The following is a 241,812-nucleotide window of genomic DNA, read 5'->3' as shown; positions in this document are numbered from 1 at the left end:
GTTACTAGGAAACTTTAAAGAACGCTAGAAATCGTGCACATATATTACAAATATAGACATACAACTAAGCGAAGTCAACAGAAGACATGCAGACCCAGGCTTCTTTGATCTAATTATTCTTTGAAAGTTCCAAATTACCGATATGCAAGTAATCATTCCTCAAACTTGATATTGGTGAAATTCTCTTTTACTGTGTTTGAGCTCTTCAGTTTTTCCTTCCTAAGGGTTACTCCTTCCCTTTGTTGAGTCCTATTGCCCCTGCTCCTCGCCAACAACCACCAAGACTACACCTCTTTCTCGTCCACTTTTTCTAGGCAGCATCTGTAAGGGCAAAGTGGATTGCAAATGCCATAGAAACAGCCCTATTACGAGGTTTTAATTGAAAAAAAAAATCAAGCATTTAAAAACTTTCTTGTAAAGGAATTGTTTCTGGGTCGTCAAATTTTGTGTTTTCTTACTATTTGGAATGTTGCTCATTCCTTCACTTTCCCTTGTAGACTTGGCCTTGAATGGGGCTCAGATTTCTGAGTCAACGCTCACAAGGGCCCTTTCCACTGCCCAATCCCAGGGCCATTCCCCACAAAATAGAATCCGCATTGCTGAGATGGCTGTGCTTTGGGGGGGCGGCATCTCCGCACCTCACTCTCCTCTGTGGATCTTTGGCAACTGGGAATTGTTCACGGTTGTTTCTAACTTAGGGGGGTGAGCAGGGGGGCAAGGGAGAGGTGACAGATATGGATGGGCATGGGAGTATGTCAGTTTGCAAAAACAAACCCCACGGCTTCCTGCACCTCCCTGAGTTGGCCTCTGTTTCTTAAGCCTTCTTTTCCTTCCTTCTTGGGTACCCAGATCCCTGACTGCTTTGCTCTGGAAACTTTGAGAAAATTTATTTAGTACCTGCTCCCCCTACCCTGTTCCCCAATTGGCTCTGGACATTTCTGACCAAAAGGCAATTGCTAAGATTCCATTTCAGGAGGAAGCACACTTATCACCCAGCCCTCCCCACGTGGGGGGTAGGAAGACTGGCGGCAAGGTTATTCGTTATTTCCTTCTCAACAATATCCCGATTTTTCTCTCCCATCCCTCCCCCAGAGCTCCACATATTGAAACATTTTGCTGCTTAATAAGAGCAGCCAAGAGAGCGATGAGGTGAAAGGCCAGCCTGGGACCCTGACTGCGGCTGCCTGGGCTGGGCGCAGAGGGCCAGGCTGCCCCTGCCCTGCACATTCCTGACCATTGCTTAGGAAAACAAGACGGGGCCTGGGGAGTGGAGGGGGTCTGAAGGAGGAGAGCCACTGCCCCCAGATTTTTGTTTTTGGGAGTCTTGGGGAGATCATCTTCCCTCCCAAAGGAATAAGCATACTATTCCAAACAACTGCAAATAAAACAGTAGATGCTCCCATATCAGATAATGCATCCTACCCTGATGTCATGCATTTTAAAGATAAGAGTCTCTTTAGGAAAGCTGGAGATTTTAAAATGAAGGTTTTGGCTATATTAGAGAAATTTGAGAACTAAACAAGTTGTTGAATAGCTCCCCATCTTCAGTTTCCCCCTTCCCCTCCCTCCTTCCTTCCCTCCCTCCCTTCTTTCCTTCTTTCCTTCCTTCCTTCCTTCCTTCCTTTTCTTGAGAGAGATTTCTAAGGGATCACTTGGGGACATCCCTCTAGATTTTAAGCTCTTCCTTCTTTACGTTTTCACAGTTGTTATTACATCCTTATTTGTAGATGTATGTTTAATGTTTGTCTCCCTTTAATACCTTGTAAGCTCCCTGAAAGCAGAAGTTGAGCTTGTGTTGTTCACAGCAAGACACCCAATGTCCACACTGATATCCTTAGGCAGAGAAGTGGAACAACTATTAAGCTACCTCAATTCTGTCTAACCAATAACTCATGAGAGAAATATAAAACAAACAACAAAACCATCACATTGTTATTAAAAAAAAAATTGACAGGAAAGTTTTACCTGAGTGATACTATTTCACTTTCTGCTTTGCAGGGAGGGTTACATAAAATCCGTGCTCATGTGTCTGCTTCATTTGTGCATAAATGTTTTAACCAGAGGGATCATGCCCCTTCCAAGCACCCTGGGACCCTGGGGGATGGTCACAGATGGTAGATCTAGTGTTCTAGGCTCAGTGAGAAACTCATGTGTGTGTGTGCATGTGTATGTCCTATTTCCTATTCTTTCTGTATTTCAGGAGCCAGAATGGTTACTCATTCCAAGGGTTAGGTGAATGATCAAAATCTTGGTGATCTTAGGAAAACAGATGACCTGAGATTAAACTGAGGAATAATCTGAAGTCCCTTTCAAATAGGGTTTAGGACATGGATATACACCTGGAAGCCTGCTGCGTGTGTGTATGTGGCAGGGGTGGTGGTGATGGGAAAGGTTATGACATGCCCACTGGAAAAGTGAGCCCTAGCCACCCAGTCCAGGGTCAGGGGTAGGGTGAGAGTAGGAGCCATACTATCTTGTTTTCTAGGAAGATATGGCCAACTCCCTTTGTCACCTGGAGCCTTCAATTCACCAGAAGAAAACTGCTGAAATTGGAAGCAGGACCAACAGAAAGGTGGCTGGGGGCAGGGAGGACTCATTAAAGCCAGCTTATCCCTCCAAAGGGAGAATGGGGTGGGGAGGGAGTTCTTGCTCTGCCATTATGCTCCCTTGCCAGCCTGTACCAAGCTGCTTCCCTGGGCCATAGATTTGCAGGGCAGAACCTAGGGAGCAAGCAACTCTGGTGTGGAGGCTACAGCAGCAAGAGGTTGGAATCCAAGAAGGGCTCTGTAGTAGGAGAGCAGGGGAAGGTATCTGGGCAGTGCCCCTCTGGATCATCCATGTGCTCCATCATTCTGAGCAAGACAATTAGGACTCAGCTTCCTTATTTGGCAAATGAGAGGGCTACATTGTATCATCATGAGATACTTTCTAATTTGAACATGCTAAAGACATGAACAAAAGGCAATTTAATATTCTAGGAGTAGTAACTTTGCATTTGGGTTCCAGTCTCAGTTCTGTTCCTGATGACTGGCGCTGTGGGCTGAATTGTATCCTCTCCAAATTCACAAGTTGAAGCCCTAACCTCTAATACTTTAGAATGTGATGGTGATGGGAGATAGGGCCTTAAAAGGGGTGAACAAGAGAAAATGAGATCATAGGGTGGGCCCTTATTCAATATGACTGGTGTCCTTGTAAGACGAAGAGATTAAGTCACAGACATGTGCAATTACAGAGGAAAGCCTATGTGAGCACGCAGTGCAAAGGCAGCCGCCTACTAGCCAAGAAAAGAGACCTCAGAAGAAACCAACTTGCTGATAACTTGATCATGAACTTCCAGCCTCCAGAACTGTGAGGAAATAAATTTCTGATGCTCTAGTCACCAAGTCTGTGGTATTTTGTGTGGCAATTCTAGTAAATCAATACAACTGAGGGATAATATTTTGCCATGATTTGGTTTCTCCAAGTAAGTAAAAGGGAATAAACAATGTTGACTCGCTGGGCATGGTGGCTCACGCCTGTAATCCCAGCACTTTGGGAGGCCAAGGAGGGTGGATTATGAGGTTGAGAGTTCGAGACCAGCCTGGCCAACATGGTGAACCCCGTCTCTACTAAAAATACAAAAATAAGCTGGGCATGGTGGCAGGTGCCTGTAATTCCAGCTACTTGGGAGGCTGAGGCAGGAGAATCACTTGAACCAGGAGGCAAATGTTGCAGTGAGCCAAGATTGCACCACTGCACTCCAGCCTGGGTGACAGAGCAAGACTCCATCTCAAAACAAAAAAACAACAAAAAAAAATGTTGACTCATTTTACTCAACTCTTCTAGAACCTATTCTGATGATCGATATCTAAGATGAACTCACAATGTGTTTTGTTTTGCTTTGCTGTGTGTGGCTTTGTGTACAAAGCAAAGCAGTGCTCCCATCTTTGTGATTCTTTCCACTCCACATAAAGTCCAACGCCACTCTGAGTTTTAGCCTGCTTTGTGGATTTTCTATTCTTTTTGCTTTTAATGATGGTGAAGGAAGAAAGCCACTTCCTGTGCTTCGAACAAGCAATTTCAGATTTTAAAGGGTAGCCAACAGGGAGTCACCTCCTTATCTCTCATTATCTGCATCCTCTCAGAGCCCTTGACAAGCTGCCAACCTAGACTGAGCTCCCGGGCATTTCAGGGAGAGAAAAGGGGTGGGAAATCTAGTGAGCAAGATAAGTCCAGGAAATAGAGGCAGTGACTAGTGCAAGGACCATGGAAAGAATGATCAGACAGGGGTCTCTGGATTCCAGGATGTGTGTGACCTTTGATTCCCATCATATGTACACACTCTCTCTCTCTCTCTCTCTCTCTCATACATATCCCAGGTGTAGAAGAAAATCCTTGGATGGGTAGCAGGGGGGACAAAAGAAGGGCTGCTGGGGCAAAGGATCTGCCACTCACACCAACATACCAGAAAGGGTCCCCCCCAAGCTAACAGATTTACCCTCCTCCCATTCATAAATCAAGCAAATGTAATGTGTGCTAGGATTGAGGATGCAGAAGTGAGGTTACTGGAGAAAAAATAAGACAATGCATTTGGCAAAGAGGAGCTCCAAGACCAAAGCTTTTATGTACTGTATATTCATCCCTCCAACTCCATTAGCAAATTTTTCTTCTCAAGTTCATTTCTTCATAAATGTCAATTAATTTATTGTATTTTATTACATAATCTCTGAGGCCTATTCTAGCTTAAATTTACATAATTCTAAGGAGCATATTATTAGTTTCATCTATGATTATTTTTTCAGGTTATTGGGAGACATTCTCCACTGCTGCTCCTGTTTAAAAACTATGAAATTAATCCTTTGCAACAATTTCGGTATGATTCTAGAGAGTGCAATGCTTTTTCTGATTGAATGGAGTCATTCATTCATTCATTCATTCATTCATGTGTTTTGGGGAAAGCAAAGTGAAAAGGACCTGAGAATTATCACCTTCCTATTGCTGAGAAGGCAAAGGTTTGCAAAGACTGTTATCTTTGCTTTATCAATCTGGCCTTAGTCAATCCTGAAAAGGAGGAAAGAGAACAGAATTAAAAGGAAGCATAAAGTTTGAGACCTCTTGTAGAGAATATACGACATTACAGTTTGATGGGAAATGAATCAGCAACTTTAAAGAATCTAAAACATAATTGCATAAGTGGGACAACTGGTCCATCCATTGAGGGTTTGAGGTAGAAAATGATTGTGTTAGTTAAAAAAAAAACCCAAATCCTTTGGGACACCATTGAGAAGAATGCCACAGAAATACAAAACATACTGTAGCCACTGAGGTTAATGAGGGAACAGTGTTGCCCAGAGCATAGATGTCATTATTTTTGTCCTTTTCCTTTCTTTCGGACCTTAATTTTAAAAAGAGAGAAAGAGAGCAAGAGAAAGAAAGAAGGAAAGAAAGGAAAGAAAGAAAGGAAAGAAAGAAAGAAAGAAAGAAAGAGAAAGAAAGAAAACTTGCTAGAAGTCAAGCTGTGCCAATGCCAATTACATTTGACATAAAGGTTTTGGGTCCCTTCCTTCCTTCTTTCCTTCCTTCCTCCCTCCATATCTCTCTTTTTCTTTCTTTCTCTTTCTTTCCTTCCTTCCTTCCTTCCTTCTTTCTTTCTTTCTCTTTCTCTCTTTCTTTCTTTCTTTCTTTCTTTCTTTCTTTCTTTCTTTCTTTCATTCTTTCCTCTTTGTCTCTTTTTTTTTTTTTTTGAGAAGGAGTTTCACTCTTGTTGCCCAGGCTGGAGTGCAGTGGCATGATCTCAGCTCACCACAACCTCTGCCTCCCAGGTTCAAGCTATTCTGCCTCAGCTTCCCAAGTAGCTGGGATTACAGGCATGCACCACCATGCCTGGCTAATTTTGTATTTTTTAAGGTAGAAATGGGATGTCTTCATGTTGATCAGGCTGGTCATGAATTCCCAACCTCAGGGGATCTGCCTGCCTCAGCCTCCCAAAGTTCTGGGATTTCAGGCATGAGCCACCGAGCCCAGCCAGTTTTGGGTATATTTCTTAATGGGGCTGGTAGGCGCATCGGGTGAAGTGTGAGGAGATAGTTGAATGAGAAGGTACACATGATATTCCTAATGTTAGTGCCTAAGGACGGTCTTTGGAGAACTAAGTTGTGTTTGGCCAATTGCTTCTAACTTCAAGAAAGAAAAGATGCTACATAAATACTTGTGTGATTAAATCCTGGTTTGATGTTTTGTGACGATGATAATGATAATTATTGTTAGACAGGACAGTGGGGTCCGAGAGAGAGCATGGCCACTCAGTATTACAATGCATTTCACAGCTGAACACAAAACAATGTGGCCCACTAAACACAATAAACACTGGGGGTTCACAGCCTTGAGAGTGCCTCTGAGGGAACCTGGCTTCCCTAGATAAGAGATCAAACGTAAAGGGCGTGTTTTTATTTTCTTAGTGTGTTTTAAAATCAGATTTTGTGAACTATAAAGTTTCTCCCAGATTTTTGGTGAAGGAAAAGACGGACATAGATATTTGTCCAAATCCTATTTTCTCTTTTTAAAAGATTAGACACACAGTGAGCTGAGTATTTGACTTCGAAATTTTCATTGCTTCAAAGTGATTGGTAATGTGGAGTTAGAAAGAGTAGGAAAAATTGTATTTCCCTGTCTATACAGCCCAATGCTGCTTCTTTGGGTGATAATTTTCAGGGGTTCTATTTTACAGAAATTGACTAGAAGAGGAGGGGTAGAGTGAAGCGCACCTTGAAGAAATAATGTTCTCCTTCACCAACCCATGCCACTCTCCCTTCCCAAGCTCTGATCAGAGAGTGAGCTGGCCTGGGTAGCTCCCAGAGCATGCTCAGTTATAAACTGAGCTAGTTCAATATGTCCTTTATCATCTCAGCTTGCCACTTTGCCTGGCTGTCTTGTTATTTTGAGGTCCCTATCCTTTTCACTCTACTAAATGTTTTAACATTTAAATGTTATCAGCAGTAATACATCAGAGCTGGCTGGGTGTGGTGGCTCACGCCTGTAATCCCAGCACTTTGAGAGGCTGAGGGGTGGGGATGGAGCATGGGAGGTCAAGAGTTCCAGACCAGCCTGGCCAACATGGTGAAATCCCATCTCTACTAAAAATACAAAAATTAGCCGGGCGTGGTGTCCGGTGCCTGTAGTCTCAGCTACTCAGGAGGGTGAGGCAGGAGAATCGCTTGAACCTGGGAGGTGGAGGTTGCAGTGAGCTGAGGTCACGCCACTGCACTCCAGGCTATGCAATAAGAGTGAAACTCCATCTCAAAATAATAAATAATAAATAAATTAACAAACATCAGAGCCAGGAAGGAGTGTTCCTACTGAAAATTTCACAGGTCAACAGAGGCAAGAGTCAAGTGGGTGCATGACTTCAGCTATTAGCTTAGGGAACAAGACACCCCAATCTGTTTCACATTCCCAGCTCCAGGTGAGCCCAATGTGCAATCAAGGTGAAAAGTGAAGTTCTCTTAATTTGCTAAAGAAAGAATAGCACTCAGGGTGAGAAGCCAGCAAGTTGTTTCGAATGGTTTTCTCCTGATGACTGGCATGTTTCAGTTGCACAGCCCTTTCCACTTGGAACCAAACCGAATTTTGGCCTGCATCCCTACAAGAGAAACTGGCCATGACTGTGGGGCCCAGAACCCCATGAGATGATAAGCACTTGCAACCTTGAGCACTTATCTTCTCCTGTATCTGGCTTTCTTGCACTTATAAAGTAAATCGGGAAATCTCACCGCAACAGGCTTTCCTGTGAGGAGGCTGGCATTTCCTGTCTGCCCCAGTGGGGACAGGAATGAAGGGAACACACTGCTGGTGTTTAGGCCCTCTCATTTCAGCTCCCTTGCAAGTGCTGGGTAGGACGGTGGTACCCACCAAGATCAACAATGGTGTGAGGCACAGCTAAGGAGCGGGTTATTTTCCAGGCACGTTTTTTATATGGCATTCTAACATGTAAAATAACCATCCCACAGTTATTTGTTTGAATAGATACACAGATGCATATATAGAGATTTACCATACGTGTGTTCCATGGTACGCAGCTGACATTAATGATGCAACTGATATCAAGTACAATAATTGGTTATATTACAATTAATTTATATATTTTTGCATTTGGAAAACAGTTATATAAATTCCATGATTCAGCATTTTAAAAACTTTATAAATAAAAAATGCTATTGTATTTTTTTATGATATCTCTCACATTTATCTTTAGAGTAAATTTTATTTAAGTTTTAGTACATGTGCTATTGAAAAGCCACCCATGGAAATAAAAGAGCTCATATTTTATTTTTGTCAAAGAAAGATATGAGTGGTTATAGAAAATCTGATCTTGTTCTGCTATTACAACATTTATTAATTTATTTATTATTTTACTTTAAGTTCTGGGATACATGTGCAGAACATGAAGATTTGTTACATAGGTATCCATGTGCCATGGTGGTTTGCTGCACCTATCAACTCGTCATCTAGGTTTACAACATTTATATAATATATTTTATGGAGCACTTAGAGGCACATGTAACTAGACAGGATCTGAGAGAAACCTGTGCTCAGTTTCCAGATGAAGAAACAGAATCCCAAACAGAAAGTACTTCTTTTTCCATGGCACAACTTAAATACATTGTTTCCTTAAGGAAGATCATTAATGTTATCACCATCTTTAACTTGGTGAAAACTGAGCCTCATGTGAAAAAGCTGAGTCCCAGCAACATTAAGTAATTGCTCATACCTTGCAGGGAGAGCCACAGGGCTGGGCTAGAGCTCACCTGAATTAACTTCTAATCTCATGTTTCCTGGTTGAGTTTCTATCAACATATCCTATGAAATAGATTCATTTTCCATTCACTGTAGGTGGTAGTGAGGGTTGTTCACTAATAATGCCAATTCACTGATTTCCATGACTGTCTTTCTTCTTTCCATGTTTAAAAGATCCAGTTTTGCCTTTTATTTCCTTCCTTTCTTCTCAGGAGGAAGAGTTGAAAAGATGGGTCAGATAGTTCAGGCATACCCTTCACCCAGCTTCCCCTAATGTTACAATATTTTATAACCATGGTACCATGATCAAAATTTAGTATTGGTACAAATGCATTTAACTAAAGAGTACTCAGATTTCACTGGTTTTTCTACATTGGTTTTCATTCTGGTCCAAGATCCAATTCCTGCATTTAATTGTCAGGTTTCCTTAGTCTCCTCGGTCTATGACGGTTCCTCAGTCATTCCTTCTCTTTAAAGACATTGACATTTTTGAAGAGCATTGGCCAGATAATACCTCATAGGGTATTTGGGTTTGTTTGGTGTTTTCTCATGATTAAAATTATATATTTTGGAGAAGAACAGCACAGAGGTGATGTACAACACATCATGCTAGGGGGTATGTATTAGTCCATTTTCATGCTTCTGATAAAGACATACCCAAGACTTGGTAATTTATTAAAAAAGAAAAAGAGGTTTAATGGCCTCACAGTTCCACATAGCTGGGGAGGCCTCACAATCATGGTGGAAGGTGAAAGACGAGAGAACTTGTGCAAGAAAACCCCCTTTTATAAATACTCATTCACTATCATGAGAACAGCACAGGAAAGACCTGACCTCATGATTCAGTTACCTCCCAACAGCTCTCTTCCATGACACATGTGAACTGTGGCAGCTAGAATTCAAGATGAGATTTGGGTGGGGACACAGCCAAACCGTATCAGGATTCATGGCACTGATCTTAGTATTGATGATGTTAATCTTGATCACTTTGTCCAACTGCTGCTGTTCAGGGGCCACTGTAAAGTTGCTATTTTTTTCCCCTTTTTGATTAACAAGAATTTGGGGGAGATATTTTGCAATTAACAGGTATTTTGAGGGGAGATACTTGGAAGCTATATAAATATCCTGTTTCTTCTTGCTCTTTTGCTAATTGGTTTTAACATTCATGGGTGGATTTTACCTTGAGCAATAATTACTGCGGTGGTCTAAGGGTGCTTGCATTCATTCCTTTTACATTCAGTAATGGAATTCCTTTTTAGGGAAGAGTTGTTCCTTCTCCTTTATTTGTTTATTTATTTAATAATCTATTATCATCAGTATGGACTCATGGGTATTTATTTTATTCTCTGGATTGTAATCCAGTCTTCTCATACTTTATTTTGTTGCTTATATGTTCTGTCTTTGCTCTTCAAGAGCTCTTTCAGGTTGATTTCTGCTTCCTTTTGATGCGTCCTCCCTTTTCCAATTTTTTTCCTGTAGCACTTCCTTACTTTCTGGCACCTTAAGATGCTCCAGGATCCTCTTGTACTTTCCCTGCCCCAACCCTGGAATGAATTGCTTTTCCAAGAATCTCTGGTTTCTTGGTTTCTTTCATGGGAGAATAGTACTTAGGAACCAAGATTTGGGAGTTAGGTGTACTTATTACTGCTTGGTGCCACTGCTTCAAAGCTCCCTCAGCAGATGCACAAGGAAATACATGTGTGTATACTAACCTAAATATATACATGGATTTTTCTGTATCTTTCTGTTTGTTTGTGTCTTGGTTGGCTATGATTGCCATAACAAAATGCCACAGATTGGGCAGCTTAAACAAGAGAAATTTATTTCTCACAGTTTTGGAGTTCAGATGTCTGAGATCAAGGCATTGACTGATTTGGTTTCTCTTCAAGCCTTCTCCTTGGCCTTCAAATGGCTGCCTTCCCCTTGTGTTCTCACTTGGCCTTTTTTCTGTGCACCTACATTTTTGGTTTCTTCCTCTCCTTATAAGGACACAAGTCACATTGGATTAAGGTCCACCCTAAAGATCTCATTCAACCTTAGTTAATTCCTTAATGACCGAAATCCAAATACAGTCACACTGGATATTGGGCCTTCAACCTACAAATTTTTGAAGGACACAATTGAGTACATACCAATTTGTATATATATTTTTAAAAAATGGATTAATGCTGACACTTTCAATGCCAACTCAACAACACAGGATTCATTCTAAAGTTTCCTCTTTGCTTATTTGTAATCTATTTCTCCAATAGTGAGAAATCTGGCACTTATTATCAACAATGTATTTACTTATTCATTCAACCATTTCATAACTGTAGCTTCCAAATTGCTAATTCATATTCTTGGGAGAAATAAATTCATGCAAAATTTGTGCATAGTTCTTTTTGTTTTCAGCCTTACAACATCTGATCAAAACACCTATTTTCCAAAGTGATTTAGGTCATCTCTTTTCTTTATCAACCCTTCAAGGTGTTTGCTATCTATAAAAACAGCTAGAATTTGTTGTCATAGTCTTTATTTCGTCTTGTATTCTCCTGAAATTGAGGTTGATTTTTAACATTTACATGTCATGAAATTTGCTTTTTGTGGTGTGCAGTTCTGCAGGTTTTGAATAATGTGTAGCTGTCTTGTACAACAGCTCCATTATTTCCCAGATTCTTTTGTGCTGCCTCTTTCTCCACCCGCAATCTCTGGTAACCATTGTTTTGTTTTCCATCCTATAGTTTTGCCCGTTTCATAAAGTCATGTAAATGGAATCATACAACAAGTAGCCTTTGACATCTGGTTTCTTTCACTTAGCAAAATGCATTTACAATTCATTAATGTTGCGTGAATGAATAACTCGTTCCTTTGCAATGCCGAGTAGTATTCCACTGCAAAGATGTATTACATTTTGTTTATCCAAATTTTGTTTGTCCAATTTCTCACCAAATTGGTGAACATGAACAAAGGTACAAATATTTGTATATAGGTTTTTGATAATATGTAAGTGTTGAATTTATTTGGGTAAATACCTAGGAGTAGGATTTTTGAGTTTTATGGCAAGTGAAGTTTAACTCTACAAAAAGTTGCCACACTGTTTTCTGAAGTGGCTGTACTGTTTGGCATTCCCACCTGCAGATTTCAGAGTTGCTCTTACTCTTAATAATTACCAAACCTTGGTGTTAATTAGCATTTCCTTAAATGACTAAGGATGCTGAACATCTTTTAATAGGTATACTTGTCATTCATGTATCTTCTCTTGTTCAGATCTTCTGTCCAGTATTTTATTTTTCACATTGTTGAGTTTTGAGGGTTCTATAAAAATATATGCTCTGAAAACAAATCCTTTATCAGATTTATGTTTGCTAATATTTTCCTCATTTGTGGCTTTTTAAATTTTCTTAATGTCTTTCTGGGAACAAAAGTTTCAAATTTTGATAAAGTACCATTTATATTTCTTTATTTTATGAATCTTGCTTTTGCTGTTATATCTAAAAATGCTTTGCCATACTCAGTCATGCAGATATTCTCTTATGCTTTCTTCTAGAAGTTTGATAGTTTTATTTGTTTTTTTTTTCTAAGAGACAGGGTTTCACTCTGCTGCCCAGAGTGGTCTTAAACTCCTGGGCTCAAGCAATTCTCCTGCCTCAATGTTGGCATTACAGGTGTGAGCCACTATACCCAGCCTAGTTTTAAGTTCTATATTTAATCCTATGATCTGTTTTAAATTAGATTTTGTATAAGGTGTGAGGCATTAGATTTTGTATAAGGTGTGAGGCATATATATATATATATCTATATATGCATATAGTGGTGTATTAGTTAATTCATTAGCTTATTTTGCATACAGACATCTAAGTGTTCTAGTATGATTTGTTAAAAAGACTATTTTTTCCATTGACCGGCATTTGTACTTTGTCAAAAATCAGTTGACCACATTTGTGTGGGTCCACTTATAGATCGTCTACTCCATTCCATTGATCTATATACTTATCCTTTTGCAAAAAGCAACACAGCGCATGATTATGGTAACTTCTTCGTATGCCTCAAAGTCATAGTGCGAATGAATAGAGTGAGTTCTCTGGCTTTGTTCTTTTGCAAAGTTGTTTTAGCTATTCTAGTACTTTTGCCTTTCTATATAAATTTTAGAATTGCATTGTCAATATCTCAAAAAACTTGCTGAGCCTGTGATTAGGATTGTATTGAATTTGTAGATAAAACTGAGAAAAATAAACACCTTAGTAGCATTTAAAAACATGAGCATTTGAGTGCAACTTTTAAGGAAGTTATATGTACAACATTGCTATTTATTAATGCATCATATAATGATACTTTGCTCAAATTTGTCACAAATGACTAAGATGAGCTACAAATATTAATATTTAAGGTAACATAAATTTTTCAGTATTGAGGTACAAAGTAACATAAATTTCCTCTGGATTATTAAGAAATTAAGGGTACAATGTCTCCAAAGTGAGATGTGAACAATCATGTAATGCTGTACATACAGAGACTTATTTGTGCCCATATTTCGATTATATTTGCAATTAAAATGTTACTATTTATTTTTTCTCACTAGAAAACTCCTTGAAAAAGAAAGATCTACAGAAAGTTGAACATATGTTAAGGACTCAAAAACTTGATTGACTAACAGTGTTGTCAAGAGTTATTGAGTAATTACCATTGAACTAACATTACTGTTTTGTGAGGCAATATGGTATATTGGTGAAGATTCTAGCTTTGGGCTAAACAGACCTAGGCTTGTGTAAGGGTTCCACTTCATATGAGCTCCATGACCCTGGACAGTTACTTAACATTTGCAAGCTGTATTTTTCTCACCATTGAAGTAAGAATAGGTAATAGCAACCATCTTGAAGGTTTCTAATAAAGGTTAAATTATGTTATATATTAAAGCACTTAGCACAGTATCTGGAACTTAATTCTGAATTAATATTAGCTCTACTAATAAATATTTTTATCTTAAATATTCTCTTTCAATTGTTAAAATATGATAATACCAAATTCCACAGCTTTTAGTAGCTGTAGCTGCCCAAGTCTACTTATTCTGAAAAACAGTAACATTACCAGAAAAACATCTAATAAGAAAATTGCTAAACTATTTGCATTGAAATCAGTCTCCATGTAGGGAAGTATTCATAAATTACCATTTATCAGAAAAACAGAAAGTGTAAGTGATTGATTGCTGACTCACTTTTAAACCAAACTAGGCTACATGATAACCCCATAGTATTCTTGAACTATTTATTAATGCAAAAAAGCTTTCAGCTTACAGGCATGCATGTGCACACACATTGTGGTATGTTGAGAAGTGAATTGTGTTTGGCCTTAGAAATTAGTCCATTTTATAAACAATCCTGTTTAGCTACTTTAAAAAGTCTTTCACTCACTCCTTACTCCTGTATTAGTAATTAGGAAAAGTTGCCTCTCTTGAGCCCCCAGTCTTGACCATGTAGGCATTAGTATTAGTGTCATCTGTACAGCGTCCATACACATGTATTATTTGATCAAAGGCAGCACTAGCCACAGAAAAGAACTCTTGAATATTAGGTGCTGGCAAAAGGCATCTCTGTCACTGGGTTTATAGGACTCTGTCCTTCTACTTTCAGATTTGTCATGTGTCACAGTTGGTGAAAACTGAAGACAAAAGTGAAGCAATGTGTCTTCTGAGTTTTTCATGTGGTCAGGAGAAAGGCTGGGACCACATGACCTGACTCTCAGGCCAGAATTTTGTGCACGACTTGATCCTATGGAGTCAGTTCTGTAGGAAGCTCAGGATGGCTTCTGGAAAGTGTCTAAGCAGCACCAGCTAGTGGGGATCCAGACACAGCTCAAAGGAGTTCAGGAAAGAAAACAGGCCATCTGAGCCCTAGAGGATCTGTTCAGATGCAAACCTGACCAGGGGCTTTGGGACCTGGAAAAGCTCGAGGCACACTGCGTTCTCCATGGTGGGTAAGTTTGAGTCTCTCTTCTTGGATTCCATTTCCGGCCTCTAACTGCCACAGCTTGATTGTTGGGACTTAGCCACCCATGACCGTTGGGGGAAATAGAGGGAAGATTGAGCTGCTCACTCATCTCCTCTCCTGGCCCAAGGGGCGGGGCTGGAGACAAGTGAGCCCCACCAGAGCCCGTCAATCACAGTCACCCTCTGTCTCAAAGCCATTATGCTGGAATCCAGGGACAGAGTTTCTGAGAACCTTGCAGGAGGACTCTTTCTGCACTTAATTTCTTTTTTCTTTGAGCATAGAGATTAGGAACTCGGGCTGTGATGAGAAAGACATAAGAAATGCACAATAAAGGGATGACAATGATGGTTGACTTCTAGGAAGAGAGCCAATGAGTGAATACTGAGAGATGAAATTGGTTATGATGATAAAGACTTTGCCCTAAGAGGTGTGGTTATCAGGAAGTTGTTGCGTCTAGATATTCACTCTGCTTTTCAATAACTGAGAGCTTATGTACATCATTCTCCCCCATCTGGGCCTCTGTTTTCCTAGTCTTTTTTATGTCTAAATTTTTTTGTAGTGAATGATTCTTGCTATGTTGCCCAGGCTGGTCTCGAACTCTTGGGCTCAAGCAGTCCTCCCACCTCAGCCTCTCGAATTACTGGGATTACAGGCATGGGCCACCACACTAGGTCCTAAGTGTTTTAAATGGGGATCTGATGCACTGCTGAAAACGAGGTGAGACAGCTAAGGGCAGTAAAGATCTTAAAAAGCACATCCCAGCTCCATGTGCAGAGGACATTTTTAAATTTAAAAAATTCACTGATGGCTAAAAATATCCTGTTGACACAGTCCTGTCTGCACTCTCTGATTTTTCATTTTACGTGCAAAAATTTATGCTTTTCCATTTTCGTTGGCTGAGGTTCTGTTATTTGAAGGTAAGGTGTGGGAAGTCCTTCAGAGGTTCAATGGGAGTCAGGGAATCGGATATAGTTTTTCTATCTGGAAGCAACTTTCATGGAGATTAAAAAAAATGTTTAGGCTCTACTTGCTACTGTAACCTCTAGTCTTCTGCCAAATGGCAACACAACAAAGACAGCCTCCTTTTCAAGTTTCTGGTTAATAAAACAACACAACTCAAGACAAATAAACAGAAACAGAAGGCTGGAGTGCGCATGAACAGTGAGCACATGTGTGGACTGAGGAGGAACCTCTGCTAGAACTGTCCAACAACGTCTCCTGTTGGCCAGCCTACCTAAGGCCTCTCACTAGGTGAAGACCCCAGACCCGGCACAGGTCCTCACATGCACGAAACAGTGGGCCTGGGGAAAATCTCACAAACAAGCGGCCTCTTCTTATTGTTTGGGTTTTTTTTTTTTTTTTTGCCCCATTTCCAGCTTTGGAATTTGCTCATGGAGACTTGAGTCAGTGCCCGAGTTTCTAGGGGCTGTGGCTACAGACATGCTGGTTGAACTGTTCTGCACTCAGTGATGGAGAGAGTGGGTATGTCTGAGGGGGTAGTGGCAGTGAGTCATCTGGGAGAGTCTGGGCAGAACTTCATGGAGTTGACCCATTTGAACTACATGGTCAGCTTCTCAGGCTTCTGTTCCTTCCTCTTGGTGATAAACTTTCTCAGCACTCACCTACCCAGGGTGATGAGAACCTGGGGTCTTGTGCTGGAATGCAGGGAGGGTAGATGGAGCCCAGAAGCTGTGTGCACGCAGGACTGCAGTCCTGGTGTCCTTCGGGGACCTGGAAGGTTCACATGGCTCCTGCAGCTGTCCCCTCCTACCTTTTGGTGTGAGGTCTGGGCAGGCAGTTGAGTGTACTCAGGAAATAGTGTAGTAGCAAAATCCCACTCACTCATCCCATGCCTTTCCCTCCTTCTCTTTTGTTCTTTGACCTATAAGGATGTTATTTCCCCTCTGGATGCCACTGGATTTCCCCTCTCCACCTTCTGCAAGAACATGCAGAGAAGTGACTTTCAGGACAGGATTGAACCCAGGAAGAAAGCATTTTCTTGAAGTCATTTTTCCTAAGCATGTAAGGAAAGCTTTTCTCAGCTCGTTATCTCTGTTCTCAGGGGATGCCTTCAGGCCATTACAAGGTAGTATCTGTGGATGAGCTGCTGCTAAACCTTGGAAACAAAAAGTAAATCTAACACTTAAAGAACTGCTAAAGATTTATGATGTTTCAGAGAAGAAACTGTTCATAAAAAGCTGATGAGCCAAGTTCCCTGCAATGTGTTGAATAACCAAGGGTGTAGAGCTGCTTTTTGTTACTTGGAGCAAATTAAATGACAGGAAAGACCGTGAAGCAGTTGGTGGGATGGCCAAGACTTTGGAATTCATCTACAAGGAATATTCATCTTTCTGAGGATTTTGTGCATTCAGCTTCTCTTCATTCAGACCTGTGACTTCTGTTTTTTGTCTAGTTCTCCAGGATCTCTTCTGGGGTATATGATTCCCTCAATTCTCTCAGACCTCCTCTACCCTCAAATATCACTTCCTTATTGAGGGCTTTATCAGACTCATCTCAAACTCCTGTTTTTGGATGATTGCCCCAAAGAATGTAGAAGCTAGACAATGTCCCTGATAAGAAGCCATTTAGTTTTGAACACCATAACGTGTTTGAAGGCCTACCTGGCTTCTAGTCCCTCTTCTTCTCTTCCTGAGGGAACCATGCCATGTTGCATACCTTTTCCCAACACTGCCTGAGTATCTCAGGCAGGGAGGAGCCATCCTTAGCTCAAGCATGGGCTAAGGTTTGGCTATGTAAACTAGAGCACGTTTGTCCTTGAAAACATTTGGTTCAGGAGTGGTCATGTGCCCTCATTCTATTTGAGGTAAAGATTGCAGAAGGTTCTGCAAACATTCTCTCTTGCTTTTAAGAGGAGCCATATGTAGCCATTTGCTCCCTCTCTGCCTCAGTTTCTGCCTGTGGCTACCTTATGACCATGGGGGAAGCTACTCTGAGAACAAAGCCAATGCCCAGAGGAAGGCAGATGGAGAGAATCTCAGCAAAATGTAGGGAGAATCCTGATTTCATGGACTTAGAATCTGCCCAGTCTCTGGATGCTCAGTTATATGAGCAAACAGAACTTTGTTTAAGCCGTCTGAGTAAGCTGGAATCATCCTGACTGATTTAAGGGTGTAGACTCAGCATGGTGTAAAGTGACCTAGTGAAAGAGAACTCCAGTAGGAATCTGAGGACCTAGCCTAGAGTTCTAGGTACTGTGTCTGCAGCAAGTCTGGTTCACCTTTGGCAGTTGATTCCTCAGTTAAAGGGGTGTATTGACCACTGTGTTATGTCACAAGGCTGGGTGAAGATGTTATATGTCAAAGCTTCAAAACATGTTGTGCAAAATATTATAATTGCCATCACATGTAGCTTCAATCCATGAATCCATCAGACTGAAAATAGCAATAGTGGCTAACTTTATTGAGGGGTTATGATGTGTTGGGCTCTGAGCTAAGTGCCTGAATGACTTAGCTCACTTCATCTGCACTGCAATCCTATAAAGTAGGTTATTATGTCTCCATTTTGCAGATAAATAAAAAGCATTAGAAAAATTAATAAACTTTTTCAGTGTAATACAGCTGGTAGGTGGTAGAACTTACTAATAAATATTTGACAATGATGATATTAGGTTTGTGCAAAAGTAATTGAGAATTTTTCATTAAAAGTCAAGTAATGGCAGAAACTGCAATTACGTTTGCACCAAACTGATACTTGCCTAAGTATATGATCAAGAAATTGTCAATTCCACAGAAATCGCCCCCAGTCTCTAATTCTGTATTAGACTTTCTCCCAGTTTTAGGTTTGTACTACTCATTTCTTCATTACCTAGTTTCCTCTTACGGCTCCTTAACACCTTAAACTAGTACAAACTTCCCCTTTACAATTAACTACTGTATTTATTACCATACTAGGAAAAGAAATACCTTATGCTGATGTTGGTTTACACCATATCTCTAAACATTTGTGTGTGTGTGTGTGTTACAGCATTAATGAAAGTAGTGAGTGTTTCAGATATTTTGAAACTGTTAAGCCAGAGGTACTTACTGAGATAGTGTCTGAAACAGTGTCTTGCTGGTCAGCTGCAAGGAATCTAATATCTTTCCCTGGGGTACTGAATGTAGGTACAGATTCAGTGTAATATGGGAAGGTCTCCCAACTGTCCAGATAATTATTTCCAACTGGGATAGTGCACCCCTCCATGTTTTGATGGTCACAACTAGGGGGTGGTGGCATGCTGTTGGTATCCAGTGGGTGAAGACCAGGGATGCTGCTAAGCATCCTCCAATGCACAAGACAAAAATTACCCAGCCCCAAGTATCAATAGTGCTGAGGTTGACAAACCCTGGTCTAAATACAGCCAAGGACCAGCGCTGGGCTTTTCTTTCTATGTCATCTCTGCTTGGTTAAGAGTAAGGCAACCCATCCTGATCTATGGGTCAGATGCACGTTCTGGGACATTCACGAGTTGGTGTCCATGCTGGGGCTCAGCAAAGCCTTGAAGCCCAGCAAGGCATGCTTCTATTGCAGGAGACACAGGCCTCTTGCAGGAAGCTGTTGACAGAAGGCTCTTACCTGACAGAGCTGAGGTCAGCTGGTACGCATTTCTTGAATTGAATGGCATAGTCTTCTGCATTCTGTTTCTACCAAGGTCCCTCGTGCAGTGGCTGCTGATGGGACTTGACTGTCTGTACGAGGGCTCCTCCCTCTCTTCCCATCCCCAAGGTTTAATTCTATTGTGTTGGCCACTGACACATTCCAGGGTCCTGGCATTATCACCTTTGTTCCTCTAACCAACCCAGATTACCATCATCACATCTCTTTAGGATGGGAATAGGATCACTTTCCTGTCTTCTGATTCCCTCTCCCCCTGTGTTCTGGCACACGTTTTATGCCATTGTGCACTTTGGACCTTTCCTTTTGATTCCTAGATGCTTTTATGAGAACTTTAAAAAGAATGGAATATTAAAATATATTTTCTGTTATCCTCTTTGTTATAGAAATCAAAATTCTCCTTATGGCCATGTGGATGCCTCTGAATGTTGAGGAAAGAATCATGGCATAAAGCAAAGAAAGAAAAAAGAAAAAAGATGGATATGTCAAGATCTTATTTCACGACATCAGAGATTTCATAAGTTTACTTCCCCCATATACTTTGGAGTTAGAAAGGAGGTAGTGGTGGTAGAGGATAGTTTTATGGGTTTAGCCAGATGTTAGGGACATCTGGTAACTAGATGTTTGTTTTTTAACCATGTCTGACTGTTGTGCTGATAAGATGGGAACTGGGAGTTGAAAAGTGGCTGCTCTGGCCACTGTAAGAGACAGCATTGCTTCTGAGAATAAGGATTAGGAGTAGGAGTAAGGAGAGGTGGTTTTGCCCAGCAGAAGGCACTGTTTTCTTTCTGTGCCTCCATTTCTTTATTTGAAGATGAGACTCCACCTATTCCTGATATAATAATCAACCATTTGACTGTAAGTTATAAAGTGCTTATTAGATGACAGGCACCACACTAGGCTCTGGGCACATGTTTCCTTATTTATGTTCAGCCATCGTGTGCAAGAATCTGTGATGCTCCAAAGAGATATCCCCTAACTCTTCTAAAATGAATATCATTATTATTATTATCACTGTGGATGTCATGCTTTAGACTTAAATATTCTGTTCTCATATTCAGGAGTTTTACTGCTACCAATCCCAGGACTATATCTTTTTTGTTTGCATGTCTTCTGCATGGTATTGATCAGTTGTCTTAAGTCATCCATATCCATTAGTCCAATTTTCTCAGAGAAGTTGCTGGGCTAATGGTATTACTTGTGACTGTGAAAAACTTGGTTAGATCTTCTGGAGAAAATAGCTCTTGAACTTGAGTCTTTGTTTCATTAGATGCAGCTGGATGAAATAGAGGGTTGCATTTGGTACTGAAAATTCATACTTCAGAAAATAAAATGCTGCTGTGAGAAGATACTGCAGGTGTGGATTTGAAAGCTGATGGAAGAAGATTGTGAACAGAATTCTACCTCTGTGCCAACACTGTGACCAGGGCCCATTTATTGTGAACAGGTTCCTGGTATGTTTGCCTGTTCTCCCAATGAATCACAGGTGGCCCGAATGGAGTTCCATAGAGGTCAGTGGCAGTCAGGAGAAGGCTCTGAAGTAAATAGGAAAGAACCAAAGATGGAAGACATATGTTGTGGGGGGAAAAAGGACTGAGAGTCTTTCAAAGAAAAGAATGGTAGGTAAACAAGAGTGGAAGGAAAAAGTAATCAAAGTTTCAGAAGATGGGGCAAGATCTTGACTTGGGAGCCAGAGACTAGCAGCCTAGGGAGGGTCTAGAAGAATGTGAGAGCCGCAGATCCAGAATAAAACCTATCAGTCGTTCAGAGTGTGCTGGCCTTCCCCATTCCCTCCCCCATTTCAACTGCAGTGGAGCAGCCCTGGAATCATCGAGTGCAGAATCCGATATGGCCAGTGGTCAGGGCTGGGGACTTGGCCCCACGGACGAGCAAGCCTGCGTCCTGGACGGCTGTCCTGTCTTATCTGCCCCAAGAGAATCCGACCTGTTATGTGAACACGAGAGACTTATCACAGCTTAGAGGATTTACAGGGGATTTGATTGCTGCTTTGGAGTGGGCAGACTCACTGTGCTCAGATGGGCCCCAGCAGATTGTGGCATCTTGTTTTCTTAAACTAGGGGAGGGATTTGATTAGTTAGGAGGGCCCTCAGTTTCAGAGAGTGAGGAGAGGTAGAGAATATGTGTGTGTGTGTGTGTGTGTGTGTGTGTGTGTGGTGGGGGTGGGGGGGAGTCGGGGGCAGAAAGTGGTGCACAGGAATAAGACACAAAGTGGATGAAAGAATTTATTTTGGAAATTTCTCTGCACAATAACATATGCACACCTTCTTGGCTTATAGGAAAGAAAGCTGGTCTTTTTATTTTTATTTTTTTAAACTTCTAACATAGGTAGTTTTGAGTAAGCTTATAAAACAACTCTGAAAACTAAAGAGACCCCTACCAATTTACATCTTACTTCTCCTGTGTTTCAGTGGCCCTTGTGTTCAGTGTTGAGCAACCAGAAATGTCAAGAATTGGCTGTAAACCAGGACTCATCCCCTTTTGCCACATTCTATGAGGTAAAGCTTTTTTTAAAATGTGGGAATCTCAAAAACAAAAATAATATGTTGTGAATGGATCCTTACAATAAACAAAGAAAACAGAATGATTACCTTAGGATATCAACTTTCACATATAGTTTAAATATTACTACCACTTGAGATCAACCGAATACTTTTAGCTCTATAAAGTTTCCATTATTTCATTTAGCCAGAGAAATCTGCCAGCTAATATTTTATTAAGTCTGAAAATACTTTAACCAGCCCTTTCTATATCTATCAAGTTCAAAGAGATGATATAGTTCATGTATTAAGACTCCATAAAGTTTAGTCCTAAAAATGTGGATTATATTTCCAATACTTATTAAACATTTTTGTCTATTGGCTGATTTATTTTAGGCCCATGGGCATATGTTTTCATTGCATGGTGGGCTTAATTCATATGCTCCTTCTAGATGGTTCTAGCATCTTTCTGTTTATGAAGATCACTTAAGATGAAAGGCATTAAAATAAAGTTGATTTTAGGTATCTAGCCATGTGTTTAATACAGCCCTTCTTTATAATAATTTCTGGTCCTGGGCATCAAAGAAAAAAAAAATGAAAAGTCGGCACTGTTCTCTTAAAAATACGTCAAGGCCCCCAACTCTTTAACAACACAGGAAATGTCAAATATTATATGGATATAAATAACTCAGTAAAACAGGGTTACAAGAACATCTGGCTTTGCACAGTTCCACGCACTCGGCTGGCGCAAAGATATTTCAGTAATACTATCCAGTCGTCGGGTTGTGTGAGACTGTGGGGCACAGAAGGGAATTTGAGTGTCGAGTGAAAAATGTGCTTGTAAAAAGGTCTGGGTTGTTATCTGTCTAATCCGTCCTAATCTGTTCAGTCATTTGCTCTGGGGGCTCTTAAGAGAGGAATACTGACCCCCTCTGGAAACCAGTCTCTTAGACAGATACCCCTTGGGGCTCCAGGGTTAGGAAGGGAGGGCAGAAGGTTAACGACCCTCCCCTTAAGAAGCAAGCTGCCCCAATGATAACTGGAGAGATCATTTTTAAAAGGGACATCTCAATTTTTAGGAGGACTTGCAGCTTTATTTCAGGTCTCACACTATGGAGGCAATCTGAAGGGAACATAGTGACACCCATCTTTGCTCTCGTCCGTTTTGTCTCTTGCCTGATCAGTTCCATTTCTTGATTCCCTTTCTCTCTTTCCTGCCTCACATTCTTCACTGTAGGCTTTCCTTCTATTTTTAAGATCTGACTTCCTTGGGCTCTGGGCAAGCCACCATTTGTGGAAGGCAGTTTGTGCAGTTTAGACTATTTGGTGTTCATCTCACTGATGCTGGCATCAGCTGACCCGTTTCCTCAGGTGAAGCTGTGTGACTGGCTTTGCGCGTATCATCGGGGAGAAGTCGTTCCGCCGCTCTGTGGTGGGCACGCCGGCCTACCTGGCGCCCGAGGTGCTGTTCAACCAGGGCTACAACCGCTTGCTGGACATGTGGTCGGTGGGCGTGATCATGTACGTCAGCCTCAGCGGCACGTTCCCTTTCAACCAGGATGAGGACATCAATGACCAGATCCAGAATGCTGCCTTCATGTACCCGGCCACCCCCTGGAGCCACATCTCAGCTGGAGCCATCGACCTCATCAACAACCTGCTGCAGGTGAAGATGCGCAAACGCTACAGTGTGGACAAATCTCTCAGCCATCCCTGGTTACAGGAGTACCAGACATGGCTGGACCTCCGAGAACTGGAGGGGAAGATGGGCGAGCGATACATCACGCACGAGAGTGACGACGCACGCTGGGAGCAGTTTGTGGCAGAGCATCATCCGGGCCACCCACGGACAGGGATTTCGCTGGGGCCCATCCACCACAGGACCACGACATGCAGAGGCTGACAGAGCGCATCAGCGTCCTCTGAGGCCCTGTGCCCTCCACAGCAGCTCTTCAGAGGATCCCAGCAATGAACTGTTTTAGGGAAAGTGGCTTCCTGCCCAAACTGGATGGGACACGTGGGGTGGGAGGAGGGAGCTATTTCTAAGGCCCCTCCCTGTCTCCCCAGCAATTAAAATGGACTCATCTCTGGCCCCATGGCCTTGGTCTCCAGAGGAAAAAATAATAATAATAATACCCAAGCCCTCCAGCAAGGATTCAGGTTGGTGCTGACTGCCCGGGAGGGACGCCCGCCTCCCCGCTGCGAGAACTCCAAAGAGGAGACGAGGGAATCGTGGAGGGAGGGAGGGAGAAGGGAGCCGCTGACCCCCTGCACCCCTGCCTCTGCCTCCAGAGTGCCCCTCCGGCCCCGCCGTGAGGCTGTTCTTGTCGCTCCTGGTCCTGGTGGTGGTTCTGTTGATGATCTTGGAAGGCCCAGGCCCAGGCCCAGCCCAGGGGGCCCCGGAGGCTGTGGACCCCTCCAGCGGCTTGGATAAGCTGAAGGAGTTTGGAAATACCCCGGAGGACAAGGTTCGGGAATTCTTCAACCGAGTCAAAGAGAGTGACATTCCTGCCAAGACTCGGAACTGGTTTTCAGAGACACTGCAGGAAGTGAAGGAGAAATTCAGGATTGAATCCCGAGCACCTGAAGGGTGATACCCCAGGAGGGGGCTCTGAAATTTCCCACACCCAGTGCCTGTGCTGAGGACCCCCTCCATGTGGCTCCAGGTGCCACCAATAAAAATCCTATAGAAAAAAAAAAAGCTTAAAAAAGAAAACAAAACTCCAAAACAAATACACACACACACACACAAACCCACACACAAGGCCTTTAAGGTTTATAGTTTTCCCCTAAGTCTATATTACCATGTTCATCATTAAAAAGAATAAAAGGCAACATCATCCATGTCAAAAGAAGACAAAGCAAAATGTAAGTGATAGGTGTATCTTAGATCCTTAAACGACTCTCACTTATTTATTCTGCAAATATTGAGTAACCACTATGTACCAAGCACTGTGGTAGGTAAAAACTCAAGGCTCCTCCTTGCCTTTAAGGAACTCAGTCTAGTGAAGGAGGCAGCACATGGAAATAAAGTTACCATATGAAACAATGCAATACAGTGCAATGCAATGCAATGTTTCTAAAACAAAGTGAACCTGAAAGAAAGTAAATACCGGGTAAAAATAATTTGCTTAAATATCTCTTACCATCTATTGGAATATCTAGTTACACATGCTTCTTCCTCTCCCTTCAGCAGTCTTTCTGGAAGTCATTTGATTTTTAGTTAAAACCAAGTCTAGCGGGAGAAACACAGTTTAGTAGCTGAATGGCCATCCTCCTCAGTACTAGAGCAGGAAGTGGAGGTGAAGCTGGTTTATTTCTGAAGCAGCTGGGAAAAACTGCATTGAGTTGAAAGAAATCCTCTGATTTGGAGTGTGATTCATAGGTATGCAAGATAATCTGGTTTTTGCAGGGGTTCTTGGGAACCCCAAGTACTACCCTTAACACGTATCGTTTTGTGATTTTTTTGTCTCAAATTACCTAATTTTATTCATCAACTAACTGGTTAATTCAAGGACTATGTATCTAAAGAGCTCCTTCTAGGTGTCAAGGTCTGTGATAGATGACAGTCCTTGCTTTCAAGGAGCTCAGTCAGGTGGGGAAAGTCATGTAAACAATTAAAACACAGTGTGACAAGCGTTAGGGATCTTTGCTTGAGATCAGAGGACGATAAAGAAAGCTCTGAACAGGATGCTAAACCCCGGGAGGTGGGTGGATTGGAAGTCATCTGATGAATCAGAGTCATCCTCACACTGAATACTTAAAAGATAAATGGCACATTTCATCCAGAATCATCCTGATTGGCTACATACCTTGTATACATCATTCAGATTATTTCCCAATTCCCTCTCACTGTGCGCTCTGTAAACTTGACTTAAAAGGCATTGCCATTCGTCAGCCTGAACTGAGGACTCTGCCAGAGCCTGTGATTAGCTCCCCAGAACCTTGTGAGGGTTCATCAGGTTGATACGTTGGTGGGATCCCAGCCCCCACAGGTCCAGCCCATCTCCAGACAAACACCCTGTCGAGCATCACCTGCCAGTCTGCTCTTCTACTGCTTTCTCACACTCTTGCCATTCTTTTCCTATTCTATTCCAGGGATTGGACAGAACAAACTGCCTCCAGACAGCGTTGAGATTGTGACACAGCCCAGTACACTCCAGGAAATTCAAACTGACAGAAACTCCTGCCTTCTGCTATTGCAAAAGTGGCTTGGTGTAGCAAGATGCCAGCTCAGGACTGTGGGCTGCCACTAAAGGTTCCTGATCCTCTCTGCAGAGATGGGAGTGCCTGGGGGTGGAGTGGTGGGGGTGCTGAACGCTTTGGCAGGGTTGAGGTAAACACTCAGGTTGAGGCATTTTTCATCTGTTTAACCAGATCTCTTTATATTGTCAAACAAAACTGGGGCTCACAAGAAACAGCTATGCTATTCTTGTTGAGAGCTGGGACAAGAGATGAGAATTTATTTTCTCTGTGGAGGTAAATTTCCTCAAGGCTGGGATGCCAGGCAATTTTCACTGAAACAGAAGGGGTGGGGGCAGGGAGGTAAGCCCTTGGAAACTTTGAAGAAAAGTCTAATGGTACTTCCTATAACCCCACCTTGCCTGAGATGGGGAAAAAAGAGGGCTTTGGTAGTAATGTCCCCACATACTGTGCAGAAAACTCCCTTCTGTAGGCCACCTATTGAACTTTATCCCTAACCCTGTACTCCCAAGCCGTGTCAGTCTCTCCTTCTGCTGACTCAGAAAACGTGACTCTATGTTGTTGTCATTGTTGTTGTGTAGTTCTCTTAACTTCTCTAGGCTGAGTTGAATTTAACATCAGTTGCTTAGTCTTGATGACACTTAAAGGTTAGGTAAATTTTCATGCCACCCAGCCACTAGTTAGAATTCTGTGGGAATATTTGAGATCCACGTGAAAATCCTTGTGCATAGTTTTATAAAGAGGTCTTACTGAAATAGAATACCTGCATTTTAAAAAATCCAAAGCAAATGTCTTGTCAGTGAACCCATTTGTAAACCACTGGTTTCCCTCATGATCCCATTTCACATTTGTAAAGTGCATTTCCCATCCATAGCTGTTTTTGTTTTAAATCATAAAACTCTATAGTATAGCTATGATTTTTTGCAAACTTATTGTCTCACTTGTTTGCATTTTAAGCCTTCTCTACTCCCTGCAAGCCTCTCACATCCCTACTTCACCTCCTGCCCAAGGGACGACCTTGTGACCTACACTGAAAACTAGAAGCCCTCAGGGGGCAACTTCTTTGCCTTCCTGCCACCAAATCTGCAAATTCGTATCAGCCTCCATATTACCCTGCTCCTTTCCTATGACAATGGAGAAAGGTCTCTTGGGTCACCATTTTACAGAGTAGGAAACATGCAGAATGATAAAGAATTGTCCATCATCTTGTATCCAGTCAAAGTCAGTGGCAGATGACTTTGAACTCAGGCCTCCCAATGGTCCCAACACTGTTCTCACTGCATCATGGTGCCTTTTAATTTTTAAAATTAGGTAAGCAGTATTTTACTTCAAAATGTTTGCAGTGGACATGTCTGTCAGGCTTCCACACCCTCTGCAGCTATTTGCAAAAGCCCTCGATCTCTGCTTGGTGACACATGTGGCTCTGGGGAGGCCGACTGTACCCTCAGCTCCAGCTGCAGATAAATCACCTAGCAGCATCCCCCAGCCACAGTGATTGGTTCAGAAGTGGGCCCATGTCCTAAGCTGCTCCAATCAGAGTGGACATAGATGGCTTCTCTCCTTCTGTATGTTATGAGGATGGGAAGCCCGGAACCACTGCAGCTATTTTACTAGTATGAGGAAAGTCACCCTGGGGATAAAACTAATCACAGAAATGGACTGAAAACAAGAGATTTGAAGGAAATTAAAGATTGAATCATAACCCAACCTTCTCGGTTACGTTAGTCATACATTCCTGTTATTTAACTCATTTTGAATTCGGTTTTCTGTAACCTGTAACAGAAAACACAATGGACAGATATAACTTTTTTCTGATTAAAAGATTAATTTTTTTATACATGACATAGACGATTCTGAAAAATAAAAAGAAGAAATGAAAATCATCTATAATTCTACTACCCAGAATAACTGCTAACATTTTAGAGGTTCCTTTCCATTTTTTCTTGGGGAAGAGGTAGAAATTAAGATTTGTTTGTATAGTGTTTTTGTTTTTGTTTTTTTGCTATTATATTACATGAAAATTTACATGTCCTTATGTGATCACTGAATATGACAACATGTTTAAACCATTTATACTTGTATTCAAAATAAGTATGGTTGAATTTAACATTCCTTAGTTTTACGTTTTGTGTATTTCTTTGTAATTTCTTACAATTTCATTTTTAAAATGACTTGTGTTATGTAAAACAATTTTTAGATTTAGTTTGTTAAAAGAAAAACTTCAGACACATTAAATTTAAGGGAGTTTCCTTAAGCAATGAACAATTCGTGAATCAGGCAGCTCCCAGAATCCTAACAGATTCAAACAGACTACATATAGAGCAGCCACGTGGTGGAAGATTTATAGACAAAAAAAAAAACAAAAAAAAAGGGAAATGACATACAGAAATCGGAAGTGGGGTACAGAACAGCTGGATTGGTTACAGCTTGTCCTTGGCCTTATTTGAACACTGAGCAGTGTATGGTTCAAGTAAGGCTGCTGGGATTGGCCAAGACTCAGCTATTGTTACAGGCACATACTCCTAAGTTAGGTTTGCAATCTTGTCTACCTATTAAATTAAGTTGCAGTTCATCCACAAGGACTCAAATATAGAAGTGCAGAATCCTTCTCAGGCTACATTTAATTTGCTTTAACAAGTTTTCCTTAAACATTTACTGAGCACTTGTTCCTTGAAAGGCTCTGGGAACAATGAGTTCCTGCCCTTGTGGGACATTTCAGATGTTTAGTCAGAAACACACAAAGATAAGTGTATTACTATAAATATGGTGCTTTTTTTTTTTTAAGCCAAATGACATGTGTATGAGGTTAGTGGGTATAGCCACACATTTAGAGTGGTGGGTAGACAGGAGGGTGGGCTGTGAAGTCAGGGAAGGGTTCCATGCAGAAATGATGCCTGAGTAGATTAGGCAAAAATGGAAAGAAGTTAGTTGGAGTGAGGGAGGGCATGTAGGGTAGGGGAGACCCTTTTCTGCAGAGGGAGAAGAATGGCCAAAGGCCACATCAGGAGGCAGCTCGGCACATCTGAGGACCTGCAAGGTCACTGTTGGAATGCATAGTGAGGGGAGATGGTGGGGTGTGATTGGAGAGGAGGCAGAACTAGACCACAGAAGCCCTCAGGAGCCAGGCTAAGGACTTCATACTTTCTCTTGAGAAAACTGGGATGGCATCAGAGAGTTTTAAGCTAGAGGAAGCAGATAGCATTGACCTGTGACTCTCAACACCTGCCTGAGGCAAAGATGGGCTGGAGGCTAGAGAGATTGCAGCAGTGTGGCTTGGGATTGGTGGCAGTGCATCGAGGTGCAGGAGTGCTTGAAAAGGAGATGCTGAGGAGGGTCTGTGCGTAGGACTTAGTGATGGATTGGATTTGGTGCATGAAAATGAGGGAGAGCTCGAAGAGATGGCTGGATGGGCAGTGGTGTATTGAGGGAGAGGATCATGAGTGCAGAGAGATGCAGGAGAGCCTGAGGTGACAGGGGACGTCATGTGCTTGTGGGATGTGTGGCCTGGAGCTTGCAGGACATTTGTTGGCTAGAGAAACACACTTGGAAATAATCAGAGCCGAGATGGAAATTGCGGTCATGGCTTGCAGGAGATTGTCCTTCACGAAGGAGGTTAAGAGTGAGATTCCCACTCACAAGAGGGTCTGCAACTCAGCTTTCAGGAGCAACAACTTGTGGATATGGAGAGTGACCCTCCTAAGGACACTGAGAAATAAGAGAAAAAGCTGAACGTGCAGCCACAGCATCCAAAGGAAGAGAGTGCCTCAGGAAAAGAAGGGTCATAACACACACCTACAGCCACTGAGAGCTTAGCTCAGTTGAGGACAGGGAAATTCTGTTAGAGTTGCTGGCGCCTGGGCCTTCAGTTTAGCAAGAACTATTTCAGAGATGTAATGGGGCAGAAACCTTGTTGTTGTGGTTTGAGGACAGTTTAGGAGAAAAGGGAATGAAGACAGATTTTATGAAAATCTTCTAGGAATTTTGCTGAGAAAGGGAGTACATAATTAGGGCTAATTGTAGTTCTCAACTTTGTACAATAATATTACTTGAGGTGCTTTGAAAAAAACCCATTGCTGAGGCCTCTCTCCAGACCAATGAAATCAGAATCCATGGGAGTCAGACCCAAGCACTGAGATAATTTAGAAAGCTCTCAGGTGATTCTGACATGCAACCAAGACTGGCAATCACCAGGTTAGCAGGAGATGTGGGGCTGAAGATATACACAAACGGCTGGACGTGGTGGCTCACGTCTGTAATCCCAGCACTTTGGAAGGCCAAGGCAAGTGGATCCTTTGAGGTCAGGAGTTCGAGACAAGCCTGGCCAACATGGTGAAACTCTGTCACTACTAAAAATACAACAACAACAATGACAAAAATTAGCTGGGCATTAGTGGTGCTGGCCTGTAATCTCAGCTACTTGGGAGGCTGAGACAGAATTGCTTGAACCTGGGAGGCAGAAGTTGTTGTGAGTCGAGATTGTGCCACTGCACTCTAGTTTGGGAAACAGAGTGAGACCCTCTCTCAAAAAAAGAAAAAAAAAAAAAAGAAAATATACACAAAAGGATTATAGAGATTTGAACATGCTTAATTGTTGACAAGAGAAATCTAGATGTGATAGTTGATTTTTTAAAAAAAATTTTAATCTACATTTATTTAATTATCCAAAGTGAAGAAAGTTGCTTTTTAAAGCGTTTCTAACAGAAGATGATACATTTACACCATTTTTACTTTGCCATACACCCTCTTCCTTTTCCTTAGTTTTTAATCTAGATAATGGTTGCAATATATTCATTTTTTACACTCTGTATTTACTCTTTTTTTTTAAGCCAAACTGTATCCAGTTTTATTAAAGATACTTTCCATAAACAATCATGGTATTTCAGGCAGGACATGGGCACACAATCGTTAACAGTATACAACAACTTTCAAACTCCCTTCTTTGATGGACTACCAAAAATCAGAAAGCCACTATAAAACCCAACGCAATCTTCATCTGATGCTCTGAACAGGGAAAGTTTAGAGTGAGGGTTGACATTTCACATTTAGCATGTTGTTTAACAACTTTTCATGAGCCGACCCTGATTTCAGGAAGTGAGATGAAAATGGCAGAATTTATCTGAAGATCCACAATCTAGAAATGGAATCACTGCTCTATTGACAGGTGCCATGTCAGTGGCATCACTGGCAAGTCCAGATTGCCTGACACACTGGTAACCAATGACTGGGGGTCATGTCCCAACACATGTTTGGGCTTAAAGGAGTTAAGTCTATGCTGAAAGATGGAAAGGGAGAAGACGACATAAAAAAGAATTTGTTTTTCCATACCACAAAGCTTTTGTGTGCCAAGGTGGCCATGTGTGTCAAAGTCAGGGAATCCCTCCTCCTGGGAGCTAAGAGGAAGCCTCTCAAAACTAGAAGGAAAAGGTATTTCCCCACGCAGCTTTGGAGACATTCTGTTACTGACATATGCCCCTTCCCCCAAAACAACAATGAAGTGTTCTGTGTGCTAACAACACAGCTTAAAAAAAAAAAGTAAAACAAAATTCTGCATTTTTATAAAACTTGATAAAAATTAGTATTTCAAACTGTACAGTCACCAGAAGTACACAGTTATCAAAAATGCACACACTTCCCTTGGCAGCTCCAGCACCTTCGGCTTTCTGTGCCTGGTCTGTTTTGGCATCTCCATTTTCTGCAGGGTTATTCCCCTCCTTGCCAGCATCAGCTTTTCCCTTTTCCCCTTTGGGTACCTTCTCTCCCTCCTTTGCAGGGGCCTTTTTAGGCTTGGGCTCTGGCTTTGGAGGAGCAGGTTTAGCAGAACCTCGCGGATCTTCTCTGTGGTTCGTCCTTCACCTTGGCTTTATCTCCTTTAGCGTCCCCTTCAGCCTTTCTCTTGGGCATGGTGGTGGCGACAGCGGCGGGACGTAGGCTCTGGGCGCGGGATGCAGCGGCGCGAGGGCTTTGGTCGGTTCAGGGGTCGTTCTCATCTCTCCTTCTTCTCACTGCTCCCTGTATTTACTCTTTTAAAATCACTTCTGACATTTGCACTTAATTATGTAACCATGGTTTAAAACAATTACTTAGGTTTAACTTTGCCTGGAATTTGTTTAAATGCTGCCTGCCAGTATGATGACACCTTGACACTTTCATATCTGGGTTCTGAAATTCCTCACTCATTTTCTGTGTTTGCCAAAGGGGTACATAGTATTCTATTCTGAGTTCTTGCATGGTTGAGAATGTTTTCTTACTGTCTTCACAAGTGGAAGACAACATCAGTGAGCATAGTGTTTTCATCTTATTTTCTGTTGCGCTATAAGCAAGATGGTTTTCCTACCTGCATAGTTGTAAGGAATTTTTCCTGTTATCCACATGTTTACAATAGAGTTCCGGAATGTGGCTACTGGTCGCTGCTTTTGCCTGGGATATGGTGCTCACTTTTGGTCTCAACAGCATAGCTTCCTCCTCAAAAGCGTGCTCTTCAGCTATGACTGCAGTCGCTGCGCTGGTTTCCATCGCTTTGGTTTATTTCTCTGGACACCATTGTGCTCACACTAGACCTGCATTCTTTGTCTTCTGTGTCTAGCATCTTTCCTCTGTTTTCGTTCTGGCCCTTTCCTTTGCATTCTAGAAAAGCTTTTCAAGTCTATTTTCCAATTGCTGATTGTTTTTTCTGCCATTTCAATTCTACTTTTTCGTTCCAACATCTTCTGCTATTATATTTTTTATTTGCTTGTAATCTTCCATTATCTTGCTCATATCTTTTCATCTTTTCTCTTTCTTTCTATGTTTCTCTGTGTCGTTTTTTTCTACCTCATATTCTGTTTTCTGCTCAGGTGTCCTATTACTACTTCAAAGAGGCCATATCTTCTGACATTCTATTAAAATTACTTCTTTAGAGGTCTGATATTTCCCAGAGACTTTAAGATGATGTGCCCTTTCCTTTTCCCTTTCTTTCTTTTTTTCTGAATTGCATTTTTCACCATAAGACTCATTGCTAACCAAACAAAATGGTTGCTAATATACACAGTGTGTGGATTCCTGTGTGTCCTCTGGGTCCTGGAGCTACGTTGAATCCCCTTTCTATGTCAACAGGCACATGTCAGGCACACTCAGGGCTGAGCTAACTTCCCAGCATCTGGCAGCGCTTCCTCCAGCTTGGTCTCCCGACATGACAGGGCATTTTCATGCTTAAGTCTGATACCTACACCTCCTGGGAGGCAATGCACTACCTCTGCCGGCTTTATTCCTGACTCTTCAGGCTCTTGTTAGTTGTGGAAGCAAGTCCTGATGAAGGTATGAAGGAGGGCTAGGGCACAGGCACCCTCTGGATGGAAGTGCCTGCAATGCAGAGGGAGAGCGGACTGGCTCCCACCACCGGTGCTGACCTCACTCCCCAAGGCAGAGTAGAATGGGAAGGTGACCAGCTGATTTGCTTCGTCCCGCACACCCTTGGCTGCTTTTGTCAGGCAGGATCCATCCGACTCATCTTTGTGGGAAGTCTTCTCAGATTCTGTCAATATGCTTAATTTTGGGTGTTGAGAATTTTTGTCTTTTTCTGTCTTAAGAAGAATGTCAATGGAAGGGAGGCAGAGTCTTAAATGGAGGGCTTAAATAGAGGCCAGGTGCAATTTCTTGCCTTTATCTTAAGGTTTGAGTGGTGATACCAGAGAAATAAATCTTAATCAATTAAGATGAAAGCATAAAGCTTTTAGCAAAGACAAGGAAATGGCAAGCGTCAACCTTACGACCGGCAGCAGGTGGTTTGTGGGTGTGTAACCCTCCATGTGGAATGAGCGTTTTCTTTTTTTCTGCAGTCAGAATTATTCTTATATTCCAGACCCCCTCCACCTCTGGCTGCATAGATTTCTCCTTCCTTTGGAGATTCTGGGATTTCCTACATTTCCTAAAAACTGTTCCATATTTTCTATTAATAGCAGGGTGTTTAAAATGTGCTTAAAAATTAGTGCTGCAGAGTCTATGGGATATTGTGTCATAATAAGAAATATAGCCTGTAATCCCAGCACTTGGGGAGGCCGAAGCAGGAGGATTCCTTAAGGCCAGGAGGTTTGAGACCAGCCTAGGCAAAAATGAAATGATAACTAATAATGATATTAAAAACGATAATAATTATATATATACACACATATATACAGGTATATACACACACATATATATATACGCACGCGCACGTGCACACACACACACACACATATATATATTTGAGCTTTTTCCCTAGTTCCTGGCACAGAACTCCTAAAACTCTTGGAATCTCCTGAGTGGCGGGTGTGAGCAGAGCCTCTTTTCTTATTTATAATAAAGCTTTCTCAGCTGTATCAGATTTTACGCTAAAGCGGTAACTCTTGGAGGGTGGGAGCTGGTTCTCAGAGGAACCAACCATGTGATTAGAGGGTTAAAACTTTCATACCCATCCTCTGACATCTAGGGAAGGAAGAAAGGCTGGAGATTGAGTTCAATCACCAATGTCCAATGATTTAATCAATCGTGCCTAGGTAATGAAGCCTGTGCAAACCCACTGAACACGAGGGTTTGGAGAGTTTCCATGTCGGTGAACAAGAATACATCCATGTTCCAGGAGAGTGGTGCACCTTAACTCCACAAAGAGAGAAGCTCCTGTGCTCAGTACTCTTTGTGGCCTCACTCTATGTATCTCTTCATCTGGTTATTATTCATTTGTATCCTTTATAATCTCCTTTGTAATAAATTGATAATAATAGGTAATAATAAATTTCACTGAGTTCTTCAAGTCATTCTAGCACATTATTGAATTCAAGGAGAGGCTGTTGGAAAGCCCTGATTTATAGCTAGTCTGTCAGAAGTGCAGGAGGCCTGGACCTGTGATTGGCATCTAAAGCAGGGGCAGTCTTGTAGAACTGAGTCTGTAACTTATGGGATCTAACATTAACTCCAGGTAGATAGCGTGAAAATGAAATTGAATTGTAGGAAAGCTAGTGGGTATTTGGAGAATTGGGAAATAATTTTTGGTGGAACAGACCCACACATTTGGTGTCAAAAGTATTGTGAGTATAGAAAAACATTATTTTGCTTTTAGTCTGATTGTGTGGGAAAAAGAGTGTGCTGGCAGACTGTGACCCTGTAACATATGGTGTCGATACGGTTTGGCCGTGTCCCCACCCAAAATATCATCTTGAATTATAATCCCCATAATCCCCACGTGTCAGGGAGTGACCAGGTGGAGGTAATTGAATCATAGGGGCAGTTTCCTCCATGCTGTTCTCATGAGAGTGAGTGAGTTCTCACGAGATCCAATGCTTTTATAAGCGTTTGGTAGTTCCTCCTGTGTCCATTCTCCTTCCTGCAGGGTGAAGAAGGTGCCTTGCTTCCCCTTCACCTTCCACCATGATTGTAAGTTTCCTGAGGCCTCCCCAGCCATGCTGAACTGTGAGTCAATTAAACCTCTTTCTTTTTTAAGTTACCCAGTCTTGGGCAGTTCTTTAGAGCAGTGTGAGACGAGATTAATACAGGTGTAAACCAGACATTGCATAGACTTAGCTGGCCCTGTGAGATAAATACCCATGGGTTGATAGAAGAAAAGTGTTTGGAGGACTTGCTAGAGTATTAATCAACATTGCATAGTACATTTGGAAGTGAGGTTATTCCATTTTTTAGTAATAGCCAAGATTTATTGAGCATGGAAATAGATACTTGAGGTACATCAGTGAATATGACACTTTACCTGCCCTTGAGCAACTGATGGTTCATCAGTGGAGACAGATAAGTAACCAGAATATTACATGTGCTCAGTAGACCTGAAACTGGAGTATGTCCATGGTACTATGAAAGAGTGAAGGAGGGGGACTGATACGGCTTGGATGTGTCCCTACCCAATCTCATCTTGAATTGTAGCTCCCATAATTTCCTCACATTGTGGGAGGAACCCAGTGGGAGATAACTGAATCATGGGGCAGTTTCCCTCATACTGTTCTGGTGGCAGTGAAAAAATCTCATGAGATCTGATGATTTTATCAGGGGAAGCCCCTTCCATCTGGCTCTCATTCTCTTCTCTTATCTGCCACCATGTGAGGATTGCCTTTCACCTTCTCCTATGATTGTGAGGCCTCTCCAGCCACATGGAACTGTGAGCCCATTAAACCTCTTTCTATTGTAAATTGCCCAGTCTCAGGTATGTCTGTATCAGCAGCATGAAATGAACACATACAGGGACAATGAAACCAATTGCAGTAGATTGAGGGAGACTTCCTAAAGGATCTGAAGCATGTGCTCTAGAAACAAAAGAAACCACAAAAGGAAGTCGGCATTTTTTTAAAAAAAAAACCTCTAGTATAGAAGGATATATTCCTCAACTGAAAAAAAAATCTAAGTCTACAGAATCAGAGGGCACGAAGATCCAGTCAAGTTCAATTTTCCAGTCAAGTTCAAAAAAGTATTCATGGTGAGTGGTCGATAGCACAGATTCTGAAGACAAACCATTTGGACTTGAAGCCTCCAATACTTCACTACTTATGAGCTGTTTGAACTTGGGCCATGCACTTAATCTCTGAGCCTAGTTTCCTCTTCTGTCAATGGAAGTAATAACAGTATTTATCTCATAATGTTTTCTTGTATAGATAAAATGAATTAATGCATGAAAACTGTTTAGTTTCCAGCATATAATAAATATTGGATGTTGGTAGGCACATTCTTATAAAATTACCAAGTTTCAAAATTAGTAGAAAAAATCTTTAAATTTTCTAGACAGAAAGAACAAATTATAGATAAATAAGCAATCAGACTGGCATCTGACCTCTTGTCTGCAACAGGGAAAATTATGAAATGGTCAAATAATGTAACAACCAATGAATCTAAACTAAAATCTAATGGATTAATGGTAGGCTGTCTGGAAATTCATTGCAGGTGCTAGATAACAACCCTTAAAATAAAGGTATAGACCATATAGGCTGTAAGGGAGATTCTAATACTCTTCCAGAATTAAACAATCACAATAAAATGAGCTGAGGGAGTGGAAAAAAGAACAATTTTGTAAAGACTACTTTTTGGGTAAAGAGGAGTGGGAAGAAGCAATGTTTTAAATATCTCTTCGTATTAGAATAGAGAGAGATGTGGGGGAAAAAATCTCTTGGAGGGAAAATAGTTGGCATTTTGTTTTCAAGCAATAGTAGAGAATTACATGCCAGATTAAGGGCACTTGAAGGAAAATGGTAACCCTCAAGGGAGAAGAAATTCTGGGAGAACTCTAACAAGGAGAGAAAATTCAATGAACAGTCACTTAATCAAATAAGAAAAAACAGGGACAAAGGAAAAAGAAGAAAGAAGCAAAGTAAAATTGATAGCAAACATAAACTGGAGCAGCCATATGGTATGGTGATTAATAGCCCTAGTGGACTTGAGACTTGACAGTTCATTCACATAAAGTACTTAGAACATGGCGGCATTAGATGAGTGAGCCTTCTCCTCTCCCTCCTCCTCCTTCTCTCCCTCCTCTTCTTCCTTCTCATTCTTTATTACAGTACATGTGGATGAACTGAACTCTGTTATTAAAAACAGATATCATGCCAGAATTTAAGGAACATAAGTAAGTTATATCCTGTCCCTTAGAAAAATACCTAAAGTGAAAATGATTAGATTAAAATGAAGAAATGAACAAGCATTACACCTGCTAAATGCTAACAAAAAGAAAGAAGAAGGGGTAAAATTAATCTTATAAAAGTTTACATTTAAAGAAACTAAAAAAAAAAAAAGGAAAGCCTAGTTATAAAAAGCTGAAAAAGTATAATTTATGAAGATATATAAGGTATGAATGAGTTTACATCAAACCATATATAAAAAGTAATAAAAACAAAAAACTTGATAAAAATAAAATTACAGGAGAAAACTACAATGCATGTTTCTTAGAACTTGTAATATCATGTAGACAAAAATAAGTAAGGTTATTGGCCAATTGAATTATATAATCAATAAATACAATTTAATTAAATATACACATATGCATATATTACATGTATATATGCATATGCACAGATATATATGAGATTCAATTATGTGTACATATTTTCATATTTCAGTTTAAAAATACATACTTTTTCATGTGTTCAAGGAACATTTACAAAAATATATCACGTACTTGAAAACCTTAACAAACTAAAAAGATAATTTGTTTGAAAGATTCCATCCAGATCATAATCTATCATAATTAAAAACAAATAATAAAATATATACAGAAAACTTCCCTCCTGGGAAATTAATTCTCTGAGATTACCCCTTAATTAAAAGAGAAAATCAAAAGTAAGGTTGCAAGCCCTCTGGAAAGAAAAGAAAAGACACATATTTCCACCCCCACACCTATGTGCTTGGGCTAGTATGACTAGTGCTAGGCAGGTCCAGGGAAGCCATTCTCTGCCCAAGTCCACCCGCCATATAAGCATGGGGGTGCATCTGCTGCCAGCACTGGGGAGGGCCAGGCAGGTGTGCATGGGGGAAGTAGTAACCTTAGGTACAAACTTTGCAGGTTTCAAGTCCTTTGTCTCAGATGGCATGAATACAAGGGAGACTTGCCTGAAGAAGTATAAATCCATTTGCTTGCATGTCTTGGTGTTTTGAGGTGTGGTTTTGGAGGAACTCACACATTTTCACAGTGTTTGCAATAGTTGCGCATGGTGCCTGAGGAACATTTTGCAATATTGAACAATTCATATTACACTTGCATTTGTGCACATGGAGGCCTAGACAACATGAGTCAAGTGTGATAATTATTCTTTACACTTGCAGTTAAAAAGACATTAAATGCAAGAATTCCAAATGGTTTCCTTTTTATAAAATTATTTAACATAAATTTTCAAAAATTATATTAAAATGTCAACTTTTATTAATATAATCAGTTTTTATTTAAAATTTGATATTTATTATCTATAATTTGTACTTGGCCTTTTAATTTTAATTCATTAAAGAATTTTCAAAGAGAAAAACTTTTGAAAACAAATGAACAATAATTTTAATTTTCCCCCTCCTCATATTCACTTCAGGTTTTTGATAACGTATATTAAAAATGTTTACACTTTGAGTGCAATTACATTTTACCTTTAAGTTAGTACTTTTGGTAGAACATAAATTATGTGAAAATCCTGATTATAACAATAAAATTAATGATTTGGCCAAAATGTGAGTGTGAGAAATAAAGGTTTTGGAATAAATATATTACAATTTATTATTTATATTTATCTTTATTTTATTCTCACTCAAACATTGTTGGTTCATTAGAGAGCAATCAAGCCTTCAAGATAAATTATATCCTATTAGTCTTTGATATTTTGCTCATTTTTAACACTATTAAACATGTTTTATAAGATATTGTCATTGCAAAAGCTTATTTATCCAGGAGGACAGAACATATTTATGTACCAGTGTGCTAGCTTGATTTAAACTTCTAAATACTTGGACGTATGCTGTGCTGGCCTCCACTTGGACTCTGGAGCTGGATGCTGCAAATGTGAAGGACGGGTCTGTCACTGAGAGCTGAGCTATCACAGTGCTATCTGTGTAGTGTCTGAGGGAGCCTGTCTCAGGGCCATTTTACAGACTGAAAATCTATTAGGAATTTCCATATTGGATTTTTTTTTTGTTTTGTTTTGTTTTGTTTTGAGACGGAGTTTCGCTCTTGATACCCAGGCTGGAGTGCAATGGCGCGATCTCGGCTCACCGCAATCTCCGCCTCCTGGGTTCAGGCAATTCTCCTGCCTCAGCCTCCTAAGTAGCTGGGATTACAGGCACGCGCCACCGTGCCCAGCTAATTTTTTGTATTAGTAGAGACGGGGTTTCACCATGTTGACCAGGATGGTCTCGATCTCTTGACCTCGTGATCCACCCGCCCCGGCCTCCCAAAGTGTGGATGTTTATAATATACGCCTGCATTCCTGAAGTGGTAGAAACATTTTGTTCTGTAACATGGGGATTATATTTGTACTATTCTTTTTTCAGGTATGATGATAAGGAAGATTTCAGCACAATGTTAGAAAGAGAAGAAATTTTTAAATAGTGGGAAAATTTTGAATGAATGGGGGTGGGGGTCTCTGTAGCACTTAAAATCCACAGAGGCTTTTTTGCTAGTGCATTGCAAGCCACGCTCTTTTCATTATTCATGGAGATTGGTAGAGTATAACTTGGACTTTGAGTAACCCTGACCCAGGTTAATACAAGATGTCCCTGGACATTTTTTTATTTTTTTTTGAGATGGAGTCTCACTCTGTTGCCCAGGCTGAAGTGCAGTGGCATGATCTTGGCTCACTGCAACCTCTGCCTCCCAGGTTCAAGCGATTCTCATGCCTCAGCCTCCTGAATAGCTGGAACTACAGGTGCGTGCCATCACGCCGGCTAATTTTTTGTATTTTTAGTAAAGACAGGGTTTCACCATGTTAGCCAGGATGGTCTCGATCTCCTGACCTTGTGATCCACCCACCCTGGCCTCCCAAAGTGCTGGGATTACAGGCGTCAGCTGGACATTTTTAAAAGGAGTCATGGCTTGCTTAGTCTTCTCTGTCTCCAGATCTGGAATAGCTGGAGTAATTGTTAATTGAAAGTTCCTCAAAGTTTAAGAGAGAGAATGTTGTGTAGTGACTGAGAACAGGGGCTCTACAGCCAGACTGTTTGGTTCCAGAGCCTGTGTGTGCCACTTTCCTGGGTGTTCTCGGGCAAGACCTCCATTTCTTTGTGTCTGAGTTCTCTTATCTGTAAAATGCTAGTATAGACCTCAGAGGGTCAATGTGAAGATTAAATGAGTTTAAAAATGTGCAGATTAGCACCTGACACACAGCAGGCACTATATATGCATTTACTCTGTTTATTTAGTAGGGCCAATATTTGATTCAACAAATATTAATTGGATGGGATGTTTGCCTTATGTCTGGTTGATAAAAGGCAAGAGAATGTCTATCTTGCGTCATGCATTGTACTTAGCTACGGATATCAAAGTAAAGAGGACCTAGTCCCTGCTCTACCTGGGTATGTAGAGCATGGGATTTCAGACAAGTGACCAGGTGATTACTTATTTTGTAAGGTAATCCTGCGAGCTGTGGGAGCAGATAGGAGGGCTCCCTACCTTAGGCTTGGGTAGTCAGAGATTATTTCTTAGCAGAGTGGAGTGAAAACTGTGATAGAGACTCTATGCTTATAAAGGGAAGTGAGGAGTTGAGATTTATTCAGGTTATAATGACATTAAGTATTGTCTACCTGAAATGTTAGGTATTTAAAGAAATAGCAATGGTGGGGGAGGGGAGCTTATTCATCTAGACAGTTGTCTCGGTGTCCCTCCTTGTGGCAGCAGGAGCAACCACAGCCTCCAGCGTGCCCATTCGTGTTAGTCCGCCATGCTCCATGTTCTGAGAATCCTTTAGCGTTCCTTTTGCCTTAGCTCATGCCCAACCAAGAACCATCTCTGGGCTTACAGAGTGTTAATTTATCTTCTGAAACATGTCTTTCTTTTTGGAGACTTCCTTGCAAGTTTCCTGTTTCCATCAGCACCAACAGATCCTGTAAAGACTTTGGGCTCAAGGATTAAGCATGTACAAGAGAGGAGTCAAATGGCACTGAACGCTCCCAAAGGATTTCTTTTTCCCCGCTTTCTTTTCTTGCTTCCTTCCTTCTTTTTCCTTATCTCTCTGCTCCATTCTCCACTTGCCCCAAATCCTCAGACTTCCTCTGTAGATTCCAAATAAAGATTTCAGAGACTTTAAGGGCCTCTATTAGGCAGGGACGCTCATGGGTCTACTTTAGCTTTGGATAAAGCAGTTATTTGATGTGATTATACAAACAGTATAAAATCCATGGGTAATTAAAAAGCTCCAGAATCTCCCTTTCGCCTTGCAAAATACATCCCCTGACAGAGAAATCCACATCTGATAACTCTCACTCATTAGGGTTAAGGCAATAAAAACTTTGCTGAAATTTCAAATGTTGAATGAGAGGGGATAAGTAATAGTCATCAGTACTACAGTGTGAATTAGCTTCTCTGCCATCCCCTTCACACCCTCTCCCTTCAGGGGTCATAAAGGCATGAGATACATGTAATTTTTATAGGAGCTAAGGAATTTGAAGAAAAGAGGAATATTATCTGAGGGATAGAGGCTGATGAAATACTGACAGTGGATGGTTTCTTTTGATGTGAGCTTTGAGCATCTGGAAATGGAACAAAAAATATCAGCAAAGAGGTGATGGGTACAGTAAGATGACCTTTATAATCTTAGATAAAGAAAGTTGTGCACGAGACCTCCAGTTCTCCCCTTCCCTCCCCCTCCCCTCCCCTCCTTCCCTCTCTCTAACCGTTCATCTATTCATTTAACAAGAAGGAGTGCGAGTGCCTATCACAGCCAAGCAATGTTATTTCTACATTCTGAGCATTCACAGATGAACCTGTATGAATCTTGCGCAGGAGGAGCTCAATGCAGTGGAAAGAACTGAGCAAACAAAGAATCACAGTGTACAGTAAAAAGTGTTATGAGGGTTGGAGACACATCAAACCCTTCATGGTGGCATTTTCACAGGACATTTGAACAGGAGTTTGAAGGGTAAATCAAGATTTTTCAAGTGAATGTGATGGGATAGGGATTCCAGCCAAAGCTGTATAGTCCAGGAGGGGAAAGTGGCTCACCTGTGTGTGGTAGAGAAATGGCATAAGGCCTCTGTGTATGGTGCTTAGGGGTCCAGCCACTGCCCTAGGGTGGGGAGCCACTGAAGGGGATAAAGCAGAAAGCCCAGGATAAGACTCAGAAAACATGTCCATTGTGTGGAAATCAGATCAAGAGTACTCATAGTTTTCTTATAAATTTATGTCATAGAATTGAAGGATGAAGAAATGAAAAGGAGGATGTGAAAGCCAAGAGTACTAAGGAGGTAAGCAAGTCCTAAGGGAGTTCTGGACTTCCGTTTAAGCTCGGCATTTTGAGAGAATGGGAAGCTTGTTGAGAACCCCGTCATTCCAGACTGTGGCTATGTCAACACAGAGATCAAACAAAGTGAAAATATGACAAATAGGCGACACATATTCAGCATAGTCATTAAAACCAAAATCCAGTAATTCAGGTTTTATTTCCTTGGTTTTTCCTGCTTGGCTTTTGACATTGATTAAATTAAGTTTGACCTGCTGAAGCCTCCCTTCTGCGTGGACTGCCTGGACCCATCTTTGCCATTTTGGGATTCATTCTTTTTAAGAGAGCGGGAAGAAAGAAGGCTTACAGAATCTCCCTGGCCAGTGGTCAGTGCTAGGGGCCATGAAGGGGACATGGGAGGGGGTGCAGGGACTAATCTGTGTCTCTTTTTATCACTTCCTTTTAAAAACCCATAGACTTCTTATAAGAGAACCCCAGCTGGCCTTTCATGAGCCCATATGAAGCATGTGGAAAATATCCCACATGTGCCATTTTCCTGAGTTAGCAAGCTGGCCTGACTTCTCTTGGGTCCTCCAGAGCAGCCCTGGCGAGGATGGAGGGAATGGAAAAATCATCCAGAGAGAAGCGGTGGGGGAAGCAAATGGAATTCTGGTCAGTGGCTCCTGTTGCTTTTGGCACCTGGAGAGTGAGATTCCCTGGCTGCCTGCGGCCTCTCAGACAGGCAGGAAGGCGGAGGGATGGGACATTCGATGGCCCTCTCAGCTTCTTAGTCCCTGCGAAGCTTTGTTATTTATTTACTTTTACATTTCAGTGGCTTCTAATTTATGGAAACAGGTGGGGAGAGAGGGAAAGCAAGGCGCAGGAGCTTAGATGTGGCCTAAAGGAGCCTAAAGGACTATGAGAATGATACCCTTTCTCCTGTGGTTGAGTGGTGGAGGGACTGAACGTTGCAGTCAGAGTGCCTGGCCACTGGGCGGTGACTCTTGGTGTGGTGGGAGGCGAGCAGTCAGTTTTCTGTAGTTTAGGCCTATAGAGGAAGGCCAGTAGGCTGCTCCAGGGACAATTTGCTAAACAGAAAATCCAGAAATGATGGACCCAAGATGTATTAAGATGTTTGGCACATGGTAGGCAGTCAATAAGTGCTTGAGTTTGGTGCTAGAGTAAATGCTAAAGTCCAAGCTGATTCAGGCTCTCACAGTGCGGATCATTTGTGGACAGTGAAAATTGGACAGGAGCGTACGGATTCTGAACTCGGCTCCTGGCATACGCAGAATGTGCTTGTATGATGCTCATTCTATTTATTGTTTTAAAATTTGTACAATTGTCTTTTTTTTCAACTTTTATTTATAGATTCAGGGGGTACATATGCAGGTTTGTTGCCTGGGTATGTTGTGTGATGCTGAGGTCAGAGTAAAAATGATTCTGTCATCCAGGTAGTGAGCATAGTACCAAACAGTGAGTTTTTCAACCCTTTACCTCTCCTTCCCTCCCTTCTCTAGTAGCCCCAGTGTCTACTGTTGCCATCTTTATGACCATAAGTACCTGATACTTACCTCCCACTTATAAGTGAGAACATGTGGTGTTTGATTTTCTGGTCCTGTGATCATTTGGTTAGGATAATGGCCTTCAGTTGCACCCCCATTGCTACAAAGGACATGATTTTATTCTTTCTCATGGCTATGTAGTATTCCATGGTGTATATGTACCACCTTTTCTTTATCTGGTCTACTGTTGATGGGCACCTAGGTTGATTCCATGACTTTGCTATTGTGAATAGTGCTGTGATGAACATATGAGTGCATGTGTCTTTCTCGTAGATTGATTTATTTTCTTTTGGGTATATACCCAATGATGGGATTGTTGGGTCAAATGGTGGTTCTGTTTTAAGTTCTTTGAGGAATCTCAAACTGCTTTCCAAAGTGACTGAAGTAACTTACTTTCCCACCAGCAATGTGTGAGTGTTCCCTTTTCTCCACAGCCCCACCAACATCTGCTGCTTTTTGACTTTTTAATAGTCATTATGACTGGTATGAGATGGTATCTCATCATAGTTTTGATTTGCATTTCTCTGATGATTAGTGATTATGAGTATTTTTTCATATGTTTGTTGACTACTTGCATATCTTCTTTTGAGAAGTGTCTGTCATGTCTTTTGCCCATTTTTAGTGTTTTTTTTTGGTATTTGTTTGTTTAATTGTTAAAAAGTTCCTTATAGGTTCTGAATATTAGACCTTTGTTGGAGGCATACTTTGCAAGTATTTTATTTTCTCCTCCTCTATAGGTTGTCTGTTTACTCTGTTGATAGTTTCTTTTGTTGTGCAGAAACTCTTTAGTTTATTTAGGTATCACTTGTCAATTTTTGTTTTTGTAGCAATTGCTTTTGAGGACAGTCATAAATTATTTCCTAAGGCCCATGTCTAGAATGGTGTTTCCTAGGTTTTCTTCTAGGATTCTTATAGTTTGATACCTTACATTTAAATCCTTTATCTATCTTGAGTTAATTTTGGTATAAGGTGAAAGGTAGGGGTACAGTTTCATTCCTCTGCATGTGACTAGCCAGGTATCCTGGCACCATTTATTGAATTGGGCATCCTTTCCCCATTGCTTATTTTTGTCAACTTTGTCCAAGATTAGATGGTTGTAGGTGTGTGGTTTTATTTCTAGGTTCTTTACTCAGTTCCATTGGTCTATGTGTCTATGTTTGTAGCAGTACCATGCTGCTTTGGTTGCTGTAGCCTTATAATATAGTTTAAAGTTGGGTAATATGATGCCTCCAACTTTGTTCTTTTTGCTTAGGATTGCTTTGGCCACTCAGGTTCCTTTTTGTGCCTAAGTGAATTAGACTAGTTCTTTCCAATACTGTAAAGAATGGCATTGGTAGTGGGCAGAATGGTGATATTTGTGATATTGATTCTTCCAATCAATGAGCATAGAATATTTTTCCATTTGTTTGTGTTATCTATGATTTCTTTTAGCAGTGTTTTGTAGTTCTCCTTGTAGAGCTCTTTTACCTCCTTGGTTAGATATAACCTTAGGTATTTTTTTGTGGCTATTGTAAATGAGGTTGTATTCTTGATTTGGTTCCTAGATTGGATGTTTTTGGTGTATAGAAATGCTAATAATTTTTATACATTGACTTTGTATCCTGAAAATTTGCTGAAGCCATTTATGAGCTCTAGGACCCTTTAAGTGGAGTCTTTAGGGTTTTAAAGGTATAGAATCAGATTGTTCATGAAAAGAGATAGTTTGACTTCTTCTTTTCCTATGTGGATGCCTTTTATTTCTTTCTCTTTTCTGATTGCTCTGGCTAGCACTTTCAGTACTTCTTTGAATAGGAGTGGTGAGAGTGGGCATCCTTGTCTTATTCCAGTTCTCAAGGGGAATGCTTCCAGCTTCTACCCATTCAGTATAATGTTGTCTATGGGTTTGCCATAGATAGCTCTTATTATTTTGAGGTATGTTCCTTCAGTGCCTAATATCTTGAGGGTTTTTTTTTTTATCATGAAGAGCTGTTTAATTTTTTTGAAAGCTTTTTCTATGTCTATTGAGATGAACATATGTTTTTTGTTTTTAATTCTATTTATGTGGTGAATCAAATTTATTGATTTGCATATGTTGAACCAACCTTGCATCTGAGAATGAAGCCTACTTGGTAATGGTAAATTAACTTTTTGATGTGTGTTGAATTTGGCTTTCCAATATTTTGTTGAGGATTTTTGCCTGTATGGTTGTGAGGGATATTGGCCTGTAGCTTTCACGTTCTGTCTTTGCCAGGTTTTGGTATCAGGGGGTTGCAAGCTTTGTATAGTGAGTTAGAAATGAGCTCCTCTTTCTTGATTTTTTTGAAATAGTTTCAGTAGAATTGATAACAGCTCTTCTTAGTATGTCTGCTAGAATCTGACTGTGAATCCTTCTGGCCTGGGGCACTTTTTTTAGTTAGTAAGTTTCTAAAATTATTGATTTAATTTTGAAACTCAGTATTAGTCTATTCAGTGTTTTCATTTCTTCCTGATTCAACCAAGGGAGATTGTGTGCTTCCAGAAATGTATTAATTTCCTATAGATTTTCTAGTTTGTGTGCATAGAGGCATTCATAATGCTTGAGGATCTTTTTGTATGTCTGTGGGATTGGTTGTAAGGCCAACTTTGTCATATCTGATTGTGCTTATTTGGATATTCTCTCTCTTTTTCTTTATTATTCTAGCTATCATTCTAGTGATCTTGTTTATCCTTTCAAAAAAACAGCTTTCGATTTTGTTGATTCTTTGTATGGATTTTTGGGTCTCAATTTCATTCATTTCCACCCTGATTTATTAATTTTCTTCTCTTTTGCTAGCTTTGAGATTAGTCTGTCTTGTTCTTCTAGTTCCTGTAGCTATTATGCTAGATCGTTAATTTGAGAGCTTTCTGACTTTTTGAAGTAGGCGTTTAGCACTATAAACTTTCCTCTTAACACTATTTTTGCTGCATCTCAGAGATTTTGATATATTGTGTCTCTGTTTTCATTTATTTCAAAGATTTTTTTCATTTCTGCCTTTGATTTCAGTTTACCCAAAAGCCATTCAGGCACAATTTGTTTAATTTCCATGTAATTATATGGTTTTGAGAGCTCTTTTTTGGGTATTGATTTCTATTTTCATTCCACTGTGGTCTGAGAGCATGGTTGGTATTACCTCAGTTTTTAAAAAAAATTTATTGCTCTTCATGGCCAAGGATGTGGTCCATCTTGGAGTATCTTCCATGTGCAGATCAGAAGAATGTATATTCTGTGGTTGATAGATGGAGTATTCTGTAGATATCTATTATGTACAATTGGTCAAGTGTTGAGTTTAAGTCCAGAATTTCTTTGTGAGTTTTCTGCCTCAATGATCTGTCTAATGCTGTCAGTAGGGGTGCTGCAGTCCCCACCATTATTGCATTGCTAAGTCTGTTTGTAGGTATAGAAGTATTTGTTTTATTGACTCGAGGTGCCAATGTTGGGTGTATATATACTTGGAATAGTTAAGTCTTCTTGTTGAATTTTATTTGCCTTAACAATGGTGACTTCTGCTTTTTTTGTTCATTTGCATAGTAGATCTTTCTCCAATCCTTTACTCTGTGCCTATGGTTGTCATTATGTGTGAGACTGGTCCCTAGAAGACATCTGTGCCTTTTAGGTGGAGAGTTTAGACCATTTACATTCATGGTTAATATAGATAAGTGAAGTTTTGATTCTATATAAAGTTTTTAGCTGTTTGCTTTGTAATTTCTATTGTGTTTTGCTTTATAGGGTCTGCAGGCTATGTACTTAATTGTGTTTTGTGGTAGCAGATATCATTCTTTTGTTTCTGTGTTTAGAACTCCCTTAAGGATCTCTTGTAATGCTGATCTAGTGGTATCAAATTCTCTCAACATTTGGTGGCCAGGAAAATATTTTATTTCTCCTTTAGTTATGAAGCATAGTTTGGTGGGATATGAATTCTTTTTTTTTTTAATTGCATTTTAGGTTTGGGGGTACATGTGAAGAACATGCAAGATTGCTGCATAGGTGCATATGTGGCAGTGTGATTTGCTGCCTTCCTCCCCTTCACCTATATCTGGCATTTCTCCCCATGCTATCTCTCCCCAACTCCCCACCCCCTGCTGTCCCTCCCCTATTTCCCCCCAACAGACCCCAGTGTGTAGTGCTCCCCTCCCTGTGTCTATGTGTTCTCATTGTTCAACACCCGCCTATGAGCGAGAACATGTGGTGTTTGATTTTGTGTTCTTGTGTCAGTTTGCTGAGAATGATGGTTTCCAGGTTCATCCATGTCCCTACAAAGGATGCAAACTCATAGTTTTTGATGGCTGCATAATATTCCATGGTGTATATGTGCCACATTTTCCCTGTCCAGTCTATCATCGATGGGCATTTGGGTTGGTTCCAGGTCTTTGCTATTGTAAACTGTGCTGCAATGAACATTCGTGTGCATGTGTCCTTATAGTAGAATGATTTATAATCCTTTGGATATATACCCAGTAATGGGATTGCTGGGTCAAATGGAATTTCTATTTCTAGGTCCTTGAGGAATCGCCATACTGTCTTCCACAATGGTTGAACTAATTTACACTCCCACCAACAGTGTAAAAGTGTTCCTGTTTCTCCACATCCTCTCCAGCATCTGTTGTCTCCAGATTTTTTAATGATCGCCATTCTAACTGGTGTAAGATGGTATCCCAATGTAGTTTTGATTTGCATTTCTCTAATGACCAGTGATGATGAGCATTTTTTCATATGTTTGTTGGTCTTGTGTATGTCTTCTTTTGTAAAGCATCTGTTCATATCCTTCGCCCACTTTTGAATGGGCTTGTTTGTATTTTTCTTGTAAACCTATTTTAGTTCTTTGTAAATTCTGGATATCAGCCCTTTGTCAGACGGGTAAGCTGCAAAAATTTTTTCCCATTCTGTTGGTTGCCGATTCACTCTAGTGACTGTTTCTTTTGCCGTGCAGAAGCTGTGGGGTTTGATTAGGTCCCATTTGTCTATTTTGACTTTTGTTGCCAATGCTTTAGGTGTTTTGGTCATGAAGTCCTTGCCTACACCTATGTCCTGAATGGTTTTGCCTAGATTTTCTTCTAGGGCTTTTGTGGTGTTCTTAGTTGGAATTTCTTTTCTTTAGGAATGCTGAAAATTGGCCCTCAGTCTCTCTTGGTTTGTAAAATTTCTGCCGAGAAGTCCACTGTTAGCCTGGTAGGGTTCTCTTTGTACATGATCTGCTCTTTTTCTCTACTGTCTTTAGGAATTTTTCTTTAGCATTGATCTTGGACAGTCTTGTGACCGTTCTTGGTGATGTTCTGTCCTATATGCCTTGGTGATGTTTATTTTGTATAGTATCTTGCAGGTACCTAGAGTTCTTGTATTTAGATGTCTACCTCTTTAGCATTTAAAAATTTTCTAAAAAATTTTCCCTCAAATCTGTTTTTCAGGTTGTTTGCTTTTTCTCCTTCTCTCTCGGAAATGCCACTAATTTATATATTTGGTCACTTTACATAATCCCATACTTCTCAAAGACTTTACTCATCTTTTAAGAAATATTGTTTCTTTATTTTTGTCAGATTCACTTAGTTCAAAAGACCAGTCTTCACGCTCTGAAATTCTTCTGCTTGGTCCAGTCTATTGATAAAGCTTTCAGTTGTATTTTGAAATTCTTCAAGTGAGTTTTTTTTTAAGTTTAGAAGCACTGATTGATTTCTTTTTAAGATTTTATCTCTTCCTTCATTTCCGGGATTGCTTTAGAATTTTCTTTGTGTTGATTTGCAACCTTGCCTTGGATCTCAATGAGCTTCCTGCAATCTATGCTTTGAATTCTTTATCTGGTATTTCTTTTCCATTTTGGTTAGGGACCACTGCTGCAGAGGTAGTGTAATCCTTTGGTGTGGTCACTACATTCAGATTTTTCATGGTGACAGAATTCCTGCACTGGTTTCATCTCATTTAGAGATGCTGGCACTTCTAGTTTTTGTAATTATGTTCATGCAGGGAGGGTTTTTCTTTTTCTTTCTCTCCCTATGCTGTTAAAATTTTTCTTCTTTTTTTTTTCTTTCCCTTTCTCTTTCCCCCCTATTCCTAGGAGGTGTGACTGTAGAGAATTCTGGGTAGGGTCTTTTGGCTTTGCTTCTATAGTTGTATGAACTTCTTTCAGCAGGTTTTATATTAGACTGTGCAGTTCATCCTGCAAGCCTATAGATGGCATTTATAGGTACAAGCTATCTGCGAGCCATGTGGTTGGGTATATACTTGATCCTTGTTTACTGGCAAAAGCTCTCTGTTGCCTCAGGCAATGGGCTGATTTGTGGAATGCCCAGTGGTCTGAGCTCCCTGATCAGCCTTGAAGGGGCAGGAGCCACAAAGTACAGGGCTGGACCAGGCAGGTCCTCCTGCAGTTCCCTAATGGAAGGCATAAGCACCAATGCCAAGGGAGAATACAGTGGGTGGCCATGATGCACCCAGAGGTGCATCTAGGCATGGAGTTGAAAAACCTACCTGGTTCCAAGTTCTCTGCATGCAGATGGGGGTGTGTGGCAGCCTAAGCTCCTAAGCCAGGGAGAGTGAGAGCTCCAGATGCTTGGAGATCTGCCTGGGCATGAAACAAAGAGGGCCTTCTTGCACCAGGATCTCTGCACAGGAAGGATGGAACTGGTTAGGCTGCTGATCCAGGTGAGCAATGCTCCAAATGACTGAAACTGCCTGGGCCTAGAGCAAAGAGAGAGCACCCCTGAAACAAGATCTCTGAACAGGAGGGTGGGGCAACTCAGGCTGCTGGACCAAGCAATCAAGTGCTCTGAATACCTGGAGATTTTCCTGGGCATGCAGCAGAGAGGGTCCCCTTGTACCTAGACCTCTGCACAGGAAGGGTAGGGCAGCTCAGACTGCTCAACCAGGTGAGAAAATGCTCTGAATGCCCGCAGGTCTGCCTGGGCATGAAGCAGAGAGAGTCTTGCTGTACCACAATCTATAGTAAGGGTGGGGTGACTTAGACTGCTGAATCATGTGAGCAGATACTCTGAATATCTAGTTATCTGCCTGGGCAGGAAGCAGAGAGCCCCACTGCACCAAGATCTTGTGTCTAGGAATGATGGGTAGCTCAGGCTGCTGAACCAAGAGGATGAGTGCTCCTAATGAGATCTGCCTTGGCATGAAGTAGAAAGGGCCTCACTGTGCTACCATCTCAGGAGAGCAGGGTAGGGGACCTAGTAATGGCACACATAGATCAGTTTCAGGTCTCCAACCTGGTGGTGACTGCAAATCTCACCACCTAGGAGAAACTGCAGCTGTGGCTCTCCTCCACCCAGGCTTGCAATGAGGGAGAGTACAATTTCAGCACCTACTGCTGAGGTGCCTTACACAGTTCTGGCTGTGGAGGCTCCTATCCTGCTCCAAAGCAGATGCTCCAATTTCTGGCCTGAGACTTCAATGCCTGCACAGCCAGACTGGTGTGTTGCCAAGGAATGGCTGACTTAGTATGCATCCAGATTAAAAATGGTGTCCTGCTCTTAGTCCCAGATCTAAGAAAATGTCTACAGCTTTTCTTGGTGTCTTTACCTCACTGAACCTCCAAGATTCTCCCCAAGTTAGTTCCAGGGCTTGGGAAAAGCGAAGTGCAATCCCTTGGCCTGGGTTGCTTGGATCCCCAGGGGAAAGATGAGCCACAGACAAAGGCTCTCTGCCTCTCTCACATATGGGGCTTCACTCACTTTTATCAGCCGGATGCCATCACGGGGGCTGTTTGCTGTCATTCTCCTCTTAGAGCTGGGGTGTCCATCCATGATTCTGGTAGATTCTCATTTTCCTTTTTGAATGGAAGCTCAAAGAATTAATCTTTGTGTTCTATTTTGCTATTTCCAAGTGGCTGAGGCATGCTAAAAGCTTCTAATCTGCCATCTTGGATAAAAACAAACAAACCAGCAGGGTGAAGTGGCTCATGCCTGTAATCCCAGCACTTTGGGATGCCAAGGCAGGTGGATCACAGGTCAGGAGTTCAAGACAAGTCTGGGCAATATGTGAAACCCCATCTCTACTAAATATACAAAAATTAGCTGGGTGTGGTGGTGGTTGCCTGTAATCCCAGCTACTTGGGAGGCTGAGGCAAGAGCATCACTTGAACCTGGGAGGCGGAGGGTGCTGTGAGCTGAGATGGTGCCATTGCACTCCAGCCTGGGTGACAGAGTGAGACTCCATCTCAAAAACAAAACAAAACAAAACAAAAAAAACAACCAGTTGTCTTTTATGCCTGTTACTAAAATACTATCAGCATTAGCCTGTGAGTTTTAAGACTGGGGGCATGTTTGTTTTATTATCTATGCAGTAAGGATCCCTGACACACCCAGCATAGTCATTTTTCAGGGCAGCAGGTAATGTGACCTGACCTTGCACAGCACTGAGAGTGAGTTTCCCCTGTACTTTATACCCTCAGCACCTAACTTGCTGAGCTCCAGCCCTAGCCCCTCACCAATGCTCACAACAGGGAGACGGAGCATCTGGAACAGACTCCAGCAGACAGAGGATGTGGAGAAGGTGGGGAATCACAAGGGCAGCCACAGCAGCCCTTTTGTTTCCTAAAGACCAGTCCAAATTCTGTCTTAAATCCTAGCTCAGGTTGGGCACCAAAATACCTTGTACCAAAACAAAGGTCAGGCATTTGCAGTTGACTATATTCAGCCATATTGCTTATGCTACCAACACTTGGTGACTCCACACAGGGCATTCCTCCCCACCCATTCCAATTTCCTTTTCTCTCTTGTCCTGTTAACCTCTTGCTTCTCCCTGTTTCACCTGTGGCTCTACTTCCTCTTATTTCTCCTCCCCAACTCTTGCCATTGCAGTTTTAGGAATCTACAGTCAAGATTTTCATCATCCTCTACCATTACAAAGACCACCTGTGATGGTGTATGTTAGCTTGATCAGGCTGTAACTCTAGTCTAGATATCGCTGTGAAGGAACTTGTTAAATGTGATTTACATTTAAATCAGTGGACTTTGAGTAAAGTAGATGATCCTCCATGATGTGTTTTTTTGGTGGGTTGGGGGCTTGTGAAACTAGCAGAAGGCCTGGCCTCAAGAAAAAAGACGGCAGTCCCCACAGTAAGAGGAAATTCTGTCTCCAAACTGCCTTCAGACTCAAACTGCAACAACTTTGAGTCTCTCTTAGGTCTCTAGCCTGCAGGTCAGCCCCCACGATCACAGGAGCCAATTTCTTAAAATTAATCTCCCTCTGTGATATAGTTTGGCTGTGTCCTCATCCAAATCTCATCTTGAATTATAGTTCCCATAATCCCCACGTGTCATGGGAGGGACAAGGTGGAGACAACTGAATCATGGGGGCAGGTTTTTCCCGGGCTGTTCTTGTGATGGTGAGTAAGTCTCATGAGATCTGATGTTTTATAAAAGGCAGTTTTCCTGCACACGCTCTCTTGCCCGCCGCCATGTAAGATGTGCCTTTGCTCCTCCTTTGCCTTCCACCATAATTGTGAGGCCTCCCCAGCCATGTGGAACTGTGAGTCCATTAACCTCTTTTTCTTTATAAATTACTCAGTCTCAGGTCTGTCTTTATTAGTAGCATGAGAATAAACTAATACACACACATACACACACTCTCTGTCTCTCTCTCTCTCTTTAATCCTATTGGTTCTGTTTCTCTGGAGAGCCCTGTGTAATATACCACTCTCTCCACTCAAATGCTTTAATGAAAATGCACTTTCTTGCTTGAGGCTACTCATTTTCTGATCTGCCAGCACTGGACCTGAAGTGGAATATTTTCTCAGTACCCAGCACTCCCTCCAGATGTTCTACTTTTTTTTTTTTTTTTAATAAAAGTTCATCTTCCTTATGGCTCATACTCCCCAATGAACTACTGCTGTTTCTTCTGCCAAATTTCAGGTTGTGTTTTCTCATGAGTTGAGAGTTTGGACCTGTCTTAAAATCTTCTCTACCTTAACTCCTGCTTTAGATCTCAGCACGTGGCCTGTCCTACCAGCCTGTCTTCTCAGTCTTGACTTCCTGATCCAATGCCCTGCATCTTCTCTCCTCTCCTTTCCAGCCCCAGAGGCCTGACCTGGATCTTGGTATCACTGCTTCCCATAGTAAAGTTGATGTTCAAGTCTTAGACTGGTCTCTTGCGCTTTTATTTTTCTTATGAGCAAGACTGGTCTTTGATCTGACAGACACCTCTGACCCCTTGGTCTTCCTGCTTCCTTCTTGTCTCCCCCATGCCTGTGCCCTATGGGGATCATCTGGGCCACACTTCCGTCAACATTATCCTTGGCCCTCTTGGGTCATGACCATTCTTCACTAGATTTTATGGATTATAAGGGTACAGTCTGTACTGCTTTTGTTCTTCCTGTATATTCAGAGTAGTGCATTGCAAAAGCAATAATTATTTGTCAAATGAATAAATTTCATACACATCCAGTGAACTCCCAAGACTGGCTCAGTGCCACAAGTCGTTGCTTTTGATCTTACACCTTGAGAAGCAGAATAGGGATAAAACAAATCACAAAACCATGCTGACTTAAAAAAAAAAAAACTATGATTTTTTAAAACTACAACTAAAATTTGTGGTCTTTTAACTTAGCTAGAATTCAGAACTTCTCATCAACTCCTTCACTTGCTCTAGGTCAGCTTTTTCTTTCATAACCTTTACTACGTAGTTCACAGCTGTACCAGTTCACTGCAACTTGCTTTTACTATTTCAGCTCCTGTCCTAACAGCTTTTTAAATTCCCATTTCAGAAAAAAAAAAAAAAAATGAGACTACCAGGAATTGTCTTTTCCGTGTGTTTCCTTGGCTACTGACATGCTTCTTTACACTGTTCCACACCTATACTGGCCTCTTAACTCCTAATAAGCGGCTACTTCACCTGTTCTCAGCCTAGCAAGAACCTTTGAGGCTAGACCCCTTCAGGACAGCAGGGAGCCCCATTTTCTGCTCCTTCCCAGAAAGAGAGCTGTCACTGGGCAGCGAGGATTATGACCAAGCCAGGAGTGGGGACCCCAGGGAGGTGGCCTGTGACCCAACTTGGAGCCCCTACATGGTACCAGGAGCTTTTGAGGCCATCCACTTTCCTCCACTGAGCTTGTGGGAGAATGCAGGGTGCTCGCAGGGTGCTCACAGGCTGACGTCAGTGATGTTCCAAGCTTCAGGTTATCCCCTGGGCTCTGGAGGCAGAGGTTTCCAGGACAATGGTGCTGCTTTCTGGACAAGCAGAGCAACCTTCCATTTGTTTCTTTTTGCCAAATAGACTTTCACTCTTCTCCCATGGACCCAGGCTTCTCAGAGTACAAGAGGCAAGGCCCAGAGCCCAGGGCAGCCCCCAGGGGTCCTTGCCAGGCCAGAGACTTGCCAGAGCCCGCTGTGGCCAGGCCCCGATTGAGCTGGGACTTGGCCTTCTGATTCCATTGGGTCTCATAGGGACCATTGCTTCTGTGGATATTTAAAAATTGCAGAAATGTTAAAGGTCAGGCCTGGGACCTTTTTGAGTTCTTTAGCGGTCCAGCTGTCACCTCTTCCATCACAAAGGTCACTCATTGTGGCTGGGCTGATGTGATATACCTACCTTAAAAAACTTATGTGCCATGAAGGAGAATTTAGTAATGCCTTTTTTCCTAACCTCCTTGTTTTCTTCTATCTCCTCCTCCCTTGTTTTGTTATAAACCACCTCAGAGTTGGATTCTAGTCTCCCCAGAAGTCCTGAGTGGTAGAGGCTTTTCTTTGTTGTGATTACAGACTCTCAGTTAGAAGTTAATAGAGGCCTCCAGAGCCAGTCCCTTTGGTCACAAAGTCATCATCTTTTCCTCAGGAAAGAGGTGATAAATGACACTCAAACAGAAAACTAGCTCTGCGGGAGGCCCCGGCCCTGTGACTCTTCCTGTGTCATCCCAACCTCAGGCCAGGTGTGCACATCCTGCAGGAGCTCCAGTCACCCTTGTGAGTGGTCCTCATTCTCTGAAAACCAAAGAGCCTGAGCATGACTGATAGGACAAGCTGCAAACCCACCAGAGGGCTCACAGGCTCCCCACTTCCCACCTCATGCCTCTCCTGGCCCCTGGGAGTCCCTACCCCAGGCCTCTGTGCTCTGCATTCTCTTGTTTGCCTACCTGCTCTGTGGGAGATGGTCCCCTCACTGTTTCAGAGCAGCTCATCCCCTCTGGGAGGGTCCAGGGTGTGACCCTTTGCTCCCCATAATAGGCACGTGATCTCAGCGCTGTCCTGCAGCCAGCCCTGGGTGACCCATGGAAAAGGGGCAGCACCTGCTCATCCGTGTGCCCAGCAGCTCCCAGCACAGTGTCTGACACCAGATGGAAACCTGAGAAGAGCTTGCTGAATAATGCAGGGGCCCTAGGCGAGCATATGAAGGTCTGAGCGGTGCCCAGACTTGTCAGAGACTAGAGGGGGCTGCCCAGGCCCAGGGTGGGTTTGGGTGTCTGCCTCTTTCCCGGCATCTTTTGGGAGATGCAGCTGTTGGCTGCATTGCACCACCAGCATTTGGGCAGAAGGGGTCTCTGTAGGTGCAGAACACAAGTTCTCAAGGCCGCTACAGTTGAAGGAAGCTGCTTCTTAGTTAAGTAGAGTCAGACTTCTTGAAAACCCAGCTCATGCTCGTTAACTGCTATCCTGGGAGGCACTGAGCACCTCTAGTTTCTCGAAAGCAATGCTCCCTCCATTTGGCCTCCTGCTGGAAGATATGTTTCAGGGTCCCTCTCCACATAGAAGACAGTTCTTGCCTCTCTCCTTGCATCCCAAAACTCACCTGTCCTTTTCTTTAAAGTATTGCATGCAAAGGAGTTTCTTCCTTGTAACAGATGTAACTGAGAAGTGCTTCCTGAATTAACTTTTTCTCCTATTGTTACAGGTTAATGTCAACAATCAGAATACTAAGAATTTACAGTAAGAGTTAATTGAGTATTTTTGGATTCATACATAATTTTTAAGTGATATGCCAACAGTCCAAATACTATGCACTGGTTTTTCTTGCCCATTAATTTGATGCTTCCTTTTCATATAATTTTCCCCCATAATGAGATATCACCTTACACTGGTGAGGATGGCTGTTATCAAAAGAACGAAAGATAGAAAGTGTTGGTGAGTATGTGGGGAAATTCCAACTCTGGCGAGGATGGTGGGAATGTAAAATGGTACAGCCGCTATGGAAAACAGCTCTATGAAAAATAGAGCTACCATAAGATCCAGCCATTCCACTTGTAGGTATTCATCCAAAAGAATTGAATCAGGGTCTTGAAGAAGTATTAGCACGCTCATGTTCATTGTGGCACCATCAATATGAGCTAAGATGTGGAAACAACCTAAATGTTCATCATCGGGTGAATGAATAAAGAAAATGTGGTGGCACAGACAGTGGAATATTACTCCATTCCTTAAAAAAAAAAAAAAAGAGGATGCAGGGACAGAGAGCAGGAGCTCAGTCGACCGTCGCTATGGAATGTCACTAGAATCAACCCCATCTGTCACCTCTGCTGCGCACCAGCTCCAGCCCTGCTCATCGCGCCTGTCTCACTGCAACATCCTCCTGGCTCTCCCGGCTCCCATCTCGCCGCTGATAACTGATCTCCACCTGGTGACCAGACACGTCGAATGATGGCGTGCTAGTGTTTCTTACAGTACCCCACACACCGGGGGAGAGGATGCCGAACAGAACACTTCCCACACCAACCTTAAATCCCATAAACTTTGAGACAAGTTGAACCCAAAGTCCTTGAGAAGACCAGTGAAGCCAGAACTTTGTTGATCACTGGTGCAGACACTGGCAGGTGGGCCACGGGGACAGCTCACTACACTCCAAAGCCCCACACGGGAGATCCTCTAGAAAAGCCATGAGCAACTACAAATATCGTCTTTGACAGCCCCACCAACCTGCGGACACGCCCCACACACCCCTCTGATAGCCACTAGCTGGTCAGTTCACCCAAAAGATGTCAAAACAATACTCGCTATTACCAGACCATCACTACAAAAGAAAAAAAAAGAAAGAAAGAAAGAAAGAAAAACACGAAATGGTGCCATCTGTGACAACCTGGATGAACCTGAGGGACAGTATATGAAGGGAAATACAAGCATCAACTGATGTTCCTACGTGCAGTAAGCATCCTCTTAGCCATCTCTTCTTACTGATTCGCTGCCTCTTGGTTGCTTTTATTAACGTGGTCAACCAAGAATGGGAATAATTATGGCTACTATTTATTGGGCATTTATTCTGTGCCAGTCCAGGGTTATGTGGTTGAGATTTCTCTTCCTAGTTTTCATGGTGACTCTACCTGGTGAGTATGGGCAGCAGTGAACCATGTGGTGGTGAGTCCAGGTTCTGAACCACACCACGTGGGTTCAGCCCTGTTTTTTTCAGTTAGCAGCTGTGAAGGTTTCTGACTCACTCCAGTCCCTAGTTTTCTTATTTGTACAAAGTGGGTACATATAGCACACAAACCAGAAGGGTTTAGTGAGGACTAAATGGGCTAACACGTGCTAAACACTTAGGAAAAAGCCTGCCACATTAAAAAAAATTACTTTGTATTCTACATTACACAGAAAGGGAAAGTGAGTTAGAGAGAGTGAGTAACTTGTCTGTGCTGGAATTCAATCCAAGGCCCTTGACCTGTTTTATGCCAAATCTCTTCTCAACTCTGTGGGCACATGCAGAAATAGCTTGTTGGTGTCAGAACTGGGTTTTCAATGCCGCTATTGGGTTTTGCTACACGCTGACCCTGGTACTGGTTTTGCTTGTAGCAAAACCCAGTAGCTGCATTCAAAATCCTGTTCTGACGCTAGCAAGCTTTTTCTGCATGTGTCCACATAGTTGTCTTGGCTGGTCGGATAGGGAGGGCTGGAGGTTCCTCATTTTATCTTCTCTTGCTGTACCTCTCTATGTTGGCCTTCAGGGGGCGCCATTGAGCTGTATTCACTAGGTTCCAGGACCAAGGACCTCAGTACAATTTGAAATTACACATGATGAAAAGAAAAACTCGAAGGTCGAAATCCAAACTGCTACGACTTTTGTCCTTAGGAGAAAACAGTTCCTAAAAAACAAAATTCCTCCCCTGCAAGAATAAGAGGACTTTTCAGAAGTCAAGTTTATTGCAATGAGTGGTTATGTTTTCTGTGCTCAACATACCTGTACTGAAAACAAACAAACAAACAAACAAACAAACAAACAAAAAAACTATAAAGTTACCTTAAAACAGAACAAAACAAAAAAGCAACAAAGACATTGAAACACAAAAACTCTAAATACAGGAGATAATTGTCAGAACCTGCAGCCTTGTCAGGGAAGGTGTTCTAAAGCCTGTCTCTTCACCGACAGAATAAAACAAATGTTTAACTCTGGTTATTGCTAGCAAGAATCTGACACGTCAGAGAGCACGGAAGCCCTGGAAAATAGTTGCGATCAATTTTCCTTTGCTGATTTGCCAAACCCTGAGGTTCCAGATGGGGTGGCTTCCCTGGAAGCATTCAACAGGAAAACCCACCTGTCTCCACGGCCAGCCTGAGCCCATCTGCGGCCTTGCCACACCTACCATCTAACTTCTGGCCAAACCCCAATGCCAGCCTGTGCAGCCAGCCTCCCTGTGGAAGCAGGGTGGGCTGAAACTGCCAGTTCTCTTAGAGACTTGTCAAAACCCGGTGATGACCCTTCTGTCGATAAATGGTGTACGGTATGATCATTCTTTGTCTCTCTCTTTCCTCTCAGGCATACACTAAGTGTTGGAGAGAGCTATCCTGCTCAAAAGAGGGTGCTCCCCATTCTGGCACATCTGGAAATCATCTGGAAAATGTCTTCTGACCATCTCTGAGTGAATAAGACTTCAAGTGCATCAGCCCATTTCAGCTCCCACAACTTTCTCTTATGATCATCCCTGTTTCACAGCATAGGGAGGGGTAAGGTGACTTCAATGTCACCCAGCTCCTGGAGTCACTATGTTGAGGTTCTGGCTCTTTTAAGTCCAGGGGTCTATAAATGACCAGATCTTCAGCTTTTACTGAGCAAAACCCAGGGCTGAAGATGACATTCACTCAGCTTCATCCTTCATTGGCTGTCTCTTCACACCTTTGTAGGGCTTCCTAAGGCTGTGCTGATAAGAGACTCTCGTCTGTTCCCCTCCAATCCCCCTCTTTGGCAAAATGATTAGGGTCTATCTGACGGAATGTGAGGTACACTCAGAAGGCTGCTCTAATCTCCCATAGGGTCCCCCATTTTGGTCTTAGCCTTCCTGGTTTCATGCTCACCACTCACCTCCTGCAGCCCTGGCCGGAATCCTTCCATTCTGTAGAATGCAAACACCTTCAGGAGGGGATGGCTACTTCCATCCCTGAAGTCTTAATGGGATCTGGTTTAGAACTCTTTTCTTTGCAGGAAAAAAATAGGAGTAGGAAGCAAAAGGAGAAGGGTCAGGATTCACCAAGGGGAAGGGACAGGGTGCTGCCTTTCCATGTGGCTGAAGGCCGATCTTGGTTCTGGGCACACCCTCAATGACATGAAGTGTGTTTAAATGCAGGGTGTCCTGATGTGGGATGCAAAACAACACCCAACCCCTCTGCCTGCCTACCCTCACAAGCCGAATATTAATTCTATGCCCCACAAACACTTTGATGGCATCAATGCGGTCTAACAGTACATTCTGTTTTCTGCCATGCAGTGTGGGTGATCACTCAGCGTTCTTCGGTAGTGATGAAAGAATCAGACTCCACTGCAGAAAACACCGCATTCTATTCTCAGAAGGTCAGTCATGAGAAATGGAGCTTTCTTTAAACAGGGCTTAGAAAAAAACAAAAAAACTGAACTTTTTAGCTTGTTGATGAGAAAGCCCTCCATCTGCTTTTTTTAAAAAAATTAAACAGAGATATAGTTAATAGTTTACAGATTTCAGCTGAGGTTTTTCCTTTTTGGTTTGTTTATGAAATGTTTTTGCTTCTCAGTTTTAAGAAGAAATTTCACACCTCCCTCTGAATTTCTCATGACTTTGACTGCTGAGCTAAACTTGACATTCATGTACCTCGGGCTGTGCTGATAAGGGAATCTTTGCTCTGTTCCCCTCAAACACAAATGTGTCTCAAATGTGCAGACAGTTCAGGATCTCTACAAAAATAATCGTCAAGACCTACACTTTGGCAAATCTTCAAGCCCTGCACACCTTTGCCACGCCATCAGTGACCCTCATTCAGAGTGTACACTTCTTGGAAGGCCACCAGGGTGTGATCGTGTGGGAGACATCTGAACAGTGTCCAGGGTCACTGGTCAGCCCCAAACACACACAACCTGCCCAGAGGAGCCTGGTGCATTTCTTCCCCAGGCAGCAGCTGGATTCTAACTTACTGCAAACAGGTGACATTCAGTGACTTGGTGCACAGACGGGGCATGGCAATGTCAGGCAGCACTCTGTCCTCATTACTGGCCCTCTCGCTTCCCTCAGCGTTGCAGTCAGGGTGGTCCTGATAAGAACTCTGTGGGCAGCCAAGTTCAGCTCCTGAGCGCCTTCAGGGTAGATGTGGAAGGAGCTAGATGAGGAAGGAGGAGAGCAGGTTCTGAAAGGGCATGGCAGCCTCGCTGTCATTCTTTCTCTCTCCTCTGCTATTCCTCCCTGCTGTCCTTACATGAATGGTTTTCCTGGGTTTATCGTCTTCCCCCATCGGTGATAAAAACCTCCCCCACCCCTCACAACACCTCCAATGACGATGAAGGCAGGCTGGCATGCTCCTTCTGGCGATCATTCATTGCAGGACACCGGCATAGACTGTCACCCAAGTAGCAAGAAGAGAGGGGTTTCTTTTGATTTCTGGGGCGAGCCTGGCACTGATGTGGCCAGCTTTCATGACTCAGCCAGGCTCAGGCTCCCCGGTGTCCCAGGGCATGAGGGTTTTTGCAGCTGTGAGTAGGTCCACTCAGAGTGTCCCCAGCAGCTCCAGGTCAGGGTGGGTGGTGGGGCAGAGGGAGGGGGCAGGGTCTGGCAAGCCCCCGTTTCTTCTGTTGCATCTGCTGGATTCAAGCCTTGGCAACCAAGTCCGCCCGCTTAACAACAACTCATGGCATCTAATTGCTCTTTCCTTTTCATTTTATTTAGTAATTGGGTTCAGCCCAGGAAACTCTGGCTTCCAGTCCTTGAGCGTTTTGACTCAGGGACCGTAAACTGTCTGATTTCTTGGACAAGCACAATCTTGAGGAACTTTTCTCCTTACACAATGGCCAGGCTCTGTGAATGTCATGGCTCCCCATTCAGGCCTTGGTAGACTTTTTCCCCCTTCCTACAGACATCAAACTGCTTAAAATAAATATTCCCTTTGGTTTTTGGGGCTCCTTCTTTTGGATTCCTCCCTTTTATCTTGGATTGGAGGGCAGCTGGAAGGCAGAGATAGGTTTCGTGGTGACTCCCACACAGAAGCAGAGAATTGCCTAGGCCAGGGAACCCAGCCTAGGATTTAGATTTTACTGATTCTGGGGTTCACCTTTGACGCTGAAGATTTCACTTTCTTTGCCATATGGCGCCGTCTATCCATGTGTGATTTTCCTATGTGGAGTGGCCGCTGATCATCTCCCTGCTCCAACTTCCCCTCCTCTGTGTCCCCCACCCGGCCACCATAGTTCTTTCTGAAGCAAATCTGGTCATGTCTCCCTATTCCTGCTGCTGGCAACCTCTGAGGCCTCGGAGATAAAAGTCCCATTACTCAGTCAGGCAAACTGAGCCCTTCCTGGTATGGCCCCTCCTACCTTTTTAGTGTCTTTTCCCACACTTCTCTGGGGAGGCCCCTGCTGCAGCCCTCCTCCTAACACGGGGTGTTACCTTAGCATGTGCAAGTCCTTCTGCCTCTCATTTTTCTTCCTTCCTTGTCAGAGTCTAACTCATCCATAAAGATCCATTTCAGATGGTACTGTGTGAGACCTTCCTATACAGACAGCGTCCCTCCGTCCTTCCTCTCTGCCTCTTAGGTATGTATTACAGCAATCACTGCATCATATGGTGGTCAGCAACTTTCCAGCCATCCAGATAGCAGCTACCTTGCTGTTACAGTTACTATTTTGGTGCAAATAGACTAATTACCTTAATTCTTCTTTTTCATCTCCTTTTTTGTCCTCCCTTTTCTCATCCTTTTTTGGTGGCTAATAATATTATTTTTGCAAGCTTTGCTGAATCTGGTATGGTGCCTGGCATTCTAGAAAAAAAAAAAGCAGACCAGTTTTGCACGCTAACATTTGCCCTTTCAAATATCTGCAATGCCTAGATGCAGACCAGGCATTTTGTGCTTGCTGCTATCTCATTTAAATATCACACACACCCTGTGAGCTAGGTGTTTTGTTTTTCTCATTTTCACGGGAGAAAGACCAAGGCTTAGTGAATTCAAATAAATTTTTCAAGGTTAGCAGTGGCATAATTTAGACTCAGGTGTCTCTGATCTCAAATCCTGGGCTTGGTTGGACTGCCACACAGAACTGCATGGGGACTCTGTGTGTGGGAGCCAGGCCTGGAGGACTGTGCCCCAGCTGCGTACTGTGAGGGTTGACCTTTCTGTGCCTTCACGCTCTGTTTGTGGGATGGAAATGGAAACATTAACTCATAGTCCTCGGGAAGGTCTCTAAGTACCTGCATCTGCAGTTGTTAGGCATTGCAAAAAAGTAAGATAATTGGGTCTTCCACCCTTCTCCACTCTTATTCCTTATCCCACCATCAAATTTATTTGTGCTTTCCTAGTCAGAGAAATTCATCCCTGGAGAAACTCAGCTGCAGTTAGATTGATTGCCAGGTAAAAACTAAGGGTTTTGTATCTTTAAACTGGGGGCAAGAGTGAGTGAGTCTGGTAGACTCAGGCATGGGAATCTCAGAAACCATGTGGAGACCAGGTCACACTGAGCATAGAGTGGGGAAAGCCTGTAAACAGAGCATCCGAGGCAAAGGGAAGTTGGTGGGGGAGGAGCGTGACTGCAAGGCAGCATTCTCTGGGCTACAGCAAGCAAAGGTCCAGACGCAGGGGCGTTGAATGAGCACCCTGAGTGTCGGGATCCTGATGACAGGAGCATTCTCTGTAACACAGCGTCACCTGGTGTGGGGCCTCCTGCCCTCTGGGGTCCTGTCCTTTACTCCTTTCTTTTCATCCAGAGGTGGAATCCACTGGAATTGGTCTGTCAGTGCATGTTTATTAAAGCACCTACTGGGTACCGGACACGGAGAAGATACAGAATTGTAAGACTCTGATGGTGGGCCTTATTCATAAGAAACTTGGCTGGAAAAACGAAGATAATAGCTTCCTACACTGACTCACTCTTTTAGCCACTATTTATTGGACACTTATTGTGCTTCGGGGATAAATGGAGGAAGACCAGGGAACAAACAACGCACCAGGGGTGTGGTAGTTGTCGCTATTCAGAAACAGAACACCTGCGGGAAAAAGGGTGAGTGGGGGAGGGGATTTCTGAGCCGTTTGATGTGGAGTGGTTGCTAAGCCGGGGCACCCCTGATGCAAAGCCAGACCCACGCTCACACCTTTATTGCTGCCCATGATGGTGGCGACCTCGCTCTCATTATTGAAACAGGACACGTGGTCTAATGGCTGGGTTTTATTGACGGAGGCATTTGAAACTCAGCCTTACCTAGAAAATTTGGTGTGGTTTGTTGCCCTACTGAGCTGACAGTGCACCTTAGTCTCATGGTCCCTTCAATGAGCTGCCCTACTCTGCAAGTTCCCTTCCGGTGATTAAATGGGGGAATGAGAGCAAGAAAGCCAGCTCCCGGCGGTAGCAGCTAGTATGTCTTTCTGATTCTCAGTCACCTTCTCTCAGCACTGTTTTTTTTGGTTTCCTGCTGAAAAAAAAGGCAACTGAAGCCAGTCACCCTGCAAGTTCACCAATGCCTGCTACCTCCCTCTCGGGCCCAGGAGCCCCGTGTCTGCATTGGCATCCCCCCCTTCTCCGCTCTCCTGCTCTCCTAAGCAGGCAGCCCGCCTGGTTGTGAAATTTCTTGTTTGGGGAGTAATCCTATCTCGCCCTATCTGCCCCAGTTATGCTGAAGTCAAGTGAGGACTGTTTTGTCAAAGGCAACTGGTACCCAGAACCCATCTCTGAGCTGCTACCCACCTCTTCTCTTCAAAAACAGGAAGTCACCTCAGGCCAGACTAAATCAACCCCAATATCCTGGGGTTTGGATTTTGTTAGCGCTCAGAAGACTGGTTTAAAACTTGGCAAGCTAGATCGCTGGATGGCCTGGCCATTGTCTTATTGTGTTCTCCCAAGCTTCTCGATTTCTCCTTCGCCCTGATCTTTACTCTTTGGTTCAGAGTCAGCCTTCTTGGGTGAGACCTTCAGGAAAGATCAATGGTAGGTTTGGAGCCCCTTCCGGGGATTTGAAATGTCCATCCTACAAGTAGACAGTTGACTTTGGGGGTCGGAATAAAGGATAAAGCTCCAGATTCTGGAATCCTTTTTCAAAAAATCTCATTTGGTTTTTATGTTAGTTTTATGTTAGCTGACACTACTGCCTCAGAACCAAAGTGATACATTTATTTATTGTAATTATTAATTATTACATAATGTAGAACAGTCTGGTTTTATTGCTTTCAAGCGATGAAGAGCCTTTTCTTTGCTCCTCCCCAACCCTTTCTTTTCTTTTCCTTTCTTAGGACATACATTAAATTGTGAATCAGATGTTAAGCAACGTGGAGTTGGAAGGAAAATTGATGACTTCATAATATTTTTACAACTTTACAATGAATATAAATCTGAGTTTGCTGCATATACCAGGGTCAAGCAAGGTTGGAAAGCAAAGGCAAACTCAGGCTTATGAACCCTCCCACTACACACAGAGATGCCGGGGAACGGGGGAGAAATTCTTAAATGCAGAAGACCAGCTCAACACATGTGGGCATTTTAGGGTTAACACTGCAAGTAATAGGCTGTGGAATGCAGGAATGTGGGATGTAAGTTTTGACACAGGTCTCAGCACACCTGGGGCAATGATGGCCACAAACATGGGACAAGAGAGCAGCTCAAGTCAACGGTGGGCATGGCACCGTCCGAACTCTCAGGAGTCAAGTGCCAGGGGCAGGGTGGCGTTCACCCATCACCTTCCTAAATTCTGCAATTCTAAAGACAATTCAAGGAAGCAAACAATATCTTTGTTTCTAGAAAAGATTTCAGGGTTCTAGGGGACAGGGTTTATAGGATATGAACATTGATTCCAATACAAAAACAAGCAAAAAAAAAAAAAAAAGTAATAACAACCTCCTAACCTAAGCAGCAGCAAAACTGTAAGGAGCTTTTGGAACAAAGGGCTGTGCCCTCAGCCTCAAACTACACACTCAGGCCTCAAAGTGACCACTCTGATTGCAGAGGCATCACCTTTCCACTACAAAGTGATACATTAATGTACTTCATCATCAAGAGGGAAAATACCAGTTTTGATTTTTAGGATGCATGCTTTTAGCTTTATCTGAAGCTGCTATTGTAATTCTGGGATAGATCAAGACACAGACACGAGGACTCCGGTGGCTGGTGATCAGGGTCACCCGAACGGAATGTGTCCAGGGAGTCGCCTCTATGGCATCGCTGACTGTGTTCATGTCCACACAAGGACAGTCTTTGCAAGACCTGGGCTGGACCTGCGCTCGCCCAAGGGTCAAGCGATGCTGCCCAGCACAGATGTCTGACACCTGGAGCTCTTTCCCTCCTTGTGTGGTGTGTAGGTCACATTGTCTCCCGCTTCCTCTCTTCTCCTAATCGTCTCCATTCTGATCTCTCTCCTTCTTCTAATTCTGAATTCCTTCCTATGGAAATAAGAGACCTTTAGGGCTCATAGACTTAGTGAATGGTGAATAAATGTGTTCCCTTACTCCATCATTGATGAGCTATCCCTACCACCCTGCCCTGCCATGTGATTGTCAGCTGCTGAAGAATGTTAAAACCTAGAAAGGAATCCAATGGTGAAATCAGTTCCTGGGGAGGGGAAGGTGGAGTTTAAGCTAAGAACCAATGAATGCAAAGCAGGAGTGGTGTGGGAGGGACTTGTGCTAGGTGACCTCGGAGTCTGGCCACCTAGGAGTCCATGCTTCTCCCTCCTCAGCTTCCTCTTGGAAGTGCCTTGGGGATCTAACTTCCCGCTCCAAGCTCTTTGCTGCCCCTCTGTCTGCCCAAAGAACATCCCTGGAACTCCCAGCGTGTGGCTTCTTGGAAATACACGTGTGGCATTTCCTCAAGGCAAGAACTCTAAATTTCCCCAGGCTCTGACACATTTCAGGGCCAGAAGGAGAGATGATGGGTTGGGTCCTGGAACTCCCTCTGCGATAGAAGTTAAGAAAGTTTACAGCTTTGTCTTGGGACATTTGCTGAAGTCATGTTTCAAGAGGCAAATCACATCTGCTGCGGCATGAACCGACCACCAGGCAGTGAGATGCATAGGTTCTCAGGCTCTGAGACCCTATGGGAAATTGCCTATAGGGCCCCACGGCCTGGGAAACTGGCCTAGAGGTTTTATGGAGTGACTAATATCCTACAGGGAACAGTCAGGTCCCAGGACTTGCATCAAGGTCAGCAGAATGGCCCCTCTCTAAGCAACACCCCTGGGATTATTCATGTCCATCTGGAAGAAACTAGTCTCTGAGTTTGATTCAGGACTTCTTTTTCTTTCCCACCTCTCAGCCTGTAATTTACACATCATTTTATATTTTCTGTTGGGAAATCACAAAGCATCGAAAAGGCAAGCACTGATTCTCAAGTTGCAGCCAAAGGTAAATGTGTGGGGCCAGGGGAGGTGGAAGGGCATTGCTATTGGGAAAAGGAAGGGGGGAGGGAAGATAGAGAGAGAGGGAGAAAAACATGGAAGAAAGGGTCAGGAAGCTGGATCTTTTTGGTTTGACACTGTAATGTTGTAATTGATAATCCTGTCATATTTGACACTAGATGACAAAATTCAATTGAATTTATTTTTAAAAATTTGGATGATAGAATTGGGTGAAATCTTGCCACAGACACAAAACTTTTCCTCTCCATTTGGGAGCATTGGTAGGCGGAGGTGTTTTGTGTCTAGATAGCCAGGCTTAGCCAAACGTGGGCTCCTGCTTGGTTACTGTGGTCCCTAGCGTGAAGGATCTCCAAATCCCTTATCACTCTGAGCTCCCCAAACACTGAATTTTACACTACCAGCCGGAGTCCCTGGCAAGTGGATAATTGTCTAAGACTTGGTTGTTCTTTCTTCTGCAATGAGGGCAGGTAACAGTTGGGGCTAGAAGAGGCTCAGGGAGAGAGAGAGGTAGACTGGATATTCCTGGGATTTGATGACACCAAAATGATTTTAAATCTGGATTTCTTGGCCATAGGGCTCTATTAACAATTTGAGATCCAGTTTCTTTCTGTGAAAAATGGCAGTGTTTCTGAGCATCTGGTATGTTGCATTGCATGTGGTCATTGTTCAATAAATGCAGCCATTATTATGATTTACTAGGATCAGCTTCTTTTACTCAGGTGAAACTAGAACTCAAGCTGGATCCTTGCAGAGAGGAGGGATTTGGAGAAAACAACCTGAGTGGGATTAAGTGATTTGTTTAAGGTGACAAGCCTAGAACACAAGTCTCTGGCCCCCAATACAGGACTCTTTAGAAACAATTTCACCTTGCTCATTCTCTGAAAGGGCTTTCTCTCTGTTTTCAATCACAGGAACACCAGAGGCTCTCGCACGATCCCTTTTTCCTGAAACTGACTCTGCTGAGGATGTGATGTGGATTCGGGTGAGTTTAGCTCAAGTTGCTTCCCCAGAACAGCTGGCTTCTCTGACTGAAGCCCCCTGGGTTGGAGCAGCTGCGGGCTGAGCTGGAGGTGGAGGGGAAGAAGGAAAAACATCCATCCAGAAGAGGAACTGTCAGATAAAGCTCTCTCCCCTGCAGGCCTGGCGAGAGGTTGATAAGCCATCTTCAGAGATGTGCAGGGAGTGTTTGCCCCTGCTTCCGTGCAAAACCATGACTCAGGAATATTGTTCACATCCTCAGGATGGCACAGGGGCTAAAAATAAATCACGAAATGCCACCCAAAAAGACCTGATGAGGGGGCAATGGCATTGGGAAGCTTCAGAGTCTAAAGCAAGGAACCCAGACGGAGGGGTGCCTGTGCAGTTGAGGGAAGGAAAAGAGGAAGAAGGAAAGAAGACAAGGAGGCTGTGTGCTGGACCAGAGGCACACGGAAAGGGAGGGAGAGGTGGAGTCAGACCGAGCCTGGCACAGGAGAAGCAGTGCAGGAAGGCCTGTCCTGAGCAGGAGATGGTCTGCGGCACCGTGAAGCTGGCATTTGAAACGACAAAACAGGCTGAGTGCTTACTGGGAGCATCCCCGCCTCTGAGCACTGCCCTGCCTCTGTCTTCTGGGTGATGCCATAAATGTCTTTAGTTATCAGCTTCACACTGGTGACACCAAATCTTCATCTCTGACCCTGATCTTGGCCCCAGGGTTGGACTGCGATCTTCAGCTGCTCTAACAGGGACTTTCCAGCCTTGTTCTGGGAAGTGCTCGAGATCTGAGGGTGAGGGTTGGGGGCTGAGGGCTAGGGCTCATAGTGCCTTTACTTTCAAGCCAGTGTGTCTCCCTTTCATTTATTTTGTGTATTGGATTCCTCAAATGTGACCCCTTCCCCATCTCTTATCCTGGCCTCTCGTAGCCCTGCTGGCCCTTCTGCACTGTGACTGCCCATGCCTTCACCCAGTCACTCAGACCCAGGAGCCAGCTTTCTACTGACACCCCCAGCCCGTGCTGCTGCTCAGAAATGCTTGGACTTGGTGCTTTCTGTCCTGCTCGTGGTGCAGCCCGCAGTCCCATCCTGCCCAGCCTAGGCTGCTGTAGCTGCTGCCTTGCCTCCCTCTCCTTCTTCCCTTCCGGGCTGTGCACCACTATCGGACTAAGCTCTCCCCTGCCTACACTGTTTTGCTGGTCACCTTTCAAAATCCTCCAGTGCCCCTCTTTGGCCTCTCATGGATGTCCCCTGATCAGAACTCCAAGGCCCTCCTTGCCTGGTGCTCTGCAGGTCCGACCCATGCCCCTCATCCCCCTGACCAGCTGCCCCCGACAGTCTGGATGCAGCATCCCTCAGGCTTGCTCTTCTTGCCCCACCCAGGAATGCCCCCGCCATTTACTCATCCTTTGCTTTCTTTCAGCTCCAGCCTTCTCTACCTCCTTCTCCAAGACTCCCCTGCTTATTTGAGCTCGTTCTTTTTCATGAACACTTGCCATCTTTGCAGTCTGGTATGGAGAGCTGAAATTGGCTGTATGCAGCCTAACTCAATGGCGAGTGCAGAGCCCGGACTGCTCTCTGCGTCCCCTGATGCTACAAATGCTGCTCCCAGCCCCTAGCTGCGCCCTCCGGCTCTGGTTCTGTGGTACTCACCTTCCCTCACTCCCCACCTTTCTTAAGGCGCAGTGGGCCTCCACCGCCAGACTCATTTTGTTCCTGAGTCACCGCACGTCTTAGGTGGTTTCATATCCACAGGCCTCTATTTTGCGTGTATGCAGGCCTATTCCTTTGGGTCACTCTCAGCTTCCAGGGCAGTCTTTGCGTCCCCAGCCTTTCTGTTTTCTCGTTGTCACTGGAGCTGCCTAGGCCCATTCCGATCTTTACACGTCAGCCATAACAGCCTCTTTGTGTTTGAGGCAGGCCAGGCTTCCTCCAACCAGGGCGACCCACCAGGCTCATGCCATCCCTCTCCACTATCTTTGGCCTCCTCCTCCTCCCTCCTCCGCCTCCACCTGGAAGTCACTTCCTAGCAGATGCTTTCTCCGACCTCCTGGCTGGAGTCAGGTGCCCTGTTCTGTGCTCCGAGCCACCTGTGCTTTGCTGCCACAGCACTTACCACAGCCGCAATCCCGCATCTACCTGCAGGGCATGTGCACCACTGGGACAGGGACCCAGGGGTCTAAGTTGCTCTCTGCCCTGATCCTAGCACTGAGTACTACCTGGTATGGCCCAGGGCAGAATATAAATATAAATTTGTTGAAAAAATACAGTAGGAGTGCCTTGGATTTGGGAGTTCAGGCCAGTTGGTACTGGACCCAGGGATCCTGCCTTTCAGACACACCACTGGTGTCTTGACATCACTTTCCACTACTGCCTTTTTCCTTCGTGTTGAGCCAAGGGCCACCTTGGAAAAGACATTCCTGTCCCACTACATTCTCTCCCGTTCCCTTCAATAACAAGGCAGTCTCTGGCTGAAATTCTCTATTCCTGCAATATTCATAGAGCCCCTTCTCTACCTCCTACCTCCCACCCCTCTTCCCACCTCCCCCAGCCCTGGTACAGATTGGAGGTGGCAGACAAACACAAAGACCACGCCTTTGCCAACCCTGCACTTCTCATCTCTAAGACAGATCTGGAGACAGAGCTGGAAAGCAGGAGAGAAGAGAGGCAGCCTCCCACACAACACTGAGCCTGGCGGGGAATAGTGTTGGGACCCCAAGAGAGACCTGCAGAGGATCAGTCACATGGGTGAAACAGTCCCTGCATTCATTTGTCCATCCACCCCATAGGTGACTCCTGAGTGCCGACTTGGGGCGTGAGATAAACCTTCTTTCTCATGGAGCTCATGGGCTAGTGGGGGACTCAGACACTACAGAGCTTCATAAACCACAGCTTGCAAAGAGATCATGCGGCTCTGAAAGGGGCAGCTCGGGTCCCAGGAGGTGGAGGGCAGGAATCAGGTGGGTTACAGGTGTGTCTCCTGCCCACCTCCATCCTGCCCACTGTTCTATCTTTGGTGACTTTTCTCTTTTACTCATCTCAGAGCCTCTCATGTATTTGTGTCCCCATCTTCTGCTTTCCACGCTCTCCCCCAACTGCTCATTGTCTATTCTAACCTTAGAGGCCTAGAGCCTTCCTTTTCTTTCATGCTTGGTTTTTCCCAGTGGAGGCCCTGGAGTCCCAGCTTCTGGCTCACCCTTCCTGCCCTAATCACCAGACCTTACAGACTTGGAGGACTGGAAGAAACCTTCAAATTAAATGTGCCTGGTCTCCTGGCCTTCTAGACCCATCCCCTTCTTCCCTAACTCTCTCCCTCATTCACCATCACTCCATTCTTTCCTCTCCTCTGCCTTTCTTCACCTCCTGGTGCTGCTATCCCATCTGCCGGGCAGGATGACGAGTGTTCTCAAGGTAGGAAGGACAGCCCCTCTCCTGGGCAGCTCCTCCTCCCAGGTACGTGGAAAGACCTGCTTCAGTCATTGCCTTTCTGATATGGGGCAAGTTGACTAGTTATAGTTCTGTGGCAGTCTCTTCATCCTTCCCTGCTTTTGTCCTGTGTGTCTTTGTTCTGTCAAACTCACAGGAGAAGGAAGTAGGCAATTCTCTATTTTTCTGGAAAAGGAGAATGCAGGGAAGTGGGACCCAGAGATGTTTGGGCTGCGCTTTTTGATACGTGGTCTGTGGCTTTGTTAGATCTCCCTCCCTTTATTTCTTGATGCAAAATGTTTTAGGAGGAGGAAAATTGCTTAATGTTTGAGTATTCTCTCTCTCCAAAGATATCCAGGAAGCTGGTCTCAGTGGCGGGCGGCGTTCGCAAGCGCAGGGACGCCACGGCTGGAGCTGGATGTGAAGGCAGTGTGGCTGTGTACTAGCTGTGCAGCCTTGGGAAAGGTACTTCATTCTTCTGAGCCTCATTTTCTTATTTGTCTGTTCTGATTGCCTTTCAGTGACACAATAGAGATTATTTCTCAGCTTGCTCCTCCGTGAGGATGAACTACTGAAGTATCTAAAGTACCTGGCACAGGGTCCTGCACATACACCTCATGTAAATGATCAAGCACATACTAAGCAGCTCATGTTCAATTCTGCGAACTGTCCTGGCCCCGGGCCATGTGTTCAGAGTATGGAGAAGAGGTAGCCAGCGGGCCCCTCCCCTGGTCAGGGAGCCTCAGTCTGTGCCAGAGAGCAGAAGGGCCAGCAGCCAGGCCTCTGTCCCCAAGAACTGGGGTGCACATGAAAGCGTGTCATAGCTCAGGAACTAGGCCCGCTGCGCCGGGCATCTGGATGCTCTTAGATCTCTGTCTGGATTCCTTCTGCCTGTCTTGTGGAATCACTTATCAGCAGCAGGCAGACCAGGCCTTAGGCTTTCCTCTCCGTGGCCCAGCCCTGGGCCTTCCTATCCATAAACACTGGTGTAGGGGATGGGGAAGTTGCTCCTGCACCTGTGGATGAGGCTTCCCTGTGTGCTCCTCAGCCCCCTACGGCAGCCGCTGCTGTCTCTGTGCAAAAGCAGGGTCGCCTACCTGTGCCCAGCTGCCCTCAGCAACCTGCATCTTCAGATGAGAGATGTGTATGAATCGGAAGGGAATTTCAAAATTATTCGGAAAGCGTGACTGTTGAGGGCTGTCATTTGTGTCTACTCCCTGGACCACTTTTCCCCCAAAATACTCCCGTTATCACCCTCTTCCCTCCAGGGCTGATGCCGCTGTCTGTGGTTAGACCCATCCTGATATCCCTTTGCCCTTGTGAATCCAAGGGTGGAGGCGGGTTGGTGTTGGAAACAGTGCTCCGGCCTTTGCTGTTCTGTTCCAATCAGCAATTCTAGGCAGGAATTTCGGGGGTGCAGGGAGGGAATTACCCCCGAACAGGAAACTTCTGGAGGTGGAGGATTTTGGGGAGCCCTCGGATCCGTCGGAAATGAGCATGTTGAGGCTTGGTCCTCGTCTTGTTTTGTCATTCTTGGGGGCAGATGACGCCATCGGTCTCTCTCTTGCTGTGCTTCCTCAGTGGGCCTCTGGGCTACTGCTCGCCCTGGCTCTCCCTCCTGCTTCTCTGATCCCTACTCAGCCACTTCTGCTGGTTCCTGGTCTTCTCCTCAACCTCTTAACTTTGGAATGTGCTTGGCTGTCTGTCATTTATTCTCTTCTCCTCTAGGCTGCTGGCTTCAGAAGGCATCCATGTGCCAGTAACTCCAGCCCTGACTCCCTCTGATTCCACACACAGGGAGCTCACAAGAAAGTCGTCTCAGAATTCACACGGCCACAGCGAAACACCTGGTCTCCACAGCGGCTCATCACAGTCCTCTCCTGCTCTGTGATTTCCTTCCCAGCCTCCCAGTTTCTGAGGCCGACGCCCCTGCAGTGGTGCTCCACGACTCTCTATTTCTCACAACTCACATTCGTCAATGAAGCCCTTTGGCTCTGCTTACCCACTCTCTGGGGCAGCCAGTGGCTTCTGGCTCCTCGTTGCCTCCCTGGGAGTTCTGCAGTGGGTCCGTCGCCCTTCTCAATACCTTCTTCACACCATTCCTGCTTTCCTATCAGCTGCTCGTCCACCAAGAATCTAGAGAAGACAGATCATGATTCTCTTCTCTCCCTGTCTTCAAATCTTTTCTCAAATGCCACCTCTTCAATATGTGACCAACGGGTCAGTGCCTGCCCTGACCACCCTGTGAAGCCGCAGCATGCTCTCCCGCCCATCCCGTCTGCTCAACTCTACGACCCTCCTTAACTCCCACTGCAGTTTCTTATGCTCTGGGTTCATTGTCTGTCTTCCCTCACCAGGTTACAGGCTCTACTTTGAGTCTCAAGAGCCTGGTGACACATGGCAGGTGCTCTGGAATGGACACAGCATTGCCTCTTTTGACAGCTGTTCTCTTTGTCACCTTCGAGTTGTGATCTGAATGGCCCTTCCTCAAGGACAGTCCTGGGCAGAGCTGGGCCCCCCTGCCACCCTACTGCTCTGACCCAGCACCATCCTTCCGATGTCGTGGTCGCCACTTGTGAATGCACATTTGCCTCATGCTCACGTGTTTCTCGTCTGTCTCCCTAAGCCAGCCGCAGTGTTTCCTTCATTCTCTAAGGTCTTCCTAGTGCTTGGCATAGACCTGCAGGGAATAAGTGCAAATTAAGTAAATATTTGTTGACTAACTGGGAGAAGCACTTTGTATATAGTATCATATTTGATGCTCACAGCCATCCTGTAAAATGAGTATTATTAAGATATCTATTTGTTTCTATTTTGTTGAAACAATCTGAGGCTCAGAGAAGCTGAGCAATTTGCCCATAGACACAAAGCTAGGTGGAGGAGCCAGCCTGGAGGCTGGGGCTGTCTGCTGGGGGTGCGAGTGAGGAGGCACGGGTGTGTGCGCACACATGAGGCTCTGTGCTTTTGCTCCAGCGTTGCGCTGTGCAGGAGGCTGCCTCCCCTCTAAGGTGAGCTGCCTGTGGCCGCCTGCTCTCCTTATCTCTGCATTTAAGCCCAATCAGAAGCCTGCTCTGGAGTGCCTGATGCCCATTACTGTGAGGGCCCAGACTGCCTGTTGCCCTCTCGGCCCTACAAGCTCCATTGTTTCCAAGAGAATGAGGACCCTAAAGCCTTGCTCCTTTCAGAATTTGAATATTGCACCACACCCACAGCCACCTGAGGCCCCTCTGAATGCAGGATCCATCCCTATCCAGAACTCACAGCTGCCTTGGTCTCAGTTGGGCACACAAGCCCACCAGGGGCACAGCTGAGACGGCCCAACCGTCCTCCCTTTCCTTCCCACCCACAGCAGGTGTCTTGGTCACATCTGCCTCCCACAAGGAATGGACTGGTCTTTTCTACAGGAAGGGAAGGGTGAGACGGAAGCAAAAAGAGAGTTCCCTAAAAGCAGTTAGGAAGGGCCCAGGGGGCTGCACTCCCAGGCCAACTGCAAAGTGCCCTGAACCTGCTGAGGAAGGACAGGTGAAGATGAATGCCACACTCAGAGCCCGCCGCCAGACGCAGCTGTGCCTGCTGTTCCAGCCGCCTAGCCCACAGCACAGCAAGAGCAGCAGCAGGCCCTTGCCAGGGAGGCTTGGCCTGCTTCCTGGGGTCCAGGGACCACTCTGCATGTGCCTTGTGCAGCCACCGCTATGCTTGCTGGAGCACAGCAGCACACAGGTTGGGCAGAAGGACTGGCTGCAACCGAAGCCTGGGACCAGAAGCTGGGAAAACCCAGAATCATACCCATCTTTGTTGTTATGGCATCAACTAATATAATATTTGAAAACTGGGAGCTGATCTTTTGTCTCCCTGGATAGGCAGGATGAGAAGCAAATGGCAAAGTGAATGAATTCATTTTAAAAACGATCATCTACGAAGCTTTTCCCCCAGGTACAATACTGGATACAACCATTTTGGCCTACCTGATGTCCTGTTCCTTTTCTTTTCCTGGCCGGGCCTTTGCTTTACTAGTAGCTGACATGCTCTGCTCATCAGAGGCACTGTGCAGGTCCAAGCTCTGGTCTGGGGGTCTGTGGATGGCTGCCGGGAAAGAGTGAGGGGTAGGTTTTGAATGGGTTGGGAACTCAGGAGCTGTGAGCACAGCCCAAGCTATTCATTGCTGCAAAAAACACACACAAGACACACAGACACACGCACACACACACATGCACACACACACATACACACACACAAAGTTTATTTGCAACAGGCAATCCCTAAAGCAGCCCATTCAATGCTATTCTATCAAATAAGTATAGATCTATAAATAGACCTCACATTTTGCTTCAAAAAGTGGCAAGTGTGCAGAAATAATTTCACAGACAAGCTAAAATGTTGGCAGGCTTTGCATCCTTTGCTCAGATGTTGCATGCATCTCCTAGATGATGCCTTTTTGAGCAAATTTGCACCATGTCTTCTGGTAGCAGTAGCATTTAGTGAAGGTTTTTTTTCACTGTATTAGGATATTTTCCTTTATCTTAACTGTTTTTTGGCTTCACTGTTTTGGGTAAAATATTAATCTTTTTTTTTTAAGATTAAACTCTTCTCGGAGTGCTACTAATACAAACTGGCATGTGATAGAGAAAGGGAGGAAGAAGGGCAGGGAGAGAGGGAGGGAGGGATGAAAGGAAAAGACAGAAGGAGAGGAGGCAGGAAAGAAAAAGAGAAAATGAGTCAGCGTCTCTCCCGTCATGACCATTACCCGGCTGTGTCCAGGGAAAATCCACAATGACAAGGACATGTTCACTCCCACTCCTCATTTCACTCTGGCAATTACAGACCTGGTATCTGCCTAACTGTATCCACGGATTACAGGGACCATCCACCATTGTTTTATGAGTCTATCACAAATTATGACAATCGTGGAATATGGAAACCAGTTTCTACCAAAGCCTGTGAGGACGTTTCTATGCAAATTGGGAGAGAGTGCACAGAAGCCTGCAGAGCTGACCTGGGAGAAGGGCCACAGCACGTGGCGTCCAGCCCTCTCCTAGCCTTGCACTATTAGCTGCTCTCATCCCCATCTGCTCACACCTTGCTTACAGGTGGGTCTATCTCCGTTCTGAGCCAGCTCTGACAATGGCATTGAATGTGTGGTGACTTTGTCCCAGTCACCCATTTTAAGACAGTATGAAGTCTTGGGGCCCAAAGCATGTGCCTTATGAGACATATAGACATGCACCACAGATACACTCCCTGTGCTCTGGAATCTCAGAGTCACGTGTCCCCTCACCTGTTGTGCTGGCCTTTTATTCCTTGGCATCAAGAGGTTACCTTGATGTTTTTGGCCTAATCCTCAAGTTCACTGCACTGACTGAAGTCTTATCACAGAGAAACCAGGCATTCTAAAGCCTCTTTTTTCCAGGGGGCTGGATCCAGTTTCATGTGTCCTCAGCCTCTAACTGGGTCTTGTACACACGGACAGAGGTCTCAGCTCCAGCGCTGCCATCAACTTGTGTTCCCCTCAGCCGACCTCCAGCACTGAGCTGCTCTTAGTGCCTGACTGCCCTGGCCCTGGGCAGTTCCCCTGTCTTCACCGTACCAAGCCCTGGCTTCCTCCTCCTCCTGCCATCCACAAGGCCTGGCAGTTTTTGCACCGATGCCTACAACTCAGACAGGGTCAGAGAGATAAGATGTCTTGTCAAAGACGCTTAGCTAGTTGGAAGCACAGTCTGGACAGAACCTACTAGATTTTTCGACCTTGGATCTGTGAGTTTTCCCCTGGACTAGCACAGGGGTGCCGCAAATTCCCATGTTCTGTGCCACCTGAGCAAATAGGAGGAGCCCAGCAACCAGCACAGACATGACACGGAACAGGCGCAAGCACACTGCCAGTCCACTCCCACGCTCAGTCCACACGTGTGGCCGCCCCCTGCCAACCCAGGATGAGATTTTTAGCGGTCTCTGCTCTCTGTCAGCCCTGAGCTGCACAAACCACATGGCCCCACCACTGCAGGTGGTAATTTGCATGGGGGAGCGTAGCCTCTCCCAAGAGGCTAGGCCTATCTAAGTTTCTCTTCTGTACTTGGGAGATGCGCAGCCTCTTTAAACAGAGAGAAAAACAAGACACTAGTAGCTCTGTACTTGGACCCCAGCCTTTAGGTGTTTCAAAGCCTCACATGGCTATTTCTGGCCCCATTGTCGTCTGGGTCTGGGAGGAAGGCCTGATGGCGATTCTGTGCTTTAAAGGCAGAAACAGAACATTGTTTTTGCCAGCTTTGATTTAATGGCCAAAAACAGTTATAGGAAACTGTTCAGCAGATGTTTTATGAAACTCAGAAAAGATTTGGTCTTTTAGAAGGGCTATTTTTAGACAAACGCTTCCTACCATTGGGGGGGTTGGTGCTCACAAAAGGGACAGAAAATGGGAGAGAGACTTGGAGGGAGCTTTGAAGATTTTGATGATCACATTTCATTTTTCCTTCCATTTTCATCATGATTAAACATGATGGAAATCTTTGGAGGATCAGATAGTTACAGAGGTGGTTCTGGGAGGAAGGGTTGATTTTAGAGTTCCCTTTTTAAAATGAGAGTTTCCTGGGTGCCAGGAGAATCTATATTTTTTCATCATTTTCTACCTTCTGATGGTCCAGCAACAAAGAAATGCTGTTTTTTCTTACTCCACGTTTTTGCCTCTTTTTGCTTGAGTTAACTTTTTTCCTCTCAGCTCATCCCTGCCTTCTTTTTGTTCTTTTCTTTCTTTCTCTTTCTTTTTCTTTCTTTCTTTCTCTCTCTTTCTTTCTCTCTCTCTTCTTCTTCTTCTTTTTTTTTTTTTGAGACAGAGCCTTGCTCTGTCGCCCAGGCTAGAGTCCAGTGGTGCAATCTCCGCTCACTGCAACCTCTGCCTCCCAGGTTCAAGTAGTTCTCCTGCCTCAGCCTCCCGAGTAGCTGGGATCACAGAAGCGCGCCACCATGCTGGGCTAATTTTTGTAATTATATTAGAGACGGGGTTTCACCACCTTGGGCAGGCTGGTCTCAAACTCCTGATCTCATCCATTCGTCTGCCTCAGCCTCCCAAAGTTCTGGGATTACAGGCGTGAGCCACTGTGCCCATCCTGCCTTCTTTTCCCTCTGCCTCTTCTACCTATGATACTCTAAGCCATCATTTTAAACTCAGGGCAGGCATTTCCTTGCTCAGGACACCCTTCCTGAGCTCTCCAGGGTGCACCGTGCTCCCCTTCCTCATCTGCTGGGCGTGCTTTAAACACCGCAGCCACTCTCCCGCTTTACCATCTATTTCTGTCAGCCTCCTTCCTGAGGCTGTAAGCTCCACGAGATTGCAGACTGTGTCTGAATTCTCTTTCCGCTCTCATCACTTAGTGCTACTGAATACAATAGTTGGCTCAGAATACATGTTTATTGAGTGAATGAATGGATGGAAGAATGAATGGAGTGAGCAAGTTAGGGAGTTTTACCCAGTTGAAAAAATTTCTCTTAATCTACAAGAGCAGAAATTAATTCTTGTCTCTACTGTCCAAATCAAATCCAAATCCGTTAACTACTATAATATAATAAAATAATTACTCTACTGTGGGGTGGTTATTGCTATTTCCAGGAAACTAAGGCTTTGGAACAATTAGATAAGAACTGGCATATGCAAGCATTCAGATTTGGATATGTGTCTTTTATTTCCAAGTCTCTTGTTTTCTCCACTGAACTGGAGGGAATAATTTTCTCTAGAGCTGAACTTTAAGAAAGCATGGGGTGCCTGGGTGCAGGAAAAATCTCCTGGTAAGGGAGAGGGCACAGAAAAGGGAGATGGGGGGCCTCAAGGCACACATTTTTCCTTAACTGCTATTTCTGGGGCCACATCCAGCTGGAACAAAAGGACGTTGAGGCTGTCCCAGGTGGAGACAATAGACGACTTCCACCTTCTCGCTGCTTGTCCTGAGCCCTCTGGCCCATGCTTCAAAGTCAGCTGGGCAGAGTAAAGGCCGATCACTTCTAACTCTCTGGAAAGTGCTGGAAATTAGCTTATACAGAACAAGACTCTCATGTTATTTGATGTCTCCTCCATCAGGGTCTCCTTGGTTTCTCCAGCCTTTGCTGAATACTTTCCAGAGAGTACTTTTAAGTGGCTGAAGGTTAGGTAAGCTCTGATATCTGGAAAAAGGATCATCATCGCCTGCGTGGGGCTCCAAGGGCCACATCACTATGCTCTGGGCAAAAGTTTGAGAGTTTCCTGGAAGCCGAACCCAGGCAGAACCCTCTCTTAAGTTCCACAGCCCTTCAGCAAATGTTTCCACATCCTTTGCTTTCTTAAGCGGTCATTTTTTGAACACTTTCTATGTTGTCACTACTGTGCTAAGTGCACTGGAAAATGATCTCACTTCTCTTTATTTGTTTTAAAAGCACATAATATAAAAATACCTCCTTATTATTAAGGAAAATTACTTTCCTATGTCATCAATGGCCCTAAGAACGGAACTCAATTCTTACCCTTGTTTGACAGATGATGAAACTGAATTGGTTAGAAAGGTTCAGCAACTTGCTCAAAGTCACTCAGTAGGTGAGGAATTCAAGGTCAGGTTTGCCTGATACCGAGGCCAAGCTCCTAAAGGCATCACCATCTATCACCATTTCCTAGTGGTTTTTGACTGCAATACCTGGGAAGCTCTGTCTTGGTGCAACTTTTCCTTGACAATCTTTACACACTCTTTCAGATAACCTCTCACCTTAACTCTTCCCCAAATTGTCTACCGTTTTCCAGGAGTACTTATTGCCTTGCCCCTTCTGACTACAAAAGTCTTTTTTTTTTTTTTTTTTTTTTTTTTGAGACGGAGTTTCGCTCTTGTTACCCAGGCTGGAGTGCAATGGCGCGATCTCAGCTCACTGCAACCTCCGCCTCCTGGGTTCAGGCAATTCTCCTGCCTCAGCCTCCCGAGTAGCTGGGATTACAGGCACGCACCACCATGCCCAGCTAATTTTTTGTATTTTTAGTAGAGACGGGGTTTCACCATCTTGACCAGGATGGTCTCGATCTGTTGACCTCGTGATCCACCCGCCTCGGCCTCCCAAAGTGCTGGGATTACAGGCGTGAGCCACCGCGCCCAGCACTACAAAAGTCTTTAGGCAAAGACATTCCCTGCTACGGTTCACAGCAAACATAAATCTGAGTTTGAGCAGCCTCAAAGCAGCCTCAAGGTGGAAGAAATGCTGACAGAGATGAAATGTCAATGGCCTTTGAGTGGTGCTTGGCTGGAAATATGAACAACAGCATATTAGAAAGAGCTGGGAAGGTATTTTTCCAGCGGAGGTAGCCTTTTCCTAGGGCTGCTGCCAACTTGCTTATTTCCTTACCTATCTGCTGTGATTGAGGCATCAGTACAGAGATCAGCAAATATTTATGGAACACTTCTGTACCAGGCACACTGGACTAGGTAACACTGTGGTAACAAGAGCCAAACCTCAGTGGCTTGAAGCAGCACATCTTACTCATGCTGCACGAACACTGTGGGCTGACAGAGGGTTTTGTTCCGTGGTATCAGAGTCATTCTGGGCCCTGAGCTGATAAGCAGCTGTCACCTGACACGTGCCAGAGAGACAAACAGAAAGGCTGAAACTCTTCAGGGGTCCTCTGATTTTCTGCCAAGTGACCCTGCTCGAATGTCATCAGGGAAAGCACATCCTAGGACCACTCCCAATTTCAGCAGGACAGGGAGTAGGATTCTACCACATGTCCAGATTGGGGAGAAATTTGTCCAGATTAGTGAACAAGTTTCGATGTGCTTAATTGGGTGAGGCATCGTTGAACAAATAAACATGAGTCTTGATCCTGTCCTCAAGGAGCTCTTTATGTTGTTGGGGAACTAGGATTTACCATGCATCAAATGGGTAAAGAACATCATGAGTTGGTGTAAAATAATGTACTTGCCAATCCGTATAGAACACACATAGCATGTTTTTCTCGTCTGATGTTTTACAAGCTTCTGCTAAATATTCACATCATTTCTTGTTACTTGTTCCTCTGATAAGCTCTTTAAGAACAGAATCTTACTTTACCTTTTATTTTCAGTTCTTATCAAATTTCTGAAACACATAAGGGCTTATTACATGTTGTTTGGATGGATTAAGCTTGCTAAGCTATTTGGAGACAGGTTTTGTGGGAAAGAAAAAGCATGCCCAGAATTTGGAGATTACCCATGGAAAGGCACGATCTCCACTGAGTGCTCAGGACTTGAGGTGATCAGTATTTCTGCTCCTTCCCAGCAGACGAACTTGCTCCCACTCAGCCCCATGGCTTGCCTTCTCTTCTCGGAAATCTTTTTACTTGCATCTTGTTGCCTGGCCATCCCAGGAAGGAAGCACCCAGGTCTGCTACAGTCACAATTGCTTAAAACAAATATGCTTCCCCTGCTCAGATAAAGGTCGGCAGGGCTAAGGATCCTAAAAACCATGGGTTTTTAATACTGGAAAAGTGCTACTCTGCAGGGGTCCTCTAGCCCACCATTGATTCCTCCGTGGAAACTGAGGGTTGGAGAATGTAAGTGGCCCTCTCAAAGCTTCATAGAATTCGCTGCAGGAGGAGATCTGGGCTGGAGTCCAGGTGTTTTGACTCACTTACCATGGCTCCTTCTAGTCTGGATTTATAGATGCATATTTCTGTGTAGACTTGTTGATAAACTTTACATTGACACCTAAGACCTTATATTTCCCTTTATATCAAGACAATGTTTAAAGCAAGACAAACAACTAAAGCAAACTAAAATAATGTGGTTTACATGCTAAGAGAACAGACATATAGCCAACATGAATGAGTTCTCATGGAAACCTCTGGCTGCCAAAAACACTTAACCTCCACGAATGACATCTGTGTCACGGGGTAGAGCTTGAAGTCCCAGGTAAAGCAGACCATCTCTTTAGTGTGGCTTGAATGGGGCGGCCTCTGATTCTCAGTAGAGGCTGCCATTATTTTGTAGAAAATAGATGGGATTTGAAACCAGATCTGGCTCAACTCTCAACTGTACCTGCTTTCTGAGCTTCAGTTGTATTATCTGTAAAGTAAGTTAATGACCCTGACTGGCCTAATTCGTGTGGTTGTCCCACATATCAACTATGATGAGAGTGAAGATGCTGGATGAATCATATCCAAATATTAGTTGGTGCTAGACCCTGATTCATGGAAGGTAGCATCCCAGAGATGATTTTCTTCCCTAATTCCTGCTCGAGGCAGGGGTTGAAAGAAAGTGAAGTTATCCATGGTCGTTGGTCCTGATGCTTCTTAGTTCAATCATCATTTAGGGTTCTGATGGGAAAGAGGCTAAAAAGAGTAAGTGGGAGAGGGGAGCCATGGAAGACAAGGTAGGGGTCGGTTGAGGACCAGGGAGGGTGAAAAGGAAAACAACTACCTCTCAGGAACGAGGGTAGAGTTAAAATTATCTGACGAATAACAGCAATAATATTACCTCTCACTTTTCTTCTCTGACAGCACTGGTTCACCAAAAATAAGCCAGGAGCAGAAAGGCAGTATAGCATGTGGTCAAGAATACAGTCTTGGCTGAGCACGGTGGCTCACGCCTGTAATCCCAGCACTTTGGGAAGCTGAGGCAGGCAGATCACGAGGTCAGGAGTTCGAGACCAGCCTGGCCAACATAGTGAAACCCCGTCTCTACTAAAGATACAAAAAATTAGCTGGGCCTGGTGGCACATGCCTGTAATCCCAGCTACTTGGGAGACTGAGGCAGGAGAATTGCTTGAACCTGGTAGGCAGAGGTTGCAGTAAGCCGAGATTGTGCCACTACACTCCAGCCTGGGTGACAGAGTGAGACTCCATCTGAAAAATAAAAAAAAAAGGAATACATACAGGTTCAAAAGTCAGATTAACCCCAATTTGAATTCAGGGTGCCCTTCACCTGTACCTGAACCTGTACCTGTGCCTGTATGTCACCTTGGACAAATTGTTTAACCTCTTCTTCTACCCTCATTTTTTATTTTCAGCAAAGTAGAAATAATAACACCACTTCCCTTAAGGGTTGCTAAATGATATGATGCATGTTGAATATTTACTTCAGACCCCAACATGTAGTAAGGGTCCAGTAAGTGTTAGCCTTTACTATTAACAATGCAGTTATTAGCAAGGAGATACTTCTTGAATTTGAGCTGAGACATTATTCAACTAAGCTTTCTCTATACAAATGAGCCCAGGAATCCTTTGCACATTCTCTTTCCCTACTCTCCTGATCAACTGGCTCCTTTTCAATCTATCTTTTTTGTTTGTTTTTGCTTTTTATTGATATGTAATCGCTGTTCAGATTTTGGGGTACATGTGATAATTTGATACGTGTATACAATGTGTAATGATCAAATCAGGGTAATCAAGATATCCATCACCTCAAGCATTTATCTTTTCTTTGTGTTGGAAACATTACAATTCTTCTCTTCTAGGTATTTTGAACTATACAACAAATTGTTGTAATAATTTCCTTACAAAAATGCAGTTAGAAGGAATAAGTTCTAGCATTCCATCAGTTATAGAGTGTATCTTAGTGCTGACCCCAGTGAAAGGCAAATGGGACGATTAATTTGCCCACAAGGAGCTTCGTAAATTAGGACCTATCTAAGAACGTCACAAGCTGATATAATTGTTTTTATTTCTGATGGCCCTGAGGAACATGACAGCAGGAGTAACCAATACTCCCAAGGTCCTATTAGTGTTGTCACAGCGACACGCTTCAGCTCCCTGACAATAGATGAGGTTCCAAGGTAGCCTTGTATGGAAATGCAAGCTCTGCTTCCACAACGCCTCCACCTCATTGCTATAACTGGTATCATAATCAACAAGATGAGACTCTCTTTCCTGTTTTTTGAAGTAATGTTTGCTGTAACCTAGGATAAATAAACCCCGACTCAGTCCTTAGACCAGGAAGCACTTTTAAGGCCTATATCCTGTCCTGGCAGGGAGATGGGATCAAATGAGCAAATGGGTCTTTCCATGGCTAACTGCTGTGACAGCTGCCGTGTTAAGAATGGCAGGAGGCTCTAAACAGCAAGCTGTCCAGTGAGAGGAGGTGGGAAGGTCCACTAGGCTATGTGGAATTTTCATTTCCGTCAGCACTGGAAAATGAGATCTCGAGGCAGCCATGTTTATTCTGTTCATATGGAAATTAAAGTTAGAATAGGGGAAATTTGAACCCACCTGGTCTAGGGTGTGCAGCAGACTCATGACCAGAGGAGACAAGTAACAAAAAACAAAAAACAAACCATAATAATAATATAAAAATAAAGCTGTTGGAATAATATTTTAGATCTGGAGGAAAAACATGTAGTCCCCCACCTCCATTTTACTGGGGGCAAAGCCTTAGTGGGATTGAGGATTTGGGTGACCTGAGAGGGTCACAGAGTCTCTAAAAGAGGAAGTAGGCACCGCGTGGGGAGGGCACATGAGGTCTAGGCCCTCAGCTCTCGGTGGGCAGAGGCAAAGGAGCTGGGCACACTGGCCTCGAGTCCCTCGCTCTCTTGCAGATTCTCCCTGAACCTGAACTTTCAGCCAGGTGGCTAGAATTTCTACTGTCTGCCATTTATCTGCTGGTCAAAGAATGACATCTACTGGCAATGTGGTCTAGGAAAAAGACCCTGAAGCAAGAAGGCCAAGGAATAGAATCTGGTGCTATCTTCGCAAACTGGCTATAATCCAAATCAAATCTGAGCCTCAATTTCATCATTTATTAGGTGGAGAAAATTCAGCTTGTCCCACAAATTTACTTAGGGGAGAGATGATTTAAAAACATAAGTGCTTTGAACTTAGAAAGGGGTCAACACATATCTGAGAGGATTCCTCTCCTCCCTTTCAACCCCACAGTCTTGTCTCCAGTCAAGCTTTTTTGCTTGCCTGGACTGTGGGATTTTCTGGATGCTTCTCCAGCTATATTCTGGCTACAAGATGCCTGGGAAGCACAAGTTTGGCATTCAGAGAGTGTATCTAGCCCAGGGCTGTGGGTGGCACAGAACAGAGCCAGGAGAATGATTTCTCTCTCGGCTCCCTTTCTCTGTTCCCAGGTCTCTCCATGGGACCATTTCCCCAGCTCCTTTCCCATATTTTGGCTGGGCATACGGGCACTGCACAGACTTTGCCCCTTTCGTAAGAACTGACCACAGGGCGTCCGGCTGTGTGGTCACCTTTCTTACTCTCTCTAGCCTGACGAGAGGAGAATGGACCTTGGGTAGATTTTAAAGCCATTTCTATAAAACTGATGCTGCAAGTCAATGAGAAGCCTGCACTCAGTTTTCCAGGCAGGGTTTGCCAAAGAACAAAGATCCGATTCATACTAACTCATTGACTGCCTTATTCGTAATTTCCCCCCCGCCACCCTTAATATTATAAATGCAGGCAACCAGGAATGTAGGCTTCCCAGATGAGGATTTGCACAAATCAGTTTTGTTTTCCATTTTCTGAATATTTCCTAACCACCCCTTTCCCCAACCCAATACACCCCATGGAAACACCATCTCTGCAGGGGGAGAGAAACTGGGGTGGCCCTTGTCTAGAAGACAGAAGAGCCATGTGTGTGAGCGGGAGAAAAGAGTTTTGCAGGGAGCCTTCAGCTATCCTCTCTGAGCCTAATGTAATAGGATGGGTGGTTACCTGGAGTCTGGTGACCAATTCTTGAGCTAGGGAGGGTGAGGCTGGCTCTGCAGGCCTCTGCAAAGAAGACTCCCCATCCTCCACCTTGCCACCTCGGTGTTTTCAAGGTGTGCTGTGAGTTGTGTGGGTGTCTGACTGTAGAGTGTTCAGTAAGTCAGCAGTTTCCTCAGATCTTCATGCAGAAATTTGATTCTACCACAGGGAGCATTGAAGCTGATGACTTAGAAATCACACAGAGTAATTTAAACATTTGGCACATTTATTTGCATGCCAGAAATGCGTAAAAAACTCCTGGACTCTTGTTCATAACTGACTGAAAACGACCAGTGGCAGGGTTTCCTATAGCTTAGGATGTGAAAGTTTCATCTCCTTGGGACTCCAAATTCTATAATATTTCTGAAGGTCCTCATAGCCTCTTGGTAAACCATCTCAGAAAAAGGAAGCCAGGTTTTCATGAAAAAAAATTTTGTGGTCTGATTTGTCTCATCCCAACAGGGCCAGTGTCATAAGAGAACTGGCTATGGGCCTGCAGTTTCCAATATAAATAATCTCTTTTTTAAAAAAGAAGATTTTTTAAAGTATTAAAATGTATTTAATTAAAAAAAGAACAGAATATTATAAAAATGTGAAAGTTAACATTCCCATCCTAGAGTTGGTCACACTCTCAAAAGGCAACCACTTAAACCATGTCTGTTTTTGCTATTTGGTAGTTAATTTCCTATTTTATATATTTCTGCCCCTTGAAAGTTTTATATATCAAAACTATATATACTTTTGTTATAATTACTTTAAACCCTATCAATGAACCATCAGTACAGGACAAAATGTAGCTCAATTACCCTACGCCCAAACCCATCCATTTCTAGTCTTCAAGTTATTTTTTAAAACTTTAATTTTCTTTTAGCTTTTATTATAACTTGATATACTTTAATTTTTATTTCTCAATTTATCATCTTTAGATAATGTATCTGATTTCATGTCATGTAAAATGTAGAAATTAGCACCCCTATATTTCTTTCCAGTTTTTACATACTAATATCATCAACATTATATTTACGTTTCATTTTGTAACCAAAATTAAGCAATTCATATTTAGACTGTAGATGGATTCTAAAAATTAAAATATCATTTGTTTAAGATGGTTATGTATTCATATTAAGATAATTCATCACAGAATCAACTTGTATAACTAGACTTTACAGAATAAGGTATAAATATGTGTCACTAAACTTATAAACTGAGAAAAAATACTCCAAGTTTTAAGGTGGAGTAGACTCTCTCTCTTATACACCATGAATTGGTTAAAATCAGACCACATTCTAGTTTTTTCATATTACTTTCTTTCATAGCTTTTTGTTTTCCCTGGTGTTTCTAATAGCTTTTCTTTTTTCTTGTTAATTGAAGCAGTTTATGATCTCATCTTTTATCTAACTGTTTCGTAATTATTTGCTATGGGATAATCTACCTTCTTTTAAAGACAATAGATAATCCGCTGTTCTTGAATGACTTCTTTTAATAGCTCTTATATATCTGTCTCCTGGATAAGGTTCACTGTTACTTAGGTTTCATTTTCTTTTCTTTCTTTGTTTCTATTTTCATTCAACATCATCTTATTTTTTTATAAAGACTTTATTGAAGGTAAATTTTCATTTTCATTGTGGGTCTTAAAATGTTTCTATTTTATTTTATTATACTAGATTGATGGCTTAAGTATAGAATTTTAGGTTCAAAATGATTTTTCTTCAAAAATTTAAAGATATAACTCTCTTACCCTTTAGTGTCCAGTGCCGCTAAAGTAAAGGCTGATGCCAGTCTAATTATTCTCTCTTTTTTTTTAATAGGTGACTTTCTAACTTTTATCTAAAAGCTTTTAGTATCTTCTCTTATCCTTGGCTGAAACTTCAGTTTTAAGATTAGTGACTTTCTTCAGCTCTCATACATTTTCCTCTACAGTTTTCCCCTTTATTTTCTCTCTTTTATGGAAACTTCATGAAGTGAATGTTGGCTACCCTGGATTAATCTTCTACATCTCAGCTTACATTATTTCACATTTTGTATCACAAACTTTTGTTCTTTTTTCTAAGAGATTTCTTTGACAAATTTTTCAGTCATGTTACTGAATTTTTATTGAGCAATTCTATGTTTTTTAGTTTCAACAGTTTGCTTATTCATCACTCACTCATTTAGTAAATATTTGTTGGGCCCTTGCCCCTTGCTATGTGTCAGGCATTCTTCTAGACCTGGGGATACAGCAATGAGTGAACCCACAAAGTCTCTTTCTGCCCAATGAGAAGGAAGACACACAGTGAACAAATGAGCAAGTAGATACATGTTATGTCAAGTGGTGATAAGTGCTATGGAGGAAAATAAAGCAGAGTAAAGTGGGTAGGGCATGCTGTGGATGAGAATGGAGGCTTTATTTTATATAAGATAGTTAGGCAAGACCTCACTGACAAGTTAACATTTTCATGTGGCCTTCATGAAGTGAGGGAGAGAACTATGTGGCCCTGCAGCCGGAAGAGGAAGTGCAAAGACCTTGAGATAAGAGCTTCCTTACTCTGTGCTCCTTTTCCATAGTATCCCAAAATGGCATCTTGGGAGATTCTTAACTGTGTCTACGATTTTAAAGATACTCATGTTTTGTTGCATTTGAGGCTATCAACTAAACTTGGCTCTAAAATAAAGGAAAATATACCCATACTTTTAACTAAATAAACCTATACTGAGAACTTCCTAAGGACTTAGGCACCAAGCAAAATGCTAAGAATACGAAGATGAGTGAAAAATAGTCATCACTCTGAATGTACACAGTTAAGTAATGTGCACTGCAGCAATTGCTCATTGGATTTATCTACAGGGCCATCAGGAATGTGACTATCTGATCCCACAGGGATGCTGCTGGTGGTTCTCAGAAGGGTGAAGTCAAGCAGGAAAAATTCTAAGAGCAGAAGAGACAGAGACGAAAAAATATTTTGCTATAAGATCAAGTTGGAGAGGACATTCTAGATGGTAGTAAACATGTAAAACACCCACAACAAAGAAAAAATTTCTCATTAAGAGTTTTTATTCCATTCAGTTTAGTTTCTGGAGGACTGAGATGAGCTCAGGCATAATAACTTAGTTTTCCCCCTGAGAGAGAGTCTGAGAAAGGAAGCAGTTACAAGGGAGCAGGATCGGACAAGAACTGTCAGCAAATGGTTACTACCACATGGCTTTCCTCCAATTTTTAAAATACTATTTGCCAAGTATATGTGGCCTTAGATTGGAAGGGGTATGTGAGACATGCAACTCAGAACTAGATGAAGAACTGAGAGTTTGAGGTCTAACACTGGTGGATTAGCTTTGGTCAGATTATTCTCGAATCTACCTGACTTAGAAAAAATGAATTATATGGCATTTCTAAATGCCATAAATATTGTGAATATTGTTTCTGCATTGTGTCAAAGTTCGTCTTCCTATATTTTCCATGAACTGGGCTTAGTTTGATGCTTTGGAAAACACTTCGTGTTCTACATTACAGCCCTTTACCTGTTTAAAAGCAGCAGTAAAAATCATTGTAGTAGTGAATTTGCAGATTCTTACAGCTGGAGAGAAGGACAGCTGTTGTCTGGTCCAGTGCAAGAAACTTTTCTACAGCATCCCAGCTAGCTGGTCCTATAGTTCTGTTTCAACTTATTCAGGGCTTTCCAGGCACTCATTTCTTTTCTGAATGGCTCCAAATGTTCAAAAGCTCTTTAAATGTTCAAAAGTACTTCACCATTTTGATCTGAAATAAGCTTCCCTGTAGTGTTTATCTACTGATCCAAGTCCTGTGACACTTGCCTATTATGAGGCAATTTCAGTTCCAACAATGAAATATTATAACAGACTGCTGCAATGAGACAAGGCAGGATTCATCTGAGCTATCATAAACAAAATCTCCAATCTCTTTCATATGCAGAGTGTTGTTCTTTCAAAGCATTTTCTCTCTCTATTATCTCATTTTATTTTTCACCGTCTCAATGAGAAGAGATCTTATGCTAAGAGCACAGGTCAACAGTAGGGAGTGGTGCCTAGTTCAATGAATATCATTGCTGTGTTTGGTAACAGTGACAAAAATGGGAGCGAAGTACTCAAGAACAAAATGTCTCAGAAGATCCTCACTGATCTGATACCATCATTCTTTGGAATCCTCCTTGCTGATATATGGGAATATCAGCACCTCCTGAGATAATTAAACCAGAACTATTCATTCCTCACTCCCCTCCTATTTCACAACAGAATCACAAGTTTCTAGAGTCAGAGGATTTCATGATAAAAGTAAAACATCAGAAGCTTCTTGTATCTTCCCTATGGATGTGCTTCGGAAGACTCTGGTGAGAGGTGTTGGGTCTTTTTGAGATACCCAGATTGACAGACTCCAGAGATATGCAGAGATAAAATTCAAACTTTCACTTAATCTCCTGCCTCGGTTTGTTAGTCTCAAGCCAGTTAATAGTTTAGTTAGCCTGGGGGTAGGAGGGAATCCTTTCTTTCAAGCAACTGGCAAGAAAATTTTCTCAAGAATCCAGTTGTTGCCGGTGGGGGTGGCTCACACTTGTAATCCCAGCTGTTTGGGAGGCCGAGGTGGGCGGATCACCTGAGGTCAGTAGTTCGGACACCAGCCTGAGCAATATGGAGAAACCTGTCTCTACTAAAAATACAAAATTAGCCTGGTGTGGTGGCGCATGCCTGTAATCCCAGCTACTCAGAAGGCTGAGGCAGGAGGATTGCTTGAATCCAGGAGGCAGAGTTTGTGGTGAACCGAGATCACATCATTGCACTCCAGCCTGGGCAACAAGAGCAAAACTCCATCTAAAAAAAAAAAAAAAAGAATCCAGTTGTGCAGGATTGCATGTGGAAGTTTTAGAAAACTCCATACATGTTTCTATGAACTACTGTATCAGACCTAAAGAATTTCTTTATCTTCTAAATCGTGGGCAAATTGAGTCCTCAATCCATTTTCAGAGACTACAGTGGAAAAACCTTGTCTCTTTGATGTGGAACGCAAAATCCTTACTGAGGAAAAATTAACATTTCTATTTGAGTGTGCCTTTTACATTTCCTCTTTGTCTGTCTATGGCTGGTGCCCTCAAGAACATAGTGACCTGCTTGAATCTCCAAGAGTCAATTTTCTATACCAGCAGCATAGAGGTCAGAGGAGTCTAGTGCAGGAGCACATGTAAAGGTACATCCTTATCCCTGGGGCTCAAAGCAGGCTCTCACTTTCAGCAGGAGACTGGTGCCGAGTTTGCAGAAGCAGTGGAAGAAGCAACCAATCACCCATCTTTAGATGAAAGATAAAAGGCATTACATTTCATTGTTTCAGGGGAAAGAAAGTGGAACAAATTAAAGAAAAAACAAATCAAAGGATGAATGGGAAGAGGAAATCCCTCTCATATGGAGCAGACCTGGTAGGCAAAGTTGAGCAGTTAGGCAACTGTGTATTATATGATTTATGTGTCAGATACTCCTCCGGACATTCAAGAAATCAACTATGCAATCCTTTACTTCACAGATGAGGAAACCTTGCCCCCAAACACACAACTAATTAGTAAAGCTAGAAATTGAATCTTGATGATTCTTCTCATTACTAGAAAAGTTAGTAGAAAATGAAGCCTCTGTCCTGTGCTAAATTGCTAAATTATGGGAATACATGTGAGAATACCAGGCAGCTATATAAAATGCACTGCAGAAGACACCATTTAATGGCATTATAAGTAGTTTAAAATTTATAACTAAGAAAAAAAAGATTAAAATGCCATGTATGATATAATCTATTTTATTTTGTATAGTGTAAAAAATACCTATCTGCACAGAAAAGACGGCAAATAAACTATCCATCAAAATGTTATAATTGCCTACCTCTGGGTGAGGAATTATGGGTGAATTTAATCTCCTTGTTTTGACATTCTTCATAGTTCCCAAATCTTAAACAATTAACATGTGTTAGTTTCAGGTTAAAGAAGAGTAATGACTATTTGGAAAAGAGATAGAAGGCAGAGTTGCTTTTGGATTCAAGATTGAAGTCCTTGAATTTCAGTCTTGGAAAGTGATTTTAAAAGAAGAGTGCAATTTCAATATAAATTATTCACACTAAGCTTCCTTGAATTTTGATCACCTTTATGGCTGACTGTCTCCACAATCTAGACAAATATTACCCTTCTGTACCTCTTATACTTCGGAAGATTTAGCTCTACTCTAAGCAAGGGGAAACAATTCCTTTTTCACTTTTACTTTTTCTGGCTCTCTCTCTCTCTCTCTCTCTCTCTCTCTCTCTCTCTCTTTTGACAGGGTCTCACTCTGTTGCCCTGGTGCCATCACAGCTCACTGCAGCCTCCACCTCCCTGACAAGGGATTCTTTCACCTCAGCCTCCTGAGTAGCTAGAACTACAGTTGAGAGCCACCATGCCTGGCTAATTTTTGCATTTTTTGTAATCAGGGTCTCACCATGCTGTCCAAGGTGGTCTCAAACTCCTGGGCTCAAGCAGTCCTCCTGCCTCGATCTCCCAAAGTGCTGGGATTGCAGGCATGAACCACAGCCCCCACGTGACCCTTTTTAAAAGTATCTATTATCTAAACATCCGTAATTTCTAAAAACTCATTTTTGAAATGTCACCACATATGATAAAAAGTACTGGACTATATCATGTTGTGCCTTGGCCGGGGATGAGCTGAGATGCAAGTTGCAAAAAACAGTCTTAATTGGGAGTTTAACTCCATTAGATAATGAGCCAGATTCTCTCCGGGCACAAGCCTCTACTTGGGAATAAGTTCAGTATCTCTGGCTATTCTGGATGCTTTCTGGTTGGTGCAATGGTTGAATTAAAGTTTATGTGATTTTCTCAGCTGGTTTCAAAAAAATGCTGCACTTTTTTTTTTTTTTTTATCATTTCCAGTTAAAATACTGGAAACCAAAGTGTTCCTTGCCATACACAACTCTTGTTCCAAATCAGGACTGAGATCCCATCTCTACATACCTGGACAATGTAAAAATTTTCCCACAACCAACAGCCACTGATAAGAATGAGTTACATATTCCAGGTGTTTTTCAGGCTTGAAACTCTTGGAAAATAAACTAGGTGCACAATAAACCCTGACGTCTAGGTTCAGTCGAGAAGTCACAAGTCAATTTTTTCTATTTTATTCCTCTAAAATAAGGGATATATTGAGACAACTACTCAAATAGTCAAGGAAAAAGACACCAGATGTAGACTGAATTACCCAGATAACAGACAAAAAGAAATCTGGTGTGAAGTAGTGACTCATTCTGTCTGTTTACGCAGCCTGAATTTTCTGGGTAATTGTCAGCTCTTCACTTCACTTTGTGCTACATAAAAGATAAATTATTCTCCTGACAGATTTATTTTTGTATTGACTGGAAAAAAGTTCATGGTAAAACAGTTGTATGATGTGTACTAAAGAGACAGAGTTAGGTGCCAGCATTTGTTATGGAACACCAGCAGGAACAATGGGAAAAGGATGAATGCTCAAACAACCAAAAGTTAAGAAATTGTTAGAATAATTATATCACATGTATCCAACATTCAGATATCTATTTTTCTCTCTCCATCCATCCATCCATCCATCCATCCATCCATCCATTTATCCATCCATCCATCCATCCATTTTTACCCATTCACTTATCATTCTATCTATTTATCTATCCATTCATCTATTCATGCATCCATCCATCCATCCATCATTCTAGTCACACATCTATACATCAGATATTTACTCAGCCTTTACTTTATGTTTCATGCACAGTGGTAAGTGTGGCAGGAACACTGGCAAACAAAGCTAATCCATTCCTTACCCCCATGGTTTTACAATAAACAAAGAAAAAGGACAATGTACAAATGACAACAATATAATTCTTGCTACAAAAGGGAAAGTAATACACTACTAGAACATTTGGCAGAAAGACAGAATCTAGTGAGAAGAGGGAGACAGGAATAGTCAGTGACAACCTCCTTGCAGAGGTAGAATACAGGTCAAAACCAGATGTATCATTGTCTGATACATCTGTATCTTCTTAGTTTGTCTCCCTGATCCTTTGAGTACAGAGATAGTCTTGGCTATGTTAAGGAAGTAAGGGAAGTATCCAGGATAAAGATGTCAGCAGCAAACCTGGCATTTGGTTGAGATGGTGTCCCAAAAAGGCTCAAAAACACACCATTCTATTTCCAGTCATTCATCAGCACCAGGCCAATATAATGAGTACACTAACAACTGATGAATGTAGCTTTCCATAAATCTCTCACCACACTCATGGATGCAGCTGACTGTAGTTACTGGACTTCTAGCCCTAGGCACGTTTTGAAACAGCAAAATCCATGATGATTTTTTGTGGTACATTGAATTGCTCTTTCCTCTTCCTGGTTTATTGGGAACTGAGTTATCCACCGAAGCCCGGGCATTTAGTGTGAAAATGGGAAGATTATTCCATCGACAGATCAATTAATCTGAATGTTGTTTCTTTAATGTCCAAACATGGACCAATAGATTCATGGAAGGTGGTCAATACGCAGCCCTACAAACAGGCGAACCACTTAGTGTTGATGACATTTGGCAAATTGATTTAGCTTTCCCTTAAGAGATTAATCTCTCTGATTCTGTTTATTTATCTGAAGGGTGATGAGATTGCAAAATCCCTAAAGATTATTTTTGGCTCACAAACTATGGCTTTAGAATTCTTGGTCATGATATTATGCCCTAGAAAACATATCTTGTCTGAGGAGAAGCTACTGAGTTAGTTAGTCCAGGTGCAGGGCAAGCATAGAAAAGTCCAAAGCACAGATAGTGTGAAACTGGAAGTAGGGCAGTGGCTTCCTGAGCACCTTGGAGAAAGCAGATCCCAGACACCTCCCAGAAGCCCTTCTGGTCTTTCACACATGTAGGAGGGGAAGTGTAGGACCCGCTAATCTAGTGCAGGTCAGGAAATATATTAATGGGTATTTCAGTGTCTTTCCAGTGAAAGTGGGCTGCCTTTTAAAATTGGGACTAGAAAACATGCTTGGGGAAAGTCAAAAGGTGGGCTCTATTGTAGCTGTGTTGGGGAGGAGGGTTTGACTCCAAGACTGGGCTCCATCCGTAATCAGTGGACTGCTGTACAAGGAAAAATTAATGCAGTCAGCATGATGTGGTGTGAGCCACCAAGGCACAGCTGCAGCTGTCTGTCTGTCCACAGACTCAGCAGGACACCTTCTCCACCAAGTGTGTCCTAATTACATTACCGGGGACTGCAGCAGTCTCTTCTCTCTGGATTAGCAAACCAGCATTCCAACTAGAAGGGACAATCAGCTCCTGGGTTTTTCTTTCTTTCTTTTTTTTTTTTTTGAGACGGAGTTTCGCTCTTGTTACCCAGGCTGGAGTGCAATGGCACGATCTCAGCTCACTGCAACCTCCGCCTCCTGGGTTCAAGCAATTCTCCTGCCTCAGTCTCCTGAGTAGCTGGGATTACAGGCATGCGCCACCCTACCCAGCTAATTGTTTTTGTATTTTTAGTAGAGACGGGTTTTCACCTTGTTAACCAGGATGATCTCGATCTCTTGACCTCGTGATCCACCCGCCTCAGCCTCCCAAAGTGCTGGGATTATAGGTGTGAGCCACCGCGCCCGGCCAGCTCCTGGATTTTTCTCCTGTGAAGATTCCTGGAGCGTGGTGAGAGTGGCTCTGAATCGGGAAATGGAAGCCTCGGGTCCATTCCTGGCCATGCCATTGATAATAATGGTCAACAGTTATTGAGTATAAAGTCTGTTCTAGGTGTTGAATTAAATACTTAGGTCTCACTACCTTGTTAATCCTCACAATAATCCCTGCGATGTACAGTGCCATTATCTTCATTTTATATACGAGGAAACTAAAGATCAGAAATCTTAAAATGTCCATGATAACCGAGAAAGAACAAAGGGTGGGATTTAAATTGGGAAGTTTGATCTCAGTCTGCGCTATAACACTATGACAACTTGTTGTCTTCATTGGGCCAATAAAGTCATACATGTAACTGTAAAATTTTGTTTTTTATTCTTGTTACAGGTGCAATACGACATTCTATAAAAATCGGAAAACACAAACATAACAAGAATTAAACAAAAAACTTCCATACCACCAGAAATAACCTCTCAATACTTAGTTGATTTATGCTTTTAGATTGTAAAAATGGCATTATGCTGTACATAATGTATTTTGAGCTATCAAGCCCTCACTTTTTATATTTATCCGGTCCATAATGTTCAAGGGAGTGTGCTGGAGAAGCAGTTTATGTGGCTACTGGTGACATGGAAATGTCAAGAGCACAGCCCCTGCACCCCTAGAATCATATTCTAGTGGGGAGTAAGGCAGGGAAGACATGGACAGGAGATAATAGCTCATTGTGACAGTGCAGGAGCAAGACACTGGCTGCGTGGAAAAGCAAAGGGAGAGAAAGAAAGGACTGGAGCTGGAGCTTAAGGGTTGTCGCAGGGGATTACTGGGGCTGGCTGGGATGATTGAGGCAGCTCTGAAGGGGCCAACATGGAAAGACGTAGCAGCTGAATGTGCTACCGGATGCACGGTAGCAAGTCCCAGAACAATATATCCAACACAATCCCATGAAAAAGACCCAGTATAAATATAACAATAGAGGAAAGACTGGAGGGCTGCATATCAAACCTTAAATAGTAGTCAGCTTTTTGGTGTGAGATTGGGTGGAAGGGCACCCGGGGTGGTGATTCTCAGTTTTGAGTTCATACCTTTCTGTATGGTTCAAATATACTACAACCACATATTCATTTTGTAATTAAATTGAGATTGAAAAATAACTTCGTAGGAGTTAGACTGATAGAGAGAAAAAGTGAGAGGTATTTTGAGGGAGAAGGGACCAGGGAGACAGAGTGAAAAAAGTACATAGAAAGGAATGGGAGTTGAAGTAGGGGGTGGTAAGAGATGGGGTTTTCAGCGGGCTACCATACATCTCACAAGAGTCTGTTCTGCTGAAACTCGCTGAATTTGTGGAGTCCAAAGAATATTCATCAGGCCCAGTGGAACCAGAATGGAGAAGAATCTTTGACCGACATTAGCTAAGCTACTTTGCAGAGAGTCTAGCTGGGGCCCTGTGCCCAGCTCATTCTACATTCTAGAGAGGAAGAAAAAAACCAGAAAAGTTGGTCCAAGGACTAATGCAGCAGCATATCAGGGGGTCGCGGGAGGACTACACCAAGAAATCCGGGTCTCCATTGGCTCTCTGGCACACACAGAAGGATAAGCACCTGCGTGCCAGATGTGTGCACACGTGTGCGTGCCACTGCAGCCTCATCTGTGGCTCAAGACAAAGGCTTTGCTTTTGATCATGGAAGGAGAGAGTCATTACAAAGTACAAGCTAAGAAGTTCCAGAGGTGGCGTGGGAATAGACAAAGGTTCTCTGCTCCTTGCTTTCCTTTCATCGTATTTCCTTGTTTCCTTCAATATTTGGTGACAACCACCTTATAACGGTATTTGGATTTCACTCCACTCAGTTTTGGTAGTTTGTTTAGATACTGCTTCTCTGCATATATGAAGTCTTCTGAATTATCACAAGGTTTTTTTCTAACTGAGATGGGAAGTTAGTATGTAAAATGCAATACATGTCTGATGTTTTGCTTTGCTTTTCCTAAAATTTAATGCCATTTTTATTTCAAACTTTACTCTTCAGGTAGAGGGTGGTTTTAAAGAATTATTGTAAGTTGTTTTGAAGGGGGCTTCTGCATTTTTGGGGTTTGGGGTGGCAGTGAGGGAAGGGTGTTAGCGGGAGCATTGAAGACCCTTGCAGAGCTGATTCTGGAAATTTACTTCCATTTTTCCTCTCAGGACATACTAACTTACAAGGCAGCTTGTTATACTTAGAAAAGGAAAAACGTTTTCTTACAGTAAGAAACGCTATTCTAGAAATCCCTTCATGCCCTGTCTCAATTGTATCCAAACTGTACTGAGACTACTATTGTTTAGGCTGGGTTACAGAGATACTCCTTCAAAGAAGCAACTTATTTTTGCATACCTCTTTTACATGGGGGTCTAAAGGTACCCGTGTTCCTGGATCACTGAGTTTTAATATATTCCTTGGGAATCATAATGGTCCTATGGTCCTGTCAACAGAGGTATTTCCTCATAGAGTTCACTATCTATGGACATGGGAAAGAAAAGCATTGCTTCTACTGTTTACACAGTCATCAAATCGAATGGTGACTTCAGCAACGCTGTGAAGTTGGGCCGGTATGATCACACCCTCTCTGACAGCAGGCAAGGGGAGGGGATGGGGAGCCACTACTGTGCAGTGGAGGGATTCTCCGGGGAGTTCATACCTTCCTCTTCTAGAGGATCATTTTCTTTTGCCCTATATCATTCATGTGAGTCAGAAAGCTTTCTTTCTGTGGAAACCTACCTATCCCTAATGCTACATATATGTTTTTTTTTCCCCTTGGGACAGCATATTATTTTATTGTGGTAAAATATATATAACATAAAATTTACCATCTGAACCATTTTTAAGTGTAAAATTCAGGAGCATTAAGCACATTCACATGTTATGCAACCATCACTCACATCCATCTTCATTCCTTTTTTATCATCCCCAACCAAAACTCTGTCCTCATTAAACACCACCTCCCCATTCTCCTTTTCCCAACCCTGTTAACTTCTATCTCTTTTTTGGTCTCTATAAATTTTACTATTCTAGGCACTTCATATAGGTGGAATTATACAATATTTGTCCTTTGTATTTGGCTCATTACTTTTAGCATAATGTCCTCAAGGTTCATCCGTATTGTAGCATGTATTGGAATTTCATTCTTTTTCAAGGCTGAATAATATTCCATTTTATCTATATACCACATTTTGCTTATCCATTCATCTGTGGATAGTTGGGTTGTTTCTACCTTTTGGTTATTGTGAATAATGCTGTTATGAGCAATGGTGTGCAGAGATCTTTTTGAGTTCTTCTTACAATTCTTGTGTCTATATATGAAGAGGCTGAATTGCTAGATCAAAAGGTAACTTCATATTTAATTGTTTTGAAGAACCATCACACTGTTTTCCACAGTGGCGGCACCATTTTGCATCCTCAGCAGCAATGCACACTTATTCCAATTTCTCCTTATTCTTGCCATTATTTTCTGTTTCTTTGATAATAGGAATCTCAATTGATGCGAAGAGTTATGTCAGTGTGGTTTGAATTTGCATTTCTCTGGTGATTAATGATGTTGACTATTTTTTCATGTGTTTATTGACCATTTCTGTATCTTTGGAGAAATGTCCACTCAATTCTTTTGCTCACTTTTAAATCAGGTTATTTGTCATTGCTGCTGTTGAGTTGTAGGAGTCCTTTATATATTTTGGATATTAAATCCTTATTAGATATCTGATTTGCAATTTTTTTTCTCATTCTGTAGAATTCCTTTTCACTTTTTTGATAATGCCCTTTGATGTACAACATTTAAAAATTTTGATGCACTCTAAGTTATCTATTTTTTGTCATCGTCGCCCAAGCTTTTGGACCCATTGCCAAATACAATGTCATAAAGTTTTCCTCTGTTTTTTTCTAAGAGTTTTATAGTTTTAGTTCTTTGGGAATCATATCTTTAATAGATTTTTGTTAATTTTTAAATATCGTGTAAGGTAAAAATCCAATGTCATGCTTTTGTATTTGGATACTCATCTAATGTTATGTTTTTGAAGATATTGTTTAAAACAAAAAATACTGTTTTCCTGGGCATTTGCTAGGCACTTTATGACAGCTGTGGCTTATTTTGCTTATTCAGATTTCTAGTTTATGTTCTTCCACACCATAAGAGGTAGTGGCAGAGGAGGGAGCTAAGGTCCTGAAGAGATGTTGTCTATATAAATTCAGCGTAGACAACTCCAGACTTCAGAACCCCTCAATAGCCACACTGTACACACCCTTATAGAGTAAGAATCCAAGTCTTCTCAACTTTTTTAATTATCCTGAAAACATAGTGAATACAACTGTAATTAGTTATGATTGGTATAATTGACTATGGGCTCTTTAAATGGGGCAGTGTGCTGAAATTGACTGGGCTATAGAGGAAGGCTGAAACTTCCCTAGCTCTCTATACGAACTATCTTTCATAGAATGCATTTTTTTTTTTTTTTGGAGATTTTTTTGGTTGATTTATGTGTCTGTCTTCTCACTACAGTGCAAACTTGCTGTCTTTCTAGTGCCTGGAAAAGTGCCCAGCACAGTTTATTAAACTAAACTGAACCAATAGCACTACATCTTCCTTTCTTCCAAGTTAATGTGCAAAGGCAGAAGATGAGCAGTAAAATCTTGCTTTACTTACTATGCCATTTTAACTGCATTGCCAACTTTATATAATGAAGGCTGATGGTGATGTTGCTCTAAATGACAGTTATTAGATTTTCATGGACTTTCAGTTTGTGTCTTCATTAAGAAGGGAAAGAAGCCAACTACAACAAATTTTAACTCCCACTTCCTACTCAAAGAAAATGGAAACTCTTAGGATACAAGTCTTAGATTAAGTAGTCGAATACTGACTTTTCAAAAGAAAAATTTTGTAATAACTCCATTCATAGAAATGAGGTTATGCTGTAACATTCTTACCATAGACCTCAATATGTGAATATAAAATACTGTGTATTTTCACTTAGGACAGATGTAAGACTTTCATATTGTTTACATTTTCTCTAAATGAGAAATGTATGAACACTTCTGCCCTTTTATTTCCTACACCACAGAAAGAGTCAGGGCTACTAAAGCTAACCTTATTTTAGAGATTGCTTAAAACCATACTTATATAAAAAGGGGATTTTAGCTTTACTTTTCAGAAATCCCAAGTCCCTATCCAGTCAGCTCTCTTGCACAAAATTATTTTCTTTCTCTTAGAAAATATCTCATTTCATATTAAGTTATTAGTGAGAAACAGGAAGCCTGAGCAGGTGATTAGGTGGTGGACGTCCTGTTTGCTGACAGTCTCCAGCTCTGTTTCTAAAGCAATCCCTTTCCCTTACCTGAGCCCTCGCCTAGGTTAGTGGAAGCTCCATTGAGAGAGTCAAGGAACATGAAGCATGAATATTTACATATTCAGGAGAGAGCAAATGCATCAGCGAATGATGAGATGATATGCAATGTTATCCCACTGAGCTAGTTCCCTTTTGCTCATCTCCCTCCCTGTTATTCCCCAAGGCTGAGTTATATTCAGTTGAAACATAATTTGAAGAATAAAAAACAAGGTGTGACCTGGTGCCGCCACCGCCAATAAACACTGCTTTCCACCTAGACTGCTGAGCTTGTGCTAGTGGCTGCTGTCCTGGTGCCAGGGACAAGAGGAAGACTGTCTTTTTTTCCAGCTTTTCCTGGCTTGACCACACCCCCCAATTTAAGGAGGCAGCTCTATTAGAAACATTATGGTCTTTGCATCCTCCTAAACTACCGAGCAGAGCATTCCCGCAGGTAGTTGGAAAGAGACCACAGCTTTGAGGGAAGCTCACTCAGGATCTGCTCTCCGGCAAAGTAGTAAGTGAGGTGTGTGTGAGTTTCTGCCTAAAACTTTTCAGTCCATTTTCCTTTTCCTGTTTAAAAAAAAAAAATTCTGTGGAATTAAGGAGTAAGTTGATAGGGACATTCCGGATACAAGTGCGTTTTTGCTTTCTCTTTTCACATCTTTCTATATTCTCATTTAATTGTTTAACAACAATTTTCAAAAATACTTCCTAACCTCGTCAGAATAGTCTGAAAGCAAGACTATATTTTAAAAAATGTTACCTGCTTCTTAAAGCAAAACCATGCATGTTTTAGATACTACTTGTCAGAAACCCCGAATTTTTTTTTTTTTTTGCAAATTGGAGCACTTCCAAAGAAATAAAGCTGAAGTTGAATATAAAAATTTCTTTTTTTTCCTCTTTCACTACTAGTAAGCCTGTTGTTTTACTTTTTTTTTTTCTGTCTAGCGGCTTAATGAATTGCTTTTAATAGAGAGGAAATTGCTACAGGTTTGAATCTTGCAAGCAAAACTAACCTGTTAGGTGTTTTTAATCTGTCTTGGGACTGATTTGCAGTTGTCCAAGGATCTACAAATTCTTAAGCCTGTTGTTGAGACATGGTGTGTGTGTGTGGCCAGGGCTTGTCTCAGAGTCAGGGAGGTGTTTCTTTTCCCCACTGTAGAGCTGGACTTCGTGGCAGGAGATGTCGATGGCAATTCCTCTCCATCTGATGATTTTATCTGGCTGTGACACTTTGTATGTGACTTCTCATCCACTGTTAAAGGTCTCTGTTGCCACCTTTTAAAGTAGTGTTTTCTTCTGGCAAACTTAAAAGGTGCTGGGTCACTGAAATCAATGCATTCTATTGCAGGTTTTCCTTATTACCTTTTGGATAAGTTTTTGTTTTTAATCTCAAGGCCATTTTTCTTCCTACTTTAGACCACTGCCATGCAACTGAGAAAAGTAGATATTTGTTCAACAGCAGGAAATACCGAATCTAAAATGATAACTGGCAGCTCCATTTGATTTGTAAAATTACTGATACTATAACTCTTTCATCAGTTGTGGTTTTGGATTTCGTGGCCTCTTTTTTTATCCGAAGAGAAAACCCTCGTGCACAGCTGTGGGCTGTGCACGAGGGCTGCAGGGTGGCCACTGCTGCTGTTGAGAGTCGCGCTCACCTGTTGTTCCTGAATGGAGGGAAGGGAGAGCTAATGTGTTACTGTCTGCAAAGTGCTTTGAAGATGAAAAGGTCTTTTCATGTGTTCAGTAGTACAGTTATTAATATTAATATTTGAAGAAGCACGTTGCTTCTAATTGTAAAGCAACTACTCCATCCTTGCCAACTCAGTAGTGAAATAACAAACAGTTCAGGCAGCCATGCAGCCTCTTCCATCCTGGTTCCGCTGCTGAGGATGTGGGAAGCCAAGCCGAGAGCCTGATTATGGAGGGGGCATCTTTTCCTCGCAGGCTTCTTAAGCGGAGGTGCTAGTTGCTGGCTGTGAAAGGATGTCCTGAGGCAGAGCCTGGGGGAAGCTGGTAGAGGATGGAATCCTTTGGTATCTGGCAGTCTGTGGTACTGGTGAACCAGCCAGAGCATGGACTTGGACCAGTGACTGATCCCAGATGATAATGGAGTTTAAAGGCGAGTAGGTTCAGAACTTGAACCAGCTCTGGGTCGGAGTAGGGAAAGTGGCTGTGCACTTGGATTCTGTCAGTGATGAGCTTTGTAACTGAGAACAGTGATTGAATGTGACTGTAACTTATTCTCTTCATCTCTAAAAGGTAAACAATCATTTCTGCCCCACCAGGTTTACAAAGATGAGAGAATAGAAGTAAACAGCATAGGGCTATGAAAAATCATAGTGCCAATGAGGTCAAGGACTGTTGGAAGTAATAATACAACAAACTGGGTGTGTGGGTGCAGGTCCTGTCACCCAGGGGAGGGTGAGACAGAAGGCAAAACACTGTGCAAACAAATAATCAACACATTTCTCTCTTTGATTGCACTGGTGAATTGCTTACTGATAACTGAGGTTCTGACATACCTTGTGATTTTATTTTATTGGTGAATGGATCTGTTTTCCACAGTGACTATCATTTTCTAATCACCAGTTCAAAATTTCCAACTATTCACATCAAACAGCAGAAGGGAATGATTACATCCCAGGAGCTGGGACCTCCCTCCCTCCCTCCCTCCCTTCCTTCTTTCATCCTTTCCTTTTTCCTTCTTTCTCTCCCTTCCTTCATTCTTTTCTCTCTCCCTTCCCTCCTCCTTTCCTTTCCACACTTCCTTTTTTTCTCATTATGAAATTCTAAAGTATTTAGCATTTGAGCAAAATTAATGCGATACGCAGCAATTTAGTGGCATTTGAGGCAAATCTTGTAAGTTTCTTCAATCCTAGGGAAATTTAGATGTGAGGACATAACTTACTTTTTGTTTTCTCATCTCTTTTATCCCTGCTATACTGAAAATATAGCTGATCAGACTACACCTTTTAATCTAGATCTTTCTCTGGTTATCATACTCGTTTTTCTTCACTTCATCTAAGGAAGGATACTCAGCCCTAATGTTTACTGAGCACTTAGTATGTTCCAACACCCTTGCTAGGTGTTTTGCAGAACTGCTTCATTTAATCTACAATGAAGTTTTGAGGTGGGCCCTCCACTCTTGTCATCTCCATTTACCAGTTGGAGACTCTGAGGCTCAGTCATGTGACTACCTTAACTCATGGTGGACCCTGATTAGAGCTAAGGGAATGTGAACTCAGAGCTTGTGGTTGGAACTGCATGTCATAGGAATCTAAATAACTCTAAGACACTTACATAAATTTAGGATAGATTTTTCTGCTTAGACTGATGATATGCTTATCTAGGGAAACACGGTGGTTAAGCCTATTTTCCAAAGCGGTATCTGTGGATTACTTATTTATTGTTATGAAGATACGGACTTTGAAGAAAGGCTACCAGGCCTAGTTTGCTGCTTTAGTAAGTCAATCCCTTCTGTGACAAATAGCACTTTTATTTCCACTCCATGCCCACCCAGCCTTGTGCTGGAGACAGTGTCAGATACGGAAGCAATACATGAGCTCCATCTTTAAAATTGACACAATTTATCTTAGAAAGCAACATTTTACCAGAAAAGAGGATAAAAATAAAAGACAATATAATTATTAAGTGGTGTAATATAATCTATACATGCTTTGGGGGTTCAGGTGGGAAAAAAATAATATCTAAAGCAGTCAGGGAAGGATGTTTCTGATCTTTTTCTCAAAAGAGGACAGATTTCATATTCCAGTGATCAAGTGTTGGTGCTGCCTTCAGAACTCAGAGGCGACGGGCTGGGTAATACATAGTAGGATGAGAGTAAGCAACAAACATTTAGTGCAAATGTCAGGAAAGTATTCTCAATGGGGAGAAAAAAATATAAATTTTCAAGAGGTGTGGAAAGGTAGAACACTCCAGAATTTTCGACTTTTTAGAGGCTAAAAAAAAACTTTTCACTTTGAAATAATTCCAGATGCATGAAAGTTTGCAAAACAATGTACAAAAAGTTTCCAAAACATTTGAGTCTTTTACAATTGTAAAAGAATATATATAATGCAAATGACTCTTTTAAATTATCTCTCGGTACCTCTGGTAATCCTTAATCCAAACGACTCCTGCTGATGGGAGACAGCTATGTCTTCTCAGGAAAAGCAAGAAACCTTGGCAGATGTGCACCTGGCGTGTGGCTCCAGAGACACAGACAGGCTGAGCTACACAATTCTCTGCAGCCAGGTTTGTGTTGTGCCTGAGATTATCAGCGTCTGCTCAGTCTTGGGACAGAAGTCTTGCCTGTTCCTCCTTTGGCTCTGCCTCCTAAACATCTACCTTGTTATAATCACTCGTGAGTTTAACCAAGTTAGTCCAGCGCTGCCTTGCTACTCACATTGAAGTCCTCTGATGGCATCAGCACCGGGTGGGAGCTTGTTAGAAATGGGGACTGTCTGGCCAGACCTCAGACCTACTGCAGCAGACCGCATTGTCACAGGATCACCAGGTGATTCATATGCACATTACAGTTTGGGAGGCACTGCTCTGAAGAAAAAGCAAAAGCAAACAAACAAAAAAGCAAAAATGAAAAACATGAACAAACAAAAAACTGTGCACCATTTTCCACAGCACTTTACTACTTCCTTATATTTCTATCTAGTTGCTAAAGTGTTACTCCACAAAAGATTGACATTATATCAAAAAGATGTTGGTTTAACTCAGGAAGCTGCAATATTTCACCATTTGTGCTATGCAATCTTTCAATGAGTTAGTTCCCCACTGTAAGAAAAATGCTTACTTCTTGGTTTTATGCATAACAATGGTACAAACAGACTACCATTAAACAGAAATTGTGGCTCTTTTCTCCTGCAAAATTCTTGACTAATGCCACTCAACCAATTATTATGAAAGGGAATCCTGTTTTCATGACTTGAATACAAGTCTTTAGAAAAAGAGATGAAGGATTTAGCTATGTGTGTTCTAGCTCTAATACTTAAATAACCTCTGCCATGTTGGGCAGTAGAAAAAAGTAATGAACATAAACCAGTAGTGTTACTAATTAGTAACATTAGTAAGCATTTACTCATGCTTACTAATTGCCAGGCACTATTGGTAAAATAGCAATAATAACAATTATTTATTGACCATTTTACCATATATACAGCATGCTGCTAAGTATTTGTGCTTTGCATAATCCTCCTTTATAATCCCGAAAGAGTTGGTATTATTATCTGCATTTTATAGTTGAGGAAACTGACTGTGATGTTAAGAAATTTGCTCATGGCCATACACTCAGCAAGCAGTTCTATGTTTACCCATGGTATGTAACTCCAGGGTTCTTGATCACTGCTAAACACTTAACCTCTTGGGCCTTAGTTCATTGAAATAAATGAGAAGGTTGATGAATTTTTTTCCAACTCCAAAATTCATTGAATTAACACAATCCCTCTTTATGTAAGAATGCTAGCAAGCTGTTTAGCATTATACTGAGAAATTGGAACCTTGCAATTTGGGCAATAAAACAAATGAAACTCCACCATGAAAATCACAATCAGACATAGTCCAGGAAGTTGCTTGCTGGATTTGAGAGATCTGAGGCAGCTGGTGTCTTTTAGTTTAATTGTAAAGGGGCATTGTTGCAACTATCCAGTCCCCTTTAATTGTTTTCGTATTTTTTCTCTCTCTCTATTTATGGTGCTCTCAGTTTTGTTGAGAACTCTTTAAGAGCCAGAATAAGTCTAAACTCTAGATTATGTCCAACATGCTCAACAGGCTAAGAGTTAAGATGCAATTATTTAAAATTCTAGACTCTTCACAGGTTTCATTGGCAGCATTCATTGGGTTAGAGTTGACATTTTTAATCTTCCAGCCTTTCTTTGCATTTGACTTGGAAAAGAATCTCTTATTTCATGGCTTCTACTACAACCATTCTTGTGCAGCAAAGAGTACTTTACATCATTCCTCCAGCTAATTCTTTTTTGTTTTTAGGTTCTAAGTAAAACACAATTCTCATTTATTTATTCAGTTATTTATGAGTACCTACCATGCTCCTGGCTCTGAAGTACATCCGAAGGCCAAGTATGATCATTTGTTAAATTTCATGGTAAAATATAGGCTTTGAGGCATAGCATTTGTACACAGGCTATGGCCACTTTTACTGTAAGGCAGTGTATTGAATATTACCTTTGATCTTCCAGAAGATGTTCTGACGGAAGCATGATTGCCTAGAAAACATATATTGTTAGTATTTGAAAGATTTCAGACACTAGAATTGTCATTTTTTTGGTTAGATTCCTGGACATAAGAGTCAGCAGGTTTTAATGTATTTCCTTGATGCCTAGGAGAAGCAAGACCTTTCTGTCCATTGTTGACAATGCCATTTCAGTACTGTGTGGTAAGGGATTTATTTCTACTGAGAAGGAAATGCATAAAATAATCCATGAAACATTTCTTATTTTCTAACTGCTATGGTATACCAGAGTAAAACTATCTTCTAGTCTTTCTCTTTTTCAGGAGATAGTAGCGAGCTACTCCTCAAGGAAGAGTAAAACAATATACTCTTTAAAATTATAACGACATGAGTTCACTTTAGTATTCTAAGAAGGATTAGTTGATCTATGTCAATTCATACAGGACTTGAAAGTATTATGCTTAATTAGGAGATGGATTTATTTTTAGAGAAATAGGAGATGGATATGACTCATCTCCATTTAAGCAAGGGTTGGGGGAATAATTATAGTGAAGTTGGGAAGAAACAAAGGCTGAGATGTTAATTGTACTGTGAGTTGCTACTCCGTGACCTTAGTGAAAGAATAAGTGCACTTAGTTTAAGACACAGAAGCCAGGAACCAACCCATAATTCAGAACACTGCCTTCATTTGTCAGTGCTGGCTACTTAAAATAGAAGAAATATTTACTACTGTAGTAATATTGGATTACTTAGTTAAGCAAATGAGGTTCTTACAGATTTAGTAGTGAGACAGAGAAACCATCTTCAGTTCTTCTAATCCTTTTTCTATTCTATGTGTTGCAACCACAAAGTTTCCATGGGGAGTGAGGAATGTTCAGCCTTCTAGATATGATGGATCTTAAACTTGAGTTCTTAGAGAATTGGACTTGGGAGCTTTTGTTACAGTGACAGATCAGGGGAGCCATCTACTCAAATGATTTGAGAAATACACTCAATAAGCTCAGGGACTGACACGCAAGGATTGTACACACTAACTCTGTTTTAAGTACTTCAGGTACTTTCCCTCCTGTTGTCAAAAGTCACTTGTTGCATGGCTACTATGTGTCATCTGAAGAGACACCATCCTTATTCTCAAGTTACTCATCATTTAGGAGCAGAAACAGGCATAGATACGGGAAGTGTCATGAACTTTGTTACACTGTTACAGTAAAACCCATGGAGGGCATCAAGGAGGTCCATGCAATTGCCAAGGGGGCGGGGGGGAAGCTTCCTGAAGGAGGTGATACTCTGAGTCTCCAAGAATACATTTCTGTGGTATTCAGAAAGAAGAAACTAAAAGTCTGTACATTGCAGATTAAAGATGTTGCCTTGGTAACACAGGTGTTGCCTTTAGTTTGGCAAAAGTGATATTGTTTGTAGCAAGTTTCATTTACATGGCTAGTTCTTTTGGAAGCCAAATTCTCTCTCTCTCTTTCTCTTTGTTTGAGATGGAGTTTTGCTCTTGCTGCCCAGGCTGGAGTGCAATGGCACAATCTCGGCTCACGGCAATCTCTGCCTCCCAAGTGTAAACGATTCTCCTGCCTCAGCCTCCCAAGTATCTGGGATTATAGGCATGCATCACCACACCTGTCTAATTTTGTATTTTTAATAGAGATGGAGTTTCACTACGTTAGTCAGGCTGCTCTTGAACTCCTGACCTCCGGTGATCCACCCACCTCAGCCTCCCAAAATGCTGGGATTACAGACGTGAGCTACCGTGCCTGGCCCTGGATGCCAAATTCTTTATCTCCTGTATTCCAAGCCAAAAGGACATGCTTTTTGTATAAATTGATAGGAATCCTAAATTATTGACATTAGGATAAATGTTCATTGGGAAGCTATTCAAATTTTGCGTAGCTTTCAAAGAGGAAAGCCTGGGACGAGGGGCGGTGGGGAGAAATCTACATTTTCTGCCACAGCTTTATTGTGCTTTTCAATTTCCCATGTGCCATCTTCATACCCAGCACATGTTTTAACCATAATTCCTTGCCTATGAAGCTAACATGAAGATGAGAGGGCAAGTTGAAATTTAAAACACAATGCCTTTGTTGGTGGGAGTCTAATTTTGGCTTATCTATTATGGAATGCAGTTAGTCAATATGTATTCAAATATAGAATGCCCATTTTCTTTGTCCCCAAAATACTCCTTTTCCGCATTTAATGGGAATGTAAAATATTTTAGGAATTTTTATAATGACAAAGACTTGGGGACAAATTAATTATACAATAAGAAACTTGTTAAAAGTATGATATATACTTACAGTAGATTAATTGGCAGTCATCATCTTCAGGATAGAGAGCCACATTTATCAACAGAGAAAAATGTCCATAGCCTTATGTTAAATGTCAGTGAACAAAGCAGATTACAAAGGAGCATGTGGAGAATAATCTCATGAAGGTAAATTTATAATCACATGTGTGTGTGACATCTATGTTCGTTTGGATACATTAAAAAGTACCCAGAAGAATATTGAACAAATTATTAGTATAATTATCTCTACATGGTGGGGTTTCAGGTGATTCTGATATCCACTTGTGACTTTTTGTATTTTGATGTTTGCAATAACATTGCATTAGTTTGGCAAAAACAATTTCAAAAGAAATTTTGTTTTTCAAAAGAAAAATAATTAAAGTGTAATTTACTTGGTATTTACCTAAAGGCATAGTTTTTCTTTTAGGAACACATAACCCCAAATGAAAAGGGTTTAACCCATGTCAAACTTATCTAGAAATACAGCCAAGCTGGGTCAGAGTTGATGTGAACTGGATTCAGCCTTGATTCAAGCTTGGTCTCTTAGGGATTTCTTGTTCTGCTGCTGCCTTGGCCGGAACCGTCCCTCTCCTCCCTAATTTTTCCTTTATTCTGTGTCTCTCAATCTGCCCTTCCCTGCCCTGTCCTGCCCTGCCCTGGCAAGCCCCGGGTGAAAGGAAGCGACAGCCTACAGGTCCTGGCCAAATTGCCAGCTTGGAGAGGGTGGGAAGTTGGAGAAGTGGTCACTTGCTCCATGAAGAATAGAACTCTCTAGAATCAAGCAGAATGATAGTTTTAAAGTGATTTTTTGGACATAAGACACCCACATAAGCCAAAGTGTTGCCTTTTTTGTCTTCTCCAATGAATGCTTGTTTCTGTCCCTGCCATCCAGGGTGATGAGGGTGCTTAGAGAAGCACAGTGGACAGAAGCTTCTTCTCTAAGCACAGGAGGCTGAAGACCTGGAGTCTGGTCTCAGCTTGGCCACTTAGAAGCATCGCCTTAGTCTTTGTCCTTATTTGTAAAAAGAGGGGCTTACACGAAAAGAGTGTGTACAAGTTTTCTAACTTATACTATTGTATTTAACAGTTATCTATGTGCCAGCTCCTTACCAACACTGGCCTAGGATCCAGGGATCTGGAGTGAAGAAAAGAACTAAATCTCCCCTCCTGGGGAGCTTAAATTCTAACAAAGTAGACCTTGGAGAAGACAATGAACAAACAACCTAGTGTCAGAACGGGGAGAAAGGCGCTGCTATTTATACGCGATGATGGGAAAAGCCTTCTTAGCTGAGGTGGCATTAAATAGCTATGTGAATAGGAGGAAATGGTTTTCCCTTAGAAATAGATCATGAAACAAACTGATTATTTCAAGTGGTTCTTTTTCTAGACCTGCAGTCTATTCAGAGCCTCTCTTTTGAGGAACAAATATATTCACATCGGATCTACCTCTTTCATTTTTAGTCTTGTGAGACCAATTCATTCATTTATTCATTCACTGATTTAAAAAACAATGAGTTTCCATTATGTCCCATGGTCTGTCTTAAGTGCTGAAGACCCAAAAATGAAAAAGGCATGGTGCCTGCCTTCAAGTAGCTCAGGATTTAGCAGGAGAGACAAACAGAAACAGATGTTTCTAAAACAATGTGACATGCACCATGACAGAAATACACTTGCGGAACATGGACAAGGAGCCGCTAACCCTGGCTGGGCTGAAGGGTGGCTCAGGAAGGATTCCAGGCTGCAATAACTTTGGAGATGAGCCTAAAGCCCTGAGGAGGAGGGGTTTACTCATTGTGAGGGTTCCTAGCAGAGGGGATAACGTAAGAAGGGCAGGGGAGTGAGACCTGGCATCGCGTGCCTAAGAAAACAACAGAGTTCCATGTTTCAGTAGAGGGTGCAGGGGCCATAGCGAGAGGGGGCTGGAGAGGTGGGAGGGAGTGTAGGGGCACAGCAAGCCGCAGTGGACAGCAGGACAGCCTCCTTTCCGACCCACTTATCCTGTGGTTTGATTGGCACCGGTAAGGAAAATAACTCAGCTCTGCAAGACCCTCTGTTGCCAAGCATCCAAATCATTTTTGCGCCCAAAAAGGTCTCATGGATGCTTCTTGACTGGGGAGTCAATCTTCAAATGCTACAGTTGCTTTGTATTTGTGCAATGAACATGTGCAATGCTAAGAAAAAAAATTGGTGCAGCTGATGTTCAGTTGTCATGTGGGAGGGAATTCTCTTTTGACAAAAAGCCAGGAAAAAAAAAAAAGAGAGAGAGAAAAAGAAAAAACAAACGCTACTTAAAAAACCACCTAAGCACTTCTTTTACTTCTTCTGAGAAGGCTTACGTCTCTAGCAGCTGTTCTGTGTCACAATCTACAAGTGGAAAAAGGGTGGGTTCTTTTTTTCTTTCTCCAAAAAATAATAAAGCAGCAATCCATTTCTGTCCGAGAGTTATTTCCTGAAACAGAGCCCTTGAGAGCCCTGGCAGCTCCCTCTTGTCAGTTTCCTCTGTGGGCAAAGGGCTTTTCCCCAAGGGAAGTGTCATTCATACGGTCATAGTTTCAAGAATACAATCCAGCACAGAGTGCACCAGATGTTGGGCCATAGCTTTCCTCCCTCACTCTGTCAATGAGAAGAGAAAACATATTTCCACTGAACCCTTTTCCAGGAGTGTTGCTATGAGGGGGAGTTGTCTGGCCGGCAGACAGAAACTCTTGGTGTCTTTGAGGTGGGCTTCAGGATGTGGCTGCCAATTCCAAAAGTCCTTTCTTTTACAAATATGTAAGTAAAATAGGCATTTGAAAGGTGAAGGGCCTTTGCTGCTTGTGGGACTCTAAGGATGATTTATAGGGCCATGTGGTTACACCTTGGTCTGTGCAATCTTCCACAATTTCCAATTCCCTGCACCCAGCAGAACTGACTGCTTCCTATTTCTTTTTCCATATTGTTGGCCAACTACTCATTACATTATGCTACAGTAACATATGAGCTGATTGGTTCCATTGCCGGAAGACAGAGACCCTGTCTTTCTCAGCTTTTTCCTGAGTCTGATAGAATCTAAGTGCCGTGAGGTCAGGAATCTTTGTTTACTTGGGTAGTTTCAAGTGCCCAGGGCCATGCCTGGCATATGGTAGGTACATGGTGATTATTTAGCAAATGAATAAACAAGTCACTAACAAAGGAAGCCTACTACATGGTTGTTGGATGAATACGATCGTACTCCCTTGTCTGTGGTTTTGCTTTCCAAGGTTTCAATTACCCTCCGTCAACCAAGTTCTGAAAATAGGTGAGTACAGTACAGTAAGATATTTTGAAAGAGTGAGAGAGAAACCATATTCAATAACTTTTATCACAGTATATTGTTATAATTGTTCTATTCCTTTATTAGTTATTATTGTTAATCTCTTACTGTGTGTAATTTATAAATTAAACTTTATCATAGGTGTGTATGTATAGGAAAACACACAGTATGTATGGGGTTCTGTACTATCTGAGGTTTCAGGCCTCCACTGGAGGATTTTGGAACAAATCCTATTTGGCTAAGGGGAGACTACTGTAACTGAGGTCTGTGAAGACTCAGGAGATCCTTGGGGCTGTTTTTTTTTTTGGTAGAAATCAGACTGTGGAACGCGTGCTGAATCAGCATTCCCACATCACTGGGGGGAATTCCAAAAGGCATTCATTTCTAAAAGGTATTAGTTGCTCTGCAGGACCCCAGAGGGATGACTGACATTTCCCTAGGGAATTTGATTGTGGTTAAGCCATTGTCAGTATGACACAACTAATGTTGTTAACTTTTGTGTCTCATCCAAAGATCTCAAAGTAGATAAAAAACTGAAGTGGGATAGATGGTTTGATGATGATTCATCAGGACTTTAAAACTTTAAGAGTAAAAATGAAGAACACTTTGGTGGGAAAGGGGCCATGGAGCTCAGTGAGATGATCCTTACAGTGTATGGTCAGGACAGGCCTACCTAAACCATGTTACATGCATCTTACTCTTATGTTACGCTCAGTGCCTACTACAGAGTCTGACACATCATAGCTACTTACTGTTCTTGGAAACAAACACTGAATAATGGCCCCTGATGCAGATATTAACAATGTCCCTGGCCTAGGGTACTTTGACCCTTTCCTACTATTCAGCTTCACCACTGAAGAGCTCTTCCTGGGGGTGGTTTTGCTGTAGTGGAGATCCATTTCCTGAAAAACTAAAGGACAAAATTTTGATTAATATAGTCTAGCTATCCAGACCCTTAGTTAAATTTTAAAAATTAATGTTATTTTGACTGCATTCTACCTTTGGAAGAAAAAACATAATAAAGAGGCAAGGTTTTAGTTAAAAACACAAAGCATAGTTCTAGGATAAGTTATGTCTTTGGGAGGTTTGTAGCTTACATCCCTTAAACATATGATATTAGTAGCTTTGTGGCTGTAGCCCTTAGGCAGTATAGTTTTATATTACCAAGCCTATTTAACTATATCATTGAAACATTTAAATATATTTCATATGAAAGAAGGGCTCAAGATGATTAATCAAAACTGCAAATTGAACATAAGACATTTCTTAATACTCTATTTTTCTTGAAATATATAAATTGTTTTAAATGTTAATAAGAATTAAGGAAAAGGACAGACAAATACAAACTAGAAAGCAGTGAAGTTAAAATGTCACTTTCTAACAATAAGAATTTGGCCTCTGAGTGATATGCCTAGGAATTTAATCTCTAGAGCATTAAGAATGACTTTTTAAATGCATAGTATTAAGTTTATGAAAGTGTGTGATGCACTTTCGAAAGCATTTAGGTCAACAGAGATGTTAGAAATATAATGATGACCAGTAGCTAGCTGGAAAATCCCTTCAACCAGAAAATTGCTCAAGCATCCTAGTCACTCAGACTTCCAATGTAGAAAAGAGCTCTCAACAGGAGTTATTTAAAAGGCTTTCTCCTTTTCAATTTTTTTTTGCAGGGTTTCTCTCTGTTTATCTATGTCTTGGGGTACTGGGTGACATACCTCTTCAGGAGAGCTTTTTCCATCCTTCCTTTCTCCAATCCTTTCTTTGTTTATTTCTTTATCAATTAATTTATGCCCTAACTATGTATCGTATGCCTACTTATGTGCCGGGCCTGGTTGTGGGTGGAGGAGACACACAAGAATTGGTTCCTGCCCAGAAACCCTGCAAAAATGTGCCTCTTGTACACTGGTTTACTGCTTGTTGTCTGCAGTGCATAGACATGGTCTGTTATTCATGCTGCCTCCCAACCAGGAAACTGCTTCTGTCTGAGGACTGCTCTCACCAGTGCTGGGGGTTAGTCACTTTATCTTTCTGAATTTCCATTTCTTTCCCTGATATGCAAAGAAGTGAACTGGTTCGTTCCTAAGGAGACTCTTAGTTCTAAGGTTCATGCCCACTTTGTGGATTCTAGTCCACAAACCTGTGAGCATCCAGAGGCTCAGTGAATACCTTCTCTCACACAGGTGCTGAGAGCAGGATGAGCTACTTTGTGGATTCTGCTGGGAGCAGCCCCGTGCCTTACTCAGCGGCTCGTTCTGCAGTGGTGGTGAGTGGTGGCCCCTTCCCCACCCCTCTTGCCCACGCAGCCTTCTCCCCTCCTCCCCGTGCTTCCTGTATCCTGACATCCCATAGACAGAGAAGACAGGAACTTGAACTCCAAGGTTCAAATCAGCTTTGAATCTTTTGGAGAATCTCAATTGTAAGATTATCTATGATTTTATCAGCATATAAAATAAAACCAAATACTGATGGATTTGCTGAGGAAGTTAATAGCATATTTGAGTTTGAGAGAAATGACTCCCATATGATGACCATTTAAAGCTGTTGATTTTCACTGCCCAGTTTATTTGATAAAGATTTTTTACATGTTAACGTTCTTTATTCCAATTCATATTACAATTTCACTTATTTTTGGCCTCCAATGTAAAAAGCAAATAATGCAAGTTTTCTAATCATAGACTTTAAAAGTGAAAATGAAATATGACAATAAGTTTATGGAAAAATTTCATAAATCCTAGAATAAGAGAGGACAAAGCAACTTTAAAATAGGACTAGATAGAGTTTTTTGTCCATAGGTGAGAAGACCCTTGCCCAAACTATATGCTGATCAATAGAACAGCCTTGACAAATTTCTCAAAAAATGTATTGTGTTGGGATCTTACATTGTTGTCATTGATCAGTTCCAGTGTTAAAAGAAACTAATATCAGCAGCTGTGCCATTAATTATTTTTTCTAATTACGTTTTTATCCTAAGATAGCCATCATAAATGTTGAATTCTTTTACTTATAATGAAATATGGACAGATAAGTTTAATTAATTAATTTATTTATTTATTGAGACGAGTCTCCCTCTGTCATCCAGGCTGGAGTGCAGTGGTGTGATCTTGGCTCACTGCAAACTCCACCTTCCTGGTTCAAGTGGTTCTCCTGCCTCGGTCTTCCAAGTAGCTGGGATTACAGATGTGCACCACCATGCCTGGCTAATCTTTGTACTTTTTAGTAGAGAAGGGGTTTTACCATGTTTGCCAGGCTGGTCTGGAACTCCTGACCTCAAGTGATCTTTTTTGAGATGGAGTCTTGCTCTGTTGTCCAGGTTGGAGTGCAGTGGTGTGATCTCAGCTCACTGCAAACTCCACCTTCTGAGTTCAAGCAATTCTCCTGCCTCAGCCTCGGGAGTAGCTGGGATTACAGGCGCCCACCACCACGCCCAGCTAATTTTTTGTATTTTTAGTAGAGACGGGGGTTTCACCATGTTGGCCAGGCTGACCTCGAACTCCTGACCTCAGGTGACCCATCTGCCTCGGCCTCTCGAAGTGCTGGAATTATAGGCGTAAGCCACTAAGCCCGGCTGCAGATAAGTTTATTATATTGTTATTATTATTAACTTTTCCCAGTATACTTATGGGTCTGAATTAACACCAATAAACAAGAACTTACTTCTAACTTGTCTTTAACTATGTCTTGCCAGAGATTCTGTATAATTTTTAACGCTGGTGCGTTAACTATGACCTCTCACTGTAATTGCATATTAAAAGATCTGAATTGTTTGAAGTTCTTTTTTTAGCATTTAAAAAAAAAATCTCTCAGTAGTTATTCTATGTTCAATGGAAAATGACACATTTTAAGGATGATTGAGACATCTCTCTTCAGTAGCTGTTTGTATCACATTTTTCTTTTTAAAATGGCTTCTGTGTTCACGTAAACACTTCCCTATTACAAAAAATTACTATCGGAAAAAGGTTTAGACAATAATATACATCAGAAATATGTTTAAACTGCCCCCCCAACACCCCACTACATGACAAGTTCAGGCAAGAGGAGTCACTTGAGTTTGCTTAATAGATAGATTGCCAAAAAACTTGGGGTTTAAGATCATATCGAGACCTGAAGAAGCTGCCAGAGAAGGGCTTCTCCTCCTCTTCCTCACATAGAGGTCATCATTTAAGGTCAACACAAATGACATTAAATATTTCTTAAAGATGAGATTTGTTAAAATAAATAATGATACTGTGATTTCAAGGGAAATTTGTTATTGAGTTGAAAAAGAAGATTTAAAAGCCAGCCCATATTAATTCTATGTACAGTTATTCCTATGTACAAATTAAAACAGATTAATATCTTGGCTAAGAAATGCCATAGCTGGGCGTGGCAGCTCACGCCTGGAATCCCAGCACTTTGGGAGGATCGCTTGAGGTCAGGAGTTTGAGACTGGCCTGGCTAACATGATGAAACCCTGATTCTACTAAAAATACAAAAAAATTAGCTGGGTGTGGTGGTGGGTACCTGTAATCCCAGCTACTCAGGAGACTGAGGCATGAGAATCGCTTGGACCTGGGAGGTGGAGATTGCAGTGAGCCGAGATTGTGCCATTGCACACTCCATCCTGGATGACAAAGCGAGACTCCCTCTCGAAAAAAAAAAAGAAGGACGGAAGGAAGGAAGGAGAGAGAGATTTAGAGAGAGGGAGGGAGGAAGGGAGGAAGGAAGAGAGGAAGGAAGAGAAGAAAGAAAGAAAAAAGAAAGAAAAGAAAAGCCACACAAATAGGTACTTAGTTTAGACACTGAAATAAAAAGCCTATTATAAGTATAAAAGTAGCAGATATAATATAATTTTATCCTAGACAGAGTATCTCAAAATTGTAGGAGAATAAGAAAATCCCAAACCAAATAACTCTAAGTGCATAATTTCAGCTAAAGTCACCTCCATGCAGTTGAACACCCTGGATATTTTAAAATAAATTCTGAATGGTTTCCATTGGTTTCAAACCAAATAACCCATTTACTCCCACCCGTCATAGCCCTATCTGAAAAACATCAACATGTGAGAGCCTTTCTCTACAAAGTTAAAAGTTGTTTAGGTAAAAGCAGAAAGTTGCACAAAAGAGCTGCTGGATTATTGCTCTTGAGCTTTCACTCATAACTTCTCTCTAGGCCTCAGTTTCTCTGTCACTGAAACTATTTAGGCAATCTTTCAGAGCAAGCAAAAAAGCCCTTTAATTCTTTCACATACTATTTCTCTAACAAAAGTTAAGAAGTAAATAACACTTATTAGTAGAAACTCAAGTTCAATAAACCAACTCTAACCATAACCTCTAACTTTAGGCTGGGCTGTAATAAACAGAGAATCTGTAAATTGTCTACAAAATATAACCTTAGGACATTGGCACTAGAGACGCTAGCAAACAAGCCTCACATTCAGTTGCAATCTAAGATTCCCTGGAGGGGTAAGCACAGCTTCATTAACTTTCCTAGATAAGAAAGTCAAAGCCCCAGGCAACCAGTGTCTTCTCAGTTCTGTTGGAGCCTCCCTGTCTAGAGCTCAATCCAGGGTGCTTAATCCAATAATCCAAGTCCTCCTACCTGGTGCCCTAGTCTCTGATTTAGTTGTAGTAAATTGAGAGTGAAAAGAAAACCATGATAGCAGTGGGATTCTCAGCAGGGTGTGGTTTTGCCCCCCTGAGGGATATCTGGCAATGCCTGGAGATATGTCTAGTTGTTAAAATTTAGGGAGTGCTCCTGGCATCAGAGAGTAGAAGCCAGGGATGTAACTATCACATCCAGTAACACAAGATAGCCCCCTATGGCAAGCAATTATCCAGCTCCAAATTCTGAAAGTGCTGAGGTTGAGAAACCTGGTCTAGAGTAGCCACGGATGAAGCTTGAAGGTAGAATGGAATTATGTGTAAAGACCGCTCTAGGCAGGTCTTGGTTACTAGTAAATTAATTGCTTTAGAAAGGGAAATCTAACAAAAGAAAGAGAGACTATGTTCCTGCTCTGAGGGGCTCTTATTTTTCATGCTGCATTAGCTGACCAAGAAACAATTTTTTTTTTTTTTTGAGACAGTCTCACTCTGTTGCCCCAGCTGGAGTGCAGTGGCGCAATCTTGGCTCACTGCAACCTCTGCCTCCTGGGTTCAAGCAATTCTCATACCTCAGCCTCCTGAGTAGCTGGGATTACAGGTACCCACCACCACGCCCAACTAATTTTTTATTTTTTGTAGAGATGGGGTTTCACTATGTTGGTTGGGCTGGTCTTGAACTCTGACCTCGAGACCCGCCTGCCTTGGCCTCCCGAAGCCCTGGAATTATAGGCCTGAGCCACTGTGCCTGACCTGAAACAATCTTTTCTAAATTAGGATGTCAATATTTTCTAGCGCCTAAAGATTGCTAAGTCTCAGAGTCATTGCTTGTAAATTAGAGGTCACATTAACGTTATCTGGTCATTTGCTGTGGAAGAATGCTTAGAAATCAAGAGAGCCACAGTGGTTAAAATCCACACCACTCTCAGGTAATCACCGTTTTGCACAGAATTCACATTCTCTGCCTCAGGGTCAGTTTTTCAAAAGCAGGACTCATGTTTTCCCCATGTGCAAGGTCAGCCCTTCAGGAGACCATGATGAATGAGGGATGTCACAGTGGGGAGGTGGAGAAACACCACTTTGGGAAGTTGTCTGGCCATTGTGTGGGAGGGATGACCTTTCCAGGTACTTCTATGGGCTCTGTGTCAGGGACCCTTTCATCCACGGGAGGAAGCGCTCCTTCCTGTTATGCTGCCTCTGCAAGCCCAAGCCCGCTGTGAGCCTGGAAGTCCCTTGCAGGCCCAGTACTTCTGTCCTCTCATGCGTCATTCTCCCCTTCACAGCACTGTGCTGGCCCAGCTGAGAGTGGCAGGAATGAGCGGGCTGGGCTGCTCTCAATTTTGACTAAACATGGCTCAGCCTGGGCTGTCTCACCGGCAAGGAGGATGTACGGAAGAGTTCCTGGGGGATTAGTGACCCTTTGTCCATGCAGCTTTAGGAAACACCGTGGGCTGTTCAGAGGAAAGGAACTGCCCACTCACCTCCTCTCAGAGCCATAGACTTTGGGGGATAGAGCAACGTGCTCAGGCAAGAGTGGCCAACTGTGCTCGACCTCACAGAAGGCACCTATGACCCAGAGGCTAACTGCATATCCCCAAGTGCCAGAATTTTCTGTAGTAAGACTCTGGGCTTAGGGAACATCCCTTCTAATTTGAGGGTGACGTAGCTGCATTAAAAACTCGCCACTCTTAGCTGGGCGCGGTGGGTGGATTACCTGAGGTTAGGAGTTCAAGACCAGCCTGGCCAACATGATAAAACACCGTCTCTACTAAAAATACAAAAATTAGCCAGTCGTGGTGGCAGGCACCTGTAATCCGAGCTACTCAGGAGGCTGAGGTGGGAGAATCACTTGAATCTGGGAGGTGGAGGTTGCAGTGAGCCGAGATCATGCCACTGCACTTCAGACAGCAACAGAGTGAGACTCCGTCTCAAAAAAAAAAAAAAACCTCGCCACCTTTGACTTTCCCTAGATCAAATGTGTTTCTCTTTAAAACATGGTCTCTACATTTTTTGAATGAAAACAGGGGTTCACAAATTGCCCAACAAAGAGTACTGTTTTTTGACCTGTGAATTAATGCTATGAAAGCCTTCAAAGTTGTAGAAATGGGGTGGTATTTATGAGACACTTAATTTCTTTTGTTGTACAGAATAAAATATCATGAAACCAAGGATATTGCAGACATATGAGCACTGAATGAACAGGGTACTGGAAATATGTGAGTTCATGCTGGATGTTACCTTGGGAGGGACACCAGGGAGACTCAGTCATCGTCAACTCTGGGCATTGGCCTCCGTCCTTCCTGTGCAGTTCCAGTGGGACTTAGGTACCTGGGAGTCAGCTGAATCTCTAGTTGGTGCCAGCATAGAGGGTAGTCCTTCCATGAAGCTTAGCTAAGTGCATTGCCAAAAAAGAGCTCCAAATTAACTACGGCCCTCAGAACAGCTTCCTGTCACAGAGACTTTTGGGCAATCCCTCTTTTGTATATTTTCTTTCTTTCTTCCATAATTAATTAATAGACTGATTGATTGATACACAGAACTTTATTTCCACCTTCAGGCCCTCTGGTGAGGTAGAAGCAGACCCACCTTGCACTGTCTCTTTGACACCAGACATGAGATGGAGCCTTTACTCCTGGTTCAGGCAGCTGTGGAATGGGTCCTAGCCAAATTCTAGTGAAAAGCTCTTGGGCTTTAGAGTCAGAAAGACCTGGATTAAATTCTGTCTGGTACTCCTTAGCTATTTGATCTTGGGCCAGCTACTTCCCCCTTTGAACTTCAGTGTCTTCATCTGTAAAACAGGCATAGTATAAAGTACATGGAAGGTCATTGTGACAGTTTGGTGAGAACATGCTCGTCAAGCGCCTCCACAGAGATGACCTCCATCAGTTCCCTTTTTCCTTTAGTTACTATCTCATTTCTTTCTACTCAGGGACTTTTTGATTGTGTTAGATGGATACTGGGGCTGGGAAGGGGTGATGATTTCCACTTATCCATACAAGCGTGTTGCCAGAAGAAGATGGGGCTACTGGGGTGAAGATGGAGACATCTTCGTTGGGAAACCTCCTTGTTTCATCACTGCCCTGCATGAGAAACAGCTCCCTTGCCACCAGATCAAAGTTCTCTTGTCACAGCCTGTGGTTTACAACCCCATTGTGTAAACAGACCTGGTTCTCTTATCTTGAGTAATTGCAGTTTAATTGGGCCTCCTTGGATGCAGTTCCCTTCTTAGCCAGGGCTCTGGCTGTTCGCACACTCAATTCCAGCCCATAGGCCTCAGGACTTGAGCCATTGGATGTGTTCACAGAAGGGTCACTGTGCTGTCCCTGCACGTTTTGTGCAGTGGCTGTGCTTGCTACCATGAAGCTTGATGCAGACACCCTCTCCTTCTCTCTGGGAATCCTGGAGAGCAATGGTTAAATTTTTTGGGACTAGAGAAGTGGGAATCCACAAAAAGAAATGCAAAACCTAAGTGGGAATGAGACTGCTGAAACATAATGTTTAGGAAAATTATTTATACACATAACTCTTAGTGTTTATCATAGAAATTGAAGAAAAAAGAGAAATAGCATATATTTTTCCAGTGTCTTGGAATGTGAGGTTTCTCTAAGCTATGAGGTTCAATCAGCACAAGCTAGAGAATTTCAGAGTCAGACCACAATGTAAAGACTATCTCACAATATCAGGAAATTAAGATCCCAAGAGTTTAAATGAATTACTGAAGTTTCCTCAGGTATTTTGTATAGCACTCCTGTCTTGGTCCATTAGTGCTGCTATAACAAACTCCCTGAGACTGGGTAATTCCAAAAGAACAGAAATTTATTGCTCACAGTTCCGGACACTGGATGTCCTAGATCAAGGCTTTGGCAGGTGTCTGGTCAAAGTCCAGTCTCAGCATCCAAGATGGAGCCTTGCTGCTGCATCCTCTGGAGGGGATGCACGCTCTGTCCTCAATGGAGGAAGGGAGGGAAAGGGCCAAACCCATTCCATCAAGCCCTTTTAAAGGGCCCTAGTCCCATCCTTGAGGGCGTCACCCTGACAACTTACTCACCTCATAATGCCCCCACCTGTTAATACTATCCCATTGGTGTTTACATTTCAACATGTAAATTTGGGGGGATACATCCATAGCAACTCCTTACTAACACATTTATTTAATTAATTTTTTTTTTATATTTGGTGATATGTAAGAACTTATAATGTATTTTCATTCATGTATTTATGTGCCTTGTTTATGAAAAATTAGCTTTTCCTGATTCAGGAAAAAAACAAAACAAAACAACGAACTCCATTGTGTAGACTGCTGAGCAAATTGAAATTACTGGATAGTCTTCTGGCCATGGCAAGTTCTACCAACCTTGTCCATAATGAGGTTTTGAGTCGGCCTCAGCCTCCATCTCTATACCATAAGATGCCTAAAGCTGTCACCTGTGGTACCACTGGGCATCTGAAGGCTTCATGCTAATCGAGGGGCAACTTGAAACCTGCAGATCTAGAAGCTGACAAATAATACGTCTCTCACCTAAGACCTCTCAGTGAGACAGTGTCAACTGCAGGCCTCCAGGACTGTGGTCTCAAGTTCCACCCTCTCCCTGTCCTTCAGCCTGTTTCAGCGAGTGTTGGCTGTGAGTGGAGTTGTGGTGGTGGCCTCAGGCTGATATGAGTGGTAGGGCTGGTGTTGGCTGCATCCCCTCTGACTTTGTGTGCTGCCCCAGGGGGTCCCTAGGGAAGCTAAGCACAGCTTTGCATTAAGAGCGTAATAGACATCCCCTTTTCTACAGACCTCTTTGCTTCAGGTTTTTTTTCTGCAGAAACCTGCAGTGTGTCAGGCCTGCACTTTCACCAAAGCCCAAGCCCATTGCTCCTATTGTTTGAAAAAGAATTTCCTGGCCTTGAGTCTAAAATTAAATTGCCCTTTGAGAGTTTCCTATTTTGTCTGTTCCTGCTTCTCCTGATGGCTGCACTCCCTCACCAGCCTCAGGCTCCATCAGCAAACTCCGGAGAGCTGGGGAGTGATTCTGTTTGCCTCCTTCCCTTTTGCCTCTCAAGAGAGCAGGACAAATGTGCCCTCTGAACAGCTGTCCTTCAGAAACCACGCCCCTGCCCTTGTCCTTCAGAGGCCAAATACCCTCTGATCAAAACTATTCCACCCCAATCCCAAACAGCCTATCCGAAGAGTGGTTGGCAGGGTATGGAGGTGCTAGCTCACCAAGCGTCTTCTGAGGATGAGAAAGTCCAGACTTTATCAGAAGTGCGTGGAGTCACCTAAGGGTGAATGCGTGCAACCAGGTGGAAGGTTTTAAGTGGAGAAATGGCCTAGGTATTGCACACACTTTAATCAAGCACCTGCCAGGTGAGAGCCCCTATAACTGTTCAGTATCAAGGCTCTTCCTAAGCTTCAGTGTTCTCTGCTGAAATGTGGTGACAAAACTGCTGGAGCCGGGCTTCGAGGGAGAATGAAGACAAACGATATAAGGCCTTGCATGCATTTCAAGGGCATATTGTATGACACAGACTCACATTATGACTCCGGTAACTTTGGGCTCTGCAGGCTCGCCCACCGTGGTGTGGCTGTTTATCCAATGAAAGTTGTCAGTCGCAAGGTGAAGAGAAAGAATGTGGATGAATCAGCAAAAATGAAACAGAGTTGGCAAGGAACTTGGAGATCATGGAGGCCGACCTCCTTAGGAAGCAAATGTTCAGAGAGGTTAAGGAACAGCCCGGAGGTTACACAGCTCCTTAGATGTAGAGCAGGACTTGAACCCAGGCTGCTTGATTTTTAGTCTTGTGTCTTCCTGCTAAAGCGCCTGAGCATCTATGACATTCCTGGAAAAATAATACAAAATTATCTCCGTGGTGGCAGATCCCAGTGGCCATCCACCCAGTGTTGACTCAGCCTTGCTTCTGGATTTAAAACATTTTCAGAAAGCACCAGCATCTAGAAATATCTACAGCGTCTTACATGTTTATGGCCCTGTACTAAGGCTAAACCCTAGGATTCTGAAGGTAAGCAAGGAAAAGACAGATCTGCTCCCATGGAGTTTAGACTCCAAGTAACACATACAGAAGGTAAGCAACGAGGGAGTTACTGAGCACGTCGACGTTGAAGACGCTCTGCTAAAGACAGAATCTGACCGAAAAAATGGATCACACTCTCCACAGACACAGACTCCTCATGTTCATGATTTGCTGTTGTAAAAATATTCTCTTCTTCTTTTTTTTTTTTTTCCAATTTTTTGGGACTTTGGGGAGTGGAGACAGGGAAAGCTATGAGCAAAAGGAATGGCTTTAAGATGTGGCTGGCCGGAGGGGGCAGGTGAAGAGGCAGTTCCAGGGAGATGACTGTGGGCAGTGGAGGAGGGAATGGACTGGCAAAGTCCAAGTTCCTGACTTTGAAGCACTGGGAAATGGTGCTAGGGAAAGATCACAAACCAATGAGCTCCTCCTTGCAGGAATGGTGGAGGTGGTCAGCGCAGGTGGTAGTTGTAGGGCTGGCTCACCTCAGAGCAGAGCAGGGTCAAGGTGCGTCGATTGTCCCAGTAGTTTCCAGACTTCCAGGGCTTCGTTTCATTCCCAGAACTAGATGGGTGGAGCATTCAGGCTGTGGGCTTGTGTCCTCTGGTAGCCTCTTTCTAAGAGGACAGGGAGAGCCGTGCTGTTTCCTCTGCGGCTCACCACTGCGTGTGATGAGCAGGGCAGAGGTATACGTTTTCCGAAGATGCCCAGGGGGGCCCCTTGCTCCATGGCTGCCTGGGGACCACCCTTTTCTTAGTGGCCTCTTGTCCACCATCCCTGGTGCTTAAAGCTCTGCTCTTGGCTTCCATAACCCTGTACACGTCCCTGTTTTTCCTCCTATGTCAAGCAGTACTTTCTTGTGTTTTTTGCCCCCTTGCTTCTCCTCGTAACTGTCAGCAGCTTTACAGATCCACTTTTGATTCTTTCCCTTGTGGTTCTGAATGCCATTTTCTTGAGTCTGTGCTCTAACTCGACCCTTTTCACTGTTATTTCGAGCTTGACTCTTTCCTGTCTTCTCCCATCATGCATTCACCTTAGGGACCCTCCACCAAGTTGCCATCATTCCATCTGAACTCAGCCAAAGGCGACATTGTCTTCCACTCTCCTTATTTATGTCCCATAGAGTCACCATTTTCACTATGTAAACATAAGCAATCTAAGTGGCATCTAGGATTTCTCTCTCTTCATCTCCTATGACCAATCAGTCATAAAATCATGTCGATTTTTCCTTTAAAACCCATCTACTATTTCTCATTCCCTCTTTGCCTCAACACCAATGGCTCAACTCTTTCTTCAGAACTGGACTACAATGAGGTGAGTGAGGCACTCATATGGGGTGCCCCCAAACTCAGTAATCAAGTTGAATAATATCTTAATGTAGTATCTTTTACAAATCAGAATTAATGTAAAAATTATTATGAAAAATACCAAAGTTTTAAATAAAGTCAGGATCAGTAGTACTGATTTTTCCCAATATGGCTCGGCAAGGCTCTGCTCCTGTCTTGGGTCAGCCTCCTCACCTTCTTGCCTTGCCTTATTTGTCCTACTCAGCACCATCAAATGAATCTTTCTTGAAGGCGTTGCTTCACCATGTCCCAGGCCCCTAGCACTGCCTCTAGTGGCTCTCTCCTGAGGTCAGATTCCCGCTTGGCATGCATGCCTCTCTACACTGTGGTCTTACCCTGCCCTCAGGCTTGAAGTTTTACTACTTAACCTCCACTCCCACCACCCTCATTGCCCAAGGGCATACTTTTCCCTCATGCTTGTCACCTCCAAACAACAGTGTTTTTGTTTGTTTGTTTTGAGACTGAGTGTCGCTCTGTTGCCAGGCTGGAGTCCAGTGGCTCCATCTTGGCTCATTGCAACCTCCGCCCTCCTGGGTTCAAGCGATTCTCCTGCCTCAGCCTCCTAAGTAGCTGGGACTACAGGCACGCGCCTGTATTTTTGTATTTTTAGTAGGGATGGGGTTTCATCATGTTGGCCAGGATGGTCTCGATCTCTTGACCTCATGATCTGCCCACCTCGACCTCCCAAAGTGCTGGGATTACAGGTGTGAGCCACCGTGCCCGGCCACCACACAGTCTTTATCTTTGCATAACACCTCTCTGAATCTTTCTTATTGCTCCTTACATAGCTGTACATGTTCTCTTCTACCTTTGGGTGGATTATCTCCCTTTTCTTTTGCTCACATGGCCCTTCATCAAATATTTTAGTGCAAATCTTACTCAATCTTTCAGTTATTACCTTAATCTGCTTCCTCTAGGAAGCCTTCCCTGCTTCTCTTCCTCTCCCTCTATACATTGATACTTAATTCTGTCACATCCCTTGCTGTACTTTCCTGTTTACTTGTCTGTATGCTCCTAAGGCCATGGTTTATTTGTTGCTCATATTGTATTCTTAGCATCTAACATAATATTGGTTATAGACTAGGTGCACCAAATATATTAGTCCATGAATGCACGTTGCCATAATTCATTGAGTACCTATTATGGAACAGTAACGGCCATTCTTGAGCAATTTGTACATCAGCCATGCAAGCTGCATATTGTGCATGTAGCAGAAAAGACAATCTGAAATCAGATAGACTTGGGTTGGAATTCTGTCTCTATTATTTTATTAGCTGTGTGGCCTTGGGAAATTTACTTGACCTCTTAAAACCTCAGTTTGGTCTTCTGTAAAAAGAAGATGAAGATAGCAATCTTGCAAAATTGTTGTGAGGCTTAAAAGGGACCATCTCTGCGGGGTGTGGTGGCTCATGCCTGTATTCCCAGCACTTTGGGAGGCCGAGGCGGGCTGATCACTTGAGGTCAGGAGTTCGAGACCAGCTTGGCCAACATGGTGAAACCCCGACTCTATTAAAAATACAAAAATTAGCCAAGCGTGGTGGCACAAGCCTGTAATCCCAGGTTCTTGGGAGGCTGAGGCAGGAGAATCGCTTGATCCTGGGAGGCAGAGGTTGCAGTGAACTGAAATTGTGCCTCTGCACTCCAACCTGGGTGACAGAGTTAGACTGTATATCAAAAAAAAAAAAAAAAGAGGGGACCATCTCTGATATTCAGTGTGCCAGGGGCACTGAGCAGGTGTGTGATGTTTGTTATGTTTTTTTGGCAATCACCTGTGGGATGGATGAGTGAGAACCTGTTAGATGGTTTTCTTAAACCTGTGGTGGAGATGGGGAGTGTGGCTTGCATCTTGTTGACTCATTTCCATTTGTAGCCAGGAAAGGAAGACGCCAATGAAGAGACTCAATAAGCAGGGACCTGCTTTGTGTGGTGGCCTTTTCAAGCAGTAGGGTGGCGGCTGGGCTGCCCAGATTTCTGATCTGTTAGTAACTTGCTTTTTTTCTCCTCAACTGAGGCAGTTTCGTAATGAATTGGAATTGGTGATGTGGTTCTCTTGAGTAAAAATATCATTTTCATACTCTATGAAATAGTTATTAAGTCAGTTCATGAAATGTCTAATAAACAGACAGGTGTCTAGATAACAAAACCACGAAAGACTTCTCAGGAACATCCCCTAGCAAAGATTCTAGTGGTTAATGGTAGGTTTTGTACATTATTGCCTTCTCATTCTTAAAAATAGGATCCTGTGGCTCCACTGAGGACAGCTACAGAGGAACTATGCCTTAAAAATGTACAGAGGGTTTCGTTTATAAAATGAAAAAACAAACAAACTATCCTTGTTGACCAAGAGCCCAGTTGTGGGCAGGAGAAACTCCAGGAAAAAAAAAAAAAAAAAAAAAAAACCATGTCGAATCCAGCTGATTCTGTGCACAGCTATTACTCAAAGGTTGTTAGCTGACCTACAATATGGCTACCTTGTTATCACCCAGGTGTGAAGCCACATCATCTTGTACCCTACATACTTACTGAATATCTGCCTTCCCACTGTCCTCTGCACATTATACCCAGATCATTTTTCTTCAGCCCTTCTTTACCAGTTACACCTTTCCTTCAAGTGGCTTTTCTTTAGCATAGAAAACCCAAACTTTTAAATCCAAATTCAAGTTCTTAGATTCCCACCACCCTAGTAAGACCTGTAACAAACTATCTACCAGCTTAGAAGAACCAACTCATACTACCTACTACCATTTTGCAAGGATCTTTTGTTTTTGGCTAACCGTGCATGCTGTCCCAGAAGAAGACAGATATGGGTAACTTAAGAGTTCTTGATAGCATTTAGAATCAAAATTCCCTCACTCAAGACCCTATTCCTACAACTCTGTTGCTTGATATTGCATTTTGAAAAAGGCTCTAAAGGAATATGAAAAGATGAGGATCTATATCGAGAGCACAAGGCTTGATTTATAAGACTAGAAAGTGTGTTTTGAGTGGATTCAGTTTCGAAGTATTAAGGTGCAGGGACCATAAGAGAGTAATAAGAAAAAAAGAAAGTTGAGGATGGGCAAGTGTAGATTAGACACATAGTCTCTGGAAATCTTCTTTCCATGAATTTGCTGCTTTTCCTTTTGTGAAAAGTAGTTTTTAACCTATGTGCCCATTTCTAGGAATGTTAAGGATTTCTTAAATTAAAATAATGCCTACCTTATATTGAAGACCAGACCTCATATACTTATCACATGCATTTCATACAATATATAATATCATTAAATGCAATTTTACATTTTATTTTACTTTATGTATAATTTTCTTATACATTATTTCATTCAATCCTCCTACCTCATGAGGTAAGTATTACTACATCCATTTTATTTTTAGAGGTAGGGTCTTGCTGTGTTGCCCTGACTGTGTGGCTGACCTCAAATTCTTGGGCTCAAGTGATCCTCTTGCCTCAGCCTCCCGAGTAGCTAGAACTATATGTACATGTTTCTAGTTTCTATTATTTTCATTTTACAATTGCATGAACTGAGGTTTAGATTAAGGAGCAGGCCCAGGCTCCATATTGTAAGTGGTGGAGCTGGGATTTGAATTATGTATACCTGACTTCAAAGGCTAGGGTTATAAACACGGCAAAACGTGACTTTCCACATAGCACATTTGTCTTCCTTAGAGAGTACCATGTGGATCGGGATCGTATATTTTATGGAGTTCATAAAACTACTAAGAGGGTGGCACAAGTCCCTGAAAACCGGGGGAAATGGACAATTCCTTCCTAGCAACCAATGTCTTTAAAACCTGTACACACTGATTAACCAAAAAATGATGTGAATTTTATTACATAGGTCTGTTTTTTTTCCTTTAGCATTTATCATTTACTAGTTGTATGGTAGTGGAGTAAGCCTTGTAAGAATAGCCTTTCATGATGTTTTTATAGAGTAAGATATCATTAAAAATATGAGTGTATAAATTCAAGATGGTCAGTATTCCACCCTGCTGTTAACCATGGGTTCTTATTTGAAGGTCAGCAAAGTAGTCCTCAAAAACTAGAAGAAATAGAGGAAGATAAATGCATAAGTAGTCTAAGTCAGAAATTCTTTTCATTCCCTGCATCTTTATTGGGCGGGGGGGTAGATAAGAGAGGAAAACAATAGTTGGTTGTATTCTGTCATCCTCTATAGATGATTCCTACTTACATGTGATTGGATGAAGTGAAGTCATAGCTCCTTTAGGACTAAACAACAGAGATTTTCCTCCTAATATATTTTCTTCTATTTTTTTTCTGGTCATAGAGGCAAGGACCTAGCAACATTTGTGAAGATCCTCGAATGACCTGTGGTTTCCAGTCCAATTATCACCAGCAAAGACCTTGCTACCCCTTTTGGGATGAAATGGCAACTCAGGAAGTTCCTACTGGTCTCGAACACTGTGTCTCAGGTAGGAACATAAAAAAAAGCTGGGATTAAGGGTAGAGTTGAAGGCAAATGGAAATCTGATGAGGGCTGCATTCTTTCAAATAACAGCTGCCATGGCTTATGTGGGTATGGATGCTATTGTTCTTGAATGGAAAGTCCCAGGCCTTCTCCATCATTTTTGGGTTATTTTATTCCCTGACAGGAAAACTAAACTCTAGGAATGGGCCCAAGAAAGGTTGCTTTAGGTCTCCACCTTGCAAATAGTTCTGCTTGCCCTGCATTTCCTGACACCCGTTTTGGCTGTTGTCAGAGAGCCTAGAAGTTCTGCAGGCACAGAGTCTGAGCTGGATAAACAGAGATATGTGAATTGCTTGGCCTTCTTACAGAACATACTTTCTTTCCATCTTCAACTGTTTCCATTGTTCCCTGCCTCTCTGCCCATGTCCACCTGGATCCCGCTTCTTTTTCTTCTGTCCCTCTCCCTTCTCTCCTTCACTTGCTGGTGGCAGTGCTGCCCTCTGGTGAGTGGGAGTCAAGCTCCTCCAGAGAGCTCTCAAATCAATGGATCTACGTTCTCAGGGACCTCGGGAGTCTAAAGTCCTTATCTCCATGCCGTTTTCAGGAGTCACTCCGTTTCTCACAAATTGCATTAGTCCTTGGTTTACTAGCTAGTGGTTTTTCTTTTTTAAAATAAAAAATATTAAATTTGAATTTGGGAATTCTGAAATGATCAATTCAGATATTAAGTTCACTTTTACATGAGATCATGTTATGATAATATATTTGAATATCATATGGCCAGTCAAAATCTGTGTTTTCTCCCAGGATGAATTGTTGGCATAAAAATGTAATTTCTCTCACATGTTGGGAAATTGCAATTCTGGGGAGTTACCTGGGCATGGCATGGCAGGGAGATTCACTAACTTGAAGGCTACTTTTTGGTTCAGTCTTCTTTTACTCCACAAAATTCTTTGGTCAACTACTTTTATAACAGTGGAGAAATAAATTAAATATTTGCTTTGTTGTCCATGCTTTATTGCTCATCAGGAATAAACAGACACAGGGCAAGATGCTGCGGCACTCCATGGGCTGTGTGTATGGTGGGTAAGGAGGCATGGGGAGTAGCTTTCCATTTGCCTGGTTGCTCTCTAAGGCAGAATGAAATCAATTCATATGTCCCATGTTCCCTTCACTCAATAGTCATTGATGTTTGAGGCTTTCTTTGGCATTGCCCTGGGTTGTAGACATAATAATATTTATGCTGTCACTTTCTGCTTGTTATCTCAGTTCCTCTAAGCATAAATACAAATTTCTCAGCTACCTATCCATTTCACAAGGGAGCTGGGAGGATTTTGTACCTGTTCACAGGTTGGACTTAAGGACTTAAAATTTGAGGACATGAGAAAAGTGATCCTTTTAAAATTCTAAACAAAATAGATTTTGTTTGTATAAGCAAAAGGTCAAAATGGTTGTGTTTATATTTGTATAATTCTTGAATCCTATTAATGCCACTAGGCTTAAGTCTTAGATCTCCCAACGCAACTGAGGTTAAAGCTGCCTTGCTTTAACGCTTTCAGCTCTGGATGGTCCCTGCTTGCCACAAGTTACATCTTATTAATGGCTGAGGCCATCTCTACTTGCCCATAGCCTGAAGATCAGAATGTCTCTGCTTCAATAGCAAATAGACATGGTTCTCCTTTTTCTTTTTCTTTTTTTTTTTTTTTTTTTTGAGAAGGAGTTTTGCTCTTGTTATCCAGGCTGGAGCACAGTGGCGCAATCTCGGCTCACTGCAACCTCCGCCTCCTGGGTTCAGGCAATTCTCCTGCCTCAGCCTCCTGAGTAGCTGGGATTACAGGCACGCACCACCATGCCCAGCTAATCTTTTGTATTTTTAGTAGAGACGGGGTTTCACCTTGTTGACCAGGATGGTCTCGATCTCTTGACCTCGTGATCCACCCGCCTCGGCCTCCCAAAGTGCTGGGATTACAGGCGTGAGCCACCGCGCCCGGCCGACTCTCCTTTTTCTTAACTGAGCTCAAAGTACATAAACTCCCAAGTGAGCTGATTTTTCATGCTACTCTTTGTCAAGTTTCTCAAAGGCAATGACATTTTTATTTCAGAGCCAATGAGACAGTGTCTGGGAAGCATATGAAGAACAGCTTTAAAATGCAAGGACTTACAGCAGGATAATATTGTCTTCTTCTCATAGTTTATATTTGCAAAAAGGAAGCTGGAATCATCCCTACTTTTGATAGGTTGAGAAGATTGGGGCACATTATATCCATTCCTAGAATGACCTGGGTTGCCATCAACTGTAGCTCAGAGACGGTACACAGCTTCCATCGGGGTGTGGCCCCTACCAGTTGGGGGCAATCTCTTCACAAATGTGATGGTTGTAGTTCCCACTGTCCTAGACTCTCTCTGATGGAAACGTCTGGCAAGAACCCTGAGCTTTTCTAGCCCCTCCTTTAGCTTTTGAGCTTCCCAGACGAAGGAGTTGGAGGGATTATTTCTGGGCTGTGGTCCAGCTCTCCTCAGTGATGGGTGTTGTTTGGACGGGGATCGTGGGGTTATAGGGAAGGGAGATGAAGACATAGACCAACCAATGATTTCTCCAGCTGTGGCACATTTCCTTGGAGATGTGTTGAATATAAAGAAAGAGAAAAAATACTCGACATTTTTTTTCATCTTCTTTTATCCTATTTATAACTTCAGTTTCCTTCCCGTCCTCCGTCTCATGGCTACTGCCCACCCCTGCTCCCCCGTCACGTTCGTGCTCTCAGAAGGGATGAATGAACTTCTTTTCCAAGGACTACACATCTGTCAGTGCAGAGAATACCGATAGGAGGGGCTATCAAAGAGCAAGTAGGCCTTTTCAGAATGTTGTTTCTATTCATGAAGGGGCAGAGGCTGAGGAGGAGGAGGAGAAGGAGGAGAGTGGCGGGAGGGTGGAAGGGAGCGGGGAGAGAGAATCAAGCAGAGAGAAAGTATGAATGAGGGGGAAAGCCTTACCAGGTGAGCAGGAGAGAATTCTCAGGCACCAAGGCCTGTCGGGAATCGATTGGATAAAATAGATGATAAAGTGGGTGTGGTGGGAGAAAGAAGACATGTGTGAAAATGATGCACAGAAAATGAAGGTGGATATTAGTAGTGTGGTGGAGAATAATGGGAAAAGAAAATGAACGATGAATGAGAAGGGGAAAAGAAGTGAGGAGCCCAGAAAAAAGAAAAGGCAAGAAGGGGAGGGGAAGATGACATGAAAGAGAAAAATAGATGAATCTGAGGACATTAGCTATACAGCTAAAAAGGGAAGCCACATTTGCATGCAATTGCCTGTGCAGCTGTACATTTCTTCATAACAATCTTGTAGTCATCATTTTCTTTCATTTCTACCTCCTCCTACTGTCGGCCTGTTTCCCCCTCCTCCCTATCAGCCTGGAGCCATTAGCGAGAGCCAATGGGGCTCAGTGCTGGTGTTCTGCATGAATGAATGGGCCCTTTCTGTCTCAGCTTCTCGTCATCCTTCTGTTAGGGAACCTTGTGAATCAATGGAGCCTCTTACACTAGACACGGCTGAAATGTCTGTTACTGTTTATAGTCTGACTGGAGTGGAGACACTGACCCTGCCTCCTCTCTGTTCCCTTCCTCTGTTCTGTCCCTCAACCTCAGCCCTTTCTCTCCAACCATCCTAACAAGAATCATTTTTACATTTCAGTCTCTTGTTCTCTGTCTTTAAGAGCTCACTGACATTTTACCATCATCAACTGTCATGACTAGTTCCTACCCACAGTCCTGTTGGATACAGCAGGGTAATGGCAGTGAGCCTCATAGTGGTGCCCAGACCTTACTGAAGTCAGACACTGCCTGTTTTCCAAAACCGACATCGGAGAGACCCCACTGAGCACCCAGAACACAAGACCTCAGTCCATTCAATCAATGCCAGCGGTTCATATTTGATTTCAGCCTCACAATTATGATGCTCATGAATGGTCGTAGTCTGTATCAGAAAATACGATGCTTACTTGGCATTCTTTCAACGTGTTATAGTATCAAATTATTTTTCATTTCAAGGATGGATTTGTCTGGAATCAGCCAGACTTAACAGATGTGAGGTTGTGAGCAAGCACACTTTTGCAAATTACTTGCTTAGGGCTGGGAAGCAGCCTGGAGCTATAGAACATAGGAAACGCAGCTTAATTTTGTGAGACAGAACCTATAGTCTCAGTACCATAGTCCTTGATTTGAGAAACAAGACAATACTTTTTCTTCTTGTAGAATGCAGTTTGCTATGTCTTTGGTCACTGAACACAGTAAAACCTTCACTGAACCACATTCATAGCCTCTCTGCCACTTCCCATTCTTCATGAGAAAGGGTGTTTATTTAGTGTAGTAGGAAAGAACCGAGACTCTGGACCCAGGTAACTTGTGTTTGCATCAGCTCTTCCTAACGGTGTGACCTTAGACAACTTAATCTTTGTACCCAGTTTCCGCATCTATACCAATGATTCTCCAAGCATGGTCCTCAGATCAGCAGCATCACTCTCATCTGAGAACTTGTTAGAAATGCAAAATCTTGAGCCGTACCCAAGACTTATTGAAGCAGGAACTCCCAGAGTACATCAGAATCACTTTAGGGCTTGTTAAGACACTGGTTATGGGGTTCTACTCCCAGGGTTTCTGATTCAGTGAGTCTAGGTTAAGGCTCAAAAATTTGCATTTCTAACAAGTCCTCAGGTGCTGCTGATGCTGCTGGGCTGGAGATCACACTTTGAGAACCACTAAGTTCATATGTGTAAAGCATAAAGCAGTGCTGTCACTTAGCAAGCCTGATATGAATATTTGCTATTATGACTCATTGTCCCAAAGCACATTTTGGGAGTCCAAAACTGGGTTTAATTGAGTCAGAGAGTGACCAACTGATTGGTTGAACACATTTGGTGACCAGTGCCACGCCCAGGATACTGAGAAGATATATGGAACAAGGGAAGAGTCAGTTCTCCTTTAAAGCAACTTTTATGCAAGTGTGTATGTGAGTGTACATTTACATGCTAGAACAAATGATTTCCATATGAAATATTATACTTATTTATGACATAAAGTTTGGCAGTGCTGATGTGTGGCTTTGGATCTCACTAAAATCTCTAAAACAAATTTACTAACAAAATGGTGGAACTAAAGAACGTCTTTCCCAAATAAACTTTGGAAGTTCAAGTGGGAGATAGTCTGAAAGGCTGAGTTCATAGTCTCTCCTGGGGCTTTCTCAGACAGCCGAGCGGCTGGGAGAGATCAAACCTGGGCCAGTGTTTGGAAAGTGCTATCCACAACCAGGTGGGACATCTCAGCAGGAAACACAGATGCCTCCAATTTGGCTTTTAAGTGTTGAGAATGCTGAAGGAGTGCCAGAGAGACTTGTTAAATGGAGACTCACCTTGCTCTGAAATGTTTATTCTCTTAGCAGGTCTGTGGTTTTACAGAATGGTGTTTCAGACTCTATCATCTGCTGCACCCCATCTTCTTTCCTTATTCAGGGTGTGTTTTTCTTTTCTAGAGGACCTGTGTCAGTTTCTTTTTTCTTCAGAACAGTTCTGATCCTGTGAGCGTGTTTTAGGGATGTTGTAACATTGGACGATTACAATATTGGACTAATGCTGTCCCTGAATTCCTCTCAGAGGAAACTTGTAGGGAGTCCAGGTGAAATGAATTAGAAACACAACTGGGACACTCCAGTCTCAGGATTTTATTTAATTTTTTCAATTTTTCAGCTCAATGGGGAACTGTCTGCACTAATGCACAACTGTTCTCTAGCACAAGACTAGGGAATTAATCTGTCTTTAAATAAAGTCCAAATATTTAGGGAGATGGGGAAATGTGGACCTTCTTGGATTCTGCCTGGATGGCTGTGCTGTTTGGGAGGAGCAAGCTGTAACCCTATCTTAGGTTCCAGCCTTTCATAGAAGGCAGAGGTTGGGGCCTCACTGCCCTGACCAGCTACTCCCAGGGAACAGCACTGAGAGAAGCCTGATGCAGGAACAGCCTTGCCACATATCCTCATCCCATCTCTGAGAGGGCCAGAGGTTGGAAAGAGGAAGAAAAGCAAGGCCAGCCTAGCCCAAGGAGTCCACTAGGGAGAGTCCACATGCGTAATGAATCCTGCACACTCGCTCTGTCAGTTTGCTCATCTGATACTGAGGTTCTGCAAATGCCTGACCCTATTCTCCTTAAGTGGAGGGCACGCCTCTGATCAGCTGTGGACTGAAATTGCTCCTGCTTCCTACATGGCCTCTTTCTTTCTCCTCCCACCACCTGCTGCCTTGGTGGCTTTTGAGCTGGTTCTATTTCATATTCAGATTACAAGGACTGTTGGTATACATTTTGAGTCTAACTGAAGAGTGTTAAGTCTAAGGAGAGGGTTTGGCCTGGTCTTGTGGGAAGAGCCGGCCCATGCCTTGGGATCCCATGAGCACTGCCTGGTACAGGTGCTCGGCTTTGGCTAAGTCCACTGAGCTTCCCAACCCTCACCTTTCACAGGTGAAATACACTCTTTCCAAAGAGTTCTTGTGTCCACCGCATGAGGGTAATACACTTAAAAGACCACGGCCTATCTCGACCAATAAATAAACGATGCTTTTCTTCTTTTTCCTTTTGGCATGTTGTGAGTGCGGATTTAGGTGAGTCAAAGACACCAGATGCCCACCACATCTCAGTCCTGCTCACTTACATCTTGCTCAAGGCTAATGTGCTAGCAACTGCCCACCGTGCCCTTCACCGTGCCTCACTTCACCAGTGAAAGGAGAGGCCAGCCTGGTGAGGGCCAGAAAGAGCTGCACAGCCAGGTTAGAGACCAGAGACCCCAGGCTCTCAGGAGTGACTCCCACAGCCCCGAGGAATGAGGGCTTGGAAAGGCCTTTACAAATGTAAATCACCCCTCCAGGTCCCTGGGAAGGAGGAAAACCGGGACGGAGAAACCGAAGCCTCCAGGCTGGGTCCGCGGAGTGACAGTGGGAAGGCAAGCCTTCCGAGGGCCTGCCCTCGGACTCGCAGCTTCTCAAACATCCTAGGAAGTAACAGCACTGCTCTGGGACTCCCAGGGGGCTGCGGAGAAAAAAACGTTCTCTCAACTCTTTCAAACCACAAATATTTAGTCCGAGTTGGGAAAAGGTCCCTGGGGCACCGAGTTCTTATGCGATTCAAGCAGTTTGACCCCTCTCCTGGAACTCCTCGCACGGGGGTGGGACGGTGGCCGCCGCTGGCTGGCGTCAGGCCCCGCTCGGCTCCGGCCGCGGCCCGGCGTGAATGGACGTCTTCGGGTGGGCGGATGATGTGGGGGCCGGAGCCCAGCGGAGGGGCGAGGGGCGCGTGAGAGGGGAGGGTGGGGGCGGGCTGCGCCGCGGGGACAGCCTGCAGTGCTGTGTCTGGCCGCCCGGAGAAACGCGGGCTCTCTCCAGATGTTCACTGTGTTTATAGCTGCCGGGGCAGGAGACCCAGCTCCCTCGTTAATAAGTTGCTTTCTTGCGCTGCAGCCAGGGGTCTCAGCCCGGAGCCTGCAGCTGGAGGAGGCGGCCCGCTCCCCTCCCCCAGCCTCCCGGTCCCTAACCCCTACCCCGCCTTCCTCCTCTGCAATCCTCCCAAAATACACGAGCACACAAAAAGAAAAACACCAGCAGATTTTTTATTTCAGAGAGTAAACACTTGGGCCATGGGGGTCTGGAGGTTATGGGAAAAGAGGAAACCATCAGGCTAATCAGGCAGCACACACTTCCCCTGCTGAAATAAAACAGAAATCATTGCTCCGCAGGGCGGGCGGGTTAACCCCGGCGCTGCCAGCAACGCGGGCGCAGGCGAAGCCGGCCCGGAGCTAGGGGCGTCCCGGGACGAGCTTTCCACTCCCGGGAGAGGAGGGAGGAGAGGACGGGCGTGGACTGCCTCGGCCTGAACCTCTCCCTTGGGCCTGTGGCAGCGTCTGTGCCCCAAGCGGGGCTTAAGAAATAGACGGTTGGAACAGAAGAGATTCTGGGCTTAGATTTAGTTTTGCAATAGGTTACAGAGAGTTCCAGATAGGTTGGGGAGATAGAGAGATAGGTAAGAGAGTGTGTCGTTACCGTTTAACAAAGGATCAAGAGAGCTGGGTAGGGCTGGTTGGGGCACAGTTTTCAGCTCTGCCACCCACCAGCTGTGCAACCCTGGGTAAGAATCACGGAACCCTCTGAGCCTCAGTTTCCTCATTTGTAATATAATAGTGCCGACCTCGCAGAATTAATTGTGAAGGAAGAAAGGGGAAAAAACCCGTATTTATTGAATGTGGAAATGACAAAGCACCAGGCATGGCATGGAGAAGGCTCTTAATTCATGATTTCATAGGTTACCTTTTCATACATTACCGTAATTGCCCAGGGTTCCCCTTCCTCCTTTTCTTCCTCTCTCACTCCCCTACTTTTCTCTCGTTTCTTTCCTCCTTCCCTTCCCTTTTCTTTCCTCCTTCCTCTTTCTTTTTTTCTTCCTTTCTCTCTTTTCTTTCCCTATTGAATGCCTCTGGGCTCCATTTTCACTGACTTGTCCCCTCACTGCTATCTGAAGATCATAAATATCTCATGGGACAGAGTTCATCAGTCAGACAGGAGATCTAATTGCACTCTGAGAAAAATCACCTTCCTAATGAAGCATGGGGCAACCTTGGCTGTCCCCAAAGCTGCCCCTCAGCTTTCAGTCTAGACCCTGCCCCCTAGACAGTTGGCCACACCCCATCCCCCACCATCACCATTTTTTAAAATATGCTTTTTCCACTCCTTGCCCGGACATCCTAGTTAGATTCCTCATGACCTCTGAAGAATTGTTTGCCTCTTTCAAACATTCTTGCTATTTAAGAAAACAGGACTTTGGGATCTCTGTTTATCCTTGTAGGTGGGATTAAAAAACCAACAAAACAAAGCCACCAATTTTCAAGGTTGTGTCATCAGTCTTTTCCATACCTCCTGAGACTTGCTGAAGTAGTGCTTGAGAGGCAGAAATAACAGTGATTTAAGTAGCTATGGAGTTCTAATTGCCTTTGCCATTTTTACTGGATATCTTACATACCTCATACTTTTTTTTTTAAATCAACCTTGACAACTTTCTAACATGTCTTAGACCTGCTGTTTCTCATGAAGCAGGGGTTTGTGCCCCAGAGGAGTGACAGGAAAGTGTGATCCTGCTGAAATTTTGTGCAGAAATTTTTCTATGGATCTGTAGCTTTCCTCTGATTGTCAAGTTGTCTGAGACTCCCAAAGAGGTTAAGAACTACTGCTCCAAAAGAAAGGTACATTTGTACCTTCCTACAACACTTAGCACATTGAACTTCCAGAGTATGCTATGCATATTTTGTTGAACTGGGATGAATTCTCTGGTATAAACTTCCTTCCTATAAATCCCTTCTCCCTGCTCTGGTCAGTCCCAAGAGAGTGTATTTAAATCTGGAAGTTGTTTCCATTCCATTGTCTCGGAGACAGAAGCATTGCAGACTTGCCCAAAGTCTAGCCACATCTCTCCTTTTCCTTTAACATATTTTTTTCATTTCATGCTCCTCAGGATGATCTCCGCAAACACCCTGGAAAACTGTGGACCTGGGACCTCCCCAAAGTGAGCTGGAGGTGGGGATGGGGAGCTTCAGTCTATGTCAAAGCACCACAGGAAAGTCACACTGTGATCTGCATCTCATGGACTTTCTAGTGCACAGTAGATTTTCCCCAGCATCCTTATCTCATGTAGGAAAGAAAGCATGTAGAAATAGTGCCCCTAAAGGGTATAGGGGTGCAGAAAATCAGAGCTAACACCTTCCCCCATGCAAACAATGTACACTTGGCTCTTCATATCCATGGGTTCTGCATTTTATGGATTCAACCAACTTCAGAGCAAAAAAAAAACTTTTTTAAAGAATATTTGCACTGGGCACAGTGAGTGGCTCACACCAGCACTTTGGGAGGCCGAGGCGGGTGGATCATGAGGTCAAGAGATCGATAACATCCTGGCCAACATGGCGAAACCTGGTCTTTATTAAAAATACAAAAATTAGCTGAGCGTGGTGGCACGCGCCTGTAGTCCCAGCTACTCGAGAGGCTGAGGCAGGAGAATTGCCTGAACCCAGGAGGTGGAGGTTGCAGTGAGCCGAGATCGTGCCACTGCACTCCAGGCTGGAGCCTGGTGATGGAGTAAGACTCTGTCTCAAAAAAAAAAGAAAAAAAAAAAAAAGACTATTTGCATCTGTACTGAACATTTACTATTTTTTTCTTGCCATTATTCCCTAAACAATACAATATAACAACTATTTACATACCATTCATATTGTATTAGGTATTATAAGTAGTCATGAGATGATTTAAAGTGTATCGGGGATGTGCATAGGTTATATGCAAAAGCTGCACCATTTTATATCAGGGACTTGAGCATATATGGATTTTGATATCTGAGGCAAGGGGTTATCCTGGAACCAATCCCCCGCTGGATACCGAGAGACTGTATACAGGAATGACTATAGCAGATAAACTCCTGGATGCTACAGACTCCCTCAGCTCACTGCCCCAGAACCCAGGTCATTCTTTCGGCATCTTAGCCCTCATTGCTGATCATTGGCTTCTCTTGGAACCACTGAGTGTTACATCTACTGCTACAAACTCACTTAGATAAGTGGAGGCCGTTTTCAGACTTCTCCAGTCTAGACAGATTACCCAACCCCAGTCAACTTCTTTGAAATTCCCAGCGACATCTTAGGATTTTTTCACCTTTGGTCAATACATCAGGTGGATATTCTTGGCTGAGCAGGGCTTAGAGCTTGTATCCTGGTGAACGTTCATTGGTTGAATTTTGGGTTTTATAATGAAAGTAGCTGGCTACTTGAGACAGGACTGCCTGTGGTTTGTTCCTGGAGCGTTGAGTAGAGATTAGAAATGATAGAAATCTTGTTTTGCTCGCTTAAACCATACCTGAAATATTTGGACATTTCATCTATACTTTGGGCTTTGAAAACTTTGAATTTAGTTTCTGAACAATAAAACTACCATGATGCAACATTTTCTCGAATTTTAATCTTTTGTTGTGTTTTTAGCATGATTTAGATCCCTCTGGACTTCCCATTAGATATCTGAGCATATTTTTATGTTGCTTCTCAACTGATCAATTACAAATTAAGATTATAGATGGAAAATAGTTCATAGCCCATTCTCTTCCAATTCTAGTAATCTTATTCCAGAAAGTCCAAAAGAAGGACTGTTCTTCCAGATGCTTGAGAGGTATAGTGGTTACCATTCACTAAATGCCTTCTGTTTGCCAAGGATCTCATGTATATGGTCTTTTGCCCTTACAATATTTCTATGAGGGTGATATTATTCCCATTTTACAGATGACATAAATAAAAATCAGAGAGGTCAAGTTACCTCCCCAAAGAAGCGTAACTGTAATTCTGGGAGGCAGGCTGATAATTAAGCTTAAATATTCCTCTAAAGTGCATGTTCTTAACAACCATACACATTTTGCCTGACCAAGCATTTGTTCACATTTTCATTGCTGCCTCACCCTTTGTGTTAATTGCCCACCTCCAGGATAAGAATAGATAAGCTTTCCTAGCTTTCCTACAAAGCAGAGACCACAGAAAATTCCACAGAAATGGAAAAGGGAAAATGAGACACTGTTGCCTGATTTCTTTTGTATCTTCTCTGGTTTCTTTGAGTCCCACATTGCTCATTTAAGGGCAGGAGGAAGCCTGATAATCTGCAAAGCTCCTCCAGAGAATGGTTTTCCTTTGTTGGGCATTCAGTTAGGGTCTAGAGGGTTTGCTTACCTCTTCACCTAAGCATCATACTTCCTTTGCCCCCCTTACACTGCTCCCCCTCTCCCCCAACCAGCCAGCTCTGTGAGCAGACAGAGTCACTGAGCAAGACTAAACCCTAAGAAGTTTCTGAAAGGTTATACCCTTGAAGCTACCCACAGTGTACATAGCACGTGCTGAAGTTTACACAGACTTCCCAGACCTCTGAATAGAGAGACTAATTGTGGGGAAGCTGCTTTTCAGCACACAGGATGGGCTGTTCCCTGTGGGTTTTACTATCAAAAGGCTTTTAAAAGTGCAGTGTAGCCATTGTTGAATATTTCACAATGAATTAAATACCATTTCTCTCCTCGCAGCTGTTCCATGTGAGTGAGCGTAGAGTGCATTTTTTTTTTTTTTTCTGGCAGAAGACGTCTGCTGTATAAACCTAAGCACTGGGGTAATGAGATTATTTGTGTGTGAATTCTTTAGGAAAAGCATTTCTTTATTTTAAACTCAATGTGATGCAGCGCTGCTGCTCCAGAGACGGGGAGAGGGAGAGCCTTGGAAAATAATGGAATTGCAATGTCTCTGAGCAGAACTGGGAGAAGGCAGGGGTGAGGGGCTCAGGGATTAGGCTTGTGGCCTCAGTACATTTATCCACATTTCCCTCCATTTCCCTAGGGCTGCCTGCATCTCTCAGCCCTACTAACTGGGCTATGAAGGAGGGAAATTCCATATAGATATATATTTTTTGGTAAACAATCACTTTTCCATCTGCCCTTTCAAAATTCCTTTCTGATCTCACAGGTTTTTAAAGCAATTGAAGAAACAGTTTGCACTATGCCTATTTTTATCTCAAAGTGCTTTTAATATAATTTAAATTGTAAAATATACAAGGAACTGACTTTCCTGTGACATTTTGGGCAGTTTCCACAATTTGGACATATTCAACTTTAATAGTGCTCTACCATTAAGTGCTATAACACCTATTCACACATCTCTTGCTTGACTTTTCCCCTCTTCAGAGTTTTCATTTATCTTTCATAGAAATTGAGCTTCAGGTGAGCAGTAAGTTGGAATTAAGTATAAAATTAATTAACATTAAATACAAGTGTAGACTTAACTCTTCCCAAAGTATCATCAGGGAGTGAGCAGCTGTTTTTTAGATCCACTGAAGATTAAGGACATAATGAAATTAAATGGAAAGAGAGGGATTTAGATTAGTGAGGGGAAAATATGACTCTGAAATCCTTTATTAGAGTTTATAAATTACCTCTCCTCTCAAATATCTTTCAGGATATTTCAGAAGGAGTATGAGTAATTTTTTATTATTATTATCCTTCTGGCTCTATCACATAAGATAAAATTTTTGAAACCTTTTAAGGGAACTTGAAGGGAATGTTTTAGGAAATTATTCAGTGGGAAAGAGCAGGCCAGATATTGAAAGGAGAGCCATTAAGTTTGAGAGTAACCTTTTAATTCTGCTGCAGTAAGAGAGCAAAAAGGAGGCATGAGCTGGGCATGCTTACATGAAAACTCCACCAGTAGAGTTTTGGGGCTAAGGAGAGAAGGTCTGAAATGCACTTCTGCACTTCCCCCATTGTTACTGGTCACTTCCTTTTTTCATTTTTCAAACTTCCCAATGTCTATGTCAGAATGGGCAGGTGGAGAGTGATCATTTTTCTCTGTGTTTAACAGAAGGGTAAGTTCTGTTGCAAAGGCGGGGGAGAGAATCTAAGCTGTTCTGGTAGCTTTGAAATGCACAATCTTTTCCTCTTCCTGTCTGTGAACTAGTACTTTTCTATGTGCGTATATGCCACATTCAGTTTATTTTGAAAAAGAGATCATTATAAAAAAATACATCTTTAAAGAAAATTTATAAATCAAAGAATAATAGAGAGGAAAGGCAGTTTGGTGTCATCACTTACGGGTTAATATGGAGGTGTCTTCCATGGATACTTTTTGTTACTAGTGTTCACCTGGGTCACACACAGATACTTTAGACTAAAAACTGAGCTCACTGCTTTCCTCCCTACTCTGTAACCTGTAACTCTGTAGCTAGTAAAGGGGTGATTTGTGTCTTTACCTCCTCTCTTGTTTTGATGAAGGTCACTATCAGCTACCAATCACCCGGCTAGAGAACTGGTAGTTATTGCCTTCCTCTCCCCTGTTTTTTTTTTTTTTTTTTTTAAATATCTTAACACCTGCTTGTGTTGGTTAAGGAAGGATCTTTTTGTCTGTATGTGGCAGAAACCTGACTCAAACTAGTTTCAGTGTAAGAAAGAATTTCCTGACTTAACAGATGGGAAGTCCAGTAGAAGAGTCAGCCTGGGCAATTCTAGGGAATCCAATAATCTTCTCAAGTCTCTCTTTTATCCTCCTCCTCCTCCCTTTTCTCTTCTTCCTGCTCTTCCTCCTTCCTCTTCCCCTTTTCTTTTTCTCTTATTCTAGCTCACATCTGCTTTGGTGGAAGAAGAGAAGTCCATAGTCATAGACCTCATTAAAGAATGTGTTGTTCGGAATGCTTACGTAAAAAATTCTTGGGCTGCGTGCCCATCCCTAAGGCAATGAATGAGATAATGGGGGTGGGGCACTCTGATTTGCCATGTTGGACGTATACCCACCTTTGTGAATAGGAGATGTAGGGGGTACTGTGATCAGGAGTTCCACTAGAGTCATACTTTTAAAGAAGAGACATTTTCCTAAAGGAAAGTGGGGGGTCCTGTATTGGAAAAAGAAGGAAAAGACTAGAGAGAGAAAAGCAGCAGACAGCCACTATATTCTCATATTCCGTCACCAAGTCCCGTAGATGTTATCTTCTACATAGCTCTTGTAAGGAGCCCATCTTCTCTATTATTATAATCAATACCTGTGTTCAGACCACAGTTGTATTCCCATTACACTAGTGAATACTTGTATTGTAGAGATCATTGCACCATATTGCAATCACTGTTTTGTGTTCCATCTGAGACAATACACAGCTTGAGGGCAGGGGCTTTGTCCTTGCCATGTTTCTGGTACCTAGCAGAGTGCCTAAATTGTCATGAGCATTCAGTTAAGGTCTAGTGGAAAAGCAAACCAGGTTACTAAAGTAATCTGTCAGGATCATTGTGGGTACTACCCAAGATTTTAAAAATTGGTTAAGAAGTAACAAAAAATTAAAACAAAACACTTTGCAGTAATTTAGAATAAAATCCGAAGATCAGCTCAGAAGGCTTTCTGTGTTATGGTTCCTCTCCGTCTACGGCAAAAGGACTTCACCATTTATTACTGTAGCCTCAATGCCTAGCCTAATACTTGCCACAGAGCAGAGGATTTGATAAATATTTGTACCCTGATTATCCAAACTCGTCCTAGCTAGTGGAGGGGTGGTTGGTGTCTTTGTCCTCAATTGGATCATCGGTAACTCCAAGTTACTGACTGGTTCAGGGTATTAGTGACATTAGAGCATCTTTATTTTGTTCCTCATTAATCAACAGAAATTTATTAAGCCCTTGTTATTCATGAGGTATTGGGGCTATAAAGTGGAGGGCCATTCTCGTCTTCAAGGAGCATCACGCAACTTGACTGTCATGCAAACACAGATACAGCCAAGCTGGCAGAGTTGGTGAGCACCAGGGGACTGGGAATGATGAGCAGGATGGTCCTGTTGAGACTAGAGGTATGGAGAGAGCCTCCTGAGGCCTCCCAATCCTGTAAAACTGAGGGTGAGGGGGTGTGCCTTGAGGAGCACTCATTCATCCAAACTTAGTCGGCAGAATGAGGACAGAGCTCAATTTTGCAAGGGGTTGTTTTACTGGTGTTTGGAAGAATGGCCACTCCAGCTCTGCTTTATGTATCCTCCAGCGTTGTTATTCTTTCTTCTCTCCCTGTGTTGATTTTCACCTCCCTTACCCTGGTCTGGCCTCTCCGTGGCCTTCCTGCCGCTTTCAGAGATGAGCTTAGACTCCACATGGGCCTCGGACCTGAATGAAATATCCCATTCCTGGGGCTGCTGCTCCCTCACTTCATTAGTGCTCCTTGCTGTTTACAAAGCCAGGAGATAATATTTTTAAATTCCATTTAGAGTTTCCCGGGCAGCCTCTCTCTAAGCCACTTAGGAAGTTTAGAAAAGAAGGTCATGGAAATGTTAGCTGTTTTTCCACTGAACTTTGGTGAAGCAAATGGTCTTGAGATGATATTCATAGACCTGACTGGGCAGGCTTTCCTGTATAATAGGAAATTCTCCCTCTTATTTGACTTGCCTTCACCTCTAGAAAACCAAAGGTTTTTTAAAAAAAATTTATTCAGGTGAGCTTTATTGAGATATGATTCACATACTATATACTTCACCTATTTAAAGTATACAATTTAAGTTCTTTTTAGTGTATTTATAGCATTGTGCAACTGTTATCATAGTTTAATTTTAGAACATTTTTATTCTTTTTCTTTTGAGATGGAGTTTCGCTCTTGTTGCCCAGGCTGGAGTACAGTGGCACTATCTCAGCTCACTGCAATCTCCACCTCCTGGGTTCAAGCGATTCTCCAGCCTCAGCCTCCTGAATAAGCTGGGATAACAGGCGCCCGCCACCAGACCTGGATAATTTTTGTGTTTTTAGTAGATATGGGGTTTCACCATGTTGGTCAGGCTGATCTTGAACGTCTGACCTCAGATGATCTACCCACTTCAGTCTCCCAAAGTGCCGGGATTACAGGTGTGAGCCACCGTGCCTGGCAACATTTTTATTTTAAACAGAAATCCTATATCCATTAGCAGTCAGTCTTCATTCTTTCGCATTCCTCCTGCCTCCACACCTCAAAATCTACTGGTCTAATTTCTATCTTTATAAGTTTGCCCATTCTGGAATTCTCATATAATTAGAATTATACAATATGTGACCTTTTGTGACTGGCTTCTTTCACTAAGCATAATGTTTTCAGGGTTCACCAGTGTTGGCACCAGTATTTCATTTCTTTTTATCACCAAAATAATATTCCATTATATGGCCATGGTACATTTTACTTATCCATAATTTGATGGTGATTTGGGTGCTTTTCATTTTGTGGTTATTATAAATAGCTGCTATGAACATTAATGTACAAGTTTTTTGCGTGAACATGTTTTCATTTCTCCAGGGGTAGGGTTTCTGGGTCATATGGTAACTCTATTTGTGGAACTGCCAAACTGATTTTGAAAGTGGCTGTTGCATTTTACATTCCTACTAGCAATGTAAGAGGGTTCCAATTTCTCCAATACCCTCATAGTGAATGAGCAGTAGTATTTCATTGTCGTTTTGATTTGCATTTCTTTAATATTTTTAAATGATCTTGACATTTTTTCATGTGTTTACCGGCCATTTGTGTATCTTCTTTGGAGAAATGTCTATTAAAATCCTTGGCCCATTTTTAAATTGGGTCGTCTTTTTATTGTTGAGTTGTAAGAGTTCTTTATATAGTCTGAACACAAGCCCCTTATCAGACATGTGATTTACAAATATTTTCTCCCATGAAGTGGGTTGTCTTTTTACTTTCTGGATGTTTAGAGTTTGCAGCACCATAGTTTTTAGTTTTGATATAGCCCAATTTATATATTTTTTCTTTTATTTCTAATGCTTTTAGCATCGTACCTAAGAAGGTTATAAAGATTTAATCCTGTTTTCTTTTTCTTTTTTTTTTTCTTTCTTTCTTTCTTTTATTTTTTGAGACAGAGTTTTGCTCGTGTCTCCCAGGTTGGAGTGCAATGGCGTGATCTCGGCTCACTGCAACCTCCACCTCCTGGGTTCAAGCGATTCTCCTGCCTCAGCCTCCCGAGTAGCTGGGACTACAGCCATGTGCCACCACACCTAGCTAATTTTTGTATTTTAGTAGAGACAGGGTTTCACCACATTGGCCAGGATGCTCTCAATCTCTTGACCTTGTAAGCCACCCACCTCAGCCTCCCCAAATTCTGTTTTCCTATATGAGCTTTATAGCTTTAGCTCTTACATTTATGTCTCTGATCCACTTAGAGTTAACTTTCATGCTTGGGGATCTAATTTCTTTCTTTTCCATATGTGTATCTGGTTGTCCCCTATTATTTGTTAAAAGAGTATTCTTTTCCCGTTGTCTGTTCACCATTGTGGATAGAGATTTTTAAATACATATGCCACCTACATCTATGAACTACCTTTTTAATCTATGGCAAAATCATTACTTGCATTAAGTGGATGCCTGAATATTTTGAGGATACCTAAGTTCAAACCTGGTTTGAGGTGCATAGGCATGTGTGTGTATGTGTCTGTTTTGACCTGAATAATTTTTTTTTTTTTTTTGCATTTTGGCCAGACACTGCCATACATTTTACATACATTACTCTGTTTGAATCTTACCAAAGATCCTGTGAATTATTAACTCCATTTTACAGACAAGTAAATTTTACAGGCAGTGAGTTTTATATAGTTAAAGTAACTTGCCAAAAGTTACACTCTTTGTGAGTGACAGACCCCAAATTCCTGACTCTGTAGCCTAATATGAAACGGGCCTTGGACATGTTATGTGAAATAATAGTAACCAGGAAAAAGCAACATAAAGCAGCCACTATGTTCGCAATTTGTGAAGAATGCAAATCTGAAAATCTAGTTATGCTAAAGGGCTATCAATTTCCTCATCTCTAAATAGGAAGGTTAACGCCCCCTTGCCTCCTGAATTACAATCAAAGTATTTAATTTTTAAGTTACGTCTGTGCATTTGAACTCTAAGAAGGAAAACAGAAGTCAGCAGACTTTTCTAGGATAATTTCATCATACTTTTATAAGTCAATTGTTTAAATCTCATTTAATGCAAGTGTTTCTGCTCGACATTATTCTTTCTTTTTCTTCTTTTTTCTTTTTCTTTTTGCTTTTCTTGTATTTTCTTTGATAAGTTTCAAAGAAAGTCACTAACAGTTGTCTGGCAAAAATCCCAAATCTATTGAATTTACCATATACAAGACTTTTAAGAAAATGAATACATTCAGTTTGAGGGAATAAACACTGTGAATCCAAGGAAAGTGGAAATACCTCTTATATGGAAGGTGTCAATACGTATTATTCCTGAAGTCATCTTCTAAGTTCTCTTCCTCATCTCATTGCTTCTTTTCCCTTCTTGTAGGTGCTTATTTGGCCTTTGGTGAAGAATTTGGGATATATGGCCTTAAAACAATGGAACATTTCCCGGAATGTATTGTTTTTGTGTTTGTAATGCTATGTCCTATTAGTCCTGAAGTCTCTATTGGAACACATTATTATAGAATTCCAATATACACATATAAGTGGTAAAAAGCAAAAGCACAATTAGAAATATGTGTTCTGTGACCAACTGCTCTTATTTAGGTTTCCCAATGTTTTCCTGCTGCAGCTGCTAGGAAGATGTGTACCCGACTTTGAGTGTTTTGGATGCAGGAGTTGATTTCATGTCAGTTTCCCTTGCTTCTTAGTTCCCATGGGAAGGGAGCTGAGTCCTTGCTTTCCTTTCCCCTAACCCCCAACTGTGATTTAATTCCTCCTCCAGTTCATCCTTGAACTTAAGCAGATGCATCTCTTGGGATCCTACTACATCCACTTTCCAATGACAGCTTTGCTTATTCCCATTCCGAGTAGAGATAAGTAGGAATTAGTGCATTAACAGTCTCTTTATTCACCACCCCATGCTTTCCCTCCCTCTTCCCCTACACACTCTGTGTTAGTGGAAAAATAATGACTCGGGTAAATTATGGTACATAAGTGATAAAAGGTCTAATTAAAAAACATGACAACAAAAGATTTGGCAGGAGAAAACCACATTTTAAGGTCTTTGAGTGGTAAGTGAGAGTGATTTTGGACATATGAATGATTTGATAGAGTTGAGCTAATATGCATCTCAGTATTTTGCACAGCTTACTTGGATCAAAGTTGTGTAAAATACTGGAGAGAATCTCTGTACCCTGGACAGATACTGCATACAGTGAGGCTGGGATGACTTCCCACCTCTTAGGCATTTCTCAGAGGTGCTGTGAGGTGATGTTATTTTGTGATCTTCCATGCTAGATAAGGTATAGCATTCCTGCTATTTTAATAAAAGGAAAGAGGTGATATGAATTCTTATTTACTTCTGAGGTTAGACCCATAAAAAATTTAAAATGATCCAAACTCTATGAAGATAGTGTGAAATGAGTGTCTCTTAATTGCTCTTCCATAGCATCTGATTTGCAGAATTACATGGCCAGCTTAGCCCGAAGTCATTGCTTAAATAACCTGCTAACTGGAATGTATTGACATGAACTGTCAACACGACTGCTCCCTTCAATCAATTCCAAGCTCTTCCTCCTCCTAATGATAGGTTTCTTATGTGTCTTGATTTGTCTATGTTATGCCTCTTAACATTACTCACAATCTCAATTGGATATGAAAACAGCTATTCCTAGCCCACAGAATGTATGCTATTCTCTAATATCTTAACATCTCCACCGTCTACCCAATGTATTGAATTCTTGCACCCGATATCTCATGATAATGTTCATTTACGATACGTATTTCTTCTTTCGTCTTCTTACTCTTTCAATAAAGTACATTGATTATATGCATCTCATATTTTTATTTGATTGATACTATGACATTCACACTTTTATTCATCTCAAACCATTCTTCTCTTTCAACCATGTTTTCCATTGATCTTTGCTGAAAGAGTTTATTTCTGCCTTATAGTTTACTTGGTCTGTCCTTGACAAATTAACAGCTGTGATTTTTACACGTTCAGTTCTCAATGGCTGCTTTGTATACATGCCAAGCTGTATCTGGAGGAGACAAATCTATGTAAAAATGCAGGTGGCTTTGTCTTTACTTTTATCCTATTTTTTACATATTTAGAGGCCTTGGATTACTCTTCTTTAAGGCAACATCTGTGAATGGAGGCACACTGTGGTAAGGGAGAGTAATGAAGAACTTACTGCCAGCCAGAGCCTAATTTTACAGCTTTTAATCCATTATGATCATTGTAAAGTGAGCATTCCACTTCAGCAAGTAGGAACCTTGCCAGAACAAAGTGACTGCCAAATGAATGACAGTGTTTGCTCGCTTCATCTCAGGTTGCAGATTACGAACTCTTACTGATATGATTACTTATTAACTGCATAATCATAGAATCTTCCTCTGTTGATTTGTGTCTTAATTTCCTTTTCTATCTGGAAGGTGCCCATAAATATTAGAAAGACACGACTTTTCAGAAGTTGAGATTGTGGTGGTAAAATAACAAGGCCGGCCCTAAATGTCATCATACATAAAGATGAAGATAGACAAGATTCATTAGGCAGTGAGTGATTTTTGCCAGTAGACTTGATGTGTCAATGGATGCATGGGACCCATTCAGTGACTTTGGTTGTTTTTAAATGTTTGGGATTTGGAAAAATGCAAAATCTGTTTTGCCAAGTCCTTTAATTTTTCTTGTTTTTCTATTAAAAACCCTAGAAGAAAATCTAGGCAATACCATTTAGGCACGGGCAAAGATTTCATGACAAAAACATCAGAAGAAATTCAACAAAAGCAGAAATTGACAAATGGGATCTAATTAAACGAAAGAGCTTCTGCACAGCAAAAGAAACTAGCATCAGAATGAACAGAAAACTTGCAGAATGGGAGAAAATTTTTGCACTCTATCCATTTGAAAAATGTCTAATATCCAGAATCTACAAGGAACTTAAATGAATTTACAAGAAAAAAGCAAACAACCCCATTAAAAAGTGGGTAAAGAACATGAACAGGCACTTCTCAAAGGAAGATATTTATGTGGCCAACAAACATATGATATAAAGCTCAACATCACTGATCATTAGAAAAATGCCAATCAAAACCACAATGAGATACCATCTCATGCCAGTCAGAATGGTGATTATTGAAAAGTCAAGAAACAACACATGCTGGCAAGGATGTGGAGAAATAGGAACACTTACACTGTTGGTGGTAATGTAAATTAGTTCAACTACTATGGAAGACAATGTGGCAATTCCTCAAAGATCAAGAACCAGAAATACCATTTGACCCAGCAATCCCATTACTAGGTATATACCCAAAAGAATATAAATCATACTATTATAAAGATACATGCATGCGTATGTTCATTACAGCACTATTCACAATAGCAAAGACATGGAATCAACCCAAATGCCCATCAATCACAGACCGGATAAAAAAATGTGGTACACATACACCAAGGAATACTACGCAGCCATAAAAAGGAAAAAGATCATGTCCTTTGCAGGGACATAGATGGAGCTGGAAGCCATTATCCTCAGCAAACTAACACAGGAACAGAAAACCAAACACTGCCTGTTCTCACTTATAAGTGGGAGCTGAGCAATGAGAACACATGGATACAGTGAGGGGAACAACACACACTGAGACCTGTTGGAGGGGAAGGGGAAGGGAGAACATCAGTATAAATAGCCAATATATGCAGGGACTAATACCTAGATGATGGGCTGATAGGTGCAGCAAACCACTCATGGCACATATTTACCTATGTAACAAACCTGCATGTCTTGCACATGTATCTAGACCTTAAAATAAAATAAAAAAATTTTTAAAAAGAAAAACATTTTCTTGTTTTCACTGCTAATTTTGAGGTCTATGAGGATTTCATGGAAAACTTAAATTGTATATGAGATTTCTTTATAGTCTAGTCATCTGTTCATCTGTATGGGACATCCAAGAAGACTGGCGAGTCTTCCTAAGAACATTTGGTAGAGAGTTTGTATATTCTAAAGATTAAATGAGCTAGAAACCTCAAAGACTAGTTTGGAAAGTTAAGCTCTAGAACTATTAAGCAGAGTTAGAAAATAGCTGACCTGGTCTCCCTCCATTTTTATTATTTAAAAAATTATATGTAAAAAGTGCATGCGTAAACATGTGTGCATGTGAATGAGATCTGACAATTTCAAACAAAGATAACCATGTCATAAAATAATAATGCCCTTTACTAAGCACAAAGACCATCTGTAGCAGATCTGGAAATAGGCCTGAATGTACCATCTTAGATTCCATTTGGTATAAAGCGGTTGTTTTATTCATTCATTCATTCCTTATTTCATTTTCTCAGTTATTCAGTTGTCTATTCTTCCAGCACTTATTAAGCATTCACCAAGTCCTTGTGTTTAAAGCTGGAAATTCATATTTGAGTAGAATATGGTTCCTGTTCTTGAGGGCCTCAGATTATTTTCGGCAATGTAAGCACCCCATTGGAAACCTGTATGTGCTGCTGAGTGCATAGAGGGGGAAGTGCCTGATTTTATCTAGCAAGGTCCTGGAAACCATGGGAGGAAGTGCCTGATTTTATCTAGCAAGGTCCTGGAAACCATGGGGGAGGCGATTTGCTGCTGAGTCTTGACAGAGGTGCTGGGCAGGTAGACCAGGGCATTCCAGAAAGGAAAAAGCCTGTGAAAGTGCACAAAAGAGTGAAGAACTAGCGTGTGTTCACGGTATTGCCACAAGTCCAGGATTGTTAGACACCAGGGGCCCTGTGTAGGGGAGAAGGTGACGTGTGGTCAAAAGGTGAAGAGGACCAATTTTGGCCTTTTGGACTGTGCTTGGATTTTGTCTGCTTGGCAGTAGGGGGTCTCTAAGGGAGATTACCCTGAGGGATGGTTTTCTGCATCCAGTTTTTAGAAATGTGGTAGAAATGGTCACCCTGGCTGCATCTTGCCGTGGCTCTCTCACTTTTGGGAAAGTCCTTGTTTGAAGCTCTACTGCAATAGCAGTGGCAGCCCTTGTGTGCTGTGATGTAGGGGATGCTGGCCAAAGATTTTACACTGTGACGAAAACTTTTGCCTTTCCAAACTATTTTAAAAACAATATGAACCTTATCCATTCCTTTAAGATGAAGGTGACTAGAGTCTGGGCTTTGGATGGATATGGAGGATGAACAAACTCGCCAACATTGATAAGGATGGCTTTTCAAAGGCGATGGCTGATAGGTGATGGGGGTGGGGCTTAGGAGTAGTGGAACATTGGCTTGTCTATCACTAGGCTCTTTGCAGAGGTTTCTGACAGAGGAAAGCTAATCAGGAGACCTGCATGGGAAGAGAGGCGTGTTATTTAATTAGCTTTACAATGGGCTGACTTGAAGGCACGTGGTGGTTTTAATAGAGGGAGATAGATGTCCTTTTTTGCAGGGCTAATTGTTGGGAAAAAGCAGGGTCTTTGTTCAGGCCCAGCATGAGGGCTGTGATCTCTTGGAGCCTAGGGCTGCCCCTGCTAATAATTTTAGACAGAGCTATTCAAGGCTGCTCTGTAGAGAAAAGAAGAACAAGAACAGTATTGTGTATGCAGGATCACTGCCCAAACCTCCCCAAAGTCACTGGGAAAAAAAAGGAGAGCAAGAGGCCTCAGCCATGTGCATTTTGGAGTACGTCCTCATCATTTATTTGCTATGGTTGTTGGAAAGGGCAAAGTGACACTTCCATCAACTTGGAGCTGAGGTGGGGTGACTTAACTAAACACCCCCAGAAAACCAATTAAGTCTGCTTTCCCAATGAATGATATAGCATTCATCTTGCCAAAATGGAGCAGGCAACTAGTGAGAAGACTCAGAGTGTTCTCTGCTGCCAGCCTTGAAGGCTAGGCGCCAGGCAACGGTAGTGCCAGAATGCAAATTACATAGCTGATGCCCCCTAAAAAGCAAATGCTGTGTTTTTAGAGGGCAGTACTAGGAGCATCGATGGTTTGACTGGTGGCCCAAGGGGCAAGACGGACACTTTTCCCTAAGGTTCTTCTGGGCAACTGGTCAGCATTGGTAGTTAACACCAGGGAGCAGAACACTTTGTCTGAATTTCAGGTGGCAAGTCCAAGCTTGGAGGGAGAGGTTCAGAATTCTGTAGCTAAGAGGTATGTAGAGATAGATAGAGGTTTAGGTTTATAGCATGAGTTAAACTGTTCATGCTACCGCACTCCAGCCTGGGTGACACAGTGAGACCCTGTCTCAAAAAACAAAAAACAAAAAACAAACAAAACAACAAGAACAACAAAAACTGTTGGCTGGCAGAAAAAGAGACAGCCAAGGTAAATGTAAGATGCTATAACACAGCCAAAGACTTCTGTGAAGTGAGTGCAATAATGTGCTGTCTAATGGGTGCTAGTTTGGGAAGTACCTTAAGCAGAAGGCTATGGGGGCATATTGAATAGCATGTGGGATTCCTCCCAGACTGACAGTCAAATGTTGAGGCCAGTTGCTTAAGAAGGTCTTATTTTGTTCAGGTTGTAAAAATCATTGGCTATCAAATGTGCCACCCAGAGAGTGGAGAATCCAGTTCTGGAAGGAATTCAAGAGGGTACACATTATCCTTGCTGCTAATTTGTAATGTAGCTGTGAGTATATGATCAGAACTTTTATAATTGTATCTCACATCTATATAGTGGGAATTAATCCCCTTTCATCCAAGAGGGATGGTGTCAAGGATTTGCATGATTTGCATACCCAGAACTAAAATTATCTTTGTCACTATATCATGATTTTAATGAGGACACTGTGTCCTAATTTCTTCACAAGAATACTATATACTACAGTTAGGATGAACAAATTTTATGCTCACTAAATCCGAAGTCACAATTCTGATTTTTAAAATTAATAATAGCAGTGAAGAGTTACTGAGTCGTAATTCTGCATCATGCACTTTGCAAAGCACTTGGCATTCACTCATCTCATCTCAGTTCTACTCTGTGAACTGGGCACTTTCCTCATTTCCATTCTGTAGATGAAGAAACTGAGGCTTTCTGAGGTCAAAGATTGACATCTGGAGAGCAGCCAAGCTAAAATTCAAACTCTCGTCTATCTACTGCCAAGCTTGTTCTCTTAACCCACTCGACTATGCTGTCTCCCTAGTTATTTTAGAGTTTAAATTTATTCTTTAGTGAGTAAACCAAAGCCTAGTAGTTTCTTCTTGGCAAGAAACTGCAGGTTTTTGTACGGACTGTTTGGAAACAGGAACACTTATTTGGAATAGCCTTTTTGCCTCCACACCTCGATTCAATTCAATTCAATTAGACAAATACTCTCTGTGGGAGAAAGCATTAGCTCACTAAAAGTGGATGGATATATAGATGCTGGACCTTTCCTGGATCTAGAATTTTGTTTCCAGCCATCTGGTCTCTCTCAATACTGTGGAATCCCCTGAAAGAAAAGTTTATAGTTTTCTCAATATTTAAAAATTCTCAACAATTATTTAGAATTTTAAATTCCTGGAAAGGGATTTCTCTTGGGAATCTGCCGTGAGAACACTGATTGCCCTTTGTTCTTTCCTCCTACAGTATGTGCCAGCTTCCCACCCCGCTGCACCTCCTCCCACCCCACTGCACCTCCTCCCATCCCTCCCGGATGGGTCCCTTGTGGTACTTCCCACCCAAGGCCTTTTTGTGATGAAGTCTTTAAAGATGGTTTCCCAATCTGGGGAGAACACATGTTTCTGATCATTCTGATGAAATACATTTCCATTACGAAGCAACTTCTATATGCTTTCTGTTTTCTTCATTCTGCACATTACCTGTCATTACCTATCACTGCCAGCCCTGGACTCTTGAAAGTGTTTCACAGGCCTGTCTGATTAAATGGCGTCCTCTTGCACGTCACGCATGCCCATTTTGCTTCTCTTCTTTTCACCAACTCAAAGGAAGAAAGATTTTTATTGTATGGGAGCCAATCCAGATAGATGAGATGTGAGCTGGGTCTGTTCCACCTCATGAGTCATGGGCAGGACCATCCACTACATTCTGACTCCTTCACAGGGCTAATGCAAGATGTGGAGTGAGCACAGCTGACTTCCTGTAGATTAAAGACGACTTCATTTCTTTTTGGCCCTTAAGAGCTGAGAATCAAATGTGAACTGTACTGCTGGAGAAATTGGCATGTCCCTTTTTGAGTTTCTTATTCAAATCTATCAACTTTACATCATTGGCATTCTTGATGCTCAGTAAATTCTAAGGACACTCTAAAGTTGTTTTAATGAGTTTATGCTCTTGCATATTTATGAAACTCAGATTCTATGCACCCTTTTCAGGAGAGTACACACCAAAAAAGAGGTTTGAAGCAGCATGGGAACTTAAAAAGTGCCGTGCATTTTATTTCCTCTGTTGGTAGATTTAGCATTGGTGAAGCTAGGATTCATATTAATTCATTATGACACCATAATGCTGCTCAGTGAAGGATGCCTAAGGTAAGATAGGCATAGATTCTTGAGTAAAATGTTTGTGGTTGACTGCATGATGTACTCAAAGAATGTTATATTCGTTGGCTAAGTAGGATGTTCTCAGTGTGACACATTCAAGTTTTTCTTGGGACTCTTACATGAAACTGATTCTGGGAGAAGTCATATAACATAATGTGTGTTGTGTGTTCATGATTCCCCATCAGAACTCAGGAGAAATGATAAGCCCTCACCAAACCCAATATTTCCTTGATTTTTAGGCTTTAAGATCAGCTGCCTTTTCTGTTCCAACATAATGTTGATTGCCCATTAGCAGATACAAACAATGAAGTGCAGAGAGTAATACTCTACCTTGACAAGAGTGGATACAAAATTGAACAGCATGATGTATAAGATGTCCAGGCTGAGTATCAAGGTAAATGATGAGCCCTCATGAAACCCAACATTTCCTTGGTTCTTAGGCTTTAAGATCAGCTGCCTTTTCTGTTCCAACATAATGTTGATTGCCCATTAGCAGATACAAACAATGAAGTGCAGAGAGTAATATTCTACTTTGACAAGAGTGGTTAGGGTTGCTTTACGTGTTCCTGTGCCACCTGCTAGGTGGTAGCAGCTCCGTTGATCCTCTCTGTCCTCTTCATTCCCATCTTCACTCTCAGTCCATCCCCATCTCCCCCTATTTCTACTTCCAACCCATACCCTTCCTCATTATACACTCACCTGTAGAGCCAGAAGATACATTTCAGCAAAAAGTGCTTCTGGAGTCCTGACAGATTAAACTTGAGAAGGTGAAAGGGGTTTGTAATAAGCACTAGGCTCCCCATAAAGCATATAACAGTCTATTCTTTCTCATAAAGATGGAAGAAATTGAGTTCATTTCATGTATTTCCCTTATCTTACAAATAATGTATATAGCAGTTGTACATTTACCATTGTGGTAGCCAGTGAAATAAAAGACTCAACCCAAAGTTCGGAAATTCCTGAAGACTGCTCCCATCTGAGAATATGAACAACATGACATATAAGACGTCCAGGCCAACGATCAAACAACTGATTTGCTTTGTGATAAGCCAAATGTCATTTTTTACGTATCTATACTTAGATAAAAAATAAAATGAATATTGTGATCTTAGCAACATTCTCCTTTAAGGGGACGGGGGAATGGGAGGAACAGAATAAAACTTTATGAAGACCTTTGTAGTTAGAAATGAGTCATTTGGTTGGCTCTTTAATCTTAAATTTTGGGTGACTTTGAGTCTCGCCTTAGATCAAACTAAGCAAAATAACTGGTATCTGAGCTTTGTTTTTCTGTAAAAATGTTACAGAATGTTAGGAAGTTAACTGTTCATTAATTAAATAATCAATGTAATTTATGGGGCTCTTACTACCTTGAGCTAAACATCATGTGGTGTAATAATGACTGAAACTCAGTTGTTGCCTTTAAAGGCTGCATATTCAAATGTGTACTAGGAGTGTGCTCTTGTGCTGAGCAGAAAAGTGGCAACTTCCAGGGGTGGGGTGACAGCTTCTGTGAGGGAAATTCTTTGCGTACTGCAAATGTCTATGTGGGGAAAAGACTGAGAAACACCCTTTATGTTCTGCCTCGATTTTCAGCTTGACCTTCCCTTGCATCTTCTGTGACCTCCTGAGACCCTTTCACCTCCATTCTATCCTGGGTCCTTTGCAGCTTTTCCAGCATGAGGACCTCCCATTGATCTGTTTTTTGTAGTTCCATGACTACTGGCCATGCAAAACAATTAATTAAAGCACAGAATACTTTACTAGGTCTTAACTGCATTTTGGAATCTTGGGGACTGAAGTCCCAGAATGACAAGAACATAAAATCACTGTGACTCCACTTTCTCATCTCCTCCTGTTCTCTGTCCCTGACTTACCCCTCCATTGTTCTCAGAGGACATCCCTTCCACTACTTCTTCCTGTTATCGCCTTCCCTTTTCCTCTCAGTGCTATTTCTCCTTTTGGTGCTCCACTCATCTCTGGTCCTTCATCTTTACGGTGGTAAATGTTAGTCCTTTGGGGCAATTGATTTGGCTTTTTAAATGAAAGTAGTGGGGAGAGGGGAAAAGATTCCACAGTGAAATTATCTTGATGTAAGATTAAAATCACAACTGCGGAGACATCTGTTTTGAAGTTTGATGTTGTCTTTATAACCCAAGAGAAAAGCAGAGTAAGATCAGAAGGCCTTAGCCTTTCACCAGGATGAAACCACCTGCAGACAGTGGGTGAAATCCTGCAGCCCTGGGATGCAGAGCTTCTAGGAGACTGGCTGTCCTCTTCTGTCATATTATTAAAGGATGTTGGTTCTCTTGCCATCTGTGCTATTGTCATCATCCCTCTACCTCAAGAGTCCAATCCAGGACAACTTAAATTGGAATCCCAATTACATGATCCCCAAAGGCTCACGAGTAGCCTGCATTCTGCATTCCCAACAATCCCATACAGTATGCTCAGCCTGCTTCAGGGAAGCACACAACACTGGGTATGGATGAGACCTCAGAACCCTCTAACCTTGATTGGCAGCTCCTTGCCTCTTCCTGTCTGAGCCATGTTTGACTCGCTACAAGAGGAATACGTGATGTCTAAACTGCTGGATTTTAAAATGCCTCTTGGTCTGTGGATTTGGCCAATCCATTCCACATTGTTGGGGCTGCAGATGCAGTTGAATGGTTCATAATTATAGTCTAAAGAAACTGCAGACAGCAATAGAGCCAACCCAGACCCTTTCTCTCCTCACAGCCCATGCCAAGCTGTCTCCCACAGGGAACCATAGTGTGGTTATCCTGCAGTGTACTTGCCCAAAGACAATACATCCAGTGTAGATAATAATGTTGGATTTCTAGAAATCGAGTCTGCTCATCTATCTGCTCCTATGTTCATTGTAACCTGCCTTGTGTCTCAAGGGTGTCTGGTACTCCTCCTGCCACAGTGAAATGCAAAGTAAATGTAAGGAGATGCCAGAAAGAGAACTGCTATCGGGGCATCTGGTTCTAGTACTGATACTGACATTTTTTAGGTTGTGTGGCCCTGGAAAGAATAATTTCCTCACTCAAATCCATTTTTCTCCTCTGGTAAATAGGAGTGCTGAACTTGGAGAATACTAATAAACTAGCATTGAGCTCTAACATGTGACAAATCCAAGAACTAAGGTTTTGTCTCTAAAGAAGTACCACAAATGTGATCTTCTTTCAGAATTTGAATGATCACTTTTCTGTGACTCAAAACAAATAGAAAGATGTAGTTCTCTTCAATCAGGTAGTTCTGGAATTTCTCAAGTGAGGCTGATGCTGGGCAGGTTGCCAGTTTAAGAACTGAGGAAGGGGTTTGAGGGGATTTTTAAATTAAATGTGGTGACAGTTGTTCCATCTCTCCCTGGCGATAGTTCAAGTAAATTGAGCATCCAAGCTATTCTGCGAAGGGATGGCCGTAGAGAAACATTTAATGTGATTTCTCACATATTCTACTGTATGCTAGATCTTACTAACAATAATCAAATACTAATTCTCACATAGACGCTGTGCTGAACGCTTTGCTTGCGTTATCTTATTTAATCATTCAAATGGCCTTAGAAAGTGTGTGCTATTATTATCCCTAGTTGAAACATGGAGGAACCAAGGTTCAGGATTGTTTAAATGACTTACCTGTGGCAATTCAGCTGGTTAGTTGGTAGAGTAAGAATTTGAACCGGAGTCTTATTCCAAAGCCCACACTACTATCCTCTTTGTTTTCTTATAGAGAGCTTTCCAGGGCTAACAGTTTCCCAAGTCCTCCCCTCTCCCCCCCACCCCTCCCTCCCTTCTTCCCTCCAGACTGCGGCCCCTCCTACCCTCATTGTTTATTGTGCCTTCTAAACAATAGCCAATGAGTCTGTGTTCCATTCTAGGGAGAGCTAGGGGTGATTTTATTCCCTGAAACAGAGATGAGGTTGTGACACAAAAAGGTTAAGTGGCTTTGGTGAGGTCACAGAGCCAGCCTGCAGTTAGCAACAGTACTATCTGAGTTCCCTGACTTGGGTTCCTTAACTGACCCTAAGGCCTCTTGGCATCCAAGTTTAATTAAGAGAGTTATTTTAATTTTCCTTCCTATCTCTGATTTTCCATTTTATTGCTGCTTGATAATGTAGATATTGAAGTGCCAGGCATTTTTCTTCTCTAGTGTGCTTTTTTAATGACTAAACTTATCACATAGGAACCACTTGCCTTAAAGGTAAGCTTTCAAAGCCTGTTTCTGTGTTATGACAGAGACTGTTGCATTTTCTCAGAGAAAAATGAGACCACAAATGCAGCTCAGACAGGTTGTTGTTAATTGAGGGCTTTTTTTTTTTTCTCTCTCTCTAAATCTTACATTTATACCAGTAAATCAACATCTGTGAGTCATAAACTCGTTCTGGATCAGCCGTTAGTGGTCTGAATGTTTTTGTACCTACCTTCAGTAAAGCATGCTTTAGCTCAAAAGTCAGAGATTCTTTGTTTTGTTGAGTTCAAGACTCAGGAGTAGACAGCATGCTAGGACACTTCTGGAGAGGGCAAGTCTGTCTTCCATGATTGTTCAACATTACGTGTATATTTCTATTTCTTTTTATTGAGTTTGGGGTGTATAAATAAAAAAGGGAGTTGAAGGAGGAGTATAAATAAAAAAGAAAGTATGAGTTTTACATACTCCATGTGCTTGAAGAATTCCTGTATGAAAGTGACTATTTTCTTAATATTATTGTCTAGCTCCACTCTCTGTTCCCCAACTTCTGCAGACTTTTCTTGGCCCTTATTGACTTGATGTTCCTAGTGATCCAAGGTGATTCAGCACTTGGTAGGACATAATTAGCTGAAGTCTAAGGAATGCTTAAAAACACAATTCTGTTTTCTCTCAAATGTAGGAGGAACAGACTGCTACAGTATAAGCATAAGCAAAGAACTATTTCTTTGATTGATTTTTTTTCCTAAGTGCCTTAAAAACCAGATATAATATTGAAGCATCTTGCCCAAGTGGATGAAAGGCAAGGTTTGGCTGCTGTTGTTTTGCTCATGGGGACACTGAGGTATACATGTAACTGAGTGGACATGAGTCCTGGGGATAGTGGTTCTGCTCTACTATGAAGGGAAAAGGGCAGATCTAGAGGCAGAGCCTCTGACATTTTTTAGTTCATCTTCACAAGCCATAGCATATCAAACTCACTTAACCATTGAATTGGGAAGCCCAGAGTGACCAGAAAGCTGATAGTTCATCATTCAACACATACATATTAAGCATCTATAATGTCTTATGCACTACATCATTTTTTAAGCATATGATAACATAGAAATGTCATTTAAAGTCCATATGAACATTTAGAAAAACCTACCTGTGTGCTAAAGAGAATGAATAAATATTTCATTTATCAACATTGATTAATCAAACATGACTCTTGCAGGCCTGATTGGATTATTATATCTCAGATATGTAAAAAGTTATTTTAACCTGACCTTATTAGTGCTCTTTATCCAAATCAAAGGTTAGATGCACAACTTCTGATGGTATGAATATTCATAATTAATACCATCTGGATGTAACTTTCCTGGTAGCCTGTGGTGGTGCCCGGCTATCTCTCCAATCTTCTGCTTTACGTAACCTCATTCGTTGATTTGAACGTTCACACATTTTGTTTCTGTGCTTCCAGACTGGGTGAGGAAAAGGATGACTGACTATCTGCTTTGCCACTATTGAAGAATTAGAATAATTCTCCTCATTGCTAGAGTGGAAAGTGTTTACGGTTTAATCATGGTGGGCTTTTTTAGTATCTAGTTTTGGTGGATGTTAGCAGCAGTGTTTAGGCTAGTCTGGGGAAGAAAGTTGAGGAGCAGACTGGGGAAGAGAGAAAGGAGATGCTCTGAGGAAGCTGCATTTGAAAATAGAGAACTCACACTTGGATTAAGAAATGCCAAATGGTCTTAATACAACATCAACAAAACAAAATTCCCCAAAGCAACTCTAGATTTGTTCACTTCTTCTACTGATGAATTCATAGTGAGTAAGGCAGGATTGATTCAAGAACCTTTTCTTTGCGGTTCATTTGGACGTGTAAATGTACAATTCATTCATCAGCTGTTTCCCTAGGCTTTTCCCAGGACCAGAAGTGTCTGTTCTTGTCATCTGGAGGCCAGCATTGTTTTCTCATACCTTTTGAAAACACAGCTGGATTGCAACAATCTTTGTTCTTTCAAAAATTAGGACTATCACATACAAATATTTTCCTCTGGTCACTAAGGAGAGACTTAATCTGGAGTTTAGACCAGGAGCCAGAGATTTTTCTGTTCCTGGCTTCCTCCCCGATTTGCTGTGGGAAACCTGCAAATTACTAAGGCTTCACGGACACAAAACTGGGTTTACATGAAGGTAAGGATGTGTGTTAAAACTTACCAGAAGCAGAGGTTACAGTTACAGTCAAGTGCTGGGAGTTCAAAAGTGCTTAGAAATCAGGAAACATATTAAAAATAGCTTTCTCTGAGATTACTCTGGAAGATTTATGTTTAATCTTTTTGTTGATCAAAGATGGAGCTCAATGCCTGGCTCTAGCTATTTATTTGTACTGGTTGATTTGTACTAGCTGATATATGTACTGGTTGATTTGTTAATTAGGACAAACTATCTCTATTTATTACAACCAATGTATTAGTGGCAAACCATGAATTATTCGGGTTCATTTTTTCAAGTGTTGGGAGTTCCCAAATGGAACAGAAACTATGCATTGTGATTCCGTCATGGCTGCCAATGAGGTACTCCAGAAATTTAAAACCACAGAGCCTCTGCATCACTTTTTTGGTGGCGGTCGTGGGAGGGTTGTTAGTTTTATCTAACAGGAGCGTCTGTGAAAGGAGAGACAAAGCTTTGGTCAATGGTGACATAGAGGAACAGAATAATTAGAAATAAATTATAACTTCTTCCATCCAACCACTGCTGGAGGTAAACTGGAAGCTTACGGAAGCCCACGGCTGTGTTCTAGTTTGGGGTCCCGTTCTGGACTCTCCGGGGCCAACGCAGGAGCATTACAAGGGTGGGCTCTGAAACACTGAAGCCTTCCCCAGAAACACACGCCCTGACTCAAGATCCGGCTGGAGTCCGATATTTCTAAAGCCCTTTGAGGACAGAGGCTCACGAATCCCCTGCGCCTGCCCGCACGCTCGCCTTCATCCACATGCCTCACGTCCTGTGTGTCAGTCTTTGTGAATGAATGATGCACACGCACTTGGGAAAGTATGCTACTACTGGGAGGGGCGGGAGCTGGTGACCAAGCCCTCAAGAATGCGTGGAGAATCAGACGGACTTTCCCGAAACGGTGGAGGCGGCCTGTGCGCCCAGCCTGCCCACCCGCTCCCAGCCCTTCCCGCCCCGGCCTGGGTGCCACGGCCCCGGGCTCCGCGCACTGCTCCTCCGCGGCCGCGGCAGGGTCCCGCGCTCGCCCGCCCGTCCTTTCGCTTTGGGCCGCGGGCGGCGATTGGCCGCGGTGCTCGGCCCCACCCCCGACGCCCCGCCCCGCCCCGCCCCGACGCCCCGCCCCTCGTTCCCCGCAGCGGACAACGCTGGGCCTGGGGCGCGCGGACCCAGCGGCCGAGACGCAGCGCCGCGAGAAACGCCCTAAAGAGGAGGGGAGAGCGCGGGAGGGCGAGAGGGAGGGAGAGCGGCCGGGAGAGCGAGAGCGAGAGCGAGCGAGGCAGCCGCCGGCTGAGAGGAGGGAGCGGGCGAGGGCCGGGCAGGAGGAGCGGGCGCGGCGCGGGCGAGGCTGGGACCCGAGCGCGCTCACTTCGCCGCAAAGTGCCAACTTCCCCTGGAGTGCCGGGCGCGCACCGTCCGGGCGCGGGGGAAAGGAAGGCAGCGGGAATTTGAGATTTTAGGGAAGAGAGTCGGATTTCCCCCGTCCCCTTCCCCTTGTTACTAATCCCCATTAAAAAGAAAAACAACAGTAACTGCAAACTTGCTACCATCCCGTCCGTCCCCCACTCCTGGCACCATGAAGGCGGCCGTCGATCTCAAGCCGACTCTCACCATCATCAAGACGGAAAAAGTCGATCTGGAGCTTTTCCCCTCCCCGGGTGAGTGGCGACGGCCGAGGCCCCCACCCAAGCTCTCGGCCAGAGGCCAGGGGTCCCCTGGACTTCTCTCTCCTTTCGCCGTTCCCTTCTGGGCGGTGCAGTTCTTCAGGAGCGGGGGATGCTGTTGGCAGCTGGATTAGGAGGACGAGGAGGAGGAGGAAGAGGAGGACTGTTGGTGGCCCGAGACCCTTGGTTTGGGGGGTGGTATTTATTTTCACAGCTGTGTTTTTGTGAGTGGTGGGGAAAAGCTTATAGAATTTCCAGTGCCCCATTCCTGCTTTTTTATTTTCCCAAATGAACGAGAACCCTCTGGCCTTATTCCTTGATGTTAAGGGAGATGGACGCTGCCTCAGAGGACATCATCCCCTGACTCCATGTCCCCCAGAACTGAGGCTGGGTGGAGGGCCCCAGGCAGTCTAACGAGCTGGCCTTCAGGCAGATTTTCAAATAACGTCTTGCCTCCCCAAGCGTCCATGTCACTTGCCTTGCCCCTCTTTTCTGGGTTGAGGGTGAGGAGACTGGAAGAGAACTGAAATTATCCTCTTGACTTTGGGAAACGTCTGACACTATTCATGCAGGTTACTTACTTTATCTATGTTTCTAATCTGCCATAAATTTTTCTACTGGTACCAAAGGTCCTTTGGAAGGAAAGCATCCAACACCCAAATGTGACTTTGTGTCTTTGGTTCATGGTGGTGTCCAACTGTTTCATTTGTATGCACTTGAAGAAGACAAGGATAGAAAGCTTTTTGTTTGTTTGTTTGTTTGACACACATATTGGTGCTAAGCAGTTTAAGGGAGTCTGGCCTTATAGAATTTTGGAACAAATGCAGTTTGAAAGGGAAAGATGCTTTCTTTTAGGATAAGGCACTGCCAGCTATCCTTAGAGATGAGTAATTTTGGAAGTGAAGCTATATAGAAATAAATATAGAGAAACCAGTACATCCTGGAAAATAATTGCAAGAACAGGCTCCTCTGTTGTATCTGATTATCAATAAGTTTAGTTGCTGCCGCCTGTGGATAACACTTCTTTGCCTCTGCCATAATTTATTGCTTACTTTAACCCTTTCTTAATCTGCTTAAACTTTCAACACAACCAAGCTGGTGTTTTGTCATTCTGAGGTCCTTCAGAAATATTAATAAAGACATGTAGGTCATGACCCCTCCCCCGGGGCCCCCTGATATTCAGTTCCAGGACTGCTATGCACAGAAGGCTGAGATTGTGTCACCTCGCAAGGATGATGGTGGTCAGAGCAATGCCCAGAGCGCAACTGGAGCCGTGGAGACATTGCAGGCACTTAGGCCTACGATTCAGAGATGATGTTTCTATGATGGTTGTATTAGGGGTTCAAGGAAACCAGAATGAGTTCTGTTTGTCACAGTTGATTCAAACCATATATAGAAGTGAAAGCATAGTTCACAACAAAGATACAAACTCAACGCATAGGTCCTTTCCTTAAGGACGGCTTGTTTATATGTGTGTTATGGGTGTTTATGGGGGAAGAGACAGATTTGGTCTTCTGGGAAATATCGTGTCGATATGCCAGTCCACATACCTACAATACATCTTTCATCCTGGGAATGAAAAAGAGCCCCCGGCAACACATGTTTCAGATCACAGCGAACAGCTGAAGCAATTTTTTCAGTAATTTAATATTAAATATTAGTAGAGACAGCGTATATGGTGCTGTTATTTCAGTTATTGATTAAAAATAAACTCTGGGCAAGTAACTTTCTTTAGCTTTCTCATCTGTAAAATGGGGACAATAAGGCCTAACACTACAGTCAGTGTCCACTATAATAAGCATATTTGCAATGGCTTTCTTTTTCAAGAAAGATTTCCAAGCCACCGGTCATCTTTTGTATATGACCTTCAATATAACAAAATTTCAACTGGCCAAAGAAATTGGGCAGTCTTCTGCCATTCATTGTAAAGAGGTTTGATTTCTAGCACCAGTATTTATTATCTTGGGGAAAATAAAGACAGAAACTTGAAAAAATACATAGACTATAATCAACTATTTTTTTTTCTGGACGTTTAGTTGCTTATATGTGAACATTATACCCATACCTCAGAGAGGAAAATAGAGTTAAAGAAAAAGTAAATAATTGACATAAAACTAGGTAGTGAGCCAGTGGCTGAAGTATAATCAATTCCTGTTTCTAACTTCTCAATGTATATTCCTTTGAGTAATGCTGCAAGTTACCTTCCAAAAGCTCAGCAAAGAAACCTCAACTGAGACTTAACTTGCAGGTGCAAAGGAAGGATGGGAGAAACTGTTTCTGGGCAGGGCTGTCTGCTTTTGTTGGTGGAAGGATAAGACACTGGCTAAGTGTGGATTTGCCTTGCCCATCCGACCATATAGGACATGTGTTTAAAGTTTAACTTCTTACAGCCTAGCTTTTTATCCACAGCTGTGACTTAAATATTTGTCAGAATGATTTCTTTGGGTTGCTTAGTTTCGTATGCAAGGAGACAGCTAGTGTGGGATCTTATCTGGCTTAAATGATTAAACCAGAATTTCCTCCTCATCCCCTCCCCAATTCATGAGTGCCAAACAGAGGCAGCAAGGAAGTGGGGTGTCCAAACAGGAGCCGCAAGACCTGGATTATTTGTCTTCCTGGCTAGGACCTGACCAAGAACCTTTATGCACTTTTATTCTATTTTGAGACTTCACAGGAGTTTGACAGCGTTAAGTACCAAATTAACATATACTCTGAAATAACATTAGAATTGACTTTTCCTTGCAAGTGTAAGTGTAAGGTGGGATATGCTGTCTGATTGCAACAGTGTGATTGCAAGAATCTTAAATAGCTTAAAAACAAGCAGCCATTGGGTTCACTCCTGGTTCTCTCCTGGTGGAGCCTGCTGCGAGGGGCTGGGTGCCAAAGCCAACACATTCCCAAGCCACTTAATTTTTCCTTTCCTTCACCACTCTGCTCTACCTTCTTGGTGAGGTGAGCTTAATGCCTAGATAGGAGCAGGAGCTCTAATCCTGGATATTCCGTTTTATAAGAATAAAAGGATCAGCTTCTTACCCCATCCGCCCCCAGCAGAGGGTGTCCATCCGTCAGGAACATGCATTATACTCAGAGATAGGAAGAAGCTTTGTCCTTGCTCAGCTTGGTCTATCTTTGTTTCTTCATCAGTGTAGACAAGAAAGAAGGGCAGAGCTGCCCAGGCTATGAGATCACTCGCTCACTGTGCTCCCAGATCCCTGCCGACCATACTCCATTAGTGACTGAAGAGCCCCGTGGTTCAGAGCAGCGACTCTGGAGCCAGCCTGTCTGGATTTGAATCTCAGCTCGGCCACTTAGTAGCTGTGTGACTTTGGACAAATGACTTAATCTCTCTGTGCCTCAGCTCCTACATCTATAAAATGAGTATAATCATTCTATTTCATAGCATGAAAATGAGGATTGAATCTGTAAATATGTGCAAAATCTTAAAACAGTGCCTGATCCATTATAACTCTTGTTTAACAGTTAGCTAGAAAACAAGTCAACAAAAAATGATCGTGACCAGCGTAGAATTTTCAGAGGCCCTTGAAATGTTTGTTAGGAGACAAGGTGGCTGTATTATGTATCTCCTGATAACCTATTATTTGAGAGGGAAAGAAGAGTAAAGTTAAAGAGGACTTTTTCACCTGCTTAGCTGAGATCTCATGCCCATTCTGTTCTCCAGGGAGCAAACAGTGAGAGGTAACTTTCAGAGTGTCTTGAAGTCCATCTCTCACAGTTAGAGGCACAGGGGTTTGCCAGTTACTTTGGGTGATGCAGATTGTCATTGTTACCTCAGAGCAGGAAGGCTACCAAGTCTACGGGCAAGGGGAACATTTGCAGGTTTGATGGAAAAGTCAAGTTTTCAATTATGCAGGACTGAGAAATGCATCATGTCCAGTTATTATAAAGCATCTCCTATTTTATTTATTTATTTGGTTGGCAGAGCTTGCATTCCTGGCATTTTTGGTTGGTTTGTGTTGCTGGGTTTTTTTTTTTTTTTTGTCTGTGTAGCTTTTTTTTTTTTTTTTCTCTTAAAGAGGCCAGACCACCCTGTAGGAGCATTGCCCCCCTTTAGGAGACAAACCAGCCCGTGGTCAACCTCCCAGAGCCCAGCTCACTTTGGGCTCTGTCAAATCTCTGCAAAACTGAGAGCTGCTTAGTGTAGGTCAGGACTTTTCAGTAGAGTTTCCCTGTTTCAGAACAGCAGATAACGCTACAATGGCTACAGTGACAGTATAATTACAGATGTCTCTCCGGTTTGCATAATGAATAACCCATGGCTGTGGTGGCATTCCATGAGCTTGCATTGAAAGTAGTAGGTTCTTGTCATTCAAAAATTGTTGGGATATTTCTCAAGCACACATTGAGTCTGCATTGTGTGCTGGGCACAGTCAGCTGAAAGAGCACTTTTATGCTTCACCCTTACTCTGAGTTGTCGTGGAAGTATTATTTTCTCCATTTTTCAGATGAAGAAATTGAGATTCTGAGAGATGCATACTTTGCTTAAGACCACGCTCTAGAAATTTATAAACTGATGAGATGTTGTAGGCATTATGTACCTAAAATAAAAGTGCCATGTTATTTTCAAAAACTCTGGAAATTAGAACACAGCAGGTAAGAGGCAGTGGTGGTTGGTGCTCTGGGGGTTCAGGAGGTACAGTGGCTCCCTCCTATTTCGGCAAGACTCCCCGAGCTGAATTAGGTGGCCTCATTGTTAGCCCAGTGCCTCCTATGGCTTGGAGAAAGGGTCCATCCTGTGGGCTGTCTCCAGGCCTGGCAGTCCAGATGTATTGCTTTAGAAAGATGTTTAAAAGTTCCAGCAATGCTTACCTCAGATTGAAAGACAGAGAACCAGGGTTCTTGTTTTTCCATCATCTTCCAAGTGGCCTTGGCTCCCTCACAGGTGGGAAGGTGATTATGTTCACCTCCAAGGTCAATCCTTCACTGAGCCTCCAGATTCTGCCCATCTCATCTCTTTCATCACTGATGTTGCTGTGTATTGAATCTCTCACAATCAGGGTGATGAGACGTAGCTTGGCAAATGAGTTCATTTTCTTAAGGCAGTTAAAATTTAATTTTCCTGCCTGCAGAGAGGCCTTAGTTAGTTGCATTTGCTACTTAGGCCTTAAATAAATTTTGTTTTTTTCCTCTAAAATTTAGTTTTTTAAAAAAGTCCATTCCATGCATCAGGGCACATGGTCTGGAGTTGTCCTGGCACAAGGAAGGAAGGACAGCCCCAGGTGTCTACCTGTAGACCTGCCAGCTGTCCCAGCCCTTGGCTCACAGACAGGCACACTCCCCTGCCACTTGTCGAGGGTTAAGGCATTGGTTTCTTTATTACTGCATTATGGGGAACATTTGCCCGAATAATTAGTATGGGCCCACACTGTCACCGCAGAGAGAAATTTGTATATGAACGGCATCATCTCCATATTTTTGTTTAGCTGCTCCTTAATGAAAACCTCGGCTCCATTTTCTTGTTCATAGGGAACCTCTGATAGCATTTGCCTGTATGTTTGCAGTGTTCTAGGTCTACTCTTCACTCACAGCTGTTAAGCTGTTCTTAACTCAGGGTTAGGAATGTCAAGGCTATTCCCAGATCTATCATTTTTACTTGTCATGTGTCTGTAGCTACTTTCTGCTTTTTTTTTTTTTTTTCTGTTCGGTTGATGATATCTTTTTAAAACTTCAGTGGATGTTTTCCAAATTGCGTAAACAAGCTATTTCTACTTGGCTGCTTTTCTGAAGCCTTTGCCTATCTGCATCGCCTTTTCCTTCTCATTGTATAGTTTATAATCTCCATGCAGGTACAGAAAGAAATAAGTCTGTAGGGTAGATTGTGGTAGGTCTGGTTTCATTGGCAGAGAGCCATGCTTACAAACACGCTCAAAATATTGCTATTCAAGCCATAAATATTTTATTGATCATTTGGCCAACTCTGTCGTATTTCCCAGGTGCTTTCTAGTGTCTACTGCTTGAGTGCAAGCCTGTCACTTGACACTTCAAATGTGGCTTATTAACTGCCCCTTTCATTTTTCTCAATTGTTCGTTCTTGTAGCATTTAATACTGTCTCTAAGAGTTGTAAAATACTGACCTAGATAGTGCTCTTCTTAGACCCAAAGTAGCACTAGAAATTTTAAGTCTATTAGACTTCAGATCATAATGGTGTAGAGATAGGGAAATCATATAATTTACCACCTAAGCTGGGGTACCTTTGAGAGTATAAAAGGGCACTATTAATAATTGCATCAGAATGATAGATGTTAACTGGGGTACTCCCCACAGATGAGGGTCACCCAAATTAGACACTAAATTTGGTCAATCGTACTTTCTAGAATATCTTCTCTAAATTGCTAATTTTAGGGTTTAGACTATCTAAGTGAGCTAATAGGACGTGATTAAGAGTTTGAAGCCCTTTTAGTATGGTTTCCTCCAACCATGAATTATATTTTAAATTTGTTTCTCAGCATCTGAGAAACCCAAAGCAACCTCAAACAAGTTCACTTCAAGTATTTGAAACCTCTTGGTAGCTTTTGGTAGCTGTGATAAGCCATTGATTTTTGCTTTGCAAGGTTCTGTGGAGAAACTGTAAACTCTGCGTGTGTGTGTGTGTGTGTGTGTGTGTGTGTGTGACAGAGAGATAAAACTGAACTTTGAAGTAGAGGGAAGTGTCTTCATTACACAAGTGAAGACAATTACAATTTTTGTTTTGTTTTGTTTAAATGTTTATTGAAGATGAGAAATTTTACTTTGGGCTAAAAAGGGCCAAAAACATGTTAGTGTTCTTTTTGTACTATTAAAGTGGGCAAAAACAAAAGCAAAAATAAAAAAAATGCCCTCAATTCTTTAGGAGGGGAGGAAGGGAATGGTGTAGTAATTGCAAAATTCTTTTTGAATTAAAAAAAGACAAGAAAAGGAATGTGGAGAGGAAAAAAGTAAGAAAATTTGAAAGAACTAATGAAAGAATGAATGAAAGGAAACTATAAAACAAAAAGATGAACGAATTTAAGTGATATTACATAGACTTTTGGAAAAGGCTCCATCTGGGCCAAGCATTACACCTGGTTAGGAATTCCAGGCTCAGGTGGCCCCGTGGGCGGTATTGGGTCTGTTGTTTCTACTCCCGCCTGTGGTCATTTCTGAGTACTTTAAATCCCTCATGGGTGGATGGCTGTTTAGGACAACTCAGATGAAGTCTTCCCTGAGTTCCAGGTGCTTCTATGGCAAAAAATGCAGGAGGACTAGTGTTTAAATTTATGAAAATATGTGTGGATCAATGATCGTTTGTATTTTCTGTGTTTGTTAAGCTCTCTCTTGCAACAATGGTAAGTTAGTCTCATAGGTCAGCTTCATGGGAAACATGGGCACTTCTGAAGCATTTGAAGGAGGTGTAAGAACAGGGAAAGGATTATTTTCCATATAGAGAGCAGCGTGGGAAGAATGCTGCAAGTTTGGAATGAATGAGATGCTTAGATAAACATGAAGGAAAAAACTTACTTGTGGAAAGGGATGAAGGAAGGAAGTAGGAGGCCAGGACCCAAAGAGCGTTTTGAACCTCAGGATGAATTTTGCCTTTGAAAGTAGGGATATTTAAGGGCAGAGCAGAGTTATTGAGTAGGCTTATGAGCTAGGTAATTTTTTGTGTGTGTTACTTTCCCTCCCACTCATACTGTTAGTTGTTAAAACCTCTGTATCAGTTTATCAGAATGAGCGTTAAACCTCAGAGAAGATGACAAAATCGATCAGGTACATATTTTCAAGGTACAAATGGAAAATAAAAAACCTCGGTCAGGCACAGATATCTTCTAAGCCTGGTGAGTGTCTGTAGATACAGGTTTTTTGAAGTATTTAGGGTCTCCTCCTATGTGCCAGGTATTATACTTGTTCTCAACTAATGACTTTTTTTGCGTGCAGTTAGAGTTGTGTAACACATTTAGAGTTGGGTGATGCATTATTATCATTCATGTTCAAAATATAAGAATGTGTTGTTGAGTCTGATTTTCTTTTTGTTTTTTGTAGAAATGAGGTCTTGCTATGTTGCCCAAGTTGGCCTTAAACTCTTGGCCTCAAGCAATCTTTCCACCTTAGCCTCCTAAAGTGTTGGGATTATAGGCGTGAGCCACTGCGCCCACCCAAGTCTGATTTTGAAGTACCCTTTAGAAAATTTATTGCAGGAAATTTTCAGTGAAAGAGTTTCCATGTAACTGACTTTTATACTTCTAGTACTTACACATTTTTCCTATTTGATATCTCTTGCCAAAAATTTAATTTCAATAGTTATGCATTAGCTGTCTGACATCAAGATATGAAATAAATGCACAGAATGCAATGAAGAATCATAGATAATAAGGGAGACCTTATCGTATTTATTCCTTATCAGTAGGAATAAATATTGTGTATGAAATAAACAGTGTCCACTGTGTGGGGAGAATGCGGGCTGGAGAGTCGGGAGTGTTGGGCTCCAGTGACAGCTCTGCATCGGTGTCTGTCTGTGTGACCTTAGGCAAGTCATTCCACTTTTATGCACCTCATTTTCTTCATCAGTCAAATAAATTCACTGGAACGATGACCTATCAGATTTCTCCTAACATTGACATCTTGTGACATTAGGTAACATTTAAAACAGCCAAGGCTTGGAGAGAGCGTAAACTGCCATTCAAGAGGTAGGCAACGTGGGGATTTGCATCCTAATCCCTGAATTCTGTTAATAACGACTTAATCATTGAAGAATATTGGGTGCCTTTGTAAAGGGCTACTTCCACAGAAAGAGATGTTAGAAATTGTTGCCAGCCTCAGCCTTGCTCATCATTGGGGAAATGGAGGCATGTGTCTCGGGTAGCACTGAACCAAGAGTCATGCCTTTCTCCTAGTCTCGCCCAGGAAACAGCTTCCCTTTTCCATGAGCCCTTGCTGCATTTGCAGCGGAAGGCAGCTCCAGTCCGGGTTCTTACCTGGAGGAGGGAGATGTTAAGTCAAGGGTCTAGTGGGTGAAGCAGCCAGTCCAGCTGCTATTGCAGGGCCAAGCCTGTGGGCTGAATGATGAGCTTATTTCATCCAATCTGCCTCTTGTTGATAGGCTACTCTGGTCGGAAACAGTCCCTTCTGCCTCGGGAATGCATTCTGCTGTTAGCCATGTCAGTGCTTCTTCCTGACAGGTCCAGTGAGTCAGGCCTCCAGCCTGCTGTTTTCACAGAGGGATGGGCCAGGCCTGCATGCTTTGGGAACCCATAGAATGGTGTCTGGGTGGCCACCGGCTGACCCTTCAGTGGGGCACAGGCTGCTTGGCAGAGTTGGAGGTGGCTGAGAAACCACCTGCCTCGGCTTCCCCAGTCATCCCGGAAGCTACAAACGTGTACTGGGGTGTGGTGGCAGTGGAATAGTGGTGCCCGCACCCGGGTGTTATCTGAAGTCTCATCTGATTGATGTTATTTCTACATTTTGAGAAAGGTCTGTCACAGTTACCCTTCTCTTTCCAAAGCAGGGACCGAAGTTCAGCATGCCAGTTTTTTAGGGAAAAACAAGGAAAACTGGTGCTGTGTAAGCACTTCTCATCTCCACCCATCTTGGCTTTTTTTCTTTGTGTTCTGTTTATTTTCTGTTAGTTATTGGGTGCTAACTTTGTGCCAATATCCTCATTATTTTGCCCTAATAGTGAAGCATTATGATTGCCATTTCATAGATAAATAAACTGAGAGATTAAACGACTTGCCCAAGGTTGCAAAGCTGCTGAGTGGAGGAGTTTAGATTCAAACCCAGCTGTAGCTAACTTTAAAATTCCATGTCTGTTGTCTTCAAAATTCTCAGAAACATTTGGGTGTTTGTGGAAATTGGGGGAAACACTAAGGTCTGCCTGTGCGTATTGTTTACTAGTTCACCTTAATACTTGGCTATATCTGGTAGCATTTTACAGTTTGTCATGTGACTTCACCACATTGGAGCTCATGGTAATCCTTACAGTTACCAACATTTTATAAATAAGGAAAGTGCAGTGCACCGATGCCAAGTTACCCTCCCAAGTTTCCAGGGCAAATAAGCAGAGAGTTAGAACATGAAGCTCCAGTCAGTTCCTCCAAATCCCCTGTCATTTGAGTTCAGCAACATGCATTTTAAACATTTCTTTGATTTGATGAGTATCTAGTACATTCACTTAAATGTAATAATAATGGTAATAAACATTAGCTTGAGATCAAAGTGTCAACAAGGCATTCTTTTCTCTTTTGGTGGAGGTAGATTTCACCCGCATATTTTATGCGTCTGTAACAAGTCCCATATAGTTGGCTGATTACTGAGCTTTGAGTAGGTAGCACAGATCACTATGCACAGATCACTATGACATAGGCTCTGGAAAGGTTCTGCAGATATGCATGATGCTAAAGCACTAGTAAAATTGTTGGTAGACTGGCAAGTTAGTTCCTTCTCAAGGAAAAATAAATGTGAATGATCCTATAGGTTACTAGACAGATATGCAGTTTTCCTCTGGGAGGGCTGACTTTGGATTTTGAGAAGTACATTTTTTTTCTTTTAAGCTAAAGAGATTTGAAAAGAATTGTCCAATTTTTGTTTACCTATTCTGAACTATAAGGCACATTGCTTTGTTCTTCTGCACCTCAGTTTATGCCTTTTAGTAAAGGAGGTCTGTTTTAATCAGTGAGAGCTTCAGGTAGCTGGAGGAATGCTTCAGGAAAAACAAAACAAAATGAAAAAAAAGTTAAATCTTATGCTGCATGTTATGAAAAGGAACTGTACCAAGGAGGCATACAAAAATTAATGCCATCTTAGATGAATAACTTTTTCACCCTGCTAGTTTCCATTTGGGACATAGGGTATTTGCTGTGGCACCACGCATAGATACTCAGAGCTTAGCCAAGTTGTATCAGAGGATCTCCCTAAAACAATGCATTGTGCCTTCCCAAAAACATAAGCCCTCCTGGCCAGACCTTATTGTGGTCATTATGGGAGCCAGAACATTCCAAGGTTAAATGACAGATTTTTCATCTTGGAAGGATCCTTTTGGCATGCTGTTGTTTCCTTGGGAGTGAGTGTAAACCCTGAGTAGCCACTATTGACCTTGGGTGCCTCTGGATTACTAGGGAAGAGGAGGTGGGGATGGGACGTTGGGTGGTACACTTGATTATAGCAAGAATGAAGATAATAGTTTTAAGATTGGTGTTTTGAATCTCGGCACTACCTTTAACGCTTCATGTTATAAAGCAAATCCAAGTGATGCCACAAAGTGTGTCTCCTCAAATTGGGGTTCAGCACTATGGTTTGGTGCCCTCCATGTTCCAACAGTTTTGGGTCAGGCCTGAGGGGTCCTTGGTCTTCCTTTTCCTGGTTTGATTATTTTCTCTGTTCACTGAGCAGGTTAACACGGGTGGTCATCCTGTTACCTTCTGTTGCCTGGTGTGAGAATCAGGATACTCAAGTCTGGCTTTACTTTAAGCCACCAGATATGGACACACGTCTGCATTATCTTTGTATTCTTCTCCAAGAAGGACGTTCCTAGAGAGTAAGCTGCCTTTCTTTCAGAGAGAGTGGGAAAGCTAATGAGTTCACATTTAGAAAGTACTCTGGAGTCTTTGGTGATTCAAGGAGTGTTATTAAATTAGTGGGAGATATGATACAGAGTGGGGATGCTAAATACATATGAACTCCCTAAGGGTGAGTCGTGTGTGTATGTATAGGAAATGCATCCTTGATTTCATATAAGATCAAGAGTTTAATCTTACACCTCCCTTGCCTCCTAATGGAAACCAAACATTCTTCAAAACGGCTGGATGCTTGCTTTTCTTTACATGTCTGTATTTCAGTTGGAGGAGTGAGAGAAGTGAAGCTAATATTTACAGAGTACCTATTATGTCAGATACTTTGCAATGTGCTTTACAGAAATACATAATCACATTCTTTAAACAACCCTTTGAAGTTGATGCCTTAATTCTCATTTTGTAGATAAAAAATTGAGTCCAAAAAAAATTCAGATAATTTGCCCAAAGCCGTAGCGTTTCCAAGTCATAAATTTGATCTTAGACCTTTCTAGTTACCAAGGCCTGCCTATTTAGAGTCCATTTGGAGAGAAAACTTTCTAACATTTTTCTAAGAGGTCTTGATTCTTGGGACGTTCTTCTGTGTGATGTGTTCTCTGTCAGGCTCGTCATTATCAGGGGTAGGAAGAATGCATTCATTTCACTTATACACGTCTACCATTGGGATGTATTAGTAGACGGAGAGTAAAAAAAATTTCACATGATTTCCATGGTGCATTTTCAAATCCAAAGTAGACACATGAAAGGTGGCTAGACAAATTTACTAAATTTTTGTACAGAATTGGTGCTTTGGCCCCCGTTTTCCAGACTGGACAATTGAGAAATGAAGTGAGAGCTCTACCCCTGCTTGAGAATTCTCCAGGAAGGGAATGTTCAGAGGTACAAGTCTAGGCCTTGAGGCTACTTGATGCAAGAGGATTGTTTGTAGACAAATAAACACATACACAGAATGAATCAACGTATCCACCTGATGTTAACCTCTGATTCAATTGGAGATTTTTAAAAATAAAGAATCTATTTCTGGATTTCTGAAAGTCTCACTTGCAGGGAGTTTTGTGGCTTTTGCATCCCTTCACCCATCCTCTTCTCTAACAGATGGTCTGATGAAAGAACTTTAAAATTTCAGGCTGACTGCAAAGTCTCCAAAGGATCTGGGGTGCTGGGTGAACCAAATGGCAGTTGAGTTTTTTAAAATGAGATTGGGCCCTGGGTGACTTGTCACTGGTTTATCCTGGCTTTGATCAAAATGTCCTGCTTAGTGGCATGGTGCAGGCAGAGAGTGGTGAGCAAAGTTGATGCAAGTCTCCAGTCACCCCCAACTCCCTTGCTTTGTAAGAAAATATTTTCAGTGTTTTTATGGACAGACAAGTTCTAAGGAAGTAATACTTGAATTTCCAAAAGCTGGTGCAGAATAGATGCTAGGGTTCCCCTACACAAGCTATTCACAAATCTCTTTACGAATCGTCTCTAAATTCCTGTTCTAGAGGAGCCTAGATGAAATTCACCTTATTTAGTAATTGGTTCTTGGTTCTTATATTTGTCAGGTGGATTTATTTATGCCACAGGCTTCTTACCATGATCTTACAACACAGAGTTTAGATAAACTTTCTATTTCTCTTTGGGTAGATGAGCACTCTAAGACAAAGGAGAGGGATTTAGATTTAGAGTGTTTGATAGTAAGTAACTGAGTCCCTGAATCAGCCTCCCTTTCATTCTGTTGGTTACAATGGTATTCCTCACTGGAGGCAGCTCCATGTCCTTTGAAAGAGCGGGGTTTTGAGGTAAGGCAGCCCTGTGTTTGAATTCAGGCTTGATCTTTACTAATTTTTCGTTAGACAAATTATTTAACTTCTGTAAACCTTTCTTTTCTGATCCTTACAAAGGAGATAATAATCAAGAGCTTTCAGGGCAATTATTAGGATTAGAGGTAATTCTTGTGAGATACTTTTATACTTTTTCATTGCCACAGGGGCTCAATAAGCCATCATCCTGTAGGTCACCAAATTCTGTACAAATGTTCATCGCTGCTGTCACTGTTATTACTTCAGCGGTTGTTAAAACTGTGGTTACTGTTAACCTGGTTACAGAAAATTTTCCACTTGACACCTCCATAACCAAGTGGGCCAGAGCCGTCCCTGTGGCCAGTTCAATTATTTTCAAATGCCTGTCACGCATGCTTACCAAACCTGAGTTAGGACTTGAGTTATGATTCCAACTCTAAAGCCTTGTTTTTAGACGTTGCCCTGGCCACTTCAACAAGGCAGTTTTTTGGAATTGGTGTTACCAGGATTTAAAATTATTTTAATTGCTGAAATACATTCCTCTTTGCCTTGGAATCCTTTCTTTCCTGGGAGGCGACCTAGCCATCCAGGGTTTAAGAGAAAAACTTTATGTCTGATAATAGAGCCAGGCAGGATTAGAACTCCCGTTCTCCCAGGTGTCACTTCCTGAGCCACGCTGCCTCTGGGAAGGTCCGGGTCAGTGAATTCATTTGGCAGCCCCCTGAAGACAATAAAACTCAGAACAGAGAAAGTCCACCGACCTTTCCTTCTTCACCACAGTTCTCCCTCCTCTCCCCAGAAAATGACCATCCCAGTTCTAGCAGGCTTCCTTTAAGGAAGATGTATGCAGAAACCATGCACCTCTGGGGTTTGTTGGCTACTGATTGAAATGGTTGATTTATAGCCAGAATCTGGCACCTAGAAAAGGGGATCCTGTGTCTTTAAACAGCTGTGTGCCAGTGTGTGTAAATGTGCTTGCTAATCCAGTGACTAATTCGGTATATTATAAAGCAGCACTGAGCCGGCTGCCAAGGCAGGGCTGGATCCCAACTGGAGTGGTGTGTAAGGCTCAGAGAATTATGTCTTGAATTCTGCCACACTGCCCGTCACTGAAATCTCATCTGGTGTGTTCCCTGAACCAGAGTCAGCGCTGGCCTTCTGGTTCCTGTCTGCCCACTCCACTCCCTCTCTCCCCTTCCCTCTCCCCTTCCCTCTCCCCTTCCCTCTCCCCTTCCCTCTCCCCTTCCCTCTCCCTCCCTCTATTCCTCCCTCCATTTATTTACTCATGGAGGGTGGAGCCCACTGGATCTGAGTCAGGGCCAAGGAACCAATCAGAGGTGCTCTGGGGCATTCCAGGGACAAAACTCATGATCTCTCTCGAAAAGTAATTTCCCAAAAAGATCCCTGGCATCAGTGTTGTGACTGCACTTTCCTCAGTTTCTGTGTAGTGAGCCTGTGCCACCCCCACACCCCACCGCCTTATCAGCTTTTCTTCTGTCTCCCCACTAGGAGCTGGAGGGGGAAGAGTCCCGTCTGATGGAGACTTCTTCCCCTTGAGAATCTTATGCATATAAGTACAAAGATGCAAATATCACTTTAAATGAGCACTCAGCAGCCTCTTCTGGCAGCATCTTCGGGGTAGGGAAGTTGAGGGATTTTGTTTGTCTTCTAGAGCCTGTGGCCCTTCCTCTTTCGTCCTCACATACGTCGTCCCAGAAGTTGCAGATACCAGGTGTCTGCCTGTGGAAATGGCCCATGCCCAGCCTCTCCCATGGTCGGTCTCCCAGGCATTGCCTGGCTTCCATCTCACAAGGATTTCCAGGTGGCAGAGGTGGCTGCGGGAGATCTCATTCTCATCGTCATCTGCCCTTCCAGTAATGCCACCATCTTTCAGGGTCGCTATCGTGGACACCTTGCCCCCCCTTCTGTGCCTCATGCCCTATACCAGGACATCTTACATACACTCCTTCCTACCCCCTCCCCCAGTGCTTCTGGACCCAGCCAGTTCTGCTCAGGCTGCATTGCAAAACCTTCTGCTTCAGCCGTGATCCCAGCACTCATTGTGTACTGTGAGCATGTCACTGTTGCTTGTGTACTTAGGCAGTGTTTGCTTCCCCCACTAGAAGGGAAACTCTGCCTGAAGGATCTATGGTGCTCTTCACCAAGGTATTCATTGTTGGGCTCATAGCAATGGGCTAGTAGCTCTTTCTCTCTTTAAAATTTACTGTTTTTTAAAATTGAGATATCATTGACATGACATAAAATTTATCATCTTTAAGTGTACAGGTCAGTGTATTCACAGAGTTGTGCAATCATCATCAATGTTTAATTCCAGAATGTTTTCATCACCCCCAAAAGAAGCCACATGTCCATTTGCAGTGAGTGGCTCTTTCTGAATAAAAGAATGCTGTCCAGCTGGGATATGAAGTGAGGGGCCCGTATTCCTGATCCAGAGCTCGGAGCACACACCTGAGGAAGAGCTGCATCTCCCCAATCTCAAAGGACTTTTTTCAATCCCTGCTTCCTCACTACTCAAGCCCAGGGTTTATTCTGAGGACTCATTGGTTAGGCTCCACTGTGTAGTGAGCTAGTGTTGTCTGGACAAAGATAATGAGCGCTTTCACCAGCTGCATGCAGGCACTTCAGTCTGGAGAGCTTGGGGCTGTGGTGGCTGCAATTTCCTAATGGCTTCCTGATGAGGTAGAGCCATTTATTAGCAGCGGATGAGGGCTGCACATCCCAGACCTCCCTTTCTCACCTACCCAGGCAGATGGAGAGTGGCTTCAGCTCCCTCCGCCTTTTGCATTGATCACTTTTTCTCTGCTCGCCACCCATTGGTTGGTCTCGCCCATCGATCTGGAGATTGGGTCTGCCTGGCGACTGATAGCCTCTTGGGCTTGCTACTGGAGGAGGCGTCTGAGGCTGTCTGCCCTGGGTTTGCGTGGGCGAGACTCTGGGGCAGCAGCAGGAACAAGAGAATGCTGAAGACTGGGTGTTTGGAGCCATTAAAGAGAGGCCTGTTGGGAAGGAAAGGAAAACAAAATCTGTGGGGTCTGGAAGAGATCAGAATGCTGTAGATCTTTCCTGGAACCCTTAGGTCTCTGCGTTCCAACTGCATCTGAGTTCAGAACTAGAGCTGCTTGTATTGCTTCGGGCCATGGCCTTTCTGGAGTTCAACAGATAGCTTCACTAATTAGATAGATCAGATTCAACTTACTGGCCAGTGCCCTGATAGTAAGTTCTGGCTTTGTCAGTGGGGTTTGTTGTATCCCCTCAACCTTATCACCATGGCTCGGTGATCCTATGACCCTATTTGGAATATCAGCAGGACTAGAAGGGTAGTGGTATAAAACCTTCAAATGCTGTGAGGCACTCTGTTTGTCTTTCAGTGCTCTTTAGATAAAGGTCCATAGATCACTGAAGTTAACTGCCATCTTCACTCCTGGATTGACAGAAATAGCACCCTCAGATTTCGGAGTCATCAGACACCGTGATGTCATGCTATTGGAGTTGACTGTTGAAAGTTGCTTGCTTAATATCCCTGGTATGCAACATGGATCTTGGCTAGGAGAAAGCTTTTCTACCTTAGAGTCTGGCCATTAGTATTCCAGACTTAAAACCTGAAATAGGAGTGGATCGCATCATGGGTCTATAAAATCTGATCATGTTTATCAGATCTTTGGATGGTTCGTTCTTCTGTGATTCTTATTAACTTGGGGAGGAGTAGTGTTTATCTAGAATGATGAAGCAGGGCTTGATGGTAGTGAAGACATGGGAGAAAGCCTCTCCCTTCCCATCTACTGTCCAAGTCAACAGCAATGGTGTAGAGGGAAAAAAAATGCTGAGACAGAGCCAAGAGTTCTAGAATTAGTAACCATGTGACTTAAGGCAAGTTGATGTCACCTTGTGCTTCATTTTACCCACCAGTAAAAGAAAAGGTTTGAACTAGATGACATCGAACGCCTCTCCTAATTGTATTCCAGGAATACTGTAGGACCCCTGATCAGTGACAGAGCTTAGCTCCTCCTTCTCTCCACTTTTCATTCATTTATAACTACATCTGGTTGCCAGGAAAGAGAACATCCCTCAAAGGAGTTGTTAAACTTTTATAGCAAATACTGTAAATTCCTCTTTTCTGCTTTTTGGCCCTAGATAAGGCTTTACGCATCATATAGCTAGAATGAGGGCAGGATAGAGGGACAGAGACAGGGAAATGTGTGAACACACCAGGAGAGTACTCGGGCTGATAGTTATTGCTCCAGACCATAAAAAAGGCCAAAGCTGAAGAGATATAGAGGCCAAAATTATAGATTAGGTAGGTCAACACAAATTTTGGGGTAGGCTCAAATGATAGGTTTAGCAGTGAACCTAATGGTTTAGGGAGCATAACCATGCTCCCTTCAAAGCTTATCTCTCTAGGTCCCTCCTTTTCAGTGCAGGAAACTTGAGCTGGGACTCCACAATTATTGCCTAAATCCCTGAAATCTCAGGATTTCTGACTCCTCATTAAATACATACATTTGGATTTACTGCACTGTATGGGGCCTGTATTCCATGAGATGTGCCATGTTGGGGTGGCACCATCAGTTTTTGGTGTGTTTAGCTGGCATGCAGCCATTTTTTGGAGCCTGTGATAGGCAGAGGGACGGCCGTCTCTTGAGCTTACCAACATGCTATGGGTGGGGATTTCTGTATCTTCTCTGATGTCAGCCTTGCTTTAGGGTAAGAATGTGAGTCTCTCTGCCTTCTCTTGGCTCTTACCATGTGGTTTCCATGTGGCTCTCGTGAATTACACTGGGATAATTCAGCAGGGCCCTTAGAGAAGGGATTATTTAGCCTGTTGGGAGCAGGGGATGGGGGAGAGGTCAAGGCAGCAGTGTTTGAATGAAATACTGGACCAGGTCAGGTGGCCCATGCACCCATGTAGATCCTCGCAGTTTGGTGTATTTTAGGTGGTCAGATGCTTCATCTGAGTTTCAGTCTCCATAGCATGAAAGATGTACTAGTATGTTTGCTTGTTATGGGCTTGTGCACATTATCTGTTGTCCTGGTAGTTCAAGTTTTTGAGAGCACCCTCCAGATGGTCTGGACCCTGAGCATCTTGACATACTTCTGAGGTCAATGAAGAGCATGTGGGGCTGGGGAAGGAACCATTTAACCATTTAACCATTCCTTGGTTCCTAGGGTTCCTAGCAGTATCCAGCATGTGTGTGCTTACATTTTAAAATTATAAAACATTTAAGTGTTTGCTACTAGTTCCCACCCAAGGGGCTGACATTATCTGGGATATTGTCACTAAAATATCTTAAGCTATTTAAAGGAAAGGGAGGGAAAAAAATCTTTTTTAGATTTTTCTATCTCTTTACATGTTGGTTTTCCAGGAACAAGGTGGGAAGTTAGTGACAGGAACTCGAGGCATGAGTGGAAATCTGAAGTTACTCCTCAGGGGATCTCTTTGTTGAGCCCTGAATTTCTTGCCTTTGGGAGATTGCAGCTTTGCACTTAGGATTCTCAAGGCTATAAGGTTGGACTGGATCCAGGGGGTGCAGTTGCTGGTGGTTGCCCATTAATGCTAAGGACTGTAGTGGAAACTCACAATGAAGGCATGCAGCAGGGCGATGCCTGCAGGGGCTCACAGACTGTGCCTCCCTCCCCCGCCCAGTCTCTCCTCATGTTCAGGTTGGTGTCTATCACAGGGTAATCTACTGGTGGCTCTTTTTAGTAAGGCTGTAGGAGGATTAAGGATATAAGTAACACAGTTGGGAAGGATTACAATTGATTATCTCTCCAAAGCCGTGTTAGAGCAAAAGATGAAATTCCAGAAAATAGAGATACCATCAAAAAGGGCTGAAATAAAGGGAAGAAGGGATTGACCCTGAGATGTAATGCTTACATATCTGTGAATTTCAGCTCTTGCCCTCTTTATTTGGCTCCAAAGAAGTAAGGAGGGAACTTTCCCAGGGAAAAGCTCCTTTATAGTGCTCCTAAACACGTGTAATTAAGAGACCTAATAAGACTGTTGTTTCAGAAACCATAGAGTTGCCCTCCATTGATTGGTTATTTTTTTCCTTGGCATTCCCACCTTTCTGCGACCTTTGTAAAGAGAGGCCTTAATTGCTTTGGGCTGGGAGGAGAAGCAGTTACTTTCCTCATCTCTCCCTTCTCAGCAGTGGCTGTATTTTAGCAGAAGGCAAGCAACCTCATTTGGCTGAAGAGAACCTTTAGGCTAAGAAGCAGCTACGCGAGGAAAAAGGAAGCCCATTTCTAAGCAGGCAGTCTTCTTGTGACCTCATCTTCCTCCCAACTTGGGTCCAGTTGGAGCTGTGCATACAGGGCAGACTTCCAGTTCCTCCTGTCTGGGACTAACAGTGGCAGATATAAATAGACCAAGACTTTGTCTGTAGCCATTGTTCCCTAGCTGCCCATTGTTTCTGGAAGCAAAGCATTGCTGTGGCTGCCTTGCTCTCTCTGGCTCTCTCTTTCTGTCTCTCTCCACCCCACCCCCTTTCTCTGTCTTTCTCTCATTGTGCAGAGGTCCAAATTCCAGCTCAGCCATTTGCACCATCAGCCACCTTTGCACTTGTCTGATGCTTAGAGAAAAACTCGAGGGGAGAACTGGCTCCACAACTGGTAGACCAACTGATTATTGTAACCTCATATTTTGATTCCAGTAATGCTTTTGTCTGAGTCTTTCTGTGATATATTTGTGGTCAAGACAAAGATATGTGGATCTAATGATAGTAAAGTCAGGAGGATTTGTAACTGGTTGAGCAATTGTACCCAACGGGTCTTGATTAATGTGTCAGTGTCAGAGTAACGCATGGTCTCTGACGTTATGTTGTGGGGATCAGTACTTGCTCATTGCCTTTTCAACATTTTTATTATGGGCTTAGAATAGGGAAAGATGCAGAAAGCACACTGAGTACATTGCAGATGGTGCAAAGCTGAGAGTGACAGCTAATAAGATGAGCACAGATTCATGATATAAAAGAGTTCTTAGAAACATGGATCAAAACAAAGTGAAGTTAATATGGATAAATGTGAAGCCCTATGGCGAAATTAATAAAATTCAGTCAATAGGTACAGAACTGGTCCACTATCAGTTTCTATGGAGAAGTCCTGGCAATGCGCTTTGAGTGGCTTTTGTAGTTAGGATGTTAGATCAGGGTTGTCTTAGTCTGCACCAATCAAAGCTTATGGAGTAAGGTGATCATCTCATTGTTCTCATTTAACTTCTGAGAAACACAGTGTTCACCTGTGAATGCTTATGATGCTTTTCAGGAATGTAGGCTTAGAGGAATGCTTCTAGGTGGAGCGAGGGGAATGGCCAAATACCATGCCAACCTGAATGGTTGAAGGAACCAAGGAGTTTGGAAAGCTGAGCAGAAGTGATGATAGGAGGAAGAAAGCAGGGGAAAAGCTGCCAGATAAAGACAGATTCACTGTGTGCTGCTGATCTCTCACCCAACAGAACAAGGGCCGATTGATAGAACTCATAAGAAGGCAGATTTAAACTCAATGTGTCTCATCATTTTTAAATGATCGTTTGGGCTTATAAGTGAAATCGTGTACCTCAAAAGGGATGGGGCAACCAAATGTCTTAAGTGAGAAGACTTCTGGGGAAGTCTGGTGGTTGTTTTTCAGGGCCTGCCCTACCCCTGATTACCACTCATCACCAAGTGCTCCTCTGTGGGTCTGGAAGCTGGGGCAGGGTGTGCATGCATACTGTGTGGCTTCAGCGCCTGTGGCTGCCATATTGAGAATCCTTGTCTGCTCTACTGGGAAAATGGATTGCGTATTCTTGTTTCTCATTGTGGTTCCTCGGGTTGAAAACAGACAGTTGCACTGTGTGAATGTGTATGAGTATGCTTTTTCCTTCTCTGTCCAGATTTATTTATTAAAAGAAAAACACATCTGCATAAAAAAGCCTTAGAACGCAGGAAGAATGTCCACTTTGTTTTTCTTTCTGTAGCACCAAGACATGTGGGGTTTCAGCTTCCTCTAAGAAGTTTTTGAAGACTGGCTTTCATCTCAAACAAGACTTTTTCCCATTGGAAAAACCGTCCTTTTTTGATTTAAAAATGTATTTATATAATGTATAAATAAATAAGAAAGTTGAGAGAGAATTTCCTTTCAAAATTCATGAAAAAATGTTGCTTTCTGAACATCATTAATTGGGAGTCAGTCATTGCCTCTTCCAAGCCCATTGCCACTCTGCATTCTGTTTCTTTATTCTGGTTTACAATTTTCCAGTATTCCCTTTCTCTGTTTCCTCCTTTCTTTCCCTCTCTCCTCCCTTCTTGGCCAGTTCTTCCCGTCTCTCTGCTCCCAGTACCAGCCTTCTCTCTTGGCAGCTACCCCCGTGGCCACTGCACCACCTTCCCAGCCCCCGCTCCTCTTTCTTTTCTCTAAGCCTTTTTTCTTTCTGCCCTTCCCGGGCTAGCTTTGAACGACTGGAACCCTCACTGGAAGAGGCCTGTCTCTGTGTTTGTTTCCTGCGTGGGAGGGAGAGGCAGGCCTTGAGAAAACAGTTCAAAAGTGCAGAAAAACGTTACCTCTTCCAGCCTAAATAAACGGGCTCCACTCCATTTGTTTGCCCAGATTTTTCCTTTGCCCACGGAGAAAACTCCTCATCATACACCTTGCCCAGCCTGACCTTCTTGGTGATTCTCAGGGCCACTGCCCCCATGCCTGTTTTACCGCCAGACCAAAGGCCAGGTGGGCCCTGAGCCTAGGTTTGATCAGGCTAGTTCTGGGTAGGATGTGCAGTGGAGCCTGCTATCAGCAGTCTCAGGGACTGAGGTTCTTCCCTGCTCCAGAAAGAAATTTTTCTATAATGAAAATGTTGGAGAAAATGAAAAAAGAAATGTTATCATGCCCCATCATTTTTGCCTCATTTGCTTTTACTTCTGTGAATAGGTGTAGGGAGAAAACACCTGACTTCAGTGTCTGGCGACGTGGGGTTGAGTCCTTGTTATATCACTTTACTGGCTTGATAATCTCAATTAAGTCAGTTTGTGAGCCTCAATTTCCTCACCTACATGATAAAGATAATAGTATATGTGCTTGTTTTGAAAAATCATACTAGAATATTCAGTAAAACACTTTCTAAAAGATACAGTTCTATTCAAATAGCAGGAGTGATAATTATACGTGGGAGTTAAGTGAACTTAAAATAAATTGGTTGGCCCAATTCACCAGCATCTGTAAGATCTCAGAGGATGAGGCCTCAAAGACTGATATGTAGTGGAAACTGGGATTATAGCAAGATGTAAATGTCAAATATTCTCCATTGTCTTCTTGAGTGGGGTTATTCTATGTCACGTTGATACTAAAAGTCTTATGATCCTGTCTGGAGAGTTTTAGTGAAGTCAGGGCAGAAGTTTTCCTGATTCAGAAGTGTAAGGTTTAGGAAGAACCAATAGAAAGGCAATGTGGTTCTCTGCAAAGCCATGGAGGCTAAAGAACTCATTCTTTCCTCCCGAGTAACGTAGAGACCATGGCTCTGCGTTTTTCATTTGGGAACTGTAACATATGTCATGTGGTGGGAGTCAAGTGTAATTATGCAGGAAATGCTTTGAAACATGTGAACTACTTTGTAAATGTCTTGAAATGATCATTTAAGAAGCTAAAATAACTCTTTAATGTACCCTATCAAGATGATCCTTGTATACAGGAGTCATAATCTCAATAGCTAAAACTTCCTTTTAAATTGCTTGAGTGTCGTTAATTTGCAGGCCCATAAGTGACAGTTAAAATGCACTTGGGTTTTGGCAAATTCCAAACACATAGAAACGAGTTCTCAGCATAGGATTATACTTTTGCTTTGTGCCATATTGATTCTAAGGTGGAACTCTTAGCAAGTTTTTACAACCAAGAGGCATCTTAGGTCCATTGGATTCATGTAGTTCTGAAGTGTCATGGCAAACATATTTTACATGGTTCTTGCTACAAAAAGTATTTTCCCTTTGGCAGATTGGAAGATGCAGAATAGGTAAGAAATTTGTCTATTCTGTTAGAAAAAGCCTGCCAGTTTCGGGGGTGTCAATTTCCATTTATATCTCAGAATCTGATTTTTGCATTTGTGTTTCTTATTTCTCAATCATTTACTTGTACCTGGAAAAATTGCCAGATTCCTTTTTGGTGTCTCTGTAAGCATTGGGAAATACAACCTTTTTTTTAGTCTTTGTATTTTAGAAGATGCTTGTCAGTACAATCAAGCAGCCAATGATTTGCTGAGCACCTACTATGTCTTAGGCTTTGGCATTTTCACACATAGTCCACTTAATCCTCACAGCAAGGCCGGTAGAGCATCCTAGAGAATGAAAGCGAGCTTCATCTGAGGGGCTTTGAGACCTGGTTTATGTGCCTTCACTTGCCAGGCTGCTAGAGAGAAATACATATTTTAAAACCTTTCCAGCAGGGTGCATTCATTCATGTATTTCTTATTTCAGGCCATTTGCCCAATGTTTAGGGTGGGAGATTTGAACTAGTCTAAGGAAAGAGCGAGAAAATTTAACTATGGGACCCAGGGGGCAGTTCTGCTTTCTGGCTTGGATCCTGGAACGGAAGAGCCTCTCTGGGTTTCCCTGAACACCTGGAATTGATTTGGGTTTTGCTCTGGCTTCGAAACATTTGCTGAGGTGGAGGATGGTGGAGGAGGTAGGAAAGAAATAAATCCAGTGATTAAAAATAGCTTGTGCATGTCAGGTGCCTGAACGAATTTGGGAACATGCCTGCAATCCCTTTTGTCTGGCAGGTCTGAACTCCGGCGCGGCCGAATTACAACTGCTTTCATTTGTTTTTCCTGCTTCCCTACCATGTAATGGTCAAGGGCTCATTGGAACCATGTGTGAGCCTGGTGAGTCACCAAATCCTCAGGACTTCAGTGGTAATAATGTGTTAAAACTCCTTTTGGGGGATGGGGCAGGAGGTGGATGAAGGAAAGAGGGAGAAGTCTGAGGTCACTTCCTACAGATGTTCAGTGTGCTTGGCCTTCTTTGCAGGCTTCTTTCTCAGGCCTGAAACCAGCTTCTCCATGCAATTTGGAGCCTGCTTTGCCTTGCAGGAGACCGTCTATTTTGTCCTAGGGCAGCTTCCCTCTGCAGAGAGGCATCTCCTCTGAGCTGGCAAGTTGTACCCAAAGAGCGTGTTTTCCCTGGTGGCTGTGTGCATTGGCAGCAAACTGAGATACTGTAACTTGAGACTGGCTTGCATTTTTGGTCAGTCAGGTCACTGGAGGGTGAATTGGGGATTTTCTATGCAGCTTCTTTCTCCCTTCTTTGGAGTGGTTTTTATTGGCTACTGACTTAGAAAGGGTTAGGTATTAAAAGAAGGTCAGAAACCCAGTTGTATGTTTCCTAACTGATATGAGTTTGTTCCAGGTCTCATGGTGTCCTATTGTTTGGGACAATAATGGACAGTTTGGTTGGGATGTGTGGCCCCAGCATGGGCACTGAGTCATTTATTGCTTCACTCTTGCTGGAGCCAAGAGTCCTGCGTGCCCCCATTGTGTTGTCACATGATTGGGTTTATAAAAACTGAGCCAAGGGACTGAGGAGGGACACTTGCCTCCCTTATTTGCATTAACCTTAGCCAGAAGCTTTGTGGATTATAGCCCCTCCCTGAGCTGGAAGTCCTGCCTGCCCGGTTTCTAGTGCCTGTCACAGGAATCACTTGCCACTCCCTTCCACTCTACTTCCACCTTGCCTTTATATGAATGAGAGAGGGCAATAGAGACTGTCTTTCTTTGAGATTCCTTTGCACATTTTTCAAGAGATCATTAGCTTCTTTATCAGGAGAATCCTCTTGAAGACCAATGACCACTTTCCAGGGGCCATGAACTTCAGAAGCAGAACTATTTGTCAGTGTGGCTGCAACCATTTCTCTATTTGTATTGGTCTGAGGGGTAAAGGCACCTTATCTCCTACACTGAGACTTGTTCTCGGCAGTTTGGCCATGGCCTTACCTTTCACACTGCCCTTCTGTGCTGGCCGGAACTCCCAGCTTTTTAATTTATTTTTGTCTATTCTAGTTACAGTTGTAAGTCCATGAGGTTGACCATTAAGAGGAAACATCAATGCAGTCTTCTGCTTGTAGGAAGTGGAAGTCCAAGGAACTGGCTCACCATCTTGATTTGAAATCGTCTCTCTGTGATCCCACATTGGCACTTTCCCGATCATGACAGTGCTGCTTTGAAAGAAATTCTGTGGTTCAAGTGGGCGAAGGCCTGAAATACAGACCTAGATTTAAGCACCACAGAAAGTAACCTGAAGCCTTTTTTTCTTTTTGCTTGAGTTTATTTGCCTCTTACTAAACTTTCATTCCCTGACCTCCCTTTATCTAAAAAATAACCTTGTGACAATGAAATATTTGTGGGTGAAATGACTTCTTCTCTGGGATTAGCTTTATAATTCTTCTGCATGTGTGTATGTGTGTACAAGATGAAATAAAATTGAGTATTATGGATATTTTGAATAGAATTTCTCTCTACTTTTGTGAATGTTTGAAAATTGCCAAATAAAAAATGTAAAACTCTTGTGAGGGACATAGACACCACCTATGAACAGACCTCTTTTAAAAGTGGATTGAGCAAGTGACTTACCCAGTGTATGTCTCCACTAATGGCACAAGTGAAATCTGAATCCAGGGATTTTGATCAACAAGTTGATCAACATATATGCCTCCCTCTCTCTTTTTCCTTTGTCATTAGAATCCTATCTTTCAATTTGGAGAACTGTTCTTTTATCCTCTCCATATGGACCAGAGGTTTATTTTCAATTTACTTTTACTTTAAAAAACATATTTCAGTAAGGCTTTATGTAACAAACTAAACTTCTGTTATATGCACAGTTGCTCATTAGGGTGAGTCAGGGTTGCACATAAACAGGGAAGGAAGCCAGGTCGTCACTTAACCCATTTGCTTCATATGGAAGGAAGGAAGCCTCACTTCCATGAGTCCCAGGAAAGGAAAAGATTATAGTTGATTCTGTAAATGGCTGTTAATTATGTTCTTAAATGGCTAGCTGTATGATCCCTGGGTTTTTTGGAATAGTTTTACATTTTTAGTTACTCCTCAAATCTTTTAAAGTAAGAAAGAAAAAGTCTCATTTTTTTTTTCTTTTTCAGCTCTGAAAATGTTAGTTTTCTTGGATATCCGATCCATTTCTGTTTGCAGTGGAATAGAGTAGAAAGACCCTGAACTTTAAAAGTTGGAAGAATGACTTTCAGTCCCAGCTGGTCCCTGTTGGCCTTGTGACTTTAGGTCAAGCTCTTGATCCCTCATGGCCTTGATTTCCTCATCTGTGAAATGGGACCCTACAATACCTTTCCAGACCCCTCAGCAGCTTTATGTTTAGAGGATATTTTGGAATAGTGTATATGAAGAGTCTTGGCAAACTGTAAAGCAGTTCTCAGGTGTAAGGCATGTTATTCACTCTTGGTATTTATTTCACGCTGCTATTGAGTTCACATACCCAACACACACGGGTCTGATGGGGTTGGTCCCAGTCCAATGGTCATGCAAAACTGGGTCACATGTACCTTGAATTTCTTGTTCTTGGCTGTATCCCTCATCTCCTAACCCTAGGAGCCCAGATGCTCCAGTCTTCCCGTGATCATTGATTGAGAATGGTGAGAAAATAAACTTGTCAGGTCAGTAAAGCCAGATGTCTTGAACTTCTTGCCAAACAAAAGCCACCTCAAGTTTAGATTCTGTGTACCATTGTTGGTAAGAGCCATTCAGTTTCAAAGAACTGAAAAGAATAGTATGAAAAGACACATCAAACACCCTAGAAGGGTTCTTGGAAACTGAACAGCCCTTAACTTTGAGTTACATGTAAGTGAATGGAAACCCTTGTTTTACATTTCACTTGAAATATCTATGAGGTGGTTCAGGGTTAGGCCACAATGAAAAATGAGCAGATGTTTCCTTGCATTCAAATGCCACTAGATTATTCTTCTGCAGATTCAGGGAATGCTACCTGTTCACTTCTGTCTAAATACTGTGCAATCTTGCAATGGTTATTTAATCACCAGTTTCTACACAACTGTCTTTTGAGAGATCTAGGGGAATTCCTATAAATGTTAACTGAAATTTAGGGTCCTGAGGAATAGTCAGTGGACAGGAAATCTAATATAATTGTAATATATTTATGTCTTCATTTTCCAGTACATTGTGTTCAGAATTGCCACTGAATTATAGTGTTTCTCCAGGCCAGAGTCTCAGCATTTTGAAACAAATATGTTATTTGAATTTAAGATATTGTAATTATTAATACAAAGGAAATTTCAGTATTTTTCCATAAAATAAAATGAGTTAATGTCTATGGAGGTATTGATTAACTTCCAGACACTGATTCTAAAATTAGAAATAATTTGTACCTAATGTAAAAGTATTATAATAGGTAATGAAGTAAAGCATTTTAAGAATAAAGAGATATATGCTTAGGCTAGAAAATCATATCAGATTTTCTAACTGTGTAATGATTTTATTATTGTTTTTGGTCAGTGTAATGAACAGAATTGCTACAATCTACAGGCAACATAAAGAAAATTTTTGAATTAGTATTTTATATGATGAATTTATTTTCTATTTAATATACACTTTTGAACATGAGTAATCATCATTTAAGTACAATGCTCACACAACTGAAAAAGACAATCGTTGCCAATTGTTCACTTACTTATAGAGGGGAGTTTGACTTTTTTGTTTTTGAACCACAATTCCATACTTTATAGGGTGAAGTTCTGGCTTTTACATCTGAATCCTTTGGCTCCAAGGACAATGCTCTGCCTTCTCTGGAGCTGATCAAGTCCAAATACAGGTGTCCCAAGTGCACAGGGATGGTTTCCCCCAGCTGGGATGTGAGCACTTTTTTTTTTTTTTTTAAGAGATCTAGCACTTGAGTCCCATGGCCAGAGGGGCAGAGCCAGGCTCTGACAGGGCCACGACTGGGCTTGTGGAGATGGCATTGAGGTGGAAAGGCAAAAGTAATTCCAGCTGCTTTTCTGGGAGAGAACAGGTGAGAACCCAGAAATGCCTGCCCCCTGACAGGAAGCAGAAAGCAGAAACTTTTGTGAATTGTCAGCTCAGCAGTCCTGTCCAGCCCACACTGCTAGGGCATGTGGACTTACAGGAGGCAGACTCAGGGAACTTCTTTCTCAGGCTTTTTGCTGTCGTCCTTGGCTATCACATCACACTGGCATCCCGCTGTCATGTCGAGAAGATGCTGGGGGCTTCCTCATCAGTCTCATCTTTCAGTTTCTGTTGCAGCAGAACCATTGCTTGTCCATTTGGCCTGGCCTGTATTTTCCACATGTGTTGTCCTGGCCAATTTCCGCCGTCAGTAAGGTTCTTTTCATCAAGTCATAAATCTAATGGAGGGAACAAACATGCACAACAAAACCGACACAGTTCAAGCTTATGAATTTGTGTTGGATGGGGGTGAAGGGAGGAAAGTTGCTTCAAATTTGGAAAAATTTAATTCACTTAACATTTGTTGATTGACTCGTGTGTTTAGCCGTGTGCTGGGAGCTGGGGCTGCTACAGTTGTTTCTTCTCTCAGAAGCAATACTCTCTGGTTAACTAGAGAGTCCTTTTCTGTATAGTAAAACTGATTTCTATGCTAAAGGAAGGTATTTCTGGACCTGCCGCTTAGCTGCTGTTGGATGTGTAGAGTGGGGATGAGCGGGGAGCAGCCGTGTGTTTCTTACTGACTCATTGGATGATTACTCCATTGTTTGAAGGGCTGGATGTTATGTAATCAACATTTGATCCCCTCCCCTAATTTCTTCCCCCTAACAATCTGGGATTTTCCATCATTTTGTCAGCCTTCCTGGTGACATGTTGATTTTTCCACTAGATTTTTTTGGGCATGTCCCAGGGCAACCCAAACTCACCACTCCCTGGAACTTCAGATTCCTTGTCATTGGCAGGGCCTGGGAGAGCAGTTGGGAAGCCCTTCTGTTCTTCCAGGGCACAGCCTGGACTCTCGAAGTTTCCTGACAGCATCACTAAAAGCAGGCAGGAGAGAAAATACCACCCGTCCTTCTTCTGTGCAGTGTAATTTCCATTTATTTCAACATTCAGAGGCAATATATTTGCTCTTTTCTTTGGAGGTCACTAATTGTCAATTTTTCCTGTGTTTTAATTTCCCTCAGCCCATAACACATTCTTTATGTCCAGGGTATACTTTTTAACCAACCAAGATTTAGAAATGGCCAGTTGAAGAGTATCTGTAATAGCCTTGCCTGGAACTTAGTCATTTTATAAGTCAGTTTCATGGGATACACTAAAGATTTGGGTTTCTTGAAATCACTTCAGTCAAGTGTATCACTGTCAAAAGGTAACAGGAAAGCTAGTAGGGACTCTCAGCTCGTTTCCTTGCTTAATTCACTTTTTGTGGGAAATTATGCCTGAGGTGAATTCAGAAGATGTTTGAGTTCAGCCATATGTGTGTACTGACACCATAAACATGGTCTGAAAATACAGGAGGATCGGGATGGACATAGCAGAGATAAAGGTGCATGTGGGTATAGCAAATGATGATACATTTGCAGATCTGTAGACTGTAATGCCTCACTCTCCTTCACCACTGCCACTAATCAAACTTTATAGATTTTACCTCCTGTATGCACTTCAAATTGGCTCACTTACGTTATCTGCCTTGCCACTTTTGTAGTCAAAGCCACCATCATCTCTCACCAGGACTGATGCAATAACTTTCTAAAAAGTCTTGCACATCCATTCATACTCATCTCCTAAAACACTCTTTACAGAACAGATAAGGTGATCTTAAAACAAAATAATCTTTTTATAGTTGATGCTGATGTTGCTGCTCTGAGGACACTTTGAGAACCACTCATCTGGATTATTCTTTTCTTTCTAAATTCTCATGCATCCTTCACATCTCAGGTCAAATGTCTCTCTTCTTCTAAGGGAGGCCTTTCCTGTTTCCTCCAGACTTCCAGGAATTCCTATTGCACATTGATGTTGCATCATGTACTTCTCCTTTGAAGCCCTTATTGACATTGTATTTGAACATTTAACTGTGTAAGTAGATTAAACTCTATTTAACTATGTTAATACCCTCAAGAAGCTTGATATCTGATTCTTGCAGTAGATTCAGATAGCTAGCTTCTTGAGCGTAGAGACTATTTCTGTGTTGTTCACTGCTGTTTCTTTAATTCTTTGCACAAAGCAAGTGCTAGATAATGGTTGAATGAATGAATATTGTTATTTCCTTTTCATAGGTAACTGATTAATATTCTTGGTAAATGTGAAAGATAAGCAGGGACTGTGTATAAACTAGTAGAGGTGTTCAGGAAGAGTAAACATATTTGTTTGTCAGGGATGCAGTACATTTTAGGTAAGAGCTAGGATTATTTTAAGGTGCCTAGCATGATGTGGAGAGCCCCTTAAATTTGCTTGCTCATGCTGGGCCTGGTGGCTCGCACCTGTAATCCCAGCACTTTGGGAGGCCAAGGCGGGTGGATCACCTGAGGTCAGGAGCTCGAGGCCAGCCTGGCCAACATGGCGAAACCCCATCTCTACTAAAAATACAAAAATTAGCCAGGCATGGTGGCACATGCCTTTCGTCCCTGTTACTTGGGAGGCTGAGGCAAGAGAATTGCTAGAACCCAGGAGGCAGAGGTTACAGTGAGCCGAGATCAAGCCACTGCACTCTAGCCTGGGTGACAAAGCAAGACTCTGTCTCAAAAAAAAAAAAAAAAGAATTGCCTGCTCTGGTGAGGATGCTAGCACAGTTGTTTCCCAGCTTGCCTTCTTTCTTACAGCCCATTCATAATGTTTTATGAGTGGTTCATTACCTATGTAATTTTTCTTATTCATATGCAATTTTTTTCATGCAGATATGGAATGTGCAGATGTCCCACTCTTAACTCCAAGCAGCAAAGAAATGATGTCTCAAGCATTAAAAGCTACTTTCAGTGGTTTCACTAAAGAACAGCAACGACTGGGGATCCCAAAAGGTATGTTTTTGTAGTTGGAAAAAGAGAGGTTGGGGACAGACCCTTCGGGAAGACTCATCTTCTCACCTGGAGCATGTGAAGCAGACGTTACACTAACCACGTTGGAGTCAGCGGCTGTGGGTCATGGCTGCCGTCTGTTAGGGCAGTCATGACACATATGCTGAGGCTGCCCCATCTCCTGGGCTTGTCTCTGCCATCTTGTTATGAGGACAGCGGTCCTCAAACTTGCCTGCACACTAGAATCACCTCTGGATCTCTGAAAACTTCCACAGTCCAGATCATATTCCAGACCAATTAAATCTTAATCACTGGTGGCATCAGTATTTTAGAAGCTCCTCAAGTGATTCCAACCTGCAGACAAGTTTGAGCAGCATTGCCTTAGGGCCACTCTGGGCTACTGGGAAGTCAGGCAGCGGCCTTTCTTGGAAGTTACTGATTTCTCTCTTCTCTTCCATGTACTTTGGCAAAATGTGTTTGCCCTTGGATGTTCTTATCTGAAAAGGTTTATTTGGGAACATAAGGGGACTAGAATTCTCAGAAACAGGAAGTGACTAGAGTAGGCCTTCTCCAAGGAACATTTCACGAACAATTGAGACCAGAAAGAGGTTTTCTGTTGAGTAGAGAGCAATATATTTTTAGATCAGGTCAGTTCTCACATCTCATGAAGTAATCTGCTGGATTGAAGGGGTACCCTTGGAGCATCTGTGATGTTGGGCACTACACCTGCTGTCAATGAACTTCTAAGTGTCATTGGCAGGTGTAGCCAGGTTAAACCTCAAGTCTCACACATCAAGATTGTGTGTTATCAGTACTACAGTGCTACTCAAAGCATGGCTTACGATAAGTACAGACTTTGCAGAGTATCTGGTATAATACAGGCACCTAATAATATTGTTATTACCAAATGCCATTTGAATGACTTACTACTACTAATTGCTACAGTTATTACCACTACAATTGGCTAAGATAAAAAATAATTGAGAATAATAGTCTCAAGTATATTATAAGTTAAGAGCAGGGAGAGGCATGTGCAATCTCTTGTTATTATTGCTATTAAAGAAGCCATTTGTTCTCTTGTTCAGGGCTTAAAAAAAATCCAATGGGAATAAGGCAGTGAGAGAGGAGATTCGTGGAAATCTTTGCCTGCAAGGGCAGAGAATACTCATGTGGTACTTTTTGGCTGGCAGTAGTGATCTCCTAGCTGGTGAAATAGAGAAGGCAGAGATGTTGAATGTGGAGGGGAGGGTTATGGAAGGCACTCAATGGTGTGCATGCTAGGCTGGTGCTTCCTCATTCTATGAATAAAGATAGCATTCTCAGCTAAGTCCAGCTCCTTCAGTATCCTCTCTGAGGCTTGGGTAAGACTTAGGAGCCCGGCCAGCTGGATCTTCATCTGATCTCTTTCTTCAGACCCCCGGCAGTGGACAGAAACTCATGTTCGGGACTGGGTGATGTGGGCTGTGAATGAATTCAGCCTGAAGGGCGTGGACTTCCAGAAGTTCTGTATGAATGGAGCAGCTCTCTGCGCCCTGGGTAAAGACTGCTTTCTCGAGCTGGCCCCAGACTTTGTTGGGGACATCTTATGGGAACATCTAGAGATCCTGCAGAAAGGTAAATATGTGGAAACAGGGAGAGGTGGAGGTTGTGTGGGGTTGCCATGAGAATAGGTAGGGGACTCACCCAGTGGTGGGACATCAATGCCTTTCTCTGTGGGTGTCCTATTGTAGGACGTATGTGGGGATGTGCCTAGTACAGTGTTCAACGTGTAGCAGGTACTCTTAGATGAGTGTTAATTTCTTTTTCTTCTACATATTGGGGGTCCAGATTTTAATCTTAAGCAAGATTACACTCCTGAAGCTTCTTGGATTGCAACATTCTAATCTAGGTCCTTTTCTCAAACCCAAGCCCTGTTTGAACAAACAGTGTCCACAGCCAACTCAAGAATAGTTTGTGTGTGTGTGTGTGTGTGTGTGTGCGCGTGTGTATGTTTTGCTGCAATCTTAATACATACTGCTTTGATGCATGGCTGCATAATACCCAGGAAAGCTTAGCTTCTGAGAGTGTATTAATAAGACAGATTTCTCTGCCCACTAACTGGATTGGAATTGCAGTAGTGCATCATACCTTTTACATCTGGAGCAGGAGCTGGGGTTATATCAGGACACTGTGTTGCAACCTTGTAATGACATGGCCTCTCCTAGCAGCCTCTTCCAACCTTTTTGGACCAAGTGACTCATGTACCACAGTCCTGGCTGAGTATAGAAACAGCAGCAGGCGGCAAACTTGGGTGTTTTTGCGCTTATTTTTCTGAATTTTTTCTTAAAATAAATTTCAGTTACCAGCAGTCAGCAGTGCCCTCCAGCTGACTGTAAGCCTAGAAGCCCATTGCCCTCTCTAACCCAGGCCCACCCTTTCCCTGTGGTCACCAGCTCCAGCCCTTGGCACAGACACCGGGGGAGGGGAGCAAAACTCAGGATTAGCACTTTTACCCCACATAATACCTTCCTTTGTTTAAGAATCTATTCCACTCTGCAGTGCTCAAGAGAGACCCAAACTTTATTTCTCTGTGCTTAAAAGTGTTATCTTTATTCTTTCTCTTCACCTTCTATTGAAAAATAAGACATAAAGGAACGCAGGAAAGAACTGGTGAGTCTTTCTGTGGCTGCTGTTAGCGGGGATGGGCAGGCAGCTGCACAGTCTTCCCCAGAGCACCGGCATGTTCTCCGTGCACAGACACCCACTCGTAGGTGTTGACATGAGCGACCTGTTTATAGAGGGAAACGATATGGCAGGCTCCTAACTGATCTGATTTGACTGTTGACTTCTAAACACAATAACAGATTCCACCAGACTGTGTAACCTAATATATTCTACTAAGAGACTGTTTTCCTTTATTTATCACAATGGAGCTGCCAGGTGTTTTGGGCTATCTAAGCCCGTCTGATTGTAGTTACAATTAATATCTCTATTGTGTCTCCTTGTTTCCAAAGTTCTTTCAAATTCATTTTCTTTTTGGATTATCACGATAACCGTGTGAGATAGTAAGGGCAAGTCCTAATATTGTCCTTGTCTATAAAATGAAGCTCAGGCTAGGTGATTTCTTCAGTATCACTCATCTCCTTAAACTTCATTTTATTTTATCTTTCAATATATTTTTATTTGACTTAAAATTTAACTTCCCATCCTGTGCCTTTTGTAGAATAATATGGCCTTAACGGGGACCTTCTGGCCCCTAAGACAGGTTTGGCTTTCCTTAGGGCTAAGGAATAATGTAAGAAAAATTTAAGAAAATTAGGATGTAAGTCAATATGTTTGAGAGCAAAAGTCGTATCATCCCACCCAATATTCTGTTGAAAAAGGCAGTAAGAATTCTCCCTCTTCAGGTTCAGGAACTTGAAGTGTGTATGTTTTGCTGCAATCTTAATACATACTGCTTTGTATGTGATGAGCAAGATGTTTGTGCTGAGGCTACAGCTTTTGTTCTGTAATTAAACTAAAGCAACACAGCACCAAAAGAACATAGCTGTTTGGGGTGGGGTGGAAGGCCAAAGGTACAGGGATGTTTCAATCTGATAAACTGCTAAAGCAAAGTTTAATCGTTTTATCTTAACTGGGAACTGTTTTTCTGTGCAGGCATAAACTTGTTTTCCCATCAGTCTTTGCTCCTAACAAGCTATCAAATACCTGAGGAAAAACCCAAACCCACACTCTCTCTATGTCAGATTCTTACGGTGAAATATAATCAGACTACTCCATACAAGAATCGGAGGCCATGGCATTTGTTTCAGGGTAATTAGAGGATCCCAGGCTCACTGCAGTGCCTTGCAGAGCTGTCTATACGTAGGCCCACTTTGTCTCCATTCCTCTCCTTTTCCTAGGAGACTTGGCATCTGGGCAGGAGCTTGGTTGGGTTTCTCTTCTCTTCCTTTACACGAGCCCAATCGCATTTCACTGAATGGAGTCACTTTACCAGTGTCCTGCTTCTTGTCTGGGCCTGAACTTGAAATCTGAGGGCAATAGAGAAAACACAAAACAAAAACCAGACATCTGTTAGGGGAAGTGGAGAACATAAAATCTACTGCCTAAAGATTGCAATGTATTTCTGAGAAGTTTTGAAATTGATCAGTTTGGGGATTGATTCTGGCAACCTCCTGGGATGTCCTCAAGCCTTTGGCTCTAGTGTGGTCGACACACACGCAGCATGAATGCATTGAGAATCAGCGCGGAATGCTTTCTCAGCCCTTAGAGATTACTCACAGATTCTCTTTCCAAGATACTAAATCCCATTTCACAGCCACTGAAATAGTAAACTTAGCCATATTTTTTTGATCTCATCTTTAGACAAGGCCACAGTCAGAGTAGACTCAGATACCAACTCAGTTAATGAGTATTCAGATTTCTTAGAAAAGGGGTTGAGGCCATTGTGGTCCTTGCATCCAAGATCCTTTTAAGGTCAAGCATGACTTGAGTATTGACCTCTTTGTTTCATTCCCTATATGTTTATTACAGAAGATGTGAAACCATATCAAGTTAATGGAGTCAACCCAACCTATCCAGAATCCCGCTATACCTCGGATTACTTCATTAGTAAGTTCACTGACAATCCTCTTCTCTCATGATAATAGGAAACTAGGAAAAGACCCCTATCTCAGTCGATCTCAGGCTCCTTCATGGTAATTCTTTCAAAAATAATATCTTTTTAAATGTAGACTCTTCTTTGTTACTTTATTATTTTCCACAAAGCACAAAGTTTCAACCTATGTACATGTTTCATTAACCTACCAAGTTCCTGCACATAGGATCTCTCTCTGATATCTTCAACCTGAAAGTCATGCAGAGAGACTACAACTTGACCCTGAAACTTTTGTTCTCATTTGATACTGTGCACTATGATGACCAAAAGAGGGTGGGATTAGGGATTCGATCTTGGCCTTTGTTCTTTCCTTTTTGTGGAGATGACAGCATTTCCTCCAAAATCCTTCTTTAAGAGTGTGCTATGCAGCTTCAAATTCTATTATAGGAAATACAGCCTTCTCCTTTTTCATGTAAGTTACTCAGCCATACTGAAGAGATAGCCTGAGGGAAAGAATGAGTGTAGGCCTGTTGCACTAATGTAAGCTCTGAGATGAGATGTAGGACCATCTTATCTGATGGCTCTGCTTTTAAAGGGAATAGTAAACAGGTTTTATTTTTTCATTTAATATATTTACATTACTACAATTTTTATTCCAGTAACACAATTATATTAACTACTCTTCGTCAAGAGCTTGTTGTGTGGGGAGTATTGGTGGGCATTTTACCTATATCCTCATTTCATTTTCCTCACAGTGCTCTAGGAAAGATTGCAGTCATCCCCATTTTATAGATGAGGAAATGAAGTCAGAAAAGCAATGATCTTGTCAAGGGCCATAGCTAATAAGTAGTGGACAAGGTTAAAAACCCAAGCCTTTCTGATTTAAAGTGTTTTCCCTTTATTATCTAAGGAGCTTGTTCCACATCATGGGGCCTCTGTACATGGTGAAAAACTGCTTGTTTTAGGTACAAATCTCTCCTCTCTCAAATTGCAAACCCTCTGTTTCCAGGCTATGGTATTGAGCATGCCCAGTGTGTTCCACCATCGGAGTTCTCAGAGCCCAGCTTCATCACAGAGTCCTATCAGACGCTCCATCCCATCAGCTCGGAAGAACTCCTCTCCCTCAAGTATGAGAACGACTACCCTTCGGTCATTCTCCGGGACCCTCTCCAGACAGACACCTTGCAGAACGACTACTTTGCTATCAAACAAGAAGTCGTCACCCCAGACAACATGTGCATGGGGAGAACCAGTCGTGGTAGGTCCTATTTAGTCTCTAAAAGCTCTTGGGTTTACAAGAATTACCTGGCTTTGTGAGTTTTTTCAGGTTCCATTTATTACTCATTTATTAGACTTGTAGATTCCTCAGTTTCAGCCTTCCCATCTTAGAATGTCTGGATACTAAGAGCTTTCCACTGTGGTGTTTTAGCCAAGTCCATAATTATGACAAAGGCCGTGGGGTCCACAGTGGAATCAAAATCAGGCAATTAAGAAATTAAATGTCTTACTTGGGTAAAATGTTTTACTCAATAACTCTGGTTGAATTTGGTTATTTTTTAAGGTATGCTCTATTTTCCTTGAGGTAATTTTACTTGAGGAGGACGTAATCAAATAAAAATGGTTCAAGTGACTACCCTGGAAAATGTACGTTTAACATGTGTCCTGGTGCTCCTCCCAGAGGGCTCCTTGGTGTGACTGTAGATCCTGGCTTGCTACCTGGAATGACCTCTGCTGGCCAGCCTGGGATCTTTACCCTCCTGTGACTTCTTTGGTTTGGGAAGATACAAGATGGTTAACCAACGGTTTATTTGGAACCAGTCATCAGCAGTGTGGCGCAAGTGTGTATTTAGCTAGAGGACCAGGGAAAGAGGTGGCCAGGGGTTTCCAAAAGAAGGTAGTTTTGTTAACATGACTATTATAATAATGATAAAATATTCACTGACAGTGAAGAAAATGTTTCAAAATAGAGCTGGCTGACATAAAGCAAAAAAGGTAAAACAACCCAGTTTTTAGGAACAGGACATAAACACGCAGAGGTACAGCCTACCTAGTAAAGTGTCCAAATTGTTTTGTTTCTGAGAAAAATGCAGTCTTTTGTAAGAAAGGGCTTGTCTATTTAGCGAGAGCTAGATGATTTCTAAAAAGGCGACGAAGATGACTTTTCTGGTGGGTAAATGGGAAACAATTATAAACGGGAAGAGGAACAGGAGAAAGCTGATCAAGCGGGGCTTGGGTCTGATGTCAGGCTGGGGCTGGCCTACTAGTGATTCCTGCTCACTGACCATATGTGGTACCTATTCTGAGGCACTTGGAGGAGAGCCCAATGGCACCTTTACTTTGAAGAATCATGGGCCATGCACATTGTCATCTTCTTCGAGTATTCAGGCTCACACTTCCTCCCGACAGGCCTAGGGTTCACCAACAAGCCCTGCAGAGGGAAAGTCCCTGCAAAATCAGAACCCATAATCTTCCTTCTTAAGGCTCCAGGGTGTTTGTATTTCAGACCAAAGGGGATGGGTGGGACCAGTCGGCCTTCCCCTTTCTGGCTCTTTTTTATTTTTGGGTGCGTGTCTATTTAAATACATACACACAAGTGTGTGTATATGTGTTTCTTTTTTATCAGGTGGGTCAAAGCATTAAAATGACTTTCATCCTTTTGGGACTTTCTGTACATCTACACAGGGAGGCCAAGCCTGTGGGTTTGGGCTCAGCCATGTTGTAACTTTGGGTAGATCTCCTGTCACGTTGTTTTGAAATTGCATCTGGCTTTGCATTTGTGTAATTGTCTCTTTTTCCTCTCCTTTTCTTGGTTCTTGGTTTTGGTCCCCACCACCCCTCCAACCCCAAACTAATGACTATGGACCAAAAGTGACCCTTACAAAGAGGCATGAGGTATTTCTTTCTGGCTCCACTCTTCTTCCCTCCCTCCAAGTTCAGCCCACAAAAACTTGAGAGGAAGACCATTTTGTGCAGGGCTGCTTTCTGCATGTTAGAAGTGCTGCAAACAGGACCTATGCAAGGGACCGATCAAACTGAGATGCTGTGATTGGTCTACACCGAAAACATTACTGTTAGCTGATTGTTATTTATACTCATCATAGTACAGTATTCACAGGCTGCATTATAGCATAACAGAGTGCTTCTGTGTCCCACTTATTTGGGCCCTAAGGACTGTCTTTGTATGAGTCGCTCAGTGGGTTGCTGGGGGCTGCCCCATCTTCTGTGTTGAGTGCTCTGAGGTCTGTTTGGTGGAGTCACATAGCTTTGAAAGAACCTTGCCGAGCCCCTTCTCAGAAAGACTGGCCAATGGACATTTTGGAGAACACACAGGTTTCCCTACATGAGCGCAGCAGTATAACCAAGTGTCTAATCCAGTTGGATTCTACCCATTTTTGGAGAAAATACCCGTAAATGAAGGTTCCCAGCATCACGGTTGTGAAATATAGCTAAAATGAAAGCTGCCTACTGCTGTAAACCACAACTCTCAACAGGGTTGCATTTGGCTCATGTTTGGGGGGTTGCCAGAGACTGGTTCTGGCTTGGTTTAGTTGCCTTGCTTATTGGGACTCCTTGGAAACTCTACTGTCTTGCTTGTGAAAATTCTGATCTCCTTTTTTTCCAAATATAAAATTGGCTGATAGAGATGGAATCATTTCAGAGAGACTTTAGCATAAATACCGACTTGGTGGGGTGTTGACAAAAATATAAATTCTCCTTAGGCTTTTGCTGTGTTCTCTCAAAGAGAAAATAAATGACCATGAAGATCAATAGCTGGTATGAACAAATACCTTTTTATGAAATGCCACAAAATTTCCTGTTCTGCTGAAACAAGGCTTTGATATTCTGGTTGTAGGCTGTTTTCTTGAATCATTTAATGTGAATTTCTGTAAGGGAAAACTTCATTTTTAATCAGAATGAAGAGGTGCCATTGTGACAGTGGACTGGGTGGGCAGGGCTGATAACTCCATGGAGCTCTTCAGTTTGCCTTCTGGAGATTACCCTCCTCTGAATGGATGAGTTGGGGAAGGCATGAGATGAAACTGACAACACCATCTTTCTGTTTGAAGCAGTTCTAGAGGGGTCAGGAAGTAGAGAAAACCTACAACAGTGGATTTTACAGAAAGTACACATTCAACTGAATATATTTTATCCAGATCTTTAAAAAATTTTGGGAGCAACATATTTTTCTATATATTTAATTTAGGTTTGGGCATTTGTTCATGTTTGATTTTCATCATTTTAACCAATCTCCACTGTCATGGAGGGGAAAATACACTGGAAACACACTAATATGAAGTTGTATAAGTCAGCCTTATTCTGGGATTTGAAACTTATAGATTAACCACTCCTGAACAATTAAGAGTTGACTTACAGATATTTCTACATAAATATTTGTCACATCCCTTTGCTTCTTGGCTTGTGCTGAATTGAGGTTGACCGTCTAGTCTCCCACGATTTAACTTCGGTTACTTGAAAGGTATCTGAAAGTTGCATATCAAAACCATTTCTGTGAGCCTTTTTAGCTCTTAGATGCATTTGTTTTCCTCCAAAACATTTTTTTTTTTTTTGCTAGCCTCCTTTTTAGTGGCATTTTTACCAATGGAAATTTCTCCAGGAGCTATTGTGCAATCATAGCAGCTGTTTATAACCTGGTTTGGGAAATTAATGAACTTGCATGATCTTGTGGTCAGTTAAGAATGCCTTGAGCAACTCACAGAGTAAAGGATTTCTGACACTGCTATGGACCTTAACTCTTTAATAAACCTTTTAAATATTGCCTACACTTTTCCAGTGAAGTTTATATTTCGAGTACATAGTTTTACTTGGAGAGGATAAAGAATATGGTTTTCTGTTTAGAGAAGTGATAGTGTGTATAAGTTTTGAAAGTCTCTTGGGAAAAGCATCTTATACTATCTTACTCTATTTGAGAAGGCATAGGGTCAGTACATGTATTATCATTTCAAAATAGTATTTGGGAAAAATGCTAAAAAATAGCACTTTAGTTCCAAGGTCAAAAAAGGCTAATCTGCTCTTAGTCTAATGGGATTCTTTTTTCTTATGACCAAAATGTTTTCCAAACTGGGCCTTTTGAAATCATCTCATTGGCTTGAGTTGGAGTGGGGGATTCAGCCTGACATTGCTCCGATTTCTTCATGTATTCACTGGGCCTACAACATCAGCCAGAAATTACATCATGACATGTGTGATCCTCAGCTTCTAGATTTCTGGCTTTAGAACTCTTGAGGACCCAAACACTACTCTGACAGATGTGAGCAGCGTTTGACTCTGAGTCTCTGTAAGAGGAGTTCTCAAACCAGGCAGCAGAGTGGATGTGGACCCTCAGATTGTGGTCTAGGGTAGCCCCTTTCCCCAGAGTAAACTCATGACCCCTGAAGCTTCCATTTCCCCTGGACTCTCACTTCTTCCTTCCCTCCTGCAGATCTGATTAGCAATCTGTCCTCCATAAGAGGGTTTTTACAGTTTTTTTCCCCCCACTCCCTCCTCCCTCCTCCCCTGTCCTCTTCCTACCTCCTCTTTTACCTCCAGGTAAACTCGGGGGCCAGGATTCTTTTGAGAGCATAGAGAGCTACGATAGTTGTGATCGTCTCACCCAGTCCTGGAGCAGCCAGTCATCTTTCAACAGCCTGCAGCGTGTTCCCTCCTATGACAGCTTCGACTCAGAGGACTATCCAGCTGCCCTGCCCAACCACAAGCCCAAGGGTACCTTCAAGGACTATGTGCGGGACCGTGCTGACCTCAACAAGGACAAGCCTGTCATTCCTGCTGCTGCCTTAGCTGGCTACACAGGTAGGCGCCCTCCCGCTGCTTAGGGCAACTCTGTCTGCACGTTTCTGTGGGTGGGGTCCAGGAAGGCACTGTGCATATCTGACCAGTGACCATGACAGACTCCTTTTGCAGGGCAGTGGGGAGAAGTCCCTTTAAGAATTCTTTAGTCTCTCCAGCCACTCTGCTTGTGAATAGCCATTGATTTTTGGAAGCAGATAGTATTATTCTATCCCAAGGGATCATTTCCAAGAATGGTAGGAAACTTATATTTTGGGTGTTTTTCCATGTCTGGGGGAAGGGAACTGTCATGATTTGGTGTTCCTGGAAACTGAATCTAGTGGCCTGGCATCAGGGGATTTTTCCTGGTCTGCTCTTGGGAGGTCTTTCTAAATACAAAATCAACAGCAGCATCTCTCAAAGGCACAACTGAATGGCCTCCACACTGGACTCTTCTGCAGCATGGTTCTCTTTAGGCCAGCTGTTCAAATGTGGGAGCAGTGTCCTCAGTGGCTCTCCGCCCTGTCCAGATCCATCCTGGACTGTAGAGGAGACCCTTCCTCTCACTTGGCTTTATTATCAGTTTTCTTCCAGGAGCAAAAGCTGTGTTATGATAGTGATGAGTGAAGAAAGACCATAGAGAAATGAAGCTGTAGGTTGAGAGCTTGAGCTTTGATTGAGACTCTGGTAGTAGAGCAAAACAATTCTTTGTTCAAATGGGTTGTAGCACATCATGCTACTTAACCAGAAAAACGTGTGGAGAGTATATGTGAGAAATAGCCAAGGAGCATTAATGTGTTAATCATCAGATCACTCTGTAAGATTGTAGTGTTTTCTAAAAATTAGAAGGTGTGTTGTGAGTATAGCTTATTTTAAAATAGCTTTCATTACTCAGATGTGATCTAGGCCTTTATCCTCTTATAATTCTCTCCACGCTGGACACATTTTCATGTAGGGACCCTTTGTGTGGATGATGACAAACAGCAAGATCTGTGTTTCTCTTGAGGTACTTGTCTGATCTTTAGAGTATGCTGAATTCTTATTTTTGCGTTCAGGGAAGCCTTAGGTCTTCTACGAAGAAAACCATTGACCTTTGAGAACAATTCAAATGCTTGAAAACTTACTCCCCTTTGAAAGGTCAGGAGTGTGTCTCTTCTGTTGCATTCCACATAGCCCCTAGTGCAGTTCATTGCATGAATAGTGCTTAGGAATCATGTCTGTGTGTTGGGGTAGCAACAAGGTCAAGGCCAGGAACGGAACTTAAAGCTCCTTACTTTATTCTTTCTACAGTGCCCCGTGGTCTTAGCTTGAACATGGCTAGCATGTAGGAGCTTACTACTTTTCAAGGGAGTCCTTTCCCATCTCTGGAAGGAGATTATTAGGAAGTGTATCCATTTCCATTAAAAACATCTGGAATGAGGAAAAGTATATTAAGTCGCTCTCAGGATGTATAAGAGTGCCAGCTCATGCAGTTATACCTGTTAGGGGTTGAAGAACTAGAGTGCAGTTGAGTATAGTGATAAAGGAAGGCAGATGTGCTGCTTAGTTGGGAAGAGAAAGGAAAGGCAGAGGTAGCTCTAAAATGACTTCATGGCCTTGGGAGGTGGACTTTATCTCTAACTGGCAGTGCTTGCTTCTGTTTTTGTGCTGCAGGGAAAACTATGCTCTAGGTCTGAGTTATGTTGGATAGATTGATAGTTGCCTGCCCTCCCTGCCTCCCTCCTTCCCTCCCTCCCTCCCTTCCTTCCTTCCTTCCTCCCTCCCTTCCTGTCTCCCTCCCTCCCTTCGTGTCTCCCTTCCTCCCTCCCTGTCTCCCTCCCCCTCCCTCCCTCCCACCTTCCTTCCTTCCCCCCTCCCTCCCTCCCTCTCTCCTTTCCTTTCCTTTCCTTCCCTTTCCCCTTCCTTCCTTCCTTCCTTCCTTCCTTCCTTCCTTCCTTCCTTCCTTCCTTCCTTCTTTCCTTCTCTCTCTCTCTCTCTCTCTCTCTCTCCCCCCACACATGGGATTAGGGAATAAAACATTTAGTGAGTAGAAGAGAAAGGATGATGATTATAAAGTCTCAAAGACTGAAGTAGTCATTTTAATGAAAAAAACATTTTGAAGTATCTTACCATTCAGTTATTTCTCCTTGACAATTGCAAGTTTGCTTTTCATACTATCTCATATGGTGGTGAGAATAATAGCCCAGAAAACAGAAGTCCTCTGTGTTTTCTCCCAACTCTAACACACTGTGTGGTTTTAGGCAAATTTACCTTGTACTCTTTTCTACTTTTAGTGAAGTAGAAGTGTTCATCCTTATCTTGGTGGCAGGAAATCTGTGAAAATGTAATTGAATTAAATCAACTAATTAAATAAATGAATGCTAGACATTGTGTTAGATGTAGAGGAAAAAAAACCCTTAAATTATAACAATTCAATTATTTCAGCAAATGTCTGAGTACGTATTGAGTGCAGAAAAGTGAGTAGCCCTTGAGGGCTCACTGTCTCCTTGAATTCAAGATATTTTAAATATCCTTAGACTTGAACTGGATTCTCCTATTGTTGTGGTCTGAATGAAAGTTGAGATTTGTAAGGTGTATGAGGAGCAGCCCACATTTTAGTGGCTTTTCTTCCTGTAACTGATGCCTGGTGAGCATCTCCTGCCTGTACTGCAAACTCATCCTATGAGAGTGATCTCACACCTCATGGTGCCCCACCAGCCTCATTTAAGATGCATCCTAGGGCACAGGGAAGGGGATGAAACGTGCCCATTCAGCCTCACCCACCACCTGAGGCAGTCACTAGAGTGCCTATAAATGGATATCTAGCTTTATGCAGACATGTTAAGATGAGCTGAAATTTGTAAAGTGGAACTCATTGTATACAAGTGTTGGCAATACATTTTATGGCTTGTAAAAGTCAGACTTTCTCTCTCAGGTTCTGCTCCCATTTTCTGTCTGTTCCTTTAAAATTTGATTTTTCCAGAGTATGTTTGGCCACACAGTAGGGGTACACATAGCTCTATGTCACTATTACTTGGCCTGAACTAAAGGGTGCAGGCTTAGATTCTCCAAGCTGGGAAAAGAATCCATCTTCCTGCCATTTCACCAGGAGTCTGGGTCTTTGTCCATATCACCTCCAAAGGAATACATTTTACTTCTTGATAGGGTGTCTTTCTTACTGCACTGTAAGTGTGGAAATCAGTTAGAAACTGAATTTTCACATTCTCTTGCACAGTTACATTCTTCCTCCAAAGATAAGAAAATTGCATCAACCTTCACTGGGCTCCCATAGCAACTTGTTAAATTAGGTCAAGATGCGGGGGCAGATAACATGGCTTGAAAGCCTGCCTGTTAGCTGAGTTAAGAATACATCAAATGCAATGTTGGCTTCCGCCAAAATGTACCTCCTTACCTTACTGTGAACTGCTTACGGTTATCAAACTGATACCATCAGAAAGCTCCGTTTTCTTTTGTTTTGTTCGAAGATACATTATGAACCTCTTCTAATTACAACATAGTCCGAGAGAAGTAGCCCAATGTTTTCTATATCTACTTTATAGAACTAAGCAAAATGCTTTCCAAGTCCTTGAAAAACATAGGCATCTCTGCTTCTTGCTTTTCCGTTTCAGTAGGTATAGAAAGATATAATGGGTTGTCACATTCTCCCTTCCTCTCAACCCCTCTAGTTCCATTTCATAGATGACGAAACTGAGGCACAAAAAATGACTTATTCACGGCCATGTATGTAATTGCATTCTGCACAGAGGTAGCTTCTGAATTGAATCTTAAGCCCCAAATGTCTTTACCTGAGTACAAAATCTTTTCTTCCTATTACAGAATGAGAGCACTCCTTGTTTATCACAGTTGTCCGCCTAGAGTGATCAGGACCTTGTCTCCCTCTTGTCAGTAATGAACACTATATGTATGTGGGTTAGGGATTTGTGGGAGGGAGGAGAGCTGGGCTTGGCTTCTGTCCAGAGCTATTGACCTATAAATCACCTTTATTGAACTTCATTCCAGATTGTCAGACATAGCCACAGATAAGGGGTCCTAACACCTCTGCAGCTGTTACCGAGCAGGTCTGGCGCTAATGCCCTTATCAATGTCTAGGTGTGTTCCCACTCTTTGATATGCAATTATGAATGAAGTGGTTTTCTTGTTTTCTAGGAGCCTAAAAAAGGCTAAACCCAAAGCTGTTTATTAACTGTAATGAAATTATGTTTTATGGTCTTACACAGATTTATAAATAAGCAGTCCTTCTGTTTCCTTAAGGCTAAATTTGGGACTATCTGGAAGTCAACTTCCAAATTTTTTTGTGTGTGTGAGACATCACAGAAAAAAAAGTACTAGTCTTGCAGAAGAAGAAGCCCTGTACATTTTCCTCTAGGTCCTCTCAAATTGATTCTGCCCTGAAGTAAATCCTCTTGTAATTTCATAGATGACTCTAGAACCAGTCTAAAGTCATACAATAAGAAAGTCCCAGGGCCAAGTCCAGAACCTTGGAGTTCTGGCTTGTAGTTGAGTTTTAGGGTTCAGTAACCCAAAACTACTGCTAAAACATGTTTTTTAAACAACTTTACTGCAAAAGGAAGTGCTTCAAAGCCCTTCTTTTCAGAATGAAACCTGAGATTTTGGCAGCATTAGCTAAAATCACAGTTTTCTGAAGGAAAGCTCGATTGCAAAATAATCTCAATGTATTCAGGTACAAACAACAACTGTGGAAACTTTTGATATGAGCCTAAGTCAGTGATAAGGAAAGAGTAAAAGCAGGTTACTAGTGCAGTGTGAATTTGTGCTGTGGGCATGTTATTAGGAATAGGGTAGAGCCTTTTAATTTGGGGGATTATTGAAGCCAAGCTCTGAATCTAAAGTCTCTCCTTGTAAATGCTGTTGTATAAGACAGCGTGAAATGGCTGAAGTCAGACCCAGAGAAGTTAGGGCACTTCACTGAGGTCCGTGGGCCAGGCAAAGCTGGGGCTGCCTCCCAGGCTTGCTGAAGCCATCACAGTCTCAATGTAGAGCATCCCTGGGCAGCACACCTGGTTGGATAAGAGGAAAAGAGCTTGGGAATGAGAAGGGCAGAAACAGAGTGTCTTCCCTTTCTTGCTCAGAGGCTGCTGTGATTAACCAGTTGCAGGAAGCTGGCAGACCCCTCAGCTCAAATGGAGCCTTCCTGCCAGCTAGTAGCTGAAGACACTGGCAGGGATTCTATTCCCTGTGCTGGGTTTAGCAGTGGATCCTAAAGGGGCGCCTGGGGTGGACCTGGGGATCTCAGTGGAATAATAGACTCACATGCTGCTCAGTTATGTGATTGATGGGAAAATACTTTGGAGCACTGAGGAGAATTCCTGGGAAGATTTGAACTGGATAGGAGGCAAAGCTCCTTTCTATTGCCTGTGAGTAATTTCACTGTTTCTGCTTCCTAATTGGTTTTGTATGACTTTTTCTTAATCATCTGCTACCAGTAGAAAAAGATCACATGGTAAAAGGATTCGGCCTCACTATTAACTTTTTTTCCTAAATGTCTTTTTAAAAATGTGAAAAACAGTGATTCCCTATTTTTGTCGTCGCTTTTGAAGGCCACAACTGGCTGAATCACCTTAGTGTCTTGATTCAGCTATGGTAATACCTTGCAAGCAGTCTTTGGACAGAAGAGATCTATTCGTACTGTACAGTAGATCTCGAACCCTGGTGTTGTATACAACTCTCTGAGGTCTAGAGGGTGCCTGTGTTTTGGATATCAGCAGACTCACAGGTTGACCCCTCTGTTCTGGGTGTAGCCCGCTGCCTATTTTAGAGGAGAAGTCTCTGAGTCTTACATTTTTGGAGTCATTGTTTCTTTAATAAAGTCTCACTACAAATAATGGAAATTGGGTGGTGACCGTTCTGGAATTCCACTCTGTCTCCAGTTTGAAGCTCCACCTTTGAAGGAGCAAAATGTTTCCATTGAGCAGAATGCAGCCAGCCTGCTGCTGAGACATCCACGCCAGTCCCTATTGCCTTTAAACAACAGGCCTCAGAAATTCCCCAGCACCGCTGTTGGGAAAGGCCCTGCCAGGTGTCCCAGGTGACCCTGCTTTTGCCCCCTTGGCACTTCTTTCTTTTCCCTGGATGGCCTTCCCTGCTGCAGAGAGTGAGCAGCAGCTGCTCTGTGTAGAGGCTCATTCAAGAGAAGCTCTGTCCCTCCTGTCTCCCTAAAGTGACTTGCATGTGACGCCTGCAGGTTGGAGCGCTCATCAGCACCCCATCAGTCACTCGGGAATGCCTGCAGATAGAAGTCCAGGTTAAACACAAGAAAGGGAGGCCATCCCGTGGGGTTTCACCAGGGGTAACACATTCAGGGGCTACCCCCTGTAGAATTCAGATCATGGAGTCAGGCCCTGCCACTGAGCAGCTATGTAACCTTTGGCAAGCTAAGATCTCTGTATCTATTTTCTCATCTGCAAAATGGCAGTAATAATAGTTTCTATACCATAGGCTTGTTGTGAGAACTAATGAATTAGTTTATGAAAAGCATCTGGAACAGTGCTGGGTATACAGGAAGCTGTTCTCTAAGTGCTAGCTGTCACTTCCATTCCATAGTATTCTCCAAACCTTTTACTTTTCCAGTATAATTGTAAGTTCCTTGAGGCCAGGGAACAATGCATTTTACTTACAGAATTGCAGTAATTGCCGGCGGTGTCATGAGGCACAGCAGGTATTTAATAATAGATTAGGTCTTTTCAATTATTTAGCTGAATCCAAGATGTATTAAGTTCCTACTGTGTGCTAGACTCCTTCATATACATTGACTTTTTAAATCCTTCACCAAATATCACATGAGGAAGTTTCTGTTATGCCCATTGTATAAATGAGGGAATCGAGTTCTTGTTTTTCTTTTTAGAGGAGGAGGTCTAGTTCAATGTCACACAGCAAACAACAAATAAGGTGACTTTCAGGGTTTTCACAATGTCATAAAATATTCAAAATACTGTGTTAGTTTGAGTGTGCTGGAAAGCAGGTGCCAAGAGACACGATTAGATGTGCTAAACATTTACGGAGGGAGCATCTATGAAGGAAGAAAAGGGAGGAGGCAGCAAAGAGAAGGTAGGTCTTGAAGGAGGAGATTTAGGTAGAAAGAGCCCTCCCCTGCAGCTTAGTCCCAAGAAAGCTTTGGCCAGGCCCATGGGGATCCTTGGGTCAAGGTTGCCTGCTGGGGGAGCGTATCACAGGAGTGGGCCTGCCATGTCCTCACCATGCTTGGTCCCTGGCTGGAGCAATCCCCAAAAGGAGGGTGTTGGTGTAGACATGGTAGAGCCAGTCAATTATGTTCCCTGAAGCAGGAGATCTGAGTAGCACAGGTAATGTAACAGCTGCAGAGACCTGACCTATGAATGTGGCTTGTTGAGACCAGCACAGCTTTTCCATGTGGCAGGACTCAAGACTATGTGTCCTGATGTTCTCGGCGGCCAGTGATGGGCTTCTGAGTTCAATGCATGTTGTTGACTGTAACTCCCCAAACTTTATTGTCTTTTGTGTGACTCACCTCTCCCTGAGAGATAATGAGAGTGAAAGTTCTCCTAGAGTGATTGAATGTGAAAGTTTAAACTCTGAAACGAGGATGGGACTTGCTTTGTTGGGGATGCTCACAGGGCACCGGTCTGTGGAGGTGTTTGACATTCAGAGCCGAGGCGGTGGAGTTTCTTACGGCAGCCTCTCGAGGCTAGGTTCTGGTTCTCTGTCCTTTTTTCTTTAAAGGCGTAGGTAGGACACTTTCAGCTCATCACATTATGGTGAAACAAAAAGTACTTGTTCTGCTACTCCATGTTATTGTTAATATTCTCTTTTGCTATTCAACACAATCTGGCTACATTTGAGGAGTGTTCAGAGATTATATGCTGGATAAATGCTTACAAAATTCGGTGTGCAAATGATCACTTAGGTTCTAGTTCATCTTCCTTCCAAGGATTCTAATACGCCTAACTTGTGATTTCTGTCATTCTTGATATGCAGGAGAAACAACCCCTAGGATAAAATAAATTCCAGAGATCAAGTTGAGAATCCTACTGAGAAAAGACTGTAGTCTTCAGACTTCTAAAGTTGTGTTCTCTACCCCTGACCAGTGAACATATCTTTCTTCTTGTTACCTACATACTTAGGGAGATGTTTCTTTGTACATTTATAGTGGCTGGAAAAACCATTTCTTTGGTTTATAACAAAATCCTTATCCCCTTCCGCCAAATCCAACCCATCTCTGGTGACTTCTTAAAAGAACCAGTTACCTAGAAGACATCAGGAGGAAAGAGCTATAAAGAAACCCACTTCCTGACTTGAGCTTCACTGGCTCACTGTCCAAGTTTGTGTCTGAGTGTTAGCTTGAATGTGTTAGACAGAGTTACTGGTGGGTTTAGAAGAAAGACGTGGTTGCATTTGAATAGAGACTGCCCCTTTAAGAGAGGAACAGTCCCTTTTCTCCTGCTGCCACCCCCACACATGTGTACTTGAGCACTTGCAGGTGTGCAGAGCCAGAGCAAAAACAAAGGTCTTTCCCTCATACCCTAAAAATGCGTAACTGTCTTGTTCTCAGACCCAAGTCAGACTGGCCAAATACGCTTTGCTTAAGCCTGTTCCAGGTGGGAGGACTCCCCTGGACGGTTGCCAGCCACCTGGTCTTACTGTCAAGCCTGTCTTGGGCATTGATGGCTGGCCAACCCATTCTGCTTGAACCCTGGTAAATGCTGGTGGGACCCATCTCTTTGGGCCCAAACTATTGACATTTGTGGGGAACCGTGCTGAACTTGCTCTAGGTGAGGTCTATGTAACAGTTAGGTGAAGGGCACTTGGTGAGGGACATGAATGACGAAGGAAGAAGGTGCATTGGGAAAAGAGGATCTAAGTCCATCTGTGGCCAAGATTTCCCTAAACCATAAATGCCTGTGATACTTTCACTTGCAAAGCAGTTTGCATCTGCTATCTCTTTTTGTGCATATGTACTTTTAATTAGAACAAGGATTTCAGAGTCTTCCCTAACTTAAAAGAATCTTAAATGGTTATTCTCATTTATGCTTTAACTTTTTTTTTACTTAACCTCCAACTTTCTGCTTTCTCAAGGTTGTCATACAAAAGGCCAATTTAATCGTTGAAAGTGTAATTAAATTTTTTCTAGTGCCTTACAATTTTCTTAAATGTATCTTTTTTCTTTCTTGTTTTTTGAAAATTGTTTTTAAAAATGTATTTTCTGTTGTTTCATTCTTCTGTTGCATTCTATTATTGTATTTTCAATTGCTTCTAAATTGTTGGCCTCTAAGTCTCTTTCTCTCTCTCTCTGTATATATATGTATATTTGTAGATTTTTGTAATAAGGACTTAATTTACATTTCTATAAAGTAAAGAGAAGCAGAGATTACTATTTCCATTTTAGGGATGGAAAAGGTAAAGCACAGAGAGGTTAAATGAGTTGTGTGAGATTGCATGGTGATTCAGGGAAGAACTGATATCAAAACCTTGTGCCCTTGATTCCCTACCTGGGGTTTTCCCACAGGCATCATATATTTTAATTTTATAGGATGCTGTCATCACTCAGTACTCCACTGCCTAACATGTAAAATGGCTTTTATTTTTAATTTTTTTGACACTCTGCCTTCTTTCGTTTTTCATCTAACATTCGAGAGACATGGACTTGGCAGTCAATGACTGGTTTTAACTGATTTGAGAGCTGTTTTCACACTCTTTTTCATGGTTAGATACTGGCTATCCCAGCAATAAATACATGCAAGTTTATAAAATTGTTATTCATCATTGTGTTCAGCAAGTCTGCTTTGTAAACACCTGTCAGAATGTTCTTTGTTCTTTGAGTTGAATTATTGGAACTTATATTCCCAGTCACTGCCCATGAGTTATTAGCCATTGATACAGGAACACGTTTATAGAATATATTGACATACAGTAAGTCATTAAACCAAGGCTGTATTGGCCAGTTATAGAATGTGTTATACATGGAGTGTGTTAGGGATGAGATAAGATTGGATCAGGGCCGGGCGCGGTGGCTCACGCCTGTAATCCCAACACTTTGGGAGGCCGAGGTGGGTGGATCATGAGGTCAAGAGATCGAGACCATCCTGGTCAACATGGTGAAACCCCGTCTCTACTAAAAATACAAAAAATTAGCTGTCCATGGTGGCGCATGCCTGTAATCCCAGCTACTCAGGAGGCTGAGGCAGGAGAATTGCCTGAACCCAGGAGGTGGAAGTTGCGGTGAGCCGAGATTGTGCCATTGTACTCCAGCCTGGGTAACAAGAGCGAAACTCTGTCTCCAAAAAAAAAAAAAAAGATTGGATCAGGATGGGGCCAAAGAAAATGTACAACTCAGAAGAAATGAGAGGCATAGAACTCAGCCAAAATATCAAGAACTCCTGGGCCTTAATCTTCTTAAAATAATTTCCCAGTGCCTGATTGCCAGTCAGTCCAGCATTACAGTTTCTTGAGTTATTCATCCTCAGGCAACAAGACTTTGTGCAGCTTTAGGTTGAGTTTGGTCCAGAGGGCAAGAAACAAATGGTCAGGATGTTTTCTGTTTTGTCTTTAAACTTTATTTCATAGGGACTTAATGGAAATCGAGAGATTTGGGGATCTTTGTGAATGGTGATTTAGAAGGGGGTTGACAGAAAGAGGTGAGGCTTGGGCTGGGGAGTCACCCACCCCACCCTCAGAGGTGCGTCCTCCTGTGGTAGCATGAATGGCAGATTGATACACTTGTGAACAGATGGGTCATTTCTGGATTCGAATGTTCTGTTTTTGCCATCATCGTTTGGCTGTGGGTAGAGACACCTGGCTGGAAGGGAGGGGCCAGCCAGGCCTGTTCCTCTGTTTTAGGGCCACCTGCCAGATGTGTGCTATCAGGGCAGAGTCAGCCCTGTTGCAAGGGTGACCAACCATGAGAGTTTCATAGGTTAAAATAAATGTGGTGTCCTGCCCACACCGAGGTATTTGATTTGACTTTTAGAATAGAGCTAAAGGGATTAGCTTCTCAAAGTAGAAGATTAACTCCCAAAGGACAGGTGGTATGGTCATTTTCATTTTGGGGAGCACATTGATGAAATGAAGCTTGAGGGGCACTCATATTGTTTGGCCCCAAATATAGTTTAATAGAGAGAAGCCATTTGAGTGGCCTTCCTAATCCTTACGGCTTTCTTCAGAGGAGGTTTGTTGCAGTAATAGAATTTAGAAAATACTTACTGAGTACCTACTGAAGACAAGCTATCATACCTGGCATTGAGGATATATGGCTCAATAAGATACAATCTGTGTTCTCAGGGAGAACATGTCAGATGACACAGGAGTCATTCAACAGCAAAGAATTTTTTGTTTGTTGATATTTGTTGGTGAGGCACTGTTCTGGACTTTGTGTTGAAGCAGTGAAAAAACAACATCCTTGTCCTTAGAGTATATATTCTAGTGAGGAGAAATGGACAGAGAGCAAACCACTGGGGTTGGTCTTGGTGTAAGCCAAGTACAATGGAAATATGAGGGGACAGCCTGGGAAGGTGACCGCCCAGCATTGACCTCCCATCTGTTGGGAAGACAACTCTTCCGTGTTCGCCTCTCAGCAGAGCACAGGTGACAAGAGTGAGAACTTGTGGTTGAAATGGAAATGAGGAAGGAGTAGAAGGAAAAAGTGAAGTTCAACCTGACCCTGAAATACAGGGCCAACAATATGGGTGACCCTCAGGCTGTAAGGATGTCCTTGTCACAGGCAGGCAACTCCCAGACCTAGAAAATGAGAAGAATAATACTGACAAATTGGTAAAATGGAAGAGATTTTTATTAGGAGCATGTTACTAACACGTTGTCCTAGCCCATTGCTATATATGTATTTATGCTGCTGAGTTCTCAGCCTCAGGGCATGGGATCAGAATAGCAGGGGATTTTTAATAACCAGCTCCTCGTTGAGACAGATGATGGGCCTTGCAGCTCCTAGACAAGGAAAAGATACTTGAAATATGACCCAAATGAGCAGGAATTTACTTGAAGCTTTACCTTTTTTAAAGAAGTGAGATTGTTGCCTTAGATTTGAGGAGCCTCAGGGGTCCCCGTAGAAGGTGAACATCGTTAGCATGATTTGCTTCGTGGGCCTGGGAGCCCTCCAAGTTCCCACCTGCTATTTCTTCTTTTGAGCATGTACCACGTTCTTCAAGTCAGGCCTGTCAGTGTATAGTAAGAACTGTCCTCTTCTTCAGAGGCTGAGAAGAACAAAGCAGTAGAAGGAAATTTCCCTACAGTCGCCTGAGAGGGAGGGTGGAGAGGGAGCAGACGGCAGGGGGTGTGGAGGCTCTGCGCCACGGGAGATGGGTGTGTGCAGTGTGTGTGTGTGCCCTCCCGCCTGTATGGCTCTGGAAAGAGACCTCCTTCTAACAGGGACCCCTCTGTTGTTGCGGCTCAGAGCTTTGACTTGAGAAGCATACTTTCCCAGTGATGCCACTGGATTCCTGATGTGTGACACTCCCGGGCAGCATCGTGAAGGGTGCCGTTGACTGCCTTGGGAATCCCAGACAGGGACACCATTGTGAGTCACATTGAACATGTGAGCTCCCCTTCTCATGACTGGCGCTATTCTTAGTACCATTTTCTGCTCTGGGGGACAAAGGTCACTGGGATCTCAGTCCATTTGGGTAGGTGGAAGGGGCTGGGCACAGGGATGAGTGGGAGTTGCAGGGGGAATGGAGGAAGAGGCTTTGCAAGTTTGGGATATGTTGGAGCAAGGGCAAGGGATGGGGCCCTGGAGCCCTGTGGATCTGGGCGGGCCTCTGCTAAGCGGCACAGAAACACCCTCTGGAAGAGTTTTAACTGGGAGTGCTAGACTCTTTCACTGTCTACACCAGTCTTGGGCATAAGAACTTCCGATGGGCCTGGATTTGGGTGTCGCTGGTGGATCTGTGTAGCCAGTGTGTCTTCCAACCCCAGAGCCGCCTCTAAGCCGTGGGTTTACAAGTGGCCTTGAAGTCCCCTTCCAGACCTGAAGTGAGGGTGATGCATTGCTGTGGAAACAGGCTCCTGTGTTAGACCATCCACTGGCCCAGCCAGGAACTGAGCCCATCCTGGCCCAGCGTTTCTGGCTAGAAGAACATTTCCGTGCCTTTCCTAGTTCTCTTGCCCCTCACAACAAAAGGGCAGTTTGGGAGGCAGCAAAAATGTGCTAGTGGGGAAGCTTCAAGGACCGTCATGAACTCCTCTTACTTGGTACAAAAATGTGGGCTTTTTGAAGGGTGAGTCATGTGTACACCAGTTAGGCAGGAGGGGTTTCTCTTCAGGAACCAGGGAAGGAGCCTGGAACTGACATCTCTATTATGTTGACTTTCCTATTGTGAAGCCAATGGGAGAGATTTCTTCCCATTCATATTCCCATTACTTCTTTAGGTATCTGCTTTTCCTCTCTATCTTCCCTCTTTCCCTGGGTGCAAATAGAAAAAAAAAAGAGTGAGAGAGCTCTGCACCTAAGATTTGGGCTTCTAGGGCCTAAATTTAATTTTTTTTCTTTCCTTTTGCACAAAGGAGGAGTCACGATGAAGAAAAAAGTCCTCCGGCGAGTACTCCCCCTGTCCCAGACTCACCGAGTCCAATATGCTGCCATCACAGAGAAAGGGCGGGGCGGGTATCTACAGCCTACAACTGCTTGACCTTTCAATTTGGAAAATGCACTGGTAGAAAAGGAAAACTAACCATTCCATCAGAGGGCTCCTCCTCTGAGAGCTGGTGCAAACCATGTGAACTGAAGGTCCCTTCTCTGCGTTGTGGCTGCCAAGTCCCAAGGGATGGAAACTGCAGTGTGCTCCTGGGCCCTGCTCTCCAGTACGGGCAGATGTGCTGACCACTCCCTGCCCAAGACTCACCCTAAGGATCTCGTTCTTCCCATCCCTCTCGGCTTGGTGTCATGAGAACCCATGCCCCAAAGAAATTTTCAGATAGTGAGGGAGAGGTTCTCAGGTGAACATTGGGAGGGAGAAACAATGAAGTAACGTAACATAACGGCTACCACAAGAGGATGCTGGAAACATCACCTGTGAAGGTGGATGCCGTGGCAGGGGCTGGCACGGCCACTGGTGGTGGGATAACTGGGGGAACCACAGGCTGTCCCATGTCCTGCAACTGCTGTGAGAAGTGGGGAGAGAGTCTTAGAAGTCAGGTCCCCTTATCCCTTGGACCACTGCACTCAGGCAGGCAGTTTACATGCCAGGCCTTTGGCTTGGTTGTGTCCAGGGGCAATATAGCATTGAGATGAAGAATTTGGGGTCAGGCTGCCTGGGTTCCAGTCCTGGCTACTCCACTGCTGATCTAAATGGCCTTGCAGTGTGTCAGTTTTCTCTGTTGTGAAGTGATAGAAACAAATAGCACAACAGTTGCATTCACCCCACAGAGTTATTGGGAGGAATGATGACCGTGGGGCATCACTCCCAGTATCTGTGTCGTGATGTGTGTACAGTCAATCATAGCTCTCGTTAGTTTTTCTCTGTCAGGGTCTAAAGCAACCCCCTCTCCTCTGAGGCTAGGTGGGTTTTCTTGTGCTTGTTAGGATGGCTTCTCAGTGGATTCCTATGATAATATCACGGTTCGTTTTGTGAGCCCAGGCAGAGAATGAGTAGCTCACGACTTTCGGCAACTCCCAGGTAACCTGCAAATGTCACTGAGTTGACTACTAAATGGTTTTTACTGAACGGAAGTAGAAGCAGAGGAAGTTACAGCTTTCCCAGTGCAGCCCTCTAGGCTGTTGTTCAAATACTCATTTATTTTGTAGGCGTTCACAGAGTCATTTTATTCTGGAATACATGCAAGGTATTTCTTGCAAGATGGTTTTAAAGAGCTAATGGTATATCCTCAGAAAGAGGAGGTAGAGCTGTTTCATTTACTTCATATTTAGCGTGGCGGGTGCTGAGGAGAAGGCTTGGAAACCACCATTAGGAAGTTGTTACTGGAGGAGCACTTCCTTTGGCTGTGCGGTGACAGCTCATGTCGTAGCTGTTCCCTTACTTCAGCGGAGGTTGCCCTGGTTCTTCAAGTCTAAAGCCCTGGGTATTAGATCCAGCACCACCATTTTGCTAGTTGTAGCTTGGAGCAAAGTCACAGTACTTTGCTAAGCACTTTTTCTGCACCAATAGAAAGGAAACCATACGACCACTCGTGCCTCTCCTTACAGCAGGGGATTGGGTGTGGATTTTAGGAGCAAGCAAAATGATGCATGTGAACATGTCTTGTAGAAATATGAGACATAACAAGACATTACCCTTATAGATTATGAATGCAATTTCTTTTTTAGATTGAGACGGAAACTGAAGTTTGTTTCCTATTGAATCTCACTTTACTTTGGATCAGACAAATCTGCAACTCTGGTGAAAAATCAGAGCCTTAGTGAGCAAAGCTTTCCTGTGTGAGCTGGAGCTTTCTGGGCTGTATCCAGAGACGTGGACTGGGTCATTCCCAGTCCTGCTCTGCCCAGTTTGTTTCTGTTATACAGGGCAGTATAGACACATAACAAGCAGCACAGACTTTTGAACCGCTATTCCTCTCTCTGCCTACACCCATAAATTAAGAATCACTGGTGGAATTGTCATTTCAGATGAGAAAAGTATCCTAAAAGTAAATCGGTGTGATACAAACCCTTTAGCATAGAATAAATTGACTATCAGAGTGTTTATGGCTAAGACAGAGAAGTGTGTACGTGTGTGTGTAATTTAGAATATCCTGAACCTATGTAGAATTTCTGAGATAGTCCTCATCTGACCTCTAAGGATTTCCTGGGTGACAAGTTAATTCCTCAAATAGTAATGAATCTTCTCTTTTTTTCTTCTTAGTTTGGGTGCTTGCCTGGAAGGGCAGGGTGGTGGTGATGGAGAGAAATATTATGACAAACAGACATTCAGCATCTATTTCCTTGTGAGAGGGCCTGAGGATAATGATCCTTTTTACTCACAAATCAGGGGCCAGAGGCTCCCTACTAGAGAGCAGTGCTTATGAGCTGTAACTTCTGCTCGAAACTGGCAAAAACATTCATTCCTTCGTTAATATGTTTCTTACTTCTGAAGGCAAAAATAATGACTTTGTTTTTGAAGGTGCAAAAGATTATACTGCCTTAGAATATCCCAGAGGATAGGCCTAATATTCTTTTTCTAGAATTTGCTTAGCAATAAAAATGAACTGATCCTTAAGTTAATCAAAATAAGGCAATTGATACATTTTCTTCCATGCTTTCTTTTTTTATAGGGAGGCCTTTGTCTTTTCTGTCTGTTCAAGCTCATAACACTTCCTCTAACATGTGCACTATCTGTTGCCTTCATTTTCTCCTGGCTGGATGGCCTGGGAGAAGAGGGAAGTGGGAGTGCCGTGTGTGGGGATTAGCTGCGGAGAGTGCTGAGTATCTGGTGTAATGATTCACAATGGCTTGTGTTTCTAGGCAGTGGACCAATCCAGCTGTGGCAGTTTCTTCTGGAATTACTCACTGATAAATCCTGTCAGTCTTTTATCAGTTGGACAGGAGATGGCTGGGAATTCAAACTTTCTGACCCAGATGAGGTAAGGAAGGAGGGGCTTATGAGTTCTGTGCTGAGGAAGGATGAGAGAAAACCCCTACAAGGGGTTGTGTGGACCTGAATGACATTTTCCAGGATTGGGATCCCAGCTCTTCCACTTGCCGCTCCTGGAGCAAGCTAGGCAGCCTGTCTGAGCCCCAGTTTCATTATTTGGAAAATAGAGAAAATATCTATGTTACCCATTTGTCTTACAGGATTAAGTGATAGGAGGCACTAATGTGCCTGGCAGCAGGTCAGCCGTCAACCGTAGAGCTGCCTTAGTGACTCAGCCTCCTCCTAGCCCCATGGTTCTGTGAGTGCGAAAGGGGCCAGACAGTTCAAGAGGCCTTGGGAGATGGGCTCATTAGTTTCTCCTTTTATTACACACATGCTTATGGAGTGGTGGTTCTGTGCCACGCCCAATTATGAGGATAAAAAAAATGAACAAGAGAGACAATATCTTTGTTCTGGCAGACAGGAGAAAATATTTATGCCCTGGTATGGAAAAAAAACACTTCCTGTTGATGAAAGACAGGTATGATTACAGCTCAGCCCCTCCCCTTCACACGTGCCTGTTAGATTTCATGTTTGCAAAGCAAGGAGATTTTACTAATAATATGGGGAAAGAGGAGAGTGTATAGTGTGGCTTTTCTTTTTGTTTGTTTGATTGTTTTAAGTCAAATATTTAATCCTATTCCACAGAAGTTCAGGGTCACTGTGTTTTCATCAACTGAAAGAATCATTGTGACTCCCATCCCTGCCCAATCCATCTATGAAAAATGGAATTCAGAAGAGATAAACTAGAAAAATATTTTCTATATCTGCATGAATCTCAAATTGTCTTGCTTGAGTATCATGGTTCACCATGAATGGGTATAGAGCATAGGCATACAAACATACGTATTTGGCCAATTTTGTAGATTTTTACCTATTCCTCCTTTATTTTTCTTTTTAAATTTCAGGTGGCCAGGAGATGGGGAAAGAGGAAAAACAAACCTAAGATGAATTATGAGAAACTGAGCCGTGGCCTACGCTACTATTACGACAAAAACATCATCCACAAGACAGCAGGGAAACGCTACGTGTACCGCTTTGTGTGTGACCTGCAGAGCCTGCTGGGATACACCCCTGAGGAGCTGCACGCCATGCTGGATGTCAAGCCAGATGCCGATGAGTGATGGCACTGAAGGGGCTGGGGGAACCCTGCTGAGACCTTCCCAGGACAGCCGCGTTGGTTGGACTCTTGAATTTTTAATTGTTATTCTATTTTTTATTTTCCAGAACTCATTTTTTACCTTCAGGGGTGGGAGCTAAGTCAGTTGCAGCTGTAATCAATTGTGCGCAGTTGGAAAAGGAAAGCCAGGACTTGTGGGGTGGGTGGGACCAGAAATTCTTGAGCAAATTTTCGGGAGAGGAAGAAGGGTCTTCTCAGAAGCTTGAAGGCTCTGGCTTAAGAGAGGAAGAGACTAATGTGTCCAATCATGTTTAAAAGTCATCCATGAAAAAGTGTCTTGAGTTGTGACCCATTAGCAAGAGACATTGTCACATCAGAACTCATGAAACTGATGTAAGGCAATTAATTTGCTTTTGTTTTTAGATCTGGGGGGGCAAAAAAGAGGTGGGTGGGATGAAACATGTTTTGGGGTGGGATGTACTCAAAACTGAGAACTATTTACCTTTCACTCTAGTTTTGAAACAAAGATGGACTTCGGTGGGGAGGGGCCAAAACCATTGTTGTGTTCAAATTTATTTTATTAAATTTTGTGCCAGTATTTTTTTTCTTAAAAATCGTCTTAAGCTCTAAGGTGGTCTCAGTATTGCAATATCATGTAAGTTTGTTTTTATTTGCCGGCTGAGGATTCTGTCACAGTGAAAGAAAACTGTTTATATAGACCCCATTAGAAAAGCAAAGCGCTCTCATTGAGATCAGGGATCCCAAATTCATGGGACTTATAAAAGAAGGACAATTCATGCTGATTTGAGTACAGGGGAATGATGTGTGTGAATGTCATCTACAATTAAAAAAGTATTATTGTATCCCTTTACTTATTTGTTATTAGTGGATTCTCGGGGTTTGGACTTAATGTTGAGTTAAGAAGCATTAAGTCTTTCAACTGAATGTATTTTGCATCCCTGGTTTTGGACCACAGTAAACGTAGGAGCACTGTTGAAGTCACGGAAAGGAAATCGAAGGAGGAAGATTGACTTGGTTCTTTCTTAGTCCTATACCTGTAGCATAGATGACTTGGAATAAAAGCTGTATGCATGGGCATTACCCTTCAGGTCTTAAGGAATAAGTCCTGAATGCATGTCGTTCTAAACTAACACTCTATAATTTTTCTTTTATGTCTTATTTTCCAAGAATCCTCCATTTTTTGCACCACCCCGCCCCCACCCCCACTCTGTTATTCAGTAGAGAGAAATGTACAGCTTTCTGATTGGTGAGTGAAAGAGTAACTGGAGACATGACATAAGTTGAAGAGTTTAGACCTGCTGAGTTTTAGAAGCGATGGGAATTAAGAGAGCATTTCAATAAAATGTGATTTGGCTGTCTTTGGAAGAGAAGTGCAAGGCTTTCCTTTGAAGAATTTCAATTAGTGCGGTAGGATGTCAGGTGAGACAGTGTATGCAAAGTGAATGGTACAGGTGGTGCTAGGGCCTCATGCTTGGGGCTGATGTCTTGGCACAGGGTAAGTGAAGGTTGATTCCAGAAGGGAGGAATGACTTGAAGGCAAAGGAAACAAAGGAAGGAGGTTCAGTGAAGAAAATAAGGTTGTCCATGAGATTTGAATAGATTTTTTAGTTCCCCTAAAGTTTCAATACAAACATAGTCAAGCAAGGTAGTCATCTTTCTGCTGGTTGTGAGGGTGGATCTGAAAATGGAGTTTTGGGGGGAAAATCAACATCTAACTAGTGAGGAAAAGTGCCTAACACAATTAGAATCTCCTCACTCTATAGTTGCCCAGTTGAAAGGATGAGGAAGAGGGGCAGCTTTATGGACTTCCATGAGAGAAGGGAAGAAACATTTAAGATGTGCTTCTCAGGGCTGGCCCTTTATGGGATTTGGATGAGAAACAGGAAGTACTAACTGTTTTCTAGTATATCTTCAAGAAAGTTGATTGTTATTTACTCCCAGATCCTGTTGAAGACCCAGAATTATCAGGAACGTATAGCTCTGTGATTCATGAGTATCCCCATACTGATGAATTGGAGCGTCTGCATGGAAAGCAAAGGCAGAATTATCCCAGCTGTGTATTTTGATCTTTTGGATGCAGGTGCCTTAATGAAGCTCTCAAAATATTTTAGGAGCTGCTCAGGGAGTGTTGGGTGGAACTGTTTGGACTACATTGTTTTCTCTTAGATTATGTGATTTTTGTTGGGCACTGGCAAAAGGTGTGTGTGAATGTGTGCATGTGTGTAAGTGGTGTGTGTGTGTGTGTGTGTGTGTTTGCAGACTTGCAAAACTGCAGCTGAAATAATACCTGAGATTTCTAGTTAAGTCTTTCCACATTTCAATAATGGGTAAGAGTGGAACCAAGGCCGGGTATCAGTTATTGCTTGCTGTTTGCAACCAGGCATAAAATCACTTTCTCAAATCATCCACCTTTCCTGTTAGATTTATGTTGGAAACTCCCCTTCTATGAGTATAACTCCTGCAATTCCTATAGCAGATAAGATATTAGAAAGTGCCTCCTAGTGCTCCTCCACCCGCTTGTTTGCTAAGATTCCCTTTCTCTCTAGGTCCACCGTTTTCAGGATTTGTAGATAGCATATTAGTTAAGACAGCTTTGTTGATCTGGCCAGATGTTTTTCTCCTTTGTCCAAAGGCCAGAGATCATCCCAGGAAGAGTGGTGGGTGGTTTATACACTGGAAATGTTGCGTTTATGCTTTTTAAAAACACATGTTAACTTCAGAGGAAGGATGGGCAAATCTGGTCTAGCTGGGTGAAACCCTTATTTTCCCAGAGATGCCTTAACCTTTGTCGGTTTTGGCTTTAGGGTTCAGAGTCACTTTTGTTCCCTTCTCCATTCTGGGGAGGGACTTCCCTACATAGAGCCCTGGTTTTGTGGCCGTGGGGATTGGAGGTAGCATTCAAAGATCAGATGTGCTTTTCCTCACTTTGGAGATGAACACTCTGGGTTTTAGAGCATTAACCTGCCTAACCTTCATGGTGAGAAATACACCTTCTCTCTTCTAGTCATGCTGTGCATGCCGCTTCCTCTGTTGGGGTCTATATAAATTTGTTGAAGTCTTACCTACATTCCAAAGAAGTTTCAAGGAACCATAAATATATGTATACATATACATATATAAAATATATATATTAAAATAAAATTATCAGGAATACTGCCTCAGTTATTGAATTTTTTTTTTAAGAATACTTTTTTTTAAGCTGAGAAGTATAGGGATGAAAAAGATGTTATATTGTGTTTGACTATTTTCCAACTTGTATTTTCATATAATTTATATTTTTTAAAAGCTGAAAATTTAAAAGCAAGATAAAAAAAAGGAAAAGCAGGTGCTTTTTAAAAATCAGAACTGAGGTAGCTTAGAGATGTAGCGATGTAAGTGTCAATGTGTTTTTTTAAAAAAAATGCAAAAAAATTCTTATGGCGGAGTTTTTTGTTTGTTTATTTTAGTAGCTGATGCTGGCACATCATTTTGCTGGAGAGTTTTTTATATACTGTAGCCTGATTTCATATTGTATTTTAAACTGTGTGAAATTAAAAACAAAGAATTTCATTCATAATGCTGTGGCTCTGGCTTGATTCTTTCTTGTCTGGATCATGTATTAAAGCAGGACAAATCCACCAACCAGAGGCAAGCACAGAGGGATGCAGCTCAGTCTTCCTGATCTCACTAGCTTAGGACCATTGGAGATAAAGATTTCCTAATAAGCTGAGAACTATAATAGGCATATAGGGAAGTCATCAAATATCCCAATCATTGAATATATTGTGTCATCCTTTGTGGAATGTCCCTGGCCTTGTCAGACCTCATTTCTTCACGTCTGAAGGACTAAGAGCCACGTGAAGAAAATTTTTAATGACTCAACAGATAAACATTTGATTTCAGCCAGGTACCCTTCCTGATATGAATACAGAAAGTTGAACATCTTTAGTGGACCCTGTGGGCAAGAAAGAGTATTCTTGCATCCACCACTGATACTAATTTTGCTTTTTGGCAACTTGGGCCCTTCACATCCATCTCCTTGGCCCCAACTTTATCGTTGGGGCTGAAGATTGGGAATGATAATATCTATCAGAACCCCTAGCAACTCATGCCATAAATAGAATCATATTTATAAGTGCTTTGGAGAGGAGTGCTTAGGAACGCATCGTGCATGGTGCTTTTTCCTTGTTGCTGAAACTGTAGAAGGTGGATGTTTTTAATTAACACCAACATTTGCAACATGAATCCCAGCTCACAGCTGGAAAGAGAATTTTTGCTGAATTGTTCACAAAGAGAGGTCTGTTTTTGGAAAATCTGTTTCTTCAGGCCTGGAGCTTGAGGTTTGCTGAGTACACGTTAAGCACAGACTGTGTGGTCTGGTGGTCAAGGAGCCGGACTAGCCGCGAAGAAGTCTCCAGAGCCCCAATCCTGGTCAAGCCACCACCACTCACTGGGAGACTTTGGGAAAATGGCTTCAGGTCCTAATATTTTTTTGTTTGTTTGTAGCTTCAAACCTGGGGAAAGCCACAACTCCTGAGCCAACCTGGGGCCACATTCAAACTCTTCTTCCCGTGAATAAACAGCACACAGAGAATAGGTTTCTGCTTCAGTCAAGGATTCAGCCAGAGAGCTTTCCTTCAGTGCCAAGTTGCTGTTACCCCTCCAAGTACCTGACTTAATGCTGACCAGGGTAAAAGATACAAGATGTACTTGAATGAAGTCAACTTAGGCCTACACTTCTCCCACCAGGAGCTAGAGTTCAGATGAGTAGCCCTCAGACAACCGGGCTTGGGTGATTTCTCTTAATACTGCTGAGACCACCGTTGAAGCTGAGGTGGTGAGGGCTTGGAGGGGAGACAATATCTTCAAAAGCAATTGCAGAATTTGGGAGGATCAAGTAGGGTGAGGACAGAAGGAGACACAATGGGAAGAGGAGGTGATGGTCACACTGTAGATTTGACCAGCTTTCAGGAGGTGATGGGATAAGAAAATGAACCAAGTCGACTCTGACAATAGTGCTACGAATTTGGAGCAAGCTACAGCACTCAAGACAAAAAGAAACAAAAAAGGATTGGCAGAGGTGTCTAGTATAATGAAATGTAACTATTTTAACCTAAAAAGGAAAAGGATTGTGATTTGTGCTTTGGGTACAATAAGGCAAACAATGTGAACTAAAGGTCACACACAGGCTGGTTCCATGCCATAGAGATAGGCAGTTTGGCCTTCACAGTGTTAGAACCCCTTACCCCACACAGCCCAAGTGAAGAATGTACCGTAGCAGGGTAATGGGATGTCTTTGGATTCTGGCACTCCTTCATAGCAACCACTGTGGGCACTGAACGGAAACTGCCTCCTTTAGGTGCGTATCGGTCTCCTATTTTCTCTCTCATAGGTCAGGCCCGCACATTGACGTTCCTGCCTTGTCCCCATAGAATTTAATTTTGTGACCCCTGTGTGGATATCTATCCACATTCCATGTTTACTTGGCATGAAGCTTATTGTATTCCAGAGCCTACAGTGGAAGAGAGTACAAGAGGCCATCAGGTTCTTCAGAGAACCATCTGACTTCTGAGCCCTGTTCTTTCCGTGACGCCATATGACTGGCAAAGAACTCTAAAAAGTCTCTTTTGATGATGCTAGCTGATGGCTCACCAACTCTGTGAGCCACAGGCCTGGTTACTAAGGGGGTGCATTTCATGCGTCAAATATGGGACAAGGACAAAGTCTTCTTTTAGTCTTCTTCTTTCATTTCCATACTGCATTTCCCTAGGGGCTGCTCTGGAAGGTGGTTTGTGACTCAGTTCTAGTTGTACAGAGTGCCTTCTCTGGCATGTATACAGGGATCCTTGATCTTCCTGGTGGCTGGATTCAGGACCTGGCCCTTGCCTATATGGGCATATTGGCTTGGCATGCTGCTGCCATCTCATCACTCTGTGAGATCCCTCCATGCCATGAGAATCCTCACTTAAATAACAGAAGAGAAAAGCATTCCCCTATCACTTTTTGCAGTGAGGCAGAGATTTAAGGAGTCTGATAAAAGCAGGTGTTGATCAATTGGTGAAAATGCCACAAGGTTTGAAGTTGAGGAAAAAACCATTTGATGAGAATTTAGAACCTTAAATTAGGGGGTAAAGTGGCTCTGGCCTCTCTGTCCCTTGGTCAGTGCCATTTCCTGATTTACTCAATGTTCCAGTCCCTTTCCCTGTTTCCACTTTGCTGGCAAACACTTCTGTCCTGGAAAAGCCAGTTGCATCAGATTGCCTGGTGTATCTCAATGTCCTGACATCCAAAGTAATGATAGCGATGATCATCTGCCCACAGCAACCCAGGAAATCAACAAGGGCCAGGCTCGTGACAGGCTCCACAATCCCCAAAGCCTGTTTGAGTTTACCGTCCTATCTCTAATCTCTCTTCCCTGTCACTCAGGCTCTCGTGCTCTCTGGACCACAGCATTTCTACAGAGCTTTGATGTCAGGTCAGCCCTGGTCATTCCATGTGATACAACTTAGAATCACAAGGATGTTTTCAGCAGCCTCTTGTGGGAATTAGTGAGGGTCAAGATAGAGTCACTACCTTCTCCCTCTCCACTCCACATGGTCAGCCTGAACCACTGGCTCTGGGTAGTAACAGTCTCTTTTTAAACTTTTTATAGGCAAATCTGCAGTTTCAGCTGTGACTCTTCTTATACCTTGACAAAGGCTGGTCCCAGATGTGCCTAGAAATAGTACATGTCCAGGGATACTCACAGAAGTGGCGGCTGTCTTCACAAGCCTGAAAAGCTAATGATGAGTGCTGGTTTGGTCTGGGGTTGCCTCTGTGAAGCAAGGATATTCCTGACTTTAGAAGGAGAGATGAGATCAAGAGCTTCCAGATGATTTTGGAACTGTGTTGTGTTCGTAAGGAATAGTCATTGTTCTTACAGATCTCAAGGGAAGGCAAGTTCAAAACTCCAAGTGTGATTGAACTGGGGGACTCCCTCTGCCAATCTACTCAGGTAGGCCAACTTTGTTCCACGTGCTCTTCCTTCCATGAGAATAAGAAATTTGCAAATACACTGCAGTCAGTGCACCTTTAATGTGAGATGCTTATCCATATTTGAGGCAAGGTAAGAATGACGGTGAAGACAATGACCAATGTGACCAGTGTTTAAGGGTAACAGATATTTCATTCAAATACCTGTTTTTTCTATGGCCAAGTTTTCATCATATAGCACAGAGCTGTGCACGTGAGCCCAAGGGGAATTATTTTCTTCACTGGCTAATCCTGGAACACTGGGGGCTGGGGTGGGTGTGTGAACTCAGCAGAGTATGGATGGAAGGCTGTATTAACTCTAGGCACAGATTTCCCATTTAGAGCAGGAAGGGACCGGGTGTGTCACGTGCATGATGGTGGCACGTATTAGCTGCTCTAGGAACCCCTGTATGTGGCCTTGTGAAATCTCAGATCAGAGCCCTGATCACAAATTCCAAATAGCCTTCTCTCTGCAACTACAAATAACAGCCCTAAACCTGAAGCCCAGTCAAGAAAGACAATGAAACAAGAGTGACCACACATCCTGGAATACCTGGAGTAGTCTCAGAGTCCATCCCTTGTCCTGGCGTAATTACTCATAGCACTTCCCGTGCTCCCATGATACTTTACATGGTCTCCTAATTAAACCCAATAATGGCCTAGAGGATGATGAGAGGAAGAGCAAATGCCAGAATTCTAAAATTCTAAATTTTAGAGTCAAAAGAGACCTTAAAGATGATCTGGTGCAACCTCTTCAACTAGGCATTCATGAATTCAAGGTTTAGAGAGGCCAGAGGACTTGCCCAGTGTCACCTCATTAACAACAGAACTGGTACTAGAATGCAGACCTCACTCTTCCCAGATACCCTCAGCCCTATCTCTAGTCACACACCGTACTGAATTTCATCCAACTTCTAGGCAATGCATCCTGGTTTAAAGCTGAGTCTAGTTGATTTAGTATTGATCATGATAAATTATTTCTATTAGTTCTGATGGACACAAGAATCTGCTAAATAATGGTGCTTAGGCTGGGAATGGGAGACTAAGAAAGTTGGATCATTGGGTGGTGGGAGGCCTTATCTCAGTTTGCAGAAACTGAAAATGCAGAGTCACTGACATCTCAGTTTACGAAACTATAGGATGTTATATCTAGAAGGTGCCCTGCATAATGACACCACCAAGCAAATTTATTCAGGTAACAAACATTCATTAAGCACCTTCTGTGTGGTTGGCATTGGGTTCAGTACTAGGGAAACCATAAGGAAGAAGGTAAACACATTTTTTCCTTCACTCTGGTTCTAGTAAATTACAATTTATAGACAATTAAAGGGGGAATACCATCCAGTGAAATAACACGATTTGACACATAGGAGGAACCTAACCTGAAGGAATGTATGGCCTGCAGGTGAACAGAAGTTGCTAAATGGAGGGAGAAAGAGGTTCCGGTGGTGGGGAATGCGTGTCCAAAGGCTGAGAAGTGAGAAAGTGTCTACACTGATGGAGAAACTGGGAGTAGTTTTACAGATCCAGAGCACAGAGTGCACAGGAGTATGGGTAGGAGGAGACGACAGCAAGAACGGGCGGAGATAATCCAGGGCACCGTGGGCTGTGTGAAGAGTGACATGGGATCCTGAGGCTCTTCCAGCAGGCTAAGTCACATGATCTGACCTGTGCTTAGGAAAAAATTCTGACTGTAGAGTAGAACGTGAATCAGAGCGGACAAGGGTGGAGGCAGGGAGACCGGTTGGAAAACTGTTTCATGCTCAGAAGAGATGCCTACAGGAGAAGCAGCAATGGCACATCAGAAAGGTGTTGAGAACATAGAGTCACCAGCCCCGGATGACTGGTCAGTGTGGATGGGTGGTGGGCACTGTGCTAGGACATGACCTTGGGTGGCATGCAAAGGCAATGATCAAAGTCCCCGTCCTTGGTCTCAGTATCATCAGAGTGTGGATTTTAGATTTAGAGAAACTTAGAGGTGAAGTCCAGTCTCCTCATTGCATAGATACAGGGTTTCAGAGAAAGGGAGTTTCCGTGATTTGCATGAGATCACATTGCTAACTGGTGATAGAGGCAGAATTAGAATATAGGTGTAGTAATTCTAAAGCCAATCCTATATATTTAATGAGAATCGACAGCTTATTCTTCCAAACACAAGAAAGGGTCTCTTCCTTTCTTCCTTCCTGCCCTTCCTCCCTCCTTCTCTCTCTCTCTTTGCATTCCTTCCTTTGTTCATTTATTTGTTCCTTCCTTCCTTCTCTTTCCTCTGGGGACAAGAGTCTTCAGGTTAGAGGAATGTGACAGACCTCTCTGAATGACAGCCACAGGCCCTCTCTTCTTATCGGGGTCTAGTCTCTCCTAGGAGCTCTTGGCATCTGCCTCCACTGTGGCTATAATTGGAAATAAAGAAGGGGTTCGTTTCTCTATTTATCTACTCCAGCCCCGATCCTCGGTTTCCCCCTAGCGCTGTGTGAGCCCCCTTTGCCGAGTGACCTCTTCACATTATTTCTAGAATCCTGTTTGAGACAGAGCAGGTGTCTGCCTGACTAGTACTATCATACCTTCCAGCCCCCGCTTAGCACTTCTTGCCACCTCCGTACCTTGATCTCACACTCCTCCTGGGTGGATGGCCTCCTGCTTTTCGAATACATCTTTTGTATCGTTCTAGTCCATGGTGATTCTCCTCTCTCCCATTCATTCCCTTTACGCTCCATCTTGAGTTGCCTCTATCTCTCACATCTCGTATTCCTAGAGAGGAAATGTGATAAGCTGAAGAGGACATTTAAGACTAAACTATACGGTTTTAAATCCTGGTCCTGCCATTGTTGAGCATTGTGATCTTGGGCAAGTCATTTTACTTCTCTCTGCCTGGCTTTTCTCATCTGTGAAATGGGGATAACAGTTCCACGCTCGCAGCACTGACATGGTGATTGCCAATTAATCTATGTTGGTGCTTGGTATTCAGCAAGTGCTATGTAAAAGAACACTATTAGTAAATCTGAAACTACAGTTCAAGGAAGTCTTTTTCTCCCTTGTTTGAGAACTATTTTTTCACTGGAATCCTGGAACAAGAAAAAGACCTCAGCTTTCAGGGTGAGGACTCTGGAGGGCCTGTCTAGAGAGAGAGGAGTGTCTGTTCCCCGCCCGCCCAGCCCTGGACGGGCTCTGGTGCCAAGGCCTCCCTGCTTGCTGCGGCCCTGCTTGGTACCGCAGCTGCAGGTGGGCAGAGCGGCTGGCTCCGGGCGTGGAAAGGCGAACGCGCTCCGGCCAGCTCCAGGACTCAGCATTTTCCACTACTCCTCGCTCAGTTTGTTTTGCTCTTTGGGCTGCCCCCGCTGAGCGGTGACTTCTGAATGATGTCCAACAGCAACCCTGCGTCTGCCCGAAGTCCTCGCCCACTCTGGAGCTCCCAGCGCCTCTTGTCTCCTCCCGTTGGCAGGCAGAGGGAAGGGGGCCCGCCGGCCCATGCAGAAGCTCTCGCACAAAGTGCCATTGTATGGGGCTGGTCTGTGGGAGACAAATGAAAGGGATTTCAAAATCAACAGCAAGTTATTTTTATCCGTGAAAGGGCTGAAATGCCTTTCTTTTCCATCTTGGAAAACAAACCTTAAAGGATCATTGTGCCGCAGAGCGTTTTCATTTACTCTGGCATTCGAGCATTTAGGAGAGAGGTTTCCGAAAGACCTGGACTCAGAAAGAAAGAAATCCAGAAAACTGGGCTGCTGCAGCCGACAACGCATCCCTTCCCTAGGCAGGAGTCCACCCGGGATAGCCCAGAACGCAGCGCTGTGTGGCCCCGTGCTTTCGTGCTTTCCTCTTGCCCTCCAGAGTGGGCACCTCCTTCCATCCACCCCACCCACTGGCTCCCCAGTTCACTGGCCCGCTTTCCTCAGCCAAATTCTTAGCCTTCTGCATCTGAGTGGGGTCCAATTCCGGAATATGTAACCCCTTGCTGTAAGGCAGGAGTCTCCAAGGCCAGGAGTGCCTGGATCCAGGAATTCACAGAATAGAACATGAGATAAGGAAAGAAACCACTAGAGCTTCTATCCATAGTTACTTTCAATGTAAAAATGGGAACTACGTTTCTATGTACTAATATTGAATGTACATATGGACCCCGGTAGCGTCAGGCTCCCACGGGACATTTGCATCCATCCCAAGCACTGTGAGGAAAGTGGAGTTCTGCAAGGTGAGTGGAGGAGGTCCACACTGGTGCCCTGATTTCTCTTTTTAGCATATGATGGTGTTTTAAGGTTGCATAAACACAGTGAGTCGATTTACAAACCAGATGATCTCATTTTAACCAAATCACCTTTACAAAATGGACAAGTGTCTTAAAACATCTGTAAGGAAACTAGACTTTTGACAATAGAAGAAAGGCAGGCCCAAGAAGGTAAGAAAAATGCAGCATTTCTTCTATTCCTGGAACAAATTATTTGCCAGCCGTGTATTGAAGCTAAAACAAAAATAATTTAATTAGATTTCACAAGATCTGGCCAAAAAGTTTTCCAAATTATGAAGACAACATTAAACATGTATATACATATTTATTGTCATTAATGACGATTACTGCTCAGGGGTATTATATTACCAGGCAATGCTAACAGATATTAGCTAGTGCATGGAGTTTATAAATAAATATACCTGTATTAAAGGTGGTTCTTAAAAATATTTACTGATTGGAGTATAGGGTCAGAAAAGTTTTGAAATGACTACTCTAAAGGAATATTGGCTGAGGGCCAGCAAGATTTCTGCCGGTGGTGGAAAAAGCTCAATGCTTGCAATCAGTAAAAATTAGACTTTCAATTTTGACTCTACCACTCAAGTCGAGTTTACACACTCAGTTTACTATGTGACTTCGGGAATACATGTAACTTCTCTGAGCTTCAGTTTCCTCAAAAATCATAACAGTGATACTTATCCCACTGATCTATTGTGAGGATCAGTGAAATACTTTCTATTGAGGGTCTAGGGTAGAACTTGACATAGTAAGCAATGCTCAAAAAGTGTTTGACTTTTCCACTCTCCCCTTGCTTCTACTGGGAAGTTAGGGAAGAGCTGTGGGCTTGAGATGGAACCCATTCTCTGCAAAAGCCTGCTGGTGGGCTCGGGGAGCTGCCCTCATGGTTGAGAAGGTCAGCTGCGTTTTCTAACACATCACTAACTGCCTGTTCTTGGCTCTAAGAGGAGAGAGGGTCTGGGTGTGTATGTGTTTAAAATCACTTTGGGTAGGCCTTCCTGGTGGCTTCCTAACTTGTATGAAACAAATGGTTATGTGTTGATTTTGTCCAGTTCCCAGCAGACAGTATTTTTTCAAAAAATGTTTGTGCCAGAAGGTATCACACAACAGGGCCACAATTGCCAGGAATTAGTCCCCCCGGCCCGGCCCCGTATTATGTAACTGAGCCAAAGTTCTCAGAAGTGAATGAGCCATGGAAACTTAGAAGCCCCCACTGAGCCTGGGGCCTGGGCTCTGCCAGAATATTTGGAAAGCCAGGCTATGCTATAAAAAAAGAAAAAGGCAGTGTGTATGTATTGGAGGTTTGGGGTTCAGTTCTTCTGGTTCTTTTCCCAGGCTTCCACTTTGCACACAAGGATACAAGAAGGATGCTGAAGACATCCAAGCGTGAGAGCCTCAGTCTTCTGTTCTAACAACTCTGATCCAAATTGCTGCTCAAACCAGGATTCATATTCTTTGGAAAAAGCCACATGCAAGCTCTGAGAGAGCACCGACCAGCTCATACATATGGAGGCTGTTACCCATCAGACTCCCCATTCTCAGCAGCACTTCAGACTCTAGCCTTAGTCCTAGATCCACTACCCCCTTGCAGTTGGTCCTGGGAGAGATTTTTGGGAGTCAAAGACTCCATTCCAAGCTGAAAGAACTTGATCAATAAATGCTTCTTTCACAGTTGTAGACTGGGAGATGAAGGGAAACAAATGAAGCTGTAAATGGAAAGAAACTTTCTTTATAAAGAAACAGTAAAGGAGGAGTGAGCTGGTCTGACTGCAGGGTCTTACCTGAACACAGTTCTTAGGGAAACTGCTGTGGCCCATTGCTCTCTGGGTGACCTCATGGGTGTGCTCTCTGCAGCCCATTCCAAACAGGTGACCAACCTGTGAGTCAGGCTTACCTGGGCTGGAGGCAGCTGATACAGGGAATTCACCATTTCCATTCCTGTAACCTGACAGCCCTGAACTTTGGTCTCTGAGGTTTTACTCCAACAGGGTACAAAGCAGCCCTTGTTTTTATAACTTGCTTATAAAGGTTATAAGGACGGAACCCTTTTCTTCCCTCTTCCACCAGCTGCATGGTCTCAGGTGTTTTTTTTTTTTTTAATTTTCTCTGAGCCACCACCTCTTTCCTTGTCTCAGGTCAGACTTCCTTTGGTTTCAGATTATCTGTGCTGGATTTGTGACTCTGACATTTGGATAAATCACTTTCCCTTTTTGAGAGTTAACTTCCAGAGTCCAGTGTGCCAATTCCTGTGCTCATAGACGGTAATATGTTTCTGGGATTCTTCCATCCTGCCAAACATTCTTTACTCTCTGAATTTTGGAATCCATCTTGAGGGCTTAATTCTCTTAGAATCAAAACACCGACTTCAGAAGTAGGCAGACTGAAGATCAAGATCAGGGACCTTGAACACATAAATACAAGTCTGAATCATTATTTTCTCTTTTGCAAATGGGATGATACCAACTTGATAGAGTTGTTATATTGTTTAAATAAAATCATGCAATAAAGTGATTTTTAAAGGACCTGATATTTGGCAAATGCCCAGTAAACATTCGTTTCCTTTCCTTTATCCATTCTACATGGTAGAGGGTCCTCCTTAAACTGTTTCATTAAATATTAGTTTTATGTATTTTTAAAAGGTTATATATGTACTGAAAACTTAGATAACACAAAAATATTCAGAAGCCAATTAGAAAGCTACCTGATATTCTTCACTATTGAAATTTTGGTATAAATCTTTGCAGCATTTAAACATGTACACATATATTTGATACCAAACATGATTTTTATTGAGGTAAAATTGATATACACTGATATGCACAGATTTTGCTCAGTTTGATGAATTTTAGTAAGTACATTTGTGTAAGCAATCCCCCAGAAAATTCCAATATCCACACCCTACCATCAATCAGTATTCCGATTTCTATTGCCATAAGTTAGTTTTGCCTGTTCTTGAACTTTATAAATTATGGGCATTGGGTATAGTACTGAAAGGTTTTGCCTCAATAGTGAAGCAAAATTAATCCTAGACTAAATGCTGTTCTGTTCTGTTCCTGCCAAATAAAGCTTAAAAGCAAGACTCGAAAGGGTCAAACTATTTCCAAGTAACTTAACTCAAGAGTATTTTTAGGAATACAAAAATATCCAGCAAGTCCACAATGTCTGGCATCTAATAAAGAATCACCAGGCATACAAAGAAGCAGGAAAATATGACCCATAATGAAGAAAAAAATTAGCGAGTTGAAAATTTCCAAGAAATGACACAGATGATAGACATAGTACACAAGGACATTAAAAGAGAATAACAGTTTCACACGTTCAAGAAGCTAGAGAAAAGACCAAACATGCCAAATAGAGATACGGAACATGTACAAAAAACCCAAGTCAAAATGCTGCAGCTGAGAGCTGTATAACATATTACATGAACGAAGATGAGATTAATGGCAGATTCAATGCTGTGAAGTCCTAGCAAAGAAACGATCCAGAGTGTAGCACATATGAAATAAAGAGTAAAAAGGAAAATGAGCAGAGTCTCAGTGAACTGTGGAACAACTTGAAGTCTCTGAATAAACATACAGTTAAATTCCCCAAAGAGGCAGGGCGTGTGATGGGGAAAAAAAAAAAATTGAAGCATTATTAATGGCTGAAACTATTCAGAATTTGATTAAAACTGTAAACTCACTGATCCAAGAAGCCCCACAAACCCCAAGCACAAGAAACATGAAAAAAAAAATGCTAAGTACATGAAATTGCTTAAAGCTGGTGATAAAAAGAACTCTTAAAAGAACTCTTAAATGTCTTAAAAGATAAGATATTTTACATACAGAAGATAAAAAGAAAAAAATAACAGATTCCTAATTAAAAACAATTCAAGCAGGAAGACAGTGCATAACATCTTTAAAGCAGTAAAAGTAAAAAAAAAATAAAATAAAATCAGGCAATCTAGAGTCTTATACCTAGTGAAAATAATCTTTCAAAACAAAGACTTTTTCTGACATGAAATATTAAAAGCTTTTATCACCAGCAGAACTACACAAAAGATTATAAAAGACATCTTTCAAGCAGAAGAAAAATGATACCAGATAGAAATCCAGATACACCTGATAGAATTAAAAGTCTTAAACAATTATATAGACTTGTTTTCATTTTAAAAATTTCTTTAAAAACTTGATTGCTTAAAGCAAACACAGAAACAATGTAATATAGGTCTTAGTACATATGTAAAAATAAAATGTGTCACAATAGTAGTATAAAATTCAGGAGACAGAATGGAAGTACATTGTTGCAAGGTTTTTGAATACACGTACAAAATGGTATAATATTACTTGAAAGATAACTGTGATAAAGACATAATCGATGACCCTATATCAACCATTAAAACAATACAACAAAGGAGATAAGAAATATTTTTTAAAATTTAGTTAATCCAAAAGAAATCAGAGAGGAGAGAGGGAACAAAGAATGATAGATGGAATAAATAGGAAAAAATAGCCAGCTTGTAAATTTAAAACTGATCATATACATATTCACATTAAATACAAAAAGCTTAAACACTTCAAATTCAAGTCAGAGATGTCCCGATAAAAAGAAAGACTCGATTGTATGTTACCCACAAGGAATGCACTTTAAATACACAATCACATTAAAATAAAAAGATGAAAAATTATAGACAATGTTAATACTCATCAAAATAAAACTAATGTGGCTATATTAATATTAAAAAGTAGATTTTAGAGCAAAGAAGATTAGCAGGGATAAAAAGGGTCATTTAATAATGATAAAGTAGCCAGCTCATCAAGATGATGTAACAATCCTAAATATTTACACACATAATAACCGAGCTTCAAAATACATGAAGC

At 42.6% G+C, this 241,812-nt stretch overlaps 2 protein-coding genes, 1 long non-coding RNA gene and 1 pseudogene across 8 annotated transcripts; 3 read left to right on the top strand and 1 right to left on the bottom strand.

Moving 5' to 3' along the window:
* The first annotated feature begins 21,197 nt into the window (after window positions 1–21,197).
* On the top strand, window positions 21,198–23,773 carry LOC105729646 (serine/threonine-protein kinase D2-like; annotated as a pseudogene).
* Window positions 23,774–23,815: 42 nt separating this feature from the next.
* Window positions 23,816–24,441, top strand: LOC110568347 (apolipoprotein C-I-like). The gene is made up of 2 exons (XM_021671110.1): window positions 23,816–23,864; window positions 24,140–24,441. Exons 1-2 carry the CDS (start codon window positions 23,816–23,818, stop codon window positions 24,439–24,441), a joined length of 351 nt encoding a protein of 116 aa, XP_021526785.1.
* A 78,173-nt stretch (window positions 24,442–102,614) lies between these two features.
* Window positions 102,615–229,279, top strand: ETS1 (ETS proto-oncogene 1, transcription factor). 6 transcript variants are annotated; one of them, XM_064375575.1, is made up of 11 exons: window positions 102,615–102,717; window positions 116,162–116,244; window positions 131,199–131,343; window positions 190,426–190,527; window positions 197,538–197,657; window positions 199,068–199,268; window positions 202,167–202,244; window positions 203,240–203,488; window positions 207,778–208,038; window positions 224,414–224,532; window positions 225,491–229,279. In XM_064375575.1, exons 2-11 carry the CDS (start codon window positions 116,176–116,178, stop codon window positions 225,704–225,706), a joined length of 1,560 nt encoding a protein of 519 aa, XP_064231645.1. In that variant the 5' UTR covers window positions 102,615–102,717; window positions 116,162–116,175; the 3' UTR covers window positions 225,707–229,279. The 6 variants fall into 6 exon arrangements, with proteins under 6 accessions (XP_064231645.1, XP_064231647.1, XP_012325551.1 ...); XM_064375576.1 differs by having other exon boundaries at window positions 102,649–102,708; XM_064375577.1 differs by lacking the exon at window positions 207,778–208,038.
* LOC135274627 (uncharacterized) lies at window positions 200,212–207,990 on the bottom strand. Its single transcript, XR_010342418.1, has 3 exons — window positions 207,760–207,990; window positions 201,416–201,664; window positions 200,212–200,421 (listed from the first exon to the last, which is right to left on the bottom strand). It is a non-coding gene; the product is annotated as an uncharacterized LOC135274627 (long non-coding RNA).
* Window positions 229,280–241,812: the final 12,533 nt, after the last annotated feature.

This window comes from Aotus nancymaae, unplaced genomic scaffold (assembly GCF_030222135.1).
Source record: "Aotus nancymaae isolate 86718 unplaced genomic scaffold, 86718_ANA_hifiasm-v0.15.2.pri h1tg000012l, whole genome shotgun sequence".
Lineage (NCBI taxonomy): Eukaryota > Metazoa > Chordata > Mammalia > Primates > Aotidae > Aotus > Aotus nancymaae.
The sequence above is the reverse complement of the archived record's forward strand: the minus strand, read 5'-3'. Positions and strand labels throughout refer to the sequence as shown.

Coding starts and splice junctions, on each gene's coding strand:
- LOC110568347 (XM_021671110.1), top strand. CDS start 23,816: ATGAACTGTTTTAGGGAAAGTGGCTTCCTGCCCAAACTGGATGGGACA. Junction 23,865..24,139: donor GCCCAAACTGGATGGGACAC/GTGGGGTGGGAG, acceptor CTCTGCCTCCAG/AGTGCCCCTCCGGCCCCGCC.
- ETS1 (XM_064375575.1), top strand. CDS start 116,176: ATGAGCTACTTTGTGGATTCTGCTGGGAGCAGCCCCGTGCCTTACTCA. Junction 199,269..202,166: donor TCTAGAGATCCTGCAGAAAG/GTAAATATGTGG, acceptor TGTTTATTACAG/AAGATGTGAAACCATATCAA. Junction 203,489..207,777: donor CATGGGGAGAACCAGTCGTG/GTAGGTCCTATT, acceptor TTTTACCTCCAG/GTAAACTCGGGGGCCAGGAT.